At 34.0% G+C, this 274,699-nt stretch overlaps 7 protein-coding genes across 7 annotated transcripts; 3 read left to right on the forward strand and 4 right to left on the reverse strand.

Moving 5' to 3' along the window:
* Positions 1–49,902: 49,902 nt before the first annotated feature.
* Positions 49,903–52,240, forward strand: LOC126771409 (uncharacterized). The gene is made up of 2 exons (XM_050491276.1): positions 49,903–50,730; positions 52,211–52,240. Exons 1-2 carry the CDS (start codon positions 49,903–49,905, stop codon positions 52,238–52,240), a joined length of 858 nt encoding a protein of 285 aa, XP_050347233.1.
* A 1,732-nt stretch (positions 52,241–53,972) lies between these two features.
* LOC126771443 (histone acetyltransferase KAT7) lies at positions 53,973–84,507 on the reverse strand. The gene is made up of 11 exons (XM_050491321.1): positions 84,312–84,507; positions 82,943–83,818; positions 82,700–82,866; positions 82,338–82,465; positions 82,064–82,257; positions 81,188–81,384; positions 80,929–81,106; positions 76,753–76,947; positions 62,654–62,747; positions 60,018–60,271; positions 53,973–58,721 (listed from the first exon to the last, which is right to left on the reverse strand). Exons 1-11 carry the CDS (start codon positions 84,324–84,326, stop codon positions 58,602–58,604), a joined length of 2,418 nt encoding a protein of 805 aa, XP_050347278.1. The 5' UTR covers positions 84,327–84,507; the 3' UTR covers positions 53,973–58,601.
* A 1,200-nt stretch (positions 84,508–85,707) lies between these two features.
* LOC126771460 (uncharacterized) lies at positions 85,708–94,370 on the reverse strand. Its single transcript, XM_050491356.1, has 11 exons — positions 94,091–94,370; positions 93,425–93,583; positions 93,197–93,316; positions 92,637–92,774; positions 91,545–91,738; positions 90,560–90,759; positions 89,742–89,970; positions 88,613–88,762; positions 88,316–88,384; positions 87,444–87,567; positions 85,708–86,988 (listed from the first exon to the last, which is right to left on the reverse strand). Exons 1-11 carry the CDS (start codon positions 94,123–94,125, stop codon positions 86,820–86,822), a joined length of 1,587 nt encoding a protein of 528 aa, XP_050347313.1. The 5' UTR covers positions 94,126–94,370; the 3' UTR covers positions 85,708–86,819.
* Positions 94,371–97,207: 2,837 nt separating this feature from the next.
* On the forward strand, positions 97,208–112,092 carry LOC126771410 (transcriptional protein SWT1). Its single transcript, XM_050491277.1, has 13 exons — positions 97,208–97,390; positions 97,557–97,704; positions 97,979–98,763; positions 98,894–99,026; positions 99,327–99,485; positions 101,836–101,939; positions 102,400–102,585; positions 102,944–103,130; positions 103,409–103,622; positions 105,603–105,740; positions 111,123–111,183; positions 111,229–111,287; positions 111,788–112,092. The coding sequence occupies exons 1-13, from the start codon at positions 97,262–97,264 to the stop codon at positions 111,876–111,878; spliced, it is 2,394 nt and encodes a 797-aa protein (XP_050347234.1). The 5' UTR covers positions 97,208–97,261; the 3' UTR covers positions 111,879–112,092.
* A 6,291-nt stretch (positions 112,093–118,383) lies between these two features.
* On the reverse strand, positions 118,384–121,195 carry LOC126771411 (ecdysone oxidase-like). Its single transcript, XM_050491278.1, has 2 exons — positions 121,067–121,195; positions 118,384–119,874 (listed from the first exon to the last, which is right to left on the reverse strand). Exon 2 carries the CDS (start codon positions 119,752–119,754, stop codon positions 118,384–118,386), a length of 1,371 nt encoding a protein of 456 aa, XP_050347235.1. The 5' UTR covers positions 119,755–119,874; positions 121,067–121,195.
* Positions 121,196–127,546: 6,351 nt separating this feature from the next.
* Positions 127,547–132,517, forward strand: LOC126771465 (probable ATP-dependent RNA helicase DDX28). The gene is made up of 5 exons (XM_050491360.1): positions 127,547–128,144; positions 128,903–129,174; positions 130,518–130,690; positions 131,086–131,362; positions 132,232–132,517. The coding sequence occupies exons 1-5, from the start codon at positions 127,637–127,639 to the stop codon at positions 132,481–132,483; spliced, it is 1,482 nt and encodes a 493-aa protein (XP_050347317.1). The 5' UTR covers positions 127,547–127,636; the 3' UTR covers positions 132,484–132,517.
* A 3,624-nt stretch (positions 132,518–136,141) lies between these two features.
* Positions 136,142–193,286, reverse strand: LOC126771439 (gamma-aminobutyric acid type B receptor subunit 2). The gene is made up of 17 exons (XM_050491315.1): positions 192,758–193,286; positions 160,330–160,511; positions 159,825–159,968; positions 148,254–148,366; positions 147,405–147,567; positions 145,120–145,185; positions 144,661–144,837; positions 144,173–144,412; positions 142,168–142,228; positions 141,529–141,757; positions 140,743–140,878; positions 140,176–140,264; positions 139,103–139,292; positions 137,912–138,230; positions 137,543–137,766; positions 137,187–137,337; positions 136,142–136,748 (listed from the first exon to the last, which is right to left on the reverse strand). The coding sequence occupies exons 1-17, from the start codon at positions 193,242–193,244 to the stop codon at positions 136,429–136,431; spliced, it is 3,291 nt and encodes a 1,096-aa protein (XP_050347272.1). The 5' UTR covers positions 193,245–193,286; the 3' UTR covers positions 136,142–136,428.
* Positions 193,287–274,699: the final 81,413 nt, after the last annotated feature.

Genomic DNA, 274,699 nt, shown 5'->3' on the forward strand with positions numbered 1-274,699 from the left:
TAAATTAAAAAACAGCACTTTCACTCTATAATACAAGTGGATGAAATAAAAACAAATCTGAAAAACGTTTTACTTCGAAACACACATTGTTCAAGTTCGACCTTGAAAAAACAAGTTCAAGAACTTTAATGACAAATATAAATTTTAATACTAATTACGATATTACAGAGGTACGCGATATCATCTTGAAAATTCGGAAATAATGAAAATGGCGTTTAGTTAGGTAGAGTTAACTCTACGATATTATTTTTAACTGTATGGCATTTGTGAGATTAAAATCATTTAAAGACGTTTGAATGATTTTCGCATCAAAATATCGTAGCACCGTAAGTCGGTTTTAATCATTTCACGCGTGAGTTAAAGTGAGTTTTCATTAAATATCACTGCTGATAAATTCTTTGTTCAGAAAAAATATTAATGTGCTACATTGGGCAAAAAAAGCTATTCTTATTTTTTAAATAAATTCCTTTATATAATAATCTAGTTCAAAAAACATTAAATTTTATTTAAGTATTTAATATTTTAATAAATTTTACATAATAACATAAAAAGTATATATTTTATAGAACGTCTCAATATAAGAGACCGTTACCCATATATTAAGAATGTTAGCAGTATTTTCACCGTATATTTATTTGGACCTAGACCTTTCTGAGTAGGCACCACCCACATATCAGATATTCTATCGCAAAACAGCAACATTTAGTATTGTTGTGTTATGCTTTTGAAGGGTGAGTTAGCCAGTGTAACTACAGACATAAGGGAGATAACGCCTCAGTTATAAAAGTTAGTGACGCATTAGCGATCCAAGGAACGGTTAATATTTCTTGGAGCGCGAATGTGCGGTGATGGTCACTAATCAGATGACCCATTTGCCGTTCCGTGTACCGATTATATAAAAAAAACCTGGCATAGTACTACGTACAATAGGCGGCGTGCGAGTCGGATAATTGCCTACAAACATATTAAATGAGGCGTTGCAATTTTTGCAAATAACTAGTAATTGTATTAAAATAATAATGACGTGCTTCACTGACAATCAATGCATAGCTTGAAACACAAAACATGGAGATTTTAAATTTGGGGTAGCCAGCTTAGCGTAGTGTAGACACGTTTTAAGAAAGGATTAATTAGTCCTAATTCCTCAATATGAAGCGTTCCTTACAACGCCCATGCGCCATCAACCTTGGGAACTAAGATGTTATTTTCCTTGTGCCTGTAGTTACACTGGCTCACTCGCCCTTTAAAAATAGAACATAACAATACTAAGTATTGCTGTTTGGAGGTTGAATGTGTGATAAGTTGGCGGTACCTACCTCGAAGGCACAAAGATCTACCACCAAGTGTACATGTACATGACTTCTTTAGCATTGATCGAAAACGTCTCAAAGCGTGACCGAGTTAAATCTAAAACTGATAAGTATCATAATTATTTGATTAAATAGCAAATATTTCTACAATAATAATAATTAGAAAGCCTGACGGTACGTTAATTGATTCATTATTTATTAATCGGGATCGAACCGGATGGTCGTCCGGTCACGTTGTCTATTAAATCGCATCACCATGGAGATGCTATGGTAGCTATTTTTCCCAGTTACCAGTTTATCTTTACTATAACAATAAATATGATAATATAATAACGACTACATTTTCATCCTGGTACTGCTTGAATTATAATAAGCGGTTTGCCGTCCTCGGCTTTGCCCACTACCGAGGGAGGGACAGGTGTTAAGGTCAGGTATGTATCTCTGTATCCCCGACAACGTGAATGCAAAATTTCATGATGTTCGGTTGAATTAAAACGTGAAAGCGTAACGAACACACAAATTGACGTTAAAAAAAGTTAGTTTGTATAAATAAGTAATGACGGAACTCATATTCGAAAATAATGTTCAATTTCGATTTTGTCCGTGGTTACAGAAACAGCGATGCATAAGAAAAATCGAAAGGGGAAACAAATGAACAAATATTATTAAAAAAATATATATTTTTTTCCAATAGCCCTAGACAAGTCAAACACTTTAACTCACCGAACTTACAAATAAATAGAAATTCCAATTTTGGATAAAGACAGAGTCATCACCTGTCATCATCATCACCTGTCATCATCATCACCTGTTGAGGAGACGGCTTACAGCTTATTACATCTCGCCGCACCGATACGGGTTGGTGGTAAAATCGAATTATAAATACTAATTAAGCACATGAAAACTCAGTTGTGTTTGTCTAAGTTTGAACCCGCGATATTAGGGTCATGCGTTCTATCTACGGGACCATCTCGGCTTCAGATCTTAATACAGATATATAACAAGAATTATATAAATGACGTCACAAGACAGACATCGTAAGTTAATTAAAAACTAGCTGTGCCTCGCGATTTTAACAGATTATATTTGTTTTGCATGTACGTGTTTCATATACATAATGAGTGGGTGCATTTGGTGAACTAAATAAGTACAGTTTTTACATTAATTGTTTCCTTAAAACTTGATCGAGTCGTACCAAGTCATAGTCATCTGGAGATTAGCGCGCACAAACATACTAACAAACTATTTAGCGTTATAATATCTGCTTAGATATGATGCTTAATATAAAAACTTAAATGGTTACGTCTTATTTTTGTAACAAATTAATTACATAATTTATTTTTATTAAATTACATTTTTTACTCAGTCAAATTCACAGGGATATAAAATAATTTAGTGTTGTTTTAGGCGTTCTAGGTTATCAGTCTAGGATGAATCTAACTAGGTTACACGCGCCGCGGTGACGTCATAAAGTGACAGCGCTTTAGGTGCGCATGGTTACCACGAGTTCTTTCTAATGTAGGACTGACGTAAGACTAACGTCACACACATGATACGGCATTGTTTCACAATAATAATGTAAAACAGCATATATAAATTAAATTATAATAATATATATAGGTGTCGTACTTCGTCACTACATTGAAGGGACACCACTCAAAGTTTTTGATATATTTATCTGACAAGCTTCATACAGAATATTATTTGATTGAGACAGGTTTGAATAAGAAGCCGATCGATTATTCATTTGGGATTGTTTGGATTTTTTTTATAGAATAGGAAGGCGGACGAGCATCTGATAAGTGGGTGGTACCTACCCAGACGAGCTTGCACTAAGCTCTACCACCAGTGAACAGCTGGTTTGACACCAGTGAGGTTTGATAATCCTCATCAAGTCTTCACGTCACTTAAATCGCAATTTTTCAACACGAAGTCTTTAAACAATGCATCGTCGCGTAAATTAAAATCAATTTTCATATATATCCTGAAATTTTACATATAAATATGGCGACATGATGTTATAGTTGGCTCGATCGCGCCAATTTCATACACAATAGACATTGTGTAGACCATTCGAATATTTGCGTACATATACAACTATATCGATATATGCATATTGTATAAATATATGTATTTAACAACTGTCTCGTATGTCCAGTGGGTTATGTCTAAGGATGCAGATTGAGGTCACATTTCGGTCCGGACCAATATAAAGTTATTTGGTTTTTCTATCAAGAAATTATCAGTAGCAGCCCGGATTTAGAAGTGTTTACAACCGTGCCTCGCCAAGAAAGTGCGGAAATAGAAAGTGTATTTTGCGGAATATAATATTTTAGGCTTTTCGTTTATAGTTTAGTATTTCAAGTAATGAAAATGTATCCAAGTATCATTTTATATGCTTAAACTATAAACTTATCTTTTGATGCGATTTCTAATATCCTCAAATCTTATAAAATCAGCTTTTAGGATATATAAAATTTCGGTTTTCAAAAATTAAAAGTTGGGATGTAATGAAATGCGTGTATCTTAATGATTGATGATAATTTTCATGTGTTTAATTTGTGTTTATAATTCATCTTATGCGACAATGAAGGAAACCTGCATGTGTCTAATTTTACTGAAATTCTGCCACATATGTATCCACCCGCATTTTAGTATCGTGGTGGAAGAAGCTCCAAACCTTCTCCTCAAAGGGAGCGGAGGCCTTAGCCGACAGTGGCACATTCACAGGCTGTTACTTTATTTTAGGATACATAATAATAACTTCTAAAAGTTAATAAAGCGATGTTATAAATCGACATTTGAATTTTAAGTGTAGTGGCCATAAATGGCCCACTGATAAGTAATGACCATCTTCCTGTTACCTATGGATTATATATAGGATAACCTTCCAAAAATTGTTGTGTAATCATTTATTCATTCGTGTTTTTTTTGGAATGTAACTCTTATTTCTTTTTGACTTACGTGTTTGAAGTATTCCTTGTCAGAGTATCCTGGGAATTCATTAAGCTGCAACAGAAACGTAACATTTTCATAAAAACTATGATAGGTTTTGTTAATAAACAAAAAACTTTTCTAAATTCTGTAAATTGTTTTTGTGCTTTTATTTCTTTGCATTAATTTAAGTAAGTCCGAAAAAAATCTACTAATTTTCCGTAAGCATCATCGTAATGATCTTAATTTACAGCCAACGTCCTTCATACCGTGGTTTTACTAAGCACGGTATGAAGAAATAAAATATATTTAAACCCTGAAAACAACGATATCTCAAAAAGAAGTAAGGGCGGTAGGTTGTATTTCTTATTCCGTACTCTGATGTTTGGACATGTGACATAATTTTATTCGATATAGCCTGGCTTCATAATGAATGTCTTTTCTTTCTTTCTTGTGACATTTAGATTTAACTCTTATTGTGTCGCAGGTGTAAAAGAATTTGTTTGAGACCCAGTTGAGCGAACAGCACAAAATTAAAGAGAGCGCTTTCAATAACCATTCTTAGTTTTCAAGTGCTGCATTTGCGTTGAGTCTCATCAGGTAGTTTTAAATGTACTGTGATATATATACATGTTCTTTAAGCTGCAATCAAAGGTCCTAGCACTAAATCCGCCACTTCAATATAAAATTAAGTTGTTATTTATAATAAATTCTCTTCAACAAACAAAACAAACATTTCTTTTTGCTATATTAAGTACATATCCAATGTTATTTGCTTAATTTTAAGTAAATGTAAAAGGTCTAGCAGTACCACCACAATTAATTGTTGCATAGTCTGTTCTTAAGAAATTGTTTAAAATAACTAGTCTAGTTACATACAAGTCCAAAATAAACTTTTAATTAAGTTTATGAATATAAGTTTCAATTAAAATATTCATCTTACAACATCTGATTGATCTGTAATAATATTTAATCGGATTAATATGTATGGAGAAGCGAACAATATTTTTAAAAGTTTTGTTATTGACCTCACAACCAACGTTCGCTAACTTTTTATATTACACGGCCCAATTATAATTTTTATGTATAAATATTGTTTTAAAATATAATGTTAACATTTCAACTGCTATATTATGTATTAAGGATGTGTTAATTAATTATGTTAATATATTTTTTAATTTTATGTTTAGAAAAAATATAATCTATAAAGATAAGGTGCCAAGGCTTAATTCCGAGTAAAGAGGTGAACTTATAGAAAGGTTTCATAATGTCGAAGCAGACGTCAGCTAAATTGGACACAAAAGATAGTTTTTGTTAGATAACAACACTTTACAATTTAGAATGTATCAAGTATTGACGATTAATTTGTTTTTTGTCTGCGGGCAACGGGTTCTAATACTTCAAGTGACGCTACAAGATTAAATATAGAGAATTCGGGCAATGAACTTGCTTCAGTGACGTTTTTCGACGTCGCGGTATTGCCAGTATAAATAATCTGCGTGTATTTCGTGAAATTCGCGGAAGACCTTCAAATGTTGTTCAACCGTGTTCGCGTCGACTGATAGTTTTATCGGGGCATGTTTTAATGTAGTTCTATTTAATGTATAATACTTAATACATTATGCTAAATTTTCGGCCAATGTTATATTATGCATTTATTAAATCACATAAAACTTTTAATATTGTCATGACATTTATTATAAGTACCATATGTATTTACATATTTAATTTAATTTTATAAAATAAACTAGGTAATGCAAATGCAATAATGTGGTGGATATGTTTTTTATTGTTAAATTAAACAAAAAATCTGTGTTATAATTATACTATATGTATAGTTATATTACATATTTTATTATATAATTGTTCTTTCTTTTAAATAAATAAATAACAAGTTGTTGTGATGGTCTATTTGCTACACGTAAATCTTTAACAAAGATTGCAGCTTCAAATCCCAGCTGGTACAAGTGAGTTTTCATGTGCTTAGTGTATTTAATAATTAATTTAAATGGCCGTGAAATAAAACATTGTGAGGAAACCTGTATGTGTCGGATGTTTATGCTACATGTGTTTCCACCAACTTTCTGAAGGAGAGGAGGTTTTGCCCAACAGTGGGATATTTACTGTTACTTTGCTCTTTATTTCCAAAAAAGTAATTTCTGGTTAGCGCTTTGCCGCGAGCCTGAATGGATAGGAAAAAAATAATCTCTCGCATTACTGTGTTCCCGTTTCAAAATAGAGCAAGCCAGTTTTTAAATTAAGGCACAAGGGATATAACATCTTAGATCAATGTGGCGGGGTAGGCGGCGCATTGACGTCATTTGAATTGGTTCATATTTCTTTTAGTACCGACGTCTATGGGTGATAGCTATCACCTATTATCCGATATTATAAGATAATAATATATTTAATAAGAAATATGGCACACAAGAATAAATAAGTTATGAAATCAAATGGAGTAACTGCATCTTACTTTGACACGTTAGTTTATGTATGGTCGTCTACCTCGGTATTAAATGTTTTGAGCATAATTACGTAAATAAAGTAAACGTAGCCGTCACGTGGCAATTAAGTAGTTAATAAATTTATAAATTAAGAAAACCAAAACCAGTAAAATGAAAACAGAGTTTCTTTAATAAAATGAATATTTTTCTTATTGACTTGGTAGCTTTGTGAAACCCCGTCTGGATAGGTACCACCCACTTATCACATATTTCACCGCCAAACAACGATACTTAGTATTTTTGTGTTCCGGTTTGAAGGGTGACTGAGCCAGTGTAACTTCTGTGTAACAGGTATACGGGACATAACATCTTAATTCAAAAGGTTAGTGGCGCATTGGCGATGTATGGTATTGTTATTATTTCCAGTGTCTATGGGTGGTAACTCACACACAACTAAGTACAGAGCTGCGGGAAGAAGGGGGATTATACAGCATAGAACGTTATGCCGTTTGCCGTCACGGCATACGAGTCGGTAGCTGATATTTCAGATCAATAATAATGTAGAAGGCTAATTCAAATTCAAATCCAAATCTCTACAGAAGAGTAAATATTGCAACGTCGGATTAGGTTTGAAATCAATAATCATACTGATATTATAAAGAGGTAGGTATGTTTTGATAGTTGGTTTTACAGGTTTACGCAATAACTAATTTTAATTTAATATGAAACTTTTATATTTCATATTACTATAATATGTAGTTTTAAGAAAAACAGGCTTACGTATGTTTATATGTTGTATATTTTTGAAGCTTATAATGTAAATGTTAAAACAGTGTTTTTTGATGTGAGATCTGTCTAAATTATACGGAAACTTTGTGTGTAAGATTAGTAGAGCTCCAAAAGTCTAAAGAAAAATCCACACGACGGCATACAGTGATCTTCATAAATAAATAAAGAAAAAAATACAATTACACAATAGATTCGATATTTACAACAGTTTTCTTTTTTTTTTAAATAATTATGTATCATAGAGATTATCAAATGTTTATTACTAGGGAGGCGAATATTTGCTACGGCTTCAGATCATTTTACAGTTCTACGCTCCGCTACGCAGTGAAGCCTTGTTAATGTCTCAAAAGAGATCCTTTTAGACATTATCGACACATTTGTTCACTTACCTCTACTTATCTTCTTTACTTACATCTATACGATACATGTTTGCGTGCTAGTGTATTAATTCTTATACAAAATACCAACGATACTACTTCATACATTAGATGTTTTTTTAATTTTTATAGGATAGGTATATGGGCGGATGAGTATATGGGCCACCTGATGGTAAATGGTCCCCAACGCCAATAGACATTGTCATTGTAAGAAATGTTAACCATCGCTTACATCGCCAATGCGCCACCGACCTTGGGAACTAAGATGTTATGTCCTTTGTGCCTGTAATTACACTGGCCCACTCATCTTTCAAACCGGAACACAACAATACCAAGTCTTGCTGTTTTTCGGTAGAATATCTGATGAGTGGGTGGTACCTTCCCAGACGAGCTTGCAGAAATCCCTACCACCAGTATATTAAGTGTATTACTATACTATTATGTTTATCTATATATTTAAGATATAATGTCCTCCAGACCGATTGCCCTAACTCTCATAATCCGATGGGACGGCAATCCGACACGACCGGAAAGAGTTCAGGCGCAGGACCGACGGCTTTACGTGCTTTCCGAGGCACGGGAGTGTACACACTCCCAACTTTCAGACTCCGGGCTGCTACTGAGAATTTTCTGACAGAAAAACCTAATAACTTTTTATTGGCCCAACCTGGGAATTGAGCCCAGGACCTCCGGGTCTGTGGCTTGCGGCCTTACATCAAGCCACTAGATCAACGAGGCAGTCAGAGACAGAGATAATTTTAAGATATATAATGAAAATAAAGCTTAACAAATTCAGTAGTACCTATGTAATGTATGTGAATGTTTGTTTGATTATTTCTTTTTATATTTGCAACGATGTTACCGATGCTACTATACAATTTTTGTTAAAATCTTACAACTTATTTAATTTGTGAAGTATAGGCACGTGCAATCACATAGAATATGCCATCAAATACTAACATACGAGTAGATGATCTTTATGATACATAAAGCTCATTTCACGAGGTTGAAAGGTGTGTACATAAAATAGACAAAGTTAGGCTACGCTGGTACTCTTTGAGGTTATATTTTCGGTTTAAAGCTTCTATAAATGACTATTAGTTGACAATCTTATACAGTAACAGCCTGTTAATGTCCCACTGCTGGGCTAAGGCCTCCTCTCCCTTTTTGAGGAGAAGGTTGACAATCTTATGGATATAAATTATTATTATTGGAAAGAAAGAAAGAAAGGGCTTGGAATTTGGATAAATGCAGCCAAAATTTTATTTAAAATTTTTACAAATCGACTAGTTTGTAAAATTGACACCAGCACCGATTGCTTCCAGGCAAGAAGAGCTGATAGGTTTTTCTTATTATTAAGGTAACTTGTACTACTGATGGCCAACAGTCTCTTGCTCTTATTTTCATCTTTCTCGGCACCCCCATTTAATTTTAGTTAAATGCATTGTGCCGTCACTGCTTAGGTAGACTTCGATGTTTTCAAACGTCTCTCGGGATCCAATTTGTAATATTAGTTGCTCATATTTGTAATTGTTGTGGCTACTTTAAAAAGCTTCACATGTTAGCTATTTTCACTAAATTGTTTTACATTTGTCATTAAAACATGTAGTAGCTACTAGTGGTCCTTAAAATAAATAAAATAAAAAATAAAAAAATATCATGATTTTAAGTAAAAAAAACATGTCTTAGATTTTTTGTTATTTTCTAAATGTTTAGTTTTAATGTCAAAAGCTTGCAGATTTTTTTACTAAAGTATAAAGAAGTGTGTGTACAAGGCGAGTTATATACAGACCCAAATTCTAGACTTTACCATTAATTACTTAGTGTTAAAACATTTAGCTTTTATTTACTTTACGTTGTATAAATTTATTAAAAAAATGGGATGAGGAAACGGGTATAACATAAATACAACTCCGTCTGATTCAGCAGATGCTTGGACGGTTATAAAAATAATTTGATGTATAATAGTGTTAAAAATATGCACTAATTTTGAATTATTAACTACTTATTCCTATTACATATTTTGACGTTCATAAATTATTTGACCCGCTGTGACTTCCGCGGCATCTGAAAGGCTTTAGCAAAATGAAGATTATAAAAAAAAATTAAAAACCTTATTCGGAAATACTAATTTCAATCGAATACAAGGCGGTTTCAAAATTGGATTCAATTAAACAGATAGTTTGCTGGACCAAGGTATGGTCCATTCGAAGATTTGTAATGCTTATGATATTATCTAAAGCCTATATGAAAGTTTAAGTTTTGTACTGAAGTTGTTTTGAATATAGATTTTTTATATCAACTGAGGTTTTAGTCAACAATCAGATAGTGTCAGTTTCGATTCCCATTGACAGGTTTATTTCTTAAGGCTCCTTATTTTAGTCTAATCTCGTCGTCGTTGTCGTTGGTTGTTGTTGTGTTAAACAAAAATCGCGGGTTCCGACACAGCACCAGTAAGTTTTCACGGGCTTAATATTTATCTCGTGTTCGTTGATGAAAGATAGCCTTGTATAGGGCGACCAATATCTATCGGACATTTAAAAATATAAAGGCTTGTTTGTATTTAGCAATATTCAGAAGATAATGTGATTCGAGCAACTCCATATCTTTTCTTTAGCAGAAGAGTACGTTTTTGTTATCTGTGGGAAGTTTACTGACTGTGACTAATTAGTAGATAGATAAATTATTACGATATATACTAAATAACATTTAATCTTATTATTCTCGTTTTATTTTTAATTGTTCGATAGGGATTGGATGACAATGTTTTGGCAATATAATTAAGTATAATAATTTTACATGCTTCGTCATCATCACTTCCATGCCTTTTTGTTGAAAATTTATTTTATCTGTCGTGTTATTGACACAATAGGTAAAGGGGTCAATCGAATCGGTAACGTAAACACCGTGAAACAATTTAGGTTAAATTCGAAAAATTAAACAAATCAGTATCAGAAAAATTTTGTTTCATCAGCGCCTACCTAGTCAAAAGATAAATATTTTACGTATAAGAGACTTTCAGAACCATTTCAAATAAACTGAGCCAGTTAATAATTCTATTGTTTAACGAATAACTCATTTATTGTTAACGTTGAGCCAGAGCAGTAGTTTGTTTGTAATATTCATTTTCCCAATTCTGTTTATGATACAATAAAACAAAAAATAATTCAATAAAAACTTTTATTTTTCACCAAAATTAACTGACACTGATACAATATTTCGTTAAAAATATAATTAAGCATAGTAAATAGTAGACATAAAAAACATTGTACATAATTATATATTAACATACCATAAGTTAAACATTATTACTTTTTAATACAGATTACTTCACAACCTAGCTAGCTACTTCTAGAAGTATTTTACTTCTCACACCTAAATTGTACAAACCTATTTTGTAAACTTAGAATACACTAAGAAATAATCGCAATTATGACAAAAATATAATAAAATATGACATATAAATCCAATCCAATTATTTAATATTTAAGTCGGCTGCGCTTTAAATCGTTCTATTTAGATTACTCATGTATTCGAAGATAAACCTTTTGGCTTTATTAGTAACAGTCTTTTAATAAATCTTCATTACTTACATACACGTATCAGGAGAAATGCGGACCCGTTGTTGTAGTAACACAAAGTTTCAGATGCCGTTTTCTTCTGTGAGTACACTAACAATGTACTTTTAACATCAGTACCTGATCTCTTCATATCTGCATACTAAAACAAAAAAACATGAATAAATGGACACCATCTGATAGATTATCTCAATCTCAAAAAAAGGAAGAATAGAAAGAAAATTACATAAGAGTCAGAACAGCTTGTATAAGAGTGCCTTCATCATTTTGGCTTGTGAAATTGGGGTACCTGACCCCAATACTCTCAACAATATGAATTAAACAACAGATTATCAAGCTCTTCCTATTAACGTATATTTACATGAATTGGTTATAGCTACATGATTAACCATGTATTGATCTACTGAAACTTGCAAACTCGCTGGGTGGAAGTCGATCTCGCGATATAGTCGGTGCAAGCCAATGTCATTGTGATAAAGCTGCGTTCCCCGGAAAACCATCTTAAAAAGTCAAATGGTACATAGTGAAGCCATGATTTACAAGTTTGCTTTATGCAAGATTTTTAGTAGCTACGTTTTGAAATAAATAAATATTCAGACGTAGCTTTTTATAATCACAACATTGATTGAGCTGAAATTCTTCAGATGATCTATATTCAAGCTTATACCCGAAAAATTATCAATATTGAATAGGAGGGAAAACTACCCAAGGCGAACATGTCAATGACCTCAGTAGCAATTTATTCTACCTTGATATGATATTAACATCTGATTTAATTTTAATTACTGGGTGACATATCAATGTTTTGCCTTTTTTTCGCACTTTATATAATTGAAAATGTGCGAAAGAGACAAGATATGCAGATAACTTTAATTTACTTTACTTTAACGTTAATAATTAGTAAAGTATTAGAATGTACAATTATTCAAATCTACAGAACCCTAAATATTTGATTAAGTCTACTTAATACGTACTCGGTTCCGGCTCTATTGTAATAATTAGTTTAGAAGAAATATTTTTAACTATTTCATTTATATTACATTTAACAATTATATTGCATGTTTTCTTGTCACCAGCGTTCACTTGAAAGATACTAAACAACAGTGCTTTTATGTGAGAATTGACTTGTGAAATGTTATCATGAATCATGTATCCTGATGCGTGTATTATTTAAATTTTACACTGATTACAGTCAATGTCGCTTATCACTTTCTAACATTTCACGGTCCTGTTATATCTTTCTTCTCACTCATGTAACAAAATATGCCTAAATTAAGTATTTAAAATTTTACTCTAAATCCTCGTACACCTATTGATAATCGGAATCGCCGTTTCGCTTAAAAATTAAATCATATTATTATCATTTGGAGCATTATCTACTGATAAGGCGAACGTGACATGATTAGAATTAGTTTATTCTTCAATTCACTAGTTCTACGCCAGCACACAATGCTTACAATACGACAAAGTTATGAAAACAATAAATAAGATACAATGGCCCATGCAGGCAACGGAAATAAAAAAAAACAGCTTAAGATACAATAAAAAATATGTGTTAAAAAGTAAAATAAGTAAAAGTAAGTTAACTGTTAAAAATATATACTTATGATAATGATGCCTTTCGACCGAATGCCACGACAGCCTAGACTCTGAAATGCACGTCAATCCGACCCAACCAGACAGAAATTGAAAAACTCTCTAAAGTTGATTTGGTATTTTATTGAAGTAAACTTTACTTATCACTTCACCAATAAGTTGACAGTGCGCAAGAGTGCGAAATATCTAGAGCAAATTAAAAAAAAAAACAACTTGTTTTATAAGTTATATTCATATTTAACTTATTATATATATGTATACAACTCATTAGCTTAGTTTAGAGTACCAACGAAAGTTACTTTAGTAAATAAATAAAAGTCAGCTCAGCTGGGGTCCCTAGACCGGTGCTTTGTAGGCCTAGGTATAAATAATCGGTTGTATATTTAGCAAGTTTTTGCTTATATCTAAAAAATAATAAGTAATATAAACTTTTTAGGTTAACATCCTCCTATTTGACAGATTAAATGGTATTAAAATCCAAGAAGTGTCCACGTCTTGGTTTTATACTCTTTGAAGTGTTCCAGGAGTCATAGATTATAGAGTGACGTCACTTCAATTCTAATAATATGAAGGATGGCATTTTATTTATTAAGTTTATTGGTATTTATTATTTATATTATGGTAAACAGAAAAAACAATTTTAATATTTTATAATATATTTAGTTTTATTTATAGCATGAATGAGACAGAGTTATTATTATAATTATTACACAATTTATTTAATTAATTATATACCAATAAGGCCCTGTTCATAAAATAAAAGATGTCAACAGTTGGCGCAATGAGACCGAGGATTGTATGAACACAATTTAGCCGCTTGCATGTGGGTGTAGGAACGTTGATGTGAGAAATTATGTACGATATGGTATGATACTTTACAAAATACATATAAACATAAAAAAAAAAACTAGAAAATAATTATTTTAAATGTGATAAGCCCATGCATGGTATAAGTAACTGACGTTTTTCAGTTACGAGTCGTTATGATCGTTACATGCTACTTTATAACTTACGAAATTAAAAAAAAATATTTTTATAGGAACGCTTATGAAAATTCTACCATCCGTAAACAAAACACATATTTAATACATTAACCGGCTATTGCATATGTATAAAAGTAATATTTACTAGTCGTAAGACTGTTACTTAGAAGGTACCTTTATTATTGATTACTCATTTCACATATATTTCATAATAAAATAAAAAATATTTCTATAGATATGTTTCGAATTTACCGTGTAAGATGTTATCATGTTATAACTTGTATGTGTGCGATTGCACACATACAATTTGGCTGCGACCCCAACGTGATTACGAAAAAAAATAAAAATGACAGATTTAATAGTACAAGGATATGTCTTGTAATTCACGCATTTAATTATCTACGGCCTTACTTATGAAGGTTGCTTAGTAGGTGATTACTTAAGGAATGCTATTTCTTCTTCTTTCGAATGTCAAATCAATAATGTCAGAAAGAGAGAAATCAGTGTTTAACTAAACAGTCGCTAAGCAACGTTTATAAGTAAGGCCGCTACTTATGCCGCTAGTTATTAAAGATTGACCTCTAATTAAATAAATATGTCTATAAAGAGTATTTGAAAATTAATTTAAAGTAAACTTGTTATTTAAAAAAAATCCGAATATTTTTGTTTTGTTTTAATATATTGTGATAAGAATATGATCCGATCAATAATAAATGAGATAATATGAAATCTGACGACATGCAAAGTAATACATGGAATGAATAATAATTGCTGTTGCCTTTTCCTTTATAGCACGAAAATCACGCAGCGAACGCATCTTCAATGCATTTCAGAACCCTGCGTTTTACAATTTATTATCTATTGTTCACAACAAGGCGTTTAATTGTAAAACAAAGTAAACTTGTTTCATCGTTATTTCATCTAAAATACTTGTAATTCATGAATAAAATATTTTAACGTTCTTCGCATCAACTTTTTAAATAGCGCGATTTAAAGTATTTTAATTTTTAATTTAAAAATTGTAAAAATGGACGTATAACATTAACCAACAAAGAACCTTGCACGCGTCCGCATCAAAACAATATTTTCATTAGTCATCAAATCTTCATAGCAAATACATACCGCATCCATTAGGCATCGTACGTAAACGCGAAGAGTCGTTGAACTTATCAGTGTGCAAAATTGGCGAGCAGGCGGTCGCGCGCGGACCGACCGCGACGCGTGCTACCGACAAATAGACAGGACACTTGCACAATGTACACTACACATCGCCGCTCCAACACAATAAACTGAAACAATTACGAATCAAAACCAGTAATGGATAGAGAAAATTGAATTGACTTCTAAGTGAAATCAATGTGTTCTATAGTTGAGCCGTCTCGGACACAAGGTCGCGCCGCCCGACGCCCACCTCTATAAATACACGCAGACATACAAAAATGTGATATAAAATGTCCATATCACCTTTGTCTGTGTGATATTTGTTACTGATGACCATTCATTACAAGTCACAAATACGATCAGTATTTGCAGTGCAACAAGTTTACAGCGTCAAATATATTATAATAGTTTTGCACGTGTTTGTGTCAATTTCGTGTTTGGCTATTAGAGAGTTCGAGTGTGGGATGTTTTGTAGATTGCTTATTATTGTTTATGACAATAATTAATCTTGTAATACTTTTTATTGCAAGTTTATAATTACAATATTAACGTTTATTTTAATAAGATCCTATATATAGGAACATGCACGCACATTGCACACCCACACTACTAAAAACACATTGATCCTCACTGGCGTCGGAGTTGAATAAAAAAAAAAACCCTGTTGCTAACAGAACCAGGCCGCTTAGGACGTCCTCTAGCTTAAGAGAGGCTGATTCAGAACAAAACAGGATTAAGATTTCATATCAATGGAGTTGAAATAAGTACCTATAGATAAATAAATATTTTAAAAACTTACTTTACAATATTAGTAAGTTAGTAAGAAGATTTTAATGAACATTTATTAAAATATAATAAACAAAAAACATTTAATAAAGTTTTATTATTATTTTATATTAGTAAAAATATTTTTACAATCAAATCTATATTTTGCGTTGATATCTATTTTTATTTAATAGAATAATGTGATTTGGATAATAAATTATTAATAAATATCGATTTTAAATATATTAAATTGGCAAATGTTAGTGTCTACGGAATTTTATTATATATACTCTCATGAATGCATGGATTCATTCTGATATTATTTTTCAACTTTCGTTATTTTATATTTTGTTGTCTTTTTCCAAATACAATACAAATAATAATTAATTTTTTGTTCTAGTTTGAGGGGGATGGACGCAAGTCCATTGTTAGCGCATAGCAACACTAATTTAATAATTAAAATTACTATCAGATGGCATATTTATTACTTCGGTTTCCGACAAGTCTTCATTTTTAATTTAACCTACATAACATTTACTATTTTATTATTTACTTTAGTTAAATTAAATTAATCTTTATATAATGTTACTTTACAATTTGACTAAACTTATGTTAACTAAAAACTATAAAATAATAAATTTGAGTGAGTGAAGTTTGCGTGTTGTTTTTTAATGTAATGTAATTTGTAAATATACTTTTAATCAAGGTGCAAAACTTTGATTGACTAAAACAGCCATATTAATTTATTTTTCTAATAGTAATCTTCTAGCGCATCCTTCGCTTGAAAATTGCGTCTTCTTGTTACATACATCTTATGATGTTTTTTACAACCTTAATCTCTCATACATCTTGACCGCAAACTTGAAGCCTGGTAGCGGACTGCGGTGAGTTTGCGGTATGGTTAGCAATCGCTGCTTGAACCACAATATCAGAAGTATTTACATACATTGCATAAAACGGCTAGTTTGCCTTTGTTTGTCAACACTGTCAACCTTATCTCAATCATTAATCAAATTTTATGGTGTTTTTTCATTTTAATCCGCGAGATACAGAAAGCGGATAACAGAAGTAAAAGATTTGCCACTCTCTTTTAACCCACACATAGGAAAGAAATAGCAATATTTTTTATAAAATTTACGACAGTATTACAGAATCGACACTATGTAAGTATGTAGCGTGTTTGTATAAAATAATTGTAAATATTTTTAACAAGCTTTTCCATGTGGCTTCCTTCGCTTTTAGAATTATCTACAGCTTTGCCCCTGTGTTTAGATATAACGGCGTATTATATATATACTATTATTATAATGCGAAAGCAACTATATCTGTCTGTCTCTTACGTTTTCACGGCTAAACCAGTGAACCAATTTCGATGAAATTTAGTACAAAGCAAGCTTGAAACTTAAATTCGAAAATTGTTTTTTTTTTTAATTCCCCATCGTGCTGATAAAATCGAATATAAAGATTTGTGTGTAACATCTACAAGAAAATAAAATATATAAATTCCAAGTGCGCGAAGCCCTGGTCTATAAACGTTTCTCAATAAAAAGCCTTTCTTTGTCAACCCAATCGGTAGATCCTGAGAGAAGCGGGCTCGAATAAATACTTTAGCTTAAAAAATTAGTATAATATTATTAAAATATAGTTACTACCTACCCAAAAAGTAAATGTGGTCATCCACATTTACTTTTTGGGTAGGTAGTAACTATATTTGTTAGGTAGTAACTATATTTTACCTACCACATACCATAGATATGAATCTATGGTATGTGGTAGGTATTCACTTTGTGCAAGTCCGTCTGTGTAATTATTCTACCGAAATAATTTGCATTGATATTGTTCCCGTTTGAAGAGTGAGAGAGCCATAATTAGAGCCACAAGGTACATCTTAGTTCCCATGGTTGGCGGCGCATTTGCGCAATGTCTACATGCGTTGGTGACCATTCGGTGGCCCACTTGTTAGTCTGCATTTCTATATAAAAGAAAAAACGTTTAACTACTTACATATATTATGTTTAAAATAATGAAAAGATGATAATGGAATCTGGAAAATCGAGAAGTTTATTGTAATGCTACACTTTTGAATAGATAACGCAGGCAGGACGGTGCCGAGATAACCTAGTAGCTGAAAAACGAGTATCTTAAATGAGCTTAAGCAAGCAATATTAAAATTTCATGTGCTTCATTTTTGTTTACTATTCATCTCGAGCTCGGCTGTGAAGCAAAACATCGCGAGGATGTGATCCTCCATCCCGCAATAGAACGCTGTGATTAAATACCTGATGCCTTAGCAGCCTGATATTTAAAGGTTGTCAGTTTTACTACCCTTAAATAAACAGAATGATTATTGCAGTAGCTCTATAACAGCAGCAACCACTTAGCTTGAGCGAGCGAAGTTGAAAATACAATTTTCAATAGTGACGTTGTTTTGATACACTATTGATAACATTAATGATTTTATATAATATGTTTTACCTGTCTCATCGATGGATGGCTGAATAACTACAAGCTTGTATAAGGGCAGGCGGTTCAGACGCGACGGACGTACAAGGTCGAAGTTTAATGCTCTGCCAACATCGCAGGTAAAACGCTTAGTCTAGATATCTGGAAACACACTTAAATTAGACAATTTATGTAAAGAAATTTAAATGATAACGCAGAAATTCTTTGTAGATTTAGTTACAAGATTGCTCTTATTCTTCTTGTCTAGTCAGAACTAGCTTCATGAACAACATAGTTGTCCGATCCAAACATTGCTGATACATATATACCAATTTTAAATTTACTTCTACATCGCTTAACAGGAAAATGGACAGTGTGATTACGAAAAGACTAGTTGACTTTGTCGCTGCGACAAAAACAGCTTTGGACAGTGTCAATACGGCAGAGTACGAATGTTTCATATGGGCCTAACTTTATACTTGCAACATAAAACACCAATTTTAAGAATGCAAATGATTCTGTGTCTTACTGTTTGGTACTTACTTCGCTTCTAATGAAACTCGACACGTAGGTATAGTATGACCTGTCGTAGAATACAATGAAATGATACACATATTTCAATATAAAGGTTGCGTTATTGCGTGACGTAAACACGAGCATTTAAACATCGACTATGTCATCTTACATTAGCAATAAACTCGAAAATTACTGCAAAATACGATGAACAAAAAGTTATATGCGACATGGTCTATAATATAATTATAACATTTAAAGGTTAGGAACATCAAGATAGCGTCATAGAAAACAACATCATAAGGCTATTGTATCTCACTCGTCATATAAAACATATAAAACATATAAAACATATGACGAGTGAGATACGAAGTGAGTTGCTATAGAATAGCTCTGCTGGTATCGAAATGAAGTTGATGAAGAGAGAGTTTAATATTAATTACTCACAATTGTTTCTTAGTTTTCATAATGTTCATGCTTTTTATCTAATTTCCTTTTGGTATTAAGTTATAATGAGTTGTATGACTCTTATACACTTACAAAGTAGAACCGTTGGAAGAAAAATTTTTGATGGCAAATTTCTAATTCCTTCTATACATTTTTCGGAATATTTTGTTTGGTGTAATTAAATTATAAAACTGTATTTTACAGGAAAACTATACGGAAAAAGACAAGTTTATGGTAATTAGATATGTGTAAGAAAGAATAAAAGAGACTTAGACCTAAAAAGAGGTGGAGTGATGAGATCATTGAATCATCTGGGACAAAATGGCTAAGACTGGCACAACACGTGTAAAGATTTGGAGGATGCTTTCACTATTGTACTAACAATACTAACAGCAAAAATCACAAACGTCCATTCAATCATACTCTAACACATAAACGAACTCATAAGAAAATATTTATCAAAAAGTTTAATTGGGAAAAAATATATATTTTATAAATAAATTATATATCAATCCAGACACAAATTGCCCCCCTTCATTTGCTTACATTTAGGTTAATCAGTCTCGAATAACTTAATATCAAATTAGGCTATTTTAGCATATCATACGTATTCTATCGCAGGTTAAAATTTGATGTATCTAAAAATAAAACAACTCATTTATTGGAATAAACTGTTTGTAGATTACTTACATTGAACTCGTATTTCAAAAGACTATTTCGTTAAACACATGGCTCGCTCAAGTCTGGAACTTACATAAGAAACTCCATTATGATCTGCGTAGCAACACAAATATTAAAGGATTTCAAGGAGGGGTTCTGCAAAAGTTCTAAGCGGTTTACAATATCGAAGACTAATTGATTAATTAAGACATTTTTAATCACTACATAATATTTCGGTCACACCATGTGAATAATACGACAATAGATCGTTTTACAAAACAGATACAGAAACTATTCGGGAGACAATATCTTATTCTGAAACAAAATCGTTTTAAATTCATTTTGCAAATGTTTAACTTTGAAAATGTAATTAATAAAAGTGTTCTAAACTAACCAATAATTTGTTAAATGCTTCATAATAATATGAAATAATAAGAAAATTCGAAGTTCCGGTTCGTTATAGTTTGAATGAATATGATAATTCATATTATAAAATAATTTAGGCAACATGCGGGCCGGCAAGGCGAAGGCGGCTAGTGCAGAACGTTTTTCCCGTCTGTACTGGCCGTCGTCGCGTTTGGACTCTACTACCACTTACCATCAGGTGGAGTAGAGTCATTTGCCCTCCCGGCGATATAAAAAAAAAAAAAAACAGTTGTTTGTAAAGTGAAAAATGGATCAAATATCCATATTTTGATTTTTATTAAACCCCCTTATGTAACATGCGAAAGAGCGTCTACAAAATTGGTCCATGGTTGTTTTTTTTTTTTTGTACTGAGACTATCTCTAAGCATGGATCGACGAGTGACATAATTGTAAATTTGAATAAAAAAAGCACAATAAGTTGTTTAAATATATACATACGCTATAGTATATAATAATATAGAACTGATGATGATGATAATGTCTCGACTGAATCTGGTCACGGTGACTAGATTCAGCTTCCTTAATGTTAATGTTGATCAAGAACTCGCAGGTGACTTATGTTGCCATTCTTTTTGGTAGAAATTCTCGTATATTGAGAGCACATTAGCACACCATTTGTATATATTATTTGATTGTGGTAAGTGCCCCTTCGACAGTTGGTGTTTGTATTTATTCCTCACGCTTAGCAGAATGACAAGAGTATCCCAAAATTACGAATCATTTTTTGACCAGGTTCTGGAGGACTTCCTTCCTTCCTTTCGGTTCAGTCTTTTTATGTATCTGAGGGGTTTTTCGTCATGCCCTTAATATAAATAACTTTATGTTTTCATACATAAAAATACATATTATATATACATCATATTTAAAAATAATAATTGGTGCATCATTTAGTGATCATGTAGCTATTGAACCGATTACGGTCACATTGAAAAATTATATTTTTTTGGATGAGGCGATGTATCATAGCTATACTAGGATCTGATAGGCTAAGTTGAAAACAGTTATTAAAAAAAAACTATATTTATGGATAATTAATGTTCAATATACAGTCAAAAAAAGAAAATATTAAAATCTAGACCCCCGATAGGAGGCGTTATAATAGAGTTATTATATTATGTCTTAAAAAATATGTATGCAAGGATGTCGTCGAGTTTTTTTTTTACGGTTTTTTTTGAGATCAAATTCTCTGTTTGATCAAGTTAGGTTTTGATATATTATATTTTACTTTTTCATCTGTTACAGGATTTTATACTTTTCTTCTGAAGAGTATCATTCATAATTAATATTAATAAATATTTATAATAATTAGTAAATTATACTTATTATAATTAAATACAAAGACGCATAATATGTAATACTCAAACCGATAGTATAAGAATTATACTTTTGTTTTCGAAAACAAAAAAATATACACCATGCACTATAATGTAATTGAAAGATCTATCAACGCATGACGCTATCCTTTTTGTTTTTATCACATATGAACGAGACAGCGACTAAATCGTGTAGTCGGAGTGAATAATTGTTATTAAGGAGTAAGGACATTTCAACAGTTACAAGCTAAAAGCTTTTAGTCGATTACAGAGAACTTCCAAGGTTGGAGTGGAGCCGTTTAATTTAAGAGGATTATTATAAAAGACGGTAAAATTATAGACATATTATGTATGTTGTAATGATTGATCTTTAGGTCAACGATGATACAAATTTTATGATATAAATTTTAAGCGAAATTATGATTATTTTTAATGATTTTAGAATAATAAGTAATGAGTTTTTTTTTCAATAATTTCATTTCGCGCATAGATTCTTACTCTTTTGGCTTAAATAAAAATATATTTTAAATATAAATTAACCTATTTCCTGTAAAGCGTTTTTTTTTATACTTTCATGAGGAATGGGAACCTTGAACGTCTGTCAAATTTTCATTATTGAAATTGTTATTGTGTTTGGGGTAAAACATTGACACATGTATAAATAGACGAAAGAAGTAATTAAAAGGCAAAGGTCTTTATTTCTATAGTCATGAACATTTTGATATTTCTTGGACATTTAGATATTTTTTACCTATAATCAATATAAATAGTAAAAAAAAAAGTAAAAAGTGTGGTTTGTAAAAAGATAATTTCACATAGGACGATCATTCGTGAAATTATAGATGTAAAAGTAGATGTACTGTTTGTTTCTTGCGAAAAAATACAATAAAAATAACGAACTGAATATGCTTGGATCGCGTAAGGCAAGCAAGAATTCAATTTTTAATACTGGTTTAAGAATTTGATGTGGTAAAACACTATTATATTATAAATAAATAAGGCTCAATAATAATATATTTTACCGATATGCACCGATTTTTAAAACTAAACAAAAATAGTAATAGTGTATATATAATTTGCCCTAGCAACATTCGGCTAGTTTATATATAATAATTCAAAGTGATCTAGACGAATGCTCAGATAAACTTTAATGTCCCCCGTCTGAGACCTGACCTTTACGCACGCAAGGAAGGTCGCCTGCTTGAGGAAGGTCGAGCGAGACAGGGCGGGCTCCCTCTGTCTACATCGAGGGTGACGACAGGGAATTTTTATATTATAACCTCGAAACGCCCTTAAAAACAAGTTTACGTATCGCAATCCGCCATTTTGTGTCTACTTTTAAACAGAGGTCATTATACCATTTGATAGCCTAAAACATTCTGGATTCAGTTAATTATAATAATTATTCTTTAGCGATATTTTCTTAAACTCGTTCTTATTTAAATATGAAAATTAGTTGGTGCTTGTTATTGATATTATAGAAATCTATTATGTTAGTATTTAGGTGATTAAATGCCTGGCATCTGAAAATATTTTGCTTTATTTATTGAATTAATAATTACAATATTGTTTTATCAATAAACTAATATACTTATAATACGCCGAGATGGCCTAGTGGTAAGAACGCGTGAATCTTAACCGATGATCGTGGGTTCAAACCCGGGCAAGCACCACTGAATTTTCATGTGCTTAATTTGTGTTTATAATTCATCTCGTGCTTAACGGTGAAGGAAAACATCGTGAGGAAACCTGCATGTGTCTAATTTCATTGAAATTCTGCCACATGTGTATTCTACCAACCCGCATTGGAGCAGCGTGGTGGAATAAGCTCCAAACCTTCTCCTCAAAAGGGAGAGGAGGCCTTAGCCCAGCAGTGGGACATTAACAGGCTGTTACTTATACTTAAACTAAAGTAACAAGCCGTACAGGGTTTGATTACGTTTGGTTGAATTTCATATTACACATTCGGGAGTCAGTTTTAATTCAACGTCGCGAAAGAGATTTAAAATCATGAGCACAAATTAAGCACATGGAAAAAGAGTGCGGCTCGACCGGATTTGATATCCACGTATTCTGTGCATATGGAATGCTCCTAGTCCTCCTCGGCTCATACTTTTATTGCTAATGATTAAAAATTAATGAGCTGTTTAAATTATAATGAGGATCATATAACCTTTATAAAATATTCACAATAGAGTAATAATAAATATAAATGACTTAAATATGCATCACAAAGAATATTGTAAATATTTATTTGTAGGTAAATAGTTTCCTTGTACAAAGCAACATGGGTAACGGTAAAGTGGGTCTTCAATATTCCAAATTCATTACATTAATCTCGTTTTGAATTAAAAAAATGCGTTAATGAACTAAATTATAATAATTATTACAAGTAAAGTGATTTTTTAAATGTTAATTATAAAATAATCTTAATTATATATACAGAAAGTTTGTTTTAATTCTAAACTAATGGCGAAGCCTCTTTTAAAATTGGAATAAATGTTAATTCTATTATATATTTTACTTGAAAATTGCTTTTGTTCAAATTACTTTCAGCGATATTTCTCTACACTTAAACTTCTTTGTAACCTATTTTAGAATGAATTTATCGAAACGGGAACATTCAGTAAAAAAAAATATTGGTTTTATCTTTAAAGTAGCGTTCATATTTAAAAACATTACTTAAACATTTATTATATGTATACATGAGAATAACCAATAGCAATTCGTTATTTAGGACGGTTGTGATTTAAATTTTGTTTGTGTGTAAGATGTTTTAAAGGATATGGATTTTAAATAGGATAGTGTGAAGTCATGTTACGCATTATAATTGAAGATTTATCGCGTGAATCGATCTTTAGAAAAGCACGCGTAAAGAATTTTATCATCATGTTCTTTATGTTTACTAGAAACCATAGGAAAAACGTTATCATATTATGTATACAATTTTATTGTTAGGTTTTGCTTGTGTTAAATCGAATCAGAATCGAACTTTACTTTATTGATTTGGCTCTTAGAAGCACTTTTGAATTCGAATGTTACAAGATACAATTACGAAATGTATTTACATCGAGAATAATTATCAAGAAACTCAGTAGTTACTTTATTTATTAAAACAAGGTTCTTGATTAATTTTTTTCCTCTTGGAGAAGCAAATGTGTTGCACTAATCAGTTCTGAGTTTATAAAACTTCAAGCATAACTGGTAATTATTGAGATCCAGCATGTTTATGTATAAAACAGATTAAAAATACAAATCAATATTTTATTGTATGTTTTTAGTTTCTTCTTAATATAAAAAAAGTAAAAGAAACAGCCCATGAATGCTGCCATTGGTGGGCAAAGGCCTTGTCACATCTTAAAGGGAAGGCTTGTTTCTTGTTAATTCACACTGCTCCACTAAGGGTATGAGTACATGTCGCAGAATCGATTGACGGTTTTCTTCAACGAAAAGCACGGAAAAAATATAAACATAAGTTAAGGCAAACGAAAACTCAGCAACTGGGCTCAAAAAAATATTGAATAACCTTATAATTAAAAATGTAAACATCGTTCCTTCGACTGATTTGAAATGTTAGACAATTACCGTTTACTTACCCTTATCCCATTATAGGGGTCGGAATTGTTAGTCTTCTAAGAGATGAATGGCATTTCTTTCAGTCAATTCCCCAGTTATTCTCTTCCTGCATATGATATATTTTACACAGTTCATACTTGTTCTGCGGTGTTCTCTTGCTCTATAGTCATATTCATAGCTAACATTCCCGTAAAATGACATTCATCTCTTCGTATTACATAGCCGTAACAGCTTTTCTGTGACAGTAAAAAGCGAACTCATTTGGTATTTTATCAATTCACTCCATGAATCCATCTCAGCAGAATGCATTGACCTTTTATCCGTACCATTTTTTTTTATAGAATAGGAAGGTGGACGAGCATATGGGCCACCTGATGGTAAGTGGTCACCAAACGCCCTTAGACATTGGCATTGTAAGAAATGTCAACCATCGCTTACATAGCCAATGCGCCACCAACCTTGGAAACTAAGATTTCATGTCCCTTGTACCTGTAATTACACGGGCTCACTCACTCTTCAAACCGGAACACAACAATAACAAGTACTGCTGTTTTGCGGTAGAATATCTGATGAGTGGGTAGTACCTAACCAGACGAGCTTGCACAAAGCCCTACCACCAGTAGAACCATACCGACTTAACAACAAGATTGATGTCATATTTATAAATTGTCTGCTTTAGTTATGTAGTTTAATTAAAAATAACATTTTAAACTATCACCATATTTTCATTCACATTAACTATTTAAGAACTACTTAATAATGAGACGTTTTTAATGTATATAGATAAAACAGCACATATCAAAATGATTTGTACAATTTTTCTTATCTGTGCGATAATTTTTAATGATCGTAAACTTCACAATCCGGTTTTTGAATTATTTATGTTTTGTTTTCAAAAAATGTAAGCGATGGTTGACATTTCTTACAATGCCAATGTCTAAGGGCGTTTGGTGACCACTTCCCATCAGGTATCAGGCCCATATACTCGTCCGCCTTCCTATTCTATATAAAAAAAAAAATAGTTACTATTTCTAAAAAGACGTTACAATTCTTTTAAATGTCGTAAGTTACTTACAATATTTTTATAATAAATAAAATATTATTTTTTTCACGCTACCTTCAAAAAGGTATCCAGCTCCCTTAGGGGTGGGGAGCGGGTTATGTGGGGGCATCAAATATTCTATGCTAACCCGACATTTGAATTACCATTTTAGTTATCAACAGGCAAAGTTTAATTAATCACACCGTGATAAGGCCACCAAAGTGCTAGATTAATTAAGACTTTATGATTTTTAAATTCTTCAAAGAGTGTGAGGTTTTTTCTGTACTGCCATAATATTTCATTAATTAACAGATAAACATATCTGTTAATTAATGAAAAAAAACTTTAACAAGGTTTTGTGGTATATTAAGCAAACAAGTGTATCAGTTTCGACTTACCTATATTGTAGTATAAATTATATTCATTAAACTTGAAGTTATTTTAATAATTAAGAAAGAAAAGATAAACAAAGTTAATTGTAAATTTGTAACAACATACTTTTACATTATTGATGATTCTAAACATTTTAATTTATAAATTAAATAAACGTCAATATATATAACTAAGACATACCTATTAATATGACAAGAAATATAAAGCTTAAATATTTAAATAAATTAACAAAATTACTTTCAAGGCTTCTGTGTAATTATAGAATCGATTTGAACTAAACTTATATATATATATATTAATGGATATATTCAATGTCGAGTCAATTCGTAAGTAAAAATGTTTGTTTAGTTAAATATTTTTAAATAAACATAAAGTGGGCATTGTAACTATATTTAAAAAAAATATAGTATTTTTTTTACCATTCTTATATAATAAATCATAGAATAACCATCATATTGCTATGAAATATTTATTATCTGTTTACCATTTTATTAGGTAAAAATTTCGCACATGTGAAGGTGTGCTAAAGATATAAATACGAGATCACACGCAGCTTTTAAAGATAATTATGGTATTCTTAATTTAAAATTGAAGCCGAAGACTTGAGAACATTATTAGTACATATATAAATATATACAGATATAATAAATATATGATAATATATATTTAATATAGCCATACTCTCGAAAACTAAATTTACGAGTCTTAATTAAGAAAAGAGTTTTCCTCGATTGAGTTAATAATAATGTACACATATATATGAGATAAAATAGACAACTATAATAGAATAATTTATAAGATGTCAATGTTATTAAATTGTTAGATCTTGAATATATTCAAATGAAAATTGACAATTAAAAAATAGCATCGTCCAAAGAATAAACAGACATAAGTTAATAAAATTAATATGCCTATTATATATAAATAATTAACACATACCTACTCATTATCATATTAAGTTTCGTATATTTATCAAGACGAGTTAAAAAACAAACCGTAACCATTCATTATATGTTAAAATTGTATCAATTCGTTTTGATAAAAATGTTTTATTTATTTAAAATCTTTTGTATTACTAATCTATAAGTATTGCCTCCTTAAAAGATATTTGTTTTTTTTTTGTTGTGCCAGCAGCGCTTAGGTTATGTCGCTAATGTCACGTAGGATTTATATTTGTATGTTATGTGAAATAATTCTCGTTAATTGAGGATGATAGATTTTAAGAATCCTCGCTCCTTTATTGAGAATTAATGTTTCAATAAAAACAAATGAGCTTTAACGTATTAAAAATGGAACAAAGAGCTATGAAACAATCGAATCGCCATTTTGTTTTTGTAAGTTAGGAGAACACCTCTACAATGAGTATATTATTCAAAATTGAAATCCATTTGGTAGACAAATGGATCCCAATAAGAATATAATTATCGTTTCACCTTTATTATCATCTTAATAATAATAATAGAATTTTTTTTTAGCATTCTTGCTCTTATTTAACAAGTTTGTTGTATTATATTTTATTATAGTTACTTGAAACCAAATTTAATGTTATTTGAAAAATTTAACTTCTGTTCTCATCATTATCCTAAGAAAATGTAGAGACTAGATTTTTTGTAGAAACTTCCTGTTAAGTTTTGAACGATAGATGCTTATCGATCGTCTAATTCTTAGAAGCATTTTGAAAACAGAAATTCTCGGTATTAAGTCTATAAGTTTGCAAGGTCATAATCTAAGGCCGATATTAGAAATCTACGAAGCCATTCACTGGGTGACTCAACATGGTATAGCCAATGCACTGACAGAGGAATTCGTGCATAAGAAAAATAATAATGAATTTTCAAGTGACTTCACTGGTTAGGCTCGTAAAAGTCAAGGCGACGGATTCCAAAAAAAACAAAAGATAACGTATTTTAAATAGTTTTGTTTTACAAAGTATAATAATTGCGGAAAGATAAGGATGGGACAATATTTCGATGCAAGACAGATTATCATCAAAGACATTCATTAAAAAAACCTGGTAATCATTTTGGTCGGGTTTTCACTTCTAACTTGAAATCAAACACGAAGGATTCTTCGCGATCACTTCGAAAATTAGACGCATTCCAGTGAATCATCCAGCCGTAACCCGTACTTTTATTCGCTGTTTGCATTCAATATCACGACAATTTTTTTTTAAGTCTTGGTAAATTAGCCTTTAACTACTCGGCATAAAGTCTTCATTGAGATTTTTTTCGCACATTGTATGCTATCGATGCAAAACGACTCTACACGCGAAAGTCAAGCGATGGCGATTCGAAACCAACAAGAGGTAGATACAGCTAATGAAATTATATCAACGCGTCGGACGTGCCTCGCGTGTAAAACCTGATCGCGAATAAAAATACTATTTTATAGCAAAATCGCTTAACACTTATTTTTATAAATAGCATTGCTCTTCAACCTAATCCTCACATCTCGGTGTGAGATATCATACACATACATCATCATATTATCAATACTGTCTGGACATGTAAAATACCTTGAACACCTTCGATTTCACTTTTATAGGGCCTTCACGCGGCTGAAAATCGTAATCACATTGCTCACGCGTACATAGGCTCATAAGAATTGTACAGGAAAACGGCGCCGGCGGCCGCCAACGAAAAATACGAAAACCAGTTTGAGCCGCCTTTGTTCAGACTTTCGGCAACAAGTTCGATGACCAATGAGATCGTGTGGATGCCTTAGTGCGAAATTTGAGTGCGAGGGTGCAAGAAGGGAGCGGGTGTCCTGCAGCGGGGGTCATCAACCGGGATGATTAACGCGTGACTCACCGCTCTTTGTCTCCTCGCCCACAGCTTACCTTCGACACCCTGGCCGATCCGCCGCTGCCACGCGCTCACTGAAACACGTGCTCGCTCAGCACTGCATGTCGAAAACCGCCGACACGGTAAGTGTACTCCAACAAGCGCCTGGAACCATTATCACCAGAGCACCTGATGAAGTACAATGGGCGTGCGGCGGCCACTTTGATGCTTCTTTCAGCTGGTGTGATGATTCGAACGGAGGCACCGCGCGCTACTTCAGGTACCTGACTCGTTGAACAGCCCCGGCGCCGGAGTAGCGCGCGGTGACGCCGCCCGTTCCTATTTATAGCGCGGCACGGAATGGAGAGGCGTGTGTCTCCGGCGGAGTGCGAGACTCGACTGCACATCCGAGCCGGCGACGCGTCCCCCGCGCGTCGCCAGACGTCAGCTGACCGCTGCACCGGCCCTGACATTGGCGCGCCCGCCGCCACCCGCGCCCGCGCCCCGCCCCCCGCCGGCTGCTAGGTCGCTGACCCCACCCGCGGAAGCCTCCTCGCGAATCTGGCGCCCCCTTTCCCTCCACTCCTCGCTTCACCGCGCCGCCCTCGCTCCGCCGCGACGCCCTCCGACGTCAATCCCCCTGCGGTGACATTCACCAACTTTGAACGTTGAATGATTGTAAACTCCTTCCGTATGGCGCCTGAGGCCTCAGTCACGTCTTCCGAGAACCTCTCATGGTTAAACTATGTTACATTTTACAATACTGAGACACCTTACTTTTTCAAAGTATAAGATTACTACTGCACTTATTTTAGATTCAATCGAAAATTCAATCAAATTCAAATTGACGTAAAAATTCCAACTTTTCGGTAATATACAATATGAACTTCACTTTAACATCGACTCACGGCAAAATTTCACACACGAAGTTGCTCTTTGCATTTCGTTGCGAGTGACGCGGCTGCGAGGCAGACAAGCGGTTCGCTGATTGCGATAGATATGATGCTGCTAACGAAGCACGCGTGATTCATCAGTTCAACCACACTTTACAAGTCAACGAACAAGTGATTTACGATTAAACCAATAAAATCTTAATTAACAAGTGCGAAGTTATTATTTTCAATACGAAGTATAAAGACATCTTAAACGATTTTTACACGATTCGAACATTTATTATAAAACGATTATAAAATGATCTTAAAAGATAAATCAGAGTATTTACAAGTGGCCTATGAGTTTAGCTTCTGAATTAATTCATGATAACAACTTTTATCTTATCATTTGCTTTGTGACGTCTCTATCTTACCTCCAAATAGATAATAAATACTAGAATTACAACATTATTGTTAAAATAGTAATGACGTCATTCATATTGTGACAGAAAAATGCATTTACATGTTTTACATCAGTATTTTATAAAGAGAAAGATTTTTTTCCCATTAATTACTAAAATAATTTCAGCTGTGAAAACAGACAAATATCTCGTCGCAAGATAACTTTATCGTTAAAAATAGTGATATGGATAGCAATATTATTCGAATCAGTATTCTATTTATTAAATAATCCAAAAAAAAATACAAAGACTATGTGACAGCAAAAAAAATTTAACAAATAATTGGCTTTAACTGAACTGTCTCTTAATAAAATATTAGGCTTCGAATTTAGAGCTTAATCTTTACTTGTACACGAGTTTTATAATAAAATTTTGACATACGTCAAAATCTGCCTGTTTTTTTTAACCCCACACATGTAAATGGATAAGATATAACAAGATTAATTAAAATTAAACAGCTACATTTAAGCCATGTGGTTCCGGAATGGAATACAGTCCCCCACCTCAAGCCGTTGGTGTCGTATGGGACGCTTAAGGGTATTTTTGTTGCCGTCTTAATCATGTGTATGGTTGCGGGAAATCAATCCAACAGCAGTAGCAGGCAGACCCTGGGAAGCTATCCTTTCCATGCAGCACACTGCGCCAAATAGATTCTGCCGATAACAACCACCTAGAGATACAGAATAAACTATTTTAAATAACTATTAACGTACATTTTATAATTTTAATAAATTTCCTATTTATTGAAGTATGTGCCATTCCAAAGCCTCAAACTTGGAATAGTGGTAACAACGTATCGTTCCAACTCTACAACGTGATTTCGCGAAACTATTACTATCAATAAGAAAAGCCACTTTAATTAATTATTTCATAATTTATTAAAAACAAATCTGTTTTCCTTATACAATTGGCTAAGCCAATTTGCAGATGCCGTTACTGAATTTTCAAACTATTAATAACCATGAGCTGCTCAAAAGAATTCTTACTCTTATCTAAGTATATGTCTGTGATAATAACAATTATATTTATTTGAGTCATCAATGAATATATATATATCATCGCTTACATCATCATTGCGCCACCAACCTTGGGAACTAAGATGTTATGTCCCTTGTGCCTGTAATTACACTCACTGGCTCACTAACCCTTCAAACCGGAACACAACAATACCAAGTACTGCTGTTTTGCGGTAGAATATCTGATGAGTGGGTGGTATCTACCCAGACGAGCTTGCACAAAGCTCTACCACCAGTAAGTATATGCTGATATCTAGTTATGTAAGTTGCTATTTATTTATTAACAAACTATTTATTTATTAAATTATATTTTAGATTGTTACTTAAATTTATTTTTGTGTATTTATGTCTTGTTTTTGTTATGATTTTGTTTTTAATTTTATGAGGCAAATATCTTATTGCATGACGCTTAAGATAGTACTCAACAAAAAGTTTGTAATGTACTCTACATTACAAACTTTTTGTTGAGTACTATAGCATAGTTAGTGCTTGCTTTGCTCAGCTACTCTAATCCTCTGTTTAATACGAGTTGTATGTAATAATTATATTCGTGTATGTAATGATGATGTCCTCATGACCGATTTCAGTCTCGACGTTCAATCTCAAGAGAGATTAGTCAACTGCGCAGGACATCTTATAGTACACAATTGTGTGCAAACGCAGGTGCACTCTCTATTTCGTCATTTTCTAAATCCGATGGGATGTCAATGCGAAACGATCGGTATGAGTTCAAGCGCAGGACCAACGACTTTACCTGCTTTGTGTGTTGTGATGTGTGCACTCCCGTGCCTCGATGCATCCCAACTTCCAGACACCGGGCTGCTACTAAGATTTTTCGACAGACAACCCATTAACCTTTTAGTGGCCCGTGGAGTAGGACCAGGAACTTAGATAAGTTATATCTAGTCACTAGACCAACGAAGCAGTCAAAACTATAAAAAATACGTATTAACAATAATTAAATTCTATTTTGTCGTCTCTAATCTTTCGAGGTTTCTATATAATTAGATATCTTCTTACTATTTTTATTATAATACGGCCGAATAGTAAATTGCACACCAATGAAGAAATAGTGATACTTATTATAGGAAACATGTCTTGAATTGCTAATGTGCTATTAAGTAAGATCTTAGCCCCTTGTGTGAATTACACATATGCTGTCTGACAGATTAGTCTAAACCCATCACATATTGTCTCAAAGGGCTACAATGTTTAGTGTAAATGTAGCTGTACCAAAACCGATATTACATTGGGATTAAAACAAAATAAATAAATAAATAACATTTTAATTTAATAATAATAAAAATATTTTCATTACTATGTTGTAAAGTTTGTGAAATTAAGTTCAGAATTCGCTCGGTTACAATCATTAAGTTCTTATCAAAACACTCTTTTAAATAAAAAACTATTGTAATACAATCAGTATCCCTCATGTAATTACTTCCATTGCCTATGCATGTTATATTATCATGCTAACGATTTGGTTGTTTTAAAACCTTTGTAATTTGCCATGTTTTCGAAAATAAGTCCTTGTTTGTTTAAATTGGAAAGTTAATCGAAATTATATTTTTTTTGGAAAATGGGAATGCTTGAAAATATTTCACAACATTACTCATTTCTAATTTACAGTTGTTTGTTTTATAATAAAGGTAGGCGGACGAGTATATGGGCCACCTGATGGTAAATGGTTACCAATGCCCATAGACATTAGCATTGTAAGAAATGTTAACCATCACTTACATCGCCAATGTGATCCAACTAAGATATTATTATCCTTGTGCCTGTAGTAACACTGGCTTACTCATGGCACAAACCAGAACGCAACAATATTAAGTATTGCTGTTTGGCGTTGGCGTTTTGGCAGTACTTGGTATTGCTACTAGGCCACTTTCACTTTCACTTCAAGGTGGTGACCACTTACCATCAGTTGAACAATTCGCCCGTCCGAGTGACTATTTTATAAAAAAAACATGACATCATTTAACGCCATGCCAAATGTTATTTGTGTGTAACTGCGTAATTTTAAGTTTAAGACGGCCATACATATTGCCCTAGCCTCAGCTAATGCGAATGTAGGAAAATTTATAAAAGCTTCTGGTTTTTACTGAAAAAACTATAATACTCCGAAGTCTGGCTAGGTCAAACGAACCGTATCTATACGTTGGCGCTCGCCTACATTCAGCCAGCTCAGTCAGCGACGAGCAAAGCTTGACAATAATGTGCTATCTTTGTGCTATATCCAACAAAAATAGACAGTTTTAATAATATAAATAAAATGTTACCAGTCTTAAGTAAGGTAATAAATGTAATATTTATCGCCTCATTTATCTTTCGTTAATGTAATAATTATTTTAGGAAAAATATATTAAGTTAAATAATGAATTCCTTCGTATTGTAGTGTAAGATTCACAATACAAGTCCTTATGAGAACAAGATTTTGGTGGAAAGTTAAAACGAAATGATATGTCATAACGAACGATAGAGATAGAGAAACATGTGTTACAGGATGGGAAATATTATAGTCATACGAAATCCATCAAAGTAACTGTATTTTGATGTTCAATTCAAATGTTTCAGAATTATAATGTGAAAATGCACAAAATTGTATTTAAAAACCAAAATTGGTATTAAAACGCTACTGAATAATCCGTGCAGTGACGGAGAAAGAATACATTTCACTGCCCCTCTCTTTCCCATGGGTGTCGTAAGAGGCGACTAAGGGATATCTGAGCGACCATCTGCTCATCTGGTGGTAGGATGCTAACATCCGCCTGGCTTGTTACCACCGTACGCATGGTGAAAAACTCGTGAAGTGGCTTGCAACCGCGTTTCGAGGTCAGCCAGCGTACAGCCAGAGCCCGAGCGAGTATTGCCGCGATGGGTGTTGGTCCAATTGGAGACGGCTGTTGAACCAATGCCGGGGGAAACTGTATTGACCTGCCGGACAGGGAGACCCGAAGAAACGGCTGTTCCGCTGGCCGCCCGTGGCATAGTACAGGGGCCCGAGCGTGCCTAACCAGCTCGTGAGGCTGCCCCACCAGGCCACGCATAATCTCGGGGTGGACCGTCGTGCCGGTTGGTGACCGGTAGGTGGGGTCCCGGCGGTCACTTCCAGGGGGGTTCGGGGGCACTTCCGTCCGGCGGGTCAGTGTATTTTTCCTTTTGGCAACCACTTGGGGAAACACGCCTCCACACTTTGCCCATCCCTATCGTGGCAATACATCGCTCGCTTCACGTCTCTTTTCCATTTTATTTTTCCCAAATGGCGCAACAAAACAGAAATAACGGTCGTACAGCGGTGCACACCCCCACCATACCCTTGCTGTTTGAGGTCGAGTTCTCTAACATCCGAGGACTCCACACTAACCTCAACGCTGTCCACCACCATCTCGAGACAGCACGGCCAGCAATGTTGTTTCTCACGGAGACACAAATACTCCGTCCTGCCGATACCAGCTACCTTAATTATCCCGGCTACACGCTTGAAGAATGCTTCAAAGTGAAAGCCGGAGTATGCTTGTTCGTCAGGACGGATGTTTGCTGTCACCAACTGCGCTGCTTGGAGGACCCCTCCTTCTCCATGTTGGTGGTACGTGTGGACCTGGTTCGTCAGAGCCGAGTCTACGTGTGCCTCTACAGATCCCACAATGGTGACTTGGAGACAAGCCGATTATTTGACCATCTTAGTCGGGTGGCAGATGCTGCGCAAGAGCAATTTCCTAACGCGGAATTGGTGTTTTTGGGGGATTTTAATGACCCGACAGCTAGTGCCGCTGCTGTTGCTGGCGAGATCATGCTGGGAATGGAATACTACATTCCTAGCTCAGATCTCGTCAGTAGGAGTACGCGTAACTTTTGGTTCACTCGTGAATGTGCCGATGCTGTATCATCTAAGCAGGCGGCATATCGCAAGTGGATCAACGGCTGCATTAGCGGGGCATCTAACATTGACTCACTGAAAGCAAACTATAATAAAAATTCCAAGTCCTGTAGAAAGGCATACACGAGAGCGGATGCACAGCGCATTGTACAGATTGGTCATGACCTTGTTTCGCATCCTAGGGGCTCCCGTAGCTTCTGGCGTCTGACCAAGTCTGTGCAAAACAATTTCTGCCAACGAATGGCATCGCTGCCACCGCTCAGAAATCCGGACGGATCGCTAGCTCACAGTCCGCAAGAGCAAGCTGATCTCCTGGCTAAACTCTTTGCCGACAATTCCGTCATCGATGATTGTAGTGCACTGCCACCTACAATACCTGCATGTGGCCATACGATGCCTGACATTAAAATCAGGCAACGTGATGTGCGTGCGGAGCTGCAATCACTTGATGTACGGAAAGCTAGCGGTCCCGATGGAATACCAGCCATAGTGCTGAAGAAGTGCGCAGCGGAGCTGTCTCTTGTGTTAACGCGCCTGTTCCAACTTTCTCTCTCTTCGGGAAGTGTGCCGGAGGCTTGGAGAAGAGCTAATGTGCAAGCGGTTCCCAAAAAAGGGGATCGATCTGACCCGGCAAATTATCGGCCAATAGCTATCACCTCAGTACTTTGTAAGGTGATGGAACGGATTTTAAACAACCAACTGATCCATTACCTAGAAGATCACTCTTTAATTAATGATCGTCAATACGGGTTTCGACCAAAACGGTCCACAGGTGATCTTCTAGCGTACGTAACGCACCTCTGGGGTGAAGCTATCGACAAGCATGGAGAATCGTTGGTTGTCAGCCTCGATATCTCCAAGGCTTTCGACAGGGTCTGGCACAGAAGTCTTCTCTCCAAGCTGCCGGCATATGTTCTGCCTGCTCAGCTATGCACCTGGATTGCCAGCTTCCTACACAAGCGTAGCCTTCGTGTTTTAGTTGATGGTTGCGCTTCACAATTCTATGTAGTGAATGCTGGGGTCCCCCAGGGATCTGTGCTATCTCCCACACTCTTTCTTTTGCATATCAATGATATGCTCTCTCTTGGGAACATACATTGCTATGCAGACGATAGTACAGTGCATGGTGGATACCACGGACGCGCAGTGGCTGGGCGAGCGGAAATTGAGGAGAGGCGGAAGAATCTTGTCATTGAACTCGATAGGACGTTAGAGCTCATCGCCAAATGGGGCTCTGATAATCTTGTTGAGTTTAATGCCAAGAAAACACAGGTATGCGCTCTTACGGCGAAAAAGTCAACATTTTCCCCTCTTCCCTCCCTCTGTGGTACTCCGCTGGTGATGCAAAGCAAAATCGCCATGCTGGGGATTGACGTTCGCTGCGACCTTAGTCCAAGGGATTACATCGAGGCTGTTATAAAAACAGCTTCACGGAAACTCGGAGTTCTGAACAAGGTGCGGCGCTTTTTCACGCCACAACAACTGTGCCTGCTGTACAAAACACAGGTACGGTCTTGCGTGGAATATTGCTCGCACCTTTGGGATGGCTCCGCTAAGTACCTACTTGAGGCCTTGGACCGGTTGCAGCGACGTGCCGTACGCATTATTGGCGACGTAAAGGTCACAAACACCCTTAAACCTTTACAATTGCGTCGTGAGATATCAGCGCTGAGCGCTTTCTATCGACTGTATCACGGCGAGTGCTCTGAGGAATTATTCTCTCTAATTCCCGCTTCCCCCTTCCTTCTTAAGTCCACGCGAGCTGGTTCTCGATGTCACCGCCTAACTGTGACATCAATTCCATCGCGAACAAAGAAATTTGGCAACTCCTTTCTTTGTCGCACTTCCAAAAAATGGAATTCCTTACCAGCTCACGTATTCCCCTCCTCTTACAACCCGGGTTCCTTCAAACGAGGCGTGAAGAGGCATCTTGCGGGCCGGCAAGGCAAAGGCGGCTAGTGCAGAACGTTTTTCCCGTCTGTACTGGCCGTCGTCGCGTTTGGACTCTACTACCACTTACCATCAGGTGGAGTAGAGTCATTTGCCATCCCAGGGCATATAAAAAAAAAAAAAAAAAGAAGCTCTCACAGCACAAAAGCATTGTCTAAACTCATAGTTTTCAATTACCAGGCTTCGATGGACTTTAACATAGGAATATAAATAAATTGACTATAATTGTTAATCTAGGCGTAAACGAGAACAAGCTTATTCTGAGAAACGAGAATATAGATTTATTTGCATAATTGACTATCGCGCCAGCACTGACACAAATGATCACTATATAATGTTTGATTATAATTAAAATATATTTATGAATAATTAGGGCTCGATTACACGCGCGGCGATGCGTAAGTTTCCATAGAAGAAACAGTATTGATAATAATAATGTAAGGCCCTCTGGGTAGGGACCACCCATTCATCGTATATCCCATCGCAAATAATGAGATAGAATGACTTATTATAGTATTGTTGTGTTCTAGTTAGTTGGAGGGTGAGTGAGCCAGTTTAACCACATGCACAAGTGACATAACATCTTTGTTCCCAAAGCTGTTGGTGCATTGGCGTTGCAAGTACAACAGTTAATTTTTTTAGACCTACAATGTTTTTTGTTAGAATTTCGGTGCGACGGTCTAACTAAAAGACTAGTCACCTGCACAGAGGATATTATAGTGCACAAGTGTGTGCAGAATGCACAGATGAATTCTTTATTATACTCAATTTCACAGTCTATTGAAAACTACAAATCAAAACGAACTGAAACAGATAAGACGTAGACACTTTTTTTTTTCTTTCTTGCAGTGGAAACCTTCAGAAAGGTACCCGGGGCCTATGGGGGTGGAACCGGGTTATGTGGGATTCTTATCCACTAAAACCACTGCGATGGCCGTCCTCAGCACGGATCGGAGAGGCTGCGGGATCGTGTTGATATAACGCATCCGCGGGCTCTCCCGTGCTTTGCTCCACTCGTGGCTCCGGCGGAGCTCTCATAAGGGGGGCGAATCTCGCCCCCCCCCGCACTCCTCGCTAGTGCGTACGGCAGCGCGAGGCCATCACGGCTGCCGTCCTCCACAGGGCCGTCTGAAATAGGACACGTGAGGCCCCCACCTCACGCATCCACGGCCCCAGGGTTACGCCCTATCTTTTAAGCCCCGGGCGTCTGGGCTATGGGAGGGCCGAGACGACGCAGTCGTCGTCTCTGCCGAGCAGGATCGGCCCTTTCCCGTTCCCGCTCCGCCGTCTCCTTCTGAACCATGACGGTCTCACAGAAGGAGGCTTCGGTCCTCCAAGCCGATTCCCTGCGAAGCATCGCCGACACGATTGCTCGCAGGGGCAGGTCTTGTCCGACTTCACGGACCAGGATCTCCCTTTCCGCACTCCACGCGAGGCACACCTCCAACGTATGCTGAGTGGTGTCCCGGTCCGCGCCACAGTGGTGACACATCGCAAGACGTAAGACACCTAACCTAACCTAACGTGCTTTCCGGGATAAGAGAGTTATCACTGCCAACTTTTGTACTCCGAGCTGCTACTGGGAAATTCTTAACAGAAACACTCAATTGCTTGTATTCGTCCAATGCGGGGATTGAAGTTTTAAAAATTAGCTACTGGATGGTATGTATTTATAAATAAAAAACTTAAACAATCGTTTCTGGAATATGCCACGAGTGGCTGAGATTTACACTAATAATAATTGTTATAAAAAAGTGTGACATTTGGTTTAAGGTTTTATTAATTCCGTTCTGGATAAGAATGAGTCTTAGCTTTCATTATGCTTAGATTATCGCTGAATTATTATTAGGCTGGCCTGCATAAATGTATCCATGCGAGACACGCTTACGCATAGCTTGGTCACCCAAGTGCGTTCGATTGCTTATGTTCATATATTTAGTCATGCGTAAAAAAGTATCTCGTAGAAGTTCCGTTCAATTTAAACAACGTTACATTATTATAGCAAATACATACCTTTTCTCTGGCATTTTAATTTTTACATCTAATGAGATGCAGCTAAGGAGTGTAATTAATATTACGGTATTCGCATGTATTCGAGCCCGATTGCATGAAAAATATGATACCATATTTTTCAAAGTTATTTATGTAATTAGATGTTTGTGTGAAGTGAAAACTTGAAACTGTTAAATATATTTGTCCAATTTCCACATGTATTGGCACTCCAAGCAATAATTCTTATAATATTTAATTCATTTTTATTATGTAGCTTTTATCAAAATATACAGCATGTCACAAACTCGGTACAAAACATTAATACAGCTTAATTCAAAGTTTTAACTTATATATATATATATATATATATATATACGGTGAGATTCGAATGTGTTCTTAAGATTAACAGAAAAGTTATTATTTTTTTAGATCATTTTAATAATATTTGATGCATTATCTTTAGTAATTTATGTTTAAAGCAAAAAAAAATTAAAATTATTTGTAAACAAATTGACATAAGATCGTGCCTGTACTGTTTAAAACTTAAAATTACTTCTTAATATTTACTTATATTTTTATGTAAAAAATAGGCTTTTAAACCCATTAGCTTAATTCAATTTAATAAGGCTTTTCTTAGCTTAATTTTGTGTTTATATTGAGTATTACAAAGTAAATGTACTTTTAAATAAATATATTAAGTGATGTTGTTTAAAGATGGAATATGTGGTAAGCGGTTGGCATACCCAGACGAACGAGTACAAATCCTACCACCGAATAAAATGTATATTATAAATGTATATAATAATATTAATTATTATCCCAATTAATTAGTAGAAAATATGTTTTGATATTATGTCTAGACGAAGCCTAAAGAATTGCCGTTGCCAAATTAATACTAAAAACAACAATAATTGTTTAATGAAATGTACCCTAAAGCTACGATACAAAAAGTATACTAAAAATAAGAAATGAGATGAAGTACTCATTTCTTGATATGATAAGCTAAAATCTAGCCTTTTATTATAATTGTTTAAATTTATTTCGTTTCGGGTTCTAACATTAAACATAATAAGATATTTACAACGTGACTTTTAAAAAATATATCAATATGTAACAACAAACAGCAAATTTTGCTTAGAATAATGTATTATAGATTCTTATTTAAAGAGGTTAAATATAATACATTGGTTGTATCGTGGGGTTGAAGATTTGAAAAATTAATGTCGCACGCAGACGATGGATCGGTTGTCTGTTTTCTACGTCTTTGGAGGTTAAAATAAACTATTTACAACACTTTTCTGTATTGTATGTACATTTTATATGCTTTACATCTGCTTACATAATTTTTTAAGATTTAGCTACCCGTGCAAAGGCGGGATGGGAAGCTAGTTTGTTATATATAGTGAAGAGATAGGTGGCTTCTGTATTTCTAAGTATTATTATATATTTATATTATATTATTTATTTATATGTATAATGTACGATTCAAACTATGTGTGTTTTAATGTAAAAAATAAGAGTAATATTATACCGTGTTTTAAAGGTTTTGCATTCAAACATCTGCTTGGGCCACTATCATGTCATGAAAAGTACGTAAACCCTTACGTACCATGCATCCTGCGCTTGAGTTCAAGCGCAAATCGCCATAAATATACTTCGTCATAATGTTATAAATAGTAGTTTTGGTATATAAAACAATTTTGATCTTAAGAATATTAGCATTGTTTTATACACGAATAAGTTATGCCTTTGCAAATTACTAAAATATTCACTATCATGTGTAATAGTTACTAATCTAGTTTCCTTACAATAATAAAATATACTCGATACTAACGATAAGTTAGGTTATTGCCGCAAGTACATTAACCGCCCTTGCCCTTTCAACCTTCTGAAAAAACACCTCGAGACTCGGGGTCATCCCGCCCTTGAGCCATTGTCTTCTCTGAATGTCCTAACGCGACCCGTACGTCTGTTAACCTCGCTTTGAGTTATTTGTTATGATTAGTATGTTTTATTGTTATACACACATATATCTGAGCACGATTTCGTTTGCGTGGGTTTTCCATATTGATATTTAATTTCTTCGAACCCTTCATTGTTCAAACTGGAATTATTATTATGATTCCGATTATAATCTATCACCAGGTCGTTTTATCAAACTCGAACTAGTTATTGTAAAAGCCATGACACTGTAAAATAACGGGTAACATCACAATTGTAATGATTTTATTTCGTTTCTATTTTATACAATGTCACAGACCCTCTTCAGGTACATTGCAATTTTTGTGGATGAACATCAGTTGTTTATATATTGTGTAATAAATATAGTTTATACAAAAATATAACACCTTTATACATAAAACCATATAATAGAGATAAACATTATCTATATTTATATTATTACGAAGCTTAAGAATTTGGTCGAACAAGTAATTTTGGAAACAAGTTTGATCAGAATAATGTTATTGCATTAGATATATAATTTATTGATAAGGGTCACTTATATAAATACATCAAATACATGTTTCCTACACAATCTTTTGCTTTACCGGGTTTGAACTAACAATCTACGAATAAGATTTACGTGTTCTAGCCTCTGGGCCATCTCGACTCTTATGTAGGCGAAATGAAAATTTATTTATGTAAATTTCAATGCAGCTAAAATCGTAACACACATATTAATCATTACCTTACATTACAGTTAAACTTTATTTACAAATCGTATTTTCTCAAGCTAAATGCACATATATATAGAATCAAATAGGTTATATAATATTATGTATACTTTGCGAGCATATCTTTGTGGGGTTTCCTGAAACAGATCACTACTACAGGGCTAAGAACGCCCTGTGCAGGTTTTTTTTTAATAATCTTGTTCTTAACCTCTGTGTATTTTTGCCATATATTTTGTGTGCAACGAGGAGTTATTATAGTCAACTTTCTAGGCAAAGCCTGTGGCTTCCGTGATTACCATGTAAATTTTTTTGGCGAACATTCTTGTATTGTAAGATAACGACGAGTATAATTAAGCGTGACGCGACTGTATCCAGGTTCAATGTTCGGTGTTGCCATTAAGCTAGTTATAGTACACTGCCGGACAAACATAAATGTAAACATCACGTGGTCTAATCGAATTTTTTACTATGTTATAAAATTCCATTTAAATTTTAAGTCGCCAATTACAGTTTATGTTTTTTTTTTTATTATTATTGACTAGTTAATGTTATTTTTTAAAAAAAAACAAAGTTTAGCGCCGTGAGATCACACACTATTGGCTGCAATGTGTGCCGTTTCAATTAAACTTTTCTCTTTTTCTAATAAATTTTTTTCTAATAATAATTCGGCTTACGTTGGCCATGCTCCTTAACTCGTTTTATTAACAATTTTCCTATGTAATTATTTTTATAATCAATGTCGCATATCACTTTCATGATCGTGTTCTGTGGCGAGTTTCGGGGTTGTTTTTTATATAGTGTAGGTAGGCGGAAGAGCATATGGGCCACCTGATTGTAAGGGGTCACCAACGCCCATAGACATTGGCATTGTAAAAAATGTTTACCATAGCTTACATCGCCACCAACCTTAGGAACTAAGATATTATGTCACTTGTACCTGTAATTACACTGGCTCACTCACCCTTCAAACCGGAACACAACAATACCAAGTACTGCTGTTTTGCGGTGGAATCTGATGAGTGGGTGGTAGCTACCCAAACAAGCTTGCACAAAGCCCTACCTCCATTGCATCATATGACAGAAGCATTAATTTCATAGTGACTGCTTTAACTCGAAGTTTTTTTAATATAATCGTTACATTACTTTTTTTATTATTCTGTCCCAATGGCACACGTCAGTGCCAAATTACAAGGCTAATTACAATGCCACGATACGCAGAGGTCAGAGCCATAGTTTTATAGTTACCATAGCTTGAAAAATGTATGTGATATAAAAAAAATTGTTATTTAAAATGAATATAAAAAAAAATTGCCCATATTAGTAATATATTTGTATAAAAATAGAAATATTAATAAAAAAATATTCACAAAGGCGCATTCTCTATTTCCCTTAAAAGTAGTTTTGCACCGAGTCTAATGGAACGGTATTAGGAGTATATAACAGAATCTAAAAGGAACAGATGAAAAATCCAACGACTTGTTCACCCGACCCTGGATACGAACCTAGAAACTCTGTCTCTGCAGCCAATGCACTTGGTCATTAGACCAAGACAGTTATTTCAATAAACATTATATACAAAACAGTTATGCGAAAGTAGTATTTACATTTAAATAAATCATTTTGAACATAATACGAATATTTCAAATGTCCCATCGATAATGTTTTTAATATAATTTAATTTTATCCTGTCAGATTCCTGCTGAAACTTGTTTTTAATTATTTTTATCATAACATAAATTGAGCACCAATTATAATATGTCAAAAACTTTTTTCGATATCGTTTATAAGAAGCATTTTTTAATTAATTTATACTTGTTTGTTAATTTATCGTATCGAATAAATATTAACGTGCAAATGCTTGCAAAAAAAAATATTACAGTATATTTATTATATACTTGTAAATAACTCAGTATACGGGCGAGTGCATGAGAGAGTTAGGTGACGTAATCATTTATTTATTAATGTTATCCTTTTTTGATGTAACTGTTGTTTGTCATATAACTCATGCTTTATAACGCTTAATCTTAGACATATATTTACGGCCTCACTTATAAACGTTGTCTACAGGGATTAGTTAAACCAATGCCAAGGGATTAGTTAAGCCATGTATTCTTCTTTCGAATGTCAAATCAATAGTATCAGAAAGGGAGAGATTATGCGCTAAGCAACATAATTCATGTATAAGATTCTATTTTATAAAACTTATAGTGTAAGATTAATGCTTTTCTGACCGTACTGGATATATGTATATCCATCAACAAACCAACCCACCGATATACCCACCTTCTCATCAACGCGTCTACATTTTCTTACAAATTAAAATACATCCAGTGTATTAAGTAATCCGCTAATCCAATTATCCACTTATACATCCACTGATAACTTATTCTATAGGGAAAGAAACAACACAATGAATTCAAAAGCGTAACCAATTTAAGCATAAAAATAATCGTTACTATTGCGTATGACACTTATTAGGAAACCAATATGAGTTTGTTCCATGCCATTGGGCTTATCCTAATTAAATGTTAGTTTATCTTATTTGTATTAGTGTAAAGTTTTAACTGTGTGTGCCTTTCCCTACAGGCAGATGCGCTCCACTGAAGGCGACACAGTCGTCCCCTAGCTACGATACTGACTATCCTAATATTTCTATCGAATTAAATCTAAGAAAGCTTTCTTATCATTATTATTCTTATTATTATTTTATTTTCTTATTATTCTTTCTTTTTATAAGCTACAGGGATTATCTTTTGTATCGAGAACCGATTGCAAAGACTAAAATGTATATTAGTTAAATATCAAAGGACACATTTGTGCCTGTAATTATTTGTTATTTTTATTCGATGAATTTGTAAGTAAATAGACAGTTAAGAAGAATATAGGTATTAGTTTATGATTTATGGTTATTTGTCCGCTTCAAATGTTAACGGTGTGAAGTTAAATAGCATATTACCCTCCTCAATAAAAAGAGTATCTGAGGTCAAAAAAATGATCTGCAAATTACTGAGAAAAATAAATAATAATTGAAAAATGTGTAGTATTTGTTTATCACTAAGTAATATTGTTATTTAGTTATTAGTTTATAGAATAGTTCAGAACCATTTTAAGGATCACGATGAGGAAATTAACACATGGGACTAGAGCTATATAAGTAGGAATAAATTTTTAATTGAAATGGTTTAAAAGAAGATCGTTTAATTCTCAAGGTCTGTTGTGATCTTAAAATTCCTTAATAAGTTTATTTGTAATGTCCTCCAGACCGAATTCGGCCACGGCGGCCAATCTCAAGAGAGATAAGCCAACTACGCGGGAGATATTATAGGGCACAAGTGTGTGTACAAACATAAGTGCACTCTCTATTCCCTAACTCTCATAAGCCAATGGAAAGGCAATCTGACACGACCGGAAAGAGTTCAGGCGCAGGACAAACGGCTTTACGTGCTTTCCGAGGCACGGGAGTATACACGCTTCCAACTTCCAGACTCCGGGTTGCTACTGAGTATTTTCTGACAGAAAAATTCAATAACTTTTTATTGACCTGACCTGACCTGAACTGGGAATTGAACCCAGGACCTCCAGGTCTACGGCCTTACATCAAGCCATTAGAACAAGGCAGTCAAGTTTTTTTTTATTTGTACACAAAAATTAAAAGAATATAAACATACCAAAAGATTCAAAAATAAAATAAGTTAATTAGACAAGAACAATTTAAGCATAATCTATACATTAAGCTGGCTGGATGTGTATTCACCGTGATGCGGACATCCTAATTAAATTCGCGTCAGTGACTTATTAGTTGGAAAATTTAATTTTATTATCAACTCATAGCGATCACGAAAAGCTCTAAATATGTCAAGTATCTGTCCATGAATGGACAAAGACCTCCTCACCTTTAAAGGAGAATTTTCACTAATTTCGGTACGCCTTTAGCGCAACAAGCTGGTGGTTATCTATATGACAACCTGTTGGTCTAGTGGTTAGCTAATAATGGCACAGGTCTCGCCCCAAGAGTTCAAGCCTCGGGTCTAAACACTTTGCCGTCGTGGCCGAAAGCGGGCGTGAGGACATCAATTTATGAGAAACCGAACTTGAGCATACGTCGATAAAGATAAAAAAATGACATTTAGATTAATTAATTTATAAAACCGACGGTAAGCGGTCACCACCGTTCATAAATATTGGCGCTAATGCGTCAAAAGCCTTCAGAACTAAGATGTTATATCTCTTGAGCCTGTAGTCATACTGGCTTACTGATCGGAAACATTATTTAAACCGGAACATAACAACACTACGAGTAAGTTGGTATTGCTGTTGCTGCGGTAGAATATCTGATGAATAAAGGTTATAAAAATGTATTTTTAATATAGCATCATCAGATAATTAAAACAATATACCACTTCTTGCGTGACTTTATCAAGAGACCCGAACAATATCTTGAATTTTTATATAACACGTTATACATAACGCTTATAAATTGTAGGTGTTCAGCAAAATACGAACTTTATAAAAAACAATAAAAACTGTATAACATTTGTATGCACATGTTCATAATTTATCACTGAAGCAAACAATTTTTTTTAAACTATCTCACCTTGTATTCGTATGGTAACACCGTTACTTCATGATTGAATAAACAAGAATAGCTTAATTGTAAGGAATAAACATAATTATAATATACGGCAATTTAGATGTATGGGGTTTGAAATAATTAGTTATCGATTTGATATTTACAATAACACTTTGTTGATAATTAAAAATTAATGTCCCACTACTATGCTAAGACATTATATCATTTTAAGGAGAAAATTGTAGCATATTCATCCGACACATGCAGGTTTCCTCACGGTATTTTTCTTCACCGACAAGTTCTACATGCATTATAAACACAAATTAAGCATATAAGAATTCAGTGGTGCCTGCAACCACTGTGCAATCTCGGTTCAAAATTTATAAATGTAAATGATAATAAATGGCTAAGCTAACGGTATAATTTTTAAGAAATTCTGCTCACAGATCAGCTTATATTAGTAGTTAGCACAAGAAGCTGGTTGTTAGTATAACTTAATAAGCAATAAAAATAATTTATCTTCTTAAATTACCATTTAATATGATTTTTAATAAAGTATTTTTGAAAATTATGAGTATAAAAAAAATTATAAAATTAACCAGCTATATTTAAAGGCTCCAACTTTGTGAAAATGAGTATTGATTTTATCTATTTTACTGACGTAATAATGTTTTTTTGGTCGAACGCACGAATCTTTGGAACTACCAGCCCTATTTGATACAATATTTTTGTATTTCATAACCTTGGGGAGGTTATTTACAATAGGTTATTAAAATCACGCCACGGTCCACGGGGACGAGCGCGAACGTTTAACGCGCGTGAAACCGCGCGTAACTCTTGGTAAATATATAAGACTACACAGGTGCAACTGTAGTACCTCACTCATTTAGTGAGATGGCAATCAGACACGATTGTAGAGAGATCAACACAGCATTACGTTGTTTTCGATGTATCGAAAAACATTATTAACTTTCTTATTCCATGTTTTATTCCTTCTGAGAATTTCTAAACAGAAAAAACTTAATAACTTAAAGTAATTAGAATGATAAAATAAGTAAATGTAAATAATTATAAATAACTAAGGTAACGTAAAGATAACGGTAACGATGTAATGTTTAAGAAATACTTTTTAGCTTATATTAGCTTTTAGCACATGAATTTTTAGTAGCGCCGATTCATAAGAGTTAACGACTAACGTAATAGTAATAAGAAACAAAAATAATAATTGATTAATACTAAACCCGTACAGGACCTTAGGACTTTAGTAGCGAGTCACTACGACAACCAAGTAAGTACTCAGTCAGTAAATGAAATTCGATCCTATAAGACGTCTCAAGTTCAATTCTTGAAAATTCGTTAAATTCAAAAAGTAGGGCTAAGACTTAAAAGATATATAAAAATCCTGACTGATTTCGGCCTTGGCGCCAACTGCGCAGGACATATTATAGTGCAAAACATAGGTGCACTCTCTGGGCTGCTACTGAGATTCTTCAACAGAAAAACCCAATAATAAAACACAAATTTTTCTGATCCAACCTGGGGTTTCAACCCATGGCCTCGGGATCTGCGGCCTTATATATAGCCACTAGTCCAACGAGGCAGTTGAATATAAAATAGACAAAACCGCTAAATAATATATTTTTTTTTATAGAATAGGAAGGTGGACGAGCATATGGGCCACCTGATGGTAAGTGGTCACCAAACGTCCTTAGACATTGGCATTGTAAGAAATGTCAACCATCGCTTACTTATCCAATGCGTCACCAACCTTGGGAACTAAGATTTTATGTCCCTTGTGCCTGTAATTACACTGGCTCACTCATATATCATATATAACGTCATAATAGCCATTTGATTTGTTTATACGTATGGGGAACGGCGTCATCGACGTGTAAAGTTGGTTAATATATCATTTAAATGATATCTTCAGATCTGTTGTCAACGTTGTCACAGCGTCACTGCTGTCAAAGTGACTGAAGCGCACTGACACGACGCTCGCGAGAGAAAAACTAGCCGGGCGTAATTAGGCGTACCGTAATATACTAAAAAAGATTTTTTATCGGTAGGTATAATATATAGATGCACGGTCTCACGGCCCCAACTGATGGTAAGTGGTTACCACCGCCCATAGACATTACCACCAAATCAAATACTATTACTGTTGATAAATGTTGTTTGTTCAATATGTTTTTAAAAAATACAGAAGTAGATTTGTCCGTACCGTAACAGCCTGTGAATGTCCCACTGCTGGGCTAAAGGCCTCCTCTCCTCTTTTTGAGGAGAAGGTTTGGAGCTTATTCCACCACGCTGCTCCAATGCGGGTTGGTAGAATTCACATGTGGCAGAATTTCAGTGAAATTAGACACATGCAGGTTTCCTCACGATGTTTTCCTTCACCGTAAAGCACGAGATGAATTATAATCACAAATTAAGCACATGAAAATTCAGTGGTGCCTGCCCGGGTTTGAACCCACGATCATCGGTTAAGATTCACGCGTTCTTACCACCGGGCCAGTAGAGTAGATTTGTCAATATAATAGTATTTAGAAAGCAATGTTATTAAAATTAGAATATTCAGGTCGTGAAACAGGTTGTCTTGCCAAAAAAATCTGGGATAACGGCCATTGTTTCATAGCTTTTGTTGTTAAAGAATATACATAATTTTCGTCATACCCTTTTATGATTTTTTTTTTCAATTTATATAAGTTGAAAAAAAATTAAATTTTGTCCATAAACAATTGCTTAGTTCGGCAATAATGCTGTCAGTACAGCAACGATTGTGGACTTTAACCGTATATACTAGACCCATGTACAATACATTGCAGAAAATTATTCTCGTAACATCATTGTATATATTATTATAGTCGAAATGGTTCATTGGTTAGAAAACGTGAATTTTTACAAAACACTAGGTTCAAATCCGAGTGCTCAGAGCTGCGGTGGCCAGACAGTCGATGAAACCTATTCTGGTTCTCGGCGACTTAAACGCGAAGTCACGCGCCTGCGGCAACTCCGCCACGAACCTGCGAGGAAGAGCTGTCCAAGTGTGGGCACTACTCTCCGGCCTATCCCTACTGAACAAGGGGCAGGCTCACACCTGCGTGCGCCATAACGGGGGGTCCGTGGTGGACGTCTCCTTCGCCACACCTGTCGTAGCACGCAGAGTGTCGGAATGGAGGGTAGAGGAAGAGGTGGAGACTCTGTCGGACCACCGTTACATCCGATTCGAGATCTCTACCTCTCGCAGGCTGGCGGAACCCCAGAGGGTGCCGACCACTTTGCCGAGGTGGTCTCTTGGCCAGTTAGACCGCGAGCTAGTCAAGGAGGCCGCCATTGTGCAACGGTGGGGTTCCGCGGGACGGAGGGAGGGTGCCAGCGTGGAAGAGCTGGCGAGCCGCATTAGCCGTGCCCTCAAAGAGGTCTACGATGCGGCCATGCCGAGGACCCGTCGCAGAGCCCAGCGTCGGCATGTGTACTGGTGGTCGCCCGAAATAGCCGAGCTTCGGGCGACGTGCAATCGGGCGCGGCGGGCCTACGTCCGCTGTCGAAGACGCAACGGCCTCCATGTGGACCTGGAGGGACAGCTTTTGGCCGCTTACCGCCAGCTAAAAAAGGACCTGCAGCTGGCAATAAGTCGGGCCAAAGAGAAGGCGAGGGAAGAGCTGCTGGTGAGCCTCAACCGAAACCCATGGGGGCGAGCATATCGAGGGGTTCGCGGAAAATTCTGCACCCAAACTACCCCCGTGACGGAGACGCTGCCGCCGGAGCTCGTTCTGCGCCTGGTCGGGGAACTGTTTCCCCACCCAGGCGAGTTTGTCCCTCCACAGATGGCCCCTCGCTGAGAAATGGAGATGGCCCTCGGCGCTTGAGGACCAAAAACACGGCGCCGGGTCCGGACGGTGTTCCAGGGCGTGTTCTGTGCGATGCCCTGGAATACCTAGGTACAAGGCTTCGGGAGCTGTTCAACGAATGTCTGCGCAGCGGGCAGTTTCCGAAGCCTTGGAAGCAAGGGAAGTTGGTGCTCTTGCCAAAGGAGGGGCGGGCACCAGTCTCCTCTTCGGCATATAGACCGATAGTGCTGCTGAACGAGACGGGCAAATTGTTTGAGAAGATTCTCGCAGCTCGTCTCGTTCAACACCTCGACCAGGCCGGTCCGGGTCTCTCGGAGGCTCAGTTCGGGTTCAGGGCGGGGTTCCCGTGGGGGAAACGCGTAATGCGTTTTTCCAGCGTAAAAAAAAAGGTTCAAATCCGAGCAAGCACTATTGCATTTCCTTTTGCTAATAATTCATCTCGTGTTCAAGGAACCATGCACGTGTCGGATGGAAACGTGCCACAATGTACCCCGCATTGGAGTAGTGAGGTGGAATAAACTTAATATAAATAAAATGTTGTCGAAGCGAGGAGACCTTAGGCCAGGTGTGGGAAATCAATGGAATATTTCATTTTAATATTATTATAATTATATAACGAAAAAAAAATATGTTTAAATATAAATACAACATATACATAAGAGTTAATAGCAATATTATATACAATAACAACAGAATAAGAAGGTATTTTATCGAATGATTTCTGGTTTTGTAGATATGATTATTCAATAAAAATCTAAAGACCGTGATCGTGCCTCAGGGTAGCCGGAAATTTCTCATTACTGAATCTTATGTATAAGAAATCAATTGCTTTTTAAAAAAGAGTTCTTAACTAAATGATATCAGTATTTAAACTGATTATAATACACTTAAAATATCTGAAAATAACATTGACAAAAATAAAATTAGTTTTATTATTGAATTGCTTTTTATCCAGACTACCCAGACTGGCTTACTTTGTGTAAGCCAGTCTGGGTAGTCTGGATACCACCCACTCATTAGATATTTTACCGTCACCAATAAACCAAACCAACCAAACAGCAATACTTTGTATCGTTGCGTACCAGTTTGAAGGTGAACCAGTGTAACTACAGGCACAAGGGACAACATCTTCGTTCCCAAGGTTGGTAACACATTGGCGATGTAAAGAATGGTTAATACTTCTTACATCGCCAATGTCTATACCCGGTGGTGACTACTTAATATCAGGAGGCCCATTTGCCCGTCCGTCTATCTATAACATAAAAAAGATACATTATTCAACTAACGAAAAAGAGAACATACTTAGGCTAGGTGGATGGTATGTTATATCCCAAATAACTGGTGTAATTGTTTCCGGTTTGAAAATGAACCGGCGTGCCCTAAATTTCAATATCCACACATTGACACACAGGCTGATGACGATGACACACCTTACTATTGACTTTCCCTACTTATTAATTTATTAATTAAATATATACGTAGGAATAACTAAAGCTTTCAGGCGTAATGTCACTCATCATCAAATATATTAAGATGAATCCGTCGACAGTTAACGACTTTTGACTTGTTTGACATATTCCTGCTCATATTTGTCATTCACTTTAAAGCTTCGTTTGGTCATGTTCATATATATAAGGATTTCGCTTCGTTTATACAGCTGCATCTGCCGTGGTCACGAGCTGTGAATGCGAGTACTTAAGGAGTGATTTCTTAATATTCATTTGTTATTCAGTTAATAGCTTCGTCAAAATCTATTTGAATTTATTAATTTTCTATAGTATAGTTTACATTGATCGTACGTGAAACACGCACGTTGAATAATTTCTAATATTACTAAGAAAGCGTAGCCATCGATCGTAATTAATACATTACAATAACTGATTTCATTTTATTATTCTTTATATAGCGTTCAAGTTGGCGCATAGTTTACTAAAATGGTAGTGTTTAGAATGTATAGAACGTACATTTGTTTTTTTTTTTTTTAATTTAACATCGTAAATTAATATGAGCCGGTTGGCGTGGTTGGTAGTATACTTGCCTTTCACGCCGAAGGTTGTGGGTTCGATTCCCACCCAGGACAGACATTTGTGTGCATGAAAATGTCTGTTTGTGCTGAGTCGGGTGTAATTATCTTTATAAGTATGTATTTACAAAAGAAAAGTAGTATATAAGTTATCTGGTTTCCATAGCACAAGCTCTGCTTAATTTGGGATCAGATGGCCGTGTGTGAATAATATCACAGGATATTATATTATTATTAATAATGCATCTACATAGTACCTACATAGTATTTATTTTAAAACAGCAACGCGATCTCATACAAGCAAACTGCAAAATTTATGCATTTTATAACTATTTCATAGTAAATACACTTTCTTAACCTATTTAAAATCAATCTGAATTTTAATTTCTAACAAAAAAATCTAAAAAAATTTAAAGATATAAGTAATAGAGGAAAGTATAAGAGGAAATAAATAATGCAACTATATCGGCGCACACACACTTCTGAACTACAGTAATTCCTGCGACCGGCCACCCGGTATTGGCTGGTTGGAAAGAACTTTTGTTTTATTAAGCCATCTAGGATTTCGAATTCTAGATCGCAGACCATATTTTAAACATAAAAAATACTAATTATTAATGCCGCATCTAGTCATCTAGAGGTTCCAAACCCAGGAATCCCTCCCACTTTTCTAAGTTCAATAAAATTTTCGACATTTAATTATAAATGATAATGCAATCATTATCATTTAAAATAATAACTTAATAAAAATATTAACGCTTCACACTCCACGGCCGCCGCTAACCTGTGTCGGGGTCCGGAAACACGGACATAAACACCAATATTACTGTGAGTTATCTATAAAAGATAGATATATGCCGTAGGCATTGCTGTTTGTCGGTAGAATATTTGATGAGTGGGTGATACCCGCCCTACGCTCCCCTCCAACGCCGTGAACGAATTTATTTAAAACAAAAAGATCCACGTCCACACTGTAATATCTTACTTTATTAACTTTAACTAATATATATATAATAAGGAAGGTGTGAAAATAAATAAGAAGACCATTTATTACATTTAAAATAAAAAATACATAATTTTTCATAATTGAAATTAACAAGAGTATGTCTAATCTTTAACAAATACCTTTCATACTTTAAAGAGGCTCAATCAATCTTATATCTACGTTTTGTACAATAAAATATTTTACAATTTGATATAATTAATTTACAATGTTATATTATTTATGTAGTATTTAAAAAAAAAAAAATTAAAAATAATTTCATTAAATTACATTGTCAAAAAAATAAATATTTTGATATTATTAACAGGAAAAAAGAATCAAATACTTTTGGTATTCACACATATTTTTCTACGATCCATTTAATACATTTTTTTTAATTTAAAAAAGGAGACTCACCAAGATAAACTACGTCAAACGTAATTTACAATCAGAGATGAGTATTACATCAATGAAAATGTCAAAACAAACAATTGAAGTGCGAAGCTCTTGTCAAACATTTGCCGGAATAACTGAATCATATCCGGCTATTATATTCAACGTACGATTCGTTTTGTTTACCGACAGTAGAATTGCTTACGAGGCGTAATTCAGAAGGAAACATTTGCATCAGAACGATAGGAATATGAAAATGATAACTCGACTTTAATTAGGCTGAGATTTTTTTATCCAAAATCTAGATGAACAGTTTTATTTAATTATAGTAACTAAACTAAAGGGAGAGATAAAGAGAGAAAGAGAGAGGGAGAGGGAGAGCGATCTAGATGCTCAAACTAATCTGAACATATTTGCTTCTTACCTGCAGTAATGTAATAAATCTCTTGGTGAGTACTCTCTTTTAAATGAGTAATTTTAAGACAAAAATAAAATATTACTTTAAATACAAAAAAATATATAAAAAATACATTGATTGATAATGTAAAGACAAATAGACGTTCTTCTTATTATAACTGAAGTGAAGAATCTAATGAAATGTTTTTCCGAAACTAAATTCTCTATATTAAATATTTCGAAAATCCCTTATTTATGAATAAACCTTACAATGAACTTTTTCACTTACACGTTAATCCAAATCAAATATTTAATATTTTAAAAAACCTTAAAAGTATTACTAGCTTATTTACAAATATAATATCAAAATCATTACATTTAAAAAAAAAACGTCTAAGGTACAACGAGACTCTATTTCACTTGCATATATATTGCACATACAAAGAAATATATATCTATCTCTCTTTAACAACTATGCTCTGATACTTTGAAATATTCTCTCTCTTTTATACAACAAATATAAATATAAGAATTTGATGAGAACTGAAAATGTCAATAAAATTCGATTCGAATACAATATATATATATATCTCATTTCAATATTTACAGGAGTGTAAAATTATTAATTGACATAGAAATATTGCTATCCTTTTTAAGCCCATACACGCGGAAGAAATAGAAATATTTTTAGTCCTGTCATAATAATTTTTAATTAATAAATTGTATTTAAATGAAACCGACCCATTGCCGGTTATTATTACAATATAATATACTAATATGTATATAAAACATTAGCTGCGAAGATTAAATTCGAAATATATATCAATATACTAAGCGCCATCTAAGTTGGCCGGTCAATATTACTCGAGTGTCTGATTAAGATGTATATAAGAGGGTTAACTTAAGTTAGATGTACGCTTACTGTGCGGATATTTTACACTTGGATAGTCTAAGATCAGCCGTTCAACTAAAATTGCGCGTAGTTTAACTCTATTAATGCATAGAAAAAAACAATTCATTGTTATTTCCCCCACCCGTTGACCTTCTCTCCTTAGTTCACTAATAACTGTGAGCCGAGTGATCACACCATAACGTATAACTACCACCATCCAGTTCAATATGAAATGGATGAAGAATATATATCTATGTTGAGTTTATATACATTTTCATTATGATACCTTATTATACAATAATCTATGATCAAGTGATTTTTTTATATAAAATGACGCAAGAAGAATATTCCACAAATAACAGTTAAAATACACGTAAACAGAATGGCGATTGAGAAATTAGCAAATTAAAAGTTTAAAAAAAGAATTTGTCTAAATAATAATAAAATGATAATTTAATCTATGAAAATAGAACATCACACAATTAATGGTTTTAGGCAGGTCTATTCTCGTTTACGATTTGAAAAAATTAAATCGAAAATTTTGACAATTTTGACAGTTGACACTCGAAGTGAACGCCTGCGATTGTTTTATAGCAAAAGTGATTGCATTTGCTATCTGAGAATAAAAAATAAAATAATTACTATTCTTGTTCGATTTTCTATTAGTAATTTTAATTGGAATTGGACATTGTAAATATATTTATCCGGATCACAAACCTACATATGTTCCTTAGTTACAGCATAATTAGTGATAACTAATTATCATTATACATAGCATAATTAGTTATCACTAATTATGCTGTAACTAAGGAAATTATGTAGGTTTGACGTCATTGTTTTGGAATTAAATCTTTTTTATACATACATATAATAAAAATTATAGATTTAATTTGAACTTAATAATCCTCATGATTTGTAATGAACGCGATATAAATTTTCAATACTAAATTAGCATAAAAACAAAATTTTACTCCCATTTTTAAGATCAACGCGTTCTACCCATTTGGTCGATTTCTGAGAAAGAATTTATTACGTAGAACGTTTCTAAAAATTTGTCTGATAAAGACAAATAATATTGTAATTTTAGTTACTCGCATATTTTTACATCGACAAAACTCATTTAATTATTTCACGTTTATTTATAGTATACAATAATTTTGAAATGTTAATATTTACAATTTGGAATATTAAATATTTTCAATGCCATGGTCAGCCAGGCGCCATGACACCACACATGACGTCACAACACTACAAATAAATGACGTCATAATACCAATGAATACAAGAATGGCGCCATATCAACAGTACTGTTACGTACGTATTTATTTTGTAAAGTTTGTATTCTATAATAATTTTCTATCTATATTATTATAATTATATAACACTATTTACTTATATGATACCGCAAATACCGAAAACTATATACGCTTACTTCATTACATTAAACAAATGTTTCGTAAAAATTTCTTCGGGGGAATTTTTTTTGAAAAAGTTTTTTTTTTGGGAAACAAAACTAAAAATAGACATTGAAATTTTCATCTTATGCTACGATAGTGGTAATGACGACCCTATTTAAATCCTTTTATATACTTAATATAAGATATATTAATCACCAATGATACATAATAATGTACAATTTTTCAATAAATTATTTAGCATATGACATTATTTACAAAATACTTACCGTTGTTTTGTTTAAAAAATTAAAGTTCAAATATCAGAACTCGTAAAGTACTATAAAATTAATTCATACAATTTCATAAATTTTAACTACATACATACATATCTTAGAACTATTTTATAAGTTAATTTTTAGAGAGAGTTTTTCGACTTTGGACTATCAACTAAGTACTTTTCCTCTATAAGCTATTGATACAACTCGAAATTTAATCGGGTGACTCGAATGCGACTTTAACAAAATCGAATACAGCAAGTATTATTTAGACAATTTTAACTCGAGTACGAATATATTCGAGTCGAGTGTTGCTGAGTAAAATCGATTCTTCACTCGTAATATTTATAAAATCGTACTCGAGTAACATCACTGATAAATACTTATATAACCAAATCCTGTCGTATTATCTGCTGAATTCATACCAACAGAAATATTGAAAGACAATATTTTCGAAACACAACACACCATTATATAAAACGTGATTAATTACTATAACAAACAACATCTCCAACATACCTTATTTTGACACGGTCCTTACGATATTACGAAGATTTCATTTCTTTATATTTATTTTAAATTATTACGACATTAAGGAATTATTTAAGATATTCCGTTACTTCATATAAAAAAACCTTGTGCAACATTTTTTTTTTCTTTATCTGTCTCATTAATAAACGACAAATGAAAACAATTAAAGTAATAATAAAAACTATAAGATATAAATACATTTTAGTGATTTCTTTCAACCTGTTAATGTCCCACTCCTGGGAAAAGGCCCCATCTTAGGAGAAGGTTTTTTTAATATATTTTTTAATTCGTCAATTTTTAAGTAATGATAAGAACATCCCAAGATATTTTCTTTCACCGCCAAGCACATAATTAATTGGAAACCAAATTAAGCACCACTATAACTCAGTGCTTGTCCGTATTTGAGCTTGTGATTCAGATGTTTGGGTCATCGAACCCTGACATCAGTGATGGTGAAAATAGATATAATTTTTCGAAGCCAATTATCCTTTTTACTTCTTAAATCAACAAAAACCTATTATTAATTAAATTTAATAATCTGTATTTACAAAAACATTCGAACTATAATTAGAAAAACTTCTATAATTTAATGTCAATCCTATAATACACTTTACTATACTAAACTAAACGATTTGATAACCAACCAACCAACCAACTTTAAAAACACTTCGCCACTACCAAGTCACATTGGTATAATTTGCGGCCAATTATCATCTACTATTACACTAAGACTGTAAAACAGTTTGATATGCCGACGCCCTAAAGTCCCCGCTATAACCCACACATTCACTTATCACGTCCAGACCTTCCGATGGTTCAACAACTTGCGCAGAATATTCTACCAACGACGAACAATTTCGCTGTTCTTTATTTACATACCATTTATTGATTTTCTCTTGTTCCAAACATTGGCTTATTTGCAATCTGCGCGAAATGTTTCAAATGCCATCGAAAACATTTCAAGTACGGAAATAGTCGGTCCAGTACACGTCGCCAGTCTGAGTGAACGCCAACCAGACGACCGGGGACCTGTCTACGAGAAATATTGACTTTTAATAAAGATTACTTTACAATTAATTAGAGATCATTTCGGCCTATGTTTAGCCATCTTTATACGATGTGAACATCTACTGAAATCCACCCTGCGGTTTTTGAGTAAATATTAGTGACATCCACTATTTTTGGTAAGTTCAAGTAGAATAATGTGTGAGACCAAGCTGTTCCACTGTGGTCATGTAGCTGTTTTACTACATGACTACAGGAGAACTTATCACACTGATTACCCCTGAAATATGCCGGTTCTTGTTTTGTTCGTCAATCTTACTGACGCATTACTATCGAACACAAGATGAAATATAATAAAAGCACATAAAAACTTAGTTGAGCTTGCCCCGATTTGAACGATTAATAAACAGTCGACAATCTCGGCCTTCCGGCAGGACAAGTGAGTCCTGTATTTACAACATCCTATTTCATATCGGTCAGCAAATTACCATCAAAAGGTTATAAGGTTATACTTCTTATATTCTTAATGGGCCAAAGTGCCTCGTCGGTCTGACGGCTAGTTTGTAAAGCGGCAGATAATGAGGTCCGCAGACTGTGACCTCGGGGTCACGCTAGCAAACTGATCCAATTTTTAGAGGCCGAATTATCATGGGTCGAGTCGAGAAGTTGACGGCAGGTGATACCTCTCGGCTAGAGCGAGCGGCCCGAGCCGCCGGGCGCGCGGGCGCGGCGGGCGCGGCGTCAGCGGGCCGCGCCGCCCGGCCACCAGCGCAGGCACGCCGGGTCCACGCAGCGCGCGCGCCCCGCGCGCCGCGTCGCCTCCTCCAGCACCTCCTGCACGCGCACGAGGGTGAGTCGTAGAAATTTCAAATACCACTACGATCGCTTTAGCGACCGAGATGAATAAAAGGGACCGGGAGCTCGATCTAGAAGACAGTCATCGTAGTGGCCGAGCTCGTTTGCTTAGAATCACTTCTGTGGTCTGGATGATGTTTTTTTACACGGTGAAACATATTCTTGTATACAATTATATTTGTAACGTCTAAATTGACAAACTTTAAGTCCTTGCGTTTATGTCGAGTATATTTGGTTATGATAAGTCTTAGGATCTTTGAGTTGGAGGAATATAATTGTTCTAATATGATAACCAAGAAGACAATATTTTTAAGCAGAAAGTAGCAGGAGCAGTAATTTTTCAAATGATATATTCACCGATGTTTAACTGTTGTACCTTTTTAATTTTAATTTGTCGTACTACGAGACTACCAATTGATCGATATAACAACCTATACTACGAATACAAAACGAAACAAACGATACTAACCTGTTTCTTCAACACAATATGTTTTCCCTTCCAATATTTCATCAGACCTCTCTCTTGTAACGTCGAGACGATATCCGATGACGCGATCGCCAAATCCTTGCTCAGATCTCGTATGCACAGCGTAGAACCAGGCGCTGAACATAGTCGCTTCAACAATGCCTCCTTCCAATACGATCGGTACGAAATGAGACCCAAATCCGACAATGGCGTTTCTGGCGACCCAACCTTACCCTCGACTTTCGTGAGGAGATAACCTAGTTAACAAAAAATATGTTGGTATAGGTCACAGCGTGTAATGGAACGACGACACGCGCGTCAAGTCATTTGTCGAATATTACGAATCGACTTAATGAAGTAAAACGTTTCGTTTTACGAATTTCTTTTTAATAGTGGTGTAATAAATATGCATTAAAATGATATTAATTTTATTTTAAAAGGAAAAGAAAGTGACTGTTTTGAATAATTGTTATTACTCATTTATTAATAACAATATAAACTTATTGGCCAATATATTCTTTATACACTGGGCATATGTCTACTTATATAGACAATAATATCCCTACTAACATTTAATAACGAAAAGTGAACGCTTTCTTTGATACATTATTTAAAGTAAAACATACGTAAACATATACCCTTTCCTATAACTTATTTAATTATCTTCTATATAAAAGCATGTAATTTTAGTAATGGTTTCTTTTAGAAAAATAATAAGTATCGCTATAAAAATATTCGTGTAAATTTATGAATAAAAAAGTTATTATATAAGTAATCGTACTTCTTAAGATATTTTAATACCTTTTCGTTTATTTCCTTTTTATTCGCATATAAAAATATTATACAAAAGTTAGTTTTGTCTAATAACTACAAAAAATATTACCAGCTCAGAAAATTACTCAAAAAAAACCTTTCTTTTTAGTATTTAAATATTTGTAACTGTAATATGACAATAATATCAAAATAGCCAGTGAACGTTACATGAGAATCTCTGATAAAAAACAGAATCCCAAACAGAAAAATATCTTTTAGTCTTTTAACCAATTAAAGACGATAAGTTAAAATCGGAACGTAACAAATTAACACGGCTATCAAAATTCCGCGCATCTAGAAACCTCCGTGGGGTAGGCGTGGGGGTGTCTAGACTGCAGACCGATCCATACTGCAGTTCATCGATCCAGGTCGGGTCGACGCCCGCGTCGCGACGCCACCCCCGACAAAACAAACCCCACTACGGTGTTGACCACTCACCTGAGCTACGTACGAATCGTATAGATCACGCTTTAAGCATCACAATTATTGTTATGATGTGTTGTTATTGTTTTGTTTTATATGAACTAATAACTTTATTATGTAATTATTAGGCTAATTGACTTCGCAGGGTTAATTGACTTCGCAGGGTTAATTGAGAGATTTATACTATATTAACGTTTTCTATTTCGTCTGTCTATATAAAAAGGACGGTGCTATGTCTGAGTGCGCGTATTTGACCATTGAACATAAGGATTCTGAGCATATTGGTAGACGACGCTTGGCGTTTCATAAGTACTGCTGAAAGTGTATTTGAATAAAAATATTTTAATTTTATTTGATTTAAATGATGAAATGGTTTGTTTAAAATATCAATTATTATGCATTACTTAAATGTTATTATTGCAGGTTTTCTTTGATATTAATTACAAATAAACGTGACACGAATTAATCCAAGTCATAGATCGAATTATAGGACTTTTATATCTTCGAATGAAATGAGTGATTAAGCCGTTTCCAAAGATAAAATGTGATAACCATAGTTAAAATCAACTAAATTAAATATAAAGCCCACAACCCCATAAGACTATCTCTATTACAATAAAAGCATTTGCGTTTTATCGATAAAGTCAAAAAGTAAAGACAATTTTTATTTTGTTTAATTACATGTGGTTTTTTTCAGTTTTATTCTTTTTTAGTCGAAATTTGCATTAGATATTCAATTTTTTTTATTGTTATAGTTAAGTTCTTGTCAAATGAATTACTTAATTAACTGTTAAGTTAATGCCAGATATCTATAATACAGCCTTTTTACGGTTTTAACTCATTGTATATCCCATGTTATGGTCTTATTTTTTTGTACGCATTAGTTTATCAATAAACAATAAATAACTCAATTTTATATAAACAAACTGCATTTTTTTAAAGATTAATTTTTTGCATACAGTTCTACTATCCGAAAGCAAAAAGAAAAACATTTCTTGCTTATAGTAACCGGAAATAAGTTGTTAATTCGCTAAAACTACAACGAGATGGCCCAGTGGTTAGAAGGCGTGAATCTTAACCGATGATCGCGGGTACACACCCATGCAACTGATTTTTTATGTGTTTAATTTGTGTTTATAATAATTCATCTCTTGAAGCAAAACATCGTGAGGAAACCTGCTTGTGTTAAATTACACAGAAATTCTAACACAGGTGTATGCACCGACATTGGTGCAGCATGGCGTAGCAGTGTGGTGTGGTGGAGAAGCAAAGTCCCAGCAGTACGTTGTTCACTTTGGAATACGAGAAATAATGAAAAAAAAATCCCATAATAACGTTCTATAAATATAGTGATCATGTTCATTAACTATTCTAATAGTTACGTTGAGTTATATTTTACTTACTGAAGTCGATAAGCAGTCGCCCGTATCCCTGTCTCTGATACGGCGGAAGAGTGAGTATACACGATACGTTGTAGTTTAGGAATGAGTTCTTTTCCTGTTGACAAAAAAAAAAGATATTTAAAATTCGAAGGCAAATGGTGTCATATCATTTGAGAACACAATCCGTAATACTAGCGCTAAGCATAAATACTTCGTAATACTGTAACCTGGTTTAAATGATAGTGAGCCAGTGCAATCACAGGCACATATATAAACTTATTTGCTTACGTGGTTGGTGCTTGGTTTAGTGGTCGACGGCGTATAATGGTTAATATTTGTTACAGTGCAAATGTTCGTGCACGAAGATGACCACTTACCACCAGACGGTTAAGATGATTGTCTGCCTTCCTATTTAAAAAATAAAATATTTTAGTGACAGAAATATTAACTTTAATTACTCTAACGGATAAATAAAAAAACCGAATAAGAATCACTAATAAAAATAAATTGCTTTCGACGAATTTTAAATTTTATACAAATGCGATTTTTGTAGCTCGTTGAACTCATCTGTGTCGGACACAAATTTGGTTAGTCGACTTTACTTTCTGATGCGGTAAACGTGGGAGAATATACGTCAATAAAATGATGTATTTGACGTACATTCCTGCCTTGAATATCTAGAAAGGTAGATAAGCCCATTGGTCCTGCGCCTAATCTCCGATCGAGTCAGATTGGCGTCCAATCGGATTACAAGAGAGCTAGGTGCACCTGTTTGCAATTACTTGAGCTCTATAATATGTCCTGCGCATTTGAAATCAGTCAGAACAATCCATAATTATTTATTCTGATAATTATTGACAAAATCATAATAATAATAAGATAATTACAATGATGATGACAATAATAAAATATCGAAATTGAGAATTGAGAAAATAACAGCCGTTGAATTCAATGTTTAAAGTCCACAAATGTCTACATATCGTTCTTAGATACACGCAATAAAAAACAAAGTCCACAGGTAAACTTAGAATTCTATCTAGAAGAATATATATTTACATACATATAAACTATCAGGCCTAGTCAAAAAACCAAACTGTACTTCAATGTTGCTACATTAAAAAAACTGATGTTTAAATAGTAACGTATAAAGAAAAAATATATATTAAATAAAGATTATCTGTAAAGTTAATTTATCAACAAAAATCAACATTCATTACGACTATAATATTAATAATTCGCATCAATGCCAGACGAACGCACGTCGAAGGAATCCAAAAACTCCAAAGAACTTTCCAATTTCGTATCGCCCCGCGGCCCTCGTGGGGTTTAATGAAGACTCGGAACAGACGTCTAGATTTATTACGTTACACCAGCGCCGTCTAGACGTCTGGGGAACATGTTTACATCCGTAAATTGTCACAGGGGTGAGCGAGGGTACGCTTATATTATATGTGGGACGTTTCAAATGTCTTTTTGAGGGGACTTCGTGAGGATGTATGGGTATAAATAAGTCGTTAAAATGTATTTGTGAGGGTATTAAGTATTAATAAAATGTTCAAATTGTTTGCAATTTCTTTTGATGAATGTTTTTTGTTTGTTATGCTGTCCAGGTTATAGCTAAAACTGTTTCTGAATTGTCCTTGGGGATGATTGGAAGGATTGAAGATATAGTTTTCATTCGTATTCATTCATGGGCCGTCCATCGTTTCTTTTAACATATTTAAATATTCCAAAATCGAACATCTATCAAGAATTTTATTGAACGATACGGAGGCGATGAATGATTAAATTGAGATTATAGGTCTTATTATGATTTTTATGTACATCTGTATTAGTAAACAATGATTTTGCAAAATACCATTTATATATACGTAATCAATGTATTCAAAAAAGTTTATTTATAATAAAACTTCAGCTTTTTTATTATTCATTATTAAGCCCTTTTATAATTTTATAAGGAATTTTGATAATTAAAATAGGTTGATGGAGCTAAAAGTTCAACCAAGCAAAACTTTTATTTGGCTATATGAGTAATAGCAAAATATAAGAAAATTCTAATATAATAAAAATGTGCCACTATCGAAAAGATTATTTTGCAGAACGTCTAACGAACAAACCAAGGTTCAAAGTTTTATAAGTACATTTGGAAGTATTGAGGTGAACCAAGGCAGAGCACGCGGCTCGTATATAAATATAATTGTGATTATAATGATAACGATTTAATCGTTATCATTATAACACAAACACAACAAGGTAACATTGGCTCTTGAATCGATGAAAAATACAAACTTCTAAACAAATTTTATTTGAAATACCTTTGCAAGGCCTAAAGTTCCGTCGGGTCAGAGGTTGTCTAAGATTCGGGAAGCGTACCCCCGGTTCGACGACCCGTCAGCCAGTCTGCCCGCCGTCTACATTTCGTACAACTTGTGCGAAATAATCGTTCGATGCGTCCGTCTGTGTTTACAGAGGTAGCGGGAACATTCGCCTTTGTTATATTAACAATTTATATCTCAAAATTCATTTAAAAATTTAATGATCAATATTTCCTCTTGTAATTTGTAATATGTAAATAAACATTTTTGATTTGAAGTACATTTTAGTTCAATTTATGTTACTTGTTATAAAATATGTATGAAATGAACAATACACATAATATTTGAAATCAATAAGGAAAAAACAGATACAATGATAACCATATTAAAGATCATTTTAAATTGCGATTTCCCAAAGTGAATACGTCCTTTTACTAATCGAATCGAACACTCGAATTCTATAAAAAAACTCTTAGATCATTTCACATATACCAATAAATTGATTGTACATACTACATAAAGAATTACCTTCGAATAAAATGTTAATGCTATGAGTGTAATTATGATAAGCAACGAATTTTTTTATTTTTTTTTTATAGAATAGGAAGGCGGACGAGCATATGGGCCACCTGATGGTAAGTGGTCACCAACGCTCTTAGACATTGGCATTGTAAGAAATGTCAACCATCGCTTACATATCCAATGCGCCACCAACCTTGGGAACTAAGATTTTATGTCCCTTGTGCCTGTAATTACACTGGCTCACTCACCCTTCAAACCGGAACACAACAATATCAAGTATTGCTGTTTTGCGGTAGAATATCTGATGAGTGGGTGGTACCTACCCAGACGAGCTTGCACAAAGCCCTACCACCAGTGTGAATTAGCACAGAAAAGTATCAGTAGTTGCTGAGATTAAGCGCGCGAATTTTTACATAAGCTTCGAAGTCAAATTTCTATGAACTTAATACAATATTTGAAAAAGGGTTGTTATTTGTGACTCAAATGCTATAACAGAGAACTATAGTTATCTTTAAACTAAATAAAAACATTAAAAAACCTTTCAAGACTTTTTTTTTTCAAAAATTAATTTAAAACTCATGTTAAAATTTATTTATATAAATAAGGCATATTATTCTGTATGAGATTAATTCGATATTAATAGTATTTGTTGATTTTCATAGAGAATGCATATATATATAATCTGTGTATAATTACACATATATAATTCCTGAAAAAGAGTAAGTACCAAGTTTCTCCCTATATCTTCTCAATGGAATATACCATTCAAATAAGTGGGAGCTTTCTATTATATTAATTATTGTAAGATATTTTATATAGGTTGGCGGACAAGCGTATGGGCCACCTGATGATAAGTGGTCACCAACACAAATAGACATTTGCATTGTAAGAAATGTTAACCACCGCTTACATCGCCAATGCGCCACCAACCTTGGGAACTAAGATGTTATGTCCCTTGTGCCTGTAATTATACTGGCTCACTCACCCTTCACCCTAAGTTTTGCGGTAGCATATCTGATGAGTGGGTAGTACCTACCCAGACGGGCTTGCAGAAAGCCCTACCACTAATGAATATGTGAATAATATATTAAAACATAAATTCTACTTGTTCTTACTAAAATAATTAATTTATATTATAAAACATAACTTATAAAAAATATTTCTTATTTTAAAAATAAATTGTTGTATTTTAGAAGAAAACAAAAACAATTTAAAATTCGAATTCAATCTATTTCCGGTTTTACAACAACCGTGTGTCCGGATATGGGGGCGTCGACCTGGCTGTCTCGACGTCTCCAGTTTTATATATATATGGATTTCATCCGAGACACTTATCATAGTATGTTTCTGCTATTGATTTTGAACTGTCTGAGTGGCCAATGTACAATTATTGTCGAAACCTTGTCTTATCCGTCGGAGTTAAAAGTAGATTTGTTACCGTATGCTTTTAATTACGCATGTATAAAGATGCAAGTTTAGTAATTATTTGTTTGTTTGCTACAGACGATCTGAGAAGCGTATGAACATCTCGGAATTAATCGATTCGTCAACTCAGCGGGACCTAACTACAAAGAAATGTTAGCAATATAACAAAAAAAAAATAATTTAAAAAAAAACCAAAATGTTATTTATAAACAAGTAAAAAGATTTATGAAAAAAAAATACTTATGTATTTTTTTAACGCAATAAAAAATTGTTCAGTTTAAAGTTTATAAATGTAATCAATACATCGATTATAAATATATATATATATATATATATATATATATATATATATATATATATATATATATATATATATATATATATATCGATTATACTTATTATAAATATATATATATATATATATTTAAGACACGAGACTACGTAATGTTATTGTATATTTTTCTCTAAAACATCGTAACACAAAGTACACTACGGCGTATCTCGTCTACGAGCTGTCAGATTCACGTTACCGTAGTGCTACGCTGCTACGACGTAGCTCGTAACAGCGTATTAATGAGCGTAAAAATGCCAGCTCTACGTATGCTTAAATTTTCTTTTATTATATTTACTTTATAAGAACCAAATTGCTCATATTAGTTATAACTGTAAATAACTTAACTAACGTAAATAATTGTAACTTCAGATAAAATATTTTAATGACTGAAAGTATATAACAAATAATAGATAAATATAACATTACATTTAAATTTTATACGCGAAGGTGATGTTATTATATATACATATTCATACAAGGAGCAGAAAACGTCTTAGTTATCATAGTTATACTTCTTACAGCGCGGGCTAAATATATTAAGCTTTCACGGACGTAATTTCGAAAAAATCTAAAGTGACTTAATATAAATATTGTTACGATTTTTTAACCTAAACATAATACTATGAGTGATATTCTTTTAATTGATTGGGTTGTACTGATTAGACAATTAAGAGTTAAATATAAAGATATCGGGCTTTTTCGTCAGAAAATTCTCAGTAGCAGTCCGGAGTCTGGAAGTTTGAAGTGTGTACACTCCCGTGTACGTAAAGCCGTTGGTTTTGCACCTGAACTCTTTCTGGTCGTTTCGGATTGCTGTCCCATCGGATTATAAGAGCTAGGGAAAAGAGAGTGCACCTGTGTTTGCGCACACACACTTGTGCACTATAATATTTCCTGCGCAGTTGGCTAATCTGTCTTGAGATTGGCCGCCGTGACCGTGAATATATATATATATATATATATATATATATTCACGTATATATATATGTATGTATATATACATATACGCTATATATGTATGTATATATATATATATATATATACATACATATATAGCAACAAATGAGAGGAGTGCAGACTGTATTTTTCTGTCTCTGCTGCCGCGCTGTCCGTGCCTTTGACATGTCTTTAATTTATATTAATGTTATTTTAATGTTCCTGAATATTTATTACCGTCCAGCATCAAAATCTACGTTTCAGGGTTGAAAAATTTTGACGTAGTAGAGTCCAGATGACTTCTTCATTGACTGGGAATGTGTGCCAGTTGACTTCTTTGAACGGGTGTTAGTTGTCTTCGTGGGTTTCTAGATACGTCTGGTATTCGACCAGTTTCACCATAATCAGGTCATCTCCATTACGGACCGCCATTTTCAAGTTGTAATCCAATAATGCAGGCAGTTATTTAATATTGAGATTCAAATGTAGAAAGGCAAATAAGAAAAGCGAACACACTCAGTAGCCATGGCTTCACCGATGGAAGTGAATAGTATGACCAAAACGTTTCCAAGTTACTTTTTTTCTGAACGTATATTGATGGATCAACACGAATATGTATAAAGAACGTCGTTCGTTACTTCACTCATGCAAACCAAGTCGTTTTGTTCGTTCAACAAATAATTCGAGTCGTTTCCTGTTTTTGGGATCAGACCAAAGAGACAAACCCGATTTTTTTAACTACATTATGAGTAATGCTTATGAACAACGTCCTCTCATGTTTGACATTTAATAAAGTGATTAGAGAAAGCGTAAATATTTTTTATGTAAAGGATGTAGGAAAGTATTTATTCATTTAAACTAAGTTTCTTTAAAAGTTCAAGTCGAGCCGAATTGAGTAAGCTTCGATAAAGTTCTTCAATTTAATTAATTAAGACGGAAATGTGCAATAGTGAGCTCCAATCAATTTTTATTAAGTGATCGCCGCACCAAAGCACCCGGAGCGCTAGATGGGGGCGCGCTGCTATTTTTCGGGTGTTTTTAATGGTATTGACTATACAAGCGCTTAAATAATGAGCGTTTAATCCGAATTTTCGAACCAGCAAAATGTTTATCGTTAATGAAAACATTTCTAACGCAATTAACAAATAAACAATGACTTTGTAATATCGCCCAAACGGACAAATATTGTTTCGTTATTACAAAGTACCTAAAAGCAATACATAAAAGTACGGATGAATAAACACATATTAACAATATATAGTACATTTCTGGTGAATTTGAAAAATAAATTTCGTTGAAGCTTTATCAATAAAATTGATCAATCGTTATCGACTCCCGACTCCCGTTTTCACCGGCAGACGCGATCGAGATCAACTCAGAAATCCGTGTAATTGAAATTGCTACACAGATAACTGATAATACATAACAGTAAGTTGGATTTAGAAAATTGTCTCGATGTCTGTTGCACAGGTAAAGCGACATACTTAGATGTCATTTAATATAAGCGTTTAATGTTATTTATGGCTCTTTTTATTCCAAATATTGACATAAAGTTACAATGTTTTTAAAGTAAGATTGAGATTAAGATTGATTGTGAAAATGAAATGTAATTTATATCAGCAACTACGCAAGTTTATTAAAATATTCGGTTATTTTAATTAAATTTGATTTATATAAAGAAACAAAACTTAAAATACGTTTGATTTATATAAAGAAACAAATGCTTAGTTTTATTATAGATATTATAAAACTAATAATCATAATTTCCTCCAGATTGATTTCGGTCACGGCGGCCAATTTCAAGAGAGATTAGCCAACTACGCAGGAGATTCTCAATTCCCTAACTCTCATAATCCGATGGCAATCCGACACGACAGGAAAAAGTTCAGGCGCAGGTCCAACGGCTTTACGTGCTTTCCGAGGCACGGGAGTGAACACACTTCCAATTTCCAGACTCCGGGTTGCTACTGAGAATTTTCTGACAGAAAAACCCAATAACTTTTTATTGAATTGAACCCAGGACCTCCGGGTCTGCGTCCTTACATCACGCCACTAGACGAACGAGGCAGTCATATATATAATACAAAATATATATATTATACAAAATATTTCAATCGTCAAAACATTCATACCGTCACGTTGAAAATTCACGTTTCCCGAATTCAACGCATCGCGACCGCGCCGTTTCTATCGATTATGTTTATTTTCGGTAACCTAGGTCAGTTATGTCTATGATCTGTCTCGACTCGACTGAGCGCAGACAGCATCAATATCCTATGTAACTACTAATTTAGGGCCGGATAAAGCGGAGTACGACAGAGACCAAAGCCATGATAAACCTTCATGAAGGCCTTCGCGAGATTAAATTAAAATTATATTACAGTTACCTCTTATATGTTGTGACGTAGTAAAAATGTATTTTGTTATATTAATGTGAAAAACATTGTCAAAAAATATTCGTAGGCTTTACTTCACGGCTTCTAAACCTTTATATATAATTCGAAGAAATTGAAGGTTCATCATGGTGGCTTTTATGATTTGAAAATATCCCAGAGCTAACTGTGAACGCGGTTTCAACCGAGTATAACTTAAAGAAATCGCTAAAAGCAGACATAATATTTTGGTATTTTTAGTTTTTGTGGGGTATTAGTATGTACTGTTTATCGCCGCACCCAAATCTAGATAGGGGAACATACAATTGACCACGAGAAAAACAGTATTCCCTCAAATCTTTTCCGACATACTTGAATGTCTGTCCCATGTGCTTTATTTATTGTGCTTGTAAACGATACCCACACGTGAAATTGTATACTTTTAAAACTGTAAGCTAAATCTGTATTTAAAAAATAAGTACTTACTATAAACTAACCATTCAAACAAATAAATAAAACAAAACAATGAGAAAAAAATGTATGCGACGACGAAACGAAATACCCACCTAACTTTAACTTACAAAGTTATTTACTAACTAAAAACAAATACTTAAGTATGAGTATTTTTGAATTACAAGTTAAAAAAAAGTAAGTAACAGGCTGTTACTAAATAAATGTCCCACTGCTGGGCTAAGGCCTCCTCTTGTTGATAAATTAAAAAGTAACGTATCAGTAAAGTAAACCACAGAATGTCCTTGACAATGTCACCGCTACGTGTAATATTAATATGCAAAGATAAAACACACATACATACATTACAAGATGTATTAGCCGATGCACAAGTGGTTAGATTATGTGATGTTTCCGACTCCGTTCAAACACTACTGAATTTTCATATATTTAATTTGTGTGCAGGCGGATGTGGCGGATGACAATCTACCACGTGTAGCCAATCTTCTCAAAAACTAGTATACATTTACAGGCTCTAACATTACTTTTTAGTATGAGTGACTTCTCAGGTCACTCATACGCGTATAGTTTCGATCAGCAATATTACATTGTTGATCGAAGGCGTATAATAAACACGGATCAATTTCAACATTGGTATAGAGACCATAAAATACTTGGAAGATTACGAAAGAACCTGCCGTACTTCATTTAATTTTAATATGAATGAAACTTACGTTGTTAAATTGAAAAATATAGATCTCTTACAATTGAATGAGTACACATATTTTTAAACATTATTCCACGATATAATGTACTCGTAAGTGTGTATATTGGAGATCCTAAATAAATAAATAGTAATTCGTGTGTTCGAATTTAATCGGGTCGTATTTTAATGATTTTTTTGCGCACATAACTATCATTTACGCCAAGATAATCAGTTCATATTTAAAATTATAATATATTATTTTATAGGTTAACTATCTTATTAAAGGACACATTCATCTCCATTACAACCCTAATCGCAATCGAAGACCACGGGTTCAAATTTTGATAAGCGTTGGTTGTTACCCGGAAAGGGTTTTGAATGCTCAATCTTTCTAAAGATTTGCGTATTCTAGTAAATGGGCCATCTCGACTCAATATGTAAATTTAATGATACTATGTAAGACTTTTACAATAACAGTAACAGTGCAGTAACAGCCTGTTAATGTCCCACTGCTGGGCTAAGGCCTCCACTACCTTTTGAGGAGAAGGTTTGGAGCTTATTCCACCACGCTGCTCCAATGCGGGTTGGTGGAATACACATGTGGCAGAATTTCGATGAAATTAGACACATGCAGGTTTCCTCACGATGTTTTCCTTCACCGAAAAGCACGAGATGAATTATAAACAGAAATTAAGCACATGAAAATTCAGTCAAAACATTGTCAAAATACAAAAATTTGAGCCAAATCGTTAGAGCCGTTATCAATACATACAAGATTTGTTAATTTAATTTTAAGACAAGAAAGAAAGTTTTATATATAAACAATACTTTTTCATTTAATTTAGAATTTTTTTAATAGCCAAAGTTTTTTTTAGTTGATTTAAATTAATTGAATTACAAAAACTACGAAAATTTGTTCCTTTCGTTACGTGCGTTGTTGTGCGTTGCGTAAATGGTTAAAGTTACGCAACAATTATGCTGTTGATGGAATTGTTCTTCTTAAATCCGCGACAGCATATATCTTTTAGGGTTGACTCACTGTAACCATGCTAATGGTAATCAAATTTGTTCTAAAATAATGCATTATTTGCTAAGTCGTTTTTATAAAAATGATATTACTTAAACTTAAATTTATTACCAGTTGTTCTTGAGTTTAAAGCGTTCAACAAAGTCTTCAGTACAGTAAAAGTCAATAACAGCCTGTTAATGTCCCACTGCTGGGTTAAGACCTCCTCTCCCTTTTGAGGATAAGGTTTGGAGCTTATTCCACCTATCTGCTGCTTGCAATGCGGGTTGGTAGAATACACATGTGGGAGAATTTCAATGAAATTAGACGCATGCCGGTTTCCTCACGATGTTCTCCTTCACCGTCAAGCACGAGATGAATTATAAGCACAAATTAAGCACATAAACATTCAGTGATGCTTGCCCGGGTTTGAACCCACGATCATCAGTTAAGATTCACGCGTTCTAACCACTAGGCCATCTCGGCTTTTTTTTTAACAGTCTTCGGCTTTATAATATTAATATAAATAAAGATTACCTTGAAAATTTAAAAAAACTTATTTATTTATATAATAAAATTATAATAGTTCACTTTACGTTTTTTATACTTTTAAGTAACGCGACCAAGACATAACTAATGCTATAATATTGTTGTATAAGGACAATTATATTTTTATACTTCTTAGTAAGCCAAACACAAATCACCACATAACACCTATAAATAGTACCTGGGCGACTGAGCTTGGATGAGCTTTCATTTTGCAATTTTCTTATTATTTTTTTTAGGTACGTCTTGATTGTGGATCTTAAAACACAAAACATTGTCAAAATACAAAAATTTGAGCCAAATCGTTGGAGTCGTTATCAATACATACAAGATTTGTTAATTTAATTTTATAACAAGAAAAAAGTTTTATATATAAAAAAATACTTTTTCATTTAATTTAGAATTTTTTTAATAGCCAAAGTTTTTTTTTTGGTGATATAACCGTATCATATATAAATATATTTTAGTAGAAAAATTAATACTTTTGTAGGAGTAAAGAAAATATTGAAATTAAAATAATATAAATGTAATTATTTATTTGTTTTTTTATAAATTTCGAATATAAGTCGAATTTATCTCCCAATTTATTAACACACTAAATGAAAAAATAAACTATCAACATTTATATAATAAATACCAAAGGATTTAAAAATATTAAAAAATATTTCACTGTTTCTTAAATAAAATAAGAAATTTGCATTTAACGTAAAAACTATTAATAAATACGCATATAAATCAAACATCAAGCTTCCGACGCGTCTAGGCACACAATAAAACATCGAAAAATTTAGACCCACCCCCATAGGGGGCGTGTCCGGTCATTGACCCCACAGCTGACGCGGCTCAATGGTAGTACACTAAAACGTACGAATATGTTTATAAACGGGGTAAAAACTTTAATGAGAACGTATTTTCGATTACTATGTTGTAAATTTGTACCATTAATAAAACACGACATCATGTTGAATGAGTAAATTTCTTGTATAATCCAAACGCTTTCCTCATTTTAATGTATCATATTATTTTGTTCTTTATTCTACCTTTGTGTTTATATATTTTAAGAGAATTTTGAAATTAAAATAACGTTATTATAAAAGAAATAAGAATATGACATGTCATATTTGTCACATACAAAAAGACCAGATATTAGATTTATAAACCGTATTTCTTCATGTATGTATTAGGAAATTTTTGTGTAATTATATTTCTGTTTCTTTTGTAAAGTATGCTTTTTTCTTTCCAAAGAGTTCAAAGTTTAATGTAATGCTCATAATCGTTTTTGGTTTTTGTAGAATGCCCACTTTACTAATAAATTCAATACTTGTACCATAATATTTTTTAATATAATATAATATTTTGTGTATAATATGTTTTTGACATTGTTCCTATAGACTTGCGGTAAATATGTTTCCTGTTTCTCATTTTCCAGTGTTTGAAAATTCTATATCACTAAAGGCGTATACTATATGGCATACAGAAGATTTAGGAATCGTAGCTCAAAAACCCTGACGCCTGGATGTGGTGTGATGGAATGGCGACTTCGGTGCATTTTTACCAGGACAAATGCTTTGTTAAAGTGGGAATCAATTCACTTTGACTCCGACTTTCCGAAATGTATGTAACTACTGACGGTATTGAGCTTCTAGGAGTTTTTTCATCGTCCAAACTCAACCTTGGACGATGCATTAAATTCAAAGCTTGGCATATGCTGGAAGCACTAAATTTGGCGTCATCAATACGGTCAAGCAGTACTTCACGCTGAAACGGCTTCGAACCTTATACTCAGATCAAGTTCGATCGTGCATAGAGTACTGTAGCTATTTATGGCATAGGTCTGCCAACTGCCAGCTTGATGCTTTGTATTTAGTGGATCGCCGTTCTTGAAGGCTTATCGGTAACCGGATATCGTGTTTTTGTTAATGGTACGGTAAAATTGGACTCTGGTCAACGCAAAACTCCAAAGTCTAGAACATCGTCGTAAGGTTGCCTGTCTGTCGGTATTTTATAAGATATATTTCGGAGTGCGTTTAGAAACTAAATAATTTGCACCCATACATGGTAGATGTAGAAATTAATACAATAAATATATTTTTCTTATTATCATACTAAATATATGTATAGTAGACGCGCCACCCACGCATAAGGGAGTAGAGAGCCGCGACAGAGAGGAGGTATGACGGCTTAAGAGTGCGTCATGCCGTTTGCCATCAATCTTAATTACAATTCGTTCTTTTCCCTAGAGGCGCACCAATAGGTATATTAAATAAAATTAACCTTTTAATTGAAAATATCACATAAAAAATATTTTTACTTTCCTTTGAATGTCCCACTGCTGGGTTAAAGGGCTCTCCTCTTTTTGAGGAGAAGGTTTGGAGCTTATTCCACCACGCTGCTCCAATGCGGGTTGGTGGAATACACATGTGGCAGAATTTCAGTAAAATTAGACACATGCAGGTTTCCTCACGATGTTTTCCTTCACCGTAAAGCTCGAGATGAATTATAATCACAAATTAAGCACATGAAAATTCAGTGTTGCTTGCCCGGTTTTGAAGCCACGATCATCGGTTAAGATTCACGCGTTCTTACCACTGGGCCATCTCGGCTCTCTTACTTTCCTAGGTGCTCCCTTATATTTGAGTACGTAATTCCTACTTTAACAAATTAAAATTTAGTTTCTTTTATCTCATTTCAAAAATTTTTGTTTTTAAAAAGCCAAATATCTTTCTATTGCAGCTGCTTCAGACGCCAGTCTTAAAGGTAATGTGCCGAAGTTCTACTTTTATATTTTGATACCCAACCAATCCACAATGAAATGTGGTGAAATGTGTGGCAAGGTAACTCTGCCCGTGCATATCTGCAACTCTGCCAATGGATATGTGCGTTGCCGGCCGCCGGTCACGCGTTGCTTACGTCAACAAACGCTACTATTTTATACTCAAAAGTAACTGCAGGGGTAAATATTAAAAGACCTAACGGAGCAAAAGAGCATAATGTGTGTGAGATTCAATCTTTGTAGACACTTTACGTCACAAAGACGGTTCAGCTGATGATATTGTTTAAGAGCTCGAATGAGTATGATTTTGCGGGACTGGGAAGGTCCGTGCTCATCAAACATCAAAGAAATATTAAAAGACTGCTACGAAAGTGATTCACTTTTGCTAATTTCTGACCTAAAAGGTGGTGCTTATCTACTCAAGCAACTCGAAGAAGTAAGAGCGCCAGCGTTGTCCATTTAGTGCAACAGGGCAATCTTCTAGACAGCATGTGTTCTTTATGTTGTTAAATTTTTATATAGATTTTTTTCTTTTGTTTGTACATAATTTAATTATACATATAAACCAGTGACCGAGAAAATAAAATAATTAATAAAATTTTAAAATTTTTAGTTGTTAATTTTATTTTTAATATATTAATTAAATGATTTAATGAACTTTATAAATACAAAAATAACTCTTTCTCCAATAGCTGACTACATATGCGCATATACAATTCGATATGAACCACTAACCTTGCTGAAGTATCCAACGATATGACATCCTTCTTCATCAGCACACGTCATCACGTAGAAGAGGAAAGGTTCCACGTCGTAGTACAGGGTCTTGTGGTCGAGGAAGAACTTGGCGAGCAGGCAGAGCTGTTGGCAGTACTGTTTGTGCTTGCGGCCGTCCACTTGCCAAACGCTCAGGTTGTCCTTTCTGTACACCTGCGATACATCACATTTAGATCATCAGATATTTGAAACATATTAAAAATAGAAAAGATGGTCCAACGGACTCGTGGAGTACCTGCACGTACAATACAATTCAAGTTTATATTTGTGTTTTAATTCTTTCTGGCTCAATCGTGTATCACAAGGTCATATGTGAGACTTGAAATTAATGTGTCGGAAGAAATTATGTAACCATGCAAGATGGAAATGAGTATGTCTTCATATATTTTTGCATATTTATAGGTTGTTACTGTACATATATAATAATCAATATCGAATCATTTATTATTATTATATTTTAATAAATTGTGTGCTAAAACTAGGAACATTTTATGTACACTCATTTGAAAGCAAACACTGTATGCATAGTGTTCATGCGCCGATTACAGTTTTATAAAAGTATTAAAGAGCTTGACTAATAAGTGACAATAACAAAAAGATTAAAAAATGAATAATTAAAAATTATTACATATTTTATTTAAATAGTGTCTTTCAAACACTTCATTCGTCATTTCTCAAGATTAACAAACTGTTTGTTACATAATATAGAATATACCAGGAAAAAATACATCATTATTTACAAGTAGAAAAATTGTAGATCCTGCATGAATTCAACCAAACAGCTAACTCCTGGCCATGATAAATGCAGCTCGATTAAAAGGGGTTAGATAGAGGTTAAAACCCAAACATAATATATAATCATTTTATCTATATACATGAAATAATAACAGACTGACTAACGGACATATCAAACTATTGGGTCTAGCAGCACCATGAACATTTGTACATCGAATCTTTTCACACAATAGGTTAGCACTAAGGATCCTTCCTTGTGCTAACTTATTTTTGGACCCCTAAATTGGTAGTAATAATTCTAATTACTAATTCAACTCTTTTTTATCAGCTATATAGAGGAACTGCTAAATAAACTAGAGCGCTTGCAGAACACGTGTATTCGCTTCATATTTAGATTACATAAATATGATCATATTAGCCAGCATCGTAAAACACTAAAGTGGCTGCCAATACGGTTGCGTCGAAATATGCATGTCCTTTCTTAATTTTATATCATACTCTACCATCCTCAAACTCTAACCTACCTAAAAGAGCGTCCTTCCTTGACTCTTATACATCAATAAATTTGCGCTCTGAGCAAGACAATAAATTGCTGATCTCTCTGAGTTGTACTAAAATATACAGCAATTCTTTTACGGTTAAAGCAGTCAAACTATGGAATATTTACTGGTGGTAGGGCTTTGTGCAAGCTTGTCCGGGTAGGTACCACCCACTCATCAGATATTCTACCGCAAAACAGCAATACTTGATATTGTTGTGTTCCGGTTTGAAGGGTGAGTGAGCCAGTGTAATTACAGGCACGAGGGACATAAAATCTTAGTTCCCAAGGTTGGTGGCGCATTGGCTATAAGCGATGGTTGACATTTCTTACAATGCCAATGTCTAAGGGCGTTTGGTGACCACTTACCATCAGGTGGCCCATATGCTCGTCCAACTTCCTATTCTATAAAAAAAAAAAATTTCCCTGCTCCGAGAAATTCGTCAAGCTGAATCCGTACATATTTTTAAGAATATGTATGTTGGTATATTACATATTTGTATTAAGTTTATAAGATTTCAATAAATTTTAAGTATAAGTTTTTCGCACACTGCCCGATTAATTATCCTGACTAAAAAAAAACATAAGCAATTCTCTTTACAGAGCTTTCCTGGAACAGATCACTGTAAGTGAGGCCGCCTTTGCATACTATATGTACTACGAGTTAATTATATGTTATTATATATTTGTAAATTGTGTGAAATAAAGGATTAATAAATAAATAAATTTATCGAATAATGTCTATTTCCGATGATCGTGGGTTCAAACCCGGGCAAGCACCACTGAATTTTCATGTGCTTAATTTGTGTTTATAATTCATCTCGTGCTTAACGGTGAAGGAAAACATCGTAAGGAAACCTGCATGTGTCTAATTTCATTGAAATTCTGCCACATGTGTATTCTACCAACCCGCATTGGAGCAGCGTGGTGGAATAAGCTCCAAACCTTCTCCTCAAAAGGGAGAGGAGGCCTTAGCCCAGCAGTGGGACATTAACAGGCTGTTACTGTACTGTCTATTTAATAATATGTTAATATCAATATAAGCTTTAAACTATATTCAATAAACGAAAGTTGTAAATACTGTCGCCATGATCGTAGTCAACTTATATTTAAAGGCTACTAGCGTCATCTAGTTTATTTATTTCGAACTAAGTTTTGTCAAATTAGTATCGTATGTGCCCTTTTATACCGAGATGGCCTAGTGGTTAGAACACGTGAATCTTAACCGATGATCGTGGGTTCAAACCCGAGCAAGCACCACTGAATTTTCATGTGCTTAATTTGTATTTATAATTCAAACAACAAAACATCGTAAGGAAACCTGCATGTGTCTAATTTCATTGAAATTCTGCCACATGTGTATTCTACCAATCCGCACTAGAGCAGCGTAGTGGAATACGCTCGAAACCTTCTCCTCAAAAGGGAGAGAAGGCCTTAGCCCAGCAGTGGGACATTAACAGGCTGTTACTGTACTGTACTGTGCCCTTTTTATTTTATGTAATATTTGTATAACACCAAATTATTGTTACATAAGTTAATTGATGAAAATGAAATCATTTTTAGAATTATTATGGCATAAAATAGTAAAGGCTAATAAGAATTTACTATTTCGGATAGTTAAATAATGTAATGAAAACGCCACCTAGCGGTATTTGAACGAAGCCTTTAGCTACTTTAACATCTACTTCCGTTGGAAATAAAAAGTTCTAGAAGAAAGTAACTGTATTAAAAAAAACTGTTACGAATAAAATTTGGGTTGAGATAATATGAAATCATTTGTTTTTGCTAAAAGACTTACACGATTCCAATTAATTCAATTATTTTTGTGACAAATTAAATTTATTTCGAAGTAAAACTATGTTTAACATTTCTAAATACCTGTCAGTATTGTATCGAAGTATAAACAAAAATTTAGAATCTAGCCTAAATGACCATGACCATTAAACAAAATAAAAAGCGACCTATATTTATTTATTTGTATTTTATAGAAACAAACGGCATATAGTAGATTTTATAAATATCAAATATTAAAAAATCATTACCAAAAAAAATTTTTCAGTGATTGAATATATCTTTAAGATCAAGTCTATATTATATCGATTTGACAAAATGATATTGTGGAGCGATTTAGGAAGAAGAAACTCGATACTCGCCAAAAAATTGAATTTGAAATTTCACAAAGTGACATGCGATATTAGCAACAATTATAATATTGAATATAGACAATATCGAATATACAGTTTTTTAACAAATCACAATCGGATCGAGTGTCGAAATTTTAAAGAATAACTTTTGCTGTTGTCAATTGGACATGTATTTAATGAAAAACACACACGGGGTGTTTTTCATTTTGTCTCAGTTTCCTTTGGGAAGCGTTAAATACATTCCTTAAAAGCAAATCATAAAGAAGATTGATTATTAAACGATTTGTCATATTGGTTTATTGTATTACCCGAACCATGGTAATAAATCAATTTTACATGCACCGACAACTTATTACGCAAAAGTTCATAATTAAATATAACGATTATTTTTAAGCATACTAAACCAAGGCTAAGGCTAGATAACTTATAACAAGACTCATCATCAAAGTCGTGTTCAAATTTATATCTAGGATTTTAAATATAGGCAACAAACAGTTTTTGAAAAAAATATAAATAACATAATACACACGGGACATCGTGAGGAAACCTGCATGTGTCTAATTTCATTGAAATTATGCCACATGTGTATTCTACCAACCCGCATTGGAGCAGCGTGGTGGAATAAGCTCCAAACCTTCTCCTCAAAAGGGAGGGGAGGCCTTAGCCCAGCAGTGGGACATTGACAGGCTGCTACTGTTACCAACGCGACAAGCCTACCTCGTCCCCCGGCGGGTGTCTCCACACGCACTTGGCGCGATGCCTGGCGGCGCCGACCGCGCACTTGTGGTGGTTCAGACAGAACTCGCACACGAACAGTCGCGGCACGCGCGCCGCGTCCCCCGGGTACGGCGACTGGTACCACACCTCCATCATGTACTTCCCCATCACCACATATCTGAAACCGCAAACGTGAGGTACTCGTTAATATTAAGTCCCTAGTTTTCAAAATGTTTGAAAGCATCGAGTACGATGGTACCTTGTCCCTTTATCTGTCGATATGTCTCCTAGTTCCTCTTCGATCTTGACGGCGGCGAGTGCTTGTGCATCTCTGAACAGCCGTAGATCGTAATCGGGTGCGAATCCTTCTAGCACAGGCTCCCTCTCTTCTCCGAGGTCTTCGTTGGTAGGCATCGATCGAAGCTCTTGACTACCTTTCCATTTCGAACGCATATCCTAAAACAGCAGAATCGCGCAACCTCATCAGTAATAACGCTTTTGTCAATAAAGGAATGTTATCCGAATAGATTGCAGATTAACACTACTTTCTGTCACCAGTCATAAACGGTCAACTTTAGAACCATCTTTTACATTTATATCATCTTTATTGGGTAAATATTTATTTATTCATTAAAATATATCTGCGAGACTTTATTATAGATATGAAATTTTTTAATTACCAACTTTTTTTACTTTCTAACCTTTCAAATTTTTCCTGTCGGGTCAATAAAATAGAACAAAAACAACAATTGTTTAATATTAATTTTCCTTTTTTGTATTTTTTTTTATTTTGTTTTTTATGTGTATGTATTTAATTTTTTTTTTGTAATTTTATCATATTGCGAATAGTTTACCTCCTTTTTTAACTTTAATGCAATGCAATAAAGTATTGTGTGATACCAATACAGCACACATATGTCATATATACAAAAATTGGAAGGGAGCTAATACTGATCCTTGTGGAACACCGGTGGTAATGGTTTGCGCAACACGCAAAAATAATAACATAATATTACGATTTGCATCAGTTTCAAAGTTACATACTAAATACGAGAGATAGGTCAATCGGTGTTTTGTTACGAAATACCACCGGACGCCTCCCGAGAGGCGTCGGCGTGGGCGTCGGCGCGCTCACCTTGACCTTGAGCTGGTAGGCGCGCTGCTCGATGGTGGGCATGGCGCGCGGGCGCTGCTGCAGCGCGGCCAGCGCGCGGCGGCGCGTGGCGGCGGCGGCGGCGCGCTCCTCGGCCGCCGCCACGCACCACGCCGCCGTCACGTTGTGGTACACGGGGCACGCGTCCCACGTGAAGTGCCGCGCCGCCTTGCCGCCTGCGGGACCCACACTTACAGCCCGACCTCTCCGCGGCTCGCTAGCCTCGCCTAGCTCGATTCGCGACGCGTATGCTCACCGAGGTGTCCGGAGGAGTCGCAGTCGCGTACGGGACATCTTCGTTCGGAAGGCGTGATGGGGTTCGGCGGCAGGGCCGGCGATCTCGTGATGGCCGCCCGCGCTTTGGCTAATCTTATGTCGTCCTTGCTGCAATTGCGAACCATTTTTATAAAGTACTAAATCCCGAATCGATTAGGCTGAGCTTCTTTTTCTATCGGTAGACTTTATTGAGTCTTTAATGAGAAGTGATTATAAATAAATATCAAAAAAGTTTTTGGTTTCTCTAATCCCATTAAAAATAGTTGATTATTAATTTTCTATACTCACAACACCAAAAAATTTAATTTTAAGCAAACTGATATTAATATAATTACATCTTACCTTTTTTCATTACTTTTGTCATCTGCTTCTGAGTCTGTATCAGTGTTCGCCGGTTTGGATGCATTTGCCATTCGCGACACACGCGCGGATAACGATCGCGTTAGTTTGCGCGGCATTGCGCCTGTATTTGAATCACAAGAATCTCCACTTTTACCCATTGGTTCTTGCTAAAAGAATTATAAAAAAATAGTGTTAATAAAATAATTTTACTAAATATATGAGAGAAAAGCGAAATAAACTAACCTTAGTACTAGCATTGGAAGGTGATTTTGCTTTAGCCGATTTTAAATTATCTTTTTTAGTTGACTCACTGTCACTTTCCGATGAAACAGATTCTACAGAAGATTGACTTGAAGAACATGATGATGCACTCTTTAACTCTACTGTTTTTTTTGGTGGTGGACCATTTGCCCTACCAGCTCTTCGTTTTGTGTTATCTTTAGAATTTGAATTTGAATCTTCATTTTGGACTGGTGTCATAGGTGACGATGGTACGTCTTTCTCTTCACTAGACTTCCTAGATGTTTTCTTATTACGCGGTGAAGCTTTGGGACTGGTCTTCAATGTTTTGCTTTCCTTGCTCTCTGAATCTGATTCAGAACTATTGTCAGGTGAGAAGATACTCTTCTTTTTTAATGTGTTGGCATCAGGTTTAGGAGTTTTAGGTATTGTTTTACAAATTGCTTTAGATTTAGCCCCAGTAGCTAATCTTGGTTGCATCTGTTTCGCTTTTGCTAGAACAACAGCAGCATTTTTTGGTTTTGTGGATCGTCTTCTTGGAGGAACAGGTTTGGGTGTAGCAGGTTTGGGCGGTTCATCGTCACTTGATGAGGATATTTTAGGTTTAGAAGAGCGTCTTGGTTTCAGTTCTTCAACAACTTTTGGTTCTTCTACTGGTGCTGGTTTTGGAGATTTAGGAGCTGGAGCAGGGGCAGGAACAGGAACAGGGGCAGGAGTGGAATTAGGTGGAGCAGCAGCAGTTGCAACTGCTGGAGTGTCAGAAGTGGAAGATTCTGAGTCAGAACTACTGGAACCAGATCCTGAACTGGTAGATGAAGTGCCACTAGTGCTTGAATCAGATGTTGAGCCAGAACTGCTATCAGTACTACTATTGCTCACCTGCAATTAAGATGAAATATATAATTTTAAAAATTCAAAACAATCTTTTCCTCAAATATATTTTTATAATCACTTCTAAAAATAAAATACTTAATAAATATATTCATATCATTCTTATACTGGGAAGATGAAATGTACTAGAATATAATAACTATTTTAAATATGGACTCAAATTGAAACGGTAACACAGTTTTATAAATTGTAGGTGTATCATAACTAGACACTACTAATAAGAATCTCATGCTTAAAGGTAAACATATTGTTTCAAGACAAAATAAGTTTTTATGATCCATCACTTTGTTGTTTAGTGAAACATGACAAATTACAACATTATTTTGAATACCATAGAGTTAATTAACAATTATATGCTCGAGTATACTTAAAAGATTATTTCATTTTTGTTCTCTGAGGCAAAATAAATACCAACTACAATAATGTTATCATTCTCAAGTTAAGTCATATCATAAGTTAAAAAATAATTACAAACACTTACATCAAGATTGGTCATGTTGGTTTTTTAATAAGACCAATAAGGGGTTATTTTTAAAGCTGTAATTTAAGGGTACAATTGTTTTTGTTTTCAATAAACCATTCGATACTATTGTCAAAAGATAAAACTATAAAAAAACAGCGCCTTTCGCAAAGTAGTCAAACAAATCTGCGATCTATTTGACAATTATCGGAGACAAGTTGAGTTGACCGTTGACGTATAGGATACAGATAATATAAAAGTCAAGTGAATACGATCGAATATTACGATAGAATGAAAAAGTGTTAATAGTTAATGAATTTTTGGCTTTTCTGAATTTAATGCAAACATGTTGTCTGTAATAAAAAAGAAAATCTATCAAAAAAATGTCAACGTCGTGATCATTATAAGAATTTTGGGAATATCCTAAAGATTAATTATTACTTCCTTGTCCAAATACAGTCCATTTCTAACATTTTTTTTATATTATTGCAACATGGTGTAAGAAATACCTAGATTATTATTTGTTTTTATTTTTTTAATTAATTAATTAATTATACAATAATTTCATTGGTACAAGACACAAGAAATATACTAATAATTGGATCAACCGTAGACAAAGAAACTAAAAGACGCAATGACGATTTCCTTCTCACTTACACAAGAAAAAGAACGAAAATTACGTTACAAATGATTTAGACAGAGATAGAATTATCAAATATTTTGTCCCTTATTGCGTAACCAGTTTTAGTGCTTGCAAAATTTTTTAATTAAAAAACGTATAATAAATATTTTAATTAAATCTTGAAAATTATTTATCTCCCAAAACAGGGAATGCAGTTACTATGGCAACATTATACGCAACATTGACAAACTATCTCTGTATCAATCGCGGCGTCACGGCCCCTTGTTTTATTAATTTCTCTGTCTAAGGTAACAACGGACATAGTGACACTATGATAAGGAATGGAAAACCTTTTATAACTTGTCAAATCGATACATACTCTTTTGTCTTTGAACTGCCACTATATTTGTTATACAACAATAATTACCATCTTAATTAAAAATATATATATCTATTTTAGAGTTCCGTACCTCAAAAGGAAAAAAAATAAAAAAAAATAAAGTAAATTAACGTAAATTTGTAGCAACATCACATTTTTTTATTTTAGAACATAAATAAATGTAATCAGATTAGTGATTAACTACTAAGATTACAATGTGTAATCATCAATCACATTTACAATCACGGTTACAAATTAGGAAACCATTGGTTTACGCTAAACTTTGAATTCACAAGGCCCCGTGTGTACAATCTCGACGCCATAGACTGGGCCCCTTATCGCCCACGCATCACATAATATACATAATAATATATTTTTCTATATAACAAAAAATAGGTTTTAATGAAAACCTGAACTTTATATGAATACTCTTTATTATCACGTATACAATACAAGTATATAAATACAACATATTGTTATTATAGTAAATTAATAAATATCAAATATAGTATGATATGTAAAAAAATAATGTAAAAAAACTTGCTACGGACTACTATTTTACGTGCTGTACACACTTTTGACTTTCATGGGCTGATACTGATATTCTTCGACGGAAAAAAATTATAACAAGTCATTAGCCCGATCTGGGGTTTGAACCCTGACCTCGAATCTCTATATCGAAGACCACTAGACCAGTGAGGACATTCACTGATTTTGAATGTCATTGTTGCATTGTCGTCGAAAATATTTTATGACCTTAAACATGATAAATAAAGTAATTAAAAAAAAAAAGTATCACTTTAGTTACTGAATAATTTATTTATCAAAAATAAACAACTCATTAAGTACGTGTAATCGTCTTGTCAAACGTCATGTAAATTCAACGACGAAATTATTTTATTTGATATAATACACTGTTTAAAATAAATGCAAGTATATAATATACCTATACATTTCTAAAAATAATTTTCTTATCAAGAAGATAGAAAAGTCGCCAGAATAAATTAAAAAATTACAAATAGTAATCATTTTCAAGTATGATTTTTTTTAAATTTAGTTAACTGCCCAAAATACCAAATATAAAAAAATTGTTATATTTTTTAAATATAAATTTACAATAACTCGTGATTAGTATTTTTATTATATTTTATAAAATAAAATATTTAAATAAAAAACATTAAAATATCACCATCTGATCTTTGATCTAATGTATAATTTTTGTAAATAAAGTCGTTTTAAGTTGGATAGAGAAAGTTCCATCAGCAGAATCGATAAAATCGAGTGAACGATTCTGTGTAACCTCGGAGTAGGACGGACGTGACGTGTTTACATCACTCTTTTGAATTTTATTTATTTATATTTATATATATATCTTCGACTTAACTACATATAAACTATATATCTATTCCACTAAATACCATGTTTTTAGAGTGACATGACACTATCCCAAGTTGTGTACTTTCTCATTGTGAACGATATAGCATAAAGGTTGGTCTACATAATTATTGTATGTTCGTCTTGCTCTGAGCTAGGCAGTGAGAGCGAGACAGTAGTCGGAGAGCGTCTTGAGGCGGCAGCCGCCCGCTACGCGCGCGTTCGCCGCGCTGACGGCGGGGTTGACATGTGCGTTATGCAGCTCCGACACTTGCGTGGAGCACGCAGCCGCAGGGTCACCCGACGTGTGCAGCTTACCGTACCTGAAATAATCACAATTGTAGAGTTTCCTAAGTGGGAGGGCTTTGTGCAAGCCCTTCTGGGTAGGTACCACCCACGCATCAGATATTCTACCGCTAAACAGCAACACTTATTATTGTTGCGTTCCGGTTTGAAGGACGAGTGAGCCAGTGTAACTACACGCACAAGGGACATAACATCTTCGTTCCCAAGGTTGGTGATGTAAGGAACGGTTAATACTTCTTAAATCGCCAATGTCTATGGGCGGTGGCGACCACTAACATCAGGTGGCCCATTTGTCTATGCCTATTTATAACATAAAAAAAATTGTTTCATCAGTACCTAAATGCTAAGGTCGTATACATATGGCTAAGCTAACACTACTTGAAAACTTAATAAATAAGTTTTATGTAAATGTGTAGTACGTGAAGTGAAGTTTTTAAAATAAAAAAGTCGTTAAAGGATTAGTGTGCGTCACCAGAACTCGTTTCCAGGGTGCGCGTTGCTGTCCCACGGGTACGTGAGTACGAGCAGCTTGCCGGCGTGCTCACCGACCAGCCGGGACGACGGCTCGCGGTTCTCAAGCTGCACGGATATACCACCTGGATATGCATTGAGCAACTCAGTCATCACAAATCACAATGCATTTATGAACTTAATTTCAATTTAAAAATTTGATTTATATGTTTTTATAATTATTCAATTTGAGCGTTTTGTTTTTCCAGTTTAGTTTTTCGTAGTAGCGTGGATTTTCAAGCAATTACTAAACTTTAACTTTCACTGATATAGAGTCATTATTAATTTGACATTCGAAATAGAGTTGCGCAAACTATATCAAACATAATAAACATAACAATTAAAAATACTATAATTTAGTTCAATTCAGTAAGTTGTTTAGATATAAAAAAAAATATGATTGAAATAAATAAATGTTCTAAATTAATAATAGTCGAAATATTCTTTCGCTTAGTTCACTCGAATTAATGATGTTCAATTTTACGACGGATTCAATTCTATTAACAAATTGTCACTTTATCGTAATCGATGCAGTTTATCCGTTTTCCTATTCTTTAATTTAATTATCGATTATTGGCTTAAAATTTAACAATTAAGTTCGGTTTTTGACATAACGGTTTATGTTAACATCATGTCGTTTCGGTTCCGACCCGATGAAGGAATGGTCAAAGTTGGATTGGAATTTATTCGGGAATATATCGTGATCGTTAGATTAGCAGAATAGTCACCTGTTGAGTAGTTCAGACTTGAAAGCGCATAATATTTGTATGGTTGAAATTTATTATTTTTAAATATATATATCTAAAAATAATAAATATATATATATATCCTTACCTTTTGGATGCGTTTCACTTTTGAGAAACAATTTTTTCACACCTTTCTCGCGTCTATCTTTAAATATAGCTGAAAATTAATTTATTATTTCAACTTTCAAGTCATAGAAATATTATTACACTTTAACTGTAATTGAAGTAATTATAAAAAAAAATAAGTAAAAACAAATTAATTGTCAGGATTTTATAATGTTAGATATTTAGTTATGATAGTTTTACATATATTTTTAATCTATCTTCTATTTATCAAGATATCAATACAAAAAAAATCACTTAAAAAATCAATTCATTCACTCACCTTCAGTGTCGGGACCACATTTAATATAACCAAAGTTGACATCAGTGACATGATTCAACATGTCTTTCTTAAGAAAGGCAGTCATTCTCTCCAAGAACGTGACAATGTAGGCATCCGTTTGATGTTTTGATATCATCCATATACCGAGCCCTGAAAACATAAAATTAATGTATTTTAATATGTAGGTGAGTGAGCCAGTGATTGCCTGTGTGGCATTTTATTGACCGAGATAAAACAATATTCTGAAATCAAATCAACATTTAGAATCATGTTCGATTTTCCCAGAAAATCTTATGTGGATTATGAGATGGAGTGAATAGAGAGTGCGCTTGTGTTTGCGCACACAAGCCAGCAATATAATACAGCAGTAAATCATCACCAGTGAGCTAAAGTTAACAAGTTTAAGGGTTTATTTTTTATTCTTGAACTATAATAACTATTATTAATTAATACACCAGTAAAAGTAATAAATTTTAATATCTTTAATATAATAACTTGTGAGATATTTTAAATTTAATTATAACAAAATATTATATATTGTTAATTCGATGAAAATCGGTCAGTTCTCCGTTTTTTATATATGCGCGGGAAAAACTATTTTTTTAACTTTTTTTTTTACCAAACAATACTAATGATGTTCTGAAACCGATTATATTTTTATTAAATCAGATACTATATAGAATATGTAATTATTAAATATATTAAGTGAAGTACATAAATAAGTATTTCTAACAATATAAAAAATACGAAGTATGTCTGTATTACGCTTTCACGGCTAAACCACTAAACCGATTTTGATAAAATTTTTGATGAAGATTAGTATTGATCGCCATTTTGTTCTGTATGGGTGTATGTTGTTGACCCCACTGGCCTTTACATCGTTACCGGCCGTTGGGGCAAATATTACACTCTTGAAATTTGATTCGTCTCGGACTGTGACATTCCTTCCTGAGGGTGTCTCCTATGAGATCGGACCTCGGCTCACGACGTAGTTGGTGGGGTAATCGAACCCAAAGAACGGACAGGACTTTTTATACTTAACACCTGACGAACCCACCCCCCCCACTCTTGACATGCGGGGAAAGCAACGGGCAATATATAGTTATCAATATAAAACGAAATTCCTTACCACATCCGATGACATTCACAAATGCATTTTTCCCGCTCCCCTTAGCCCTAGCCTCGGCCTCTATGAGAGTCGCTTCGGCTAGAACGACTATCCTCTTGTAATAAACTTCATTGTCAAATATACAATTAATTTTCTTTCCCTTTATAACATGTTGATATCTGGCTGTGCTTTGATCGGTTTTATTTTTGACATCTTTGAAGAAACTCTCGCTGTATACAAGCGTGTCTGTCTAAAAATGTATTTAAATATTATATTAATAATTTATTATATAATTTCTTTCAGACTTCGATTAGTAATTAAAGAATTGTTAACGAATTGAAATGCTAAGAACATTAATGGGCGACTAGTTTTTTATTATAATTGACAGGAGATACTCATTATAACTTATATTATACAATATTATTTTGTGATTATATTTACTTAAATGCTTAAAATATATATGTATTATGTAAACAAATACTTATACATAAGTTTTAAATTATCAATCTTGGAATACTCTCTGGTTCAATCCAATTTACATAGGTAAGTAATTTTTTTTAATGCTTTGAAATTTACCCTAAACAGACAGACAAAAATTATTATCCACTTGTTTCGGTTTTAGTAACATGCAACTAGCCATATAAATTAAAAAAATAGTTTTTAAATTACAAATTTCAATTTCATTTATTTGTATTACTTCTATCGTTCGACTGCCTCGTTCGTCTAGTGGCTAGATATAAGGCCGCTGACCCGGAGGTCTTGGGTTCAATTACCAGGTCGGGCCATTAAAAAGTTATTGAGTTAAGGACCTTACTTCTATATATGTATGTAATACATACTCCATAGAATTCAGCCCACATCTCTCTCAAAGCCTGCTTGGACTGTATTGATTGTGTAGTCGGGTCTGCTTTCAACATTTTGGAATCATTTCTCGCTTCTCTTTCTCCGTACCCATTCTCTGGACAATTCTGTTCTTTAGTTATGAGAATATCCTCATAGTCCATCTTACCGCGGCGAACGAAGCGCGGACCAATCAAACCTACGATTTCAAAACGTTGAAATAACTTTGCCAATTATTAAAATTTTAATATTTGTTAAATTATTGAGTGTTTGTTGACTTTCAGGTTGGACACATAAATTTAAGTATATTTTATTAACACATTTAAGTCAATTAGTTGGCGAAAAACCGTAACATCCGATTTGCTTGCCGGTTTTTCTCGAGAGAATTTTAAATTTCGAATTCGAACAGTATTTCGGTGGTAACTATACATTAATATTTCACATTCCAGCCGAAGACACGACAAACTTGATGATAAGGTCACCACCGCCCATAGACATTGGCACTGTAAGAAACAATACAAATCACCAAAGCACCACCAACCTTGGAAATTAACATGATTTTTCTCTCATGCCTGTACTAACACTGGCCTACCCTTCAAAGCGAATACAATACTAAATGTTGCTAATTGGCAGTAGAATACAGTAATTTTTTTATAGAATAGGAAGGCGGACGAGCATATGGGCCACCTGATGGTAAGTGGTCACCAACGCTCTTAGACATTGGCATTGTAAGAAATGTCAACCATCGCTTACATATCCAATGCGCCACCAACCTTGGGAACTAAGATTTTATGTCCCTTGTGCCTGTAATTACACTGGCTCACTCACCCTTCAAACCGGAACACAACAATATCAAGTATTGCTGTTTTGCGGTAGAATATCTGATGAGTGGGTGGTACCTACCCAGACGAGCTTGCACAAAGCCCTACCACCAGTATATACCTATCCTACCAAGTAAAGATAAATTTTTAATATATAGCTCACCAATTATTATAGCTTCCTCTTCAGCATCATTACTGACAACACCGTTATTGCATCTGGTACCATTATTGATGCATTCGGTATAACCGCTTACATACACCATCGAGGATATTTTCATTTCATCATAACTCAAACAGTTTTCCAGTATAAGTGGCGGTTTTTCCTTTGATGTACCGATTTCTTCCCAGCCGCCTGTACTGGAATAAATTGTAAATATGATTTTATTAATATGATAAAATTATGTGAGTTCAACTAGTTGTACAATATGTAAGAGGCAAATGATGATGATAGTTATACGAATGTTCAATTTATTGAGTTTAGTCCAATCATATTAGATGGCCCAATGAAGATGATCGTGGGTTCAAACCCGGGCAAGCACCACTGAATTTTCATGTGCTTAATTTGTGTTTATAATTCATCTCGTGCTTTACTGTGAAGGAAAACATCGTGAGAAAACCTGCATGTGTCTAATTTCACTGTAATTCTGCCACATGCGTATTCCACCAACCCGCATTGGAGCAGCGTGGTGGAATAAGCTCCAAACCTTTTCCTCAAAAAGGGAGAAGAGGCCTTAACCCAGCAGTGGGACATTATCAGGCTGTTACTGTGTGTATATATACATTGTAGGCATTAAATTGATGGTTGCAGATCTTCACTTCATCATCATCATATGACCATTTGTTTTTCAGACAATATTTATTTATATAAGGCAATGAGTGGTATTCGTAAAAATACTTACATGTTAAGAAAAAAAAGGACATATTTCTAAATCTAAATTGAAAACCTTTTGGGACAAATATTGTGATTATTTGATTGTATGATATAACTTACATATATATGAATATGTAAATGATAATAATACATACATACAAATCAAACAAGAATATATAAGAAAAATAATAAACTATATTATATATTATTTTTTATTTGTACATTAAAAATAAAATAGAAAAGTTTTATTTACAAGTGACTGATAATAATGTTTTTGATAAGGGCTATCTATGTGATATTTGTTAACAGATAAGTCTCTATCAATTACTTGTATATTACTGCTGTCGCTGTACTATTGTCAAAAACATTTAATTAGGTATTTACCCTTTTTCACCATTAAGAAGTCTATATTTATCATGTGGTCCGACAAAACATAGAGCCCTTTTCTTTAATATCCTGTCTATGAGTTCTGGTACCGTCATGTCATTGTACAAAGCCTTTTCAATATCAGAACCAAATTCTCTGAAATATGATAATATTTTTTTTATATTTTATGTATATATCATAATTGAAAAATAAGCAACTAGTGTTATATTATTTAAATATAAAACAAACTATGTTTTTAAAGCCAAATAATAACGCATGAATCTCAACCGGTGATCGTGGGTTCAAACCCAGGCAAGCACCACTGAATTTTCATGTGTTTAATTTGTATGTATAATTCATCTCGTGCTTAACGGCGAAGGGAAACATCGTGAGGAAGCCTACATGTGTCTAATTTCATTGAAATTATGCCACATATGTATTCTACCAACCCGCATTGGAGCAGCGTGGTGGAATAAGCTCCAAACCTTCTCCTCAAAAAGGGAGAGGAGGCCTTAGCCCAGCAGTGGGACATTAATAGGCTGTTACTTTACTTTTTATGTTTTTAAATCATATCTTACCGTTTATAATTCAAAAACTTTGCCAACAGAATCAGAACTCTTTCATGTATGAGTGGATATGTGGATGTAATATTCCTTTGCAGTCTTTTAATTGGTCTAAGAGTTTTTAAATATTCCAACCTGTGTATTTTACAGAAATATTAAAATTATTGCAGAATATTATAACTGTAATGTTTTAAGCAATTTATAAAACACATATTAATCATATTATAATAATGAGTAACAAACCTAACAGTTTCTATTGGGAATGGAATTGGAAAGGCTTTGCTTTTTTCTATGATTTCTTCCATATTATCTGTCAGTTCAATTACTGCTAAAGTTGTACATTGATGAATCAATTTTTTATTTTGGTCTGTAATACTAGGGAGGCTCCAATTATCTTTGCACCTGCATTATAATTTTTTTTTAAATAGTATAATCAATGAAAATTAATTACCAATACATAATTTTTAAGTGTATTTTAATTCAACTAAAATCATTTGAATAATTATTAATTATTATTATGTTGATTATATATTAAGAATACAAGTATTTTTTTTTATAAATAAAGTATTGGATGTGGCATAATTTTAGTGCAGTACGAGACTACAGTTAGAGCATTCTGGTGGAATAAGCCCCATACCTTCTCCTTAAAGGGAGAGGAGACCTTAGGCCAGCTGTGGGATGTTCAGCAGCACTTACTTACATAATGATATTTGTATTTTAATAAATTTAAACAAATTTAAGAATACTATTTTTTTTCTATAGCCAAAGCAACTATTGCAACATAGTTATGACTCATATTACAATTTATTTATTTTCAAATTTTACACATCATTTGGAATATATTTTTTTTAATTATTAAATAAATTGTATTATAATCATATTATTAATTTATACCCTATAAAAACTTACCAAGCAATATTTTGAAAAATTGGCAAGGCATCCATTGCTTAAGTTAGTTTATAACTTTTGTGTTATTGAAATAAGATTATCTTTTCTCAAAACACTTTTATTTTAATTGGTTTGATTTTTTTACTTAACTATATAGCACGAAAGCCGACAGATAAATGCCAATCGCGTCTTATTACTCATAACTATATAACAGTTTAATAATCTTATAATAAACAATATGAATCACTGGTTACTTGATTAGTGACACCTACATAACAGCAAAAACCTTGTAGAAAGTTGGGTTGTTAGGCAGATATGTATACCGTTTAGTATATATAAAAATAATGTATAAAAAGTTTAATAAGGAAAAAATATAAGCAATAATGAACCTACACTTGAAGAAAATGATGCAGTATTTTAATAAAATTTAATTTTATAAATTTTAAGGTGGCAATAGACATGTATATATAACCCATTGTTCTAATATCGAGAAAAAACTACTAGGTCAAAGCCAAAAATTATTTGTCTTTAAATTAAGAGGATATTTCCTACAGTCATCATTAATAATCGGCCTAATTTTATTAAATCAATAGTGCGTGACATAGTTAATAGCTTAATAAACTGCTACTACTACTTCATACTTGTTAAGTTACTAGTGAGTAGTGATGAAGTGAACTTAAAAGTTAAATGCTTATAATATATTTTTTATATATGTGAATATAAATAGTACCGACATACTAAAATAACATTAAACGACTAAGCATCTGATCTAATGGTGACACCTGACAAGTGACAACTAACTGAAATGACTTTTAAAGTCATTATTAATTTATTATGTCAGCAGTGCTGCCAGAAGTTTTGAATGGGCGGTCGTACTATGGGTAAATAAAAAAACGTATTCCGCCATAAGAGTACTTAATCATTATTATCTCTACCTCTAGAGATTAACGGTTCATTTTATGAAATATTTCTTATGTCGGAGAACAACTTACACATAATCCACTGCGTTCGATATGTTGTTTTGCCAAAAATATTTTGGCCGGATTATATTTTAACGAGAGTAAGGGAAATCCTCGGCTTGTTTTTTTTTTTTTTTTATAGAATAGGAAGGCGGACGAGCATATGGGCCACCTGATGGTAAGTGGTCACCAACGCTCTTAGACATTGGCATTGTAAGAAATGTCAACCATCGCTTACATATCCAATGCGCCACCAACCTTGGGAACTAAGATTTTATGTCCCTTGTGCCTGTAATTACACTGGCTCACTCACCCTTCAAACCGGAACACAACAATATCAAGTATTGCTGTTTTGCGGTAGAATATCTGATGAGTGGGTGGTACCTACCCAGACGAGCTTGCACAGAGCTCTACCACCAGTGATGGCATAGTTGGCATAACTTTAAAAATGTGATACTGAATTACTTCAATTAACCGGTTTTTGGCACATTATGATAAAAGGTCGTATGACTCACCTACGTACATTATCTTTTAATCATATATTCATAAAACAACTAAAAAAAAATCATACAAATACTACTTAAATCGTACGTCTGGTAACATTGCATCAGTCACCCACGTCAAGAGTAACATTTTTTTTATGATATAGGTTGGCGGATATGTATATGGGCCACCTGATGTTAAGTGGTCACCACACCCATAGTCATTGGCGATGTAAGAAGTATTAACCATTCCTTACATTGCCAATGATTGACGTTCGCTGCGACCTTAGTCCAAGGGATTACATCGAGGCTGTTATAAAAACAGCTTCACGGAAACTCGGAGTTCTGAACAAGGTACGGCGTTTTTTCACGCCACAACAACTGTGCCTGCTGTACAAAACACAGGTACGGTCTTGCGTGGAATATTGTTTGCACCTTTGGGATGGCTCCGCTAAGTACCTACTGGAGGCCTTGGACCGGTTGCAGCGACGTGCCAGGTCACAAGCACCCTTGAACCTTTACAATTGCGTCGTGAGATAGCAGCACTGAGCGCTTTCTATCGACTGTATCACGGCGAGTGCTCTGAGGAATTATTCTCTCTAATTCCTGCTTCCCCCTTCCTTCTTAAGTCCACGCGAGCTGATTCTCGATGTCACCGCCTAAGTGTGACATCAATTCCATCGCGCACAAAGAAATTTGGCAACTCCTTTCTTTATCGCACTTCCAAAAAATGGAATTCCTTACCAGCTCACGTGTTCCCCTCCTCTTACAACCCGGGTTCCTTCAAACGAGGCGTGAAGAGGCATCTTGCGGGCCGGCAAGGCGAAAGCGGCTAGTGCAGAACGTTTTTCCCGTCTGTACTGGCCGTCGTCGCGTTTGGACTCTACTACCACTTACCATCAGGTGGAGTAGAGTCATTTGCCCTCCCGGCGAATATAAAAAAAAAAAATGCACCACTAATCTTGGGAACGAAGAAGTTATGTCCCTTGTTCAAACCGGAACGCAACAATACTAAGTATTGCTGTTAAACGTTAGAATGATGAGTTAGTGGTACCCAGACGGGCTTGCACATAGCCCTACCACTTAGTACATGAAGAAGAACATGAGTTATAATGACTCAGTGACACTGATTTCAGAGGTTGTTAATTTGATAAGAAAATATTTTATAATTTAATAACATCATGTTATATTATTTTTGAAAATAAAAGACGTAAAAGTGCTTCAATTTCACAAATAAATTATGAAGAAGTAATAACACTTCTTAATTAAACAAAAGAAAAAAGGATACATCATCAAACTCAGACGAACTCATCAGATTTGGTCAAAATACAATTAGATTAATGATTAACGATTACGATTACAAAGTGTCAATCATAAATTAGGGTTACAGATTAACTTTAATTGATTCTAAAGATTGAGCGCGGTGAAACCTGTCTGGAATCATTGAATCATTCTGAAGTAGCTGTTATTTGCTTAATGCAATACTTGGTTTAGTATTTAAAAAAAACAGTTAGCAGCTTGTGACTAGTTTTATAATTATGATTTGTTTCCTTTATAGATGTTGATAGTTGATGCGTTGTATACTATGTTATTTTTTCAGTTTATCATTTTAATGTGTATATTAAATATAAATAAATAAACATACTAAAATTCTAGCAACACTTAATATTTCTATTTGTCAATTAGATCAACACATCCAACGATCTTGTTAGGTGTGATGGTTTTTATTGAAATATTTGTTTTTATTCGTTATGAATACTCATAAAAATGACGACCAGAAATTACCCAATGGCTGGGTTTTATGTAAATCGAAATCAATTCCCGGAAGGAAATATTATTTTAATAAGAAAACCGGAAAATCTTCTTGGTCGGAACCACAGGTGAATTTCGTAATTTTTGTTTAGTATGATATATTACGTTTTAAATATTTACTGAGGGGTTTATATACAAATGCAGTTAGATTTTTGTTTTGCGCTCAAAGCAAACATTGTAATTTTAAGAACTGTTTTCATTACGGTAGGATTCAATATGTTGTTTTTTTTTAAGGACGATGACAAGTCTGACAAGAAGACATGTAAGAAAGAGAAATTAAGAAAACAGGAGAAGAGAAGAAAGGAGGAATTAGCTAAGAAGGGCATGAAGAGGAAAAGTGATGGGCATGAAGAAAATGCTTCAAAGAAAAGGTCCAAGCAAGGTTTGTAGAATACCTAGTATAAAATGTTTGCTGTATAATATTTTGCTGGTAATATATTAAAAAATCCATTTTAGATTGAATTGTTATGATAAATAAAAGCATTACATAAAACTGTGTATCAAATTATAGATTTAAAACTTAAAAACAGTTTCAAAGTAAGCTTCTTAAATGTATCCTTAACTATGATTTTGATGTAAGCAATTCATTATATTTTTTTAATTATTTGGGTTATAGACAGTTATGTTGTTATATATTTAGTGATTCATTTTACTAGATACAACTGATGCAGCAAGTAATAAAGCTAACAAAAGTGACACATCTTTACTATGTCAACAAAAAAGACGCGGGGATTCACCAAAGTCTACAAGCACACCAAAAACTACACCTTCAAAAAGTAGAATGGAAACACCAGTCAAACATTCCCCTGTTAAAAATTTGGCTAACTCAAGATTGTCTCAGCTACGAGCTTTTCTTAATTCTGAAGCTAAAGAAGATGAAGATTCGGATGGGCACAGCAAAAAAGTTAAAATAAGTCCAAAAACCAGTTCAAATGAAACACCTAGTAAAACTTGCAAGGCTGACCGCAAAAGTCCTAATTTGAATGACTCGAAGTCAGCTCATTCTCCTAGTAGTGATAGTTTACAGTCCATGCCTTCTCCTTCACAATTTTTTGCCGCTAACAAAATCATATCATCAATGAAAGCTCAACTACCTGAGGAATACTGTTGTAAAGAGAAACAGAAAGACACATTTGCAGATATCGAGAAAGGAATTTGTAGCCAGACCCCAGAGTACCCATTTTCTAAACATCCAGCTACACCACCACAGTTTTCCGAAGCTAGTAAATTAGTGTCAGCTATAAAGTCGAAACTAGCATACAAAGTTTCTACATCTAAAGATAATGTTAAAAGTTTCTCATCAGCTAAAGAAAGAATGGAGATGTTGAGAGCTAATTTGAGTTTGGAGGCAGAACAAGAGACGAATAGCAGTTTTTTATGTAATAGTATTGAAACAGAACCAAAACCAACAGAAGCTATGGAAATAGAAGAGTCCAAAGAGGTTTGTATGCATATTCAATATTCTGAAGTAAATTTATAATGTGTAAATGTATTGAAGCTAAAACTAAAACTTTAATTTATAAAGTTGATTGTTTCAAAATATTCAAATTTTTGCAATGTTTAAATTAAAGGTAAAACAAATCATTCCTACAAATCAGAGGGACAGTATTGGCGGAGGAGACAATTTAGTCTTGGTCGTAGATACAAATATATTTATACATGAACTTGACTTTATTAAGAATGTCCTCAATTCTCATATAAAAGGTAATATATTTTAAATATGTATATAGTTTATTATTACTGAAAGTAAAGGTTATAATGGAGTATATGATAGAAGTAAAACTTTTTTTTGTCAAATTATGAAGGCTATCACATTGCTGCAAATATTTTATTAGTTCCAACAGTTGACTTATCAGTATTAATTCTGTTTATTTATAAAAAAATCTTTAATAAAATTTGTACAAATTTAGTAATTGAAAAAGATAAAATTTCTCTTTGTTTTGTTTATTTTATAACTAAATAATAAATATTTTAATGCATTTATATTTTTAATACACATTGCAGGTTACAGTGAACAGCCTACCCTATTAGTTCCATGGCGTGTTATAAATGAACTAGACAGGCTTAAAGACAATAACAATGGCAATGGAGCTCTGTGTAAACGAGCAAAGTCGGCCATGGATTACCTTTACAAATCACTGCCAGAGAACAGCCGAATCAAAGGTATACTTAATATATATTGCTAAATCCTTCACAGCAAGGTCTGCTTGCATACTTCATATTTTAATTTAGTTTGGTTAATTAGTAAAGGCACTCTTATAGAGTTAATTAGGAAAGATGAATTTATATCTTAAAAATTTGGCAGGCAGATCAGTTTAGAAATATTTTTACAATTGTAGTAAATGCGCTGTCAGTAGATAAATAATTACTTTTAAAATGTAAAGGTAATTAATACTATAAATACTAATAAACATAATAATTCATTCTGATATTTTATATAAAGCCATCTCTGCCCTAAAATTCATTCTCCTCTTAAAAGGATAAAATTATAAAGAAATATTTATTTATCTAGTTATAGAATTAAATCTAAATAAATCTTTCTCAGAGAATGTCATTATAGCATTCATATTCCTCCCCGACTTTAACGGCGTCCTTAGCCGAGTCCGGCCTCACAGGAGGCATCCTTAGGACATCTGTTTCTCTTGAGGCCCTTATGTGGCTCCCAACATCCGGCTTGAGTTCAACTCGCCCATCTCGCCCGGTGATGCTATAGAGGCAACTAGGGCCAACAATCCGAAAAAAGCATTCATATTCATTGTGACATTTCGCAACAAAATTTTTAGCTGATTTATCTGTACACATTTAAAAAAAAAACTATGTCTCGTTACGTTAATACTAATACACATGCACATAAGTTTGTTACTGCACTATTGCATTATTTAAAAATATATCACGTTTAAATTTTATATTTTATTTTTTTTAATCTGTTTGTGTTAGGAAGTTTATATGTATGAAAAAATTATTTGATATTATCAGATTACGTACTATAATAAATAGCAATTGTTTTATTTATTTTCATAAAAGATGGTAGATTAGATCGGCAATATACATTGAGTGTGCAATGGTAATGTTAGATCGGCTAATTCTTTGGACTGAGGATGATCATGATCAGAATGTTAATGATGATTTACAATTTGGTCATCTTTTATATTGCCTGCTGTCCATTCATATACACAATACATTTTATATGATGTTTGTAGGAAATATAATTATAAGAATAGTGTAATAAATACTTTTAGTGAATCGGTCACATTTTATGCGGTAAAAAATGCCGATAGCCTACAAGTTATTGAAAATGCAAAAGGGGTTGAAACAATTTTTTTTTATGTAGGTTGAATTATTAATACATATTATAAAAATGACTTACGCCGCGTCTGTCTGTACGCGATAAACTCAAAAGCTACCGAACGGATTTTCATACGCTTTTCACCAATGGACGAAGTGATTCACGAGAAAAGTTTAGGTGTATAAATCATTATGGTTTTGTGTAAATTGGATGAAATATGACGATGTTGAAGATTACGGAAGAAATCAAGCCGAATAAAAGCTTCATTGGTTTGTGTGGCGTAAACCATAAGGGTTATATGTATTACGATATAAACGCTTTATACAGACCGTCATTCGGGTAAATAGTAAAACATAATTTGTATATCATAAGCTTCATTACGAATGAGCAATCTATAAAACTATATATATTTAAGAATAAAACAGATGCTTATTGAACTGTTCTATAAAATGTACAATACAGTTTTATTCCTATATCGACTTTCTAATTAGTATATAAACTTTTCCATATATTTCTGAGCATGCTTCCTTACAATGGGATAAGCAATTCCCCATCTTGTCTCACAGCGTATTGTATATCTAAATTCATTACGAGTAGTGTGCTTCTCCGCGTATAGAGCATTTGAAAACCGGACGAGTCGATTTAATGAGTATGTTTCGAATACTTTAGCCTTAGGAATAACAATGTATAATATGTATAAGACACCAAGAACATCAGACATTTACCAGAATGGATTGTCCAGAATGGATCAATTGTCCTGGATTGTTGAATACTTTGAAAACCAAATTGGATATACCTCAAAATCTATACGAAATACGTCTATAGTTTCTTCCAAGCTTTAAAACATTAAAGCAAAATGATAAAGTGCATAAGCATGTGATTTCGGTGAGCTGACGTCCCTAAACTTACCTTCCTATTTCTTCTGGAGAACTTCACCCGTCTTCATTAGTTTGTCAAGTAAATGAATTGACTCACTATTTGTAATTATTACGCTTTGCTAATTTTATTTTGCTGATATTTCGATGTCGTCACAAGCTATCATGTGGAAATTTTTAAGCTTTTTAAGCTTGAGGACCCTTGTACTGTATAGGTTAAATAGTTCTAAGCACTTTGAGGTACTGTTTTGATAATTAATCTTTTAGTATATTTACTATAGTAGTTCCAAGTATATAGTTCCAAGTTACTATAGTAGTACTATAGTAACTTGGAATACAAGTTAATTTTTAGGTCAATCGTTACGCGATGCAAATTCTCACATCTACCCCTGTGAGGTGCCGGACGACGAGATATTAAACTGTAGTCTGCAGCAGATAGAGAGGGGCATGAATGTGGTGAGTTATATTTTAAATAAATGCTTCTTTTAATAATTTAAATTGCCGTATGTATTGAAATAAAAGAATAGATGGTATTACTGGTGGTAGGGCTTTGTGCAAGCTCGTCTGGGTAGGTACCACCCACTCATCAGATATTCTACCGCAAAACAGCAATACTTGATATTGTTGCGTTCCAGTTTGAAGGATGAGTGAGCCAGTGTAATTACTGGCACAAGGGACATAAAATCTTAGTTTCCAAGGTTGGTGGTGCATTGGCTATATAAGCAATGATTAACATTTCTTACAATGCCAATGTCTATGTGCGTTTGGTGACCACTTACCATCAGGTGGCCCATATGCTCGTCCGCCTTCCTATTCTATTAAAAAAAATGAAACATTAATTTCAAGAAGGTTTGCGTTTATAGTATCCTTCTTTTTTTTTTAAAATACAGTTATTGTAATATATTAATAATTTCAGATTCTCGTTTCGAATGACAAAAATCTCTGCAACAAAGCAAGTATAAATGGAGTGAAGCGAATCAATGTGAATGAGTTAAAGGAGCTCGTCGAGAACAAGCCGCAGCCCAACAACGATCCGGACCTTCTCGAGAGTGTCAAACATTACCAGCAAACTATTTACCACTTGCTCGCAAATATATTAGAAGTATGTACTTATCTATTTAATTATTTAGTAGTAACAACCTGTAAATGTCCCACTGCTGGGCTAAGATCTCCTCTCTTTTTTACGAAAAAGCTTAGAGCTTACTTTACCACGCTGTTCCAATGGGGATGTACTCCAGTGGATACATATGTGCAAGATTTTCACCCTACACATGCAGGTTTCCCGACGATGATTTCCTTTCCTGCTCGAGATGAATTATTATAAAAACAAATTAAGCACTTATATACAAATGCTTAATAAGATTTATTAGAAGAATAATTTCTTAATGATTCAAATTTTAATGGAAGGTGTTGTGTGTTGTCTTATTAATTTGTAAGCTATATTTGAAAACAATTTTCAGAACGAAATGCGAGCTAAGTACGACAATCTCTGGCAACACGTGCTGTTCAAAGCTCCGCCCTGGACGTTGTCCGACGTGCTCCAATGTTTGCTCAAACATTGGTTCGCGGTGTTCAACGAGGTGTTCCCGCGGATAGAGCAGCTCATAACCGAGCTCAAGAACAGCCTGGCGTCGATAGAGAGGAAGGGTAATGTCCTGCTGGTGTGTTAATCATTTCTAAGATAGATCGTTTCCTGGTACATTTTAGATAGAGCTGGTGGTACTTTAAATATTTACATGTTTTGAGAATTTAAAAAAATCTATGTCTATGGGTTGCGGTGACCACTTACCATGAGAAGGCTCATTTGTGCGTCAGCCTACCGATTTTCATTTCATGCTTCTTTCAACATTATTTAAAAATTAAAACTTAGTATCATATTAGTAATATCACACACATGAGATTTATTCTATCCTACATGTCTTTAGATCCGAACACCTTGACACAATCAGAAGTGGCAAACTTCAAGGAATTATGCTTGGACGTGGCGAAGCGATGTCAGATCATTCCAGAATACATGGAACTAGCTAAGGCTACTGTGGAGCGACTGTTGCGCAACTGTGCGAGCGAGACGGAGAATATAGATAAGGACAGTGTCGTCGACGCGTTTGAGGGACTTTGGACTATATTGTCTAGTTATAGGTGAGATAGATATTTAGTTCGGCGCGATTGTGTGCGCGGACTAAGTTCGTGTTTTATAGTATTACTAGTGCTTTACTCGCGACTTCGCTTGCGTCATAATTCAAAATTGGTAAAATCCATTCTTCAAAAATGAAGGATTTTCATTAAACCTTTCATCCTTTTATACTACACCCTTTTTTTTTCTTCGCTGGAAAAACGCGTTACGCGTTTCCCCTGCGGAACAGTGGGGGGGGGGGGGTATGTGAGGCTCGCCGGTGTCCAAGGCGCGAGTGCGCCCCGAACATCGGAGTACCCACTAAAAAACCAGCGGTACCCTTTCCGTCTTAACGAGAAGCGCCACGGGATCGTGACGTGACGCTCTGATTTTATACTACACCTACCTTAGGGGTTAAATTTTCAAAAATCTATCCTTAGTTCCTACTGTAACCTACCTAGGACTAGGACCCGTATGCAAATCTCTATGATGATAGCTCTGTAGTTGGGCTGTGCGTTGATATGTCAGCCAGTCAGTTATTCTTTTATATGTAGACACATGTTAAGGTTGCATAACTTACTTTTTCCAAACCCTAATAAAATTATTTTGAACTATGCACATTTAACTTTGGCGTTATGCACTTTTGTATAGAAAATGTCTTCGCTGTTTCTATCAAAATAATCAATATTGTTGTCGATAATAACATTATGAAAAGAAGTGATTATTGAGTTTTTTGTCGATTCTTATGGGTAGAATCGACCTTACGAACTGTCGCTAGCTTTAGATTTAATATTAACCTGTAACGTGACGATAAAAACATGCTTAAACCCTGTTTCAATAATTTTGTTTTTAAGTATATCACAATATTATATTCTGCCGCTAAACGGCAAAAATTAGTAAGGTAGTGTTCCGGTTTGAAGGGTGAGTTTTTTTTTTTTATAGAATAAGAAGGTGGAAGAGCATATGCCACCTGATGGTAAGTGGTCACCAAACGCCCTTAGACATTGGCATTATAAGAAATGTCAACCATCGCTATAGCCAATGCGCCACCAACCTTGGGAACTAAGATTTTATGTCCCTTGTGCCTGTAATTACACTGGCTCAATCACCCTTCAAACCGGAACACAACAATATCAAGTATTGCTGTTTTGCGGTAGAATATCTGATGAGTGGGTGGTACCTACCCAGACGAGCTTGCACAAAGCCCTACCACCAGTCAAAACCAGTGTGAACCAGTGTGAGCAGGCATAGTATAACATCTTAGTTCCTAAAGTTGGTGGCGTATTGGAGATTTAAGGAATGGTTAAATTTCTTATATTATTATGTCTATGGGCGGTGGCGATCACTTACCATCAGGTAGTTGTCATTTGCTCGTCCGCCTACCTGTTATGTATAAAAAATGCATAATATTGGATTCAATATACTATGAGACCATTGTAAGTAAAGTTTTTAAAGATATCCTGAAAACAGTTCAGCTCCAGTTACAAGATTATAAATTACTCGAATAGGTTTTTTTCTTTACCATGTTTTCATTAACTCGCTTCGGGCAATGTGTGTGAAGTTGCAATTTCAATTAACTTCCTGATGAATCGGAGACTTAAAAATTTGAATATATCTCAAGATTCGATTGTAATGCAAGATGATGGTCAGGCATTTTAACACTAATTTAAAAAAATCTACTCGATACTTAAGTGCGTGAATCTTAACCGATGAACGTGGGCTCAAACCCGGGCGAACACCTCTGAATTTTCATGTGCTTAATTTCTGTTTATAATTCATCTCGTGCTTTTCGATGAAGGAAAACATCTTGAGGAAACCTGCATGTGTCTAATTTCATGTGTATTCCACCAACCCGCATTGGAGCAGCGTGGTGGAATAAGCTCTAAACCTTCTCCTCAAAAAGGGAGAGGAGGCCTAGCCCAGCAGTGGGACAATTACAGGCTGTTACTTACTTACTTAAGGTAGGCAACTATAACATTTAACTATAATACATTTTTTGTTCGCAGTGCTAAGCTGGCGAGTTCGTTAGGCATTCCACATAGTATAGAAGACATGCTCCCGGGAAACGATCCACTACCGGTCCTCACCAGCAAGTGGACATTCATCAGCGGACATGTTAACGATCTCACACAAGCTATTAAAGGGTATGTACCGAGTACATAGTTATATACTTATATGTAGAGAAAATTAGTATTTTTTTATTTATATTTTTATATTAGCCGAGAGGGCAAATGACTCTACTCCACCTGATGGTAAGTGGTAGTAAAGTCCAAACGCGACGACGGCCAGTACAGACGGGAAGAATGTTCTGCACTAGCCGCCTTCGCCTTGCCGGCCCGCAAGATGCCTCTTCACGCCTCGTTTGAAGGAACCCAGGTTGTAAGAGGAGGGCAACACGTGAGCTGGTAAGGAATTCCATTTTTTGGAAGTGCGTCAAAGAAAGGAATTGCCAAATTTCTTTGTGCGCGATGGAATTGATATCACAGTTAGGCGGTGACATCGAGAGCCAGCTCGCGTATCTACGCGATTTATTTACCGAGGTATGTACCGATCTTCCTTCATAAATCTTTATGAAGGAAGGGAGAAGCAGGAATTAGAGAGAATAATTCCTCAGAGCACTAGCCGTGATACAGTCGATAGAAAGCGCTCAGCGCTGATATCTCTCGACGCAATTGTAAAGGTTCAAGGGTGTTTGTGACCTTTACGTCGCCAATTATGCGGACCGCACGTCGCTGCAACCGATCCAAGGCCTCCAGTAGGTACTTAGCGGAGCCATCCCAAAGGTGCGAGCAATATTCCATGCAAGACCGTACCTGTGTTTTGTATAACAGGCACAGTTGTTGTGGCGTGAAAAAACGCCGCACCTTGTTCAGAACTCCGAGTTTCCGTGAAGCTGTTTTTATAACAGCCTCGATGTAATCCCTTGGACTGAGGTCGCAGCGAACGTCAATCCCCACCATGGCGATTTTGCTTTGTATCGCCAGCGGAGTACCACAGAGGGAGGGAAGAGGGGAAAATGTTGACTTTTTCGCTGTGAGAGCGCATACCTGTGTTTTCTTGGCATTAAACTCAACAAGATTATCAGAGCCCCATTTGGCGATGAGTTCTAATGTCCTATCGAGTTCAATGACAAGATCCTTCCGCCTCTCCTCAATTTCCGCTCGCCCAGCCACTGCGCGTCCGTGGTATCCACCATGCACTGTACTATCGTTTGCATAGCAATGTATGTTCCCAAGAGAGAGCATATCAATCAACAGCCAATCATTGTCCACTGCTGAACATAGGCCTTCCGCATCCAGTTGGTGCCCGTCACATTCCTAAGGTCGTCGGTCCACCTGGCTGGAGGGCGCCCTATGCTACGCTTGCCGATTCGCGGTCTCCACTCTAGGACTCGTCTGCTCCAACGGCCATCGGTCCTACGACATACGTGACCAGCCCACTGCCACTTCAGCCTGCTAATTTTGCAAGCTATGTGACTCTGAGGTGACTCCGGTTCTTTTCCGGATAATCTCATTTCTGATCTTATCCTTCAAAGATACTCCGAGCATAGCTCGCTCCATAGTAGGCTGAGCGACTTTGAATTTGTGGACTAGTCCCGCAGTTAGTGTCCACGTTTCGGCACCGTATGTCATGGCAGGTAAGACGCATTGGTTGAAGACTTTCGTCTTCAAACATTGCGGTATAGACGACTTGAGGACTTGACGAAGGTTGCCAAATGCTGCCCATCCCAAGCGAATTCTTCGATCGGCTTCCTTCTCGAAGTTGTTCCTACCGACTTGTATTATCTGTCCTAGGTAGGTATATTCACTAACAACTTCGAGAGGTTTCCCCTCGACGTATATCGGTCCCGGCACGACATGCCTGTTGAACATACCTTGGTCTTGTCCAAGTTCATACCGAGACCGACACACCGGGAAGACTCGTCTAGGCTACGCAGCATTTCGGTGAGTTGTTCCAGCGACTCTGCTATGATGACGATATCGTCGGCAAATCGAAGGTGTGAGATGTACTCGCCGTTTACATTGACTCCATACTCAGTCCAATCCAGCGTCTTGAAAACGTCTTCTAACGCGTATGTGAACAGTTTCGGGGATATTACATCCCCCTGTCTCACCCCTCTGCGCAGTTGGATCGCCTTCGTCTTACAGTCCTGGATGTGGACAGTCGTTGTAGCGGCGTTGTACAGACATCTCAGTACCTCGATATATCTCCAGTCGATATGACATCTCTGCAATGAGTCGAGCACTGCCCAGGTTTCGATGGAGTCGAAGGCTTTCTCGTAGTCCACAAATGCCATACACAGCGGCTGATTGTACTCTTCAGTCTTCTGCACAATCTGCCGAACAGTATGGATGTGATCCACGGTGCTGTAGCCCGAAAGCCGGCTTGCTCTGGGGGCTGGAACTCGTCAAGTTGTCTGGCGAGACGGTTCGTGACGACTCTTGAGAACAGCTTATACACGTGACTCAGGAGGGAGATTGGTCTGTAGTTTTTCAAGAGGGTTTTATCACCTTTCTTGGAAAACAGTACCACCTCACTCCCGCTCCACGTTTCCCGGGTCTTGCCATGTTGGATGACGGAATTAAAGAGGCTTGCTAGCTCTTTCAGGACCGGAGTCCCGCCTGCCTTAAGCAACTCTGTTGTGATTCCGTCATCTCCCGGAGCTTTGTTGTTTTTAAGCTGTTCTAGAGCCGCCCTAATCTCGCTTTGGTCAACGACCGGGAGCTCCTCGGAGTAATGGCGCGTAAGAGCGCGCTGGTCATCAATACTGATTCCCACGGGTTTATCCGATCTTGAAGGGAACAACTGCTCATAAAAAAGAGAGCATATCATTGATATGCAAAAGAAAGAGTGTGGGAGATAGCACAGATCCCTGGAGGACCCCAGCATTCACTACATAGAATTGTGAAGCGATACCATCAACTAAAACACGAAGGCTACGCTTATGTAGGAAGCTAGCAATCCAGGTGCAAAGCTGGGCAGGCAGACCATATGCCTGCAGCTTGGAGAGAAGACTTCTGTGTCAGACTCTGTCGAAAGCCTTGGAGATATCGAGGCTGACAGCCAACGGGAAATCCCATGCTTGTCGATAGCTTCACCCCAGAGGTGTGTTACTTACGCTAGAAGATCACCTGTGGACCGGTTGGGTCGAAACCCGTACTGACGATCATTAATTAGACAGTGATCTTCTAGGTAATGGATCAGTTGGTTATTTAGAATCCGTTCCATCACCTTACAAAGTACTGAGGTGATAGCTATTGGCCGATAATTTGCCGGGTCAGACCGATCCCCTTTTTTGGGAACCGCTTGCACATTAGCTCTTCTCCAAGCCTCCGGCACACATCCCGAAGAGAGAGAAAGTTTGAACAGGCGCGTTAACACAGGAGACAGCTCCGCTGCGCACTTCTTCAGCACTATGGCTGGTATTCCATCGGGACCGTAATTAGAACTGTAGCATTATATGGGTTTAGCGATGATTTTCATATATTATAAAAATTATAGAGCATGAAAATTGCGACTAATTTTTTTTTTTTTGTGCTCAGACGTTTTTGAGACAGAGGGCGGTGAGCTCAGCCATATGTTCTGTAATGTTAGGTCAATCGTGAATCCTGGTGAATAATACTTTGTATAGAATTATTAAATCATTAATATAACAAACAATGAATAACATGCAAGTAACATTTTCCATATATTTAATATATTAATTGAATATATAATAATACTTACCTACTTTGTGTAATCAAAATCTTATCAAATAAAATAATTAAGCTTGTACACTTTAATTTATATTAATTTATTCAAAGTATATTTTGAGTAGAAATAAAACGAGTAAATATATTTTAATTTATTTTTATTCAGCAGCTGTACATTTCTTACAATTTAAACTAAAGTGGAATGAAAATCTATAAATTATAAAACATAAATTATATAATATAATTTAAAAAAAACAAAAGTATTAATTTTCTGCTTCTTCATCATCTGGACGTTCGAAAATTTCGACAATCGTTGTTTCCAGACCTTCCAGAATTCAGACTATTATATAGAAATAATATTTGGGAGATCAACGGAAAGGGCTGGTGGACTGCTTCCCGTTTTAAAACACAGAATCCTTATTCTGGATGGTCGAAAAGTTTTCGTCGTAAACTTTCGTCTTGATAAATTGTTAAATTAGTAATAACAATTCTTAGAATTTCAAACAGACAGAAAAAAAAAATAGCTGATTAAGCGTTTTTTTTTATTTCTTCAAATTAACCGGTTGCTAATTGTATAAGATAACATCTTAATATTAACATAATTGTAATTACTGGATGCTCATAATATCAGATTAATTATCTTTTATTACAATTAGCTATTAAAAATAATATAATAATGTTTCGAGATGTATATCGGAATTAAAAAAGTTTAACAACTAAGTTGATATTAACATTACTACTAAACTGAGAACTAAGAGACGGGAAATGATTTTATAATTATTTTTATAAACATAACGTCCATTAGATATAGGAAACATAATCATACAGATAAAACTTTTAACGTGCAAATAACATTACATATATGATGCTTAGAATAATGATTGATGATGATGAGTTATGTTGGTGAAATTCCGATTAACTAATTTGGATTTAGTATATAATATTTATTATTATTATTATTCGAGTGTTCGTTTAATTTTGGTGCAAACTAGAGCTTCGGCTTCGACCAAAAGGGACGGAGTTTTGGCCGAAGACGAAGGTACGGTCGGACACTAGGAAATGGAAATACAAACGCCTGCTTCTAAGGACTAGTGTATATTGCCGTCGCTCCTCGTTACACGAGTAAAGTAATCAATCGTTAGTATCTTTAAAAGAATATTTAAGAAAAATAATTCTCTATTTATATAGCCGAGTGAATTTATCCGTCGGACGCTAGTTCCGCAAACGCTCACTAAAGAAATACATCCCACTAATATAGGCGACGTGTCGATGGGAAACGGTCATCATCGGTCCCGGCAGAGGACCGGAGCCAGCTTTATTGTATGTACAAAGAGGTTGAGCGAGGGTGGTACGTTGTCACGGTAGCATGCGAAACCGATCCCGTGGCGCTCCTCATTAAGACGGAAAGGGTACTGTTGTGTGTGGTTTTTGGTGGGTATTCCGATGTTCGGGGTGCACTCGGCGCCTTGGACACAGGCGAGCCCGGCTGTTCCCGTGGGGGAAAAGCGTAACGCTTTTTTCCAGCGAAAAAAAGGAAGGAGAATGGATTTTACCAATTTTGAATTATGACGCTAGCGAAGTCGCGGGTTAAGCGCTAGGAATACCAAAAACCACGAAATTAATCCGCGCACACAATCGCGCCGAACTAAATATCTATCTCACCTATAACTAGACAATATAGTCCAAAGTCTCTCAAACGCGTCGACGACACTGTCCTTATCTATATTCTCCGTCTCGCTGGCACAGTTGTGCAACAGTCGCTCCACAGTAGCCTTAGCTAGTTCCAAGTATGTTTCCAGCGTTAAAAAAAAAAAAAAGTGTGGTACGTTGCAGCGTGCTGGACGCGGGCGGGCCGGCGCTGGGCGAAAGCGCGCTGCGCCTGCACGGCGCGCTAGTGCGCGCGCGCCTCGCCGCCGCCGCCGCGCCCGCGCCCCCCGCGCGCCCCGCGCCCGCCGCGCCCGCCGCGCACCACGTCGCCGCCTTCTGTCTAGACTGCGGGTGAGCGCCTCGCTATGAGCGACGCGATATTTTATATTACTTGTCACTGTGAGCTGTGCTAAACACTGAACAATCGTTTAAAATACACAAAGCAACATCGCGTAATAATCATTTTCTTCTAACTCACTTGACGTCTATGAACAATTGATAATAAAAAACGGATTTACTTAGTATTTTATTGGAGTTATTTTATTAGTTAAATATATTAATGATTACATAACGCTATACTTATTTCACTTCTCCATTTTGCAGAGCACCTTAAATTCTTTTGCTTTAACATAGTCTATTCGGTCGCTCTGACAAGACATCTTTATTAAATTAAAATACAGGAGTAATCTTGTCCGTCTGTTTGTTAGCACTTAAAACTGAACCATTGAGCCGAGCGTAATTAAATTGGACATCGAGGATATAAGTTATATATGTATACAAGTGACGGGTGATATACGGGAAAAGAGGACTCCCGGGGGGTTAGCCGGTTAATAATAAAATATTTGTTTCAGAAACATGCTACAGGAAGCGTACAACAAGTTCTCGCAGCTGTCGGATATATTGAATGTATGTAAGAGTAGATTTTCCAACGATATGAATTAATTGCGTTGTATCGTCGCAGTCAAATGTTAAAATAATTAGTTATTTTATAATATATTTAATTAAATGTCTCATATTTCGAATTCATAACGCGATTTGTTGTATAGGATGCCGATTTGATCGTACCTTCACAGATCTCTATTAGCTTTTGCTGTATAAAATATGAGTGTTACATAAAAACTTTTCATAAATAATTATTTTGCAATTTTCATAAACAAGTACACATTATACAAAAGGCAAATTAATTATATTTGGTAATATATGTGTATATTTTACTACACTCGTGTAGAGTTTATTTATATATGTTTAAAATCTAAATCATATGAAGGTTTTTTTTTTAAACATACAATGAAAAGTAGGCCTTCGGTCTGACTACTCACTTATTTAAAAAAAAAAAACAATAAAAACTGAAATGTGTATTATCCGTTAAATAGTTGCAATGAGTGCCTAATCGTAGCTTTTAGTGGAAAAAGGTCGTATGTAAAATATTGTATTCTTTACAGTAGGGCACTGAAAAACACTGAAAAATAAAATGAAATACTTTTGTTTGTTCAAACAATATATACTTTCGCCGTTTGGTAGCCAATGAATAACGTAATTTAATTTTTTTTTGAATTATTGTTGTAATTATTGGAACTAAATTGTTACTTACGACATTTTGCAATATGCGTTACCTTCTAAAACTTTTGGCTTCGAAAGACGATAGTCAAACAGTCGTTTCCGTAATGAATGGCAATGGACGTTAACAAAACAGTATTTATCGAGTAGTAGGCGTAGCACAGTATGAATGTATACAGTATAGTATCTTCATATAAACTGTCGGAACGCTTGTCATACCTAAACGCCTCTAGTTAGGTACACGCTCGGTACAAAAAAGTTAGGGCTGGCAACAGAAAAAAACGAATCACATTCTTTAAGTAGGGAAATATGCTTTATCATTTGGGAGAAAAAAACTATTTTTCAAGATTTATTTATTTATTTATTTCTTCTCTTGAAGACATATGTTTGCTTCTATTACACACCAATAGTTTTTCATTATCCTCAAATTCTTGGAAGTTATCATTACATTCGAAATTTAAATTAAAATAAACAAGCAACTCATTTTTTTATTACATTTACAGATGTCATGTTCCTCGAAGTATCTAGAATAGTATTCTTCACTTATATTATTATAAGTTATTTTCATATACTTTATTTTTATCCAAAAGTACAAAGTATATTTACCAAAAATAAAGTAGGATACGTTCACTTCACTACAATCGCGAATGACGTATCGCGTGTTTACGTCACGAGCGGCTGTAGGTACTTAATCAAAGTCAAAGTCGAAAATCTTTTTTCAATATAGAAGCGTTACACTTGCTTATTGATTGTCGTAAATCTACTACCGGTTCGGAAATAAACACCTCAGACCTTAGAAGAAACTTGGCGGGTTTTTTTTTTAATTTTTATATCTCCTTACAACTTACACTTGCTTGTGTGTCTCATTTCACTGAAATTCTGCCACATGTGTATTTCACCAACCCGCATTAGAACAGCATGGTGGAATAAGCTCCAAACCTCCTCAAAAAAAGGAGAGGAGGCCTTAGCCCAGCAGTGGGACATTCACAAGCTGTTACTTTATTCCAATGTTGCGTTTGAATACATTTCAACCAGTCTTATTTTGTCTATCGAGTAATTATAGTTCTTGTTATTCATTAGGAATTTTGAATAGTTTTTAAATATGGCGACTGCTTTATTGTATTTTCGAATAGTTTGATTAGATGCGTTAAAAATGCTGTTTTTCTCACGTTATCATTGGACTTTAAAAAAAAAAGAACGTATGAAATTGATAGCAACGGAAAAATCTTTTGCGATTAACGCAAGGTTTTCAATCTTATAATAAAAATTCCTGACGCGGTTGTTTTTCTTTTCATAAACGCACAGGATCATTGATCCCTTATACAATGAAATAGTACATATGCAATATTGTTTACTGTAAAGACGCTTTATTTACTGCATTCAGACGCTAAAATATAAGGACATATAATCTAAAAATAGAGAATATTCAAGTTACTTTGGAAAATTGTAATTTCATTTCGTCATCCACACACCCATACACCCATACACCCAGGCGTTAATAGATATTTTCGTAAGTGTTTATGGGACTAAAATGTTATACTTAAATATTAATGTAATAAGACATATTTTAGATTTTTATAATCTATTCCAAAAACGAAGGGATATTATCTTGGAACTCCTACACGGACAAAGTCGTGTGTTGCTAGCTTATAGGTTAAGTGTCGCATTGCTCTTTTGTATTTGTTACCGTAGGTAAATGTGTAGTTTGAATCAATTAAACATTGTGATACATTTACGTTACTTATATAATACATACAGGATGGTACGATGCGATGTTTCGCTACAAAACTCATCTATTTATAAATAATCAAAATAATAACTGACATACCTACGTACAGCCCGAACAATCGGGCTAGCCCCAATGAAAATGTGCATACGGATTAATCTTATACGTAGGTTAGCATTAAGGAAGGATTTTTGGATGGAAGGATGAAAGATTGTATGAAAATTCTTCGTCTTTGAATAAAGAGCTATGGAAATTGACATTTAGTAATTCTGAAATATGACTGATAACCGACTTTATAATGACAAGCTATTTTGAATCGTGTGTCCTTTAAATGTTATAATTATTATAGTCAATGTCGCATATCACTTTCTTACATGTCACCAGGCACTTTGACATTTATTCATCGTAATCAACGAAATAATAGTTATTAGACTTTTTTATTTCTATTCGCTTGTTACAAGATGTTCAAAGATCGGTGTTTTGTTTAGTGTTGTTCCAATTGTGAATACCTGGTTCATTTATTGGTTATTCTGAACTAGTGTCCTCGTGCGGCTGGAGATTTTGATGTTCCATTTTCGAAAGTCACAAAAGGCGTTCTCATTGGTAGTGTTACACTTCCGTGTCTCGTGAATAGCCCGATATCTTTTCGGCTTTAACGACTGCTCGTCCCATATTACTTTGTTCGTGAAAAAATGCGCAAATACTGGTGCACTAAAATATCTTCCGTTTAGTTAGCTTTCTTCGATAAAAGCCGCTAGGGTCGATATTGTGAGGAGGACATCGCATTTCATTAGTTAAATTTAAATAAATAATATCACCGTACTTTGTCTCAATTAACTAGTTCGAAAGTTTTCTTATTCTACTTAATTGATTTTATCATCATCATGTATAGGATGACTTGGTCAAAGTGAAATCATCTCATAAACCGAGATGGCCCTGTGGTAAGAACGCGTGAATCTTAACCGATGATCTTTGGTTCAAACCCGGGCAAGCACCACTGAATTTTCATGTGCTTAATTTGTGATTATAATTCATCTCGTGCTTTACGGTGAAGGAAAACATCGTTAGGAAACCTGCATGTGTCTAATTTCACTGAAGTTCTGCCACATGTGAATTCTACCAACCCGCATTGGAGCAGCGTAGTGGAATAAGCTCCAAACCTTCTCCTCAAAAAGAGGAGAGGAGACCTTTAGCCCAGCAGTGGGACATTCACAGGCTGTTACGGTACGGTATAGGATATATACGTGTACATTCCATGGAATATGCACTGTGTATATATATACTCTAATCAATGTTCTTAAACAGTATTACTTATAAGTATGATGTTTGTTTAGATTTGTAAGAAATAAATGGTATAGTTAATCTTGATCTGTCGCATATTCCATACGCTGTTTTGTGAATAAAGCATCATCATTATCATCCTTTTCGCTTCCACTGCTGGACATAGGTCTCTCCAATGGCACGCCACTGAGCTCGATTTTCAGCTCTCAATCTCCAACCGCTGGCAGCCTTGCGTATATCGTCACTCCACCTAGCTGGAGGGCGTCCTACGCTACGTTTGTCAAGGCGTGGTCTCCACTCCAGAACACGTCTACTCCAACGGTCGTCGTGAATAAAACAATGTCTGAAAATTTTTGAGTGTGTTTGTCGTTCGATGTAAACTTTCTATGAGACCCTTATACTACCCTTGCGACGCCAGGACGAGTAGCTTGTATCAGTTAACGTTGATATTGTCTGCCGTGGTCGAAATACGGTCAGACCATATAATCGCATCTACTATCCTGTATACTTTATTCATATGTTCTTTTCACAATATTGTAAATTAATTAAAAAAAAAAAAACAGTTGACTGTGACTGTGCCGGTATCTAGTCGCAATTTGTACAAACGTATTTAACTATTTAGAACAATTTGTATAAAATATTTATCTTCGATTTATTTATGAAGTTCCTTTCATAAACTTGTAAAATATAAGATTAATTTAAAACAAAACTTGTAAATATCTGAAAAAGATATTTAAATAAACAGATTTCGATAAAATTGTTGTTATATTATACATATATGTTATGTTATGATGAAATGTTAATTCTTTCAAAATTTTCTATGTAAAATTATTTTTATTATAAAAATGTATATATTTCGTACGCAATAAATCACAATGACGATAATATGAAAAAAGTTCAAGCTGAACCCATTCAGCCAGTTCTAAAAAAAAAAAAAACTCAATTTTCATATATGTAAGCAACCGCTCATTGGCATGTAATATAAAGTTTTCGTAATAAAATAAATCAAAATATGAGAAGTAAGATCGAGATAGAGTAAAGTACCAATGTGCGTTGATGATACACCAGACCCATGAGTTGTCCAGTAATTTATGACATAAAAATAATATAAATATAATATATATGTACTTGTGTCAGGTCAAGTTAATTTTCAATTTAAAATAATTTAATTTGTCTGTTCATTTAAAATGTAACATCTGCCATGAAAACACGAAAGGAACTTCATTGTCTTCCAAGACTGACTAATCGTTATATTTTGGTGAATGTCGCCATAAATAAGTTTTAGTGAAACTATCAATATTTCGATCATCTGTATAATAAATACTAGCTCAAATAACATCGTCGAAACGAAGCGGATACTTAGCTTAGTGTTATTTCACTTTTCAGAAAATATTTATATAATTTTGTATTTAATATGAACTCAGATAATGTATCCCTTAGTCGCTTTGGACCTAATGTAGACAGTTGAATATTATTGGTACTCTATCTGGTGGAGTATGAAAGTTATTTTCAAATTAAACCGCGTTTATTTACCTCAATTTTATATAGGCTCAAGGGACATGACATCTTACTGACATATAGACGATGTATGGAGTGATTTATACTTCTCGCAGTGCCATCGCTATCCATTGGTTAATTATCTCGCCTAGCTTTCGATTAAATATAATAATAAGATTAATTTTATAATTTGTATGTACACTGTATCTTATTTCACAATTATATGTAAATATAGTTAATTTAAGTATATTTGATACTTTCGGGAATGTAAAGAAAAAACAACAATAATATAAATTCCGGTATATGATAATACAATACAATGGCTATGCGAGCTTACCCCTTATTGTATTTATAAATTAATATATTTTTTATTGAATCGAATTTTGATAAATTTTTGACTGTCTGACTGATAGTGCGACTGATGTTATTTGAGCTAAAAAGATGTTGGTAACGATAGCACTTAATACGTTTTAAGTTTTTTTTTTTTGTAGATTTGTTAAGTTTTGTATATAAAGTTATTTTATTCTGAACGTGTTAATTTCTAAGGTGTAAACGAGAAACTCCTTTCATCTTTGTACTGTATCCTATTATATTATATTTGTAAGGAGTTTTAATATATATAACTGTTTTGTATATACATATAAATAAGCTTTGTCGTAAAATTCCTGATTCAATGATTGTGTGGAAGTATTATATTAGTTGTGCGTATTTGTAAGTAATGTCGAAACCACTAACTTCGGAAAGGTCGTTTGTTTTTCTTTAATCAATTTTATCGTTTTACTGTTCAGAATATTTTTATTTTTGAAATGATTTACGTATAGCAATAAACTATGCATTAATTACCTTTATTGGAGTGAAATGAGATTTTTTTTTATTAATTGATTAAGTTTTTTTTTCTAAACTTTTTTTGAACCAAGTTGAGTTACTGAGTTACTTTATATGAAATGGTGAAATTTATTGTCTAAAACATTCGATTTTTTATATCGTTTCTGATTGTTAATATCATAAGTGTCAAGATCTAAAATAAAACTGAAAAGGAATCTCTTGAAAACATTTTCATTATAAACCCAACACAGCATTCTATACTATATCTTATATCTTCCTATTTTTATTATATCAGCAGTTTTTACAATATTTTAAAGAACGATAAAACTTACAAAGAAATAATACAAGTTTGATTGCACAACTACTTAAGTTAAACACTTAAAGACTAAAAAATAATCCAAACGTCTTAACAAAGGCCAGCAAACCCAAGCAAGCATCACTGACCTTATCTCGAGCTCGGCGGTGAAGGTAAACAGCAAAGAAACCTCACAAACTCATATATACACTTGTAACAACTTATTTCAACATTGTATGCCCAATTATGAAAAATATGCTTATTTATCATAAGCTGTTATCTAATTTAATCATATCAGATGCTTTTTCAGCAATCATTACTACCGGGGCGTATATGTTTCCACTCACTATTGAAGGCATAATACTTGCGTCAACAACTCTAAGTCCTTTCACACCTCTGACCCTCAATCTCTCATCAACCACTCCCACTCCTTCAGGACCCATAGCACAGGTTCCTGAGAAGTGAAATTGTGAAGCTGCTAAGTTTAGTACATAACACTCCCAGTATTTTTGGCTACCAAAGTTTATGTTGCTACATTCTTTGACATTTAAATCGATTACTTCAGATTTAATTCTTCTTAAATATGTTGTACCGGTGACTTTTGTAAAGTCTTTAATGCATTTGGCAAATTTCTTTAAGTCAACCTTGTTAGAAAAATAGCCAGTGTTTATTATTGGTCCGTCTTCGGGATTTTTACTTTTAAGTCTAACTGTTCCACTTGATTTAGGGTGAAGGAAAGATACCAACGCAAACAGAATGTCTCCTTGTGTAGCAGAGTTGGTCATAGCAATACATATTTCATTATTCCAATCGAATATTTCGGAACACATCAATGCCGGCAGTAATGAACCGCTCGGTAGAGGAAACCCCGTAATTTGGTAATCTGGAAACGATTGGTTCTTGTCCAATGCCACGAAACCCATGACAGTTGGAACGGGAAATTTATCTGCATGTTTTAAAACATTAAAGTTTTCAATGAAAAATGTTGAATTGTTACCACCGGATAATATTATAGGCACTAACATATGATCTTGCAAGTTCACGCCAACATTGGGCACATTTACAAGCGTTTCAATACCAACTTTTTCTAAATGTTCTTTTGCACCGATTCCTGATAACATTAATAATTTTGGACTGTTTAAAGAACCAGCCGATATAATTATTTCTTGTTTTGCGTATATATATTTTTTATCTCCAGTATCATTTACTTCTACACCAATGGCTCTTTTATTTTTATCGAAAATTATTTTCGTAGCGATGGTATTCTTAAGCAAATATAAATTTTGTCTTTTCATGATTGGCTTGATGAAAGTTAAAGCAGTGCTTTGACGTCGGTGGTTGTAAATTGAGAAACTTGGCGTTGAAAAACCGAGTTGGTTGAAGTCATTTGTGTCGTCTAAAATGTCATAACCATTTTCTTTGAATGCATTTAAGTATGACTCGGTTTCCCGTTCCCATAATGGTCGTGTTATACCGAGGTAACCTCGGGGTTCGTTTACGGAGACGCTCTTTTCGAAATATTCGATAACAGTGTTCCAATCCCAGCCTAGATTTCCTCTTTCCACCCAATTTTGGTAGTCCACTTTATTTCCTTTTATATAATACATGTAATTGACATTGCTCGATCCTCCCAGCATTTTCCCTTGGATGGCGTGAAATTTGTGCAACTTATGTGCATGACCGGAAGAGCCATCGTTAACCGTGTAGTAATTCCAATCGGGAAACGTTGAACCCAATAACACAGATATTCCTGGGATCTGAAATTAAGTAAAATTTTCAAATTACGATAATATATAGATAGATCGTTTTTATTAATAGCACTTTCTCTGTGGGGAATCTTTCTTATGTAAGAGATATATCACGTATAAATTGATGACGTCAAATTTTAAGTTGTGTCCTTGTGTGTCTGGATATAAAATGCCAGATGTCAGTAAATGTTAGTAAATTTAAGTATATGAATATGATATTTCAAAAAATTAACCAAATTATAAGGTTCGTGCAGAGACGGAGAAAGAATATATTTCACTGCCCCTCTCTTTTCCATGGGTGTCGTAAGAGGCGACTAAGGGATATCCGAGCGACCATCTGCTCATCTGGTAGTAGGATGCTAAGCATCCGCCTGGCTTGTTACCACCGTAAGCATGGTGAAAAACTCGTGAAGTGGCTCTCGAGCATTGCCGCGATAGGTGGTCCAGCGGAGACGGTTGTTGAACCAATGCCGGGGGAAACAGTATTGACCTTTCGGACAGGGAGACCCGGGTAAACGGCTGTTCCGCTGGCCGCCCGTGGCAGAGTACAGGGGCCCGAGCGTGCCTAACCAGCTCGCGAGGCTGCCCCACCAGGCCACGCATAGTCTCAGGGTGGACCGTCGTGCCGGTTGGTGACCAGAAGGTGGGGTCCCGGCGGCTACTTCCGGGAGGGTTCGGGAATGCTTCCGTCCGGAGGATCAGTGTATTTTCCCCTTTTGGCAACCACTTGGGGAACACGCCTCCATACTTTGCCCATCCCTATCGTGGCAATACGTCGCTCGCTTCACGTCTCTTTTAACGAGGCGTGAAGAGGCATCTTGCGGGCCGGCAAGGCGGGGACAGTCCAGAACATTCTTCCCGACTGTACTGGCCGTCGTCGCGTTTGGACTCTACTACCACTTACCATCAGGTGGAGTAGAGCTATTTGCCATCCCGGCGCATATAAAAAAAGGAAGTTCTCTAAATTATGGTAAATAAAGAAATTTTAAAATATATATTATAATCAATATCGCTTTCTGATATTTTACGATAGTGTTATGCGGTGCATTTTAGTTTGCTCTTACAGAATGGGCATCGTGTTACGGTTAACGCATAAAGATAGAATTATTCATGCTTTTAATTTTGGGAATGTTTATTGGCCAGAAATATAACTTTATACATTTTATTTTTAGCACAGAAAGGTTCTGATGTGAATACTTACTTCTGATATAAGTGGAGGGTCACCTCCGGCCTCAATGAGAAGCACGCTCCTGTTAACTTCGGTAAGTCGGTTGGCGACCACGCAACCAGCTGATCCTCCGCCCACAATCACGAAATCGAAACTTTGGCCGTCTAAAACATTTTTATAATACTAGATTCCAGCCGCGGCTTTGCCCGCACATTAGGGTTGGGCACTTATGTACACCTAACAACGTGTTATTTGTTTTTTTTATTTTTATAAAAAAGCTATTATAAAATAACAAATAAACTTTATTCAAACATGCTCAGGACTTTTAACTCGACATTTTAAAAATTATAAATAAATTTGAAGATATTGTTTGTTCGGATGTACATTTTACCGAAAAGAGCGTGCAAGAAACTCAGTAGTTACCTACTCTTTTTAATAAGTCAAATACAAGTAATTATTATATACAATTAAATTATAAAAAAAGAATTACGTTCTCAAATATGGGAGCACCTAGGAAAGTAAGAGAGCCGAGGTGGCCTAGTGGTTAGAACGCGTGAATCTTAACCGATGATCGTGGGTTCAAAACCGGGTAAGCACCGCTGAATTTTCATGTGCTTACTGTGTCTATAATTCATCTCGTGTTTGACGGTGAAGGAAAACATCGTGAGGAAACCTGCACGTGTCTAATGTCATTGAAATTCTGCCACATGTGTATTCTACCAACCCGCATTGGAGTAGCGTGGTGGAAAAAGCTCCAAACCTTCTTCTCAAAAAGGGAAAGGAGGCCTTAGCCCAGCAGTGGGACATTAACTGGCTGTTACTGTACTGTACTGTACTGTAAATTATAAATTTATCCTGTGATCAACTCGAATCAACGAAAACGTCATATACATATTTATTTATATTTAATATTTAAATTGTTATTGAAATATTAACTAGTAAATTGTTCATTTACTAATTTACAAATGATTATTATAATGCGAAAATAACTATCTGACACGCTGTAACCCCTCATTGTTGATCACTTCGATGAGCTTCAAACGACTTAAATGGTTACTTTGAGTATGGTACTGTTAATATTGAGTTTGTGCGTAGCCTACATTAAAATTAAATTGTCTCAAAAGATGCTTCACAATTGAAGACATGAGCTTATGAAGGTGATAAGTCACAAGCTTTTTTTATAGTAACGAGCATCAAAAGTCTGCTATTTTGTGAATATTTGAACATATGCAGTTTTGAGATACAAATACTATATTATGTGATAGATAGTGTTGTAATATTTTATATTATTTATGGAAAAAAAATAAACCTTACAATAAATAGGAATATAAAACCTTATTCCGTCGAGTCATGTAATCAGTAAACTCAGATTTAATAAAAGTAATAAATATAAATAAGTAACATTTTTTTAGACGTATGAAAATCATAAGGAAATACATGTAGGAAAAGGAACACATGAGTAACGCCTTCAATTATGACATAAAATAACAATAAAAAAACTTCACACATATACCTATCACTAGTCTACAAATTTAAATGAAAAATGTTTTTATTTCCAAGCAGCTGTCTCGTACATCCAATGATTAAACTCATTCAAAGTAATAGAGAGATTAACTTTACATTGGGTATGTGTTAGTTGCAGTTGGTTCAAATCAATACTAAATTGTTTTCAACGAGACAAATCTTATATGAGAGACGGAAGTGAATTAAATATGCTAAATGGAAAAATATTCTAAGCTTTATATCTACTAGTTTTTTTATCAAAACCGCTTATTTTAAGATACACCGAACTCACGGACAGCACATCTGTCGAGATATGTTAGTTTAAAGGAAAAATATAACATTACAATAGAATTGTTCCTAAATACTTAAACGAAACGAAGTTATCTGCTTTTTTTTCTTTATTTCTAGTTTAAGCCGTGTATTGGTATATATTACATTACGACCACAACCTTGTCAAATTTAAGGGTTGAGTCTTACGAAATACCTATATTAAGAAACCATGTAAAATGCGTTTTTAGTATTGTTATTGCTCTTGCTTGTAAAAAATAAGGGAAAAGAATAATCAAAGAAGCTCATGCCTGTTAAGACGAATTTAAAAAAAAAACTATTGTTCCAAATATAGATGAAAACAAAAAATACGTTACACTGATTTTTCATAGTACGTTATATTTATTGAATAAAAAACTTACCTAATACATTCGCATGTTCCGGGTAATGCTGAGGAAACAGAATTGATGTTATCACGATGACAAAAATTTGTATAAACCTTAGGACTGGCACCAAGATTATTACTTGGAAGTAACTCCAAAGATGCCACATTATATACACGAATAAAATATGTATCCGACTTCTATTAGTGTAGTGATAGCCAATTTGTATTGTACACTAGGAATTTTAATATTTATAAATAGTTGGTAAAATAAATTAACTTTACTTTGGATCAGTGTTATTTGTAGTTGGTTCAAAGCAATACTAAATTGTTTTCAACGAGACAAATCTTATAAGAGACGGAAGTGAATTAAATATGCTAAATGCAAAAATATTCTAAGCATTATATCTACCTTTTTTTATCAAAACCGGTTATTATTATGCAAGCAAGTTCATTGATCTAGTGCCTAGATATAAGGCCGCAGATCCCAAGATGGCTTTTTCTGTCGTTAAATTGTAATGAGCAGTCCGGAGGGAGTTGGAAGTATGTGTTTTATCGTGCCTCGTAAAGCACGTACAGTCGTTGGTCCTGCGCCTGAACTGTTTCCGGTCGTGTCGTCCCATCGTATTATGAGAGTGAGGGAATAGAGAGTGCATCTCTGTATGATCACTGCATATATACCTACCAGTGACGTCATTGTGTTATTCTTTTTTATTTTTTTATAGTATAGGTAGGTTGACGAGCATATGGGCTACCTGATGGTAATTGGTCACCAACGCCCATAGACATTGGCATTGGAAGAGATGTTAACCATCGCTTATATCGCCAATGCGCCACTAACCTTGGGAATTAAGATTTTATGTACCTTGTGCCTTTAATTATACTGTAATTATTAATGGGAATTAGAATAAACATTTACCATAATAGATAGATCATAACATTGTATGACCGCAATCCTCAGCAAAGTCAGTGACCATCTATCAGTGAAGATCACAGTAACCATTTTTATTGTTCTAATATTATTATTACAAAGAGCATCTAATCCAATTGATATAGAATTTTCATTTCCATTATAGTTTCGTAACTAAAGTGTTAAATATTTTAGGAGATACTGCTAAAAGGCCGACGTAGATGCATTCAAAACTAGATTTTATTTACACAAACAGGCACATTAACCTACAAAAAGAAAAATCATATAATAACAAATTGCTAATTAAATACTATGTAAATTATCAAAAAAAACCCTAATGGGTAGGTATAATATATATATTACATTTAATACAAATTAAATTATCTTATGCAGCTTAAGGTTAGTCAAGCAGGTTTTGTAGGTCGACTAATCAGGTAAATTTATTTGTTGTACAAACTTAGATGTCGCATGGACTAAAAATATGCTTAAATGATGTTTGTTGAAATATAAAGCGTAATAATATTTGTTTTATTTTGAGTACAATTTTCTAATATATAAAAATCTCGTGTCACGATGTTTATGGTCGAACTCCTCCGAAATGGCCGACCGATTTGTATGAAATTTGTTATGTATATTTTGGAGGTATGAGAATCGGTCGTAAAGTATATTTCATACCACTAGGTGTTAAGGGTCCCCCCTATCCAAATTTTTTTTCTATTTTTTTTATTTTGTATTTTATTTAGATTTAGCGTCAAAAAATATAGATCCATAATCCTAACACATCATCCCATTTTGTAATCACGATTTTAGTATTTTTGTATGAACAATATCAAAATAATTACTTATAGTGAACCTCATCGAACTTTCGTCTACGTCATTCACGAGAAGCGTCGCGTAATTTTGACATTTCTAAATTTGCAAAATATTTAACGATTTATTTCATTGATAAGAAATATAAACGTGTTTTATGATATTGAAAAGGTTGGTAAAATAGTAAAAGATCAAATACATTATCGGTATACCGTTTTTATCAGTAAATACAACAATTTGGTCTATTTGTGTGCGTGTTACAGTGAAAAATGCCAGCAAGACGCAAGGGGAGCCCCCTTTTTTTGGCCATTTGGGCCGTCGAACTAATAAAGCATCAAGCATGCGTAATAATAGAGCAGAAAGAACAGACGAACAAATCCAACTAAATAACGAAAATGTGCGTGTGAGCATGTCACCATTTAACGGTTTGCTCATCGGTACGTATCCAGTAGCAAGGCTGTTCCTGAAGTTCATTCGCACACGATAAAATATCGCAATTCGCAAAGGACTTCTTCCCTCCCCGCGTCTCTTCTTCCCCATCCGTACATTTTTTTTGCTATCGTTTAAATTTACACGGGACTTATATCGTGTCTGTGTGATGACTTATGTCGTGTCGTGTCGTCGCAATTTTATGGAGGAAAATTAAGTTACTCAGAGAAATGATAGTATAATCATATGCTCAGCGTCAAAAATTACCATTATTTATCAAGCTATATAACACTAACAATATTTAATTTATATTAGGCTCTGTTTTGATTGTTTGAAACTTTTAAAGACATTTTTGATGTTTAATTTATTGTTAAAGACTATGTTTGTTTATGTAGTTTGTGTGAAATTAATCATTTTGAGTTGTGTAAAATATTAAACTATATTTCAAAAAATATTTAGCAGTAATTCAATTTGTCTTTTTAATAGAAATTGTTAGTTGCTAATAAGTGAATCGATTGAAAGGCAATAAAAAGACGCGGTTGCCTCACTGGAATTATAAAAGCATTAATTTAAATTAATATCTTAGGAGTTACGGCAAAATGAAATTCTCGCGCAAGAAGAAAAATTATGGTGATGGCCAACGATGCGGCAGCGAAATAGCCAGCGCAAAGGTAATGTTCTATTCGTATGTACTATGTTTACCCCATATTATGCCGCCAAACAGCAATATTTAATACTGTTGTGTTCCGGCTTAAAGTTCGATGGAGCCATTGTAACCACAGGCACAAAGAACAATTTAGTTCCCAAGGTTGGTGGCGCATTCGCGATGTATGGTTAATATTTTTATAGTGCCAATGTATATGGGTGGGGGTGACCAATGTTATAAAGAAAACAAATAACGGACCACCTTTCTCAAAAGTTCTGTCTCATAATGTGGGACGAATGTACAATGAGCCACCACTCACACAAAATCCGTAAACATAACCTAATAAAACAATAATAAATAAACGCCTGAAAAAATTCGCAGGGTGGTGCTTTATGCTTGTATAATGACAATCAATAAGTCGCAAGGCCAAACGATGTCCGTCTGTGGCTTAGATTTGGGCACACCATGTTTATCACACAGACAAGTACCTATACGTGGCATGTTCTCGGGGAGCAAACCATCGAGCTTATTTGTGGTGGCTAAAGACAATCTGACAAAAAATATCGTACACTCAATTGTTCTTCGAAATTAACTGCTTTAGGATAAAAATATATTACTTTTTTACTTTACGTTTAACTATTAATCAAACAATGAATATGTCCATTATATTTATGAAATACATTGAATTGAGAAAATTAATGGTTGGTGTTTTTTTGTTGTTGTTGGCGGTTATCGTCTACAGCGCTCCTTTCCTTTTTCTGCCATAGATCCAATCCCCACACACTTGCAATGAATTCGTTACTTTTTATTTAAAAACCAAAATATTCAGTAGATATAATTTATATGGAAGAACAACGTTTGCCGGGTCAGCTAGTATTATTATATATTATAAAAACTACCCAGGCGACCAAGCTTTGCCCGGCTTATTAATATTATCAGATTAATGATTACAACTACAATAATACAATTTACTCGTAATCACATAATACCTACGTTGAAGATAACTAACCTTGTGGTTCGGTTGAGTGAAAAAAAATATCCTCAATCAACCAACATACCAGTATTTCCAAAGAGAGTTGGTGTGAGGCAGAATTCGTAAGCTTGGCATATATTTATGTCATTTATACATTGCGCCGACTTTATATTAACACGACAAGGGTAAGAAATATACAAAACCAAAAAAAGTAATTTTTATAGGTGTAGATTTGTTTGACTGCAACATATGTAAACCCACATATACTGGAGTATATTTATATTCATTTGCATTTTATTCGAGACGGTAGTTTAAAACATTCTTCTTTAAATAAAGATATAATTGAATGCGTCAATTGAATGCATTTCTTTATATACATTTTAAAGAGTGGAGTTTGTTTAATTTCATATATTTTGATAAAATTATATAAAATTACATAAACTATAAGTGTAAGTTGTGTAATTATGAATTACATGTAAACCTTTGATTTAAAATTTGGCAGTTCTTTGCGATAAAAAATACTGATACTAGGCGCGGATGTACGGTGCAATACGTTTGCTTCTTTCAAGAATAATGAAATATGAAACAAAAAACTCAAACATGACGTTTGACGTTCAAAATAGTGCTCGTAGATTTTTGTAATTAAAATTACTTCTAAACTTATAAGTTAAACTGCAGTCGGTATGTCTAAATTACGGCAACTTTTAAAACTCTCTTATTGTCGGTATTATAGTGTCCAGGCAAAGAAAAAGCTACCTATTATATCATGTAAACGAACAGAGTTTAATCATTACGAGGGCCAAAGTTATAGCAAGTTTGAAGGTGTAAAACTTGCTTCACAGGGTTGGTTGCATGCGAAATCAAAAAATGATTATTTTACTATTTATGGAAATGCTAATAAAAAAGAAGAAAAAGAGGTTTACAAAAAGAGTTTCGAAGAGATTGGACTATGTGAGGAATTAAGAGAGGTTATGTTGCGCCTAGGTTACTCTTTACCCACTGCTATCCAGGCTAAGTCGTTTCCATCTATTATACAAGGGTATAATACAGTAATGACAGCTGAAACTGGTTGTGGAAAGACTTTAGCATACTTGTTACCAGTATTTCAGCACATATTGCAATGGAAGGCTCATGTTCCGGAAGAGTTTAATAGTCCTATGGCCGTGATCATAACACCAAGTAGAGAATTAGGTAAAGATTAAAAATACATATTTGTTAGTGTTTCAAAATTGTATATTTAAGTGTATTTATTTAATCAATATTATCTTAGTGTTTATACTTCTAATTGTGTGGTACTATGTTGAGTTCCATGCCGAAAGTTTGTCTGAAATTGCTTTCTTAACTATAAAACCAATTTTTTGGGCCCTATCCTTTTATATGGTATAACAAGAGCCAAAATTTCATTTTGCACTCAACTTTATGATAAAGAAATAATTAATCTGGTGATAAAAAAAACAGACAGCTTAGTTTCATAAAGTATCTATTGCAAGACAAACTAATCATTGCTTCGGTTAAAACATTAACTATATACATGTTTGCAGAATAAGATGTACGCCACCTGAATAGTTTGTGAAACATTTTTTGTAAAATGATCATTTGTCAAACATATTTTGTCAAATATTAGTGAGTCTTTGTACATCTTTTTTGCTTATATGTATGTAATTATTTCTAAATGTTATATACAATAAGAGTTTAATTAATCAATTGCTTGAACAATCTGTCTCCTAACTGTAAATATCGAAATTAATGTTGTTTGTTTGTCCTCTATCCAGTCTTAAACTATTTATCAGATTGTGTTGAAGCGTTCCTATCCCATAAAACATAAATTTTTCTTTGTATGTTTATCTTTTTATGTTAATGTTCTATGTAGATTAAAATTCAGGACACAGCTAGTAATAAATTAAAAAAGGGACAAGTTATTTTAATGAATAATAAGTTTTGTTTTATAGCAATACAAATAGGAGAGGTGGCTCAAAAATTAACAGAAAATTTGGACATCAATGTGTCAACACTAATTGGTGGCAAAACAAAACAAAAGTTGTTAGATCCTCCGGTGGAGTACTGTGATCTACTTGTAACCACACTTGGTGCTTACAGCAAGCTGGTTACGACTGGTATCTTCAAAATACACAACATACACCACATTATTTTGGACGAAGCAGATACATTATTGGATGACAGCTTTATTGATAAGTTGGCTAATTTGATGAAAAAATTTGCAGTAAGTATTATGTATTACTAATAATCTGATGATTCTAAACAATGGTATATATTTTTCAATCATAATATAATATAGTAGATAAAGTAAGTGATCACATATATTCAGGCACTATTTTAAATAAAAACTAATTATTTATAAAAAAATACATTGCTTCGGTTAAAACATTAACCCGGGCAAGCACCACTGAATTTTCATGTGCTTAATTTGTGATTATAATTCATCTCATGCTTTACGGTGAAGGAAAACATAGTGAGGAAACCTGCATGTGTGAAATTCTGCCACATGTGTATTCCGCCAACCTGCATTGGAGCAGCGTGGTGGAATAAGCTCCAAAAAACCTTCTCCTCAAAAAGCGAGAGGAGGCCTTAGCCCAGCAGTGGGACATTCACAGGCTGTTACTATTTATATAAACAAAAATTCATATAACACATTATTTTTTAATATTCATTTTTATTTATTTTTATTGTCATTGCCGTCCAATTCTGAGTTATATTGAAAATTTTATGTCTAACTCACCAGAAAATTAGTTTAAAGTCAGTTACAAAATAACACATTCACATACAGAGCGAGTTAATTAAAATGTGGTTAAAAGTGTTATTATATATTGTATGATGTTTTGAAATAACATTTCTGCTCCTAATTAATTTTTATTTGAAATTATTAATATTAATAATAGTTGTAAGATAAATACACCTATTATTAATAAATTACATAACAATAACTGGTCTTCACTGCCCAAACTTTACTGGTGGTAGGGCTTTGTGCAAGCTCGTCTGGGTAGGTACCACCCACTCATCAGATATTCTACCGCAAAACAGCAATACTTGATATTGTTGTGTTTCGGTTTGAAGGGTGAGTGAGTCAGTGTAATTACAGGCACAAGGGACATAAAATCTTAGTTCCCAAGGTTGGTGGCGCATTGGCTATAAGTGATGGTTGACATTTCTTACAATGCCAATGTCTAAGGGCGTTTGGTGACCACTTACCATCAGGTGGCCCATATGCTCTGGACAAGCATATGGGCCACGAGCATATGGCCTTCCTATTCTATAAAAAAAAAAACAAAAAAAAAAAAAATGGGCATTTTAAGTTTTTCTTAATCATTATAAATGTGCCACCAACCTTGGTAACTAAGATGCCAGGGCCTGCGTTAGGGCCACTGACACTCCGGGCAAAAATTTTGTGGCTCCCAGAGCTAACGACGTGGATATAGAAAGTTTTGTAGTTCCATTTTTCGCCCCATTGCGCCCCCCCCCCCTAACACCGGCACTGTAAAATGCTATGACTGTAGTTACTCTGGGTGTTTCTTTGTAACTCTAACTCAATTTTTTATTTCATAACAGATTCAGTTTAAAGTGGAAATTAAGACACCTCCAAAAGGATGTCAAGTAACATTGGTTAGTGCCACCCTGCCCCATGAACTCCCGGAAGCCGTTAACTCCTTCATGGACCCGCAGTCAATACGCACCGTGACAACTAGTAATATACACAAGTTATTACCACATGTGCCCCATAAGTGAGTATGTGTTTTTTCACATATAAATTAACAAAATTAAAAAATAACTTCAGATTAAAAATGCTCTCAACATACTACACTCAAAAACCTGTGTCCACATAAGTTGGAAGGCACACAAAAAATATATAAAAACACATACATACCATCTGCTTAAAAATATATATTTATATAATATGAACTATTTTTGCATTTTCATCATTATCATATTGATTAACTAGTTCAGACTGGATCCTATCGAGATAAAACTAAAGTTATTATCTTACAACTTACTTACTAACAGTAATTAACAATGATGATTAGCTCGACTCTGGGCTTAAACCTAGGACCTCGAGTTCTACAGACCAACTTAGCCGTTTAAACTAACGTCAAAAATAAACTTTTATTATTTTTTTCAGATTTATACGACTCGGCAAAGCTCAGAAACCAGTCGAACTACTAAAGTTAGTTCAAACAGATGTAAATTTAAAAAGGCCCGTTATGATATTCTCAAACAAAACGTCGACATGCGATTTCGTGTCCATGTTTCTCAATGAGAATAATGTTGAATGCATAAATATTAATGGACAAATGGCGGTACCGCTGAAGCAAGGACAGCTCGATTTGTATAAAAATGGGAAAGTGAATGTTATATCGTGTACAGATGTCGCGTCACGTGGTCTCGATATATTGAGGGTGAGTTCGATGGGATGTAATGGATGGTAGAATTATCTACGAGGCGTAATACACGAGTCTCAAAAATGCCCAGCAGTGGGATATTTACGGGCTGCCACTTTACTTACTTTATCTCATAAATCAGGGAACACAGTAATAAAAAGCATTAATACTTCGTAATAGAATGATAAGATGTATTTATTTATTTAAAAATAATATTGACTTTTTTTATAATAAGTAAGTGGACGAGCAAATAGACATCTGATGGTAAGTGGTTGGTGGTGACCTTATAGACATTGGAGCTGTAAGAAACGTTCACCATTCTTTACATTTCCAACACCAATGCTCCACTAACCTTGGGAACTAAGATATTATGTCCCTTATGCCTGTAGTTACACTGGCTCACACACGTATATCAGAATAAGTGATGAGGGTTGGGTACCCAAACCAGCTGCTGGTAAATGTCGGCGGAAAATCTCAATGTGTGCAAACACGACCGGTTAGAGTTAAGCGCAGGACCAACGGTTTTACGTGCTTTCCGAGGCACGGGAATGTACACAACTTCCAGACCCGGGCTGCTAATGAGAATTTTATGACAGAAAAACCCAATAAATTTTTACTGGCCCGACCAGGGAATTGAACCCAGGACCTTCGGGTCTGCGGCCTTATATCTAGCTACTAGACCAACGAGGCAGTCAAGAAATATTAACCATTCCTTATATCGCGACTGTGCCACCAAGCTAAGATGTAATGTCCCTTGTGCCTGTAGTTACCCAACAATATAAAATAGCTGTTTGGCGGTAGGATGCGTGATGTGTGGGTACCACCAACCAAGTAAAAAGTTTGAAACCGCAGAGGCTCATACCAATTAAAAACAAATTTCTTCACAGACACGTCACATTATAAATTATGACTTTCCACTGTATACTTCGGATTATATTCATCGCTGTGGTAGAACCGGCAGGCTCGGCTCTGACGTCGAATGCTACGTCACAAACTTCATAGCTTGGCCGAGGGAGATACAACTCGTTCAGAAAATAGAGATGTCTGTGAGGAAAGACAACGAACTACCCAACGTTAATGCGAATATTAGAAGACAAATTGAAGCTAGGATAGCAAATATGGCCCTAAAAGGCCTTTAGTAAATGATATAACGTTGTTTAGTGGAATATACGTTACAAATAAATATTTTGTATTTTTATTTCCCATAAACAATTAATAACAATAAATTTATTTATTCTCTCCTCTTGGGTTAGGAACTATTTATTTCGTCCGCAGAAAGCGATCCCGTGGCGCTCTTCATTAAGACGGAAAGGGTAGCGCTGGTTATTTAGTGGGTATTTCGATGTTCGGGGCGCACTCGGCGCTTTGGACACCGGCGAGCCCCACACTGTTCCCGTGGGGGAAACGCGTAACGCGTTTTTCAAACGAAAAAAAAGGAACTATTTATTTATTGATTTTTTTAGTAAATAAGAGAAAGACTAAAGCTTTTACATTATATTATCTAGTAATAAGTACTTATAATGATAAACGTGAAAAGGTTATGTACGTTAGTGAATATATTTTTTTGCCCAAGTTTGTCATATTTAAATTTTGGCTCTTCGTATTTGTTGCTCATAAACTTAATTGATGATGAAATTTTTCAGTTCTGATCTCTTATTATGTTGACGGTACTTAGGATCACACACGCTTCGCGTCCTGTGCGACTGTCCATGTGGAAAACAGTACAGTACAGCACAGTAACAGCCTGTTAATGTCCCACTGCTGGGCTAAGGCCTCCTCTCCCTTTTTGAGGAAATTTTTTATTCCACCACGCTGCTCCAATGCGGGTTGGTGGAATACACATGTGGCAGAATTTCAGTAAAATTAGACACATGCAGGTTTCACGATGTTTTCCTTCAACGTAAAGCAAATTCATCTCGGAATTATAATGATCGTCGGTTAAGATTCACGCGTTCTAACCACTGGGCCATCTCATCTTATGTGGAAAACACATTTTCAAATTTATTTTAAATTATTTCAAGTCGCCTCCCTGCTTACGCTTTAATCTCTGTGACCTAATTGTTACTTTGAAAACTCCGGTTATATCCGGAGATGATTGAGATGCTGTAACATAGCAATAGGTGTTTTTGGAGGGGGTGTTCATTTGGCATTTTCCTATATATGCCTTGGCAAATTGTCACGCTAATTATATTTATAATAATAATAAACAGTTAAAGAATATTATATATCTCGTATTACTTAGGAATAAATTTATCTACATATAATCCGTAGTAAACCTATGCATTCAGTAAGTGGTCCGAGAGAGTGAGGAATTTTATTTGTCCTGTTAAGTATACAGTCTATGCCAATGCCAAGGAGAATCAAAATAATTTTAGAAAGTATAGATTTTTTTTTATTTTTTTTTTATAAAATAGGTATGTGGACGAGCATATGGGTCACCTGATGGTAAGTGGTCACCTACGCCCATGGACAATGGCATTGTATCAAATGTCATCGCTTCCATCGCCAAAGCGCCACCAACCTCATTCACCCTTCTAAATGGAACGCGAAAACACTCAGTATTGCTTATCAGCGGTAGAACATGTGATGACTACACAGACTAAGGCTTAAAACCAAGGTTTTAAGCCATTGTTTACAATCTATATGTTTTATCCAATAATACGTATCAGCTCAGCAGTATCAGCATGTTCTATGAAATATTGTTAAGATGTATTATTAAATTATCGAGTTACTTATGTGTAAACATCTTAGCTCTGGTATACGGACGCAACTTGGGCCAACAGCAACAAGTCCACTGTAGGGGTTAACTGAAACTTCGAGCGTCAGGTGACGTCAGAATAGGATTTATTGTAAGTGCGTTAACGTGTGCGTGAGATCAGTACACGGTATGGACTAACTGAGACTTGGCTCTCACAGGTTTACACTTCAATTCTTGTAAGTACCTTGTCACACCATTTTTTTTTCTTTTCGCCGTCCTCGGCGGTGAATGAAAAGCTTATGAGGAAATCTGTATGTGTTAGACAAAAATATGTCTCACCATGTGTATCGTGTATCTTCCAAATCTTCAAAAGAGATGATACTTAACTTCAGCAGCGGGACATTTAAGGGATTGTCTTATTTTACTAACGGGTTAAAGAAAAGCTTGTATATCGTATATTATTATTTTTATTGACATTATAATTTGTTGCCGCACTGACGGCGTGGGATTATCACTACATAATGCACTACAATACAAAAATGCATTATTAATAAATAAAAAACACAGTTCAAAAAGTTTATTAATAGTTTCACACAGTAGGTACTTTCTAAAATATTATTTTCAGATCTAGTTCTATATATTTATTTTCTTTTTTATAAAATTTGAACACACTTGCCTATTAGGTATTTTAACTAAATGTATCTTACATAATATATCTTGAAAAATAGGTCTTTCTTAATTCTAACATTAATACTCTTTCAATATATTGCTTTTGTTAGTTAGTTATTTCATATAAATATTTACACTATTTTCAAATTACTTAAGTAAATAAAAGATTTATCTTATTGTTAAAAAGCGATTATTTTTTATAAAATAAACATAAAAAAATAATGTATAAATCTTACAATTTTCATAGATATTAATACTTTTAAATTGCCTTATTTTGTATTGTACTTATTTAAATCATAGTTTGATATGATTGTAACTTATCAATTATATAAAATATAAGTATATTTATCGATTATTATTACTATTAATGTTATTATTGATTATGATAGTTAACATAAATTTATGTTATTAACTTACAGCCTTACTTATAAATGTTGCTAAGCGACTGTTTAGTAAAACACTGATTTCTCTCTTTCTGTCATTATTGATTTGACATTTGAAAAAAGAAGACAGCGTTGTTTAACTAATTCACCGCTAAACAACGTTTCTATGTAAGGTAATTCATAATTAAACGATATTTCATAACAGCTAATCAAAATTAACACATGAAGTCAAACTGTTTCTTGCTGCGTTAAATTAACAGTATATACAGTTTGACTAAGCATAAATAATCTTTTGAACAAAAGCCTTGAAGAGAAAAATGGTTATTATATATAAAAATAATACACGAAAATTTGGAATTTCACCGGATTTTTATACGACTGCCCAAAAAAGGAGTGTAATGTTTTCAGGGTTCATGTATGTACATATGTGAGTTTCTTTATTCCAGCATAACTTCTAAATGCCTGAACAGAATAGGATGTAAGCGGTATCATTAGAATTTCTACATCATCCTAAGTATAGCTATAATTTTTTTGAAAAAAAAAATCAATAATGCGTCAGTATGGCAATCATGTTATTTTAAATTTATTTTCACTTTATATTAGAAATCGAAACGATAAATGGGCAACATAAAGTAAGGGGTGGCTCATGGTCTATTGATATCAGCATCGAGAGTTATATTAAATATTTGCATCATTAGTGCGCATAGATTGCATTTTCATCGATGACCACAACACAAAGAATATTTAACGAATTAAACTTGAACTTGGTTACCAAGGCACAAAAAACACAACTACTCGAAATACGAATTGAGTTGGCGGTTGAAACAAAACACGGAAGTTGCCGTAAGCTAGATCTATAGCTACCAATTAGCTCTATCTATTTTATCAAGTATCATAAAACTCGTTTATAAAAAACACCTCCAGATTATGTACTTGAGTTAATTAAGCAAACCTTGACCGTAATTAAGCAAAACCAAATTAATCAAATGTAACACAATAATGGTTTTCTATATAATAAATTACATCACAACTACCACTCTAGTTACATCTATGTTTATATATATATATTTTTGGTGTCATGTCTCACAGTTACACAATATTCGTGATTTTAAAATGAAAACACTATACATTTTCAATCACACTTACTACAGATATAAAGAGCTACAAATTGTAATATTAGAGATACATACGTAGATGAGTTAAAACCATGTTAAAGTCTTGTAACAACAATGATCTCACAGTTAAAGAATACGGACTACACTGGCTGAATGCTACACACTAAAAAAACCTCTGAAAACAAAAACGTTTGGCACATTATTTCTTACCCCTAAATATCAATTCCCTGTCGATGGCCCGGGTCTCGCATCTTCTGTGGACCTCCATCGGCTTTCCAACGCCGTGTTCCCCTTGTATTCTTGGTTACAAACATTCTGATGGCTATACCTTCGATGCTCGTCAAAACCACCATCTGATATATGAAATACGCTGTCTGCGCTCGTTTTCCTCTTACTATGTAAGGCTATCAAGCTGGTAGCCGTCGGTGCTATTCGATGGGGAAATCTTGGCGAACCTCTTATCCTTTCGCAGGAACTTTGTTGAGACATGGGCCTTTTATGCATCGTTGGTAACACGAAATTGACTTTAGTTTCAGGTTCTGCAACATATTTATGCGTACCAGATGATATGCTTTTTTCCGAAACGTATTTTGAACATGTCGGTTCATCGTCAGTTATCCGAATGATTGGACCACTTCTCGCGTACGATTCCCTTCGCAATTTCATTTCTGGATGAGGGACATGTAAAGTGTTACACGACAGAACCATTGAGTGCTTTCTATTACCTGGCACGAGTCCGGCGATCATTCCCACGTGCATTTTTAAAGCAGCTGCGATACTTTGACCGGTAGGGTCCGCTATAGAAATTGTCGATTCCTTTCTGCTTGACGATCTACTACCAAAAAAACTTTTTAATCTACTGAGAAAACCATGATTTTCTTCCCGCCTGTTTAGGCAGAGGTTGTATAAGTCGATTGCGGGTTGCGATTTTCTATAATTTAACTTGGGTTGGGAACTGAAGCTGACAGAATTCCTACCTCTGCACGCTTCGGCGGATGGCCAACTTGCACGAGGTATTACCGGTGGTAGGACGGAAAGTAGCAGCATTGGCAAACCACCACTAATGCTTGGTGTCCTTTGGTCCTTATCAGGGGGGCGACCTTCTTCTTCAACTGTATTAAGTTCCGTCTGAAAAGTTTGTATATTTATTTATTTCGGGTTTTATAAGCAACTTGAATATAAAACAAATAATATGTTAAAATACAATTAAACTTTAATATAATTATGTTAATCTCATTTGCTGCCTTGTACTTAAGCTGTAAAAGTTTTCGTACAAAAGCAGTAATTTGCAAAGTACTTATAATTCGTAATATTTTACAACAACATTACTTACTCGCTTATGTAGAACAACCGAAGCATTTGAACCCGCGTCTAATGGTTCGGCTAATAACTTTTCCAGTCTCCCTATTTCGCGATCTAAAGCGGCAACTTCTCTTTTATAAACTTTATTTTGTATCTCGATCCGAAAATGTAGTTCTCGAGTTTCGTCAGTCACGAACCGTCTAGTTTTACACTCCAATCTCAGTCCCATACTTTGAATAACAGGATCATCTTCGGCTGAAATGTTTTCATTAATATTAAAAAACAATTGTTCCAATAAAAATGGAAAGTCTAGAACGATTTTTAAATACCTTTGTAATATCAAGATTGTAATTTGATAAATAAAGGCTAATATTGATGGCGAAAATTTTCACTTAATTACCTTTACTTCTTATTGCAATAATTTTTGGCAAAAACAGTAGACAGAGAGTGGACGTAGTTGCTATCAGGATCAAACTTGTTATCGTTATGTAAGCCAAAGTAGCCCTTTCTGAAATGATAGTTCCGATAACAACAACACTAGCACTCGTGATGACCACAGAATAAACGCTAATGCCAATATATTTAGAATCATTTAAAGCTGATATTTCCACGTTTCTGGTCTCCCAGGCCATGTATACACCAACGATGAGAAGAAGGCCCTTGTATGCGTAGAGTGCGCAAAGCCAACCGGTTGTATTTTGTGATTTGCAGACTTCGATCTGAAAAATTATGTTTTGGCTTAACAACTTGAGCAACAACAGCTTGTTCCAAGAAGTTTTTTATATTCATTATCTAGATTCCATCTATGCTGGCATGTTCAACTTTACTCTAAATGATTAGTACTCAATAATAAATCATGTTCTCCGTGTATAATATCTGATATCTTTAATAACTTCAGAAAGGTTTACGCGACTGTCAAATATTGAGTTTCTTATTCTTACTATCACAGATTACGTGATCAAGGATTTATGTCGTCATAAACCACCACCATGCGTGTGCTTGAAGCGCTTACGTCTAGCACGTATTGGCCCATTGATGGAAGGATGAAAAATCCAGGGTATGCTGAGTGGTCTCCCAGCGCGTGCTATAATAGAGGATGCTTTACTCTACGGCTCACACTTTTTTATATTTCGCTGTAAAAACGCATTTACGCATTTTCGCCACATGAAGTGGGAGAGTATGTGAGACTTGCCGGCGTCTAGGAGGCCAATTGTCACAGTAATACACCGGAATACCCACTAAAAAATCAGCGGTACCCTCTCCATCACGGGGGCCGTCAAGGGATTGCTGCGGCGCACACTTGGAATGTTTCCCTACGATGTTGTTGTGTTCAAAGCCACTATGAACATACTATGAACGAGTACGAGTATGTATTATTTTAATAATTTTAATATTTACTTATATTTTTAAGGACTCCTGTGTTTAGGGTAATCAGTTATTCTAAAAAAGCCCATCAAAATCTTAGATTTTATGGCTACGCCACTGTCAACCGCATTTCAGACACATGACCAAAATTATTAATGATATTAATATTTTTGTTATTATACAATATCATCGAAATAAAGTATTATCAAAACCACACTGTACAAACCTGAGGTTGATAAACAACGCTTCGATCGGTAGAGCTTATTTCAACAGTGAGATTCTTTAAATGTCTCTCCATCGGATCGAGCATAGCCCACAAAGTAACAATTAATCCGTCAATTACAAGTAGAGCACACACCAGAGATATGAGTGGAGTATCTTGCAAGAGTTTCGTCTTACATACTCCACTTCGATTGCTGTAATCATAGCAAATATATACAAACAACTGAATAATTACTGCAAGTTTATTTGTTAACATTAAAATAAATAAATCGGCAAAATGATGCTTATTCTAAGTGTATGATAAATCAATTACGTTAAAATACACAAAATAAACTTGAACAGCGGTAGTATTCATAGAGTAATTAATAGTCAAATCGAAATATTAATAAAGTTGTCGAATCATGAATGTGTTTACATTTACGCCTGCATAATAAAGAGCAATATTTTGTCACAAACAAACAGCCACACCGGCGATTGACAATACAGATATAAATATACGTTCAAAAACATTTATAAACAATGTATTTATTACTTTATAGCACGTAAATTAATTAGTCTTACTAAAAAAACCTTTAATGTTGGAACCGCGTTATAGTATGTTAAGTTTTTGCGACATCTCTTTTACACGATAATTAATCATTTACACTATTTAATTGAGAATAAAAGTAGAATTAATTTTTGTGTTAAACCGAAAAAATATTTAAACGTATTCGATATGATTGGCATATGATTCGGTACTAATGACATCAATAAACAAAAAAAAAAAACTATGATCTTAATTTATCTAATGGATAATGTATCCTTAATTTATTTTATTTGTGTACCATATTTTGCATTACTGAATGACTATTATAAAGCGATGTTGCGCATCTAGGTAATAGTAAGTACCACTTATGCATCGTCAAGAGCCAGTTTCAAACAGATACTTTAGAAATAATATATTAGATTGGCAAATGTTTTTAACATAGATCTACTACAGTGTTCATAATTACTCATTTTAGTTACAAAGTTTAGAACAAGATACTCTTACTGATACTTAAGACATGGCGGTTTAAACTTCTCTCATTAATAACTCACCTTATAAATATTCGATGAACTCGGTACGTCTTCGCAAACATTGATCCGAAAGCGAGTGAAAATCCAGCTGATAGAATATAAACTCTACCCTAGAAGCAGACCAGTATTTAATTTCATAATTAGATTTGATACGTATCTATTTTTTATAATAACAAAATATTTATACGCGTGATTCATCATTTTTCTATATATAGTTACTTATTGCACTAAAACAATGATTAATTAAGGTTCAAATATAGTAAACAATAAGTAAAAATCTTCTCTCCGACTTCCTTTGAATCGGTCCAAAATTTTCTTTCAAAAATATAACTGCACAGGTGTCATTATAGAGCAAAAGTGTGCGCGTAAGCATCGATGTACACTAGCGAAGAGTGGAGACATTTCATGGGCACGACTAACAGCTTTACATACTTTTCAAAACACGAAAGAGTCAACAATACGAAATTCCGAACTTCGGGCTACTACTGAGAATTTTTTGACAGAAAAATTTTATTTATAAAAAGAATTTGGGACAGTTGGTTGTCTATGATATTATAGAAAACATAATATGTTTAATATATCACTTACAGTACACATAGCAGAAAAGGGAATGTACGAAGGTAAGGTCGCGTTGTCGACGCCCAAAAGTGCCACAGCCGTGTAAACTAACACGCAACCTATTAGTGTCATGTTGTTTAACCTGGGCGACGAAAGTTTTATGAATCTGGAAAAAAAACTTGTTCGTATAAAACTAACAGAAGTGCATATTAAAACGGAATGGAATTTTAATGGAATGTAGTAAGTGTTAAATAATTTATTCTCAAATAGACAAAGTCACATGAGAACAACATAATAACATACAATGAAACATAGAAATGGAAACGAAATAATATGAGTTATTAAATTATAACTTCATATTATTTCGTTAAGTAAGCTTAATTTTTTAATAGAAAAGTAGTTCAATAAAAAATTGTGTTCCTCCATACGTATTGTCCTGTTTTGCCTAATTTGTCATAAATTTTGGGAGACCAGGATCCCAAACGGGTGGTGTGTCTTTTGACTTGTTTCATTAAAGACAAATTAGAGTGCATAGATTTACTAATAGTTTAACTTATTTAAATACAAGTATTATATATAAAAAAACTGTCGTAGTTAGTGTACATAGGTAATATTATCCCTTTACAATCGGTTATCATTTTGGATAAATTTTCTTTATTTACTGTCACAAAGCATTGCCTATTATAAGTTTATGACTCATGTACTAGTTATTTATATAGTTTAATCTCCAAAATAAATAATGTAATTTATCTATTTACAAATATTTGAGTTCAATTCGTATTTTAATCTCGAGACATTGTGATAATTCAGGTGTACCTTCGTTTGCTGTAATGCAAGTTGAACGCTAAAAAGGCTAACGCGAGAGCGACACCGGCAGCTGACATGGCTGTTACTGCCAGCCTCGCGGGTGCCCACACAGAATCCACTCGTAAGACTAGAACTCTTCTCGCAGCTGGAATACCTCCTGCCCATTGAGGCCTGGCACATTCTGGGCATGTCATTTCTCGACCATGTGTGTACAGGGCGACTGTTTTTGGACGGCCACCTTGAAAATAACAGCTTTTACTTCATTATTTTAAAGGTTTTTTAACACTCATTGATGCTGTCACTGTAAGAAATAGAAGCTTTTTACATTTTTTATCAACCAGATAAAAGAAATTATGCCTTTTGTGCCTGAAATTAGACCCACTCACCATTTAAACAGTAATACTAAGTATAACTTTTTGGTGGTAGAATAGCTGGTTACTGCTTTTTACCATAGACAAAAAGTGTTTTACGTATTTATTATTATTAAAGGCAAGTAATCTGACACTTGTCTCCGTGTTTTCGCAATAGACAATATTAACACTTCACTCTGATTTATGGCTGCCGTAATAAATTTTACGCGACTAAAAATGTTTCAAAGTAAATAAAGGGGATGGCAGGAAAGGGTGCAGTAGATTAATTACCTCGTACCTTGTATTTGGTAGAAAGCAGACATGCCTATCCTGTCCGCTCCGTTAAAAGAGACGGGACCCTGAAAAATATTTTATGGTAATTCATTTTGGTTTTGCAAAAATTAAAATTACAATAAATAAAAATAATTATTGCTTAAACTATTGATCAGGTTTCACTTTGTTACGATAGTTGATATAATATTAATGGACAGATTAACGCGCCTTGACCACAATCTGAGGCAAAGGAATAGCAAAATACGATTGAAATTTCTTCTTAATTTTGTGAGTTGCAGATAAAGATAAAACTAATTTTTATTGTTGGTACTAATATTATAAAATTTCACACGTAGTTCATACGAAGTTGACGTCAATATAAATGAGGTTAGGACTTAGAATAGATTCCTCACAGCGCAGAAATAAACTCAACTTTCTGGACTGATTTTCCCTTGACAATTTCTTAGAAGATAAACGAATAAGTCGCCTGCCCGAGTAAATAATAAATGCTATGACTGTATTTATATACCATATAATTTCTGCGTATAATTTCATCTTATCCAATTGTACTGCAAGAGTTGACATTTAAAGTGTATTAGTCTTTCGAGAATATTCGATAATGATTAATAATTCATCTTGTGCTCGAAGGTGTAGGAAAATATCTTGGGGAGTCTTACATGTATCTAAGGAAATTTCCTTTGCTCAATGCTGCTTCATTGCGAGGTCATATGCACTTACAAATTATGGGTAATATCCCTCTAACCGTTAAACACGTGACTAATTGTAAATACATGTCCATAGTGCTGTGCCCTTCGATTAAGATTCATGTGTTCTATCCACTGGGCTATCACAGCGAATTTCGTTAAATTTGTAAATATTTCGTGAGTCTTGATCATGTTACAAATTAGATATTAATGGTAAATTGTGAGTTGAGCATTCTTGAATATTTAACACTTAGAATTATAGCGTCTGAGTAGGCCTAAATTTCTCCAGCGATATCATTCTGTATCACAATCTCTAGAAATACTCACAAATTTCACTAAAATTATTTTAGTTTTAGCATTAAGTTGCGTATTAAAGCATTGGTCGTCGTCGAGAAAACATTAAGCTCATGATTTACTGGTATATTTTTTTAATAATTCCTTCCGATTCAGCTGCCATTATTTATTACTAATATAAGTTGTAAATATAAAAGTCGCATTAAAATTTTATGTCTTAAAGATTTTTAGCAAGGAAATGAATCTCATGTTTAAGCAAAATACCTTATACAGCAGTATACAGGAGTTAAAAATGCGTTATTTCCGCTACTCTAACATATATATATATATATATATATATGTTAGATATATATATATATATATGTATATATATATATATATATAAAAATTGACATTGAAAAGAGTATTATATATATATTAAATATATATATTTAAGCAAAATACCTTATAGTTTAAGCTCACGCAAGTTCGCCAGTTAAATGTATGATTTAATTGTTTCAATAAAAAATTCAATGCATTTGATATTTTGGTTTGTTTAATATTCTAAATTCATTAGTAATTTTGAATTCAAATCTCTTTGTTAGACCACTATGTGTTGTGTACTAAAACTACTATTTCAGTTCAGTGCATAATCGTCTAGGTGTAAATGCAAATTAAAATCAAATTTGTTAATTAAAATAAAAGTAAACTCAAATTTGTTTATTCTGGTCTTAAATATTAGCGAGCCAGTCATTAACAAAATAACATACGGTTAATACTCTTTTCAATGTCAATTTTTTTTTACGCCTGCGTCCAGCTGTTTAAAAAGTTTTGTTCAAATTTTGAGATAAGAAGAAGAAACTATTACATAATCAATTAGCCACTTAACGTAACCTACCTACTGCATATATTATTATACAATAATTTTTTGACATACGAATATTTCGCATTGGTAGTGGACAGTGGTTTAGTTAGATCGAGCTAACACAACGCGACCTTTAAACTACAAAGGGTAAATAATATAACATATATGATAATGAGTAAACAAATTACCGATACGCCAAGAAAACTTAGATTCGCCAGTTGATTTAGAAATTCCTCTGCCATGTCTTTTCTATCGTAGTCGAAGTGTTCGAGGTCCAGTTTGGTGGTATTTGTTTCAGAGTTTTGCCAGAGCTGTTGAGCTCGGCTCAGGGCTAACGCAATCGCCCACACTGCATCGTAAGTGTGCGGGGCGAAAGGAGATATTGGCACGCCCACGCCTTGCATGTCCCGGTGAAACTTTTCGTTTGTCTGTAAAATATCCTTATACAGGTTTTTCGAGTCGTATTATGTTGTTCATGAGTTCAAATGAGTTTTTTATGTTTTAAATATTTATAGTTATGGTAATCAATGTAAAGTATAGCTATTGTAAGTTATAATTTAGTTAATTATAATAATAGTACTAATAGTTTTTAAAATTGTGTAGTAAACAATTCTTTTTTACTGAAATTAGCGATTAGTTATTTTAATGTGAGTTATCCTAACGGAATGTCACTCACGAGCCCTGAATAGGACACCACATCGCCAATGATCCCCCTGTGAGCAGTGACAGAGACGAGGCCCTCCAGCGCTCTGGCGAGCTGAACTCGCGCGCACGGTGCGACTCCTCGAATCCGTGGCGGCGCGCCGGCTACCAGCCACGCGTACTCCGCCCCAAACATGCCCAGCTGGTAGGCCTGCACATCGACATATTTGTAATAACTGTTAGGTATATGCTTAAAGTGTAAAATAAGCAATTTACATCTCTTAAAATATATAACTATTTGAACAAAGACATTAAATTTCAAAACTTTACACTTTTTTAAGTCAACACTAATTATTTATAAGTGACAAAATATTTCTTAGGTTAAATTAATTAATAATATATGACGTTATATATTCATATTTTCAAAGAAAAGCTTAATTGTATTCCAAATCGTATATGTATGCCTATAAATAAAATTACAAAAACTACCCACCTCGCAAAATATTTTTGGTAACATTTCTTGTGAAAAACTTCCTATGATGATTCTTGTATCCAGTTTCTGGAACAATACAGGTATTAAGGCTAAAAATAATCGTAATTTGTAACTGTCGTATTGTTGAGAATGTTTACTCTAATGACATTGGAAATGGAAATGTACACATATGTTGGTTATTTTTCGTAAATCGAGCGGTGTGTCTGTGCGAGTGTTTTTACTTACTCCGTTGTTTTAACGTTAACTGCGAGTCTGGTGACAATAATCAAAATTTCATACAAATAGAAACTTCAACGGTATCGTATGAGAAATATAACTCGCATTAGGCATACTGATGTTATTTGGTAAATTACATTTGTATCTAAACGAAATAATATTAAGTCAACTGTGTAATTGGAAAAGGTCAAACATGATCAGAAAGACTTCCACATGTGTATCCACTTCTCCAGAGCCAACATATTTATATATAGTCTTTAATGGTTTCTATATTTAGTGAATCATTATTGTACATAAATTACAGTCCGTAAATCGGACTGTAATACGACTATTTACGACTTTTTTAGTGACATTTTGAAATATGACTCGGATGCAATTTTATCCGTAAGCAAAACGGATCATTTCTTGAATATATCTTACAAAATCAGACAAGACGATATTTAAACCAATAACTATAAATTTCTCAAAGCAATAAAAATAATAAGAGGCTGATTCAATATATTCAATGATCTCGAAGTTCATTTTTTATTCAAGTCGTGAATTTATTTTCATTAAAGCTTTTATATAAATTGATTCTCCTAAGAATTGAGATGAAGTCAGGACTGTTTGTCTGACTTAAGCAAAAGAAAAGTGGTTAGGCTATAAATATTCATCACCTTGATAATACGTGTACTCCTTTGTGGATTGAAAAATTCTTTATCGTATTTATTATTTCGAAGATAACACGAGTTTTTTCTAAATGTTTCAATACACTCGTATCATTTATCTTCGTAACATTATAGTTAGAGAAAACAAATTTATTGTTTAGATAAAATGGCCTGCTATGATTTTTTATTAACCAGAGTAAAATGCATCCAAGGTCATTATTTATTATTTCATAATATAAGAAATAATTTTTGGAAAATCTAACTTTATGAAAATTATAAAAAATTGCTTATAAAAATGTTCTTTTGTAAGTGTTCATATAACTAATCATAGTCCTCCAGACAGATTTTGGCCACGGCGGTCAATCTCAAGAGAGATTAGCCAATTGCACAGGACATGTGCACAAGTGCACAAGTGTGTTCGCAAACACAGGTGCACTCTCTATTCTCTAACTCTCATAACCCGATGGGACGGCAATCCGACACGACCGGAAGAAGTTCAGGCGCAGGAGCAACGGCTTTACGTGCTTTCCGAGGCATGGGAGTGTAAACACTTCCAACTTCCAAAGTCCGGGCTGCTACTGAGAATTTTCGACAGAAAATATAAATAAAATTTTCTCTCTCTAACTCTGGGTCAGCGGCCTTATATCAAGTCACTAGACCAACGAAGTAGGCATATAACTACAGGCGAATTGAACGTATTGAAACTTTACCTTACCTCTTAATCACACACACACACACACTAATTACTATTTATATTTGTTTTTGTTTTTTTTTTTGTAATAAATATTAATTAAGAATAATTAATGTACAAAGTTTTAAGTGTGAAAGTTTTTGAGAACGAATTTAGGTTCAAATAACTGAAAAATTCTACAATATTTTACCAAAAAAAATATTATTTTGATATATTTTACAAATCGTTAAGGTGCTATAAAGCCAAACTCAAAACATACTATATGAAGTTATATGAATAATATAAAATACATATTAAATTAAATAAATGTTTAGTTAAGAGATTTTAAAAATTTCAATTTAATGTAAATTTATTTTATTTTTGTTTGTATTTACAGAATGTTTATCTGTTTTAAAAATTCATAATTACACTAGTTTATATTAATGTCAAAATTAAGTTATTTAATTTGTTATTTAAGTTAAAGATGTTTTTTTTTTTTTTTTCGTCACTTAGAGATTTTTATTTGAATGTTAAGTTAGCCTATAATTGATATCTAATTTGTTAAAATATTTTTATATTACGAAAAGACAATGTTTTTTTTTAAATATATAACGTTTGCTTCTTAATTAATAAAATAAAGTTACCGAAACATATGTATACATATTATTACCAAAATTGTCTTGTCTGGAATATTTTTTTTTTTACATTTTATAGGCAAGCGTTTGACCGACTTAAATAAATAGTATTGTTACCTTAAGCTGTTGTAACTGTTCTTTGAAGTCCGTTTCAGCGAATGTGATAGATGCTGTGCAAGTGATATTAGCGGCTTCCAACTGGGTCACAAGTTCATTCACAGCCAAGGAGTACACTTCCTCGTTTTGGGAGAAAGCAGTCACTGTATCCCAACCAAATTGTCTGCAGTGTTTAGAAATGACATATGTGTTCAAAGAATTTTATTAATCCAACATCGAAGGTCACGTGATGAAATATTAACAAAATAAATCCCTTATATTTACTTTTTAATAACGTTTCGTAGTTCTGAATATAGATTAATTAGTTCATTTATTTTTTATACTAAAATTTTTGAAATAAGATCTATGTACTTACATTATATTCCTATATAAACGGATTAGTGTTCAGTGAGACACTTTAGTTGTAGGCACGAGTTTCGTTAGCTCCCCATTTATAATTGGTAAAGCTAATTTTATTTTAATATTTTTATATAGAATAGGTAGGCGGAGCAAATGGGCCACCTGATATTAAGTGGTTACCAACGCACATAGACATTGGCATTGTAATAAATGATAACCATCGCTGGCATCGCCAATGCGCCACCAATCTTGGGAACTAAGATGTTATGTTCCTTGTGCCGGTACACTGGCTCACTCACGCTTCAAACCAACAACAATACCAAGTACTGCTGTTTTGCGGTAGAATATAGGACGAGTGGGTGGTACCTACAAAGATGAGTTTTCACAAGACCCTACCACCAAGTACAAAGCCCTACCACCAAGATGGCAATGCCGTTGGTCGGAAATACTTACTTGTAATTAGATGGCTGGGTCGTTATTTTGTAATTATTATAATTTAATATTTTTAACCTTATAAAAGCTATCCTCGCGGGGTTATGCGAGGAGTCAGGTGCGACCGTCCTGCAAAATAATGGGAACTCGGAGCGGTCGCTAAGCGCTGGTGATGTTGAGCCAAAGGATACCTGCAACAATTAAATTTTAATATTGGGACTTTAACAATTCTAATATCTGAAATAGAAAAAGAGATATATTCTTGTATAGTTATATTATCTTAAAGAAATACAAGTGCATAAGGAAATAGTCCGTAAAAGAAATAGATGCTAATGTTTCACAAAACGATTTTTTGTTGAAACAAGAACTTTGCACGTCAATCAATCCTCTTGATGGACACTTTTTTTTCTCTAGAGTAAAGCTAAGATGTAACATCTTACACACAAACACGCGCACTAAGCATGTTTGCTATGTATAATCTATTTGATGATAAATAAACAATCGGATGTACATAAAGGAAGGAATCTCATGTAAATAACTTTACACGGATATTTTTGAAGTGATAAAATAATAAAAAAAAGTAACAGCCTGTTAATGTCCCAATGCTGGGCTAAGGCCTCCTCTCCCTTTAGAGGAGAAGGTTTGGAGCTTATTCCACCACGCTGCTCCAAGGCGGGTTGGTAGAATACACACGTGGCAATTTCAATGAAATAAGCACATGCAGGTTTTCTCACGATGTTTTCCTTCACCATTAAGCACGAGATGAATTATAAACACAAATTAAGCATATGAAAATTTAGTGATGCTCCTGGGTTTGAACCGTCGATCATCGGTTAAGATTCACGCGTTCTAACCACTAGGCCATCTCGGCTTTTAATTTAAAAAAAACCTTTATGACAAAGCCATAAAATGGTTCTTGATTTATAATTAAAAAAAATAGTTGCTGTATATAATTAAATCAATATGTATGTTTGTTTTTGTATTGATTCACATATAAAATTATAATCCGATCGGTGTGGAACTTTTATATAATTTTATTTTGAAGTGTCAGGTCGGAATTAAGCTGTATGTTAATATATTGCATTTTTTTTGGCATAAACGTAATCAGGAGAAAATTATTGGTGCATATGCTTTCGAAGCAAACAACAATAATCGAAGAACAATAAATAACCTACGTCTGGACAAAGGCCCAATTTCTTCTCAAAAAAAAGGCCTGGAGCTTAATCCTACTCGCCGCTCCAACGCTCCTTTTGATAAAATTAAGTGACTTATGAGATTGTACTCATAGTACGTAATTGCATAATTTCTATCAATATACGCCTAGCCTTCCGTAACGGCGTCTTCGAACGGTTTCAGCCGTTTAATTTGCTTAATCATTCCTGTTTAATTTTCATGATGTACTTGCGTACAGTTCGTCTAATTGGTTGACATTTGAATGGAGTAGTAGCGTCTTATCTTGTCTGTAATCTATCTGCATGACCAATACTTATATAAAGCTGGAAAATTTGTATGGTTGAACTCGATAACTTAATGAAATGGTCTGTTATCAAAAACTATTTTTGCATCAAACAACCTATCCCCAAAAGGCTTCAATCTATCATTATCGATGCTTCATAACCTAAAACCGTGCTCATTGTGAAATAAATACCGTTCAACAAATCAAGAAAGTGACAAATTGAATGATAGCTAATGTATATCAAAATGTCACGAACGTAGCAAAGATTCTTTATCCGGAGAACGTGTCCAAGTTTAATTTGTAGCTACGTTACGAGCAGAAAACACATTCTCGCAGCTTTTGGGTATTTCAATGATTCAAAACCATTTCAGTTAGCACGGCCGGATTATTTGCACTTAGAAAGGCTTCCTGGCGTGATTCAAACGTTACGAATCTCTTTCAGAAAGCCTGTTTTGTCAATTAAATATTTAAAGTTACCAGATTTATTATGTTGTTTCAAATTTATGTTTAGTATTAGTAGGATTTTAAAAAACGAATCAATTTTCGTGTTCCTTGTCAGTTATTTTTTTAATATTGAGATTATTCTAGATTTAAAGGAAACATATTGTCCATTTATTACAGTGGAAACGCAGGAGAGATAATGGACTGGAGATATGTATGCACAATACCCGCTATAATATTATCAATACAATAAAAAAAAAAACAATTTTAGCAGTCCCTATGACTGTCGATAGAAGTCAAAACTTGAAACTGTTAAATATATTTGTCCAATTTCCACATCGATTGCCACTTCAAGTAATTATTGTATCCTTTTTTTATTATATAGCTTTTTATTCATAAAAATACACAGTATGTTGCAAACTCGGTACAAAATATTAATTCATCTTAATTGAAATAAATAATAGTTAAAATACACTTAAATTAATTGTATATACTGTTAGTATTTACATAAATTTCAATCATTATTAAACGTATTAATTCTCACAATACTTAAATAATTTGTAATTTCAACGATTTCATTATATTAACATTAGCATACCTACACAACCTTGTAACGGTGACGCGAAGCTACAAGGCTATCCCCTTCGATAAACCAGCGCAACGCACCTAATTTCGATTCAAAAATGCACTGTCTCTCCTTGATTTCAAAATATCTGATTTCTTATGGCTATTTTAAAGTTACTAAAACATTCATATTAAGAGTATATTCTATAACTAGAATTAAAATAAAAATAAAAACAAAATACGCATTAAATATTATAGAAAACACACGCTGTCTCATAGATTGTCCTGTGGCAGAGTATATTTAAAAAATAGATAATTAAATGATTGAACTTGTTAATTATAGTTCATATTAGTTAATATAGATATTGCTAAAAGATATAGGAAAAATTATAACTTCACGCTACGATCTTTAAAAACGGTCCAGTAAGCACAAACATCTTCTAATTTTGATCGGATTGGATATACTTGTATAATCGAAAATAAACGCGAGTGAATCCGTGGGTAGCGGGGCGCAAATAAGCTGTCAAAATGTGACTATCACAAGACGGCCCTAATTCGTCGTCTGACGTCTGTATGTAAAACATGGTTATTGAAATAATTTATAATTAAAGTAAAGCAATAAATATTGAGTAAAATAAATAAAAACATAGAGCTAAACGAAGAATGTCCACGCACTCACAAGGGAGAAAAGCGATGGCAGAGAGGCGGTGGCGATGGTAGAAATTGCAAGCCGTTTGCCGTCACGGTATTTTTGTCGGTCATACCAATACATGCCGCCATAGACGTTTCACATCAAAAACCTTACGCATTTTTTCCAACTCGTTTAATTTGCTTAACTTTCGGTCTTTTGTTCCTAATATAACTTGTCTTCTTTGTGTAAGTTGCTCGTATTCCTAACTAAGTAACGATAACTTTTAACGCATGTCAAAGAAAAACTTTAGTGGATAGAACAAAGAAAATGTTTTATCTATATATATGTTAGTTATAGGTAAAGTAAATTTTGTACATGTATAACATATACATGTATAACATATACATGTGAAAAATGTCCCAGGATATTATTATTATTATTATTATTATAACGTGGGTGCTCCCTACGCAATATGTTACATTATTATAACGTAAGAGATTATGATGTCTACGTTATCATTCCCTTGATACCCAGATTCAATCTTAGACATCTCTAGTGGGTATGTAGATATATGTCGGTTTCAGAATAATAATGCTAGAATACAATATTTAAGGATAAGCATGGCGCAAAATTGTGCTTAGTTGCTCATCGCGTCACGCGGATCTGACGTCTGACGCCTACAGACGACATTTGCGTTCCGATTACTCCAAAATTAATCTAAAGTATGCTTCGACCTCGATATATCAATCAACAGCCAATCGTTGTCCACTACTGAACATAGGCCTCTCCCAAGGTGCGCCAAAGCTCCCTGTCCTCCGCCTTCCGCATCCAGTTGATGCCCGCTACCTTCCTAAGGTCGTCGGTCCACCTGGCTGGAGGGCGCCCTACGCTGCGCTTGCCGATTCGCGGTCTCCACTCTAGGACTCGTCTGCTCCAACGGCCATCGGCCCTACGACATACGTGACCAGCCCACTGCCACTTCAGCCTGCTAATTTTGCAAGCTATGTGACTCTGAGGTGACTCCGGTTCTTTTCCGGATAATCTCATTTCTGATCTTATCCTTCAAAGATACTCCGAGCATAGCTCGCTCCATAGCACGCTGAGCGACTTTGAATTTGTGGACTAGTCCCGCAGTTAGTGTCCACGTTTCGGCACCGTATGTCATGGCAGGTAAGACTTTCGTCTTCAAACATTGCGGTATAGACGACTTGAGGAATTGACGAAGGTTGCCAAATGCTGCCCATTCCAAGCGAATTCTTCGATCGGCTTCCTTCTCGAAGTTGTTCCTACCGACTTGTATTATCTGTCCTAGGTAGGTATATTCACTAACAACTTCGAGAGGTTTCCCCTCGACGTATATCGGTCCCGGCACGACATGCCTGTTGAACATGACCTTGGTCTTGTCCAAGTTTATACCGAGACCGACACACCGGGAAGACTCGCTTAGGCTACGCAGCATTTCGGTGAGTTGTTCCAGCGACTCTGCTATGATGACGATATCGTCGGCAAATCGAAGGTGTGAGATGTACTCGCCGTTTACATTGACTCCATACCTAGTCCAATCCAGCGTCTTGAAAACGTCTTCCAACGCGTTGGTGAACAGTTTCGGGGATATTACATCCCCCTGTCTCACCCCTCTGCGCAGTTGGATCGCCTTCGTCTTACAGTCCTGGATGTGGACAGTCATTGTAGCGGCGTTGTACAGACATCTCAGTACCTCGATATATCTCCAATCGATATGACATATCTGCAATGAGTCGAGCACTGCCCAGGTTTCGATGGAGTCGAAGGCTTTCTCGTAGTCCACAAATGCCATACACAGCGGCTGATTGTACTCTTCGATCTTCTGTACAATCTGCCGAACAGTACGGGTGTGGTCCACGGTGCTGTAGCCTGATCGAAAGCCGGCTTGCTCTGGGGGCTGGAACTCGTCAAGTCGTCTGGCGAGACGGTTCGTGACGACTCTTGAGAACAGTTTATACACGTGACTCAGGAGGGAGATTGGTCTGTAGTTTTTGGTCCACCTCCTCTGAGGCTTCTTTTGAAAGAAAGAATTCATCAAAAAAAGCCCCTGCGCTTCGAGAAAGTTTACCAGCATTTGCCCCCTGTGATTTCTGCAGCCCAAGTCGTAAGGTCCGACTTTCGATTCACCGCTATCTTGTACTCCCACTTTAGCATTAAAGTCTCCCATAACAACATTGTAGTGGGCCTTCGAGGTGTCGTTGAGGGCTTTTGCGATGTCCTCGTACATCGCTTCAACCACATCATCAGAGTATGTCGAAGTTGGCGCATATACCTGTATGACCTTCAGGGAGTACCTGTCGGAAAGTTTTAGGACAAGGTACGTACGTGCGTCAATTGTACGTTGCCATGTGCAGTCGTTTTATACGGTAGCTTGTCGTGAACCGGTGATTCTTAGCACCCCCTGCCCTGCCAATACCGCGACCGCTACCTTGGTCGGGCCTAGCGGGCTTGCCGGTAACTGGGGGCCTTTTTTTGGGCGCATCTGCCATTAAGGGAGGGGTTTGCCCATACTCGCCGCGCTGGGCAGGCGTGTTGGCGAGCGCAGTAGGGGTAAGATATTTATGGGGGGGGGGACGCTGCTGCCCATCCCCCCTTTTCCCCGTCCCTCAGTCGCCTCTTACGACACCCACGGGATGAGATTGGGGGAGTACTATTCTAAGCCGGTACTCCACTGCACTCGATATATACAGATATTATATTATATCATACAGTAAACAAGAAGCCTTAGTATTTGTATGTTTGTAATTATATCTTTGTGTCGTTTGCTATAAAAAAAATTGATCTATGAGTATACGAGCGATAAAAATTAGGATAGTGTGTTAAATCGTTTGATTTTTATTTGTACTGCAACAGAAGGGAATAATTTACTGGATTTCTAATTTACTGGTTGGTTATTTAACTGTCCAGAAAATCGTAATTGCTAGCATTCTTACTAGTACGAGGTACGATATCAGAAATATATAACCTCATCTGTCATTTGAGGATTTTTTAATCCTATTTAACAGTATTAGGTTGTTTTTCAAAAGTGTTGTTTTTTTTTTTTTATAGAATAGGAAGGCGGACGAGCAAATGGGCCACCTGATGGTAAGTGGTCACCAAACGCCCTTAGACATTGGCATTGTAAGAAATGTCAACCATCGCTTATACAGCCAATGCGCCACCAACCTTGGGAACTAAGATTTTATGTCCCTTGTGCCTGTAATTACACTGGCTCACTCACCCTTCAAACCGGAACACAACAATAACAAGTACTGCTGTTTTATATATATATATATATATATATATATATATATATATAATAACACAAATAGTTTGAAATTGATATAGGTACAAATTAAAATTTAAATAATACATTAAATTCATGCAAAGTTTACGTTACAAAAAAAATTACTAAAAATATACTAATTAATACAAAATAAAATTAAGATAACATTATTTATTATTTATTTATTTATTTATTATTTATTTGCATCTCTCAACAATTCTAGCGCCCGTTTACGATAAATCATGGCAGAGTCATTAAAAATATCTAGATCTTGACAAAAACCATTGTACAACCGTGATGATCTAGGCATTGGTGCATTACATCCTAATTTCGTTTTTGATATTCTGACATCAAAAGTGCCCAGAAAACTACGAACATTGCGCCTTGGAATACGATAGTATATCTTTTCAAGTAAGTAAGTACAGTCGATCTCGTTACGAATTATCTTAAATAGGAAAGAGAGATCTAATAATTGTCTGCGTACAGAGAGACTATCCATATTAAAGTCTTTCAAGAGATTGCTGTAATTTTTATTAGATTTATTGTATGAGGTTTTTTTGTTTCTGGATAGATGATATACAAATCGCTTCTGTATTCTCTCTATACGCAGACGATGTACATTGTAACAAGGATTCCACACAACACTACCGTACTCCAGTACACTACGCACGTAAGCGTTATAGATTATTTTTTTCGTGTTATTCGTGAAGTGTTTACCATTTCTAATTAAAAATCCTAACGTTTTGGAACTTTTCGTAATTATTTTATTGAAGTGCGGGACAAAAGTAAGCTTGTCATCAAAAATGACACCCAAATCACTTATTTCAAAAACTTCCTCCAACTTGATGTTATCAATGCTATATATTGTTTTGATTATATTGAGATTTCGCGTAAATTTTATATGCTTGCATTTACTGACGTTTAATTCCATTTTATTATTTTTACACCAATTATATATAGCATTAATATCCACCTGTAAGAGCTCTGAGTCAGCTAAGTTGTTTATTACTTTTGTTAATTTTAAATCGTCCGCAAATAAAAATACTCTACTATAATGTACCGTATCGCAAATATCATTAATGAAGATATTAAAGAGCCAAGGTCCTAAGTGTGACCCTTGAGGAACCCCGGAGCAGGCTTTATATAGACTCGAGCTAAAACCTTTTAAGACAACAAATTGTTGTCTATTGTATAAATATGATTTGAACCACTCAAGCATATTACCATTGAATCCGTACTTGCTTAGTTTTAAGAGTAAAATATCGTGCGAAACTTTGTCGAAAGCCTTGGTTAAATCGGTATAAATTGCGTCAACTTGCTTGTGGTTATCAATAGCTGGCACAATGAATTCACTGTACGAAACAAGATTTGATGTTGTAGATCGACCCTTTATAAAGCCATGCTGGTTATTATTATTCATTTGCTTTACATGACATTCTAGATATGGGTAAACTATTGCTTCAAATACTTTGGCAAAAGTGGAAAGTATGGAAATCGGTCTATAATTCTCAATGCACTCACTACCCTTGGACTTATATACTGGTACGATCCTAGCTATTTTCCACTTATCGGGAAAAACACCTGAGCGAAGTGATTCGTTGTATAATAAATTTAAAGGGAAACTTAGTACCCATGCACATTTAGAAATAAATATAGGAGGGATATTATCATAACCTGTCCCTTTAGTTGTATCAAGTCTTTTTAAGAATTGATAAATCTGTCTTCGCGATATTACAAAATTAGTGAACGCTCCAAAGTCATGTTTATATTGATTACTATAAGATGGTAATGTATATGAACTTTGAGATTGTGTGTAAACAGAAGCAAAATACAAGGCAAATTCGTTACAAATTTCTGATCCCGATTTCATTACTTTTTGTTTGTAAGTCATTATGCCTGGGAGTGCGGTACTATTATCTTGTTTGCCCTTAAGGTATGACCAAAAATATTTAGGATTTCTACTAATATTTTCTTCAACAATCTTAATGTAATTATTGTAGCAAATTTTCGATAAATCTGCACAACGTTTGGCTCAAAAGACGTAATGAAATTTCATCAAGTGGGTTTTTATATATTTTGTATTTATTTAAAAAAACTTGTTTCTCTTTATATAAATTTATCATTTCCTTAGTGAACCATGGAGGATATTGTTTACCTTTTTGTTTCTTTTTTGGTACATATTTTTCGATCAATTTGTTCAAAATTTTATAAAATTTATCGATCATTAGGTTTATTGACTTACAATTACAAAATTCGCTTAACCAATTGATATTATTTAATTCTGAAATTATACTTACGTAGTCAGCTTTAAAATAGTTCTTCTTATCACCAATAACATTACTTTTTAAAGAAGTTCTTGATGAATAAGAAACTAATATATCTAAGGGAGGATGGTGGTGATCTGGAGGCACTATTGGCAAAATAGACTTACTAATTTTTATGTTATTATGATTACTGAATATTAAGTCTAATATTTTATTATTGTTATTACTAATGTTATTATGTTGAACTAAATTATTGAGAGATGCAAAATCAACAAGCAAATTTCCTAAGGAACTATTAGAAATAACATTATCATCAGTAGCGAACCAATTGATATTACTTAAATTAAAATCACCCACGAGCATAACATTTTGTCTATTCTCTGCAATTCTACTATTAAAATTATTGATAAAATTAGATAGCATATTACGGCTGACGGGAGGAGGCAAATAAACTGCACATAATGCAATTGAGTTACACTCATCGTGACAATTTTCTCGTTCAATATTTATCCAAAGATCTTCACACTGACTTTCACAAAAACTGAGTCGCATTGATTTCAGTTCATTTGAGACCGCCACTAAAACTCCACCACCATCTTTTTTACAATGTAAAAGTAAACTATCACGATCTCTTCTGTATACTGTATAACGGTTGTCGAATACTTCATGGTTCTCTATTTTATTATTAAGCCACGTTTCTGTTAATATAATAACATCATAATTTGTACACGATAAATTGCAGATGAAGTCATGAGTTTTAGTACGGAGACCTCGGACGTTCTGGTAGTATATATTAAGACCGTTGAATTTTATAACATGAAACACTAAAATGATCTATGAGTTTAGAGAGCAAAGCAATTTACTGGATATTATTCAAAACAGTATGATTTTTTACATAAATACATTCTGAATGTTCTATCTTTCTCATAAATACCTTGCCCTGTCTAACCCACACAAATCTGTATTTTTTTTCTTTAGATTTTATTCGAGCTGCTGCATGTAAAGACTTAATAGCCGGTGACAAGTGTTCCATAACATATATTGGCTGCTTATCTACTGCAATACCTATGTGACTTGTGTTAAGTTTATCGTCAGGATGCGATTTATTGTAATTGATGACACATGCTAGCATCGTGTCTCTCATTCGTGGTGTGGATAGCTTTACAATCACAGATCTGGGTCTTTTGTCGCTGTTGTTCAATGTTGCAACTCTAGTACAGTGATGTATATCAGACTCCTTTAGATCACATGATATTGTTTTATTCAGTTGCATTACTGCACTAATTAAATTTTCATTTTTATGCTCAGGAATCATTTGTATTTCAATGTTATTTGATCGATTATACTGCTCCATAGTATGTATTCGTTGTTGCAAATCAGATGTTACATTTTTTAGTGCATTTTTCTCTCTTTCCATTTCCGCAATTTTATCGTCGTAACTTGCAATTATTTTTTTAGTAGATTCGTATTCTTCGCTCAAAAAAGTCATCGAGTTTTCAATAGTAGATATTTGCTCTTTTATAGGTTTAAGATTTTCTTGAACCATTTTGTTTAACATGTTAGTGATATCATCCAATAGTAAATTTTTAAAGGCCTGAAATTAGGTTGATTCAATGGTGAAGTTATTGTTTTAGTGTTGATAATTATTAATCGATTTCATAAATGGATTATAATATCTTTACTCATGTTTTATCTTTTTAACGGATCACTAAAATAGCAGTGCTATTCTGTAAGAATTTTTTTATACAATAGGAAGGCGGACGAGCATATGGGCCACCTGATGACGAGTGGTCACCAACGCCCAAAGACATTAGCATTGTAAGGAATGTTAACTATCGCGCTTATATCGCCAATGCGCCTTCAACCTTAGTTAACTAAGATGTTATATTCCTTGTATCTGTAATTACACTGAATCACTCACTCTTCAAACCGGAACACAACAATACCAAGTTCTGCTATTTTGCCATATAATATCTGATGAGTGGGTGGTACCTACCCAGACGAGCTTGCACAAAGCCTTACCACCAATAAATTACATCTTTACTTACCTGAAGTATTTACAACCGATTTATTACTTTGTTGCGTGTATTCTTGAAATGTTATGATTATTTTGGTCAATGTCATATTTACTTTTTGCCATTTTACGACCGTTTGCTGCGATGGGTTTCATGTTTATTCTTACAGAACAGCCCTATAGTTCTAAATTACTTAACGACAAAGGCACGGAGTATAAAAGATTTAGTAATTTATTTGAAATATAAAAAAAAACTATTCAATTATTTTTCGCTTAAATTTGATTGAAATTTTAGGATTTTTTAAATTCTTTTAATATTATGTAGACTTCCCATGTATATTATTTAATTTACATTTATAATTAATTACATTAAAGCCTTAAAAATAAATACAAATAAAAATTTAAAATAGTTACTGTACAAATCGTGACCGGGTGGAATGGTGGCAAGCTTCTTACCATGTGGTTATTATTATAATAATAAAAAAAGTACATTCTAAGTTTCTAAGTTAAAATCTAATTAGCTATTACTAAATTAAAGAGATTGTAAAATAATGTATACGAAGTATTCAAATAGCATTGACGCTTAAAAGCGTGGCGCATTTCAAAGCCCCCGCTAATATTTGCTGCAGGCACTACAGCATTCTTTTGTACGGTGTGAAATATTTAGTGACCTCAGTGACTCATTCTAGCACGAATGGCGAAAATAGCGCCCTTTCACAAAAATGTGTTTTAGCATAGCTAGAAAAAGCAAAGGTTTATTTCTTGAATAAAGTTCTGAGATTTGAAATCTTAAGTTTTACGTACCTTTGTCGGTTACAAGCTGTACATATAATAAGGCAGTAGAAATTGTTTGTCTGTAATTTCCATCAATTAATCAACCAAACGTGGGCCATAATAAAACAGAACTCGAAAATGCTTTTTTTTGTCTGCCGAATGGACTCCAATCTAGAGGGGTTCCCGGGGTAAAGAATAATATTGCACTTATCTTACCTGAACGATGTTCCAATATGGGACAATTTTAGCAATGCTCTCGGTGACTTCAGAGCAGGCTGTGCCGAGGAGCATTACGAGTCTCGATTGCCTTTCTGTATAAAGAGCGTGGAAGAATCGATCCACGCCTACACCTGGGTCACACTGTGAAAAATGTCATTATTTTTAATTTTAATATGTGATTCGAGATAAACCAACCTCAACCAGCTTATCCAGTGTTAGAAGTGAACAATTCATAAAAGCTTAAAATTTATCATGTACCCTGCGGAAATCAGAAATATTTCAAATATTTTTGATACAGACTACTTGGTGGTGAGTGGTCACCATCATCCATAATCATAAACACTTTTATAATATTACATATAGATATTCCTTCTTCAATGATCCGACAACCTTCTGATCTAAGGCGTTACATCTCTTGTACTTATAACTAGCTCACTTATCGAGCAATATAATATATAAGTGGGTGGTACTATTTTATTACCTGGTTGTACCACCACCCTACCTTAGTGTCGTTAGTTATCAGATGTAGCTGGTATCCAGGCAGCAACGATCTTCTATTAACATGGTCCACGGCTAATTTTGCAGCCGCCAGCTCCGACATCCCGTCTGCTCTTGGATGGTCGCCGACCGATAGCTCGAAAAGTCCCAATATTGAGACTATACGACTCGTGTTTCTTTGGAAATCTGTTGAAAAAGAGTAACAGTACGTAAATGTCCTGGGCTGCGCAAGGGTCTTCTTGAAGAAAAGTTTTAGAGCTTTTTCAACCACAATACTCCAATGCGAATTCATGCATGTGATGTGACACATGACATGTGACAGAATTTCATCTAACAGACGCAAGTATATTTGTTTATTTAAAAGCACACTTACAACAAACATTCACAAAAACATTTACAAATGAACTTATAAAACAATTATATATATATTTGCATGTCAATAAGTTAAAAAATAATATATTCATTTCATAAAAATTAGTAAAAAGATATTAAAAAGTAATAATAATAAAAGTAATAATGCATTTTATAATAATTACATAACTTATTTTTAAAGATTAAGGATGTTCAAGTTCATAATGTTTTCTTTCGCCGTCGAGCACGAGATGAATTATACTAATAAATTAAGACACATTCAGCGGTGCAGGCTGTGGTTTGCAACCGAAAACGTTGGTTCAGATTCTCATGTTGTAGCCATTGGCCCATCTCGGCTTAAGCGTTATATATCATAGGATACTGTATCTTTCTTTTTATTTACAAGTTGCAATGGATGGTATGTGAAAAGGTTTAAAGATTATTTATTCCCATAAAGACAATTACATCACTTACATGAGAACACAATTGAAGAAAAAATACAAACAATTAACAGACTTTCGTTGTCGTACTTACATTTTTAATGGAGAAAATAACACACAAATCATCAAACACAATTTGAAATAACACACAAAACATCACCACGATTTGAAAACCACTCTTATTAAATTCTACATACTCAAACAGGTATTTTTGTAATAATATAATGAGACAGTCGCTTTTTGAATATATCGAACGAGTCAATATTTTTAATGTATGAGGGTATTTTGTTATAAAGACGCGCACCGTCATATGTTATTGCGGTTTGACCGAACTTGGTACGAGTTTTAAGCAAAACAATGAGACTTGCGCTCCGAGTGCAGGGGCGCCCATATTATTTGCTGCTATTAAATTGTAGTTCAGTATGGACATTTTTATTAATAGTTTTACGTATGAAAGTGCAGGTGCTGTAATTATATAATTGTTTTATACTCATTAATTTAATTTTGCGGTAAAATTTTTTAGTTGATGTCCGAAATTTAAAATTATAACATTTTTATTATTTTATTTTGTAGGACTTGTAGTTTGACCAATCGTGTTTTGGCAGCACTTCCCCAGATTTCGATTAGATATAATAAATGTGGTTTTATTAGGGAATTTTAAACTGTGAAACGTAGTTTACGTGGTATGCACCAAATATTAATCCTCAAAGAGGCATGGAGTGAGATCAATTTACTTATTAAGTGATTTATGTGGACATCGTCGCGTTTGAACTCTACTACCACTTACCATCAGGTGGAGTACAGTCATTTGCCCTCCCGGCGAATATAAAAAAAAACATTCCATGTTAAATAAGTATCCATGTATAAGCCAAGATATCTTTCATGAGTTTTTTCTCGTAAAGGTCTGTTATTTATTGTGAGAGGTATGTAATTTGGTATTAGCTTATTTTTAGCTTTGAATAGTATATAGCTAGTTTTAGAAATGTTAATAGTCAATAAATTGTACTGAAACCACTCATGATCGATAAGACATCGAGATCGTAATGGGCCTGAGCTATTAGATCGTGAATTGACGAACCAAAGTAAAAGAGGCATGTGTCATCAGCGTAGAGAGTGTTATTACCATTTAAGCCAAGTTCGTGCATGTTATTAATATATACTAAGAACAGCAGAGGGCCTAGTATTGATCCTTGTGGAACGCCATAGGATATAGGTAGTGGGGGAGTTTGGGAGTTACTATCAATTTTTACTATCTGTTATCTGTTCTCGAGGTACGATTTAAGTATTTTTAAAGCTTTGCCGATAATACCAATGACTTCCAGTTTCTTTAACAGCAATTTGTGACTGACGGTGTCAAAGGCCTTTTTTAAATCAATGAAAACTCCCAGTACAATGTTTTTTTATCAATATGTGTAAAGGTATAAATCAAATTAAAATAAAGGCAATATTACAAAAGCACGTAGTATCTGATAAACTAATAATAAGTTGCATGGGCGGTGGTAGTCACTTTCCATCAGGTTCCTACGCGTTTGCCCCCTCTAACATAAAAAAAAATAACAAAGGTTATAAATATCTTCGCCGTGGGCACAACCGTAGCTTTACATATAATTTCCGCAATTTTTTTCACATCCTTTAATCGTGCAGTACATCCTCAAAGCAAGACAAAAGAAAAATTAAAAACGAAAGTATGAACAACTTCCTAACGATAAGTTTAGCTTGTGTTCGGAACTGCAGGACTAAAATAAAAATAGTCACCGTAGTTTTTAAAGTATGAATGTAGTTTGAAAGTCGTAGCGTATCCCGGGATGTAATAAAACTGACATTTTCGTGTTATTTCTCAATTTCAGTATATTTTGTTCAAGAAAGATCGAGCAATATAGTTTTAACTTTTCTAATAGTATATAGTAAACAGTCTCTTGATGCTAAATGATACTGCCAACTGCCCATATTGGTAATGGAGAAATTGATATTTCTTTGCGCCCCTGAAAAAAAAAGCCGAGATGGCCTAATGGTAAGAACGCTTGAATTTTAACCGATGATTGTGGGTTCAAACCCGGGCAAGCACCACTGAATATTCATGTTAATTTGTGCTTATAATTCATCTCGTGCTTGACGGTGAAGAAAAACATCGTGAGGAAACCCGCTTGTGTCTAATTTCATTGAAATTCTGCCATATGTGTATTCTACCAATCCGCATTGGAGCAGCGTGGTGGGATAAGCTCCAAACCTTCTCCTCAAAATGGAGAGGAGGCCTTAGGATAGCAGTGGGACATTAACAGGCTGTTACAGTTGCGTCTCCGTCTGTGATTTATACATTTTTTAATTGACTAATCAAACAAAGGTATTCAAAGATTCGTAGATTCAATTCCTAAATTACTCAGCCCTTTTATATCTTTACATAAGATAAAAGAATAGCGCTTCAATTAAGAGTGAACCTCACCTTAAATGGACTCATCACTATGAGATACAGAGTTATGACAGCTTAAATATGAATTGAATGTGTAAATTTTTGAACAATAAGAAGAAAAGATTCGTCCGTTAATGATGGTTATGAAATGAATACAAAAAGCATTCAATGGAAAATGTCGTGTTGGGAAATTTATTGTCTCGATAAATAAGACGTACCTTAAATTTATTTGTTTTATATCTGTGTTGTAAGCCCGTAAAGAAATAGTCCGTAAATGTCCGCCTACACCTTTTATCGTCTTAGATATTCACAAAGTGTGAAGCTGACTAATCCATTGCAGAATATATGTGTTGGGGCTAGGTTGCGATGATTTTCATAATTGTGAAAATTGGATAACTTAAATGATGTATGTCTTCATAGTGTGTTTACTTTGAATTCTATTACTACTTTTATTTTAAGGCAGCGTCACTTTACAATATTTTGAATCGCCGACTAGAAACTCGAACTGCCTGGAGACCTTTATTGGTTTTGCGATCTTATGAGGAAGGATTCTAGGTCAATTGACTTCGAAGAGGTTGAAGTGGAGTTCCGTAGTTTCCGTTTGAACGTATGACACATGGTATATACACATGTTAGGCACGAGGAGTATTGCGGTTACAAGTACGAGTATATATGTTCACGAGTGCCCTAAGCCGTAACTAAATTGAATTTTGAAAGAAGAATTTTCTTTAACTATATTTTTCTTTTTACTTTTATTTTTTGTTATATAATTTTACTTCTAGAATTCATTTTCAATGTGTGTTATTACTTATAAACTCACTTATAACTTTTAATTTTTTTTGTTCTACTTTTTAAAAATAAAGCATTTTGGGTTTGTTCTGGTATAATTTTGTGATTACGTCTATATTATCCTACAAAATAGTTGCTGTCCAGTCAAATGACGGGAGTAATACGTTTGTTTTTGTTTTATATTTCATCTTATGTTTTTATTTATTTATAAATATATAAATAGTAATAGTTGTGTTACAGCATTAACACATTCAAGCACCGCATTTGTACCGTATTCGGTTTTATTCGTATAAGTAAACTTGGGTTGTATGGGAGGAGCCGTGGATCCGTTATATCAACACGATCCCGCAGCCCCTCCGATGTCGTACTGAGGACGGACCATTGCAGTGGTTTTAGTGGGTAAGAATACCACATAACCCGGTCCCACTCAAGGGAGCTGGGTACCTTTTGAAGGTTTCCACTGCGTGAATAAAAAGCATCTGATGAGTGGGTGGTCCTACCTGCTCAGACGGAATATTAATAATATTATAAAACGAAAATAAAAGATTTGTTTACTAGCTGTGTCCTGCGTGTATTAGCGTTACATTTGTATTATACATGGAATAGTAAAAAACAAATCAAAAGTAACGGTAGCAAAAAGACCTTGTAAGTTGTCAAGTTAAAATGTTTATAGTTTCAACGTGATTTTTGATTTTTGTTCGGACCAGTTTTTATATTACCTTGAGAATAAGACATTTTTCAACAGTAATAAGTATTCTATGTGCTTAAGAAATGTCATCAAAATCATTTAAGTGACAATTTAAATATGTACCGACAGATTTCGCATATTCCAAAAAATATTCAATGTACAGACGCAGTTCAGTATAGCTTCTTATATGGATAGATATATAATATGGACATAGGTTGGAAATTTTTCCCTTTTCAAAACAAAAAGTATTCTTAAATTATATTTTTATTGATGCAAACAAAAGTTAAATTTATTCGTAAAGAATTAATTCGATCTTCTACCGAAATACCGTTTCATGAATACTGTAATTGAATAAAATTGAAGTTGTTGAGCGATTTTAATTAATTTCACTTTGATGGAATCATTTAGGTCGATAGAGAATTTTTCTACCCACATTTATTAAAATTAGAAAATAATATGTTTAAAAACTTTTCTTTTGAAGAAGAAATTACCTGGGCATACTAAATAATGATATAAGTTAGAGTATATATTTTTTTAGGATTTAAATATGGAACATCTTTAGATAATGTAAAGGCGGTGAAATTTCACTTTTACTGGTGGTAGGGCTTTGTGCAAGCCCGTCTGGGTAGGTACCACCCACTCATCAGATATTCTACCGCAAAACAGCAATACTTGATATTGTTGTGTTCCGGTTTGAAGGGTGAGTGAGCCAGTGTAATTACAGGCACAAGGGACATAAAATCTTAGTTCCCAAGGTTGGTGGCGCATTGGCTATAAGCGATGGTTGACATTTCTTACAATGCCAATGTCTAAGGGCGTTTGGTGACCACTTACCATCAGGTGGCCCATATGCTCGTCCACCTTCCTATTCTATAAAAAAAAAAAAAATTTTTGAATGCTGAGTTTACAAACTCGCACTAACCTTAACGCTATTATCCTAAAGTACTGTACTGAACTCGTTCTTTTGAACTAAATACTTTTTACTGCTTAGTGAAAATCTTATGTATGTAAAAATGTTTTTCTTGTTGTGTAAGAACTTTTAATTCCTTAATTTCTTCTCGTACTTAATAAGCTATTTAATGTCTATTAAATACTTACAATAAAAAGAAAACTTAACTGTAATACACAGATTATGCACAACCTGGAGGTAGGTGGGTACCTACTCGTAATATATTCTACCGCTAAAGGGTAATACTTAGTAAAGTTGTGTTCTGCTTTGAAGGGCGGGTGAGCCAGTGTAACTACAATGTTGTTCCTTAGGGGTACAACATCTTAGTTCCCAAGATCCATGGTGCATTGGAGATGTAAGGTATTGCTTAACATTTCTTCATACAGCGGTCTATGGGCGGTTGTGATTACTATCAGGTGGCCCTTGCCCGGCCGTCAAAAAAATTAATATACGCTGTCCAAGGGGATTGTTTTGTGGTATTGTAATCACCGGTGTTATTACTTATATGAATAGTGCAGCAGTCTTTCACGTAAGTATATAATAAATCATATAATATATTTGTTATATATATAATAAGTTATTAATTATATTCAGTTAGACGTTAAATCAATTGTTTAAAGTGCTCTTTATTTTTTAAATTATCATAATAATTATTTTTTCTTTTCTATGTAATGTGTCCGCGTTATGACGTAATGATGTCAAAAAAAAATTCTTTCTTTTTTGTATCCAGGCCCGTGCTTTGTAAAACACGTAAAGCAAATAGCTGACCCACGGACATTCGCAGATTATAGTAAGGGAATGAAGAGTTCACTATAATATATCCTGCGCAGTTGGGTAGTAAATATATTGGTATACCCGTCATCATGTATGTTCCAAATTCTAGAAAATTAAGTTTTGTTTTTTATTATATATGTCTCATTATTTATATCGTAGTTATCTACTCTCATTCCAATTTCAAATTAATTCAACGTTAGGCATTACTTAAGCGTTGTCGTAAATATAATTCCTTTCCTGAATGTAATAAACAATTTCGTCGCAAATGTCTTTAAGAAGGTTTATTAAGAATTTAATTTTCTTAATGGAATTACCGCCATTTCCTTTTATCTTATTTACAATTACCGTGATTATGACAATAAAAATGTTTCGTTTGTCTTTGAAGAACTGTGGTTGCGAATGATTTATCTGAAGACTGAAAAAGGTAAAATATGTGTTTTAGTTTCGTATATTATCAAGCTACGCAGTGTATTAGTACTTGTGTCTCTGACGGCGCTCTTCCATATATACTTAATATTAGCATCTTTAATTTTTTTTTTTATATATTTGAATTTTTTTATAGTGTTTAATTGTATTACTTAATGTATTGTATTGGGCTGATTATTAATAAGGTTACTAAGTCATATCACATATATTCTATTGAACCTTTAATTTATCTTTGACATAAGCGCGCCTATAAAGTTTCGTTATTATTGAAAAACAGCCAAAGACAGAAAATGCAATACTTCGTGGACTTTGTTTCTTTCTTTGCTATAGTGAAACGACGCGCTCTGTACCCGTTTTTTTAAATATACGTCCGATATTTATCTTTATCGATATTTATTATATAACACTTGTTTCAACATCTTCGCCAAAGGAGATTTACGCGGAACAAGCCACTATTTCAAAGAGATTCTTCTATTTTTTTAATACTATACATGACGACGATTAATATTAGTATCAACATTTTCAACTGCTCTCTTTAAGAAACTGACGGTTTTTCATGTTTGTTCTGTTCCAGGCCAATGTTGCTGTAGACTTGTTTTATTCATCATTACAGCTTTGCTTTTCAAAATATTCACTAAGTCGTAACACAAGCTCTCGATTGACTTTACATACTTTTCGACATTTTCCAAGTATGAATCTTACGGGGGGGATCGATTAATTGTTCTTCTTAAATTTTGTTTATGGTATATAGGACGGGCAAATGGGCCACCTGATGTTAAGTGTTCCCCACATTCCTTAGACATTGGCGATGTAAGAAATATTAATCATTCCTTACATCACCAATGCGCCACGAATCTCGGTAACCAAGTTGTTATGTTCCTTGCGCCTGTAGTCTCATTCACCCTTTAAACCGGAACGCAACAATTTATTGCTGTTTAGCGGTAGAAAATCTGATGAGTGAGTGCCACCTACCCAGACGGACTTGCGCAAAGCCCTGCTACCGTACCAAACAACTATGTACCGAGGAATGTCGATTGTTATAAGAAATCGAATCATTGACGCAATAGGACAACATTCGTCGATAGTTGTCAGTACTCTGATTAATAAGTACTTGAGCTGTCATAATTATCTGATTAAAAAACAAAAGTGACTTTTTCATCCCCAATTGTTTCACCTTTAGGGGTTGTATTTTTTCTTCAAATTTAACGGAACCAAAGGGAATTATTCTCATTCAAACAAAAAAGAATTTCCTAAATCGGTTAAATGAGGGAGGGAGTCCTGGGGAAGCAGATAAAAAGATACAACTCAATTAAGAAACTCTTCCCATTATTTTATAACAGCAAAAAATTATATTACTTTGTGAGCTATAGGCGTGTGTGTCTGAGTGTTTATCAATCGGAAAATATGTTCTAATAGGATTGAAAATGTGTTATTAAGCATAAGAAGTCTTAGCTTCGAACCAATTTAGCGTGGGTGTGTAATAACATGTCGACGTACAATGAAATTCGATCTCAAGACGCATTATGTTTTTGCATACGAGTTTCCAATCTGATATCAATTCATAATGTTTATAGAAAATGTATTCTTTAGAAAAAATTGAATTCCTTCACAAGAATGAAAACATTGTTAAATAAAGTTGTTCGATAAATACCTCCAAAATAAAATATAGATTGAAATTAGTTACGAATTATATTATGAATCTTGTTTTTTTTTCGGAGAAGTTGAACTTTTACTTGCAAATATCAGTTATTATTTTATGGTATATTATCAATGCTGTCGTTTTTTATGTGTAATGCCGTTTTCATGCTTTCTATATGTGTATAAAACTTTTACCTACATATGTATTTTTTGCGATACGCGCGTTGATAATTTTGTGATTATTTTATCCTTCTCTGTGATTTGACGCCCCGCATATGTTTTTTTACTTATAATAATATTAAAACGATTATTAATATATTATTTTATGCTAAAATAAGAGCAGCATTTTCAGGTAGACTAACAAATAATCTACTGAAAAACGATCTTATGATTGCGGCTTCTTTCACAAATCACTCGAAATATATTAGTGATCGGCAATAAGTCCGTATTCTTCATGCTTTTCGCTTTCGATAGAAGATAATATCGATATAGAATATAATATACATTTCTTACATATTAATTTTTCGTACACAGTTCGGGGTGCGATAGTTACGATACAGAGCCACGGCATAATATTGTAAATTTTCCTCTAATGAAAGTGCAAATAAAATTAACAATCTCGAATGTGAAGGATGCAAACATACTTTGTCATTGGTAGCGCTCATAGCGATATGAGGAGCTACTTTTAATGAAATAATCTGTTACTGGAAGAAACCTTCTTTATGTAAAAAGGGGGGCAAACAAGCAGGAGGACTGTCCAAGGATAGCAACACCGGAGTGCTTGCAGGTGCGTTGTCCGCCTAAAAGGAATGAGTAGGCTTAGGCTTTTCTTGAAGGTTTCTATGTCATAATGGTTCGGAAAAGTCGCCGGGTAATATGGTTCCGCAGAAATGGCAGGAAATGCTTTTCAAAAAAAAGCGCTGTAGTAGTGGATTTCCAAATATCGAGATGGTATGGATGGAATTGATTGAATATAGACGCGATGTCCGGTGGTGAAACAGCGCATGGGATTAATCTAAATAGTTCCTCAGAGCATTCTCCGTAAAAGATGCGATGGAAGATGCAGAGTGATAACATCTCTCTCGCTCAGAGATGAAAGCAGCACTCCATGTGGGGCTGAGTTTTCGCCTTGTAGAATTTTAGGAGAGGAGCTGACGTGAAGTACTGACTTACCTTGTTGAGCACATAAAGCTTTTAGAGGCTAATTTGGCTTCACCTTCCAATAGACCGCGGAACCTAACATCCTGATACTGGATTTGGTAGCGAGGCGGTATTCTTAAAATGAGGGGATAGTCATTTTAGAAGTCATCGCGGTTAAAAGGTGTTATTTTAGAAGTCATCGTGCTAACCTGTATCGTATTGGGGTTGAGTTGTACCAAGTTTGGTTGGCCCCAATCTCAGGCTTTGGTTACTAAATGCAGAAAAATATAATTAAATAACTATCAATAACAAATATGTCTTTAATCTCACAATAATGAGATCAGTCAGTTCAAACTTAAGTGTTACTCATACAATGTTTAAGTAAAAATAGAAAACTATAAATATATAGTATAAAAGAGGAAATATTTTATCACCTTTAAAAAGATCTCTAGCCAACCCTCAACTCCAGAGTTTTGGATTTAATACTCTTATCAGTCTAACAGATATACCGAACTTATTTAAAAAAAGGTCTTATACAACCGAATATTCGATAACATTAATCATAAATAACAAGAAAAGTGCCAACAGAGTATGCTAATAAACTTAAGGTGGGCGATATCGTAATCTCGTGAGGTTTTTCATGTAAATATCAATTCATTCACTCCATCAAAAAAAAAAAATCTTCTTCTACATAATAAACTTTAAATCAACCACTATATGATGTTGTGTAGCTGTTTTGGAATAATTAATGGATGTATATTAAAAAAAATCATAGAATATATGACGTCCTCCCTTTTTGAAACCAGTTTAAAGCAAACACTTGCTTTTTACTAATATTTCATTTGTATAGGTTGATTAATGGTAAAATTTTAGTCGAACTGCCTTTAAAATAATGTGGTAATTATTTTTAATAGATAAATGTCATTAATTTTTAATAGATGAAAGTCATTAATAAAAAAAATTAAATCAATTTTAAGTATGTTTACAGTCATATTTCAAATTTTAACGATATTATAACGGACCTCACGCTACTAAATGTATGACATTTATATCAAAAAATGTCATATGAACAAATCAATCGTGCCGTTTTCCCTACAAGGTGTCACATGTCCAAAAATGCATTCTTCTTTAATAATTAACAATCGCAAATTTAAATTTTAAGGAAATACGTCATTTTTCGAAAAATTACATCATTACATAAATATTCCTTTTCTTGTATAATCATTTCAAAGCACTTTTTAAAAAAAAATTACATTATTCCTATCAAACGCAGATGTGTTCGGTTTCGTGTACGGGTTGCAACTGACAGTGACGTTATTCAACAATCAAAATGGCGAATTACCATACAGTTCAGAAATGACACTTGTGACATTTTACTGACGTTTAATTTTATAAATTGTCATTTTTCCTCTAAAAATACAGTCGATACTAAAACGATTTATTAAATAAACGTAGTTTAAAAAAAAAGAAGTTTTTGTCACTTTTCCATTTAAGCGACGAACTATAGACAAAAAACTAAAGTAAAATTAGTTTTGCAGTTATCAATTTAAACCCAATTTGCAGACGAGACTACAGGTTGACTTGTTACAAAACAATTAAATGTTTTAAGCCACAAACCCACAAATGTCAAGATAAAGGTCACGCGGCTTATTAGTCACGTAACCTTAGCTTACATAACAATTTAGGGTACAATGACACTTTTTGAAAATGTATGTTTTTGTTTTTTTATAATAGACTAAGTGTTGCCTCTACTTGGTGCCCTTACTTGGTGATAGTCAGCCCTATCACCAAGTAATATATGGAGTTTACGAACACTTCCAGCATGGTTATAATTTTACATAATTTAAATTCCGGATCTGATACATCCACATATTAGTAGTGGCAAGTTCATATCTAATCCAAAAAGGTACATTCGATTTTCACTAAACCTGCAACGCTATCTGCGTTTGTCTAAAACACTTTAGCAGTACCTAATCTGTATACAGCAACAGCTTGTCAAAGAACCAATCAAGTTCTTTAATTCATACTAAGCTCCACGTCGACCCAAAGTTCTAAGCGTGTTAGCTGTGTGATCGAAATACACAATTGCTTTGGCATTTCTTTGTAATAACGAATTAGGAAATAAATTTACTCGGTAGCAATAACACTGTTAACTTAAAAATATACGAGTGATTCGTACAGCGATCACTGTAAATGGTTGTTGCGCTAAAATTCGCGGATTCAATCCCTGGTTATGGTAAATGTTTGTTTTGGTCACATGAGTAATATTATTAGTCTGGGTGGTTGTGAAGTGCTTGTTGTATATAACAAACATATACATTGTAGATCTGATTTATTTTACGAGCAACTACGTGAATTTTTTGTTGTTTATTTCGCTGCAGCTTTCCGAAATAGTAGTAGAGTTAAAATATTGACGATACATAATATGTACTTTATTGTGATTGTTGAACAGTGTTAATTGATATGCTATCGTGCGTGCGTTGGAGATATTATGTTGAAATATGGATGTGTGTGAGATTGTCATCCTAATAGAGAGCGCATCTGTGTTTACGGAAGAAAGTGTATACTATATTATAACCTTCGGACTGTTATTTTATACTCCAATCGACAAGAACATCCATCAGAACGGTTCAGAGGTGTCATGCTGAAGCATCTGGCACACTGGAACTATATTATTATTGCGCGTTCTACCAGTTTTACGAATCTGGTTATGAGATTCTCCACCGAACCATGAGTCAAGTGAGTCACAGATGTGTTATAAGAAAATAATCCTCAGGCTCCCCCAATCCTAATCTCTAAGTGAACAAATGTAAATCTGAAATATAAAATGAAAAACAAAAATATATCTATATAAGTAAGGAACATTGTTAATGCATATGATGAAACTATTATAGTTTTAACTCACGGCTTTGCCCGCGTGTGGGGCCCATATGTTGTTAGGTACCCTATATCTCTTTCTGTATGTACAAAATTTCATAGCGATCGAACGGGTAGTTAATTTATTTATTTATTGAGGATCTTCAACAAAGGATACACACACGAGTACATGATATCTTGGAATAATGTTTTAAAATATGTGTTCTCCTTCAATTGTAGGAGACCACATCAAGCACATAAAACAATAATTAAAAACAATGAAAAAAATTAAAAAAGAAATGTTAAATGAAAAATAACATAGGAAGGAAGAAAAAAAATAACATAGGAATTACAAAAAGGTAAACAATGGTTTTTAAGATTATGTTGTGTAAATGTGATTTTAAATATATATTACAAACCGAAAAAAAATATTTAAACAATAATAAAAATTAAAATAGTGAAAATAATAATCATAAAACTTAAAAAAATAATTCAAATAAAACCTTATATATTATAAAATAATTTTTTGAGGTCTTTTTTAAGCTTAGATAATTCTAAGGTATATACATCAAGACTAGAATTTAAACGTGAAAGCATAACAAACAAACAAACTCATTTTCGCATTTATAATATTAGTAAGGATGTCACAATTCAGGTAATCACCGAGTAATTAAACTATACTTTAATGATAAAGTCAGAGTGTCTTTACCGCAAAAACTTCATTTGTAAATGCAAATTACAGTTGGAAAGTCAAAGATTCTTGCCTGTATTTAAGCCTTTGATTAAAGTCTACCTGGACCAAGTCGTTAAACTTTCTCGTATTCAGTGTAGCAGAGAGCATTTTGATATCGCTGCGAAGGTATGTGTTAAGGAGTTACTTGCAATTTTTACAAACTTAGAAAACTAGAAATACCGTTTAATAAGTTGCTGTTCCTCTTAAAACAGATAGTACATCCTTACTACCCACATATTATGAGGTGAGGTTGTAAGACCTTGTAATAAAAACATGTGAATTTGGGACAGGAAGTAGTAGTTGGGCGATAATTCAATAAACTCTAATGAATGCTATGGAAGTTGTTTGTATGGATGATTTCAAACATAAGATTTCTAAATATATATCGAACACGATACAACAGACGAATTACTGGTGGTAGGGCTTTGTGCAAGCTCGTATCGGTAGGTACCCACTTATCAGATATCACCGCAAAACAGCAGTACTTGGTATTGTTGCGCACTGGTTTGAAGGGTGAGTGAGCCAGTGTAATAACAGGAACAAGGGACATAACATATTAGTTCCCAAGGTTGGTGGCGAATTGGCGATTTAAGCGATGGTTAACATTTCTTACAATTTACTTGCAAATGTCTAAGGGCGTTGGTGACCACTTACCATCAGGTGGACTATATGCTCTTCCGCATAATTATTCTATAAAAAAATGTGATCAGTTATAGCGCAATTCTGTAAGAACTCACTTCATTATTAACCCGTGAATGTTTTGATGCGTGTATTTTTAAAATGTTATAATTATTTATTTTGGTCAATGTCGCATATAACTTTCAGATAATTCACGATGAGTTTGTTCTTACAGAACAGTCCTATAGCTCACAGGCATGAGCAGTATTAAAAGTCAGATTCGATGTCTGTAAGTTAATCGTTAATACGGTGTATGTAGTTAATTTAGAAAAATTTTTGTTCTTCCTCAGTAGCGCGAATCAATTTGTTTATGTATATATGTATACATATACCTAACATTTAAACAAAATCATTAAACAGAAATTTTAAACAGTAAAATTTAAGTAATTTCGTATGTACAAAATTCCTCTGTCAAATTTCAACAAACCTTTTATAAGCGCCATTATAGCATACGAGTATATCCGGTCTTTCCTTTATATTTAAGCTAATTAAGTTCTTATCTTAATGTGAATTACGTGTAACCTAGTAACCTAATACTTGGTAACGTGTAATATAAAAATAAATGTAATTTTATTGCTATTAAAATAAAATAAGATAGCCCAAGGCATGACAATAGATGCTACAAATGAATAAAAAGAAACAACTCCACTCTAAAGTGTAAGTGATTATTCAGTGTTCTCATGTTCGATTCATCATCTACATGTTCAATGATTCAGCGTTCGTTGCTTACAATATAAAAGAAAAAAAATTCATTTTATTAATTTAATACTTATATACTAGCCAATTGTCCCGGCTTCGCACGGGTAGATAAGAAGAAAAATGTATTTTTGATAGGATTTACGTAAAATCCTTTCTTAGAGAGCGTCTACGTAGGGGAAGGAGTAACTGTGACAAATTTCAAATCAATCGGATAGTTTAGGAGATCTCGAGAATGAGTGTTATTTCGCTTATACATACATATGTGACATTTGAGAAACTGATTCTATATATACAAAGATATGACATGGTTGGTATGGTTCGATCGAGTTGGTTGGATCGAGGATGGTTACTAAGTAATCTTGTGCTTAATTTCTATTTATAATTCGCGAAAGCTGCATGTGTCAGATGAAATTCTGTAACATGTATTTATTATGAGGCTGTTCCTCCGTGGGATTTGATTAAAACCTTGTTCATAATAATATTCTGAGAAAATTTCACGTGTCGGTAGATAATTGGACATATGTCTACCAACCAGCAGTGTGGTACATACATAGATCAACCATTCTCGAAGGAAGGATGCATATACCTAACTATGGAAAATTAACATACTTTGATATTTCCATTTCATATTTATATCATATGTTGTATACATTTATTTATTTATTTAATATCGAACTACTAACAAAATTTACAATATTACAATAGTCCAAGATTTTTAGACATTCGTTCTACATAAAATCCCGCTACTCAATTTTCGATTGGATTATGTTACAGGGTGCCATCTAAGTTTATACTTACAGTTTTATAACCGAGTTTTTGACATCCCAGACCGCGAGCTTTACCCGTCGTGTTTTTAACTAATTATATCTCGGAAAATATTAGCAATAGAAAAAAAAGGTTTGAAATTTTATCTCCTACAAAAAAGGTCTGTACTCTTTTTAAAGTAAAGAGATATTTGCAAAAAGACGTTTTTCAAGATGGTGGCTAACGCTCGCGGTCTGGGATGAAAAAATGCTTATTATAATTTTGTATCAACTGAGTAAACAATATATAACATTATTTATATTTTATAATCATAAATAAATAACATATGATAAAAATAAATAAATAAAATTACAGAGCAAAAATATCAATATAACAAATAAATTACCTTCGAAAATTATGACGCATAAGAACATTGTCACATAATGAAAGGATCGCCTCCAGGCGATTTTAAATAATAAAAAAAATCTATAATTGTACAATACCTATAATTGTAAAATATGAGATTAAAAAAATCCCGATAATTCTCAGATTTGAAGTGTTCATTTCCGAACCGGTGGTAGATTTGACAATCAGCAAGCAAGTGTAATACTTATATAGAATAAAGAATTTTGACTTTGACTTAAGAATTAGTTATTTGGTGAAAGAGTAAATGAATGTGAACCCTAATGGGTTTTCAGTGGGTTCTTTAAAAACACAAACAAAATTCTTATAAGACAACGGTAACATAAAATCAGGATATTTCTCGAAGCAAATTCTATATAAAATTCATGTTTTCATTCACATTCCGGTTTCGTACACAGACATTCGGTCTTCGTTAACGAAATAATGTGCGTGTTGTCTTGGGTTACTTAACAATATTATTGTTACAAATAATGTAGAGCTTAAAATAAAATCACTCATGACTATTAACAATTCAGTGAAAATTTTGTGAATTCGCTATTTAATTCGCCAACGTCGAAAATCGAAAAATCGTTATCTTCAACCAATCGTAATGTTCGAAGAGATATGGCTGATTGACGAATCTTAATTGCGTAACAGCGATGGATCGACATTTCTCTGCCTGTCACAAGCAACTGTTAACTTAACTTTTCCAAAGTTTAATTACATTGAATTAGTTATAATAAACTGCCATTATCAAGACTAAATTTTTCATACAAATAACTTACTTTACCGTAGAAATCTATAAATGTTTTTCAAATAAATTATATTTTTAATGATCTTTAGAAGTAATTATTTTAAATTATCTTTTAACCTAGTTAAATCTAAATTTTATGAATAGGATAACGCGGTAAATTATATTATTAGAAAAACAATCACAAAAAAGTTTTTTCTTAAATCATTCATTGATATATGATAAGCTTATAGATTAATATAATATTATATAAGCCCATCTAGGTTGATAACACTCATCACACACACCCGCCAAACAGCAATGCTTAGCATTGTTGTGTTTCAGTTTGAAGGGTAAGTGAGTCAGTGTACAGACACAAAGGATAAAACTTCTGAGTTCCCAAGGTTGGTGGCGTGTGGCGATGAAAGCGGTGATTAATATTTTTTAGTGCCAATGTCTATGGGCTGAGGTGATAACTACCAAGTGGCCCTAAATAAAATAAATAGGAAAGTGTTGTTCACGATCGATTTTCTCTTACGCTTTACGAAACGGGACTCTAAAATGTACTAATCGCTTTACACACAAGCCCCGAAGAAAGGTTTTTATAAAACGTTATTTTAGCAGAATACGCGAGTCAGATAAAATTATCTTATTATGTAGGTTAAAAGGGATATACGTGTTCCGCATACAGTGTTCGCATGGATGTGACAATTCAACCCATTATTTTTTAAGGCACTCACGTAATTATTGCTTATACCTTGGCCGATTAGAGTGTGTATTTTACTTGGCGTAGGGTTTCGTGTACATCTGGGTTTGGTACCATTAACTCATCACAATATTCCGCCAAAGAGCAGCCTGTGCTTGCAGTTACACTGGTTCACTCACCTTAAAACACAATAGTACTAAATATTGCTGTCTGGCGATTGAATAAGTGATTTGTGGGTGGCACCTACCCAGTGTGCACAAAGCCCTATCATCATTAAAGTATTGTGGTAACACAAGTTGTGTAGTATTTTCCTGTCCTTAAAGTAAACTTCCGTTTCAATGTTTTCGTTAACACTTCACAATATATTCGTGGCTTAATTAGCTAATGTGGGAAAAGCCGCAGGACGTCGTTAGCTTAATGGTGATCGCTAGTCAGGTGATTAATAATTCAAGCCATTGAGCTTCTTGCTAACTCTTAATGGATTACGAAACTCTGATTGCTTTGTCCTGTCAATTCTGGTTCAGAAAGTAAATCCAGGTTTAGGTTGAACGTGAACCGCACATTGACTATATGAACTGAACCGTAATGTTAAACGGCATACTAAATTTAAGAAATCAACTTTAAAAAACCTGATGTTAAAAGTGAGCTCTTTCGATTCAAAAAAGGAGGAAAATTTCAATTTGTCTGTATATTTATTGTATACATAAATGTGATATGTAATATATATTACGCCAATTTATTTGTTTGTTATTGTTTTGATTTTATTTTTTTAGTTTTTTTAAATATATTGTATAATTAAGAAATTGAGATGACCCCCTTACTAATAATAATAATAATAACTTTTTCAAAAATCAGTCATACTCAACACCACAAATTTACTCGAAAATTCGTCACATCACCATTGTCAGCTTAACATTTAACAAACCTATTACGTTTGCCCATGTCCCTCGTGATAGTTAAGTTACCCCAGTGAAAAGGGAGATAAAAAAATAGATACAGAAATAAATAATAATAAATAATGAGAATTTACTGGTGGTAGGGCTTTGTGTAAGCTTGTCTTGGTATGTACCACCTATTTATCAGATATTCTATCGCAAAACAACTACTTGGTATTGTTGTGTTCTGGTTTGAAGGTAGAGTGACATAACATTCTCAAGGTTGGTGGTGCAATGGCGATGTAAGGGAAGGTTAACATTTCTAACAGTGCTAACGTCTATGGGCGTTGGTGACCGCTTACCATCAGGTGGCCCATTTGCTCGTCCGCCTACCTATAATATAAAAAAAATATCTATTATTATATTGTTAAGGAGCAGTTTTGGAGCAGCATTGGAGCAGCGTAGTGGAATAAGATCCAAATTCTCCTCAAAAATGAAAGGAGTCTTAGCCCAGCAGTGGGACATTAACAGGCTGTTACTAAATGATATTGGATATTGTTAAGTTTTTATTTGAACCGTGCATTCAGGCAAATTTTTGAAGTCACGTTTAATGTGACTGGCATGCTTTAGGGTCAGAGTGACTTGTATACCGTAACGCGGCATGACGCTCTTTAATGCCCTCATGTCTTCCGCTGCTCCATATTTATTAACAGTTTTTTTTCAAACAACACTTCCTGCAACTTTATAAAATACTTTTTTGAATCAGATAATAAAGTAGTTTATTTTGAAGTGAATACTTTTTTAGGCGCGTGGCCTCGCGTCACCGACATGCTAATGTTAATATAAGGAAAAGTAAATTGATTAAATTCAAAACATAAAATGGCAATTAAAATTAATTACAGCAAAGGTAGTTAGTATTGAGTTCATTACTAATAATTACGATATTTAGTAGCAAGGACCCGGGTCGAGTGTTGTCATGTTCGAAATTTATTCAATCAAGGGAATATTGAATTTGCTATTAAGTGTTTAGGTTAACCGGATTTTAGGCTTGAATGGGTAAACCGTTCAACATTAATTGGTACGAGAATGATGCATTTTCAGATTTACGAGTTTAGAGTTCCATAATTTAGTTATATTTTTAGTGCGTTATATAATAACAGTATTAGTATTGATATATGTTTCTCTCCTTCTGTCATCACTGATTTTACATTTGAAATAAGAAGACAAAATCCACATTTATAAGTGAAGCCGTTAATTGGTTATTACTTACAATAATAACTGCACTGGGATATTGTTACTTTACAATTTAATAACGGATTTCGATTCAAAACAGAAAAGAAGAGTTAAGAAGTGAACAGGACGGCCAGTGTAACATAATTATCATAAGAAGCATTTGTTCTCAAAGACGCAGTGGACAAATTATTTGGTGTTGTTTTTATGTGTTTTAAATACAATCCATAATTGGATTCATTTAATACTGGTGGGGAAATAAAACCTGCATGTGTCGGATTAAAATCTGTCACATGTCTGTCCACAAATATGTATTGGAGCACTAACGTTTAATAAGCTGAAATTCCTTCTCTTCAAAAGGAGAGGAGGTCTTAGACCAGGGGCGGGACTTTTACAGGCTGTTACTAAAGATGTTTGTAAGAACGCCACTTCACCAATACGCACTGCTGAAATTCCATGTGTTTAATTTGTTTATGTAATTAATCTCGTCAAACCTCCTCAAAATGGAGTTGCTTGGAGTGGGACATTTATTGGCTTTTATATAAGATTTTTAAATTAAAATACTTTTTCGATTCTCGATGAATATAGAAAAAACAATGAAAGAGCAAAAATTAGTTTCCTTTATTAATAACCACCGAACCAATCATCTGGATTAGATAAACTAAGTATATTGTAACCTACTTAAATTTAATTTTCAGACCACATTTTCCAGTAGACAAAATACGTTTAATGTTTAAGTTAGAAAGGCTGCGGTTTTTGTGCCGACTTTTGTTCACATTTTAAATTAAAAAATATAAAATTACATTCTTTATTAAAAAAAAAAAAAAAGTTGGTAAATTAGAATCATGTACAGTTATCTCGTAAAGTTATTTCTCTGAGTAAACACATATTTATACTATAATAGATTATATATATTACTATTATTACATTTATAAATGATAATATAATTGATTAATTTAGATATTTTTGGTCATTTTAGCCATGCCGACTAATGACTGACATGGCCCAGTGGTTAGAAAGCGTGATTCCTAACCGATGATCTTATGTTTAAACCCAGGCCAGCAACATTGAAATTTCATATGCTTTAATTTTTGCTTATAATTCATCTCGTAATGGGCGGTGAAGAAAAATAAAGTTAATTTTACTCACATACTGCCACCCTAATATCCACTTATCCATATTGGAACAGCATGGTGGAATAAGCTCCAAACCTTCTTCTCGAAGGGAGAAGAGTTCTAAGCCAAGCAGTAGGTATTTACAGGATATAAAATATAATTGAAATAGTTCATTTAAACATTTTTGCTATGAATGGTGATGGCCTTATGGCCTAAGATAAGTCAGATTTCTGTTTTCACTAGTCATATAAAATACCCATTATGTGGATATTTAACATTTGGCAATTACTTAAATATTTTTTTTAAATTACAGTTACCAGAACCAAGCTCGTCTGGGTAGGTACCACCCACTTATCAGATATTCTACCGCAAAACAGCAGTACTTGGAGCCAGTGTTATTACAGGCACAAGGGACATAAAATCTTAATTCCCAAGGTTGGTGGCGCATTGGTGATGTAGGCGATGGTTAACATTTCTTACAATGCCAATGTCTAAGGGCGTTGGTGACCACATACCATCAGGTGGCCCATATGCTCGTCCGCCTCCTATTCTATAAAAAAAACGGCAAATAAACTATAAAATTGGGTATGAAGATGTTTTATTTTTATTTTAAGAGTACATTCGATCTTACTAGATATATATATATTGGATTTCTAGCTATCCTCGACCGTAAACTGAACAAACAGAGCGTTTGGAGAGTGGAGAGTACTTGAGTCGGCAGATAAGGAGTAAGTTAAATTCAATATCCGTTCGTCTATCGCGTGTCGATCAGTTATATTTCTTTTATTCATCAAAATGTAAATTATTCAATTGGTATATAATAATTGAAATGATTACGTAGACCAAAAATAATAAATATAAAAGCTAATATGAAGATACGAATCATTAATTATAAAGTGTTCATTAATAATAATTAATAGAAACAATAATGGAATTCGTTTTTCTGGCAAAATTAATGTTTTTCAGTACACGAACATAAAATATTAAATTAATTTTATGTTGATTATATAAATTATTTGTATTTATTTATAGTCATTGTTTGTGGCAACCCTTTTTGTTTGATTTTATGTTGTTGTCATTATGGCAACATTCTCTTCTTTGTTTAAGCTTTTTATTTAAATAAAATAGTAGTATAAGTTTTTAATAATTAGAATAAAATAGAATATTCTTTATTGTACACCAAAATAGTAACAGAAACATACAGTTACAAAGACAATCATAAAAAAAGATAACTATTAATGTACAAAAGGCGGTCTTATCGCTAAAAGAGCGATCTCTTTCAGACAACCTTTGGTTGAAGGACATGAGATAAATAAAGCGGTAAGTAGGTGTACAGAAAAACTTAACTTTTAATTATAACTTTTTATATAAAGAAATGATACGTCTTAAGTAAAGAGGTAAGGAATTCCATAGGCGAACTGCTTGGACAGAGAAAGATTTGGTATAAAAAGAAGAAGGGTGAAAGGAATTTTAAGAATTACATTATCATCAGATCGTAGAGTGCGGCCGTGCGAGTCCATAAGAAATTCAATACGGTGTTTAAGATAGCGAAGAGAATTTGGATGAAAAAGTATACAGTAGAAATGAGAAACAATATGAGTATTCCAGAGATTTTGAATACGCTCGAGTTTGTTTAATTGCTCCCCTCTAAGATCAAGATAGCAGGTGTCAGCGTAATCAAGGACGGGCAACAGAATAGCTTGTGCTAACGCAATTTTGTTATGAGTTGGTAGAAAATTACATAATCTGCGAATGGACCCAATCGGGTGAAACATGTTCCTGCTCTCTTCGCTTATTTGAGACATCCACGAGAAATTTTGATCAATATATATTGCTAAATTTTTAACTTTGCTGCTTAATGGGATTACAGTATTGTTAAAGACAACAGGTGGCAAACGAGAATAGGCTGTTTGAGGTCGAGTTCTCTAACATCCGAGGACTCCACGCTAACCTCAACGCTGTCCACCACCATCTCGAGACAGCACGGCCAGCAATGTTGTTTCTCACGGAGACACAAATACTCCGTCCTGCCGATACCAGCTACCTTAATTATCCCGGCTACACGCTTGAAGAATCCTTCAAAGCGAAAGCCGGAGTATGCTTGTTCGTCAGGACGGATGTTTGCTGTCACCGACTGCGCTGCTTGGAGGACCCCTCCTTCTCCATGTTGGTGGTACGTGTAGACCTGGTTCGTCAGAGTCGAGTCTACGTGTGCCTCTACAGATCCCACAATGGTGACTTGGAGACAAGCCGATTATTTGACCATCTTAGTCGGGTGGCAGATGCTGCGCAGGAGAAATTTCCTAACGCGGAATGGGTGTTTTTGGGGGATTTTAATGCTCACCACCAATCCTGGTTGAAATCCCTCAAAACTGACCATGCTGGAAGGACTGCTCATGCTTTTGCTCTCACACATGACTTGACCCAACTGGTTGATCAGCCCACCAGGATCCCAGACATTGATGGGCAAGCACCTTCTCTACTGGACCTTCTGCTGACTTCTCACCCGGTGGAATATCAGGTTGTGGTTCAGGCTCCTCTTGGCTCTTCGGATCACAGCCTTATTTCTACCAGAGTGCCACAGGCCAAGCTGCCGCCACTAGCGGTATGCAAACGTCGCGTTTGGCACTATAAGTCGGCGGATTGGGACGGTATGCGCGATTACTATGCGTCGGTCCCTTGGAAGGAATGTTGCTTCAGTGGGAATGACCCGTCAGCTAGTGCCGCTGCTGTTGCTGGCGAGATCATGCTGGGAATGGAATACTACATTCCTAGCTCAGATCTCGTCAGTAGGAGTACGCGTAACCGTTGGTTCACTCGTGAATGTGCCGATGCTGTATCAGCTAAGCAGGCGGCATATCGCAAGTGGATCAACGGCTGCATTAGCGGGGCATCTAACATTGACTCACTGAAAGCAAACTATAATAAAAATTCCAAGTCCTGTAGAAAGGCATACACGAGAGCGGATGCACAGCGCATTGTACAGATTGGTCATGACCTTGTGTCGCATCCTAGGGGCTCCCGTAGCTTCTGGCGTCTGACCAAGTCTGTGCAAAACAATTTCTGCCAACCTTCGCTGCCACCGCTCAGAAATCCGGACGGATCGCTAGCTCACAGTCCGCAAGAGCAAGCTGATCTCCTGGCTAAACTCTTTGCCGACAATTCCGTCATCGATGATTGTAGTGCACTGCCACCTACAATACCTGCATGTGGCCATACGATGCCTGACATCAAAATCAGGCAACGTGATGTGCGTGCGGAGCTGCAATCACTTGATGTACGGAAAGCTAGCGGTCCCGATGGAATACCAGCCATAGTGCTGAAGAAGTGCGCAGCGGAGCTGTCTCCTGTGTTAACGCGCCTGTTCCAACTTTCTCTCTCTTCGGGAAGTGTGCCGGAGGCTTGGAGAAGAGCTAATGTGCAAGCGGTTCCCAAAAAAGGGGATCGGTCTGACCCGGCGAATTATCGGCCAATAGCTATCACCTCAGTACTTTGTAAGGTGATGGAACGGATTTTAAACAACCAACTGATCCATTACCTAGAAGATCACTGTCTAATTAATGATCGTCAGTACGGGTTTCGACCAAAACGGTCCACAGGTGATCTTCTAGCGTACGTAACACACCTCTGGGGTGAAGCTATCGACAAGCATGGAGAATCGTTGGCTGTCAGCCTCGATATCTCCAAGGCTTTCGACAGGGTCTGGCACAGAAGTCTTCTCTCCAAGCTACCGGCATATGGTCTGCCTGCTCAGCTATGCATCTGGATTGCCAGCTTCCTACACAAGCGTAGCCTTCGTGTTTTAGTAGATGGTTGCGCTTCACAATTCTATGTAGTGAATGCTGGGGTCCCCCAGGGATCTGTGCTATCTCCCACACTCTTTCTTTTGCATATCAATGATATGCTCTCCCTTGGGAACATACATTGCTATGCAGACGATAGTACAGTGCATGGTGGATACCACGGACGCGCAGTGGCTGGGCGGGCGGAAACTGAGGAGAGGCGGGAGAATCTTGTCATTGAACTCGATAGGACGTTAGAGCTCATCGCCAAATGGGGCTCTGATAATCTTGTTGAGTTTAATGCCAAGAAAACACAGGTATGCGCTCTCACGGCGAAAAAGTCAACATTTTCCCCTCTTCCCTCCCTCTGTGGTACTCCGCTGGTGATGCAAAGCAAAATCGCCATGCTGGGGATTGACGTTCGCTGCGACCTTAGTCCAAGGGATTACATCGAGGCTGTTATAAAAACAGCTTCACGGAAACTCGGAGTTCTGAACAAGGTGCGGCGATTTTTCACGCCACAACAACTGTGCTTGCTGTACAAAACACAGGTACGGTCTTGCGTGGAATATTGCTCGCACCTTTGGGATGGCTCCGCTAAGTACCTACTTGAGGCCTTGGACCGGTTGCAGCGACGTGCCGTACGCATTATTGGCGACGTAAAGGTCACAAACACCCTTGAACCTTTACAATTGCGTCGTGAGATAGCAGCACTGAGCGCTTTCTATCGACTGTATCATGGCGAGTGCTCTGAGGAATTATTCTCTCTAATTCCCGCTTCCCCCTTCCTTCTTAAGTCCACGCGAGCTGGTTCTCGATGTCACCGCCTAACTGTGACATCAATTCCATCGCGAACAAAGAAATTTGGCAACTCCTTTCTTTGTCGCACTTCCAAAAAATGGAATTCCTTACCAGCTCACGTGTTCCCCTCCTCTTACAACCCGGGTTCCTTCAAACGAGGCGTGAAGAGGCATCTTGCGGGCCGGCAAGGCGAAGGCGGCTAGTGCAGAACGTTTTTCCCGTCTGTACTGGCCGTCGTCGCGTTTGGACTCTACTACCACTTACCATCAGGTGGAGTAGAGTCATTTGCCCTCCCGGCGAATATAAAAAAAAAAAAAAACTACACGGGGTAATAATTTATAACTACCAATTATAATAGCCTGGCATATTCCCTGTTTTATTTGCAACACATTTATTTTTCTATGACAAACAATGTTGGAATCTTTTATAAGTTTAAATAACAATACCTATGTGTGAAAAGCACCCGCTTTTTCATAATAATATTTTACTTATAAATATTTGTTATTAGCTTATGATACTAAATTGCTTGACTAAATGACTTTGTTATTGAACCCTGAGTCTTATATTGTCCAAAATCAACCGTACCATGTTCAAATATGACATTGTGCAATGAAAAAAATAATAAGATTGACATAAATAATAATAAAAAAAAAATTATAAATATCACTGTGACAAATATCAAAATAAAGTTAATGTGTATATATCAAGTGTATGCGTTTAAAATAGTTCAATTATATCTAAAATAAAACTATACCAGAAATATTTGAAATAAGAAACATGGTTCGTCGAATCCGAGCGACAATAAGCTCCTTAACCCTTAATACGGAGATGGGGGAGAATGGAGATGTTTCGTAAATAGCCAGTAGTAATATCCCAAGCCTGGCATCTCACTTTCACTTAAATGGACCTTATTTCTCTCATTTTCACTTTTATATACTGTAAGAAAATACCAGTACGGTATTTGGTAATGATAGATAATTGCAAGGAAATGTGTACGAAGAAAACCTGAGATATACATTTTCTTACATCGTAACGGAGTATCGTTGTGGATGAAACCAATTCTTTAATATAAATGTTGAGAGTGAGTAAAGACAGACCAGACCCAGACACAATTGTCATGATATATTTACGATGTTACGGCTATGTTACTGAGGTTGGGCCTACAAAAAGTTGTTAGGTAGTTCTGTCTAGAAATTATTAGTAGCAACCAGGAGTCTAGAATTTATTAGTATTACACTCCTATGAACTCCTTTTACCCTCCTGAACCGGTTATCCGGCTATCCGGTTTTGTCAGATTCGCCATCCCATCGACTAGAGAGAGCTTATGTTTGTGCACTATAAAATGTCCTGCGTAGTTAGCGAATACCTTGGGTCCACATTTTGGTCAGAAGGACATCATCATTTGTGACGGTGAACTTGACTACTATCTGGCTCATTTAGCAGCCTGCCTATCACGTGTTTTAATCATAAAAAAGTTATTTTCATAATAAATGACGGTTATTGAAGGTATTTAGCGCTTTTTCAAGTCTGAAACAAGGTATGAGTGATCCAAGCTCTATAATAGGTGAACAATTCAGTTCTTAAGCTATTTTTCGTAAACTTTAATTTTTAAAGTATATAAAATTAGTCTTTCATTAAGGCATTTGCATGATTTCTAATTAAGACCTATTATTATGCTAATGATTAAAAATTTACTTTGTGACAGTGAAACGATTTTAAAAATAATTATTGCTGAACAAGTTATATAGCTGATATAATAATAAAATAAGGCAAAGCATAGGCAACAGCACCAGTGTCGGTTCATGGACGTGAAGAGTTATAAACACAAGAAGCATAATTAAATGTCAGTTTTGCTTCCCGCATGTGGGAATGAACCCACAATCTTCTGTTAAGATCCACGTGTATGAAAAACGTACAAAAGCTTAAATCACGACACCAAACTAAATGTACTTCACTTTCATCTAGAATGTTGGTAATGTCTACTAGTAGTTTGAAGATCTCTATATACAATGGGGGCACGTATCTATTCCGATATCCGCAATTCCTTTTCGATCTTATTACGATAGAACTGTTATTGTGAGAAAATCGTTAAAAATTTCCCCTTTCGATTCTCTTCACCTAAAGATCACAATTTCCGATTAACTCTTAAACTTTATATTAATAAGTTACTTATCGTATAATCTGGTAACTATCTCGTTGGTTTAGTGGTTATTTTGTACGGCTGCATCCAATATATTGATATATGTTATTAGAACTGGGGACAGACAATAAGGGTGAAGATTGAACCTGCAACTTTTATGTCGCTAGACGGCCTGTAAACTATTGCGCTATTGATGTTTTTAATGTGTTTTTATTTACAAATGAAATCAGTATAATATTACGTTAATACGATGGTGGTTCAATATAAATGATAATTACTAATCGTAATGTTAAGAAACAAAACATTTAAATAAAATATGAATCTATTCAAACTTCACAATCCCACCCACAACACGCAGAATTTCACAATGTAAATTCTACCGAGAAAAATTGTCCAAAGATTTAAAATAAAATCATAACCTTTGTCCAATATATGTAAGGGATGGTTAACATTTCTTACAATGCCAATGTCTAAGGGTGTTGGTGACCACTTACCATCAGGTGGCCCATATGCTCATCCACCTACCTATACTATAATTTTTTTTTCCGTGTCTAAAACTAGCCTCTCTCAAATGCGTAGATATATGGCCTGGTGCTGCATAAAAAAAGACAAATCAATAAAACACGTATTTGCTTTTATAATAACGGTGTCAATATTCAATGAAATGTCTGTATCCAGAGTGAAAATTTTACGAATATTAAATCACATTTTTATTTATATTTATGTTATCTAGTTCATAGAACGATACAGGCTTAGATTCAGTATCATGTCAGTAAGTATGATTTAATTAAATTAAATAATTAAAAAAAAAATAGCATTTTTAAGCCCAACTTACACTTGACGAAAATGTGTTGTGTCCCAAAATTATTTATTTATACACTTACAACATACATATAAAGAATTTACAAATGAATTTATAAAACAAGAATCTAATATGTAATATACATCAATCAATCAATCAATCAATCTTGCCGGCCCGCAAGATGCCTCTTCACGTCTCGTTTGAAGGAACCCGGGTTGTATGAGGAGGGGAACACGTGAGCTGGTAAGGAATTCCATTTTTTGGAAGTGTGACAAAGAAAGGAGTTGCCAAATTTCTTTGTGCGCGATGGAATTGATGTCATAGTTAGGCGGTGATATCGAGAGGCAGCACGAGTATACTTATGAAGGAAGGGGGAATTAGAGAGAATAATTCCTCAGAGCACTCGCCGTGATACGGTCGATAGAAAGCGCTCAGCGCTGCTATCTCTTGACGCAATTGTAAAGGCTCGAAGGTGTTTGTGACCATTACGTCGCCAATAATGCGTACCATACGTCGCTGCAACCGAGCCAAGGCTTCCAGTAGGTACTTAGCGGAGCCATCCCAAAGGTACGAACAATATTCAATGCAAGACCGTACCTGTGTTTTCTACAACAGGCACAGTTGTTGTGACATGAAAAACCGCCGCACCTTGTTCAGAACTCCGAGTTTCTATGAAGCTGTTTTTATAATAAATAAATAACTGATATCTAAAGATAAAAAAATTAAAAGTATGGAACCCTATATCAAGTTTTACATAAGATTTCAGCGAGATGAGATGAGAGAACTACAACGTACAATTTTATATCATTATTTAAGTATTCCAGTTGAGCATATCACATAAGCTTTAATATACTAATTCATGAAAATGCATCGATTATACAGACATAAATACTAGCAGTACTAGTAACTAGGAGTCTAGTAGAAGATTAAAGTTTATGGAACGAGAATATTGCTTTAAAATATTAATTAAATCTTTTGAAAGTGTATAATCGAGTTTCTAACTAATCTAGGCGTAAGTACCCTAATTCATCCGTGCCCTTTAGAGGCTCAATACACAATGACCGGTAGCAGAGAATTGAATTATTAGATAGGTGGTCCCTCTTCATGAGAGTGTAACAAAGACTTTCCCCTGAGGAATATATTTTAAGTATAGCGGTAAAATATATAAGGCAATCCAATTAGAAAGTCCCGTCAGTTTTTACACATATTACATTCTCACTTAAGCTTTTTAATTGGCGCAGGTATAATCGATGTAAGAAATATTAACCTTACATCGCCAATGCACCACAACCTTGGAAACGAAGATGTTATGTCCCTGTGAGATGTGCCTGTAGTTACACTGGCTCACTCATCCTCCAAAACGAAATACAACAATACCAAGTATTGCTGTGTGTTATTGGTAGAATGTCTGAGTGGATGGTACCTACCCAAACGGGCTTGCACAAAGCCCTACCACTAAGTAATATAATGTTTTATGATTAATATTATTAAATAGAAAGTGTCATATATACTATAATTATTTAATATGATTTTCTTGATAGGAAGGTTTGCTGTATTTATGTAAAAACAAAACAGATACCCGTAATGGAAGGAACTCTCTTCAATCCCTATTGCCCTAAATTCGGTCGTACATAAATCAAAGTATGTTTAAACCGTCCTTGTGAACTATGAGAACCCTATTCAAGTTAGTTTAATAGATATTTAGATTAAAGCTTATGCTAACATTAATCCCGATGTAATATGTTTTGAGAAACAGGTCTTCATTATTTTTTCATATTACTTAATTACACAATAATATATGTATAGCCTATTCCAACCATAAGATGCGTAAATCCAAATAAACAACTTTGAATTGACGCGACATCATTGGTCGATATCTTGAATAATCTATGATACTCACTATGGATTCGAGAAAAAATGGCGTTTTCAATGTTCGTGAAGTTGTAATCGGAACTTCGAAAGTTAAATTAATGTGGTTATAACTAGTTAAATGGAATATAATACAACATATTATAAATAAAGGTAAATTAATCAAGAACTGCTTATAATATAATACAGCAGAACAATTAGAAAATCGCAGGCAATTTGTAAATTTACGATTTGTTTACCTTTACTCCTAGTTCAATTGAATAGGGTTCAGATTGTTTTGATAGATAATAATTACTACATAAGTAAAGGTTAATTTAAAACACGAAGTTTTTGACAAGATGTTTATATTAAAATTCCGTTGATATTTTTAACTTTGGCTATAAATCTATATAATTATGGAATTGGTGTCCTTTGATTTCCATGCAGGACATATGGACGATATATATGAAGGTTAATTAACTTTAATTGGTAATGACTAACTGTTTGATATACATAGCTAATTAATTCTGTTTTTCATTTATATAAAGAATATCTACATTTTAACAACTTTTCTTAATTTTATAGCAGCATAGTCACTTTAGACAACTTAAAATATATTGTAATGTACATATTAATTCCCGGTTAAATAAAAAGCTGAGATGGCCTAGTGGTAAGAACGCGTGTATCTTAGCCGATGATCATGGGTTCAAGCCTGGGCAAGCACCACTAAATTTTCATGTGCTTAGTTTGTGATTTGTGCACACATTTCACTGAAATTCTGCCACAAATGTATTCCACCAACCCGCATTGCAGCAGCGTGGTGGAATAAGCTATAATAATATATAAGCTATAATAAGAAGAGGAGGCCTTAACCCAGCAGTGGGACATTCACAGGCTGTTACGTACATATTAATGATAAAATATTTCTATATTAATCAAATCATTTACGCCATTATATTCAAATTCTGTTCCCAATCAACTGTTATCTGTTAAAGTAACGTAAAATATATTCTTTTGTCTGTTTGAAAAGATACAAAAAGTGACACCGTTGTCTATTCTCTTTGTGACTGACAGAATAAAATGGTTTCTTTACCTGTATTTAGCAATTGTATTTTATAAATAAACAAATAGTGTTCTATGGTGTAGTGGTCAGCATTTGAGCTAAAAATGAAAGTTTTGAAGTTTTGTCTATGGATCGCATATGAGTATTAAAAGTGCTGGTAATTCGCTGTTGGTAAATTTAGAATGTTAATAGGATGCGTTAAAATTAGTTAAATAACTTAGACGAATTCCAGGGCGTAGGACGTTTAAATATTATAGATATAGAATATTCAATTTACTGTATTTAAAAAGAATACTCGTTTTGTAGCCATCTATAAAATGGTAACATCAATTTGTTATCATGTCATCAAAGTATTTGTTTTGTTAAATTTAGATGGTGAAACGTCACCATTTCAAGCAACAGCTTGAAAATTAGAACATGCAGGCACATATAAAAAGCATTAATCAAAACAAATGGACGAACAACACGTCTGTATTTTGGGTAGTAGATAATGGATTTTTCGTCGTAAATATATATATATATTTATATATATATATATATATATATATATATATATATATATATATATAATAAATGAATATATATATATATATTCATTTATTTATTTAACACTTTTTGCACAACATATACATAAAATGAGAGAAGTAGGAAACAATCAAAGAAAAAGAAAATAAAAATGGTGCGCAAAGGCGGTCTTATCGCTTATAGCGATCTCTAACAAACAACCTTTGGTGAAAGAATTTTGTAAGAGAACAGGTAAGTGCATTTACATATAAAAAGGACATACTAAATATTTAATAAATCAAATTATAGAGTATAAAATTATATATAGATAAATTATAAACCACATACTATTTCATACATACATACATACCTTACTTGGAAATGGACAAATAATAGCTTTTCAAGCGGTATTTAAAAATACTCAATGAATTCGACTGCCGAATATCTATAGGTAGTGCATTCCAAAGTTTGATGGTTTTTGCAGTAAAAGATTTAAAGTTTATTATCATCCGAAGAACGCAGGTTGTGTGCGCTATCGCAACCAAGAAATTTAAAGCGTTCTTTAAGGTAAGATGGTGTGTGATCGACATAAAGAATAGAGTAGAGAAGAGATAAGGCGTGTAGATTTCTTCGTAGTCTGATTGGCAGCTACTTTAACTGAGACCGATACTCAGAGACATGATCAAACTTCATTTATACATTATGTATATTTAAAAAAAATAATTTTATTAAATTCACGTTTACTGCCTGGCAGGGAGATAAAAAGGATGTACAATCACTTTCTATAATTGTTACCGTGTTTTTGCACTGTTTGTTACTAGCTATCAATTTTATATAATAAGATTTCTTTTGTTTTATTTAAAAAATAAATCAACATAAAATAAAAAGTAAGATCAATGTGAAAATACTTAAAAAACTAAAAAGTAAATAATATATTTCCTATTAATCATTCTAATCTAAGAATATCTATGTAGAGTGAGATAACGCAACTTTCGACAGAAATTTTCAAAGGTCACGTTAAAAAATACAATAAAACAGTTGATTTTCAGTATGCTTTTTTAACCTTTATCTGCAATGTAAAATAGGCTCACCTTCATTCAAATAAAATTCAAATTTACTTACCATCATTGGAACTGGGCTTTGTTGATTTTGTAAAGTTCTTAATTAAAGGATGGGTAAGGTTAGCGGGATGGACTAATGAGTCATTAACTCTTGTAAATAAATCTCGCTCCGTGGGTTGTTTTGTAACTTCGACTGCAAATTTTTTATCCAATAAATCACTTGGCGTATTTGAATCAGTGTTAAGATTGTTGTCCCTTGTATCACTACTACTTCTGTTGAGAGTTGATGAATAATCATGAAATAACTTTGATCGCGTTTCTTCGTCAATTTTTAATTTTCCCATCGCTTCTTCTTTTGTCTGAACGATTCTTCTATTTTGTCTAATTTCTCTTAATGTTGCCTTTTCGATATCAATATGGTCTTTTGTGTCGTTTCTACTTATTGCTTTTGTTGTGATCAAATTATCTATATCGTTATGATCTATATGTTTTATTTTGATTTCAATATTTTTTTCTAAACTGGATGCATTTGGTGGTATATAATTCATTTGACTGTCAAAAGTAATATTTAAATATTCCTTAGTTGTGCTTTTAGCATGATTTTCTTCATTAAATCCTCTAATTGTATCTTTTCTTCTAAATCGATTCAAGAGAGCTTGGTAACTCAATGTATTCATGTCATTTTCTAAGGATCTGTATAGTGTTTCGTTTTGAAGTGTGTTATGTTTATTTAAATTAGGGTCAACCGTATGATAAATTTTCTCATCTCGTGTTTCATCAATTGCATTTTTATATTTTAAATTTTTTTGGATAGTCATTTGTGTATGAACAATTGGTAAAATAAGAAGGATTAGGGATAGGGTGAGGATAAAGTAGGCTATGTTAAAGGTGGGCTCGCGAAGGGGTGAACAGAGGTAGGTCGGCCGACGTGGACCCCTCATACCAGGCCGGCAGTCAGCGTCGACTACGCTGAAACAAATAAAGGATAATTAATTATTTATGTATATAATAGAAAAGTCTAACATTGTTACGAACTCTTACTTAATATGCCTTTCATATTAAAAATTTAAAATTTAGCTCGTAACTTTTACTTATAAATTAGGTTTTACTAAGAACCGAGCTGGATTAGTTGTTAGGAAAAGTGAATCTAGACCGAAGATTGCCGGTGCAAGCTCGGGTAAGAACCACAGTATTTTTGGATCAAATTTAAATATCTCTTTTTTTTACAATAAAACCGACTAAAAACCAAATCTATTATAATAATTGTGCAAAAATATACCTGATTAATTGCACATGGAAATCGTGCAATGAGATTTACTTATAATATGATATATTTGCAACCAGCAAATAATATCGATAGTATTCGCTTAAAAAATACTGTCTCAATTTGAAAGGGTACACGAGCCACTAGGATCGTGTGTACTAATAACCTTTCTAAGTAAGAGGTCAAATAAAAACGTATTTTTTTATTTTTATTACGATAAAACCGCCACGTAGCGGGCTCTTGATGGGTGCGCCATCATATATCAAGACTACGTGATGACATTTTTTTTGAAAATGTTGAATTGTAGTGTCTGTGTTTTTGTGTGATGTGAAATTTTAAATACGTGACGTATTGTATTTTGAGCTTACAGTAATAACCGGTAATCATTCACCAAACTCATTATATTTACTGTAGGACACCTATGGCCAATTTCAAGCATGTCTGCTATGATGATATAGAAATCCTTTATTTTGAAACAAATGTTATATTTTTTGGATCAGTTTTTTTTAGTAAATTATTACAAACAGTTGTTTTTTAGGTGTCTACTCAAAGGAATTGCCTTTTCTTTATTGATTTTAGCTTGAGTATCCTTTCTATTAACTTTAGTTTTTCGGGTAATATCCCTTGAAGGCAAATTATTTTGATGCTCATATTACAACCTAAATCATTAAAACACTCAAGTATCATATCATTTACTAAATTCATGTCATCACCGAAATATGAAAATGAGAGAATAAAGTGAGTCATAATAGAATTTTGATTAGAGTCGAATCCGGGATGAGTTGGTAAATAAGAAACTCTAAAAAGAAAAACATGCGTGAAATACATGATTTTTAATATCATATGTTCTTTCAAATTTTAATTGCTTGCAGCTGTTCCGTGTAACTTTAACTCCTAGCTTTATTTTTAACTAATCAACGTCCTCACGCCCTCTACCCAAAGGTTGCCAGGAAAAGGTTTCTCATTTTGAAAGTGTGACAGCGTTTTGTACTGCATTGTTACGTGGTGGTTCTTTATGCTTTTTTTTTCTTTTTCTTTCGTAGTTCGAGTACAGTAAAGTCTATTTACATGAGTATCTAGAGTCAATTTGTATAGTATTTTAAAACCCGTTTCGAAATGCCCTTTCCGAGGCTCGCAATATATTCATGTATTTGTAGCTACTAACCAGCTTAGGGGAACCTGGTTAGTAGCTACACTGGGCCGCTCACCATTCACACCGAAACACAACAATATACAGTATTGTTTTTTTGGGGTAGAATTTGTGATGCGTGGGTGGTACCTAGCCCACCTAGTCTACTAAGCTCTTCTATATGTACTCAGTAAGCATGAATCCATTACCTTTTCATGGAAATATGAAGAGAGAATAAAGGGCATCTATATTTGTTTTAATTCTCGCTGTATGCCTTTGTATATTACGCGATAAAATTCGGTATACTCTGGTTGAATAAGGAATTTTCTATGTTCAGACATAAATATATCTCGTTGAGGAACAGTAAACAGAAATAATAAACCGACGTGGTTTAGTAGTACATAGTTTCCGTTCCGTTTAAAATTAAATTACTTGTTCATAGGAATACTGGAGAGTTTTGAAATTTAGTTTTAACACGGTTGCACGTATTAGTTCTATTCGCATAAAAGTTTAATATTGATATTGCTACTAGTGTTAAAATGAACAGTTTACACGTAACAAAGAGAAACTATAAGGGGATATCTAATACTAAAACTTTGTTTAGGTGATTTGTAGATGTTCTGTTTAAATAACTTTATTTCACAGCTATATATGTAATAATAATGTAACAGTTGGTATCCGTAAAATATGTTATGAAAATATATGAGTTTACTTTTTATAAACAAAGAGTAATCAGATAGAATGTACTTATTTAAATAAGTCTTAAAAATATAATATTATCGTGAATAAGAAGTATTCACCCGCGGCTTCGTCCGCGTAGTGGGTTTTAGGTACTATAATGTAGTCTAAATATCCAAATCGGGTTCAAACTTGCCCAAATTCTACCAAAATCAGTTTAGCTGTGAAAGTGTAACAAATAGACAGAGTTACTTTTGCATTTATAATATTAGTACACATTTGTAGTATATATTTTTTTTCATATTCGTATTTTTATCTTTAATATTTACAATTATTACTTAATAAAAACGTCATGACTGCCTCGTTGGTCTAGTGGCTTGATATAAAGCCGCAGACCCGGAGGTCCTGGGTTCAATTCCCAGGTCGGGCCAATAAAAAGTTATTGGGTTTTTCTGTAAGAAAATTATCAGTAGCAGCCCGGAGTGTGGAAGTTGGAAGTGTCTACACTCCCGTGCCTCGGAAAGCACGTAAAGCCGTTGGTCCTGCGCCTGAACTCTTTTTTTGCGGTCGTGTCGGATTGCCGTCCAATCGGATTTTGAGAGTTAGGGAATAGAGAGTGCACCTGTGTTTGCGCACACACTTGTGCACTATAATATCTCCTGCGTAGTTGGCTAATCTCTCTTGAGATTGGCGGCCGTGGCCGAAATCGGTCTGGAGGACATTATTATTATTATAATAAAAACTTCTTTAAATTTAAGCTTATAAGACAATAGCTTGTGTTAAATTAAAAAAGTTTTAATATCTTTAGCGTTACTCTAAAGCAATATGTCGTATACTGTCATACCACATTATAACTAAAATATACACATATTTAGATGTAACGTTTCCAAAATGAAAATTAAAAACCCTTTTAAATGTGGCTTTGTGTTGCGATTCCTTTGCCTTTTCCAAGAGGGAACAATGAAACAAATAAAAAATTTGAGAACCTTTATTTCAAAGTTGAACAAAAGTAGCCTTTGACGTTTAAATTTTAATTCGATTTCGATAAAGGCTGAATACAGTTTGAAACAAAGCCTTATTAAAATTCAATTTAAGCATGCAACGAACAAATGATATACATTAAAAACATTAATAATGTTGAAAATACCTGGTAGTTCAAAGCAAAATAATATTGACAATCATATTAATGAAAATGCGATGGCAAATTGGAACTTATTATGATATGTAAAAGATTTGTTGGGACTAGACACGCCATTAATGTGGCGTGACTAGGGGGGATTCCCATTTAGCTGAGTTGTCCCCGGACTAGGGCGACAAAATTTAGGGGTGGTAAAACTTGGTTAAATTTGTTTTTTAGTAGTTATACCCCCTGTGAACTCGCACGCCAACAATTAGAAATTTAAATACATCTTCATACAACCTTCCAAAAGAAATACTTATATTCAGATTCCGATTATTGAAACATTCAGGGCGTAGCGGGTAATCAAATCCTTCTTTAGACATTGGTCACATTACGTTATGTCCCGCATGCTATGCGGAGAGGCAAAGCCTCTGGTGTCTGAAGTTGGATAAGACCCTGCAAGCAGATTTACATCAGGTAATAAAATACAACATTTGACGAGCATTTGACGAGTCAGTTGGCGTGGTTGGTAGATACTTGCCTTTTATGCCGAAGGTTATGGGTTCGATTCTCACCCAGGACAGACATTTGTGTGCATAAACATATTTGTTTGGTGTAATTATCTATATAAGTATGTACAAAAGAAAAAAGTACAAAAGAAAAAAAGTAGTATATGTAGTATATCAGCTGTCTGTTTTCCGTAACACAAGCTCCGCTTAATTTAGGCTCAGATGGCCGTGGGGAAAAAAAACACATATAACATATATAAAAAATATAACACTGGTCATTGTAACATCTCTACATATTATAATGAACAGTGTGACCTGCTGCAATATCTCTTCCTTCACTCACATAGCATATATATCAGCTGCACTACCAAGGGATTAACATCGGACACCTGATGCCTTGGGTTCAAAATGCGGAGTGGAATACGAGGTTATTAATTTATTTCGTACAATTAATACATATCACATACAAGATATACGATAATAACTATAATTGTATAAAACTTTGTCGTAGCTTCTAACGCCCTCCAATTCGACAACACATTTAGTTATAATTTGTTCAACAATAACAAATATAAAGTGGACAAATAAGCTTTTTTGAAAATGTGAGTTTTTCTGTCAAAATATTCTTAACAACATCTTGGAGATAGTGCAGTATTACACTAGTAATGACTCGTTGAACTGTAAAAAATAATAATATTGATTTTAACTTTTGTATAATTACAAAGTTTGCGAATTAAACCTGAATACTGTTCCAGAAATAATAATTAATTAATAAAGCAAAGTAGCATTCCTAAGTGACAGGTCGCTGGCCTAAAAATAATATTTAGATAATTAGACTCTGAACAAAACAAGTTCGTGTTAAAATTGGGTTAAGTTAAATTAAATATGCTAACAATAGAAAGTACAAAAAGACACCGTGGCTGAAATAAAATAAGAATAATACAATGTCGAGAATATTAAGCTTCTAAATGTGGTGTTGTTAAAAATACTAAGTGGAGTAAATCGTATTATGTCTGTGTGTTTTAATAATATTTTGAGTTAAAAATTTTATGTAAATTGTCTTGATGATTATAAATATAATTTTTAGGATACGCATATCAAAACAGCGTATAGCCCAAATCAATTTTGACGAGTGACATATAAAGTGAGGCACGCAAGCTAAGTCATGGGCGGAATCTAGTGTTGTATAATAAAAGTTTAATAATTTATTTTATATAATTGTAATTCATAAACACGAATATAGTCTCTGGCATAATATATAATAACAAACCTTATATAGTTAAAGTTGTATCCTTGCATGAAGACATTTTTATATAGAGTTCTTTTATGTTATTTTCAAAGGAAGCGTCGAGGTTGGTTTGTAATTGAGGAAATCGAATATCGAAGCCAGACTCGCTTTGCGTTGAAATTGCTATTTATATCTTGGTCTTAATGAGGAGAGATTGTAGAAAAACACATCTGTATGTATGAGATGGAACGTTAAGGAATATAAAAAAGGAGTAATAAAATATGATAATATTTTTAAATTATCAACATACACTTTTTATTTAATTATATAATTGATAAGATGTCCCAGAGGCTAAAAAAAGATTCAGGTGGAATCTTAATAGTAATAATAATAATAATGTTCTCCAGACCGATTTCGGCCACGGCGTCCAATCTCAAGAGAGATTAGCCTACTCCGCAGAAGATATTATAGTGCACAAGTGTGTGCGCAAGCACAGGTGCAGGTGGTGAATCCGACACGACCGGAAAGAGTTCAGGCGCAGGACCAACAGCTTTACTTGTTTTCCGAAGCACGGGAGTAAACACACTTCCAACTTCCAGACTCCGGGCCGCTATTGAGAATTTTCTGACAGAAAAACCCAATAACTTTTTATTGGCCCGACCAGGGAATTGAACCCAGGACCTCCGGGTCTGCGGCCATTACATTACATCAAGCCACTAGACCAACGAGGCAATATTAATAGCAATACTATTTCCTATATTTAGAATATAATGTAAGAATATGAAATACATAGGTTGCCTGATTATTTATAATCAGCACATATACCGATTTATCACATTTACACCCTATTTCATTACTTATACAGATAATATTAGTGCATTTTTAAATTCGTCCATTCATTTCTTCGCCAAACAGTATTATTTAGTATTGTTGTATCCGTTTGAAGGGTGAGTGAGCCAGTGTAACTACAGGAACATAAAATTCACTTCTCAAGTTAGGTGGCGCATTGGTGATCTAAGTAATTGTTAATATTTCTTGTAAAGTCTACGGGCGATGGTGATCACTTAAGTTTCACTCAAACTTTACTGAGTGCAACTTAAGTCCCACCGCTGCCCGCATTTCAAGCCGTTACGTTGTTCATGGTGTGTTTTTATTGTATAACTTCGTGTTAGTTACAGGGTGGTAACTAGTACAGTGCGCTTCAGTTAACTTTACTTACAAACAACAAAATAGAATATCAATACATTGTATTGCGGTGTTTCTGTTTGTATGATAAATGGGTCAGCGTTACAAATCTCTAAATTGCCGGCTCATTAACAGTAAATACTTTATTATTTTCTAGTTTTGATATATGTGTGATATATATATTATTAAGCGGGTATACGACGGCACTTATTAGAATAGCAACACCACACAACGTGATGTATATCATGTAGGTTGGTCAGTTGTCAGACGTCAAGTGTGAAAAATATAAGACGCGTGCCTATTTTATTATGTAGCCGACTGATGGAAATATAAAATATAAAGTGAGCGCGTGTGAGCATTTTGTCGAGTGACCCCCTTGGTCTCTTGGTCTCTTGCTCTCTGGACAGCACCAGCTCCGCACGGTCGGGGCGGTCCGGCGGTCCGGCGGTCCGGCGGTCCGGCGTCACTGACTGATTTAATAAAATCAACATATTGGACGACAATGGCGGCCATAAAATGGCAATCCATTTGAATCTGCGACATATATATGACTTTTATAAAACTAAAAACATGTTTAATGGACTATTTCAGCTTTTAAGAAGTTCATTTGTAACTTTATGTTTCTCTCTGTTTGTATTTAGCTATGTTTTAATTACAGTGAAATAATTGTACGAAATTATGTGAAAGTCAGACTTAAAGTCTTAAGCACTTACTTATTGATAATCAAAATTTATTAACGGTTTACATACATTCGAAGAACCTCAGCGGTATTTTTTATCTGACAACTAGAACTCGTCCGTGGCTTCGTTCGCGTTTTAGAGGAAGGAAGATAAATTAAAAAGTAACCTTGGGATTCGAGCTTGCTTCGTATCAAATTTATCTAAATCGGTTCAGTGGTTCAGCCATGACAGAAACAGACACACAGTGAGTTAATTTCGCATTGATAATATTAGTTTATATTATTAGATTTTTTTAGTTTTGGGTCAAGACAAGTACTTTACTTTAACAAGTACTTTTACTGGTGGTAGGGCTTTGTGCAAGCTCGTCTGGGTAGGTACCACCCACTCATCAGATATTCTACCGCAAAACAGCAATACTTGATATTGTTGTGTTCCGGTTTGAAGGGTGAGTGAGCCAGTGTAATTACAGGCACAAGGGACATAAAATCTTAGTTCCCAAGGTTGGTGGCGCATTGGCTATAAGCGATGGTTGACATTTCTTACAATGCCAATGTCTAAGAGCGTTTGGTGACCACTTACCATCAGGTGGCCCATATGCTCGTCCACCTTCCTATTCTATAAAAAAAAAAAACATTGTAGCTACATGAACTAAAATGGCTACATAATGTAAATTAAGGAGAATGAACGCATCACCACGCGCGTCTGTGTTCATAATATGAGTATATCACAGACGGACAATGTATAACACGTTTTTATGTACATGTGTTGCTAAGTACTGTGAACTATCAGTTCACGTAATTTTTTAATAAAATAAATACAGTTTTGATTATTGTATAATATATTTATTATGGACGTGTGTTTGCCACTGAATTCCCCCTAAATTAATCCGATTATTTTGGCGCTGTGACCGGATTCGGAATTTTATTTTAACAATAAAAAACTTATTACACTCGTAAGGTACTCAGGACGGAGAGCTATTATATTATATTCATACATCGTATTATTTTTACAAAAAAAAGGAAAATATATCAATTCGTTTTTTTTTTCATTGTATCCATATATTATGTTCCGCAATATTTTCGCTAATTCAAAATGCAATTTGACGATTTTAAGAAACTTGAGAATATGAAATCAATATGTATATGTTTTTAAATAATGATATAATCTACTACAATAACTTTATTGTATGCTAACTATCGAACTCTATCGGAAACTATAAGCTGTCTTTCTACCAATACTAGCACGCGCGCAAACAACTCCGGATATTATGCAACGTCACTAATTCCTGGCATACTAATGACGAGACAACGGGTTTCATCTACGCAAACAGCCCATAATACTACTGTTTATACCATTAGTTTTTTACGATATAGCCCAGTGGATAGAGTCCATGAATCTGAACTGTAAATTAGGAATTTATATCCGGGCAAGCAGTTAAGGTGTTCATGTACTTATTTGTGTTGTATGTTGAAGAAAAACGTCGTAACTAAAGTCATGCTAGTTTAGTTACGACGTTTTTCTTTTCGATGAAATTCGTCCTATATTCATAAAAAATGGCGTAGCTATGCCATTGTCAAATGCGGTCGCTTAAGATCCTCGATTCAAGGAAAACCCTGTGATCCACGAACGATTAATATTATATTTAAAAACTACGATATTTTAAAAGTATTCATCAAGGTCATATATGTTTAATAAAAACCGGACTCCCGATTTAACAACGCCCGATGTGATGTTCAGGTTCTACCGAGAAGAACCGGCAAGAAACTCGAGTCTTGACTAGTTACTCTATTTCTACAATCAAGTTACATGGATAATTAAATACAATTGAATTATCATTTCTCAGACCGTCTTGCCGACATTTCGACCAACGTTCAATAGCCCAAGATCATTTTCATTATTCCTTGGGTTCTTTTGGATAGGGGCCCAGAAGAATGAACTGGAGTGGAGGCATTTGAGTAGTAGTTAGAGGTTGTTACTTGTAACTAGGGATTTGTATGAACAATGATTATTGGGATGCACTAGCCTATATGTATAACTGAACTAGTTTCTGCCCGCGGAGTGGCCCGCGTTGAAAGTTCCTTGTCTGTGCCCTTGGCAACGTGTTTGCAAAGTTTCATGATAATTGGTTATGTAGTTAAGACGTGAATGTGTAAAAAACAAACAAATTAACAAATAAACTAACTTTCGTATTTATAATATTAGTATGGATGTGGCTTCGCAGTAAAATATCAAAGACGTGGGTGGTACTTCAGACTGAGACGTCAGTGATATTTCATAATGACATTCTTTGTGTTGCTGGCTGGAAATAAAAACATGTTGGGACATCAAAAATAAAGTCAATTCATAACATAGAGATACACTAATGGTATGAAGAGCGAGTCAGTGGATATTTGTTGAATTCAAAAGTTAATAGCTTTGTTAGTATATTGCATTAAGATATAGAAATTATGTTTGATAAACCATCAGTATTTCTTTAGTAGCAAAACAATATAATAATTAAAAAAATATGTGAGTGTTATGTATAATATTATGGTTAGGTATTATGATTCTTATTATATATTTTAAAAGATTCATTACATATTGGCGGCATGTCGCGAACATATCGCCGACATGTCGTCAGGTACTTCGTACGCGGGCAAGTCGCTGACATGATTCGCGTCGCCGACACCTAGCCTGCAAGATGTGTAAACACCAAACCCGCTGATAGTCACAATAATTCATAAACATAAATAAATACTTAAAAGTTTTTAAATAGCTGTCCTTGTAAATAATTTATCTAAAATTAAAAACAATAATAATTAAGTACCTAAATAAACATAGTATTAAATTGATAACATTAAAAATACATTTCAGGCGAGCATACATAGGTTATATTCTTAGCAATTTATTTTTATTATATTTAAATAATCCGTTGAGCCGAGTAAGACTGTGTAATTACTAGCGATCCATTTCACATGGGGGAGATGCGTAAATACGTTTTTCTATAGAAAAAAGTCTAATTTTTGTTGCACTGATTATATCAATATTGCATCATATCATGAGAATTGCTATATAAAATAATAAAGGTGAAAGTAAAATTATGATAGGACATGATTTTCTTATTATTTTTAATATAAAAGAATTTTTATAACTCGGTCATCTTATCGACAAGTAAATTAGTTTTTTTTTGTTTATAAATGAGCAAATTTGTTTTAATTTTATTACCATCTAAGGACACTATAAGGCAATATATACGGATTCAAATCGGGACAATTTCCATATTTTTACTATCACTAAAATTTGTGGCTTTTGAACTCACAGGACGTGACTTTCCTCAATTCTCCTAAGATAACCGTAAAAGCTTCACGGGTTAGTACTCTATAATAAAAGGGGTTACCAATAAAAAGTATAATAAAAATATTACATAAAATCCATCAGATTTAATGCCGCTTCCGCACAAAGGGTTCGCGATGATATATAAGTTCAACCTAAATTAGACTTTGATAAAATACATTAATGTCGAAATTGGAACGACTATTTTATCAAAGGATACATTCAGCGGGAGGTCTGGTGCTCACTTGATTTCACGCTTCAGTTGAGAAATATATCTTTTCAACTAATACCGTGTCACTTTATTTCGTATTGGTTTTAGTGTGACAGTTCAACTTGAAAGTTATGTGATCTGAGTTTTGATAGAATATCGCGATATAATTCCGATAGCAGTAAAATTTTATTACAATATATGAGTTAACCCCCAAGAAATAGTTACAGGTGGAGCTTATTATTGCTAACTTATAAAACATTCTCTCGTCAAACATATCTAATGTTAGCGACTGACCTGTATAACACAGGTATGATAATATGTGATAAGTTGAACATCCGTATATTAGTATAGTCAGTACGAGACAAGCCATTCACCGCGAGTTCCATGTGTTTAACACCGTTCTCGAATTTTCGACACGAATCTTTTGAGTGTAACGACTTAAGCTAAAAGTATGTACAGGACAACGCATTCGGATACAGATACAATTTTATAATATTAATAAATATATTTACTTCAAGTAATGTATACGGTTTAAATACTAGATTTATTTATTTATTAGGTTTGCTAGCGATTTACACTGGTCATCCACAGATTATATAAAATCATTTAAAAGCAAACACTACGTGCTAATTACTATTACTTGCAACAAAAAGAAAAGTTAAAAAAACAAATTATGTTTGTACGTGCATACCATATCTTTAAATCGATTCGGAAAATTAAAAGAACGTAAAAAGGAACGACCTTTAAACACGAGCACGTAGAACTTATTAAAGTTTTAACAGTATTGTGGTTTTGTACACGCAGTGCTGTATTATTCCATGTCCTATTCCAACCGCATGAGGTGTAATGACGAATATACAGCTTTGACATTAAATTGACGCGATAAAATTGGGTATCTTGAATATTCTCATTCATTAATCGTACGTATTTATTATTTAAGAGGATATAATATATAATTAAAAGTATATAGTAAAAGTATAAGTAATGTCGTATATAGTTCGTAATTATTTCTTTTTTCGGATTCAAATTATCGGATACTTACTAGTGTGTTTTTGAGAGATAAAGAGTTCCTATGACATTTGTTTAAAGCTGTCAGGTCATTATGAAATAAATAGTCAATTAAACATTTGATTTCGATTCTATGTTTAAGAAGAATTAATAACTTCACAAATTAATCCCTGTACAAGTTTCGTTCGACTGATTGAATTGTATTTAATGAATTACGAGCTAAATTCTCCCGTTCTTTGATTTAAATTATTATGAAAGAATAGTCTAAAAATAATAGCGTCGTTTTAAGATTAAATTAATATCATTATATTTTTTTCTTGTCGTATTATATTTAACGCTTCGTTGATCTCGTGTCTTGTATGTCTACATATCTCAAGGCTACGAACTCGACTCCTATCTTGAACCAAAAAATAGTTCATTGAGTAACTCTGTTCTCAATAGCAGATCGGAGTAAGTTCCCAGTATTACACTCCTGTTCCTAGGAAAGCACTTCTTGTCACGGCTGAACTCTCCAGTCATAGACAATAGTTACACTATTTAGGTGTATCTATTTTTGCACTTCATACAAAAATCAATCTTATTTTATGTAATTTGAGTGCATTTTTATATAATACAGCGGCTTTAAATTGAAAATCCGAGCAAACATAATTTCGATCGCATTCCGTTTTCGATTGTCGCGGCTCTCGCTTCGATTTCCCGGAAGCTCAGCGACTCGTATCGTAAATTATATCTTCGTACATTTAATCTCACAATCCTTACTTGTTACGCAAAATTTTACAAACTTAATACAAAAATACTTAAAGGGAAAACAATATTTTAATTTGACAATAAAGATCTTTAAAATAAATATTATAATATTTTTATACTCGACACGCGTCGTCACCTTGTTTATTTTCATCTATACTAATATTATAAATGCGCAAGTAACTGCCTGTCTGCTTGTCTGTTACGCTTTCAAGGCTAAACAACTGAACCGATTTCGATGAAATTTGGTATGAAGCTTGTACCCCGAGGAAGGACATTGGCTATTCTTTATTCCTAAAACTAGCTCCCCCCTCTAACACGGGAGTGAATCCGCGGGCAAACACTAGTAGCTTATCAATAAGATAAATTATAATTTTATATATAATCAGCAAATTAAATAAGGAGCACATTTATCTAAAAACATTATTTCAAGATATAATGTATTCGTTACTGCATCCTTTCCTTGAGATCGTTAATAAATAAATAAATATTCCTTTACCAGGGAAAGGGCAGCTTTCCTTTTAAGGAAAGGATTTTGTGCTTTTTCCACTTATTGGTGCTGGTAGGTAGTGGAATACTCATAAAGTAGAATATCATTTGACAAATATAGATTTCTTCAGGACAATTACATTCCAAATAGGACGTTAATAAAAATAATTATAATCACAAATTAAGTTTTCACGAGCTTAATGTTATGTATATTTAATTTTAATTAGCGAATACAAATAGCCGATACAAACCAATAAACGGTTTAACACATCATATTAATTACAGTATTACCTATTTTAATGAGAATAAATAAATATAAAAATCAAACAAATAAAGAAATAAAAAAACATGATCTTAAATTAATGTGTTCTATTAATTATTTATAGTCTCGGATATTTTCGATACCATCTACTCGTAAGTCCGTATTTCTTAAACTTGAGTTTTCGTATCATTTAAGTTAAATTAAACGTTATTTTTAAAATACAAAAATCACTGGTATTAAAAAAAAAACTTAAAATAAACGTGTGTATATTAATAAGCCGAGATGACCAAGTGGTCAGAACGCGTGAATCTTAACCGATGATCGTGGTTTCAATCTCGGGAAAGCACCATTGAATTTTCAGCGTGGTGGAATAAGCTCCAAACCTTCCCCTCAAAAGGGAGAGGAGGCCTTAGCCCAGCAGTGGCTTCCGCAGGCTTCACAGGCTGTTATTGTTACTGTACTAATAAGTATTAATAAGTGTTGTTTTACAATTTTACAATAAAGTAAGTCACCGATTTCATGCAATCCATATGTACAAAACTTTTTTTTTGTAGTATAAGCGGACGAGCATAGACTTTGGCATTGTTATTTTAACCATTGGTTACCTTGCGACCTAAGTGTAATTACACTGGCTCACTCACCCATCAAACCGGAACACAACAATACCAAATACTGCTGTTTTACGGTAGAATATCTGATGAGTGGGTGGTACCTACCTAGACTATCTTGTACAAAGTCCTACCACCGGTTTTCAATACTTACATTATAATTTAACATATTTTATATAAATTACATCACTCATGTTGGAGAGTCGTAACTACTAACAGAATGCATTATCGTTATTCTTTAAAACGCTTTTATTACAGGAGCCCAGAAACGTTTAATTCAATAATGAAATTTACGACTTTGTAGTTCCTACAACTTGGAACTAGAACGATCACATCCAGGTTGTTACAATTAATAAAAAATTAAATAAATAAAAACTATCTTTATTTCAGACCGTTTTCAATTAAAGAGAAATATATTTTCAGAAATAAAAGAGTTATTGATTGATCAATCACAGATGGTAGTAATTTCATGCAGTAATAGACTAAATAATATAATAATAAAAAAATACGTGTTTAACTTAAATTTTTGTTTTCTATACTGATAATTACTTGTATATTTAACATATATTTAACAAGACAGTAGAATATAAATCCATTTATATAATATACAATTAAATTGACAGACAGATTTGAATCAATGACCCTCGAATACCAAGGATGCCTTTCTTATTAAACAATCTTTCTGGTTAGCAACAGTAGTGAATTTAGAGTAAGAACAGTGTCACCATTTTTTTAACGCTGGAAAAATGCATTACGCGTTTCTCCCACGGGAACAGTGGGGGGGGGGGTATGTGGGACTTGCCGGTTTCCAAGGCGCCGAGTGCCTGTGAGTATATATATATGAATATATATATAACGTATCGTAACGTATATATATATATTAATTGAAGGCAAACTGGTAACTGCGAGGTACAACGTTGGTGTCTTAAAATTAAGAGTAAACAGGTTTCTTCTAGTCAACGGTGCTTTATCCTAGATCGTGTCGATGCTTATAAAAAAAAATAACTAGCTGCGCCTACTCTTGTCAAAAAACTAAATTGGTAAGTTAAGCGAAGAAAGTTGAATAATTACTGAGCCTGAGTACTAACTAAATCCCATATAAAGCTTACATGAGATACAGCGGATCCATTCGTAAAAGTTGATATAAATAAAAATAATTCGGACGATTTTGTTTCCTCGATACATTCTTCTATTGGAGTTACTATGGAAAATAGGCCGTCTGGTATATGAAAATGTAATTCAAATCATATCAAACACACGATTAAACAAAGTCATAGGATCATCAATCATTTTGGAAGAGTACGCATTAGTCGGCTTCCAATCCCGACATCCCTGGATGGGATTCTGGATTACGGTTACTAGCACACGAGTAAGCATCCCTTTGTTAAAATTATGACAAAAATAATACAGTAAAAGGACATTAAATATTTTTGATTATTACAACTACGAATATTCTTTATGGCACAGCAAAAAAACAACAAAATGTTATACAGAGATAAAACTTACAAAAGTATGTACAAAAGGCGATTTTTTCGCTTAAATAGCGATCTTTTCCAGATGACTTGTGTAGTGGACTTGAAGACAAGATACCACATAAATTAATTAAAATAAATTCATTTCAATTTAGATATACAAATATACGATATTAATAATAAAATACCAGAAAGTGTGATTTTTTTAATAGTGCATTATTTTTATATAAGAACTCACTCTGCATCTCATTCGTGAAGTATTGAAAACCTACCCAAAGTGATATGCTATTTTGATGTGTGTCCCTTTAATATTATGATTATTATAGTCAATGTCGAATATCAATATCTGATATTTCACGGGCGTGTTCTCTACTGAAAGTACTAATGTAAGATTTTCATCGAGATACATAAGCCATATTATAATACACCGTCAGCGCTCAAAATCATAATGGGATCCTATACAGCCTGAATTAGATTGGCCTAAGCCGGTGCACAAAACAGCTTGTGCACCGGCTTAGGCCAATCTAATTATATAGCATGTAAAGCTATGCTTTTATTATTATTATATTTATTTTTTTAATCAAATATATATTTTTATTTTTTTTTACAAAATCTAACATTGTTGAATATGATTCAACAAATACCACTAAAAAAAGTAATAATAACATTTTTGATGTTATCAACAGAGTTTAATCGAATAGCATTTCAGAAACACACGACTTATGAAACTTATTTTAATATCAATCCGTAAAGAATGTTGCAATAAAAGTTAACAGAAACGTACGTGAATATTAAAAAAATAAGGTTGTTATGCCTGCGACAGACGTGCCGACATGGGGCTTGTTGCTCCGTGCGGAAAATCAAATATTGTGGTGAAATTGTTAAGGTGTTTTAAATATTAGGATAAAAAATATCCTTTCAGACTGCGGATTAAACTTGAGCCCCAAGAATGAAAGGGGATGGGTCACTATTTCTTTATCTAAGGTATGTGTGCAAGATCTTCAATTTTGCAATTGAAAATATATAAATGTAGACTTGCTTTACGGTGAAGGAAAACATCGTGAGGAAACCTGCATGTGTCTAATTTCACTGAAATTCTGCCACATGTGAATTCTACCAACCCGCATTGGAGCAGCGTGGTGGAATAAGCTCCAAACCTTCTCCTTAAAAAAAGAGGAGAGGAGGCCTTTAGCCCAGCAGTGGGACATTCACAGGCTGTTACGGTTACGGTAAATGTAGACTTTCGAAAAAAGTTACAAAATCTATTAATTTAATTCATAACAATATTAATAATAGTGTAGTATGGTATTGCCGTAGTTGTTAAAATAAAAATTCTGTATCTATAGTTTAAATTTACTTAACTTACTCTTAATCGTTCACAATTACAAATGCTGAAATAACTATCATTGTCACAAACTGAATTTTACGCGGACGAAGCCGCGGTTTCGGGTAGTATATAAAACAAAATCAAAGTACGAAAAATGCCACAAACACAGCTACAGGATAAAAAATTATTTTTCAGAATCTATTATTTTCGGTGAGCCTCCAAATCGTCTTTATAACGAGAACCTTTTGCACGCAAATAGAATAATACAACGAAGGAGAGTTCAAAAGAAATTTAACAAGATCTTGACCGGCTCACGCTTGACTGTATTCTAAACCTTATTTCGGTTCATTACATTTCAAAGAGCTTAAATCTTTGCAGACATTAGTATAATCATATAAAGGATATATAAGTATAGTTAATGTATTATATAATATTCAAAATAAATTGTATAATTTCTTTTATTTGAGTATCTCAATAATTACTTATTGCGGAATAAATTACATATACATACATACAATACAAGGACTATGTATTTTACTATATTTACATAATATAATATATTAAATTTGTGAACTCGTCGGACTTGGAATGTTTTTGTTCTAAATATATCGCACAAAATGACAGGCCACGAAAGTTTGACACCTTAAAATTTAATGATGCTTTATATTAAAAATACAAAAATACACATAGCATAATTTAATCCGCACAAGATGCATTTTATACACAAATTATAAACATTAAAGCGGTACTTGCTCGGATATTAAGCGGTGATTTGTTATTCAGACTCATTATATAATATATAATAATGTAATTAAATTTATATAATTCAGCATTAACATGTAATTGCTATTTTTATGTCAAGTCCCAGTCTGTGGTTTCTTAAATAATTTAAGCTTGGTAATTAATTACCTGAGCAAATCGAAATTCGTCAGCGAAGATTGTAATTATAAGTATTTGTTAATTACTCTATTTATAAAAACGTCTTGCGCCTTATTTTTTAAAATATCAATATGTGTTACTATGTATTGAATTTTCAAATAGCCTGCAGAATGACGTCATTATAAATAATATCTTTGTTATAAAAATAATTCTGAGCAGTGACAGACATGTCACTCCTCCTAAACGGCTAGACCGATTGATTGAGTGTGTTTGAGTGATGTGTGTCTGAATCGTTTAAATTGAACCCGGCAGGTGGCGCTGCCGACTTCCTATACCCTGATTTTTATGAAGTTTCATCAAAAAAATATAATTTTATTCGTACAAAGTCGAGACGGGCAGCAAGTAAAATTTATATATATTTTTTTTTTTATAGAATAGGAAGGTGGACGAGCATATGGGCCACCTGATGGTAAGTGGTCACCAAACGCCCTTAGACATTGGCATTGTAAGAAATGTCAACCATCGCTTATAGCCAATGCGCCACCAACCTTGGGAACTAAGATTTTATGTCCCTTGTGCCTGTAATTACACTGGCTCACTCACCCTTCAAACCGGAACACAACAATATTAAGTATTGCTGTTTTGCGGTAGAATATCTGATGAGTGGGTGGTACCTACCCAGACGAGCTTGCACAAAGCCCTACCACCAGTAAATTTTTGATGTCATATCCAAATTTGTAATTGCAGACGTGGTTTTCGTGAAAGTAAATTCTTTATTCTTTAATTCTTTCATGTATATTTTAATATTAGTATAATATAAAATAAAAAAAATTACAGTAAAATTTAAGAATGATAATAATAACATTATAGTATATTTCCATGGGACTGCCTCGTTGGTCTAGTGGCTTGACCTGGAGGTCCTGGGTTAAATTTCCAGGTCAAATATAAAAAGTTATTGGGTATTTCTGTCAGAAAATTTTCAGTAGCATCCCGGAGTCTGGAAGTTGGAAGTGTGTACACTCCCGTGCCTCGGAAAGCACGTAAAGCCGTTGGTCCCGTCGGATTATGAGAATGAGGAAAGAGAGAGTGCATCTGTGTTTGCGCACACACTTGTGCACTATAAATATCTCCTTCGTAGTTGGCTAATCTCTCTTGAGATTGGCCGCAGTGGCCGAAATTGGTCTGGAGGACATTATTATTATAATCATTATTTCTAATTATTGTATTTAACAATATTTACATATATAATAAGTAAGCTTAAGTCTAAGTAATAAAATGTTTAAGTAGTTTTTGAAAACATGTATTTTCTTATGTGTTTTTATCCACCTTTTCAACACATCTGCTAATATATAGTCGTTTGAAATATTTTATTTTCGCTATGTTAGTAGCGTTCAACGACGAACGTTCGAAACGAATTATCGTCCTCCGTCTTTGAGTAGGTTCTAGGAAATAAGGCATTTCTTTTTAAGAATATTTAAATATATATATTTTTATAATTATGTTTCTTTATTTAAAAAGAACTGGTTGACGACAAAACTTTGCATACCCTTAGACATAAACGCACATTTTACTCATAAGCTTATAATTCATTACGTTCTTCGTGAATGAAAACGACAAAAACTTATATGTGATGGATGAAATTCAACGCTATTATTGTTTGTATAATACTATTATATACGTGAAAGTGACTGTTTGTCTGTCTGTGACATTTTCGTGGCCAGACCACTGAATCGATTATGATGAAATTTGCTCCATACCAAATTTAACAGACAGGCGGAGTACTTTCGCATTTATAATAGTTACTATAATAACATTTTAGTAAATTGACAGATAATTTTTTAATGTTATATGCAATGCAGGCTTTCCCACCCACTCATCAGATATTCTACTGCAAAACACCAGTTTTTGGTATTGTTGTGTTCCGGTTTGTGAGTGGACCGGTGTTATTACAGGCACAAGGGTCATAACATCTTAGTTCCCTAGGTTATAATATCCTGGGAAATTTTTCACACAGGGCCATCTGATCCCAAATTAAGCTTGTACAAAGCTTGTGCTAAGGAAATCAGACAACTGATATACTACATATACTACGGCTAAATTATCTATATAAGTATGTATTTACAAAAGAAAATATATTATATAATTATATTTTCTTTTGTAAATACATACTTATATAGATAATTACACCCAGACTCAGGACAAACAGACATGTTCATGCACACAAATGTCTGTCCTGGGTGGGAATCGAACCCACAACCTTCAGCGTGAAAAGGCAAGTATCTACCAACCACGCCAACGGGCTCGTCAAAGTTGGTGGTGCATTGGCGATATAAGCGTTGGTTTACATTTTTGGTGACCATGACCATGACCCTCGTCCATATCGTCGCCTGACAATCATTACAATTTAAATAATATTTGTTTGTTTGAGATATTTGAGCCTTGGATACTTCAATTTCATAATTAAAAATATTTCCAAAAATATATGAGCAAATTCATCTTTTTATAACGTAATTATTATTCCGTAATGTTCTAAAAGGCTTAAAGGATTTCTGACTTCAAAAGGTAAAGTGGGTCTTTGTTAAAACACTTATTACAGAAGAGTTGGTAAAATGTGCCCTTGAATAAATATGTGTATGTTAGGCGAACTTTTATGTATTTTGAACTCGTTGGAATATAACAAATGAGTAAGTCACAATTTTTTATAAGTAACTTAGTTTTTGCCGGTGGCTTTTCCTACTTGTTGTAGGGAGTTGTTGTTGGGAGTTGTTTTATTGGTGGTAGGGCTTTGTGCAAGCTCGTCTGGGTAGGTGCCACCCACTCATCAGATATTCTAACGCAAAACAGCAGTACTTGATATTGTTGTGGTTTTAAGGGTGAGTGAGCCAGTGTAATTACAGGCACAAGGGACATAAAATCTTAATTCCCAAGGTTGGTGGCGCATTGGCTATGGCATTGGCGATGTAAGCGATGGTTGACATTTCTTACAATGCCAATGTCTAAGGGCGTTGGTGACCACTTACCATCAGGTGGCCCATATGCTCGTCCGCCTTCCTATTCTATAAAAAAGGGAGGAAGGTTAGGCTTAAAATAAAATGCTTCATACCAAATTTCATCAAAATCACGTAATATTTGTCGGCTCTTAGAATATAAAACTGGGTTGATGCCAATTTGGGAGAATTGAATCCCACCAACTACTTTCTAAAATCTACATCTTTGACCAGTAAAATTGAGCTCCTTGGTATCACTATTTCATCCACTAGATAATAAATAAGTTTTCTAATGGTTATGGTCTAGTCCTTGAGAAGATTTTGATGAAAGTTTGTTCAAACCTCAGGATCCGGGGTCCGGGGATTGAGATCAATAAAGCAGTTACGAGTATGATAAAAATTGATTAATAATAATTCAGATAAAAACCTTGTATAATAATTTAATGTGTGTTATGCATTAAGCCGGTGGGGTGTAGATAAAGATCAAGCTGCTTTCAATCAATCGTTCTATTATAGTCTGATTTTGATACTTGTTATGATATTGCAGGTGTTGTTGTTCTACATTATTACGTCAAATATGAATAAGCTGTTTTTCTATTTTTTTATCTGTTATTTTTTATTATCTGTCACATTGTATTAAAAACAATAATAGCCTTGGCGTTATGATTTCGTGATTGACACTGATTGATTTAATGAAATCAAAAATTACATTATTCAAATTTCGAATTATCTTTCTCAAATTCCGTTTGTTCGATGATTATTTTTTCTTGTTTTTAAATCTGATTAGATGTTGTTGCGGCTTTCAGATAATTCATGCGACTTCAAGATGCACTGAGATGAAGTCACGGATCCTTTCTGATAGTTCGGTACGTGTTTTCATATCTTAAAAGAGTATAAAAATATTCGCTGTATTATTATCGTGATAAACATAAAATTAGTAATATATTCAAAATGCTCTTATAACATCTGTGTTGAAAAATAATTTGAATACATATACCATAAGAAATGATACTAACAATATAACTGATAATGATTGAAAAGTCAGCATCAATCGCAATAAATAAGAATAACACTGGAGCTTCACATACGCATGTACAGGCATATATATTTCTAAAGTAGTTCCTAAATAAGAATATTATTAAAATTAAAATAAGATTTAAAAAAAAAAAAACCTTAATTATTTGGCGGACATATTGAACAAATAAAAATATTTACCCGCAGATTCTGACACTAAATATTAAGATCAAAATTGATCTTATAATATATATATATATATATGAATAATGGCGAATAATGGTCAAATGTTACCCTATAATCATAAATTACTAAGTTTTCATAAATTCGAATTTTTTTACGAAACGAAATCATATGTGATACTATGAAATACATTCGCCGACATGCCTTACAGTCATAAGTGATTTTCTAGATAAATAAATATGATAAATCTACCACCGGTTCGGAATGTCAATTCTGACGACAAAACTCGGCAAGGAATTCAGTTGTTACTCTTTTTCGACAGTCAAGTTACATAGATAATTAAATACAATCGAATTATTATTTATCCTGCATGGACGGCGACATGGAACAATGAATACTAACTCCACACTTTTTTATTATTTATATAATCCTTTATTGGATCAAATTTTTAAGGGAGGATGCACTTTTGTGGAACTTGATGTAATGAATCATTATAATATATTTTTATACAATATCATTTTAAGTTATTTTTTATATTTGGACCGCTTTGCTGTTCAGTGTGAATAAAAGAAAGATTGAGGGCGAGGATGAGTAGGATGGGAAATAATGGACGTGGAATGTAAAATACATACGGTGCATTTCTTTTCTTTACATTAAACAATGTTTCATTATAACTTTAGTAACTAGTTCAAATGAGAATTCAATGCAACATAATAAGTTCAATATTGAATATATGTGTGTAACGCGCACACACTTGTGCATTATAATATCCTGCGTATTTGGCTAATCTCTCTTGAGATTGATCGCCGTGGCCGAAATCGGTCTGGAGGACATTATGTTTTTAATATGTTAAATAATGTAGTTGTAGTTCAAATTTATAATTATATACTTTAAGGTTATAAAAATTTTTTTTTTTTGAAAGATCTTTCTTACTGGCCAGTAATGTTAAAAATAGACATTACTAAATCGTTTTTCATCTTTAAAAACATAATAATAAAAACACCTAATCGCACTAACATCTTAATGTTTTGTTATTAAGCCGCACTTTAGATTTGAACCTTCAGTGGAATCCTCATTTATCATTCAAGGTAGGAAAACTTAGCCCAGCACTCACTAGGTGACTTAAACAAGTAAATGATATTGATATTGCTTGTGCTTATTTTTATAGGATTATATCTAACAACATATTATTTTTTGTTTTTTTAAAGTGAAAACTTCTTTAGGTTCATTGCGCTGATTTATCGTAGGGGATAGACTCGTGGCTTCGCTTCAACGACATGCCAATGTAAATATAATGAAATCGTTGAAAGTACAAATAATTTAAGTATTGTGGAAATTTATGTAAATAGTAACAGTAATATATAATATAAGTATTTTAACTATTATTTATTTAAATTAAGTTGTATTAAAATTTTGTATCGAGTTTGCGATTGTGTATTGTGTGATCAATAAAAATCTATATAATAAAAAGGGATTGAATTATTACTTGAAGTCCCAACAGATATGGAAATTGGACAAATATATTATTTAACAGTTTCAAGTTTTCACTTCTATCGGCAATCCTTATGACGTACTATGTTTTTTTTATTTAGGTCAGTTAATGTGCCGTCTGATGGTAAGTGGTTACCACCAGCTATAGAAATCAGCAATGTAAGAAATTTTAACCATCCCTTACATCGTCAATGCGCCACCAATCTTGCGAACTAAGATGATATGTGCCGAGTGCTTGCAGTTACACTGCCTCACTACTTTTCAAATTGAAACACAACAATAATAAGTGTCGCTGTTTGGTGGTAAAAGAAAGTTGTAGTGTGGTGAGTGAGTGGTACCTACCCCGGTTGGTGCCTGAGGCCCTACCACCAAGTAAACCTTGCAGATATTGAAACATTTTCATTGTGCAAAAAGTATTTGTTATATAAATAGTATCTGTCATTTTTATTAATTTGTTTTACCATCCGTTATTGAACCGTTAGTAGCAATTCAATGTTAGTTTACGAACTACGCCTCGTAGACAATTATACTATCCGTATGCAAAATAACACTTGATAAAGTGACCTATCGTAGGCCCATCAAGTCTTTCCGCAAAAACGCTTATGGTGGTATTATTGCTACCCCGTATTATGCATATTATCAAAGTCAAAGTTAAAAATCTTTATTCAATATAGAAGCGTTACACTTGCTTATTGATTGTCATAAATTTACCACCGGTTCGGAAATAAACACCTCAGACTTGAGAAGAAGCGGCGAAAGGAACTTAGCGGGTTTTTTATTTTATTTTTATATCTTATCCTTTACAATAAGTAATATGCAACAATAGCCGAATTATATACATTTTTATTTTTATTTTAAATAACCTGGAGGCGATCGTTTCATTCCCAAGGTGTGCAATCGCTTAAAAAGTCATTAGTTGTTTAATATGCTTTAGCACACAAGCGTTCCTTAACGATTCATTTAAATTTCACAATTTAATATTTTTGAACGTTTTCTGGGATCCTGTTGTAAGCCAATGCCAATGCAAACTTTTTATAGTGGAACGTCTAGATGGTTTAGTTAAGAACAATTCGAGACCAAGATTCTGTCACGAATAAACGATAACAGATTAAGATATTCAACACAAGTGCAGACAATACAACAAAATTCAAATCATCTATTAAGCTGCGGTCATTCTGGTGCTAATAAATCTATTTCAAGGACGGTTGACGTTATCGTATTTGGTCACGAGGGTGATGTCGTAGCTTTAAAATAGTTTTACGTCACGGCCTCTTTGTTTAGATGCGCAGGTGTTTTTAAGCTGCATCGTACGATCGTGTCGTATGTTACGTTTATCTTAAAAACAATTAATCAATCTTAGATTTGATTACATTTTACCGGCAAATCTTCCGCATAATGCTTGTTGTTATCTTATATTGTTTACTTGTTTACTTAGTTTATTATCGTTTTTATTTGTAACGGTTTTAATCGTGATGGTGATTATTATGTTACATTATTTGTATGGATATCCTCCACCTCTAAATAATCGGTTTGAATATTTTTTTTTTTTTTTTTTTTTTTTTTTTTTATAGTAAAGGAAGGCGGACGAGCATATGGGCCACCTGATGGTAAGTGGTCACCAACGCTCTTAGACATTGGCATTGTAAGAAATGTCAACCATCGCTTACATATCCAATGCGCCACCAACCTTGGGAACTAAGATTTTATGTCCCTTGTGCCTGTAATTACACTGGCTCACTCACCCTTCAAACCGGAACACAACAATATCAAGTATTGCTGTTTTGCGGTAGAATATCTGATGAGTGGGTGGTACCTACCCAGACGAGCTTGCACAAAGCCCTACCACCAGTAAAATATTGAATGAGTCAAACGGTAGGTACAAAAGACATAAAATCTTAGATCCATTGTTAATACTGCTGACGATGTACAGTGGAAAGTATAGTATTAGTGATCATGAAAGAAGGTACCGGTTACCAAAAGGGAGCCGAATTGCTCGTTATTTCTTATAAATAAAAAAAATATACTAGAACATTTCCGTAAAATATATGAATATACATATACAAGCATTTTTTTACTTTAATGAAGAATTACAAATAAATAAATTTAAGTTTGCTCTAAAAGCTCTCTATGCTTAACATCAGGCAAGTCAACGGTCAAACGCTGGCCTATTAACTGTAAAAAAATGCAAACGACATTCAAAGTTTATTATTCCACATGTCATTTTGTTCACAATTTAAATTTCTATTTAATTTTAATTTCTAAATAATTATTTTTAAAACATCAAATCTTTTTCTATTTTTTTAATTAACACAGATAAACTATTACCGAAACTTTAATGCCAGCGCGAAGGCAAATTTAGCGAACATTAAAGAAATATTACAATTATTTATTTACATTTTACAACAACAACATTATTACATAAAATTCAAGGAATCGAAGGAATTATTACATGAAATCTCTGTGTTATCTAATCTTATATACGAATTTGACGAAAAAATAATGAAAAGATTCTCAATTAACTTTCGTTTTTATCTGTTTAATTTCTAGAATCAATCTCTTATCTTTATAAACACGATAATAAACAGCAATCCATAAAAATAGCTCATTTGATTAAAGTAATTTTATTCTGTCATTTATTTACTTCTATCCTTTCTATCCTTTCAAGCCGAGATGGCACTGTGGTAAGAACGCGTGAATCTTAACCGATGATCGTGGGTTTGAACCCGGGCAAGCATCACTGAATTTTCATGTGCTTAATTTGTGATTATAATTCATCTCGTGCTTTACGCTGAAGGAAAACATCGCGAGGAAACCTGCATGTGTCTAATTTCACTGAAATTCTGCCACATGTGTATTCTACCAACCTGCATTGGAGCAGCGTGGTAGAATAAGCTCCAAACCTTCTCCTCAAAAAGAGGAGAGGATGCCTTTAGCCCAGCAGTGGGACATTCACAGGCTGTTACGGTACGGTACGGTTTTGAGTTATAAACGCACATTGAGCTTATAAAAATTCATAGTTCCTTGTTTCTCGGGTTTTGAATCCGCACTCGGGTTTCTCAGTTTCACGTGTTCTAACCACTGGGCGAATAGCCCAGTTCTTCAAATTCTTACCTTCCTTCAGCTTATACCTTAGCTCTTTTTGGTTTATTTACAGTTTTTTAATAGAAATGTTATAATATATAAATATATATATATATATATGTTGAATTAGTATTTAAACATAAATAAACTTTATATGACTTAAGAAAACGTAGTAATATATGTATAAGTACAAGTATTATATTTCATTCAAATATTTTATCGAGATTTCGCCCCATCGAAAATTCGTTACAAACGTGACGTAATTGTAGACAGATGTGAACCTTTATTCAAATATCTCCTTATTCAAATGAATTACTCCGGATCTTGTGAGAAATTGAAAAGATCGAAGGCCCCCGTTCAATTTGGCTGTGAATAAAAAATTGAAAGTATATTGGGGGAGTGGGACTCGTTTATACTGTTAATTGGAAATTTGCGACTTTTACCAAGTTATATTCGAGGATTGAGAAAGAAAACTATTTTTTTTAAAAATAATTTATCAAAAATTTAAAACATTACTGATTGAATTAGCACATTTTGTATATGTACAAATATGGTACATAGGTATCTTATTTTGAAATAAAATGAAAAAATTATATAACCTCTGATACAAAAATATCTAAAAAGTAAAAAAAAAATGTGTTGGTTGGCCCTTTAACTTTATTGCGAACTTAGGTCCTGTTATGGACCTGTAGTTGCTTTTATTTCATACAGTATATTTTTTATGACCCCGTGACCACTTACCATTAAGTAGATAAAAGGTATTTATTATTAAGTAGGTACGTAATATAAAGTTTGTAAGTACAATTTTATAACAAATTACAACCCACTATAAAAAATGTAAGCTTAATTAAAGAGTTCAAGTATGGCCTAGTGGTAAGAGCGCGTGAATTTTAACCAGATTCAAACCGGGCAAGCACCACTGAATTTTCATGTGCTTAATTTGTGATTATAATTCATCTCGTGCTTGACGGTGAAGAAAAACATCGTGAGGAAACCTGCATGTGTCTAATTTCACTGAAATTCAGCCACATGTGTATTCCACCAACCCGAATTGGAGTAGCTTGGTGGAATAAGCTCCAAAACCTTCTCCTCAAAAAGGGAGAGGAGGCCTTAGCCCAGCAGTGGGACATTCACAGGCTGTTACTTATGTCATGTCGTTCTCGTGTAAGTGACGTTCGTCTTTTTTGAGGATAAAGATTCGTTGAACGGAGGTAATTTCTGTCTGGCATTCTAACAATGAGAGAATATGCCGTCGCGTCGTTCAACAATGAAATCTTATTAAGAATGGGTTCTTTATGTCCTTACCTTTACTGTGTCGTTCAAAGTTTGATAAATATTTTTCTTTCTTTAAGCAACGTCCATTCATTCATTCAAATGAATGAAACGAATTTTCACTTAATTTATTATCGTTTTATTTTTTTATTTAGATATTCGTATGAGACATACTATAGTATTTTAAGGGTTTTTTTATTTCGCAAATACTAATTTATTAGTATGAAAAGTGCTGTGTATTAATCAGTTACGAAGTTATTTTATAGCTTTTAGAAGTCGATAAGTCTAACGGCTTGTATTTAAAAACATTACTACAAGTATATAAGATTTAATAATAATAATAAACTCCTGGGACATTTTTCACACACGGCCATCTGATCCCAAATTAAGCTTGTACAGAGCCTACTTGTATGGAAACCAGATAACTGATGTAATACATATACTATAATTCTTTTGTAAATACATAATTATATATATATATACATTATATATATATATATATATATATATATATATATATATATATATATATATATATATATATAAATAAATTTAATATATATATAAATTTAATGTCCGTTTAAATTTTTAGCCGGTTGGCGTGGTTGGTTGATGCTTGCCTTTCACGCCGTTATGGTTGTGTGGTCACAAGGTTGTGAGTTCGATTCCCACCCAGGACAGACATTTGTGTGCATGAACATGTCTGTTTGTCATGAGTCTGAGTGTAATTTAACTTAAATTAAATAATATCACTTTCACCTTAAAATATCGTAAAATTCCCAATTATTTGGCGGATAATCTTAAATGATCTGAAACAAATGAATCCAATTGTAAATTGAGCGGAGTTCCGCGACTAGTACTGCCTAGACCACATTTGCAAGCATTTAGAGGTAGCTTTCGTTTCGCTGCTTCAAAGTGTTGGAACGATATCCCACCTCCGATTAAGAACAGTACATCTCAAAATAAGTTTAAGGCACAATGCAAGCAATGGCTTCTATCTATGCAAAAGACGCAATGTGTGTAACTAAACTTAATATACTTAATTGTTACTTTGATTGTAATTTATTAAAACATATATCTCTATTTGTTTAAACATTTCAAATATTATTATTATTATTTTATTTTCATTTTTTTATTTAATATAAAATATTATCCTTTTTCTAGAATTTAACAAAAAAAACCTCACTGTTTTAGTAATGCTTGCATGTTTTTTTTTAATTTTAGACTATTGGGCGTGTTATAAAATTGTATTAACTTTTATTATTTAAGTAATTTTATCTTCTTTTACCTTTTCCTGCACCGAATGTAGCGTTTGTGTTGGCAGCATATGTACAAGGCGTAGACTGAAAAGCAGCCAGCTGAGACTACGACCTTTTCACCAAATTATGAAATATGATATTGTTAACCCTTTTTATGGTTTTGTACCTTAATTTTTTTTGTCTTTGTTTCTTTTTGGTGAATAAAGTTATTTACTATTATTATTATTAATTATCTATATAAGTTTGTCTTTACAAAATAAAAGTAGTATATAAAGTAAATTAATTGTCTGGTTTCCATAGTACAAGCTCTGTTTAATTTGGAATATTATCCCATCAAAAACATAAATGTGAAACGAGAGCCAAGTTCAATATTATGAAATTAAGAAGTGATAACTAAGTGGGTGAAAATATATTTATAACAACATAAAATAATTTTTTTTTCTTATAATTTAGGATAATAAAGATCATTACTTATAAATAATAATTATTAAATTATTAATATCTAAATAACCGTTTGAGGTGTACTTATGAAATTTAGACCATGAGCCATGAGCTAAATTTGACATGTTTATATGAAATAGTTTTTGAGTTATGAGGGGGTTAAAAGTGGCTCCAAATGGTTCGTGTAATATAACACACGGTGTTGCTCGCTAATTCTGTTAGCTTGAACTTGGCTCAGCTCTTTTCTCCTTCACAAAAATCGAGGTCCAAATGTTGAAAGATTTCGGGCTGCCATAATATATTTGCGTATAATATATACACTTTATTATATAAAACTTTTATTCAGTCAGTATTTAATATTAATATTCACATAAAAGCCAACGCATATTTTAAATTATACAAATATATATTATTAGATATATTTTTGGAATCCTGTCTGTTTACTAATAAAAACTAAATACTCGATTCCCGAAAAGTGGAGTTTACTTCGAGTATTTTCGGTAAAATTTTGCATGACAAATTCAATTATGAAATGAATATGAAAAAAATTTACATTTTAAATGTTTTACTCGCGATCATCAGAGTACTCTTGTTTGATTCACGAGCAACACTCCGTTTTTTATTCTAAAATTCAAAGTGAGTTCGTTCGGAACCTACGCAAATTTGTTAACAAAATAACTAACTTTTAGGTAACTAGTTAAGTAAATAGAAGCTAAATTTTGTAAACATGATTCATAAAACAAGATTTTCCATTTAAATCGCTTCTATTGTTCTTGAGAATAAGGCTTAGAGTTTATTCCACCACGCGCTCAGTTTTGGTTTGGTGGTTTGTACTACAATTTCATTCAATACATGCCAAATTCCTCAAAATGTCTTCTATTTCCAACGAATATAAGATGACTGGTTCTTGCCACTGGGCCATTTGAGCTATTAAATTAATATATTTTATTAATTCCTAGTAATTCACCATCGAATTGATAACAGCGGTACTATTCTGTAAGAACTCACTTCGTATCTCACCCTTGAATGTTCGAGTCGGCTCATATATAATATCTACTCTTTAATGAATGGAAAAACAAATTTCAATAATTAATCAGTTATTTTTAAAATCGCTCTGCCATACTTTAAATTCGAAAATATCATATTTGTTTATTTAAAGCTTTAAATTAATATATTTCAATTTGAAGTACAAAAGTACAAGGTTTAAGGGTGAGTGTGCCAGTGTAATTACAGGCACAAGGGACATAAAATCTTAGTTCCCAAGGTTGGTGGCGCATTGGATATGTAAGCGATGGTTGACATTTCTTACAATGCCAATGTCTAAGGGCGTTGGTGACCACTTACCATCAGGTGGCCCATATGCTCGTCCGCCTTCCTATTCTATATAAAAAAAAAACCAAGAACAAGAAACGTATAAACAGCAACAATCTCTATAAGCAAAACTTTCCAACCGTATTATGTTAAAATTGCAAAGAGTTATAAAAATATTCATAAATGGCTTTGCCTATAAATCCTATCAAAGCATTTACTAGTTTAGTACAAGCAAATACTGTTTTCTTCTTTTTAATGTCAGAATAATGATGAAAGAAAGAGAGCAATCAGACTTTAACTAAACACCCGCTAAACAACGTTTATAAGTAAGGCCGTTGAGGGTTATGACTGTTTTATTTTATTTTTTTATTATAGTGTATGTAGGCAGACGAGCATATTGGCCACCTGATGATATGTGGTCACCAACGCCCATAAACATTGACAGACAGACAGATAGTAACAGCCTGTTAATGTCCCATTGCTGGGCTAAGACCGAGTCTCCCTGTAATGCCATAGACATTGGCATTGTAAGAAATGTTAACCATCGCTTTTGATTGTTCATTATACATTATTATTATGATATATCTTGAGATAGTGTTGCACACGGGCTGTGTGGTTAAATGAAATGATATGTTGACTTCTATGATTCTCGTCTAGTTTGGAAGTCAATATAATAATTTTTGTATATCAATTTTAATTAGCCAAGTACAAAGCCGTGTACCTTAATAAGTTTTTATAATGTAATTGTGTTTTTATTTACTAATTGTTTTACTTTTGTAATGCTATGTTGTCACAATAAATTATTATTATTATTATTTTGGTCTAAATGAAATCAAATTAAAATATATTTAAGATTAAGGCAGGCTCTTACAAATAAATCAGAATTGTAATTTTACGACATTTTATTAAACGTAAAGCTAACAAGCTACTCTTTTCCGACAATTTAATCACAAAGGTATGTTAATTAAATAATTTAATTAATTAATTATGTTATTATTTATCCTAAATCCTCAAGGTAACGAATCTGTCAGACTCGTTAAATTAGCGACGATAAAGAGTTAATTGTTATTAAATAATGTATTACTTAAGTATCCGACTTAAATAATTACATATATTAGGTGTTTTGAATCGAAATAATATATTGACGCGCGATGTAACACGAATTTATCATATGTGAGTAGTATTTGCTGCAAAACCATTGTTTAGTAACTTTCGATCTATATATGCAAGCTAAGGAATTACTACTGTAACAGTAACAGCCTGTTAATGTCCCACTGCTGGGCTAAGGCCTCCTTCCCCTTTTGAGGAGAAGGTTTGGAGCTTATTCCACCACGCTGCTCCAATGCGGATTGGTAGAATACACTTGTGGCAGAATTTCAATAAAATTAGATACATGCAGGTTTCCTCACGATGTTTTCCTTCACCGTCAAGCACGAGATGAATTATAAACACAAATTAAGCACATAAGCATTCAGTGGTGCTTGACCGGGTTTGAACCCACGATCATCGATTAAGATTCACGCGTTCTCACCACTTGGCCATCTCGGCTTCCAAGGGAGTTGGACTGGTAACTAAACTGGAAGAACCAAATTAGTTTCAAGATTTTTTAAAAAACAACTGATGAAGATGGATTAAGGATTTGTTTTATGAAATAGGTAGGCGGACGGGCAAATGGGCCACCTGATGGTAAGTGGTCACCACCGCTCATAAACATATAACCCATTCCTAAATTCAATTCAATTTCCAATGCACCATTGACTGATTCACCCTTCAAACCAGACCATAATAATAGTAAGTATTATTGTTTAGCGGTCGAATATCTGATGGTACCTACCCAGACGAGCTTGCACAAAGCCCTACCACCCACATTGTATCACATATATTTAATAATGTATGTACAAACAATCAAATACAAAGAGATCTGATTAAATACTATAAGGTGAAATGTGCAAATTGTGCAATTTTCTATAGCAGGAATTACTCACTGAGACAAAACATCAAAAGGCCATCACGCACAACTTTAAAATTAACTAACTCACTTATCTCTGTCACTGTACTAATCTACAACTTTAGTCATTAATACTTGTAGCGTCTGCGGGTACAGTCGAGCATGAAATAAAGTTGCATCCTTATTACAAGTTACAAGCTTATTTTCACACGTTTGTACAAAACAAGACTCTAAAACGAATTTAGTAAAATTTTATATAATCCTTCAATATTAATATTATTTATAGTCTAAATTCTAAACAAATGTTTAGGGTAGATAAATCCTCATTTATAGGCCCATGTTTGTTACATATGTTAATATACCTCAGGCTACCTTCTGTCAATCTGGTTAACAATTCGTTAGCATTTTATACATAAATTCCCTTATAGCTTAACAAATTGTATTGTGTTGTACTGTTGATATGTGAAATAAAATCTATAAATATCTTAAAGTGGTTCCCACAGGATAGAATGCCATTTGAACAACCTCGGATGTCTTAAGCTGTTTTCAAACAAAATAATCACTTAGAATCTAAACAATCCGTATAAAGGACACACCCTGCAGCATAATACGCATACGCATTGTGCAAGCCCACGCATCACATATTCTACCGCCGAACAGCAATAGTTACTATTATTGTATTCTGGTTTAAAGCTACATGCTTAAACATAAAAATTCCTATGGTTGGTGGCGTACTGACTTTGTGTGGAATGGGTGATATTTCTCACAGTGCGAATGTCTATGGGTTGGTGGTGACCACTTATCATCAGGTAGCCCGTCTGATTATCTGTCTAGCTATAATATAAAGAAAACTTTTTCAGTTTCATAAATATAATAGTGTCTGTCATCAATTCCTACTAAGTTAGGATAAGAAAAAGTTAGTGATGATGATGAATATATGAAAAAAAATCCATAAAAATATTACAAATACTCCATGTAAACCATAAGTTATGTTATCGCTTCGATTTATCTGTTCTCATTGACGTTATTTTTAATTACTCCTGAGAATATTAAGATTAAAAATAAAATATTTGACATGACAAAAAGCTTACAAGAAATTATTTATCTCTTATCGTTAAGGAATACATACAATCTTATTTATTTACAAAGAAAACATGTAACAAAAACCCAATCTTTATTTTTCTTTGTTTTTGATTGTATCTAATCTAAAAGTGAACAATTTCAAGTAGAACAATTTCAGTTAACGACTTTTGCGTTATCTTCCTAACAAAACTCCGGCTGCGAAAGTAAAATTCAAGGACATCGAAAGGGAACTTTGAGCGAAACGGGTTATGTGGGATTTATAACTATGGAAAAGATGCGGGATCGTCTGTCGCGGTGATCTGCTTTAAATGAAATGACTTTTGAACCTTTGCACTATTGCATTTGGCATCTTGAGGTTATTCCGGTTACTATTCTCCTCAGAGTGTGAAATAGAACACCCCTTGTGTTTCAAGCCCTAGGCTATAGCAGAGCCGAGATGTCTTTGTCGTCTCCGCCGATTAGGACCGGTCCTTTCACGATCCTGCTCCGCCCTCTCCTTTTTGAAATAGAAAGGTAACGTCAGTTTCATTTAGGCATTGTAAGCGTTTGTGCGCGTACTTTTATTTTCGTTTATTTAATGGGTAGATGATATATACCAAATGATTACCATTTTAAGACTCATATGATATTGTTTGAATAGAAGGAAACATAATGGCCCTTCTATCATTATGTTTGAACGAGTGACGTAAGATTGAATGTGCTCAGAAGTAAAAGCTACGTGTTATTTTGAAGATTAAGTGACAATAATTACATATGTTAATCGGTAATAATTAATAAGTAAAATATATAAATTAAGGCATATTATGTATCTACATAAAATGAGTCAGATCTAATTATTTCCTTTCACTTATGAAAAGAGTGCTTCCGTTCACTTCGGTAACGAGAACCTTAAGCAAATATTCGTTCATCATGATTACCATCGAGACGGTAAATCTAATACGACATATATAAATTTTCAAAGGAACTGCAAATATCTCAATTTGCAATATGTATAATTTTCTTATGAGGAGAATTTAGGAGCTTGTTCACCCACGCCGCTTCAATTGGGTGATGAAAGAAATGTGCGACGTACATGACACTTTCGTCACGACATTTTCATACAAAGTTTATTATTTTATTGTATTGTGATGAGTAAATATGCCTTATTATTAAGATAAGATTTTTAACATAGATACTAATCATAACATATTCATTAGTAATGTTAAAAAAAAATAACCGTAAAAAAGGAAAATTGACCTTCGGTTGTTGTAATAATTTATAATTAGAGAAAATCAATAAATTCATAATAAGTTAAATAAACATATCAACTTTCATTAATTTAATAAAACAAAATATATATACATATATAGCAAGCGAAGTAGACAAGTTTAGACAGTCAGGGTTAAGCCATTTCTGGTCATGAAAACGAGGCCGTTTGAATATTTTTCTATCACATCGTTATGATAGCGACACATTAGAATTAATCGTTTATAATATGAAGTATTACTTTTAAGTAACTGCAAATTCAAGTTAGCTGATAGGACCTTATATAGCTCTGTCGTATATTTCTTTAAATGTTATATAACAAACCCGTCGTCAATTGCTTATTTTATGAAAATCGTGACATTTTAAATTCATATTACGTCGACATTAAAATTCCATTTGTCAAGGTTCCAGAACGAGAGCAGGGTGGTGCCCTTTGAAATGTTTTTGCTAGTAAATTTTGATGACCTCATTGCATTTGTAATCCTAATAGTATAAATATTAAAGTAAGTTCGTTGGTAAAATTTCACTTCGTATCTACTCGAGCAATAATCATGAAATTTTGCATACCCCGGACGGTACTGAAAATAACATCGAGTATCCTAACACGTTTGTGGAAAATATATATAATCTTTTATACCAGACAAAATCTTTTAGAAAATATTGAACCGGCATTGCTCAGCATATCGCGGATTAAGTCTTGCTCGGAAGTGACTAGCATTACTATTTTTTATCTTCCTAATTTGTGTTTTTTTCTTTTCTTTCTCAGGGGAAAGTCGCTTATTTTTCACTTTGTAAAATAACAACAATTGCATAAATAATTTTCAATTGTACTAAATATATCAAATAATATCTTATATTGTTAATTCTAAATCACTGTAATTTATTCTATTTATTTGGATCTGAGATAGCGACGAATACCTATTCCAAAGGACAGATTGTAATTTATCTATTTTAAATACAATGAAGATATAATTGGACTTTAGTCTAGTGACAGGTTGATGACGTCAGTCTGGATTAATCTTTACAATCCTGAATATTATACTTGGTGGTAAATCTCCGTGCAATCCCGTCTGGGTAGGCTCCCACTCATCACATATTCTACAACCAAACGGAAATAAGTGACCCCGTGTAGCTACAACTATTTGCTGCTTCGCACTGCTTTTATTTGTTTGCTCACTCATTGTGACACTGCGTTCAGGGTTTGCACTATCCTGCTTATCTATTTACATCTATCACTTAATTTTAACCGATGCCAACTCACCTACAACTCACTTATAATATTTTATAGTATTAATGTTAACTTAATTGACCAGATACTGTCAACGGCCCACCCCCTGATTTTTATGTTATAAATTTTCTAATTAAAATTTTATAATCTTTATGATGAGTTTTATTAATGTAACGGTCTTGGTGGAACGAACCCCGTACACACGAGAACACCGTGACAGTAAGACATAATATCTTCGTTTCTAACCATGGTTGACATGGTTGACAATGACGATTGAATATTGACATGATTTAAGGAATGGTTAATATTTTTTACAATTCCTATACCACCCGTAGTGTAGTAGTACTACCAATTTTTCTAAATAATAATCAATCAAAACTAAGCTAATACTGTACAAAGAAGTCACAATTTTCTTTTATATTATTCATTTTTTTTTTTACAATAGCAACCAGCCAATCGTATTACCAGAGGTTATCATGCAGCGTGAAAACAAAAATAGTTACATAAAAATTAAATTCAATCAAAATAATGGCCAGATAAAAAGTACGGTCAAGACTATTGTGAAGATTCAGTATTTAAAAAAAGTCACGGCCATCCGTTGGCACAGTGAATAATTTTTTATACTATCAATGTGCCGCAATGGGATTTGAGCTGTTTTGTCTCTCGTGGCGCACTCATTTCTGAAACTCCAACTTAGCATTACAAAGTATTTTACATTATATTATAAGTGCCAAGATTTGTTTTCTTTCAATACACTTATATAATAGTCAAATTTTAATTAAAAAAATAAATAATTGAATCATAAATAATTTGTCGTCCATTAAACGAACTGCATTTACGAATAACAATTATTTGGAGCAAAAGCTCTATAAGTAATCTGTTAATTTGTTAAATCAATGGCCATCAAATAGCTGACACAATTCTTACTAGCCTTCAAATTGTTCACTACGAGCAAAAACTGACCTCATCACAATGATACAAGGTTTAAAATCATCTGAACGACACATCACTTATAAAAAATAGGCCGGGGTTGAAGTAAAGTACTCTTGTATACAAGAGGTTGTATTGAGGGTCAAATCTTTGTTAGAAGTATTATTCGTTTATCTCATCGGATCTTACACTCTCGATATCCACCTTGGATGTAGGATTTTTATTAGCTATCGGCGTTGTGATTGGGCGAGTGTACTTGTGTGAGTATACTTGAATAGTGTTGAGTGCGATTGTGTGGGTTGGATATGTTTTTTAAGTTGGTTTATATTTTAAGACGCGATAGTGGTTATGTTTTCTATTTCAAGAGTCTTATGCTTTGTTGTATATAATATTGAAAGCTAAAAAGCTTTATTAATAAGCTTTAAGCCTTTTGGACCTAGATTTTTATAAATATTAGGTCAATAAATAGACCGATGGCCAAATGGCCATATTACAGTAAATGATCACCACCACCCATAGATATTGTCGTTGTGAGAAATATTAACCATTCGTTATATAACCAATGCACCATTAACCTTGGAACTGAGATGTTACTCTTATACCTGTAGTTACACTGACTCACACAGTAAATGTTGCTGTTTTGTGGTAGAATCTGTGTTGAATGGGTGGAACCCACACGGGCTTGCACGAAACCCTACCACCAAGAAAAATCACTACTAAAAGCTGTGTATATATACTACTTTTAAGCAAAATCAACATTGATCATGTTTCACGCTTACTTGAGTTAGTTATTCACCTTTTATACGTTACGACATCGGATACGACTTTACGATAAATTATTTTTATATTTTTAAAAAAAAAAAGTGTTAACAAAAACAAAGGTTAAAACAAAAATTAATACATATAATATGTTTATTTTTTCCTCCACATACTTTTGAGTCTGTTTGTTTTTGGAATATAACACCTTACTTCCCGGGGTAAGTTAGTGAGTGAACATATTTAAGGGTTATTTTATTTAATAGGATTAGGGATTGTAATATTTCTTATAGTACCAATGCTTATAGGCCGTGGTGACCACAAATCATTCGCAATTATGCCTAATGGTTATATACTTTATATATGTAGGCATACGAATATGAATAAAAAAAAAAAACTATAACAGCTGCTAACCTATTTGACAGGTTAAATAATTTAATTGTATTTATTTATTATAACAAATGTATGTAATTTAATTGTTGTAAAAAAGTGACCACTGACATAATTGTCGTTTTTTTACCGTTGTTTGTATATTCTTTATTTCGAACCAGTGTTAGCTTTTTATGATCAAAAGTGCTTATAAGATCCTCTTATTGAATGTTTCCTTGCTGTATTTAAAATATGTTATTTACTAAATACCTACTCGTACCTACTTTCAATATTATTTTAACATAAAAAGTAAGTTTTATTCACATCTTATTTACGGTAGTGAATGAATACATGTTCCCACCAGCCCGTTATAATTCAGTCAAATGGAAAAAAAGCTATGAATTTTTCTCCTTTAATGTAAAGGCGACCTTTGTCCAACTACGGCAAGTTTAAGGCCTGTTACCCATACCCATTGCCCATACCTGAAGGTATATTTAATAAGAAATACTTGCATATTCCATACAATTTATATTATTGTTTAACTAAGTCGATGTTTGTTTCTGGGATTAGCGCGTTAAACAAAATAAATTCTTCAACTCTATAGTAATAACTAGTTCAGCGGTTTCACTCGCGATTAATTTTGTTCATAGATGATTGTTTCGTACACCAGATGTATACTTCACGTTATAGGTAAGCATTTTACTGGCTTGTTTTATTAAATAGGCAAATAGGCTACCTAGTGGTAAGTGGTCAACATGGCCTAAGTAATGGCATGGCATTAGTAATATATACATCGCTTTTATCGCCAATGCGCCACTAATCCAAGGAACTGATTTGTTATGACCCTGGTGGCTGTATTTACACTTGCTCACTCAACCTTTAAACTGGAACCTTCAAAAAATAACATCTCCAAATAATGACACTTATTAACATCGTAATTATATGCAAACTCATTATACAATTTCACAAATTCAGCTTCGCTCACTCCAATTTAACATTTTTAAAGATGTCGCATAAGCAAAACAATACGTATACAAATAAATTAAAGAAGAAATATAAGAAAAAAAAAATTTAACAGACATATTATGGTAAAAAAATATACACAAAAACATATTATGATTATCTAAAAAGTGTGTGGTATCTGCCTAAGCGGGCTTAGGCAAAGCCCTACCAGTAAGTGGACCTACATTTAAGCCTACAACATCATTAGTAAATTTACTGGTGGTAGAGCTTTGTGCAAGCTCGTCTGGGTAGGTACCGTCCACTCATCAGATACCGCAAAACAGCAGTACTTGGTATTATGTTCCGGTTTGAGTCAGCCAGTGTAATTACAGGCACAAGGGACATAAAATCTTAGTTCCCAAGGCTGGTGGTGTATTGGTGATGTAAGCGATGGTTAACATTTCTTACAATGCATACAGGCATTGGTGGCCACTTACCATCAGGTAGCCCATATGCTCGTTCACCTTCCATTTCTATAAAAAAAGTAAAAAAACCTTCACTTGTAAAGCGGCTTTCTAAATATTCGTTACATTCTCGATCAAGGAACGACAACATTGACAATGTTGATCACGACTGCAGAATGGAGACAAATATTCTTAATGATCTTATATTTACAATTGTAGAAGTTACTTCGGATTACGAGTATATTGAATCTGAAATATGTCAACTCACACAAAATTTTACTGAAGCTTCGTTTGCCTCAAAATTATAGATATCATAACTTGTCTAACTTTTTTTAATATGGAAGTTCTTCAATCGCTTATTATATTTTTATTGTAGTAGTTTAAATTGTGAATTTATTAATAATCATTTTATGAATTCAAATATTCCTACAAGAAAAAATATTAAAACCAAAAAATACCTTCGCGTGTTAAAAAAGCATTACGTTATTATACTGTCAGTTTCATCAAATTTTTTAAATAAAATATTAAATATTATTTTGGTATAAATAATATTTAATATAGTGAAATCGAAAGCCGACATGGCCCAGTGGTAAGCAATGAATCTTAACCGATGATCGAAGGTTCAAACCCGGGCAAGCGCCACTGAATTTGAATGTGCTTAATTTGTGATTATAATTCATCTCGTGTTTTACGGTGAAGGAAAAACATCGTGAGGAAACCTGCATGTGCTTAATTTCACTGAAACTCTGCCACATTTGTATTCCACCAACCCGAATTGGAGTGGTGGAATAGGCTCCAAACCTTCTCCTCAAAAAGGGAGAGGAGGTCTATAGCCCAGCAGTGGGACATTCTCAGGCTGTTACGGTACGGTATAGTGATATCGTATGAATAAAATAAATACAGAGAAGCCTAATGCTTCTCTGTATTTATTACTCAACAAGAAATTAGATCTGAAGAAAAAGTAACACTAAAAACTACTTTTCTTAGGAAGTATTTCATTGTTTGCTCTGTGGATGATAGGTTTTTAGTTTGGTGATGATATTCATTAGTGATTTAAAATGGTACCAATTGTGATGACCTTTTCACCGTAAATGTTTTTTCATTACCTTATTAAAATAAGTTGTACAAATATATTTTGCTTTTACAATTCATTTCATTTGTGTTCAATATTTTTATTTAATTTTCATTTCACTCCAAGATGAATCACAATATCATGAGGAAACATGAATTTTGTATGAAAAACTGAGTATATAAATGCAAATTTTAGTTTGCGTAAAATGTAAATTTGTATATAAGCTTATATATGATTCCAATGGTTATAAAACATTTATGTCCAAATAAAAAATTGTGCGGTCGGGGGACCTCTGAACGTTGAGGAACGTTTTTTCAACACAAAATGTGTTTGAAAATGTGGATTTTTATTCATTATATTGCTGTATTTTTGACACATCAAAAAGCGTGGTTTGTCCTGCTTAATTCAACTCTCTATAATTTGTATATTTTATGTTATTTTCTCAATGTAAAATGTTTAGAAACTTTAAATTTGTAAAACTATTAGGAATATAGTAATTATTAATAGGACGAGATGGCCTAGTGGTAAGAACGCGTGAATCTTAACCGATGATCGTGGGTTCAAACCCGGGCAAGCACCACTGAATTTTCATGTGCTTAATTTGTGTTTATAATTCATCTCGTGCTTAACGGTGAAGGAAAACATCGTGAGGAAACCTGCATGTGTCTAATTTCATTGAAATTCTGCCACATGTGTATTCTACCAACCCGCATTGGAGCAGCGTGGTGGAATAAGCTCCAAACCTTCTCCTCAAAAGGGAGAGGAGGCCTTAGCCCAGCAGTGGGACATTAACAGGCTGTTACTGTAATTATTAATATTTAAGATAGTATTATTACAATTAACGTATCCATTAACATAGCCGCCAGAAATATTGGGATATTAAATTTTATAAAACTTAAAAAACTTTATATATTTATCCAAGACATCATTTTCTCTTATTTTGAGTATATGTTTAAAGTTTGAATATATGCTTTTAGCGTTATTTAACTAATTTAAATTTTTGTACACATCAACCGTATAAAATAGAAAGAGACCGTAATAAAGAGAAACAGACGGGTAGGCATAACGCTATTTCGTTATGCGACAATTTCTGCCATTTCACTCTACTGTAAGCCGCGTAAAAGAAATCGTTACAAAAAAAAACAAATTTAATGAAGTTGTAGTAGTAATTCTTGTCAGTAATACAGACATTAGTCTTACAAAGTCTAACAAGTCCTGCGGTTGAAACTGTCTGGACTTCCTTTATACTCTGACGACTTTGGACGATGGGATGAATACAGATAAATTAAATGTATCAAAAATAATATTTTTGAATTATAAATCGGTAGTAGTAATCGTCAAAATATTTTATTCAATGCATTTGCATTCATTTACAAATACGTAACTATTGTTCTGGCAACACACAAAATAATTAATTTTTTACTAGTACTAAATGTTCTTCACTCGGTTTCACATCCAAATCAAAATGCTATCAGACCATCCGTTCCGTTAAATAAATGTTTATGAGGCACTGACCCCAATCCATGTCCAGCTTAACGAGATAATAAATATTGCTCACTGGACGTATTTGGATAATTTTGGACATCTCATTTGTTTAATTAGCAATTATTTACAATTATTTACTACTATAGTAGGTATATTTTTTAGTATTTTGTGGTTTCAACATAAAGTATAAATTTAAAGAGTGTAAAATATTTGGAATTAAAATTGCTGATTAATTCATATCTTAATTTATATTTATTTTTAAAGAGTTCAAAAGTGAATATCACCAAAATATGCTAATCAATAACGTTATTTAATAATCTACTTATTAGACACTTATTTTAAAGAACGACTAATAGCTCCATCAAGGCACCATTGGCATATTTTCAATAAAAAAAAAGTTATAAATATTACAAAAAAACGTATAGACATAGGTCAATTAACAGATAATATAAGTTTAGGCCCAAATTAAAATAGTCATTAATATTATAATAATATTAATATTAATACATAATCTTAGTTTTTTAATGTAAAATAAAAACACGCAAAACAAATATTACGTAAAAACAATAGAAAAGAAACATCAAAAGTCTATGGAGAATTGATATACCTTATGATTATTATATCGATTATGCAAAAATATCGTACTTGACTTGAATTGAATTGCGAAAATTGTTAAAAGATATGAAAATGAAATGTCAAGACATCAAGATTAAAATGACGACGACCATGAAACATTTTGCGCAAATTTCAAAGCAAAAAATAAAATGAATTTGTGCAAAGACATTACGATTACGGATTAAAATTTTCAAATTATGCAGATCAGCCTAATAGCGTGGCATTGCGATTAACCCAACGTTCAGTCTGATATCCCCAAACTGAAATGTGAATCGTTTATATTAATGGTGTAATAAACGTGACGAACCAGCAATTTACGAGCTTCGACGCACATTGTTACTTTTAAGTTGTTTTTTTTTTATTGAATAGCTAGGCGGACGAGCATATGGGGCCACCTGATGGCGAGTGGTTACCGACTGACATTAGCATTGTAAGGAATGTTAATCATCGCTTCTATCACCAATGTGCCACCAACCTTAAGGACTAAAATGTTATGTCCCTTGTGCCAAGTACTGCTGTTTTGCGGTAGAATATCTGATGAGGTACCTACCCAGATCTTGCACCCCGCTACCACCAGTTTTCAATACTTACATTATAATTTAACATATTTTATATAAATTTCGCCACTCATATTGGAGTGTCGTAATAACTAGCACAATCCATTATCGTTATTCTTTAAAACACTTTTATTACAGGAGCCCAGAAACGTTTAATTCAATAATGAAATTTACGACTTTGTATAAACTACAACTTAGAAATAAAACGATCGCATCCAAGTCGTTACAACTAATAAAAAATTAACCAGTGATTAAAAATAATTTTAACTTTGTCAAATACAGTAAATAATAAGAAGCTGTAATACAAAACTAAATTTACAAATTATGAAAAATACACGCCATCCAATTGTACCCAGGATATTGGCGATACTTTTCTTTATTGAACTGCTTGGCTCAGACTTTGAACCAAGTAAAGGCCAAGTCTTGGGACGCCAGAAGTACGCGACAAAATCAACGTGTCAAATAACTCACGAATCAAAAAGTTTGAAAGATAACTTTTGTCATTATCCTAATTCATACGATGTATGTATCTTATTTTGTTTTACATTGTAACTTCGATTTTGTATAATTTTACGAACTCTTATTTGTCTATCTAATGTCTATCTTATATATTGGTTGTACTGGATGAAATCAATTATCAACCAGGGAATCCAGAAATGATAAGCATGACTATTATAATTAGTTTATTTTTTCTAGAACAATAAAATGCTTAACAAATATATTATAGTTTAGGTACTGCACTGTACTCAGGTAGTCAGGAAATCATTTCATATATGTTATTAATTTAATAATTTCAACAATTTCAAAAGAATCTATATACTTATTTGCAATACCAACACACCTTATAATAATCTTTAACTGCATCAATCATTGGTATGTAATGCTTATGTACATATATATAACATAATCATTAATTTCATGAGATTCTAATGATAATATGTCGTTGGTTTGTTTGATTAGTGACATACAATATTAATCTGCTTAACGATAAATTTCCGACAAATGAATATTTGAGTTATCAAATTAATTCGGTAAAATCTTTTGTTTCACTATTCATGAAATATAATTATATTTCGAAAAATTGTTGTATGTAAAATATAGTTGTAAGAACAAATAATATATATCACATAATTGTAAATGTCACGTCAACCGCCAATACTAAATATCTGTTAACATTTTTATTTATCTAGTGGGTTTTGGTCATTACTCATAGTGTATATAGGGTCAATCCGTACAATATTTGAAATTTGCAAAATAGATGTTTGAAAACTAAAAATCGTCAACTATTTTAATAGAAACTCTAGTTAAAAGACAGTTAGCAGTTGTCTTTTTTTAAGTTAGGAGTGGTTACGGTTAGCGATATACCCGAATTTATTGGGTCCGTAGAAAAAACTATTGATATATAATTGATAGGCTATTAGGCTAAGTATACTATAGAATAATTCAGCATGCGTAATGGCTACATTATATGATACATCAATTTACTCCAGTAAATAATGTTTGATTTACTACATTCAACCATTATGAAGATATATTTATCCCGCTTACCTTAATAAAGCGAGGTTTAGAGAATTTCAGGATGGTATGGATTTCAGGGCACGTAATAATTCGTATTTTCATTACAGCCTATGTTATATTATAGGATTAAATGAAAATATTTGTATATATATTTGCTTGTATATATAGCTATAAGAGTTATGTCTATTTCGAGATTAATCAAATTAATTAACATGTACGTATGTATAAACAATTAAAGAAACAATAAAGAGTATATTACAAGGGTAGAATATATATACACAGGATTTAAGATTGTGGGATCAAATCCAGAGGAACATCACTATGGGCTTATTTCGTGTTTATAATTTATCTCTCGATTGACGTTCAAGAAGAAGATTGTGAAGTAATTTTTCAAGGGTCGGACAAAACCTTCCTCTTTACAGGAGGTGCACATATGAAGTAATTGATGATTTACTGGTGGTAGAGCTTTGTGCAAGCTCGTCTGGGTAGGTATCACTCACTCATCTGATACTCTACCGCAAAATAGCAGAACTTGGTATTGTTGTGTTCCAGTTTGTAGCGTGAGTGAGCCAGTGTAATTACAGGCACAAGGGACATACCATCTTAGTTCCCAAGGTTGGTTGGTCTATGGGCTTTGGTAACCACTTACCATTAGGTGGTCTGCCTTCCTTATCTATAAAAAAAATGATTCTAAAATAACGTTTTATTATTTAAGAATATAATAATGTTAACTCATTCATAATGATTATTTATTTTTGGAACGTTGAATATAGTGTTGGCAGTTCAGGTCAGACAAAATCAACAACCCAGAACTATTTTTCAATAATAAAGTTAGAACAGTATTAGAAGACGCACTTTAGTTTCTAACCCATTTAATTGTAATACTAGAATTCAATTAAATTGCATTAGCAGACGCCAGTGTCGGGTAAGTGGTTCCATTCCCGGAGTAATTGTGTCACGGATGACGCATTAAGTCTACCTCAGTAGCTCTAGGCTTATATTTTATTCTTCAATACACTATGTTTCATTGGGCCACGTAGATCCTAAAATTTTATAAATTTATCTGTAACGTCAAAAGTTCATAGTTCATAGTTTCTTAATTTATTTGGGCATCAACATTTTTTTAAATAATGATTGTCTTAACTCAGTTGTTTCTCTTTCTAGGATAACGTTGTATTCAAATATTCTATAAGAATATTCACTCACTCTTCAAAATAGAATACAATAACTAACTACTAATATTTGATATGGGTTGTACTTATCGGGCTTGCATGAAGCCTGAACACTTGGTGATAAACCAAAATTCTTCTATTTCTGCGTTTTTCTTATGAAGAATTTTAAAGGTAAATTTACAATTTATATAGCGCTAAATGTACTTATTTTGTCATTTTCTGTGAATACGCTATTTAAAAGCACTCTGTTGTGGTCAGATATTCGTTGCTGATTTTATTAAGTAATTACTGTTTGGTTACGTGATAGCTTTTATGTAAGGACTATATTCAGTCAAAGCTGAAGTAAACTAAAGCAAGGTAATCCAGTATCTGTTCATCAAAGTTTCAAGAAAAAATTGCTACTAACAACTGTATTACAAAGTTTTTTTTTCCAATTTCATTTGCAGTTGAAAAGATAAAAAAATCATTTGAATTGGCAGTTACACAATTTGGCACAATATTAGTCTTTCAATTAAAAAAAATTATGTCTGTACATAACGGTTTTTCTGACATTACATTCTCAGGCTGATATTACTATCGAATTGCAAATCAAAAATTGCTACCAAATTGGTTACCTTTGCAACTAGTTTGTAATGCTTCAGGTCTTGAGATATATGGTTAAAAAATTGGGGTTTCTGTCAAGAATTTCTTAATAACAGGACGAAGCTTGAAAGTTGACAGTGTTTTCATTTCCGTCCCTTGGATAGAACATAAAAGCGATAGTCCTGCGCTAGCGCTACCATAGAAACCATAGAAACTTTTTCTATGGTCGAGTCACATTGCCTTCCTATTGGATTACAAGAATGAGAGAATAGAGAGAACGTGCACAAACCTTTGCACTATAATATCTTAGGTTAGTCTCCGTTGCGAATAGCCTTGTTAGAAAACTGTCAGAAATAACATTATTATAAGATCAAAATAAAATTATAATAATTCAATTGATCGGTCTATACAGGTATATAGTTCATATAGAGTATATATAATACTAGTTAGTACTTGAGGCAATACTCCAAGCATTTCCTTCATTAATTAACCTCTTCAAATTACTATCTTCAATGACATTGTCAAAATATCTTCGACAATTATCGAATAGGTTAGATGGTTTTTGGTTACAAAAACCATCCGATGTTAAATAATATGAACATTAGACGAAGTACTTCATTTTAAAGAAGTTTTTTTTTATAGAATAGGAAGGCGGACGAGTATTTAGGCCACCTCATGGTAAGTGGTCACTAATGCCCCTAGCACTATGCCTCTTTTTTAACGGAATACCCACTAAAAAACCAACGGTACCCTTTCCGTCATAACGAGGAGCGCCACGGGATCGCTTGCGCATGCTACCGCGACGCTCTGACGGGTGGCTTGCGTATGCAGGCCTTCATTCTCTATGGGGATTACCAGGGCGTCCTCTTCCCGCTCCTGCTCCGCGTCCTCCTTCTGCGACATTACATTTTCACAGAAGGAGACCATTTCCAATCAACACTCATCGCTTCCGAGCATCGCGTTGATGATGCTCGGCAAGGAGAGATCTCCGCCGACAACTGCCGCCAGAGAAAGCCTCTGGGGCAGCCTCACGCGGCACACTCCGTCAAGGTGTGTTGCGCCGTGTCGGTTGGCGCACCACACTCGTGGCAGGAAGGTGACATTTCCCGCCGTAGCACTATGCCCCTAACATTGGCATTGTAAGAAATGTTAACCGTCGCTTACATCACCAATGCGCCACCAACCTTGGGAACTAAGATGTTATGTCCCTTGTGCCTGTAATTACACTGGTTCACTCATCCTTCAAACCAGAACACAAACAATACCAAGTAATGCTGTTTTGTGGTAGAATATCTGCTGAGTGGGTGGTACCTACCCAGACGAGCTTGCACAAAGATCTACCACCAATAAATAAGTTGGATATAAAGAGCAGGTTAAATGTATATTCGAAACTATTAATGTGTTTCTGCTTTAAATTTGATTGAGCCAGTATGATTAGTCAAAAGAAAAGTGTTTTTCCTAAAGTATAGTTGCGCATTCATGACGTAATAATTGATATATATATTATAGTGCTATTATCTATATCCGATGCTGACAATTTAATACCGGATAGTGTAATTATTTATATGTTTTCCTGATACAATTAAAATGTGCTTTTGATATATTCATTCAGCGTGTTTAGATGCGTTGAATGATTAAATGATTGATTGATGGAAATAGTTAACATATATGTAATTCGAATTAATTGATTAATGGCATAAGTGAAGCCCTTAATCAGTTACACGAGTAACATTATGGTATTAAGCGTGGCAGTAGATCAGGAACAATGTACCCTATCTACATTATTGACAACGTAATGATTATAATATCAATTATTATTATGGAGAGATAATTAAAACAAATAAAAAAATATATATTTTAATAGGCGATTACAAAATCGTTATTTTTCTTTTTCATACACAAATGATAAATTAGTTGCTTTAAAGTATGTAGTTAATGCGCAAATTTCCCACTTCTGTGAAAAGGCCTCCTCTCTTATTTAAAAGAAAATTTGGAGCTTATTCCATCATATTTCTCAAATGCGGATTAGTGAAAACAAATGTTTTCTAATAACATCCGACTCGTAAAGGTTTTCTCATAATGTGACGAACATTATCGCGCAGAGTGAGATGAATTATAAACTCAAGTTAGGAACATGAAAACACAGCGTTGTTTGATCGCTTAATATGCATTCGTTCTATCCACTATATCCTGAATTATGATATGAAATGTAATATAAAATAAATATACAATTCTTTACATTTATTTTAATTACTAAACGTTAATAAAGCTGTTATTTTAAAATCGAATCAAAATTTAAATACAACGTTATTCGAGATTCGAGAAACTGCAAATTTAACTAGATAGGTACTCGTGGATGTGTTCCACTTGTGTCAAATTGAGAGCCGGTTCACACGTGTTAATAGTATGTATGTACCGTATACTGCATGTGTGTGTAGAAAAAAAATTATAATGTAAACATCTAATCGTGTTACTGAACATGTGAATGTCCTGTAAGACAATAGATTATACTTACTGCGTAAGGCTTCTGTAAATTTATACTAACCGCTATCGAAATATACTTAGAGACTTGATGAACAATAGAACGGCCAAATTCTTCATAGAATCAATATAGATGATTTTAGATGTCGCTCGTTAGTACAGGATAGTTCTAGAACAAATTAATGTCGCAAGTGTAGCAAAAGATGTAAACTAGTCTAACGAAACCTTTAACAGAGTTTGACGTTGAATGGAAAATTGAATTTCCACAGAGCAATGTTTGACCTACACGCTAATTGGAAACTAGAAACACAAACTTCGTGTATGGAATGAAATCAATGTATATTCACAATGAAAAATAACAAAGAAAAATTTACGATTTCAAGTCCCGAGTGAGCTAACTGACTTGTTGAACTTTTTTGCTCGGTCGTTACGTCTTCACTGGACTTTATACTTATATAATAACTGTCAAAATATGTTGAAATATTTTGATAAGCTGTTTGAAAAGTTCTACTGTGATTTTAAGGAGAAGGCATTTTTTATTATTACAACATATTTTATCGACTATAATGTTCTTTATTATTTTTCTGAAAGTGTAGACATGAAAATCGCCGGAACGAAAATTAAATATTTGTTTTGCAATTTTGTAAGTAATTAGACGAAAATTCTCCAATTTCCAATACCTCAGAATTGTCATGTGAAATGGTGGGGAAATAGAACGTGTCTTTATAAAACATAATGAACTCAGGGTGAATGACATAGTTACACGTAAATTGGGAAAATGTTAAGGCAATGATGATGAATGTTCATGAGCATTGCATTTTCCAAAATCAAAAATATAATTATACTATATCATAACGTAGTATGCATATGTATCTTCTGTGCAGTGAATTCTGTGCAGTTATTTATGGGAAGGTCCAATTTTTATATTAATAACTCCATATGACAAAACTGTACAAGGAATGTTTTACATCGCTTCAAATGACTCTCATTTATAACAATGCTAATTAAAGTCACGTAACTTTTACCTTTTTTCCTTCTTATTATTAATAAAAGAGGTTTAATTTGCTACTATTTTTGAGTACATGCAAATTATTGTTACCCGATATATATATATATATATATATATATCAGACTAGCAGAATATAACATAGTCACCAAACTCTATATAATAAGAGATGAAAGCTGTATTTTAAATTATTGTATTCAAATATGCATATTTTCAACCTTCGAAACACATCTGCAGTGTTGTTCTATGAGAACTCACTTCGTACCGCGCTATATGTATATTGAAAACTAGCTTACGGTGTTACGATAGCGTGACACCGTAAGCTAGTAACCGTATTACTAATATTCGATACATGAATCCTTGAAATGCTATAATTTTATTATATTCAAAGTTTAATATAAATTTTTGACTATAGTAATCTGTGATGAAGTTTTAATGTGCCCTAACAGGATTACTCTACTGTGCTTGATGATACCCACTCAAGTTTAGTGTATATAAAATTATAAAAATATTATATTGTAAATGCGCGTTCTTTCTTTTTCTTTTTTTTCAGCTTGTCGCCATCCACTGTTGGATAAAAGCCTCCATCATAGAACGCCATCCATCTTGATCTTGGGCAGCCCGCATCCATCTTGTTCCTGCCACCTTTTTCAAAGCGTCGGTCCACCTTGACACAGGGCGTCCTTCACTACGTTTGCTTAAGCATGGTCTCCACTCTAACACGTGTCGAATTCATCGGCCATCAATAGTTTCTTGCAAATAATTAAAGTGAGATATAAGTGAGGGTCTTTTTGAGAAGGTTTAGAACATATTCCATCACGCTATTTCAATGTAGGTAGGTGGATATGGACAAGGCCGGCCTTAGAGGTCTGCATCCCCCCGGGCAACAAAGGAGTGATGGCATGCCATTATTTTTATTTTGATTATTATTTTTTAGTTTACTTGGTTGATAATTTAATTAATGTTCGATATCGTTACGTTACGTCCTATATTCTTGAATATTTATAAAACAAATGATAGGTAGGGTATAACGAAATTTAATAATGAATGAAAAAAATATATAAAAAAAGACATTCGAATCACAGATTCCGAATACAAATCGAAAAATTAATGTATTATTTGACGTAGCATTCATGTCGATTAATTATTATCAATAACATTGTATGATCATCTGTTACAAGATGAATGGATATTGAGACGTTCATTAGAGCGTAATGTTGACACGCGACGACGTGCGAAGTTTCAAGAGAATATCATACGCATGACTATCTCGCAAATACTTAAATACCGTAACAGCCTGTAAATGTCCCACTGCTGGGCTAAGGCCTCCTCTCCTTTTTTTTTTTTTTTGAAGGGAAGGTTTGGAGCTTATTCCACCACGCTGCTCCAGTGCGGTTTGATGGAATACACATGTGGCAGAATTTCAGTGAAATTATACACATGCAGGTTTCCTCACGATGTTTTCCTTCACCCTGAAGCACGAGATGAATTATAATTACAAATTAAGCATATGAAAATTCAGTGGTGCTTGCCCGTGTTTGAACCCACGATCATCGGTTAAGATTCACGCGTTCTTACCACTGGGCCATCTCGGCTTTTTTTAAATACTTATATATAACCCTTATAAAATACTAAAGGATAAAATAAGACAAGCGTAGTTTTTCTAAGCCTTCAAAAAATGGTCTAATATTTTCTATGGTTTCCTAAAGGCAGCACTTTGTAAAGTCAATTGTAAGATCCCTTTCCAGCTTATTATGCAAAGGCACAAAGTACATTTTTACCCTCTTTTTTAGTAGCACGATGAGTCCTCAGGGCGCTTAAAACCCGAATGTTATTAGAAGCGTCATCCGAACATCAATAAAACTGAAACGACTTCAGGGCTGTCATTTGTATTTCGAATAATTTGTTTAATCATTTCGGGGACAAATTATTACTCTGTCTGTCTTTTTTTTTGTTGTGATGACTGTTACCGAAAAAATAACGCATTCAACTTAGAATGTATTTTAATTGGAGTAACGGTTTTTGTCTTATATGATTTTGGTTATGTAAATGTCAATTTATGTAAGTCTGCTCTCTGCTTCGTCCGTCGTAGTTTAATGTTATATAATTTATTATCTGTCTCGATAAGGTATAATAAAAAAACATAGAAACCACACACAATTCATCTTTACATATTTAATTATTATTATAAATTCGAAAATGAGTGTGTTTATTTTTTTGTTAAGCTTTCACGTTAACTACTCAACCGCTTAGAATGAAATTTTACATACGTGTAGTCTTAAAGAAAGACAGAGAATAGAAACGGTCATACGTTTGACACTACACATAATATATAAATATATATTTTAAGAAAAAAATCAATATAATTATTAAAAAATGTATATCCTGTAACAGCGGGGTATAGTGATATTTTATGATAATCTGCTAGGCAGATTCGACCTGCATTTGATCCGAAGGCCATTGTTTTTTTTACTACTCAAACAGGCAAGAGATATAACAACTTAGTTTGCATGGTTGGTGGTGCATTAAAGATGTAAGGAATAGTTAATATTTCTTACAGTGACAATTTCTATGGGAGGCGGTAACCACTAATCATATGCCAGTTTGCATGATAAAAAAAAGCTTAAAAGTAAAAAAAGCACGTTTTTACTAATTTTTCTGACAGAAAAACCCAATAACTTTTTATTGGCCCGACCTGGGAATTGAACCCAGGACCTCCGGGTCTGTGGCCTTACATCAAGCCACTAGACCAACGAGGCAGTCTATATAGAGAATATATGTTATGAAAATATTAATACAACCTACAAAAAGTATTTGTGTATATTTTTTTTAGATTTAATTTATTGTTGTATTATCTTTTGTATGTGTCATATGTATTATAAGAAGCATGAGCCGAAAAAGTTGAAGTTAAAAAATATGTTGTTCTGTGGTTTGGGTATTAATTATGTTTTAAAATTTTATAAAAGACCTTTCCTGCCTTTTATTATATTTTCATTTCAAACGGTATTATCCGCAGCTTAAATAAAGGCATTTCATCTAAAGTGGTTTTGTGATAAGGCTTAATGTATAAACAATTGACCAGGTAATTTAAAAATGAATTAAAAAAACAAACAACAAATACAGGTTAATGGTTTTTATGTATATATACTTAACATTTCCGTTATAACAAACAAAGATTTCTATTTTATTTTGATAGGCACATAGTATATATCGACTACCTCATTGGTGGTGCTAGGGCTTAGTATTCACCTTATAGGTTGCTGTACGAAATCAAAACCGATTTCGTGCATCTTTTAGACAATTAGTGAAACCAGAATGAAAATTCCCTTGTTATTTTTTAAGATACACGAACATATATACATATACATACAAAAGAGTGACTCTTTTATTAAACGTAGTGATTTATTGTTTTGCGCAAAAAGCTTGATTCAGAATATAAAGTTTTAAACAACCTGTAAAAAGTTAAGTAATATATTTTTTTTCATCGAGATGGTATAGTATATGATCACGTGAAAAAAATAATTTATAAACAAAGCCGATGCTGTCTTTATATATTCGTTTTATATTCTCATTTACAAACGATCGTTATGACATTCCGAAAAATAAATATTTTATAATATGTATTTCTATTATGTAAATGTATTTGTGAATGCTGAATTCATGTTTTAAGGATTGAAACGTATAAAATTTTAAAATATATTATAATTCTCCCCTTCCCAAGTGTTGTCTCAGAAAATTAGCTGCTTTAGTATATAATGTTAATGTAATATTTTATTGCTTTTATATAATATTTAATCGGTCCGATTTCGGCCACTGCGACCAATCTCAAGAGAGATTAGCCAATGACGCAGGAGATATAGTACTCAAGTGTGTGCGCAAACACAGGTACACTCTCTCTTCCCTTCCTCTCATGATCCGATGGGACGCCAATCCGACATGACCGGAAAGTGTTCAGGCGCAGGACCCAACGGCTTTACATGCTTTCCGAGGCACGGGAGTGTACACACTTCCAACTTCCAGACTCCGGGATGCTACTGAGAATTTTGTAACAGAAAAACCCAATAAGTTTTAATTGGCCCGATTTGGGAATTGAACCTAGGACATGCGGGTCTGTGGCCTTACATCAAACCAATAGACCAACGAGGCAGTCAAATAATATTTACAGTGTCATAAAATACCCTGTGACAACTTCAAATAAATAGAATCAGTGGAACTAAATGTTTTTCATTCAAAATGTTATGTTAAACTACCATTAGTCGAAAATGTGTATTTAACAAAGAAAATACCCACACAAAATTCCTTATTTAATTAATAATAATAACACATAAGTGTCTGAACGCTATAATATAATTATATATTATAATTATAAGATAATTATGATGAAGGGTAGTTTTATTTTCGTAACAAAAAGATATTGGGTACAATATAAACCTAGGTTCTATCAAATAAATTAATACTTATAAGATATTTTGAGGGTAGTTAGTGAAAATGTTTTTGTTATGCGTATGCATGAAAAAACCTTACCATATTATTCAACACGAACGAAACGAGTCACATTTTTGTGTCTATACAAAACTTCACATTTTAAACACACAAAATTATATTTAGTGAAAAACGATTTATTTTTACTTATAAAATAACGATATTTTTACTTATAAATATTAAAATTTAATTCCGACACAGCAAACTTAACCGAAGTTTACCAATTCGCGTTGAGCGTTCACGTAGCACTCGCTACGGATGCTACGGAACGACTGAGACGCTACGAGCGGTAAAGATTCATCTCGAACCGAACTGACATTATTTTTTTAATTATACATTTCTCGTTTCTCTTAGAAAGGCTTTATGAATAGCTATTTTTATTTAATATATTAGTCTTGCTCTAACTTCGCACTGTTATAATCAAAGTTATATCTCGAAATTATTTTATTAAAATTTTCATAAAACAATATTTATTACACTGGCATTCTGTTTTACCACTATTTAGTATTTCACTCATTATTAATTTCAATTCTTATTCTGCTTATCTTTGTGCTATTTTAATTACATAGTTTTTAACAGCTTATTTTTTTTATATAGAATAGGAAGGCGGACGAGCATATGGGCCTATATCACCTGACGGTAAGTGGTCATCAAACTCCCTTAGACATTGGCATTGTAAGAAACGTCAACCATCGCTTACATAGCCAATGCGCCACCAACCTTGGGAACCAAGATTTTATGTCTCTTGTGTCTGTTGTTATACTGGCTCACTACCCCTTCAAACCGGAACACAACAATATTAAGTATTGCTCTTTTGCGGTAGAATATCTGATGAGTGGGTGGTACCTACCCAAACGAGCTTGCACAAAGCTCTACCACCAGTAAATAAGCTTATACATTTTATTCTAAGCGATTAATTATTTTGTTACGTGAATTTTATTAATATAATATTATTCAATTAACATTTGCCTGAGTAATTAATATATTGCAATAATTTCACGGTTTTTTTAGATACGTCAAGGTTATTCTGGGGTTTATGCTATAATTTATTAGAAGGATGAGTGAGACAGTAGACTTACCACAAGAGATATATTTTAGATCTCGTTTTGGGGGACACGGCGTGTTGAAGGTGTTATGAATGGTTCTCATACTAATAATTCAATGTAGGGCATTTAACTGTATGCCAGAAAATCATAGTCTTAATTTTTTTAATACAATAAATAATAAAATAATATATATACAATAAATAATAAAAAATAATATACAATAAATAATATAATAATATGTAAATGGCAATTATGAGTTGTATGTAAGAAATATTTCAAAACGGAGAATTATTCGATTGATATTTTTGACATAGGTGATTGAACTGCGGTTTTATTGAATACAGTGTTTCACTCTCCATCTTTTGATGCGTTCGACTAGCAAGCTGGGGATAAATTCTACAAACAAATTGTCACTTTATCGCAATTGAACTCAATCCTTGCAGTTTATCCGTTTTTCTATTTCTATTTATCTGACGAGCCGGTTGGCGTGGTTGGTAGAACACTTGCCTTTCACGCCGAAGGTTGTGGGTTCGATTCCCACCCAGGACAGACATTTGTGTGCATGAACATGAATGTTTGTCCTGAGTCTGGGTGTAATTATCTATATAAGTTTGTATTTACAAAAAAAAAGTAGTATATGTAGTATATCAGTTGTCTGGTTTCCATAGCACAAGCTTTGTACAAGCTTAATTTGGGATCAGATGGCCGTGTGTGAAAAATGTCCCAGTATATTATTATTTATTTTATTTTATATCTACTATTAACATAAAAGTCAACAATTACTGGTTATATTCTGACATAACGGTTTATATATATATTATATATATATATATATATATATATATATATATAATATAGCCTATATATATATATATATATATATATATATATATATATATATATATAAAGGCTAGCGCTTGACTGTTATCACGCCTGATGGAAAGTGATGATACAGTCTAAGGTAGAGCGCGCTTGCGAGAAGATGCCTATTCACTCTTGACTTGAAGGTACCAATATTGTAGGTAGTGAGGAAAACGGAGGTCGGGAGGTATATATGGCAACATGATATCCATTGAATCGGGAATGTATCTTATCCATTATGAATTAGTAGAATTAAACCCCTGGCCAGACGTAATTTATAACAATATGTATTGTTCAGAGTTTGTGTTATATATTTCTATGACGCTGTACAATACAAGAATAATTCATTTATTAAGAAGACAAATTATTATCGTACACAATCCTGGCACGAATGAGCTTAGCGCTTATCTGTCAGGGAAAATAAAATATATATTTTTAAAAATTAACAAATAAAAAAATAAAAAACAAAAACTAATTTATAAAACTGTCATTTTCATCTCTATCAAATGTTCAAAAAAATAATAAAATTCACGATTTGACTCATAAATAAATAATTAAGAATAAAATTACGAATTTAGTATAATTAAATTTTACACAGTGCTTTCTAATAAAGCACTATCATTGTCTTCTATATATAATAATATACATATGAATTTACTAACGACTTGCAGGATTCTTATATAATTCCTTACTTATATTTATCTCATAAAGGCTTTAAGCAATAACGCAGCTTTTGTATATCTTAACTTACTATAGAAGTTTATTTATCTTTTCATTTCTATCTTGTGTTCAAACAAGATATTCAGCTATTATTGTTTATTAATGTTAATATATTTTGTTATTTTCTTATATGAATTAAAATCATTATCAGTTGCGTCAAATAGTCAAATTATCATGTACAGGATATATATTGTAGAACTAAATTTGAAAACCGGTTACAGCTCAACAGACAATTCCTAGTCAAGTGTAGCCTAGTCTAGTCCTAAATTGTTCTGTAGTTAATGATTAAAGTGGTAACTACTGGGAGTAGCTGGGAATGGATTAATTGCAAAATAAAATTACATGGAGTAATTTACTGGTGGTAAGGCTATGTTCAAGCTTGTATGGGTATTTACCATCCACTCGTCAGATATTCTACCACAAAACAGCCACCATATATTATGTGTAGTGTCACAAACTACCACAGAACACAACAATAACAGTTCTTGTTATTGTTGTGTTCCGGTTTGAAGGGTGAGTGAACATTACCTATACTATAAAAAGAAATCATAATTTTTTTTTCTTAACCAACGTTTTGATTTGTTATGTATAAAAAAAAAATTTCTTAAACAAACAAACTCTAATAAGCTAAGTCAAGTACAATATAAACATTTAAAAGATTTATATTTACTCTAAAGATTAATTGTCCCTTGATTAGTTTGAATTATTTTCCGAAATTTCCTTAAATTTGATTCAGCGTTTTCATAGAATAATAAAGTATAAAGTAATAGCTAAGGTTACCTCTCCTACTCAATCAATCAATCAACAGCCAATCGTTGTCCACTGCTGAACATAGGCCTCTCCCAAGGTGCGCCAAAGCTCCCTGTCCTCCGCCTTCCGCATCCAGTTGGTGCCCGCCACCTTCTTAAGGTCGTCGGTCCACCTGGCTGGAGGGCGCCCTACGCTGCGCTTGCCGATTCGCGGTCTCCACTCTAGGACTCGTCTGCTCCAACGGCCATCGGTCCTACGACATACGTGACCAGCCCACTGCCACTTCAGCCTGCTAATTTTGCAAGCTATGTCGGTGACTCCGGTTCTTTTCCGGATAATCTCATTTCTGATCTTATCCTTCAAAGATACTCCGAGCATAGCTCGCTCCATAGCACGCTGAGCGACTTTGAATTTGTGGACTAGTCCCGCAGTTAGTGTCCACGTTTCGGCACCGTATGTCATGGCAGGTAAGACGCATTGGTTGAAGACTTTCGTCTTCAAACATTGCGGTATAGACGACTTGAGGACTTGACGAAGGTTGCCAAATGCTGCCCATCCCAAGCGAATTCTTCGATCGGCTTCCTTCTCGAAGTTGTTCCTACCGACTTGTATTATCTGTCCTAGGTAGGTATATTCACTAACAACTTCGAGAGGTTTCCCCTCGACGTATATCGGTCCCGGCACGACATGCCTATTGAACATGACCTTGGTCTTGTCCAAGTTCATACCGAGACCGACACACCGGGAAGACTCGCCTAGGCTACGCAGCATTTCGGTGAGTTGTTCCAGCGACTCTGCTATGATGACGATATCGTCGGCAAATCGAAGGTGTGAGATGTACTCGCCGTTTACATTGACTCCATACCTAGTCCAATCCAGCGTTTTGAAAACGTCTTCCAACGCGTTGGTGAACAGTTTCGGGGATATTACATCCCCCTGTCTCACCCCTCTGCGCAGTTGGATCGCCTTCGTCTTACAGTCCTGGATGTGGACAGTCATTGTAGCGGCGTTGTACAGACATCTCAGTACCTCGATATATCTCCAATCGATATGACATCTCTGCAATGAGTCGAGCACTGCCCAGGTTTCGATGGAGTCGAAGGCTTTCTCGTAGTCCACAAATGCCATACACAGCGGCTGATTGTACTCTTCGGTCTTCTGCACAATCTGCCGAACAGTATGGATGTGGTCCACGGTGCTGTAGCCTGATCGAAAGCCGGCTTGCTCTGGGGGCTGGAACTCGTCAAGTCGTCTGGCGAGACGGTTCGTGACGACTCTTGAGAACAGCTTATACACGTGACTCAGGAGGGAGATTGGTCTGTAGTTTTTCAAGAGGGTTTTATCACCTTTCTTGAAAAACAGTACCACCTCACTCCCGCTCCACGTTTCCGGGGTCTTGCCATGTTGGATGACGGAATTAAAGAGGCTTGCTAGCTCTTTCAGGACCGGAGTCCCGCCTGCCTTAAGCAACTCTGTTGTGATTCCGTCATCTCCCGGAGCTTTGTTGTTTTTAAGCTGTTCTAGAGCCGCCCTAATCTCTCCTTGGTCAACGACCGGGAGCTCCTCGGAGTAATGGCGCATAAGAGGGGCGCGCTGATCATCAATACTGATTCCCACGGGTTTATCCGATCTTGAAGAGAACAACTGCCCATAAAACCTCTCTACTTCTCCGATAATCTCAGGCCTAGAGGTAACGACCCCACCATTTTCAGTTTTAAGTTTTGTCAGACGCGGCCTCCCAAACTTGCGAGCGAACACTTTCGATCCCCGATTTTGCTCAATCGCAGCCTTGATGGCACGGGTATTGGAGCGTCGGAGATCGCGTCGCGTCAGCGTTTTTATTGTTCGGTTTAAGGCCTTATCTGACAAAAACGAAGGTAGTTCTCGTCGTTTTCTCATGAGCTCGAGTGTCTCAGCAGAGAGTTTTGGTGCGTTGTCTCTTCTCTGTGGCGGAAAACACTTGCGGGATGTGTTTTGCAGTATTTTGACCAGCGTGTCGGTTCTCTCATCAATGCTGCTTATAGTTTCCAACGCGGTGAATTGATTTTGAAGTTCCATTTGGAACTTTTCGGAGCCTTGAGCAGCTTGGAGCATGGTAGGTCGGAGAGTAGACCTCATCATTCTCGATCTTTCGGCTTTTAAGTTGATATTTAGAGTGCCTCGAACCAAGCGGTGATCACTTCCGGTATTAAACTTGTTGATCACTGAAACATCTCTAAATATGTGCCTTTTATTCGAAATGATAAAGTCTATCTCGTTCCTTGTCACGTTATCGGGGCTTCGCCAGGCTTTTTTTGAAAGAAAGAATTCATCAAAAAAAGCCCCTGCGCTTCGAGAAAGTTTACCAGCATTTGCCCCCTGTGATTTCTGCAGCCCAAGCCGTAAGGTCCGACTTTCGATTCACCGCTATCTTGTACTCCCACTTTAGCATTAAAGTCTCCCATAACAACATTGTAGTGGGCCCTCGAGGTGTCGTTGAGGGCCTTTGCGATGTCCTCGTACATCGCTTCGACCACATCATCAGAGTATGTCGAAGTTGGCGCATATACCTGTACAACCTTCAGGGAGTACCTGTCGGAAAGTTTTAGGACAAGGTACGCTACCCGGTTCGACACACTACTGATTTCCACAATGCTGCTAATGAGATCCTTTTTGACTAGAAAACCGACACCACCCTGGGAGAGGTTATCACCTTCGCGGAAGTAGAGTAAGTTACCGGACTCTAGAGTTATCGTGTCCTCCCCCTGTCTTCGGACTTCAGATAACCCCAGTATATGCCAGTTTATATGACTTAACTCTACTTCTAATTCGGCGAGGTGATGGTCCAGCCTCATCGAGCGTCCATTATACGTTGCCATTTTCAGTCGTTTTATACGGTAGCCTGCCGTGAACCGGTGATTCTTAGCACCCCCTGCCCTGCCGATACCGCGACCGCTACCTTGGTCGGGCCTAGCGGGCTTGCCGGTAACTGGGGGCCTTTTTTTGGGCGCATCTGCCATTAAGGGAGGGGTTTGCCCATACTCGCCGCGCTGGGCAGGCGTGTTGGCGAGCGCAGTAGGGGGTAAGATGTTTATGGGAGGGGGGACGCTGCTGCCCATCCCCCCTTTTCCCCGTCCCTCAGTCGCCTCTTACGACACCCACGGGATGAGATTGGGGGAGTACTATTCTAAGCCGGTATTCCACGGCATCCGGTATTCCACGGCATGACTCTCCTACTACTTAGAGTTTATTTCACCACGCTGTTCCAATGTGGGTTGGTGAATGCACTAGTGGAACATTTTCATCTGACACATGTAGGCTTCCTTACGATGTTTTTCTCGACCAGTTCAATGGTGTTTGAACTTTTCAACCCTCCTCAATCTTCATTTCAGATTCCAGATCCCAGCTGTGAGACATTCAGAGGCTGTTACCGTTACTGTATTTTGTCATATAAAATGCTCTTGAAGATGCTTGTCAACACATAACAATACCTAAGCTGATGAATATGCATATAAAATTATTATAATTTATCTTTGTAATCAGGCCTTAATTTTACAGTCTATTTTAATCCTCAGCCTGGCCAAATTTAGATTGTCGTCTATGAACCAATACGAATATAATATTAGGGTAATTTTGTAATTTTATAACTTATTAGCTCAGTGGCTATCTCATTCTATATATTCGATTCCATCTCATGGTAAATATTCGAATACGTCACACAATTTATTAATATTGTTCTTTTTTAACAAATTATATGTAGTTGAAAAATATATTTCTATGAAACTAAATATTTTGGTTCAATCCCATTAAATATCTTTTTCAAACCGTACAAACTTCAGTTAAAATAAAAATACTAAAAATCAATCACTTTGATATCAAAGGTCGTAAAGTGTTCAACTATGAACTTTCAATTAGATATTAATTGTGTAGTCTAGTAGAAAGAAATATTCGAATCAGCTTTTAACAACGGAACAATAGCGTGCCTTTGAAATAGTAGGGCTGTCAAAAAGCGGAAATTATAAATAGTAGTATTTAATATAAGTTTCAATAATGTAGCTTAAATGTTATTATAGCGTCGGTACTTCAAGGCGTTACCGCAGGATTATCTATGTTCGGAATACAATTACGGCTCAATTAACCTTCGGCTTAACTCCAAGTAATTAAGAATCAATTGTTATTAAAATTAAATTTATGAAAACAAAACCTATTGTGACATACGTAAACCAATTGAATCAACTCGGCTGTTGATGTTTTGCCGGCTGACATTTTAAGTATAACATTTTACTTTAAGCCAAGGTAGCTCAGTGACTAGTACGCGTGAATCCTAGCCCAAAATAGCGGGCTTGTGTTTTTTATTTATTTCGCCAATATTTGTCATAATGACTGGCTTCGTAGTTAGTTTTAAGTTTGTATTTTGCTGAATATCTGTGAAAGATAGGACACTGCCCAACAAACTATAGAAGAGTGTCTTGCATGGGATACAAAAAATCCTGGGCCGTGAGGTCGGACAGGATCATTGCAGGGAATCAGCGTGAAAACAGCCGTACAGTGTAGAAGACTCGAGATTGAATTCCAAGTGAGGCCAATTGTTTGGTTATTCGATTTTTCTGTAATTATTGTCTATTTTGTTGTTGTTCTTAATTTCTTCAACAGAGCGAGTAATAGTTTTCCAACTTTATCATAACATAAGCTCGAATATTGGATCTACATACAGTTGAATAACTGCAACACTAAAATTAGTTAAAAACTCATTTTGCTACAAGCCGAGTCCGGCTTGTCTCGAGTCGAATGTAATTCCTGTAACTTTTAGCGAAGAACTTAATAAGAAAATGAGTTATTTTATTTATTAACACTTTTCGATTTTTACTCTCGATTTACTCGCCTGTTTAAGCGAATTTTATTTATTTTTACTAAATACATATATCATTAATATTGGCAACATTTTAGTTCGTGTATAAGGGATGATAGTTGTTCAATAGATAATCGTTTTTTAGGGCTAAATGAATTATTTTATTCACTTAAGACAAATATTTTATACGTCATTGGTATTTGAGTACTAAATGAATAGTTTGTGTTTACAGTTTTGTTATATACATATTCAAATTTACTTAGCTTATTTATCGAGAAACGTTCGACATTTTTCTGGTAGACAGCCCATTTCATCGTTGAGTGAACGAGTTAAAATCACGTCACCAATTTTCCTCGATAATATTAACAATATCGCTATTGTTCTATTGTTTGTATAACATTGGCAATATTCCGGAAACATTGGCAATATTCCGGAATTATAAAGTTACGTCCCTTATGACAGTACTTGCATTGACCTACTCAAGTTCAAACTGACACAGCAATATACCAGTATATACCAGTATAACTTTAAGAACTTTAAAAAAATAGTGATGTCCTTGCGATCGATTTTCGTCACGGTGGTCATCGGCAGAGACTCGCTAACTTTGTAGGATATATTCGCAGTGTACATGTGTATGCAAAAACAAACGCACACATCCAAAACATGATGATGATTGATCGTTTTTTAATACTATCTCTACACTTTTATGCGTTTAACGTTCACCTAAGCGAATTTAAATGGAGTCTGACATTTTATGAAGACCAAATGAATTTTTTATTAAATTATAAACAACTTTTTGTAAAATTATGAATTAAATTTTAATCCATATACAAACTACTGATTCTATAAATAAATCATTTGACAATTAATGACTCGGCAAATATTCATTTTATAAAATGTCGTTTGACAGTTGATTAAATAATGATATTGGTACGGTTCATTTGCATAGTAACATTTGTGAATTGAGTATTTGCTAGTTTATTTTTTATATAGCAATATGCTTGCAGAATAAGATGTCTGCTTGTGAATCGTTTTTTTGTAGAATGATCATTTGTAATATATTCCTATCAAACATTATGACGTTCATTAAACACCCAATTCCATATTTGCAATAATTACAACGCTTTCAAATCCATATTCTTGTAATATATCAATAATTAATCTAAATTTCCACTTAAATTTTATGGTTGAATAAGCTCGTAAGTTTAAGTTAAGAAAAAAATTGACCTAGTTTCTAAGATTGCTGTACGCTCGGCTGATGATAGCGGTGATACGGTGTGTATTATGATTCCTCCTCGAACGTGTATATTGAAATATAATAAATTGATTGCTGGAGTAAACAACATTAATGATTCTGGCTAAAAAAAAACATAAACATTTCTCTTTATAGAGGTTGTCAAACCAGTTTTGTAATGCATTGGTTTCAAAGACATCGATTCCATGTTCTCATTTTAACTTCCAAATATTACTATTTATATTATACGCATTGATTTAAAACATTAATATTTGTACTGAAAATATATAACACTACGAGTAAGTCTAAACTCTAAAAGCTGACAGAAACGAGATACTTATACTTAAGATTACTCATTTAAGCTATTTTATTGATACAGATTGAAAACACAAAAGTAATAACTTAATCCGTTGATATGTTTTAGAAAATGCATCCTCGTAATAAAATTTTAATCCTGGTATTTGCGAAACTGCGAGCGCTATACCGTGAGTTCCAAATATTTCGGAACGTACAGGGAGCTAAAAGATTTCGATTACAGCATCGTTTAATCATAGGTTTAGAAGAGTTAGTGCAGCTATTTTTAATCTGTTCCCTATAAAAGTAGACTATGAAGCTGTATCGGTTTTTTAATTTTCAATTTTTTTGGTAGTGTCCAATATTAAATAATATATTTTGTGAATTGAAATTATGAACCTTAATTTGGGTTATTCACACATAGGTTTTTTAGATGCATTATCCTTGAAATACGTGGTTTTTATTTAAATCAATATTTTTTGGTTGAATATTAATGTTTCCATTTGCTCTTGCACAAATAATTAAATAAAAAAACTTGTCATTCCAGTAAATTACATGATATAAGAATGATTGTAATATAAATTTTATTTCATTTTAACATTCTCAATTCTGTATTAAAATTATTTGTTAGAATGAAATACGCGAGTGAAGACGTTAGTCGGTTTTAACATTTTAAATTTGGAAGACATTTTGGTAAGTAGTTGCACTTGCATACTTTTTTCTTTGAATCGAGAACACTAAATTTAATTAAATTTCCCACTGCTCTCTCCTCCCTTTTTGAGGAAAAGGTTTGGAAAAGGCTTATTTCACCACGACTTTTTTTTATAGAATAAGAAGGCGGACGTGCATATGAACCACCTGATGGTAAGTGGTCACCAACGCCCTTAGACATTGGCATTGTAAGAAATGTCAACCATCGCTTACATATCCAATGCGCTACCAACATTGGGAACTAAGATTGTATGTCTCTTGTGCCTGTAATTATACTGGCTCACTCACCCTTCAAACCGGTACACAACAACACCAAGTACTGCTGTTTTGCGGTAGAATATCTGATGAGTGGGTGGTACCTACCCATACGAGCTTGCACAAAGCCCTACCACCAGTAAAACGATGCTGGAATGCAGGATTTCATTCGTTACTAGGTGTAAATTCACAACTATCTATTAAAATAAAACATAATAATACAAATTAAAATTATTTAAATGTAATACAATAACGATTAAAATTTTAGTTATTAAAGTCGAAAGCAATGGAGTTTTATTCTTCAAAAATCAAAATAATATAAAAGTATACAATAAAATGGAATAACTAAATAAAGGGATATCTCCATTTCAATTTCAATTAAATCCCCAAGGTAACAAGCATATCGAATCAAAATCAAATAAAATTCTTTATTCAAGTAAGTTCGTTGTATATGAACACTTTGAAATCGTCAGTACACCATAGAATATAAAAGAAAGATCGGAAATATATAGAATACAGACCCGGCAAAAAATCAGTAGTTATTTTTTATATTTTTAATTATAATATCCTGGGACATTTTTAACACACGGCCATCTGATCCCAAATTAAGCTTGTACAAAGCTTGTGCTATGGAAACCAGACAACTGATATATTACTTTCTTTTTTTATACAAATTATTGCACGGATATATTGATGCACCTGATCTACTTGCTAAAATTAGTTTCTACATTCCGCGTCAAGGTAGCCGTTTACAAAATCGTAAAATATTTAGCCTACCTGATGTCAAATCAAATCTTGGTCAACATTCGCCAATTTACCGTATTTGCTCGCTTGCGAATTGTAGTCGTCAACACCTAGATGTCTTTAGTGAATCTGTTGGTTCTCTTAAGAATAAACTTAAAACAAAATCACATTAGTTTATGTAATAATTAAATAATTAACTAGTTAGTAATTGCACAAGTACTGTTCTTGTTAAATATGTTTTTTTAAAGCATGCTAGGTTTACATCCAGAAGACTGCAACTTATTAACACTCTGTTTAGCGTAGATTTTATTTTGTATGCACTAGTTGTAAGTCAGTTTTGTAAACTTAAATAAAAAAAAAAAAAAAAAAAATTACATATACTACTTTTTTTTTGTAAATACATACTTATATAGATAATTACACCCAGACTCAGGACAAACATACATGTTCATGCACACAAATGTCGGTCCTGGGTGGGAATCGAACCCACAACCTTCGGCGTGAAAGGCAAGTGTTCTACCAACTACGCCAACCGGCTCAATAATCAAAATTATATAATCAATCAAATAAAATGAAAATCGTTTATTTTAATCGGCTGGATTTCGCACCAATAACTGCTGTTGATTGAAATTTTGAACATTTATTTTATACGTTATAAAATAAAGCATCCGCTAAGAAAACTCTTTTGGCAATTTCAACTTTAATAGCTTTTCATAAATTTTATTCACCCGTACGTCTTAGCGTGTCATACTCATAGCTACAAATAAACTGTTATTAGTATATTGGGAACGATATAAAATTTTCCCTTACAAAAATCACTCAGCGCACCTAAAAAAATTCACTTAAAAATAATTTCAAAAGTCCATGTAAGTTAAATCTCATCGCAGGCTCTTATTCGATATTTAATTTAATTTATCGAGTTATATCATTATTTTAATAGTCAATTACAACACCTAAATGGTAATTAGACATTTGATAATATATTACGTTAGCTGCTACTTTTAACGGGAACAATTAACAAGCAAATTAATGTCACGCGAGGTACTCCGTTTACGGGGAAATGAAACTTCTTTGACATTTTCTTCTCTCTCACTTCTTCATACATTTAGTATTTCCGTCTTTGTTGCTCGAAGAGAGCTTCGAAACGTGAGCTTGTAATTTAACTCAAGATTTGGTTTAAGATTTTACACTACGATCAATACAGCGCTTGACGAGCTTTTTGTTTTCACTAAACTAGTTAATTGTTGCCCTTAGAATAGAAATCGATTAATAATCTTACTATTGGGTAAAGGCATCCGTTTCTTTGAAGATGTTGAAGCGTAATCCACCATGTCACTTTAGTGAGGGACGGTGAATAAATGCAGTTTGTCGCAAATAAAAAATCATTCTCTATCCAGCACGTGGTTATTTACATACATATGTATATAAACAGCTTAACCACATTGATCATTGTAGCTTGAGCGATTTGAACCGGTTGTGTCCGGTCAACATCAATTGTGTTGATTTTTGTTGTAATTTCTTCTCGTTTATTTAGTGTTTATAATTTATTTAGTGCGGTAGAGAATATCCAGAACGATTTCGGCCATGGCGGCCAATCTCAAGAGAGATTAGCCAACACGCAGGATATATTATAGTGTACTAATGTGTGCGCAAACACAGGTGCTCTCCCTCTTCCCTAGCTCTCATAATCCGATGAGACGGCAATCCGACACGACCGAAAAGAGTTCAGGCGCAGGACCAATAGCTTTACGTGCTTTCCGAGGCAAGGGATTGTACACACTTCCAACTTCCAGACTCCAGCCTGCTACTGAGAATTTTCGACAGAAAATATATATAACATTTTCTCTCTAACTCCCGGTCCGCGGCCTTATATCAAGTGACTAGCCCAACGAAGCAGGCATATAACTACAGGCGTATTGAACGTATTGAAACTTTACCTTACCTCTTAATCACACACACACACTAATTACTATTTATATTTGTTTTTGATTTTTTTTTGTAATAAATATTAATTAAGAATAATTAATGTACAAAGTTTTAAGTGTAAAAGTTCTCGAGAACGAATTTAGGTTTAAATGCCCCACTGAACTGAAAAATTCTACATAATATAAAGCCGACCCGACCTGGGAATTGAACTCAAAACCTCCGGGTCTGCGGCCTTACATCAAGCCACTAGACCAACGAGGCAGACAATAAAACTCTAAATGTGTATTAACCAAGCCTTATTGGAGCAACATGGTTGAAGAATATAAGTTTTCTCTTCAAAAAAGGAGAAGGAGAAAACGATTTCGAATAATAACTTTTAAAAATCATACAACATTAATATAATATATTCGTTGTGAGTTAAAATATTATGTTATATCAATATAATATAAATTTGATTATATAATTAATCACGTCTAGACGGATGGATATAATTTTCTAATGACTGATTATATTTTGTTAGAGGCGTTATCGCTTTGGTGACTAACACATTTTATGTATGTATTCTGAAATAATATATAGAAAAAGAAAATAGGTAACCGCCTGTAGATGTCCCACAGCTGGCCAAAGTTTTGCTTTCTTCTGGAAAATAAGGTTTGTAACTAATTCCACTACACATTTCAAAAATATCTCTATTTTTTTATTAAGATTGTACAGTATTTTTATACTATGTATTTAGATGCACGTAATAATAATTAATCAGGTTTTATCTTAAATTTCATGTTTATTTCGATAGAAATCTGACGTTATTAACTCGATGTCAACATTAAAAGTCATCGAGTTATAGAACACATGAAAATTCATGATATTCTAAATAGTACCAAAACATTTAGGTCAACATTATAAATATGCGAAATTATTGTAAATCTGAACCATATGGAATTAAACTTGCCATGGTAAAATTAATATCTGTGAATATCCCACTGCTGGGCTAAGGCCTCGTGTCCCTTTTTGAGGAGAAGGTTTGGAGCTTATTCCACCACACTGCTTCAATGCGAGTTGGTGAAATAACCATTTCAGTGAAATTCGACACATGCAGGTTTCCTCGCGATGTGATCCTTCACCTTCAAGCATAAGATGAATTATAATAACAAATTTAGCACATGAAAATTCAGTGGAGCTTGCCCGGGCTTGAACCCACGATCATCGGTTAAGATTCACGCGTTCTTACCACTAGGCTATCTCGGCTTTTTAAAAATTAACTAGACATAATTTAAAATATGTTTACTGAGTTTCTTATCATCTTGATATAATTTATGTTTTGATTTGTAATATGCTTGAATCTTATGAATGAGGATTAAATTTACAAAGTTTTGTCTAAATTTTAATTTCGAGTTTTTGTTAAATTGTTTGAAGTATTTTAATTATGTCATTTGTTAATTTTATTCATTTGATCGGGTTGTTTTCTTTATTTTCTTTAAATTTGTGCAGTAGGTACCACCCACTCATCAGATATTCTACCGCAAAACAGCAGTACTCGGTATTGTGTTCCGGTGTAATTACAGGCACAAGGGGCATAACATCTTAATTCCTAAGGTTGGTGGCGCATTTGCGAAGTAAGCGATGGTTTACATTTCTTACAATGCCAATGTCTATAGGCATTGGTGACCATTTACCATCTGGTGGCCCATATGCTCGTGCGCCTACCTATATATAAAAAAGAAACAATACTTTTTTACATGAGCTTTAAATTTATTTAATGGTAAAAACTAGTATAGATATTTTTATCAGCTACAGTTTATTTCTTTTTCTTAATTTTCTAACAATTACTTATTCTATATTATATATTTATGTGTGTTAGCTTGATAAAATAATCATACTGTAATTTCAAATAACTATTGAGCATTTTGTAAAGAATAGCCGTGCCCATTAAAATAGGTCTGCATTATGAAATTCAATAAATTATAATTTATATTATTGTCATATATACTACAAAACGTGATTTTTGCTTGTTTATTTTTTATATTGTATATTTAAATATTTTGTACTTTAATTATTTAGTAGCTCTATTTTGACTACCGGTTCCGAAAAATATTATAATTATGAATAGTCAGTTGAGTACTAGCAAGAAGATCGCATTGTTTGGTTTTTTTATAAAAAAGAGGAACGGTAATTTTTGAGTTGTGAAACAAGTGCTATTACCACTATGGATAATATCGAGTTATATGAAAATAATAAAACTGTTAAGACGGAGAATAGTGTTTGAATTTTAATACCTTCGAAATTAAGAAAGTTTACATATGTGTATGTGAATGTATATAGTCACCGATGTTGAGTATATATGAAAGGATTATATGTAAAATAAATACGCGTCGAGTGACGTGTATTTAACGATCCTTCTAAAATTATCATATCCAGGAATTGCTAATGAACTGTTTACTTTACATATACATATGTGCGTTATTTATATAACAATATAAATGCTTATTATTATATTTTTGTTATTTATACTACATAATTTTAGAGCGAATAAGATTTAAATAAGTAGTGTAAAATCGAAATTTTAAAATAGCTGTATAAATCATGACCGCGTTGAATTTCCCGTTGAATCGCAATTACGATTCTATGAGCGAAAAATTCTTACCATTGGAGTAATATGTTTAATACATTAATCTTACTATAAATGTATACAAAATATATAATTATTATCAAATTATATAAATATTAAAGGAGTAACAATAGTTGTAGTTCAATTTTCTTTGTAACAGTGGCACGTATTGACTTCTTTATTTGTTTTAAGAATCTTGTAATCCCATGCGTAAAAGAAACAGCCTGTGAATTTCTCACTCCTGGGCTAAGGCCGCCTCTTTTTTTTTGGGAAGAAGGTTTGGAGCTTATTCCACCACGCTGCTCCAATGCGGATTGGTGGAATACACATGTGGCAGAATTTCAGTGAAATTAGACACATGCAGGTTTCCTCACGATGTTTTCCTTCACCGTAAAGCACGAGATGAATTATAATCACAAATTAAGCACATGAAAATTCAGTGGTGCTTGCCCGGGTTTGAACGATCCACGATCATCGGTTAAAATTCACGTGTTCTAAACACTGGGTCATCTCGGCTTGTTTTCTCATGCCTACGCTATAATAAAATTAGAATTCCAACTCAAACGAATTATTATATAAAAGCCCTAATATATATCATGAACCAGGATTCGTAAAATAACTATAAATTACTTTCCTGTACACAGTACGTTTGGGTTCCGTACAATATTTTACATGTACATTGATACGCTAAATGCTAATGGCGTTGATAGATGCGTGTAGCCCAAAAAAATGTGGCCGTCGTTGGTCGCCCGGCAGATGTGGAACATGAAAATTAATGGTTATGTACCAACACGTATAACTTTGAGGTTAAGTAAATAAAAACATTTTTATAACTAGAAACTATCCGATTATCTATTTTGTATTGTTTTTAAGTTTAACATCACTGTGCAGACGTTCTGTGCCTTTTTAAGAATCGATATTTTTGTAAAGTTTTTTGATGATGATTTTCATGATAGTGCAAATATTTTCGATTTTTTATTTATAAGGCGTATGTAATGTAATGTACAGAAATATACATATATATAACAATGAGCTGATCAGTCTGTGCTTACAATGTTTATGAACACTTGAAAAGTGTGATGCGTGCCCGGATTGGTATCAATAATATTCGTCTAAAATCATGATTTTTTCAATAAGCTCAGCTCGCTATCATTTGGGCTAGTTCAGCTGTAATAATGCTTAATAACGTTAATATTTGCCAATATGTGTTAGTCTGCTTTTATATTACATTTACATTAATACTCAAAGTTGCTTTAATTGCAAGCTTTTGTTTATCTTTAATTGCTAGTTCGTGGGAAACCAGTTCAAACAAACACAAATTAATTGAAATTTGCATGAAAAACCGATTTGGATGATGATAAGAATATTATCTGATATACCTAATATTGCTTGTAACTTGACGACACGTCTGCGTGTGTTTCGACGCGTGGGTAACATGTGCGTGTAACGTGAACGTATCATTTGTTAATTTATTATGTATCAAGAGTACCTGTACCTACACTATGTTAATGCCTCGTTGGTCTAGTGGCTTGATGTCAGGCCGCAGACCCGGAGGTCTTGGGTTCAATTCCCAGATCGGGCCAATAAAAAGTTATTGGGTTTTTTCTGTCAGAAAATTCTTAGTAGCATCGCGGAGTCTGTAAGTTGGAACTGTGTACAATCCCGTGTGTCGGCAAGCACGTGAAGCCGTTGGTCCTGCGCCTGAACTCTTTCCGGTGTTGTCTGATTGTCGTCCCATCGGATTATGAGAAATATAATATATATATATCTCCTATAATATCTCCTGCGCAGTTGGCTAATCTCTCTTGAGAATGAATACTTTTCTTAAATTTCCCTTTTAATTAAAAACATTTAATTCACAAAAATAATATGTTGTAACTACTTGACATTCTTAAATTAAAAAAATAATAATATATATATATATATATATATATATATATATATATATATATATATATATATATATAGTGTTTTCGTGATTCGTGATAACGTCACGCACTTGCACACAACTGGGACAAAGTTCAATCATATCCTCATAGTATTGAAAACTTTTAATTGATTTGTTATCAAGAGATAATAAAGTATAGTGATAAATTATAATCCATACGTTATTATACTTGTCGCTATTGCAACAAATTCATTACATTTGATTTAATTAAATCTGTACGGGCCTACTGTAATAGATTAGGAAGCAATTAGTTTTTTTTATAATGAACACGAGTCCCAAGTGTGCGCTCTTATCGCAAGACTGATTTTATTTTTATCACTGACTGATATACAACGGTACATCGGTCATTAAACACGTTTCAGGTTCAAAACTACAGCTACAACTGCAAATAAAAATTTATGTTGCAGCCTTAATATCATTCTATACCAGTTCACAACATTTGTTTGGTTTATTTCTCAGCTATTATTTAACTAAATTTACGCCTCAAATTACAATCAGTAACAGCTAATGAACATCGTCTGAGGCCTCATTTTATTTTATGGAAAAGGTCTGCAGCTTATTTTACCTCATTACTCCAATGCATTGGGTTGGTTGTACGCTGCTTTATTCAATTCTGTGGTGGATGAACTGGGTTCAATCACACAAACTGTGGTTGAGATTCAAGTCATTTTCAAGATTTCAAGTAAAAACGGGACCGTATTGCTTCTAAAAAAATTATTAAAATAATTAAAAACCTATTGTTTTTTAATACAGTAATCTAGCATACTTATTTGTTATTTATTAATTTATATATATGTACGTAATGTATGTTATGTGACACAATATATTTGCTAGACATTTTATTTGGAATTTACATGCCTCTTTTATGGTTACTGCTCCGCTTTAATGCGCGTTTAATCTTTTCCGACCGAGATATCTAACGCAATAAATAATCTAATTTGGACAAGTAGCTCCAACATTGTCAATGCTATTGCTCTGCTTCCATTTTATATATCTAATGTTTGTCAATTTTACTATGTCGCTGAAAAAATATTACTTATTGAACCACGATCATCTAAAATGTCATTTTCACTGGCTAGCCATTCAAAGTAGACCAATACAAAGTATTACTGGTAGGTAGTAGAACAACTAGTGAATGAATGATAACCATTCCGTACCATAAAGTCCGTCTATAGTAATTAACAATATGTTTACAATTTTTTACTACGTTGTGAGAGGATGATGTCCTTTCAGCCGAATTTTAAGCCGTCTGCTCAGTGTATAATGTATTAGTGTGTATGCAAACATAAATGCACTCTATTCTTACTTTCAGAATGGACCCAACGGCTTTACGCACTTTTCGAACAGTGCCTACTTTGACTTTGGGCTGATATTAAGAATTTCTCAACACAATAGCTTTTTAACGTATAGCTCCGAGTCAGGTGCGACACCTCCCTCAGATGTAGGGATCCTTTTCGGCTAGTCACAACACCAGTCATTGTTACAGACTATGAATGACTATCAGTCATTGTATGTTAGTCGGTTTTTTCCATTCTTCGGGTTTTCCAATTATTATTGCCTGATGCGTATTCATATAACCTAAGAATAGTTAGGAAATTTCGACACCTGTTCATTGTTTATGTGAAGAAAGTAGAATTATCAGATAATATCAAATCCGCGCCACATTACGTTTTATGACGTCAAATCGTGTGATAAGCAAAGGGATGTTTAATTAATTGAAATATTTCGTCGGATTATGATAATTATATATCGTATTGATTTTATCGTTTCGTGTTCCGGTGGAATAATAAGATTATGTCTTGGACTGAAGAAATACAATTTTTATATATAAAATTTAAAAAAACATAGCTGGCCATATTATTATGATCAACCCGTGTTCGTCCGCTGCTGGACACAGGCGTCTGCCAAAAAATGGTACAATGGCACTAACATCGCTATTATATATAGGAGTCGACTAAACCTCGGGTTTTAACTTTAATCCACCTCTGCAATCATTCGAGGACGAACTCGAATAAACCATACTGTATTATTTTCTACCATAGATGTGACTGGTACTACCACCCAAGTATCTATATAACTAACGCATGGTAACCGATGATAAACGTACATATTAAGATATACTAGCGATTAACACTAACGCACATACTATAGCAAAACGTCTTAGTGTCTGGAGGGTTTTTTAAGTTATAGGTACGCGAGCGGGAAAATTGGCCACTTGATGGTAAGTGGTCGCCACTGCCCATTGAAGATTTAATTAATATTAACCATTCCTTACACCGCCACCAACCTTGAGAACTAATATGTTTTATCTCTTGTGTCTGTAGCTACACTGGTTCACCTAACCTTCAAATCAGAACGAAACAATACTAGTATAAGTATTGTTGTTAAGCCCTCCAATATTTGATGAGTGACTGCCGCGTTGGTCTAGTGGCTTGATGTAAGGCCGAAAATCCTGGGTTCAATTCCCAAGTCGGGCCCATAAAAAAAAGTTATTGGATTTTTCTGTCAGAAAATTCTCAGTAGCAGCCCGGGGTCTGGAAGTTGGAAGTGTGTACACTCCCCTTCTTCGGAAAGCACGTAAAGCGGTTGGTCCTGCGCCTGAACTCTTTCCAGTCGTATCGGATTGCCGGATGTCGGATGTCGACGGATGTCGGTATGTCGGATTGGATAGATTAATAAATTAATGAACTATTTTTGTTAACATCCGTATCCAAAAATTTCCTAAGAAATCAATGGTTTTTAAATCACAATTATCTTCTAAATGAACCCAATATTTTGTATGTAGATATATAAGATAACAAGTCATATATGTGTGTATAGATTAATAAATCTATCTTAATTTTATCTTTTAATAAATCTTTCTAAATTATATCTTTTGTCGATAAAGTATAATTTATTATGTTCTTGATAAGGTTCGATTTGTTAGCAACATGTGCATGTCAAATGCTTAATAATTATAATAATCATGTCCTCCTGACCAATTTCGGAAACGGCGGCCAATCTTAAAAGAGATTAGCCTACTGCACAGGATATATTATAGTGCCCAAGTGTATGTGCGAACAGGATGCACTCTGTTCCCTCATTCTCATAATCCGATGGAACGGCAATCTGAAAGAGTTCAAGGGCATGAACAACGTGGCTTCCAAGGCATGCGAATTTGAGCACTTCCAAGTTCCAGACTGGGCTGCTAGTATGATTCTTTACCAGGAAGACCGCCAGTAAACATTAACGCTGTAAGATATATTGATTATTTCTTACACCGCTAATGCGCCACTAACCTTGGGAATTAAGATATTACGTCCCTTATGAATAAAGTTGCACTGGTTCACTCACCCTTCAAACCGAAACCCAACAATAAGGACTAAGGGCGTTTGGTGACCACTTAGCATCAGGTGGCCCATATGCTCGTCCATAATGCACTACGTAATCTTTTAAACTTTATTTAACTTGCATAGTTTGTTTACCGGTGCGCTATTCATTTTTAGTCTTAAAACACCACGCTGGCCAGGTGGCTTGGCGAGTCTTCATGTCACGTTGGCCTGTTCCTCACCAGCTCGTACCACCAAGAGAGTAGCTGGTGAACAGCAGTTAGCGGGAGGGACCACTGGGAGGTGTGATGGAATTGAGCTTCTAATATCAAACTGGCGTAAAATATTGATACTGAAACACTCAGCATCGCTATCTCCAACCAGTTCGCCGTCAGAAGCCCCATTTTTCCCCCCAATAGGACTGGGAGAATTGGCGCGCCTGTGAGGAGGCCTATGTCCAGCAGTGGATTAATGCGGACTGAACATGTATGTATAGTTTGTTTGTTAGTTGTGCTACATTAGGCTAGTAGCTAGCATATATCCTCCCCCCTACTGGGAGTCGGGTACCTTTCTAAAGGCTTATAAGGCCTCAATGTCTTGGCATCAAACGCCGGATCGGTTCAATGAAAACTTACTTATCTTATCTTTAGCTTATCTGTCAAGAAAATTTTACTAGCAAAACGGAGATGGAAGTAATAGCAAAACGCTTAGTGTCAAATAATAAGCAATCGTTTACACGTTAGTATTAGAAGAATAGTATTAGTTATCAGACAGCCGCCAAAAATAGAGCTCTGAATTTTATTTTGCGTTGCCTTCGAATTTTCAGTAAGCACTTACCGTAGCTGTTTACATGGTAAGCAAGCGACAAGTGCTTAGTGAATTGTGTTGACGGTAAGTAAATAGATTATATAGACTTTTTTTTTTATAGAATAGGAAGGTGGACGAGCATATGGGCTACCTGATGCTAAGTGGTCACCAAACGCCCTTAGATATTGGCATTGTAAGAAATGTCAACCATCGCTTATAGCCAATGCGCCACCAACCTTGGGAACTAAGATTTTATATCCCTTGTGCCTGTAATTACACTGGCTCACTCACCCTTCAAACCGGAACACAATAATATCAAGTGTTGCTGTTTTGCGGTAGAATATCTGATAAGTGGGTGGTACCTACCCAGACGAGCTTGCACAAAGCCCTTCCACCAGTAAAAATTCTATTCACTTGAACTGGGTCTTTTAGTTATACTAAGCACTTGTACAATATAAGTGTTCTCAAGAAAGGTGTAAAGTGACGAGTCTCTTAAGACTTTGTCTAGCTTCTGTATTTGTTAGTTTTTTGTCTGCCTGGGGTAATCATAAAACGGATAAAATTACAAATCTAATAATTGGGTTATAATATAGAGTTAGTTATAACGGCTTAGATTTAATGTACAAATTTATTACGCATATATTACAAAAACGCGTAAAACCGCGCAGTACACTCCAAATTTAAAATGCATGTTTGTAAAAATAACATTATCTGTCTGTCTGTCTTTTATATGACGTAGACATAAGGTTGATAACACATTCGAAATATCATCGTATTATCATGTGATCCAACAACCTTAAACTTTGACGATCACGCATAAAATTGTGATTATTTACCATACAAGTCTTAGGTCCGTCGCACACCTGTAGCGTAGCGAATATTTACTGTTAGTCAACTAACAATATTGCGTATATTCAAATAAATAATCTGATCGGTCTTCAAGAGTATCAAACATTCTTCAAGAGGATGTATAAATTATTCAAAATTAATAAATAAACCAGAGAGAGCAGCAATAAACGCAAAATTTCATATGCGTGAGTATGTGCGCCACTTTGCACAGCGGCAGCATAGATAAATGCATAGCAGCAATAGCACGCGCTTTAAAGAGCCATTGTACTTGGTATTGAACATGAATATTTTATTTATTTAAGATGACACGGTAGACGAGCTCATGTCTTATTTAACAGTAAGTGCTCATACTTCAGTAAGTGGTCACCAGCGCCCGTTGAGCGACCAGCCTTTGGAAGTGTAATATTAGCTATTCCTCACATATTTAATGATTCACCTAAAATTATATTAATATGTCATGCTCCTAATGACTGTAATTGTACTAGTTTACAGATTATTCAGTTATATATATATTATAAGCCGAGATGGCCCAGTGGTAAGAACGCGTGAATCTGAACCGACGATCGTGGGTTCAAACCCGGACAAGCACCACTGAATTTTCGTGCACTTAAATTGTGATTATAATTCATCTCGTGCTTGACGGTGAAGGAAAACATCGTGAGGAAACCTGTGTGTGCTTAATTTCACTAAAATTCTGCCACATGTGTATTCCACCAAACAGCATTGAAGCAACGTGGTGGAATAAGCTCCAAGCCTTCTGTTTAAAAAGGTAGAGGCGGCCTTAGCCCAGCAGTGGGCCATTCACAGGCTAATACTAATACTACTACAGATTATCCAAACTAGAAAACAAATACAAAGTATTACTCTGGTAGTATAATATTTGAATAGTTACTTACCCTAGTGGGCTCGCTAATGCTAACAGAAGGAATTGTTTGCGCTTAGTACGCACCGCTTGAAAAGCATGCTCGAGCTCTGTGCTGCACTAAGTCTGATGTGCACTGGCCCTAAATCGCGATTAAGTAATTGTGAATAAAGTTAATCGCTGGCGGTCATTCAACTACTTAATACACAACACGACAAGGTTTCCTGATTAACGAAATCTCCTGATAATAATTGCTGTTAAAACTGGGCCAAGAGTACTTGGTATATATAATTCGATTGATAATAAAAAATCGTTGCTTGGATTTTTATTATATTTTTGATAAAATTTACGGTGGCTTAAATCAAAGATATGTCTAATAGTTTAATACATAATCGTGTAATTTCAGTTTTAGCTATATAATTTATCAAAAAGGCAATTACTTATCATGTGTACTGGTGGTAGGGCTTTGTGCAAGCTCGTCTGGGTATGTACCACTCACTCATCAGATATTCTACCGCAAAACAGCAGTACTTGGTATTGTTGTGTTCCGGTTTGAAGGGTGAGTAAGCCAGTGTAATTACAGGCCCAAGGGACATAACATCTTAATTCTCAAGGCATTGGTGACCACTTACCGTCAGGTGGCCCATTTGCTCGCCCGCCAACCTATTTGCAAAACAATGCTTTTAATATTTACGGTATTTTTTTTTATTTAAAAAGAAATAGTATATAAGTGTACATCCATACTACTAAAGGAGGTTACCTTATCGGGTGATTAGGGGTTGTTTTTTTTTAAGTTTGCATGAGTCCGATAAAAAAACGAAACCTTTAGAGAACAACTTTAATGTCTGTTTGAGTATTAAATATTTTGTTGTATTTTATCTTTAACTTCTAATAATATTATTCTGTATATTTTTATGTTCCTGGTTGAAAACCATAATTATTCTTTTTTTATTTTCTTTCGTAATAGAGAAAGTAGTATAAACAAATTATTATAGCAAACGTTATAAGAAAACCTGCGTGTTCCGGTTGAATATTTGCCACATGTTGATTCACCAAGCCGTTTTGGAGCAGCGTAATGAAACCTTCTTTTAATAAAGCTTGGTTTCGTTCTAAGGAATTGCAAAGAGTTTAAAAAATGCTTTACAAAAATGAAACTTTTTACTAACACTGTCCGGTCGTTTTGGAATACTATTGCATTGTCTGGAACTTGTACTTTGATGTTTATGTGAGGACATTAGAGAAGATCCAAAAAAGATTCAAAGAAAATCCAAAGAGGGAATGTATAGGGGAATTGGAAGCTATGAAGAAATATTGAACCATTATCGAATATTCACACTCGCTTGTCATAAAAAGATACATAATCTGGTCCATAAGCTATTAATGGTAGCCTTGACTGAAATTATTTCATTTCATCTTTAACCGTAAATACAGCGTCTCGCTTAGCCCAACTTAGTGTTTAGTGATTTCTTAGTACTTTCATCCAAATACCCACTTTTAAGACCAACTTCGGACATAATTCTGGTATGCCTCGAATTACATATTCGATAATATTCGACAATAAAACGGATATTACCGATTGCCCAAGTAAATTTAAAAAAAAATCTTAAGCAATTTTTTTTAATAAATCAATAATATGGGACTGAACGCTTTGGAGCAGCGTGGGGTAATAAGCTCCATACCTTCTCCTTGAAAAGGGAGAGGAAGCCGTAGAGGCCAGCAGTGGGACATTCATAGGCTGTTACTGTATTATACTTTTTCTGTATTACTTTGTTTTAGTTTTTCATATTTTATAACAACATTTTAGTAATTTAACATAAGAAGGTTTGTTTTTTTTTTCGTTTTCTTTAAGTATCTTTTTTAATTTGTAATGTCCTTAATTTTAATTTTATTATTTATTTGTTAGGCGTTTCTTAGTTATATAAGATGGATGCTGTGGTTTCCTATAATTGAGGAAGCATATAGACTTATAACTCCTGTAATGTGCGATTTAAGCTATGTATTCCTTGTTGGAGATCCTAATAAAAAAGAGGAGGAGGCTTAAATTATTTTTTTTTTTTTTTTTTATAGTAAAGGAAGGCGGACGAGCATATGGGCCACCTGATGGTAAGTGGTCACCAACGCTCTTAGACATTGGCATTGTAAGAAATGTCAACCATCGCTTACATATCCAATGCGCCACCAACCTTGGGAACTAAGATTTTATGTCCCTTGTGCCTGTAATTACACTGGCTCACTCACCCTTCAAACCGGAACACAACAATATCAAGTATTGCTGTTTTGCGGTAGAATATCTGATGAGTGGGTGGTACCTACCCAGACGAGCTTGCACAAAGCCCTACCACCAGTAATCCAGCTATGTAAGGCATAGGCCTTTTTTTATTTACATATAGATGTAAATGACTCTTATAGGTCATTGCTACTTTAACTTTTCTTATTAGAACTGATAAAGTTGACATAATTATGCTCAAAAGTATCATTATTTGTTAAATTTAATAAAAAGTTAGAACTCAAATAAAAGTAAACCAACTCAAATAGAAATATAAAAATGTATCGTCCTTTATTTAATAATTTAAGTCTTATCCTAGACACTTTAAGTCTCTTTTCCATTGTATACGCGGCTTCTGTACCCACTAGAGCAATTGGTCTTATTTTTCCTACTGAAATTAAATATTATTTTTGTATCCATTTTTTTATTATTTACATTAAGAAAATTTCCCTTTTCCCGGAGGAACTCAAATGAGAAAGTATTCCTGTAAATTAAGGCTAATTCTTATATATTTGCTTTAAAAGGCAGGCTAAATATTTCATAGGAAACGAGAGGAAAAATTGTTTGAATTTAATTCAATAATTTTATATTTATATAATGTAATTTAAACCATGCAATTTTTTGTTACTTTGTTAAATTAAATTAAACAAAGAATGTGATCATTGTTTTTATTATGAAGCACTTACATTTGATATGCTACATGAAACTTACTAATTATTAATTTCCGCCTGCAACTTCGTCCGCGTGTAAGAGGTGACTTATGTCCTTTTCTGTACACCTGATAACAAATAAACAAACTAATATTCGCATTTATAATATTACATAGTTATATTTTTAAAGTTTATAACATCATTTTATCTAATTACAACAAAATTGTATACTAAAAATAAATTGTGGTGTACCCTCATCA

The sequence above is a fragment of the Nymphalis io genome, chromosome 10, assembly GCF_905147045.1.
Source record: "Nymphalis io chromosome 10, ilAglIoxx1.1, whole genome shotgun sequence".
Lineage (NCBI taxonomy): Eukaryota > Metazoa > Arthropoda > Insecta > Lepidoptera > Nymphalidae > Nymphalis > Nymphalis io.

Coding starts and splice junctions, on each gene's coding strand:
- LOC126771439 (XM_050491315.1), bottom strand. CDS start 193,244: ATGAATTATATACCACCAAATGCATCCAGTTTAGAAAAAAATATTGAA. Junction 141,758..142,167: donor TGCTTTCTACCAAATACAAG/GTACGAGGTAAT, acceptor GTTATTTTCAAG/GTGGCCGTCCAAAAACAGTC. Junction 140,879..141,528: donor TTGCATTACAGCAAACGAAG/GTACACCTGAAT, acceptor TTTTTTTTCCAG/ATTCATAAAACTTTCGTCGC.
- LOC126771465 (XM_050491360.1), top strand. CDS start 127,637: ATGTCTAAATTACGGCAACTTTTAAAACTCTCTTATTGTCGGTATTAT. Junction 130,691..131,085: donor TTACCACATGTGCCCCATAA/GTGAGTATGTGT, acceptor TATTTTTTTCAG/ATTTATACGACTCGGCAAAG. Junction 131,363..132,231: donor GTGGTCTCGATATATTGAGG/GTGAGTTCGATG, acceptor ATTTCTTCACAG/ACACGTCACATTATAAATTA.
- LOC126771410 (XM_050491277.1), top strand. CDS start 97,262: ATGAATACTCATAAAAATGACGACCAGAAATTACCCAATGGCTGGGTT. Junction 99,486..101,835: donor AGAGAACAGCCGAATCAAAG/GTATACTTAATA, acceptor GTTAATTTTTAG/GTCAATCGTTACGCGATGCA. Junction 102,586..102,943: donor TGCTCGCAAATATATTAGAA/GTATGTACTTAT, acceptor AACAATTTTCAG/AACGAAATGCGAGCTAAGTA.
- LOC126771460 (XM_050491356.1), bottom strand. CDS start 94,125: ATGGATGCCTTGCCAATTTTTCAAAATATTGCTTG. Junction 91,739..92,636: donor CTTCTTAATGGTGAAAAAGG/GTAAATACCTAA, acceptor AATTTATTCCAG/TACAGGCGGCTGGGAAGAAA. Junction 88,385..88,612: donor ATGTGGTCCCGACACTGAAG/GTGAGTGAATGA, acceptor ATTAATTTTCAG/CTATATTTAAAGATAGACGC.
- LOC126771409 (XM_050491276.1), top strand. CDS start 49,903: ATGAAACCTATTCTGGTTCTCGGCGACTTAAACGCGAAGTCACGCGCC. Junction 50,731..52,210: donor CGGAGCTCGTTCTGCGCCTG/GTCGGGGAACTG, acceptor ATTGACACACAG/GCTGATGACGATGACACACC.
- LOC126771411 (XM_050491278.1), bottom strand. CDS start 119,754: ATGCTGGGAGGATCGAGCAATGTCAATTACATGTATTATATAAAAGGA.
- LOC126771443 (XM_050491321.1), bottom strand. Junction 81,385..82,063: donor CCTACCAGCTCAAGGTCAAG/GTGAGCGCGCCG, acceptor CTGCTGTTTTAG/GATATGCGTTCGAAATGGAA. Junction 62,748..76,752: donor TCGTTGGATACTTCAGCAAG/GTTAGTGGTTCA, acceptor TTTTGTCAACAG/GAAAAGAACTCATTCCTAAA.